We start from the raw sequence: 288,358 nt of genomic DNA, 5'->3' as shown, positions 1-288,358 counted from the left end.
GATCAATAGCCGCAGGGGTGGACAATTCCAGCAGAAATGTTCTCAGTAATCACAAGTTCTGCACATAATTATAAGCTGGTCATTATTAGAATTTGTATTTACCTGAATGTAATATAAATGGAAATGTATATGAATTTAATGAGAACCTTTAACTAGTAAATATAAAAAATAACTCAGCAAGCTATGGAAAGATGAATTTCCATTAAATTATTCAATTATATTCCTGTCAATAGTTTATCTTGAAAACAAATGACTGGATAAACTGACTCTAACGTTCCAGCTAAGAGATGCAAACAACAGGATGACTGACTTCTCTCAGACTTGCCAGGTAGGCAGTTCCTATTTACAGTAAGTAGTCTTTGAGATCTATTACTATTTAGTGACCCTAAATTTAAATACCATTCAGCAAATAATGTCATAAAAGTTTACTCTTGATCTGGTTATATCACGTATTTATTGACTTATACTGACATATAAAATATTTTGTAATACTATAAGTATTATCTGAAGATGTATTCTTTTAAATAAAAGGAAATCTACATAAAAATAATTCAGACAATTTAAAATGTTAGAATAAAAGTTTAGTCATTTAAACTTATGAATCTCTACACATCTTTTGGCACTCTTATTTAGTGTGGTCTCTGAATGCAAATTTCACTATGTAATCTGCTTAAATATTTCAAAATTCTATTTTTCTATAAAAACTATTGGGCAAAATCCTTTTCCAGTTGATGAAGCAAAGCTGAGTTTATTGGACTTACTATATCTATGAAGCATGCCACATTGAATAAATATTAATTTTGCCCCATCAGAACTTATGAAACAACATTTCCATGGTTTTATGACCCATGATTAATGATTTTAAGACATGTCATCCAAGTAGAGGACAGCTTACATGGAGTTGATTTAGGAGAAAATAGTATTTCATTGATAGGAAAGTTTTAATAAGAAAAATGTTAGTATGAAAAAATGAGCTGATGTAATTTTTCATTTCCCAATCAACAGAAGAAATATTTCCTGAAGTGATGGTTTTTGTGTAGTTCACTGCTGATTTCTAAACAGCGATGCAGACTGCTAAATATACACCAAAAGTATCAACACCATCCCTAATCTAATGACTTCCAGATTACAAAGACTTAAATATTCTGGCTCTGCTCTGTGACACTAATTTCCATTTTAAAAGTTAATTTGTGGTTGAGCTACTCAGGTCAGAGAATCATTTTAATAGAAATTAAAACCAAATGAACCTTAATTGCCCCTCAAACATACAAATCCAATAATTATTTTATTTGTTTGTATGATTTACCTGAATTAAAAGCAAAGTAGGAGTTTCACTGACATAATAGACTAAAATAAAGTTTATTTTTATTTAATCTTTAAATATCACATAACAAAGGCAAATACTTATGAAGTAAAGTATAATATGTATATATTGTGAAATAATCAAATCAAGATAATTACTATACCTAATCATTTAAATATTTCTAATTTCTTTGTGACAAAAGAGTCAAAATCCCCTTTTTTAACTATTCTGTGATGTACAATGCTTTAGTTGAAGTATAATGTTCAGAATTTATTTTCTAATGCAATGTTGGCCTATTGACCAACATTTCCCTATACTGTCTGCCTCCCTAACTTCCCTACCCTCTGATATCCACTGTCATAGTCATAATCTTATGAGCAGCTTATTTTAATTCTTATTTAAATTTTATTTTAATTAATTTATATGGTATAAGGTTTAAGTGTGGTTGAACGTGTTTATCTCTTTAAACATTTTTCTTTTCCTTTTGGCAAAAATATTCTAAGTCCTTATTCTAACTTTTTGAAATGTACAGTACATAACGGACATCTATAGCCACATATTTTGCAATACCACACTAGGACTTTCTACTCCTAACTTTAACTTAGTACATATTAATCAACCTCTTCCCATCCCTCCCTTTTACTTTCACTAGCCTCTGGTGACAACAATTCTACCCTCAACTTCTTCAGGATCAAATTTGTTAAGTTCCATGTCTGAATGAGATTATGTATGTTTAACATTCTGTGCCTGGCATATTTTGCTGAGCTTAATATCCTCCAGTTTCAGAAGTTTTATTACAAATGACAATATATTATTTTTTATGGATGCATAGTTTTCCATTCATTATATTGACCATATAGTCTATCCATTCATTCCTTGCACATTTAGCTTTATTTCATATCTTGGTTATTGTGAATAAAGCTTCAAGAAAAACATGAAAATATCTCTTTGGCCCACTGATTTTATGTTCTTTGGGTAACATAGTAGGTCAATGTTTTATTTAATTTGGCAGTATATGGGTATGAACACAAGATCTAGCACATGCTAGACAAGTCTTCTACCACTGAAGTCCATCAACATCTCTCTATTTTTAAATTTTGAGGAAACTCCATACTGTTTTCCATAATGAATAGAATAATTAATTTCTATCAAAAGTGTGCAAAAGTTATCTCTACATCTTTTTAATAATAACCTTTCTAACTGAAGTGGAATCTCACTGTGAAATCAATTGACATATTCCTGTATATCTGATAGGCCTTTCAGTATCTAATATTTTTAAATGTCTAATAATTTTGTTTATATTTAAATAAAATTACTATTTTTGCTATTGAGATTTTTGAGTTCTTTATATATTCTGAATATTTGCCCCTTTTAAGATATATAGTTTGCAGATATTCTATCGCATATTGTATAACATTTCTTCACAAATTCCTTTGCTGTGTAGAAGAATTTTAATCTGTATATTCCTATTTGTTTACTTTGGCGTTTTTGTTGGGTTTTGAGTTCTATTCAAAATTTTAAAAAAAAGTTTGCCAAGTCCAATGTATTAAAGAATTTCTCCTATATTCAACTAGCAAATTCATAATGTTGGGATGTACATTTAAGTCTTCGATCCATTTTGAACTGATTTTTTATGTTTGAAAATTGGGATCCATGTGTCTGCATTGTAATTATTTTTAATTTTTATTGTTATGTATTTATCATTCATAATGATTACACTCAAAGAGTTGGTACATGTACATGGCATAGCTCGATTCTTTTTTAAACCATTTACCCTCCCTCTCCCCCTGCCTTCATCTCTTCATTATTTTCCCATTTAAAAAATACCTATATTCCTGTTACCTATTATTTTCCTATCTTTCATTTCACTCTTTAATTTGCCTGAACTTTGGGTCTCTCTTTTAAGAGAAACAATGTGGTATTTAAGCTTGGGTATCCATTCTATTTCACTTAACATTATTATTTTAATATGCACTCATTTTTCTAAAAATTACTCAAAACATTTTTCTTCATAGCAGAATATATACCTTACGTATAAATGCCACATTTTATTTATCCATTCATCTGTTGCTGAACCTATAGGCCATTTCAAAGATTTAGTTATTGTGAATTTTGCTGGTATGAACATAGATATGCATGCTTGACTGTAATACGATATCTTTAAATCTTTTAGAAAGATACTTAGAAGGAGAATAGCTGGTTGAATGGGATTTTTATTTTTTGACAAATCTCCATACTAATTTCCATAGTGGTTGCACTAATTTACAATCCCACCAACAGTGTACAGTAGAAGGCTTACTTGTTCCCTACAGTCTCTCCATTAGTTGTCATTAGTTGATTTTTTAATAATACCTATTCTATCAGGAGTAAGATGGAATCTTGGTGTTGTTTTAACTTGTATTTCTTTAATGGCCAGAGATGTTGAGCATTTCTTCATGTACTTATTGTCCATTTGTAATTACTTATCTGAGAAATACCCATTCATTTCACTTGCCCATTTTGGATTGAGTCCTATATTTTGTAGGTTCGAAATTTTTCTGAGCTCTTTTTATATTTTAGTCATTATTCTTCTGCTCACATGGTACCCGGCAAATATTTTTCCTATTCTGAAGGTTATGTCTACAATTTGTTGCTTGTTTCATTTGCTGTACAGAAAATTTTAATGTGATATATTCTGGTTTATTGATTCTTTTTTTTTCGGGGGTGGGACTGGGGATGGAACTCAGGACCTTGTGCTTGCAAGGCAGGCGGCAGATGGTTTACTGATTCTTGATGTTATTTCTTATACAGTGGGGGTTCTGTACAGTAAGTCTTTGCCTGCGACTATGACTTCAAGAGCTTTACCAATTTTTTCTTCCATCAGGTTAAGTGTTTCTGTTTTAATATTTAGGTCTTTGATCCATTTTGATTTTATTTAGGTACATGGTGAGAGATATGGGTCTATATCCAAGCTTCTGCATGTGGATTACCAGCTATCCCAGCACCAATTTCTAAAAAGCCTGTCTTTTCTATAGCATACATTTTGGCCTATTTGCCAAAAATCAGGTGGCTTAATGTGTCTTGGGTAGTTTTTACAACTTCTTTTCTGTGCCATTGATCCTCATGTCCTTTTTTTTATATTAAATTCTTTTATTGGTACATTGTAGGTATACAACACATTTACATTTCTCATTGGGAATTGTACCTTTATACAATGCATCTTGGTTCTTATTTTTTCCCCATTCCCAGAACTCCCTTCATGCCCTCCACCCTTCACTATTTACAAAGACTTTATTTCCATTTTTTCCATTTCTCAGCATTTTTCCTCTGCCTTCTTTCCTTTCCCCTGCCCCTCCCACCACCCCTACCCCTTTGGACCTTTTGTTACTATTTTACATTATTGATTATTCATTCTAATCATTGGCACATTTTAGGTATACAATATAATAACATTCATCATTGGAAATTTACACCATTACATAGTCTCTCTTGGTTCTTATTTTTCACCCTTGCCCAGCCCTCCCTTCAACCCCTCCAGTCCTCCCTATTTACAAAGATTTTGTTTCTATTTTTCCATTTTCTCATATTAATCCCATTCCCTTCTAACCTTTCCCCTACCCTTCCCACTTCCTTCCCCTTTGCCTCTTTTCTTCCTATTTCACATTACTTACTATACATTTTAGTCCTTATTTACACTTTCAGTTTCGCACACTAGAGAAACTATTTGGTATTTATACATGTGTCCTATTCATTTCACTTAAGAGTATTGCCTCAATGTGCATCCATTTAGCTATAAATGTCTCTAATTTCTCATTTTTTATGGCTGAGTAGTACTCCGTTTTATAAAAACACCACATTTTCTTTATCCAGTCTCCAGTTGATGAGCATTTGGGCTGTTTCCAAGTTTTAGTTATCACAAACTGTGCTGCTATGAACATGGGCACACATATATCACTGTGGTATGATTTTTTAAATTCTTTGGGGAGATCCCCAGGAGTGGAATAGCGGGGTCAAATGGGACTTCCAGTCCTAGTTCTTTGAGGTATCTCCATACTGATTTCCACAGTGGTTGCATCAGTCTACCCTCCCACCAGCAGTGGAGCAGGGTTCCTCTTTCCCCACAGCCCCGCCAGCATTTGTTATTGGTTAATTTCATGATAGCAGCCATTCTTTCTGGAGTGAAGTAGAATCTCAGCGTTGTTCTCATTTGCAACTCTCAAATGACCAGTGATTGTTGAACATTTTTTCATGTATTTATTTGCTATTTCTACTTCTTTGTCTGAGAAATGTCTGTTCATTTCAGATGCCCATTTTTGGATTGGGTCTTTAAATTTGGGAGGTCTGACCTTTTTAAGTTCTTTATAGATTCGAGATAGTAGACCTTTGTCTGAGGAAGAGCAGGTGAAGATTTTTTCCCACATTGTGGCTTGTCTCTTCATACTGCTGGTGGTTTCTCTTGCTGTGCAGAAGCCTTTTAATAAGAAGAGATCCCACTTGTTGATTGTTTGTGCTAGCTCACGGGCAAGTGAGGTTTTGTTCATAAAATATTTTCCTACACCGATGTCTTCAAGGGTTCTACCTAAGCCCTGTTCCAACTGGTTCAGAGTTTCTATTTTAATATTTAGATCTTCAATCCATTTTGATTTTAGTTTAGTGCATGGTGAGAGATACAGGTCTAGTTTTAATCTTTGGCAAGTTGAAGCCCAAATTTTCCAGCACCATTTATTAAACAGGCTATCTTTCCTCCAGTGAGGGTGTTTGGCTCCTTTATCAAAGATGAGTTGGCTGAGGGTGTCTGGTGTTCTTTCTGCATCTTCTAATCTGTTCCACTGGTCCTCAAGTTTGTTTCTTTGCCAGTACCATGCTGTTTTTTTATCACAGTAGCTTTGTAGTATCGTTGCAGGTTGGGGATTGTGATACCCCCTGCCATGTCTCTGTTACCTAGAATTGCTTTTGCTATTCTGGGTCTCTTCTTATTCCAAATAAATTTTTGGATTGTTTTCTCAAGGTCCATGAAGTATGCTGCTGGGATCTCAATTGGAATTGCATTAAATCTATATAGCAGTTCTGGAAGTATGGCCATTTTCACTCTATTAATCCTTCCTACCCAGGAGCAGGGGATGTCTGTCCATTTTCTGATATCATCTTCAATCTCTCTTTTCAGAGTGCCATAGTTTTCAGAGAAGAGGCCTTTGATTTCTTTTGTTAGAATGATTCCTAGGTATTTCAGTTTTTTGGATGCTATTGGGAAAGGAATTATTTGCCCTATTTCTCTCTCAGTGAGTCTGTCATTTGTGTAGAGGAAAGCTATTGATTTTTGTGTGTTGACCTTGTAAGCAGCTACTTGACTGAATTTGGTTATTATGTCTAGAAGACTTTTGGTGGAGTTCTTGGGGTCTTCTATATAGAGTATCATGTTATCTGCAAATAATGACAATTTGACTTCTTCATTACCTGTCTCTATTCCTTTTATTTCTTTCTCTTATCTAATTCCTATGGATAATGTTTCCAGAACTATATTGAACAAGAGTGGTGATAGTGGACATCCTTGGCTTCTTCCTGATTTTAGCGTGAAATATTTCAGTTTTTGACCATTTAGTATGATATTGGCTGTTGGTTTTTCATAGATGGCTTCTATCAGTTTGAGGTAGAGAGCATCTATTCCAATTTTTTGTAGGGTTTTTATCATAAATGCATGTTGGATTTTGTCAAATGCGTTTTCTGGATCTATGAAGATAATCATATGGTTTTTGTCATTGGCTCTATTGATATAGTGTATGACATTGATTTGCATATATTGAACCATCTCTGAATCCCTGGGATGAATCCCACTTGATCAGGGTGTATGATCTTCTTGATGATCTTCTGCATTCTGTTTGCCATTATCTTATTCAGAATTTTTGCATCTATGTTCATTAGTGAGATTGGCCTATATTTCTCTTTTTCATTTGGGTCTTTCTCTGTTTGGGGATCAAGGTGATGCTTGCTTCCAGGAATGAATTTGGGAGTATTGCTACCTTTTCAATTTCATTGAAGAGTTTAAACAGTAGTGGCAGCAGTTTCTCTCTAAATGTCTTGTAGAATTCAGCAGTGAAGCCATCAGGGCCTGGGCTTTTCTTAGTTGATAAGGTTTTAGTTATGTTTTCAATTTCATTGGTTGATATTGGGTTGTTCAGAATTTTTAGGTCTTCTTCATTCAAGTTTGGTAATTCATATATCTAGGAAACTGTCCATTTCTTCTGTGTTGTCCATCTTATTGGCATATAGGTTCTGGAAGTAGGTATTGATGATCCTCCGGATTTCTGCTGGGTCTGTTGTAATTTCACCCTTTTCATTCCTAATTGCATGGATTTGGGCCTTTTCTTTCCTTTTTCTGACAAGGTTGGCTAAAGGTTTGTCAATTTTGTTGATTCTTTCGAAGAACCAACTCTTGGCTTCATTGATTTTTTGTATCCTTCTCTTAGTCTCCATTGCATTGATTTCTCCTCTGATCTTTATAATTTCCTCTCTTGTATGAGCTTTGGGGTTGTCCTGCTCTTCTTTTTCTAGAAGCTTGAGGTTCAGCATCAGGTTGTTTAATTGGGCTCATTCTGTTTTCCTAATATGCATATTCACTGCTATGAATTTCCCTCGTAAGACTGCTTTCATTGTGTCCCATAGATTCCGATACATTACACTGTCATTGTCATTTAATTGAAGGAACAGTCTGATTTCTTCTTTAATTTCCTCTGTGACCCATTCGTTTTTCAGAAGTGTGTTGTTCGATTTCCATGTGTTTATGAATTTTTTTGAGTTTCTTTTGCTATGGATCTCCAATTTCATCACACTATGGTCTGATAATATACAGGGGATAACTTTAATTCCTTTGCACTTACTTAAACATGTTCTATGTGTGAGTATGTGGTCTATTTTGGAGAATGACCCATGTGCAGCTGAGAAGAATGTGTATTCTGATTTTGTGGGGTGGAAGACTCTGTAAACATCTGTTAAGTTCATTTGTTCAAGAGTTCAATTGTGTTCTAGTATTTCATTACTTATTTTTAGTCTAGTTGATCTATCTATTTGTGACAGTGGGGTGTTGAGTTCCCCCACTACAATTGTATTAGTGTGTATATGACTTTTCATGTTTGTTAGTATTTGTTTTATATAGTTGAGTGCACTAGTGTTTGGTGCATAGATATTTATGATTGTCATCTCTTCCTCTTGGATTCTTCCCTTTACAAGGATATAGTGTCCTTCTTCATCTCTCTTAATCAGTGTTGGTTTGAAATCTTCTTGATCTGCCAAGAGGATAGCTACTCCTGTTTTTTTTTCAGGTTCCTGTCACATGGAATATTGTTTTCCACCCTTTAACTTTCAGTCTATGAGTTTCCTTTTCAATTAAGTGTGCTTCTTGTATGCAGCCTATTGTTGTATTTTGCTTCTTGACCCATTCTGCCAGTCTATTTCTTTTGATTGGTGAATTGAGACCATTAACGTTGATGGTTATAACTGAAACATATTGACTTGTCATTCCCATGACTTTTTCTTTTTGTTGGGTTCCCCCCTTTACCTTTAATTTCTTGTAATTCCAGATGGCTTCATTCTGCTTTGCCTCCTGGGATTATGATCCTCAATGTCTGTTCCTAGGATATTGTGTAAAATTCTTTGGAGTGCTGGTTTGGTATTAACGAAGTTTCTTAGGTGCTCTTTGTCATGAAGGTATCTTATTTCTCCATCCATTTTGAAAGATAGTTTTGCAGGGTACATCAATCTGGGTTGGAGGCTGTTTTCTTTTAGGGTTTGGAATATGTCACTCCAAGCTCTTCTTGCCTTGGTGGATTGTGTTGACAAGTCTGCTGTGATTCTGATGGGCTTTCCTTTGTATGTGATTTGTTTCTTTTCTCTGACTGCTTGTAGAATTTGGTTCTTCTGTTGAGTTTCTGGAATCTTAACAATTATATGCCTATGTGTAGATTTTTTTTGATCAAGGCTATTTGGAGTGCTATTTTCCTCACTCATCTGTATGTCAAGCTCTTTTCCCCTGCTTGGAAAGTTTTCTGCCATTATTTCTGTGAAGAGATTTTTTATGTCATCTCCACTCTCTCCTGCTTCTTCATTGAGCCCAGTCAGTCTTAGGTTATTCTTCTTTGCATCATCTAGCAGCTGCTGGATTAATTTCTCATGTTCCCTTATAATTTTGAAGCAATTTTTCTTTTCCTGGTCACCAATTGCAATCTTATCTTCTATATCTGAAATTCTGTCTTCACATTGGCTCATTCTGCTGTGTAGACTTTCAATGGAGTTTTTCATGTCCTGGAAATCTATTTGCATCTGTTTTATGGATTCTATTTGTTTCTTATGTTGGGATTCCATCATGTTCCTGAGCTCCTCTCCAGATTTATTAATCATGTCTTGCACTAGGGGCACAATTTCTCCTGTTATCTGAGAAATTATTTCTGATTTCATTTTTTCCAGATCCCCTTTTGTTGCCAGCTCAGTGGGTCCAGGTGGTTGAGTATCAGAGTGTTCCATCTCATTTCCCTTTGGGGTGCTGTAGGTGATCTGGAAGTCTGGTTTTGAGACTTATTTACGTGTTTTCTCATTTTGACTGGGGTGGTGGGCTGTTAGCACCTGCATGGCTTACCTCCTCTGATCTGGGAGGGGTGGGACAGGGGCCAGGAGCAGCGGTAGGGATGGTGACCCAAAAGCCCTTTCCTGTGGGCTGGGAGCAGCGGGAGGGATGGTGGCCAGGAAGCCCCTTCCTCTGGACCAGGATAGTGGGATGGCGGCTCAGAAGCCCCTACCTCTGGGCCGGGAGCAGTGGGAGGGATGGTGGCCCTGAAGCCCCTTCCTCTGCACCAGGAGGAGCGATACAGTAGGTGGCCCAAAAGCCCTTTCCTCTGGCCTGGGAGCAGTGGGAGAGATGGTGACCAGGAAGCCCCTTCCTCTGGACCAGAAGCAGTGGGACGGCGGCTCAGAAGCCCCTACCTCTGGGCTGGGAGCAGCAGTACTCAGTACCTTGATCTGGTGTTCTGGTGTCCTTTGTGTCTTTGTAGTGTGGAACCAGCTAGCTGCCTGTCTGCAGCGGGGTGATTTGACGTCTTCCACGTGACTTGGGACCTCGGTAGGGTGTGCACAGACCTGCCTGTCTGCAGAGGGGTGATTTGGGGTCTTCCGCAAGACTAGGGACCTCAGTAGGGCGTGGGCAGACCTGCCTGTCTGCAGCTGATCCTCATGTCCTTTTTGCCAATAACATTAGATGCGTTTCTGTAGCTTCATAATTTAGCTTGAAATCTGAGATTTTGATGCCTCTTGCTTTCCATGTATTACCAAGGATTGCTTTTGTTTTTCCTGGGTCATTATTGATACCATATGAATTTTAGGTTTGTATTATCTAGTACTTTGAAGGATGTTTGACCTTTTAATTGAGATTGAGTTGAATTTAAATCGGTGTTGAAATTATGCTTATTTTGACAATGTTGCTTCTGTCTGCCAGGAACAGGGAATGTGTTTCTATTTTCTGTTTTCCTCTTCAATCTCTTTATTCAGAATACTGTTATTTGCACTGGGGCTCTTTGACTTCCTTGGCTAGGTTAACTCCTAAGTATTTAATATTTCTGGAAGCTTTTGCCAATGGCATTGTTTTTCTAATTTATTTCTGATTGGGTTCATTATCTGTACAGAGGAAGCTATTGATTTTTGTGTGTTCATTTTGTATCCTGGTATGTTGTTGAATTTGATTATAAATTCTAGGTGTTTTGATAGAATTTTTGGGTCTTCTATGCAAAGGATCATATCATTGCAAATAATGAAATTTACCTCTTCCTTTCCTGTATCTATCTTTTTTATTTCTTTCTCTTGCCTGATTCCTCTGGCTAAATGTTTTAAGTAGATGAGGTAATAGTGGACATCCTTGTTTTTTTTTTATTTTAAAGGGAAAGTCTTTAGCTTTTCCTCATTGGATATGATGCTGACAATAGGTTTGTTACAAATAGTTTTATCAGAGTGAGAAAAGATCCTTCTATACATATTTACCTCAGAGTTTTTTCATTATTAATTAATATGGGATTCCTCAAAACCTTTTATTCCATCTATTGATAAGATAATGTGATCATTGTCCATACTTCTGATTATGTAGTTTGTTACATTTTTTGATTTACATCTGCTGAACCATCCTCATATTGCTGGGATGAAACCTACTTGATCATAATGTATGATGTTTTCTATGGTTTGTTGCATTCCATTTCCATCTGTCAGTATCTTGTCAAGAATTTTTACATCTGTGTTCATTAAAAATATTTGATTGTATCTTTTTTTTTAGTTGGATCTATGGCTGTTACTGGCATCAAAATAATGGTACAATCCAGGAATAAGTTTGGAAATAATCTTTCCCCCTAAATTTTATTAAAGAGTATGAGGAGAATTGTCATTATTTACTCACCGAAGTTCTTGTAGAATTCATTGATGTATCCATCAGGTCCTCGGTTTTTTTTAGTTGGTAGATTTTTATTACTAACTGAATTTCCGCAAGTGTTATCAGATTGTTTAGAGTCATTATGTCTTCGTGGTACAGTTTTGGTAAATCATATGTGTCTAAGAATCTATCCCTTTTTTCAAAATGTTCCCATTTGTTAGAGTGCAATTTTTCATAGTTGTTACTAATGGTCTTCTTGATTTTGATGGTGTCTGCAGTAATTTCACATTTTTTATTTCTAACTGAATGCGAGTTTTTTCTTTTCTTCTTTGGATTATTTTGGTTTTGCATTTGTCTATTTTATTTATCCATTCAAAGAACCACCTCTTAAATTCATTGATTTATTTTATATTTTTATCTCAATTTTGTTAATTTCTGCTCCAATTTTTATGATTTTCTACTTTGTACTAGCTTTGGGTTTGTAATTTTTTGTTTTTCTAGTATCTTGACAGGCATTGTTAGGCTATTTAATGAGCTCACTCTGTTTATCTAATGTGAAAATTCATAGGAATAAACTTCCCTTTTCAGACTTGTTTTATTGTGTCTCAATAGTTTCTGAATGTTGCATTGGCATTATTGTTTGATTCTTGTAATTGTTTTCATTTACTTTTTGCTTTTCTCTGTGACCCATTGATTATTCAGAAGTGTGCTTTTTAGTGTCCAAATGTTTGCAAAATTTTTGATGTTTCTCTTGTAGTTCATTTTCACTTTCAGTGTGCTATGATCTGAAAGTATATATGGGATGATTTTGATTATTTTGTATTTATTTACCATGCATTGCAGACCAGTATGGAGTCTAATTTGGAGAAAGTTTTATGTACTGATGAGAAGGATGTATATTCAATTGTAGTATGATAGAACACTCTATATCTATTAAGTCTGATCCTTTGAAAGTGTCTTTCTAGTGTAATATTTTTGTTATTATTTTGTTTGTTTGATCTAATTTTGAAAATTGTATATTGAGGTCCTTCATTATAATTGTTTTGGTGTTTACTTGAACTTTCATGTCTAGTATTGTTTGTTTTATGAAGTTAGGTGCCCTGATATTCGGTTCACATGTACTTAACAATTATTAAATCTTCCTGTTGAATTGTTACATAATGAGTAGTGATCTTCTTTGCCTCTTCTGATCAGCTTTAGTTTAAATTTTAGTTTGAGAATAAAATTGCTAGCCCTGTTTGCTTTAAGGCTCCTGGTGCATGACATATTTTACCATCCTTTGATTTTACTCTACAACTTTCTTTGTGGATTAAATGAGTCTATTGAATGCAGTATAGCACTGAGTTTTGGTTTTTGAACTGGCCTGTCCATCTGTGTCTTTTAATTGGGAAGTTGGGGCCATTTACATGAAGAGTAACTACTAAAAAATATTGACATTCCTGGTATTAAGTTCTTTTTCTGTTATTGACTCCTTTTTCTCTTTTAATTAACCACTAACCTTTCTTGATGTATTTGTTCCATTGACTTGTTGGGTTTGTTGCCTATATCTCTGACTACTTATTCCTAAGCATTTTTTGGAGTTCTATTTTGGAGTTCATTAATTTCTTATGGTGTTCTTGGACCTGGAATGTTTTTATTTCTCCATCAAATTTGAAAGATTGTTTTGCAGAACACATTAGTCTAGATTGTGCCCCAAGATCTCCTGGCCTTTCAAGTTTGTGTTTAAAAAACTATGCTGCAAAACAAAATAGGTTCACCTTTATACATGATTTTTGCTGTTCTCTCACAGCTTTTAAGATTCTGTCCTTGTCCTAGACTTCTGGAATTATGACTATGATGTGTTATGGGAAGCTAGTTTTTTCTTTGCATTTATTTGTTTTTCTGTAAGCTTTGCATACCTATATGCTGAGTTCTTTTTCAATACATGGAATATTTTTTGTTAAGATTTCTCTAAACAGATTTTTTATTCCATGTGTGCTATCCACTAATTTATTTCTAATTCCAAATAATCCTTGTCTTCTTAATCTCATGTAGCAGCTGGATTAATTTTTCTTGCTTTCTTATCATTTTTAAGGCTGCTTTGAGCATATCATCATGTAATTAGTTATTAGCCTTCATTTCTGAAACACTATCTTCACTTTGGTCATTTGTGCTCTTTATGAATTCAGTAGAAATTATTATCTCTGGGATTTCTGTAACATGTTCAGAATTCTGTATCTTTTGTAAATTTTTCCCTCTGTTTAAACCATTTTGGGCAGCCCCCCTCACTTTTTTTCCCTCTATAACCATATTTGTCAGTGTGTTTGACCATTGCACTATCTTTTGTGTTATTTTTACAAATTGCATGGGGATACATTCCACCCCTTTCTAATGTTTTCAGCTTCTTTGAATCACCTGGTGGTGTATACCTCACTCATCATCCCCAGTGAGGAGGATAATTTTGAGTCTATTCCATCAGTCATGCTGTCACTGACTCCTTGTCTCAGTCTGATCTTCTTTCAAGATTGCATGTATACCACGCATCACTTTGGGTGTTATAGAGAGTTTAACAATATTTCTTTCAATCCATGAACATGGGATACCTTTCCATTTCTTTACATTCTGACAGATAATTTAAAATGCAACATTAAAAGAAAATTATCAATTTCTCAATAAAATAGCAAATGTGAAAGTTAATCCTGATATATTGACACAAACAGTCAGAAAAGTAGAAAGGATAGTATGAATGATAAATGTTACAATTTGCATCTCATTTAGATCTTATTCTTTATTTGGGGAACAAAGCTGTTTACTGCTTAAGGGTCATGTTAATTAAAAATGTTAAGATTTATATTCCTTTGGTAGGACTGTCAAAAAAAACCACCACAGACTGGGTATATCAAACAATATAAGTTTATTTTATTATGTTTTTAGAATTCAGAAGCCTGATATCAAAATGTCAGCAAGATTTGTTTTTAACTAAAAAAAAATGAAAAGTTTTGTGCTAGAGTTATTTTTTACTTTAGGATGACAGTTTTTTTTGTCAGGTCTCAGTAGCTAGCGATCTCTGCCCAATTTTCTTCTTACTATAGGGACTAGTCATATTGATCAAGACCCACCCTAAAAACTAATTTTAAATTAATCATGTGTGTAAAAACCTTATCTCTATTCTAAGTCATATATAAAGTACTAGGTATTAAGACCTTCACACACAAATTTGAGGAGTTGGAGAAAAATCATCTTTGAATTATATGTCCACTGGGCCTATCATTGTGAAAGCCTTGTTCTCAGCACTAGTTACTTGTGGAACATGACATCACAAGAGGAAAGATGGTAAAAAAAAATTACTTAACATCTAAAGTGTTAGAAATGGATTTTTTTCTTAGTTATGAGTCATAAAATCCTGCTTCTTCACACATCTACAATTTCTGGTTACTTGCTATTCTTTGTAAATTCTAAAATTTTCCAGTGGCAGAGTTTTGCTTTAAAAGCTTTAAGTAATTTAGGATAGCTATTTTGTCCAGACTCATGTAATTTTATACAGCACATATGCAACTTAGTATTTATAAATTTTCTCAATGAGATCATTACCCAGAAAGCAGTACTTATTTTCTACATTTCTTCATCTACTTTGAGGTCATTTCTGTGAAATTTAAATACCTTAGAAATAAAGAACATCATATTCTTCCAAATTTAGGAAGACTGAAAAATTTTGCTTGGATTTCCCTTTTCAATGCAATCAGGAATGTCTTCCAGAAAATACAATAATGTCTTCTTGGGCTTTGTCTTATATGCTTTTCATCTAGCAGAGATTATAATTCTATACTTCTTTTGTTCAATTTTTGAAAATAATTATTTTATGAATTGTTCTATTTATATTCATTGGTAGTTTTATTTCATAATTTTATATCCATCTACTCTAGTAATCTAGTAAGAGAATGATATGTAAATCTTAGCCTTTTGCAAAGTCTAAATCCCTTCCTATTTTTCATTTTAAAAAGCCTTCAAAGTTGCCTTGGTTTTATTCCTTTGGTCACCTACATTGTAGTTTGAATATCTTCATATTAGTGGCCATTAGCTGTATCTTGTAAATACAAAGAAGCAAGAGTAGCATTTTTCAACAAATCACATACCCAAGATTATTATTACAACAGTTCATCTGTAATTGATGAACCAAACTCAACATTAGAGCCATTTTCTTACTGATTTCTTCTTATTCTAGTTCCTTCTGATTTATACTACTCCAATAGTTTCTCTTGAACTTTTACAAGTGACTAAATTGTACATTCTACCTCAGTGTCTTAGTAAGAGCCTAAAATTAAAGAAAATAAAGAATTATAAAAATATATTACATACATATTTTACTGAAACTAGGAAAAGTAAAATGAACTAGTGCCTTTTAATTATGACACTTAATATTCTGATGTGATCTTTCAGGCAAAGCCATACTTGGCCTTAGAGGTGCTCAATGTAGTCACAGTTACTTGTTTAATTCCCAAATTAAGTATGATATAAGCCATCAAATAAATGTCACATATGGTTGTGCAAATATTTTTTTGTGATCAACTCTCAGGTTTTTTTTTTCAAAGCTAAATTAATTTCTTCCAAACTTATTTTGTGAAAATACTGCAAAATAATTTAAGGATGTTTTACATGGATTATTATGAGTCAAAAAGGGAGGTAGGTAACTTTTAATTTTAAGATACATTTCCCTTATATATTTCCAAAACATGGACATTTAATCAGCCTCTTTTTTGTTAAATTTCATTGATGTATGAAAGCAAAATTTGCTTGCCTAAATTTTATTCTCTGACCTGCTCTTTTAGGACATATTTTTCTTTACTTGACACACAAATGTCTATCTGCATGCTGTGCCTGGTTTATATTTCAATTAACACCTTCCACACCTCAGGTGCATTCTAGGTTCTTCTCTCTCTGCTGTGTGCCTCTAAGGCTTACCTAACACCTTACATAGCTGCACTCCTATGGCAACTAGTATGCTATTATATTCTGCCAATCAGTGACTGATAGGAGAGACAAAGAGGGCTTGGATCATTTCTAACTCTGTTTATATGCTCTGTAAAATTTTTAGATAGTAGCTGAATCTAACTTTGGCATTACATTTTTCTTTTAAAACCAGATTCTTAATGTTTCCTGCTCACTTTGGACTTCAGAACAAATTTTCCGTTTTTAAAAATCTCTTGATTATTAAGAATGATAACACTCTCAAGCTATTGCTAGGATCTAGATATCTCAACATTCATTTTGGGATCTTTTGTTTGGTTCGTATGAAAAATTTCCCCTACATTGTAATTCTTGAACTATTTGTATTGAACTCAATTTCCTGCTGAGACACTGAAAAATATAAGTTTTAACAAGTAAAATTCTCTTTTCCACGGGTTTATTTGCTTATTTGTTTCATTTTGTGTGTGTGTGTGTGTGGTTTTTGTTTGTTTTGGTAAAGTTAAGGAATGGATGTTGTGATAAGGTCCCTATTAAGTGATTTGTGTAATTCTGAGATTCTTCTTACAGGGTTCACTTAACACCTTCATATTTTGCACCCTCCCCTACACATACACACACTACTAGAGATTGAGCCTAGAACCTTTGCAATGAGCTACATTCTCAGCTCTTTCTTTTTTATTTTAATTTTTATTTATTTATTTATTTATTATTTTTTATTTTGAGACATGATATCACTACATTCCGTAGAACTGGTTCAAACTTGTGATCTTCCTGCCTCAGCCTCCTACTGTTGGGATTACAAATATACACCACCATGTCTGCCTAGGGTATTTGAATTTAACGCAACTTTTATTTTCATTCTGTGTAGGGAACAGGGAAAGGGGACGTTACTAGAACCTCTGCGGTAAGTCCTAGTCTCCTGCGAGCCACTGCTGCACAAGGTGAATTAACTTATTATACAAGAAAGGTAGAAAACATGCGACTTGGAGAAGAAGCTGAGCTTTGGGCCTGATCAGTACTGTTCTGGCAGCAAAGACGAAAACCCCTGAGCTTGCCGTCAATTCATCAGGAGAAACAAATGTAACAAATGATTTGCAGAGTTCAGTACATCAGGATAAACAAAGTGTAACAAATGACTGGGGCGGGGGAGGGGGCTGTGGAAATCCAAGAACAATGAGGAACCGAGTAGATGAAGATTTTGTTCCTCCTAGAATGTCTTCAGCTGGTGTAATCTTGTCCTGGAGCATAACAGCATCACTGGCACTGGACCATTGAGGTCTGAGCTGTGACTGGAGGCCAAACTGGAGTTTTGTCTTGAAACCCCATAGCTAGCCTGTAGGCAGGAGAACTAGGTCTAATCAAATGATTTTCCCTAAAATGTAGCATTGCTCCCAACAATTCTATAGTTGATTTGCATTAGTTGTTCCTTCCTTTTCAGCAGTTTTCTCCAGTTCTTTTTCATGACTGATTACTCTTCGTTCCTTAAGCTTCAGGTTAAGGCATTTTTCAAAGAGGTCTTCCTCGGTCTTTCTGCATGAAGAATTATTTACTGCAGCCAGTTACTTAGCACATCCTTCCTTTTAATTTTATGTCTCCTCATTTGTTATTTCTCATTATGTTCCACAGAGAAAGCCACTTGTATGTAGCTTGATGCCTGTGGTTCTCTTGTAGGTAGCAATGTGAGCAAAGATCAGTAGTCCAAACTGCTGCTCAGAAGCCAGAGAAATATGCTACTGATACTAATCTCAGCATATCAGTAAATGTGCATTTACAAGTTGCAGGTATGAACTGCACTGTTTAAAATGTAAATTGTGTATTAAATTTAAATAAAAATAAGATAAATTGAGGGCCCATTAAATCATTTCATTACTAACATTTTCTGCCTCTTCTTATTATAGTATCCAAAAATTATATATAATTTTTAAATAATATTATTTAAGTGATTTTTTCCTCATTAGGACTCCAATAAAACTCTTAAAATTTTCTTCCTCAGAACAAGTAATGAGGATAAGTAGAAATGGCCCTTTGTGCAAGGTACCGACCTTACAAACACAGTTGAATTAGTCTCTCTGCTATCTAGTCCCTGAGCGCCACTTAAAATGATCAAATGTACTTATGATCACAGAAAATCTCCAGTGAAGCTTTGTGGTCCATCACTGCACAAAATCAGCATTTTTTCAATTAGCCTAAAAGAACAAATGGCTGCACAAATTTATCTAGTAAGAAGATGACTGAATTAGTAAGAAGGTTGGTCTCAGTGGGGCAGTGAGATCAGTTATGATATTAACTTCTTTTTTTCTCTTTCATTTTGCTGAATCATGAACTGAATAATAAGTGAGTTGAGATACTGGAGCCAAGCAGTGGTAAATGCATTTGCCTTATGGAATTGAATGTTAGAATATATCTGAGTGGTGTTTCCTCCCCTCGCTTATACTAAATATAGGCTGTTTCTTCAAACTCTATATTAAGAAATAAAATTTACTTGGAAATACACCACAAGATTTAAAGTAAGATATGCCTGATTTTGACTTACTGTATTCTCATGGCTCTGTCAATATATTTAGACTGGGCATGCTACCCTGGTAGACTTACATGAGCATTTTGATGATTCCATCTTAACTGTGATATCCAGAAGAATTTATAAGTGCTGTTAAAACTGTGGCCTCTGTAACATGTCTATAACTTTTAATTATATAGGAGATTAGAAAACCAATGTCCTGAAGAGCTGACTTTTAGAAAGTAGCAACTATAATACAGTACTTTTGTAAGTTTGCCTTTTTGCTCAAGTAATAAAATTCACAGGCTGCTTTTTACTTTTTTTTAATGCCCTGCCATTAATTACCTTCCAGGCTTCATGTGGAACTTTTATTTTTCTACTTTGTTCTTGTAGTAGCCTGAAACTTTGACTTGAAACTATTATCAAATTTTGTCCTTTGTATTTTAATTCCACTGAGAAAAAATGTAATTAGCTTTATTCACTCTTCTTTTTCTTCTAGATCAGATCAAGAATATTCACACAAAGACTATAGTGGCCAAAAGTAAATTCAGGAAAATCTCAGGAGTGAACAACAGACATTTGTGTTTCTGTGAGAAACCCATTAAATGAATCTAGCTGCAGAGAGCTCTTGCCACGGATGTTTCTCCTTCCAAGCTTGCCTGCCCAATGGGCCTCTTAGGAGGTGGTGGGATATTTAAGAGGTGAGGCCTAGTTGAAGGTCTTCAAGGCGCTACAAGCCTAGCCTTGAAAGACATTTGGGAACCCCTATCCTTTACTTTTTTTCTTTCTTTTGCTCTTGCCATGAGGTGAGCGCTCTTTCTGTGCCTCACACTCCTGCCATGATGAGGTCTCACCACAAGCCTAAAATCAATGGGGCCAACATACTGTGGAATAGAAATTATAAAACTGAAAGAAAAAAACAACACTTTTCTGGATACAAATGAATTATCCTGGGTATTCTTATAGTGATGGAAAATTGGCTAACAAAGAGGAAACTGGAAAGTTTGAAAGACACATAGGTAATGAAGTCAGTGTAATTCTCCAGAAGCTTCCTTGAATGGATAGGAGTTTCCTCTGGGAGATGCTTTCAGAGGTATAATGACGCAATAGCAACATCTGGTATGAAATTAATGGCATGTTTGATGGCTGAGTTAAGAATGAGAAAAATTAAGGAAGCGATCAGATATTTGAGTGAGATATGATATAAATATTGCTTTTAAAATAATAATACAATGTAAAATCACAATAAAATATGAATGGTATAAGGATTACAGTAAAATATAAGAGTAACATGGTAAGCGAGTTTGATCAAATGTGATTGGATTAGTTACTGATATAAGGCTTCCCAAAGCCTGTATATAATAATCAGATATCAGTCTAAGAACAAAATTTTATATAGTTCTTTCAACTCCCATTTTTATATATACATTTAACTCTCCTAATTCCAACATACTCCTTGAATGAATTATTTTCATACCTGAAAAGCTTTATCTGAAGCCACCCTTGGGAGTTTATGTAACTGTTTTGTGAAATTAAAATAACAATTTTTAGCACTAAATACATGAACTATTTTAATGAGATTACCAACTAGATTGAAGAAAAGAAAAGAAATTAGAATGTATGTTTAGTTTACAGTTAACATTATATAATCAAGCTCAGGAATAAAAAATAATTCCTGAAATGACATACTATTAGGCATGTATTGCTAGAAAAGTTTATTATTACCAAAGTAAAGGAAATGAACATAATGTAGAAGTGAAAAAGGATAAAATTACATTTATTTTGATGAGGTGCTCTTAGATCTTGATGTCAAAATGTATTTTCTGCTATTTTTTCAGATAAAGCCCTGTATTAGGCTGGGTTAATTTTCAGCATGAAGAAACTCCTCAAATCCCTCTAAACAGGAAGATTATATGTTATTTCATAAAACATATTTTACATTATTTTATACATTATTTCTGAATTAATTCAGAATTCTACAAAATGAAGAAATCTGAGATAAAACAAATGTTTCAGAATTTCACCTTGTATTTTTCCAGGATAATTAATAAATTAATTAAGTATGAAGCAGAGTGGATATAAAGCGGCAGTGAGAATTCAGTTAAGGGAAACAGAAACTATATGAGCTATTTTGATAGCATATAAATAACTGACTAATCAGATATTGGCGAACTTAAATGGCAAAATGAAAAAAATGAAGGTGTAAAATAAATGAAGATACAAGGTTTCTCCTTTTAAGATGTAGGGAAAGGGGGGAGAATTCTTAAGACTTTTAACATTTAGAGGCTAAAAGTGAAATCTGTATAGATTTGGGAGTCAGATATTGGAAGAGAGAATGTCAGTCAGCTAGTCTGCTAACCCAGGATAGTTAAGCATGGCTTCATGTACTGTAACTCAGACCCTAGAACAAAGAATGTCACCAACTACCGCAGGATTAAAAGGAAGTGTACAACTGAATCCCTCAAGAAGTACTACCAGTAATTGCTTCAGTTGTCACATTGGGTAGAGGAAGGGTCTGAGCCTCTTGTGAGGCTAAAAGACAGTCTGGTCCTGGTAAACCCCCACCATTATCACCACCAAGGGGAAGGGAGATGAGAGGATGAGGAAGCTGGTTACAGAAAACCAAAGTTATCTGCTGCAGCTGGGGGATACCAAAATTCATGATGTGACACTGACAGAATCTGGGAAATTGGAATAAACCACTCCCTTTATTCTCCTTCCACCTTTCAGACTCCCTCTGTTACTGAAAAAGGAAAAGAGTAATCCATATAACCAAAAAAGTGTACATTGAAGAATCTCTACACCAGCATCAAAACACTAATGCTGAAATTCATGAACATAAACCTGAGCCCCTTAAGTATGTTCTGACCAGCTCCACTACTACACATAGGGTTTCAAACTCTATTTAGGATTGCTAAACTTCAAAAATGCCCCAATTTAATGGCTCACTGTGTGAATGAAATAAAACAACATTCAGCTTTATTGCAGACAGGAAGCTAAGCAGGGACACTTACGTACTAAATAACATAATATAATAATTGACTTATATGTCTTTATTGCATGCTGCTTTGTAAGTATGCCTTTATAAATTACTCTCCCTGACATGGGTGCGCATTGAAGGAGAGTCGGTGCCAAATACATTATATCTAGGAGTGCTATTGTGGTCTACATGTTATGGTATATTAAGGTTAGCCTCACTTTGTTTACCACTCCTCCAATTGAGAAGCGGAGTCCAACTCCTCTCGAGAGAATCAGGTTTGGCCTGAATGACTTGAATAATCAAATATAACAACCATACATTCTACGACCTCTTAAGCAAAGACATAAGAATTTCTCCAGCATCCACAGAGGCCTTTGAGGACACTCACTTTGGGACGTCACAGAGAAGTGCAACTACAACACTGTACATACTCCTTGTACCCCAGACTTCCAACTACCCTTAGCAAGGCATGAAGCACACAATGCAGATTGTTACTCATCTTCCCAACCATATTCTCTGACAAATAAAAATACTGTGTGGCATCTATTGATAACATGTGAAACACAAGCATCAACCTGCCTAAATTCATGTCCATAACTGACAACATAAAATAAAATATCTTATGCCAATAAGTTTGGGGAAAATTTATTATTCAGTAATAGTGCGACATGTATATAGGGAGAGTTCAGAGATATGAAGCATTTCCATGTGAAGTATTGAGGTAACATATGAAACTTGAAGGATTAGCTTTTCCAAGTTACTGGAAAGTTTTTTCCACACTATTCTTAAAAGGATAACATACTTAGAAATGTAATGTATAGTGAGTAAGCAAATTGAAAGGGAAAAGATGTGGATACATACAAAAGAGGATACTTTTGATATTCTCAGGAGATAAATGAACTCAGAAGAAAATCTTCAATATAAAGTAATAAAACAATAAGGAATAGGCAAAGGTTATGAAAACAAAATAATTATGTACTATTTTACACAAAAATAAGGGCTTATAATTTATTTTAGGGTAAAATGTTTTGTAAAGTCAATATTACCAGAGGAAATGACTTGACACATGGGATTTTTTTTTAATAAAAATTTGTGTAGTGGCATTGAAAATATGACACCAACAATAGAGACAAAGAATATAGGGCCAAAGTAACGTAAAAGAGACAAACAAATCATCTGCAATATTTTAATCACAAACAATAAGTGATGAATGCACTATGAAATAAATTAGGAAAATAATACTGCTCACAATGGCTTCAAAAAATTAGAAATTTAAGAAGTAACCTAACAAAACAGTGAAAAACTTCTACTAACAAAAAATGTAGTCTGAAATATGAGATTGAAGAGGATATCAGAAAACTGAACACTATTGTTCTCGGATAGGTAAAAGCAATATTTTTTAAAACTGCTATTCATCCAAAACTTATAAATATAGATTTATTGCAATCTCAGTGAAAATACTACCAGCATTCTTCATGTAACTAGAAAAAAAATAACACAATCCTAAATTTTATATGGAACCCGAGGAAATCCAGAAGAGCAAAAGAAATACTGGATGATACAGGAAAAGCAAAAGGAATCACAATCCAATATTTCAAATTATATTACAGAGCTACTGTCATTTTAAAAGAACAGTGTGGTATTTGGCACAAAAATAGATGTATGGATCCACAGAACCGAAGAAAGGATGCAAAAACAATCCCAGTCACATTTAGCTTTCTGACCTTTGACAAAGGAGCCAAAAGCATACAATGGAAGAAAGATAGCTTCTCTAATGATTGATGTTGAGAAAAAAAGCAATACACATACAGAAGGGTGAAGCTAGACCTATATTTCTGTGTACCAAAATAAAACAAAAATGGATCAAAGGCTAAGTATAAAAATAAAAGTACTTAACCTGATGGAAGATAATATAGGTTAAACTCTTTCAGACATAGGTGAAGACAAGAACTATCTAAACAGAACATCAATTGCACAAAAAATGACATCAATAATCAATAAGTGGGATTATATCAAATAAAAAAGCTTCTTCCCAATACATGAAACAATCAGCATAGTGAAGAGACATGCTACAAAATGGGATTTTTTTTTTTTTTATTACCAGCAACTCCTTGGGACAGAGGACTTATAGCTAGTGTATATAGCAAATTCCAAACTATTAGACCTCCCAAAACAAAAGACTCAATCAAACACTGGCCCTCTGGAAAGAAGCACAAATGACCAATAAACACATTTAAAAATGTGCCGCATTTCTGACCATTAAAGAAATGCAAATTAAAATAACGCTGGAAGGAGATCAAGAAATGGAAGGAGGGGGACAGGGAATTATGGTATGTGTTACATATACACCATCTCCACACAAGTAATGTAAACATTATATACTGCAAATATGTTCAAAAAAAGAAAACAACAGGGATCAAGAGATGGATGGATGTTGAGGGGGTGGGAGGGAAGGAAAAGGGAATGAAAAAGGAATTAACATGTGTTATGTACATTTACCAGTTTCCCAAAAGGAATTTAAACTGTATGTACTACATAGATATACTGGTCAACTTAAAAACAATGAAATTCCATCTCACTTCAGAAAGAATGGATACCATCGAGAAATTAATAAAAACAAATGCTGACCAGGTTGTGGGGAAAAAGCAACCCTTCTATATCATTGATGGGAATTCAAACTACTGCAACCACAGTAGAAATCAATATGAAGATTCCTCAAAAAGCTAAAACTAGATGTTCCATTTTACCCAGCTAGTCCTTTTCTATGTATTTTCACAAGTTAAAGATACCATGTTACAGTAATTCATGCATACTCATATTTATAGTAACATGACTTGCTATCTTGGGAATGATCTGTATGCTCATCAGAAGATGAATGAAAGAGTAAATGTGATTTTATACACAAAAGAGTGCTACTTTACTGTGAAGAATGATAAATTTGAAACATTTGTGAGAAAATGCATTCACATTGAGACTATAATGTTAAGTGAAATAAATCAAACACAGAAGTTTAAATATATTGTTTCTCATATGAGAAAACTAAAGTATAAATAATAGATCAAAATTAGAGGTAAAGTAAAACAAGCATGAGGATGTAACTGTTAAAAAGGGTAAATGCACCAAATAATAGAGGACAAAGGAGGAGAAAGAAAAATAAAATAATTAAGATATGCTAATGTATCAACTCCCCATGATGAGTGAATGTCATCATTATCTATTACAAACATGTACTAAGAAAATTTCAAAAATCAAAAAATAAACAATGATATACAAGCTTCATAGAATGGGAAGCAATATATAAATACAAGAATTCTGAAAAAGTATAGGAGGGAATATTTGCAATCTCCTAATTGTAGGAAGAAAGATTAAAATATGTGACTCTTTCAGAGAGGGTTCCTGATAAAATTTCAAGTTCTTATTTGAAAGCTTTGGATTATGCCTTAAAAAAATGAACAACCTGGATGTAAAAATAAGCCTTCCACTACATGCTATCCAAGTTTAATTTACCTCAATCCCTGGCTATTTTGATCACTTTCTCTGGCTAGCAGTAAAAAGTGTGAATCTTCTCTGAGGAAGGATAATATCATAACATGCACAGTAACTGAAACATTGTTGATTCCTCCACTGAAATATTTTGGTGGCATTATACTTCTCATAGCTACAAAATATCTAGTGTAGTTACTGTCTGTGTAGGGCATACTAGAAGGTGCCCATTTGTGGTCACTGTATCATGATGACTACATGATCATGCAATTCTTGGGTTGATTGGAAACTGTAACTGTCTTCAACTTTAGAATATTGCAGATGTGATTGGATGTTTCTCCCTTAACTATGCTATCATAAATTAGCTTGTCTTGCTAGCAGGTTCACTATAGTGACTGTCCGCTCTGGTTTGATGGCAATGAATGCAGGAATATCCAAGAACTTAGAGCAAACTCCTAACAGCAGAAGCTGAGGTCCCAAGTTCTGCAGCTAACAAAAAAAAAAGACTTATGTAAACAATCTATCAATCTGAGTGAGTCTTCCAGAGGAGACTCTAGTTCTAGAAAACATCTTGCATTTAACAGTACAGAGTAGCCATCCAAGCCCCAGCTACCCCTGGATACACAGAAATTTTAAGATAATAAATATGTCTTTTATGGTGTTAGATTTGTCATGATATGTTATTCAAAATATATAATTTGTGAACAGGGTGTAATATTCTCCATATTTATGTTTTCTCTCTCATGGGAATTGTCTTCTCACATTTCCAGTGTCTCTAAAAGAACAAATTTATGATCTTAGTCTGGATGTTTGTCTTCTTAGGTTGCTTTTCTTTTCTTTTTTTTTTCAGCACAGTTAAATTATTTCTAGTCACTAAGACAGTCAGATAGTTCTAGTCACCCTAACAAGTAAGTTGCTATTATACAAGGCAGAAAGGGAAGCTGTCTTCTTTTGGTTGGCATGATTTTAATCCATTCCCCTGCCCTCTACTAATGTATTTTCAAAAATACCTCATCCTTTCTGATCCCTTCATATGATTCAAATTTTATATATTGGATATATAAAGTTGAAAGTTTCAAATATTTACTGATTTTGTGAGAAGTAGGAATTTTAAGCCACATCCATGGGACATTTTTTATTTTTTTTATTTTTTATTCATTTATTGGTACATTTTAGGTATATAATACATTTACATTTATGATTGGGTGCTTGTACCTGTACATGATGCATCTTGGTTCTTATTTTTTCCCCATTCCCTGTGCACCCTTCCCTACTTACATAGATTTTGTTTCCATTTTTTTTTTCTCGTAATTTTTCCTTTCCCTTCTTTCCTTTCACCTTCCCCTCCCACCAACCCTATACCTTGGGACATTTTCCTATTTCAAATTACCAATAATTCATTTTAATCATTTTAATCCATATTTACACTTTCAGTTTGTCACACTAGAGAAACTATTCAGTATTTACACGTGCCTTATTTATTTCACTTAAGTGTATGTCCTCAATATGCATCCATTTAGCTATAAATGTCTCTAGTTTATCATTCTGTATGGCTGAGTAGTAGTACTCCATTTTATATTAAAAAAATCACATCTTCTTTATCCAGTTTCCAGTTGATGGACACTTGGGTTGTTTCCAAGCTTTAGCTATTGCAAACTGTACCACTATAAACATGGGTACACATATATTACTGTGGTATGATTCTTTCAATTCTTTGGGGAAGATACTCAGCAGGTGAATAGCTGGGTCAAATGAGACTTCTAGCTCTAGTTCTTTGAGGTATCTCCATACTGATTTCCATAATGGTTGCACCAGTCTGCACTCCCACCAATAATGGAGAAGGGTTCCCTTCTGTCCACACCCCCGCCAGCATTTGTTATTGGTTGATTTCTTGATAGCAGCCATTCTTTCTGGGGTGAGGTAGAATCTCAGTGTTGTTTTCATCTGAATCTCTCGAATGACCAGTGATGTTGAATATTTTTTCATATATTTATTTGCTGCCTTTACTTCTTCATCTGAGAAATGTCTGTTCATTTCAGATGTCCATTTTTGAATTGGGTATTTGAATTTAGGATGTCTGATTTTTTCAATTCTTTATATATTTTGGATAGTAGACCTATGTCTGATGTACAGCTGCTAAAATTTTTTCCCACATTGTAGGTTGTCTCTTAGCTCTGTTGGTGGTTTCTCTTGCAGTGCAGAAGCTTTTTAGTAAGATGAGATCCCAGTGGTTGATTCTTTGTGCTAGCTCCCGTGCTACTGAGTTTCTGGTCATAAAGTCTTTTCCTATGCCAGTGTCTTCAAGAGTTCTACTTAACTTATCTTCCTGCAAGTTTAGTGTTTCTGTTTTAATATTTAGATCTTTAATCCACTTCAATCTTAATTTAGTGCATGGTGACAATTACAGGTCTAGTTTTAATCTTTGGCAGGTTGAAATTCAGTTTTAACAACACCATTTATAAAATAGGATATCTTTCCTCCAGTGAGGGTGGTTGGCTCCTTTGTCAGAGATGAGGTGGCTGAGTATGTCTGGGGTTGTTTCTGCATCTTCTAATCTATTTCACTGATCCTTGGGTCAGTTTCATTGCCAGTACTATGCTGTTTTACCAGTAGCTTTGTAGTATAGTTGCAAGTTGGGGATTGTGATACCCCCTGCCACGTCTCTGTTGCCTAAAATTGCTTTTGCTATTCTAGGTCTCTTCTGTTTCCAAATGAATTTTTGGATTGTTTTCTCTAGTTCTGCGAAGTATATTGTTGGAATTTCAATTGTCATTGCATTATAACTATATAGTAGTTTTGGAAGTATAGCCATTTTTACTATATTAGTTCTTCCTACCCAAGAACAAGGGATGTCTTTCCGTTTTCTTATATACTCCTTGATCTTCTTTTTCAAAGTGCTGTAGTTTTCAGTGTAGAGGTCTTTTGCTTCCTTTGTTAGGTTGATTCCTAGATATTTCAGTTTTTTGGATGCTATTGTAAAAGGAATTGTTTCCCGAATTTCTCTCTCAATGAGTCTGCTATTTGTGTATAAGAAGGTTATTGTTTTTTGAGTGTTGACCTTATATCCAGCTACTCTACTGAATCTTTCAATTAGGTCTAGAAGTCATTTGACTGAGTTTTTGGGGTCTTCTTTGTAAAGTATCATATCATCAGCAAATAATGACAGTTTCACTTCTTCCTTTCTTATCTTTATTCCTTTTCTTTCTCTTTTCTAATTGCTGTGGCTAGTGTTTCCAGAACAATATTGAACAGGAGTAGTGATAGTGGGCAGCCTTGTCTTGTTCCTGATTTGAGTGTGAAAGTTATCAGTTTTTGACCATTTAGTATGATGTTGGCTATTGGTTCTTCATAAATAGCCTTAATCAGGATGAGATAAAGACCTTCTATGGCAATTTTCTGTAGAGTTTTTAACATGAATGGGTGCTGGATTTTGTCAAATGCCTTTTCAGCATCTATTGAGATGATCATATGGTTTTTTTCCTTGACTCTGTTAATATAGTGTATTACATTTATTGATTTTCAAATGTTGAACCATCCTTGCATCCCTGCGATAAATCCAACTTGGTCAGGGTGTATGATCTTCTTGATGACCCTCTGTATTCTGTTTGCCAGTATCTTGTTGAGGATTCTGCATCTACATTCATTAGGGAGATTGGTCTGTAGTTCTCTTTTTGGGTTGGGTCTTTCCCTGGTTTTGGAATCAAAGTAACACTTGCTTCCAGGAATGAATTTGGAAGCCTTGCTTCCCTTTCAAATTCCTTGATGAGTTTAAAGAGTAATGGCAATAGTTCTTCTTTAAATGTCTTCTAGAATTCAGTGGTGAAACCTTCAGGACCTGGGCTTTTCTTTGTTGGTAAATTTTTAATTACAGTTTCAATTTTAGTAATTGTAATTAGGGTGTTTAGAATTTCTACATTTTCTTCATTTAACTTTGGCAATTCATATGTATCTAGGAATCTATTCATTTCTTCTGTGTTTTCCATTTTATTAGAGCACAGGTTCTCGAAGTAGGTGTTGATGATCCTATGGATTTCTCCTGGGTCTGTTGTGACTTCACTTTTTTCATTCCTAATTGCATGGATTTGAGCCTTTTCTTCCCTTTTTGTGATAAGTTTGGCTAAAGGTTTATTGATTTTATTTATCCTTTCAAAAAACCAAATCTTTGATTCGTTAATTTTTTGTATTGTTTTCTTAGTCTCCATTGCATTGATTTCTGCTCTGATCTTTATAATTTCCTTTCTTGTATGAGTTTTGGGTTTGTTATACTCTTCTTTTTATAGGAGCTTAGGGTTCTGCATTAGTTTATTTATCTGAATTCTCTCTGTTTTCCTAATATGAGCATTCACTGCTATGAATTTCCTGCATAGAATTGCTTTCACTGTGTCCCACAGATTCCTGTATGTTGTACTGGCATTATTGTTTACTTGTAGGAACTGTCTAATGTCTTCTTTAATTTCTTCTGTGACCCAGTGGTTTTTCAGGATGGTGTTATTCAATTTCCATGTGTTTGTGGGAGTTTTGCAGTTTCGTTTTTTATTGATCTTCAATTTTATTGCACTATGGCATGATAATATACAGGGGGTAACTTCAATTCTTTTGCATTTACTTAGACATGTCCTATGAGCTAGCATGTGGTCTCTTTTGGAGAATGACCTACGTGTAGCTAAGAAGAATGTGTATTCTGATTTTGTGAGGTGGAACACTCTGTAAATATCTATTAACTCCATTTGTTCAATAGTTTTGTTCAGTTCTAGAATTCTATTGCGAATTTTTGTGTAGATGTCTATTTGAGATAGTGGGGTATCTATTTTTTGTCTGTTTCTGTTCTAGAGCCTCAAATCATGTCTTTCACTCTGCTCACCATCTCTGTAATTATCTGGGAGATTATTTCTGTTTTGAATTTTTCTAGAGCCTCATTCATCTGTTTTGTTACTTTCTGTGCTATCAGTTCAGGGTGTCCAGGTGGTTGATTATCAGACTTTTCCACCTCATTTCCCAAAGAATTTGTCTTTTGTGGGGTGGAAGTCTGAACTTGTGACTTGCTTAACTGTCTTCTCATTTATGTTTTTGGAACTGTCCTTGGTTTAGTTCCTGGGTTGATATTTTGAAGTTGCTTATTGTAAGTATCTTTGTTGATGCATGCATTTAAAACCCTTGTGGAATGATGGCTTCTCAGAGGTTTCTTCCACATATAGCTGGTCTTTAGGTTTTGAGTCTCTAATGGCTCTGAGGCTATCTCATTTTCATTATACCAGGAAGGAGAACTGATTAGATCAATCACAGCACCTTAGCCCAAATGATACAATTAGCAAAACAATAGCATCAAGTACATTTTAGAAAAGGACAATTTGTGGTATTTATTAATCTGTCACCTTTAACTGTGTGAATTAAATCAAAATCAAAGACCAAACCAACATATGTTTATAGTGAATAAACTCTTCAATATAGCAGCTTCACCCTTTGGAATAGGGAGTTAGGAAGGAGTTAGGGAGGGAGGGATATGTAGGTCAAAGGATAGGGGAAGGTTAGTGGTGAGGCCAGAGGACACAGATGAGAGAAGGAAAGAGATGAAAAGAAAAATAAAGAAGAAATACTAGTTAGGGCCAGAACAGGAACACAAAGGGAGATGAAGAACAATGTGGGACAGCAAGGGAGCAAGGAAGAGAGGAGAAAAAGAAAAAAGAAAGAAAAAAAGAGAAAGAAAAATTTTAATAGTAGAAAAAGAAGAGAAAAAATTAAAAATAAGAACAAAAAAAAGTGATAATTTTGAAAATAACAAATAAATAAATAAATAAATAAATAAATAAACAAAGAAATACCTCCTTCAGGGTATGTCCCTTCTGTCACAATGGACAATGTGGGCAGCAGTGTGCATTTATAAGTCAATGAGTCTCAGTAAGCCAGTGACAGATGCATGAGATTCAGGCAGATTTCTGGCTGCAAGTCCCAAGTTGGGCTCCCTGTCCTCCTGCACAGTTGAACTGTTCAAGATTCTATTGAGGGTTCCAGCTGCCTTTCCCCTGAAGATATCCAGGTTCTGATGGGAGGCTATGATCCCTCTAATTTACCAAGTACGGTATTCTGGTGTGCCTTTACTGCAAAGATTCTCTCCACTTTTCCAGTGGATTTCAGCTATCATCAGGGAACCTGAGAGAGGCCCTCTTTCTCTTGTTCACATCTGCAGCTCAGGACAATGGCCTTTATGTAGCTGCACAGCCAAGAGTCCAGAGGCGGCGGGGGGGGCGATGGGGGGCCTCTGTTGTTGAAAGCATCTGCGCTGCTCCACAGGTAGCTGGTGGGCATGCCCAGGGGGTCCTTACCAGCTCTTGGTCAGTCACAAGTAGGTGTAGCCAGCTGGACAGATCTGGGCTCAGTCAGTCCTGGGTGCTCTATCTGTATGGCTGGTGGGCATGCCCCCATGGGACAATTTTTATTTTCCTTACATAATAGAGATGTCTAGGGATCAAGCTACACCTAAAAGTATAGCTGAGGATATTCATCCTCCAACTTCAGGACACGTTTTTTGATATCTAGGCTCCTGATAAGCCCAAGGTAAATTCAAACAAATATTCTTTTCTCCCAACAATATTAAAGTAAATAAAATAAAAATTAACTTCATTTAATTCAGGGAGACTGAGAGAATGAGATAGAAAAAGAGGTATTGTTATATGTATTCAAATTCTATTCTTACCAGAATCCTCTGGAGGTGAAATAACTTCCTTCATAGAAATAAAAATAAAATTCTTATTTTTCATAGACTCCTTTTCCCCAGATTTCTTACTGATATTTATGGGGAAATAAAATTGTTTTTCTTGAATTTTCCCTGCATATTATTCACTATTTTTCTCTTCAGTCAAGTGTCATTTTAGCACACACATTTTTTATCAAGGTCAAAGTGATTTTCATCTTTCTAATCCTAATGTAATAAATCTTCATCCTACTCACATAGCAATTATTTCTTCATTGCACATAGATGAAACAGAAGTATAAGATGTATGGCTGAACCTTCCTAGCCATTCTCTCCAGATCCTCTTCTTCCCCACGTTTAAGTGTTCAGTGCACAAGAGATTAGCACTTAATACTACTTTCGGTTTACAGCAGCTTTTTTGGTGACATCATTTAGATCCAAAATGTAAAGGCTCCATCAGTATAATTATGACCCCCATATCTGAATTTCATTCTGTGTTTTTTCTAGATTCAAACATGTCCAATTTTGTATTAAGTATATCATTTTTAGTCATTATTGAGTGTGTTAAATTTAAACTACTCAAAAATTTTACTTTCCCCTCACCTTATCTTATCTTCCCCTCTGTTTCCTTCTCAGTAACACCTGGCTGAACATTCCTGGAGTTGTTTCTGCAACCTCTGTTCTGTTCCATTGATTCACAGATCATTTTTTTTCTCAAAACTATGCTGTTTTAATCATTGTACCTTTGTAGTATAATTGAAGTCTGGGATCTCGATGTCCCCTGCCTTGCCTTTGTTGCTCAGAATTGCTTTTGTTATTTTAGATTTCTCCTGGTTTCTTATGACTTTTAGGATTGCTTTCTCTATCACTGTGAGGAATGCTACTGGTATTTTGATTGGGGTTGTATTAAAACTGTGTAACAGTTTTGGAAATATAGCCATTTTATCTATATTGGCTCTGCCTATCCAGGAAAATATGATATCTTTCCATTTTGTGAAGAATTCATCAATGGAAACTATAGTACTCTGCAAAAAGAGATTGAAAAGCATGTTTTTCCTAATTTAATTCTCTCAAACTCCATGAGAAGGACTAGACATTTCCACATATGTCAAGGCTAATAGTCACTATCAAAAACTCTGTGAGTATCTAAAGGAAGGCTCAAGATTATTTTCGTTATTATAAACTGCATATACTTTACCTTATTATTACACACTATTTTCTGGTTTCCCATCATCACAAAACTGTACCCATTAAATTCCAAAAACACTTTTGTAAGCACTTATGTTTGGAAATTTTCTTCCATAAAACAACAAATCTCAAATAGTATAATAATTAAAAACGTATTCAATAGCACCTAAATACCTTTAGTTCTTTAACAAAACAAAAACTTCAGAATAGCAACAAAAAAACTAACAAGTTGTATCTGCTTCCTAATTGGCCTTATACAAAAGAAAACTTTCTCCTCTCTTCATGACAGGAGATACTTTTAAAATTGAGGAAGGGCTTCAACCAAAATTAAACTCTTACCCCTCCATAGAATCAGAGCGATAGGGCACTGCCTTCCTTGAAGCATATATTTCAAATAAATCCCTCCAAGTTCTTCAGAAATCCCTTCTTGGTTATAAACTTGGCAAGAAGCTTTTTCAGTGGCTTTACATTTCAAAGGAATAGTGAAAAAAATTTACTAATACAAAACATCAGTATATAGAATATACAAAGAACTCAAAAAATTAAAATTCTCACAATAAAAGACTCAATACAAAATGGACATCTGAAATGAACACACATTTTTCATAAGGAGGACAAAAGACCAATAAATATGTGAGGAAATTCTCAACATCACTGACCATTAAAGAGATGTAAATTACAACAACATTGAGATTCCATCTTATCCCAAAAAGAAAGACCATGATCAAGAAATCAAATAATAGCAAATTATTGAGAGGGTGTGGGGTAAAAGGGACACTTTTACTAGTTCAATCATTATGGAAATCAGGATGGAGATTCCTCAAAACAATTATACATAGAAATTCCATTTGACCCAGCTTCCCCTTTTGTTATCTTCCCAAAATATTTAAAAACATCACATTGTAGGAATACATGCATACCCATGATTATAGCAGCAAAATTCATAATAGTTGTATCTGGGAAGCAGCCCTTATGTCCATTAATAGATGAAAAGATAAAATGTGACACTTGGACACAATAGAGTAATACTCTGTCATAAAGAAGAATAAACTCCAGTCTTCTGTAGGAAAATTGATGCATCTTGAGACAATATTAAGTAAAATAAATCACACACAGAAGGTTAAGTATCACGTTTTCTCTTATATGGGAAACTCAAATTATAAATAAAAATTAAAGTAAAAGAGAGATAATAAGAAAATAGGGAGACAGATCTTTCTCAAATGGGAGGGGGATAAACATATGGAAGGAGGAGTAGTAAAGGGAATGAAAAAGGAATAAAAATATGTTATGTAAATAGACCAACTCCACACATGGAATGTCAACATTATGTACTGCAAACATGTACTAATAAAAACAATTAAAATTTGAAAAATATGCTAAGAAAGCAAGGTCAGAGCTAAGAATGCATAGGAAGCCTGCCTATAAGCTAAGGAAATTCCAAGGTCATCACAGTCCGCTAACAGTGGCATAAGACTGGAAACCCCTATCAGTAGAAGGCACACACCATGGCCAAAACATTGACCCAAACCTTTGAAACCCTATATTATAATATGATAGCTATTCAAAGCAGACAAATAAAAATGAGATAGAACTATGAGCTACAGAGCAGTAACTTCAAGTAATTATTACCTTTAACTGATGTCCTGAGAGTGAAGCATCAAGATTATATAAAAAAGAAAACATTATAGCATATCATAAACTAATTTACTTGACCCCATGTTAGATACTTTTCTCATTGCTAATACAAAACACTTGACTCTCAAAATTAGAGGGGGAAAGATGTATTTAGGTTACAGTTTCTAGACATTTCAGTCCATAATCAGCTGGGTCCAAGGCAGAGTGGCACATGGCTGAAGGTCATAGCACAGGAGAAAAGGTTAGGGCACCCACACAGTGGCAAAAGCAACAAGGGAGTTTAACAATGTCTTTCTGCCCCTTTTATCCCATCCAACTACAGAGATTAGGGTAGTGCCAAATCCATCAGTCATGTGTAGTCCTTCAGTAATCACCCAGCCTTAATCCTAGCATCTCACATTCCAGGTTCAGGCATCTCTGAAAAAGAAAGCCCCACCTCATCCTCATGCCCTGTCTGTTCTTGAAACCTATAACTCCTTGAATTTTCACATTGGAAAATAAGTAACCTTTGTTGTCTTAAGATTTATTCATTAATATTGACCTTAAATGTAAGAAAGAATACTAGTAAATCAAGAATATCTATTTGCTAAATTTTCCTGTTAAATTCTTCAAATATGAATGATCACCATAGATTTGTATAAACCATGTTAGCAGTGTTACTTGTGTTTGAAATTAGTATGGATGGCTATTTGTGCTCATGCTATTTCGGATTAGTTTTGATAATCTCTTCAACTATAGTAATTTGGAATTACAATGTAAAAATGTATATAGTTATTAACAGAAATCACTGCTGAAAAATGTATTTTGAAGGACCCAGAATTTGTTTAATAGAGATGGGTGAAAAGTTTTATTTAAACTAAGCTGAATTTAATATAAAAATGAAGTATATGAGAATATATAAGATTATACCTACTGATGTCTCTTTAATGTCAAACATGAAATGTTTATTTCCTGCATGAAGTAATGTAAATATTTTTACCAGCATATTCTGATGTTTACTCACCAGATATCTGTGTTACTCAGGTTAGTACATTAAAGTTATCATGTTTCATGGTGGCCTTGTCCTAAAAAAAATGTGTGATACTGGGAATAAATAGAAAGACTCTACTTCCTCTTCCAACTGATAGTTGCCTGAGATAAGTTGAGGAGCACGTTATCAGCTGCCAATAACTGGAACTTGAGAAATGCTTCTCAGTCAGCAGTGATCGTCCCAGCACCAATTTTTTTTTTTCTTCCAGGAACTTATTATCCAAAAACAGCAATCATTGAAGAAAATAATATTTCTGAGAGGTCAGTGTCTTGTAAATGTTAAATGTAACTAAATTAATAGATTGTACAAAGTAAATCTAAATTTACTTAATTTCTACTCAATGATTTGATTGTATTGAGAAACTATATATGAGTAAGATCAGAAATAGGATCTGGACTGTGGAAATCCTAAAACAAAATAAAGCATATACCAAAAACATCTGCGCAGTATCACCAGAGGAATAACTCAATTTTCTTAAAGATACAAAAGTTTTAGCTGGGACAGCAGTTACTTATGTTAAGCCAGAAATATAGAGCAAAGACTGTGGCCTGTCATGAGATAGTGGAGAGAGAAATAAGAAATTCTGAGAATAACTGTGTGGGATGTAAAGTCATTAACCTAAAATTTACTATTTGTCAACTGCCAAAATAGTTGGATGAGAAGCAGTTACTTAACACAACCAAGCCAAACTTCATAGTTTTCAGTATCTTTTTTCTGTTATTTTATTAAAGAATTTTGTAGGATTTAAATCTACCTTTTTTTATGAAGGCTTAAAATAAGTGACCAAGTCATTATTGAAGAACTTCAGTGAAGATCAGTTGCACATTTACAGTACTCTCCTACATTATTCAGATCAGACTACTTTAACAAAATACATAGACCAGGAAGTTTACAACAGAAATGTATTTTCTCACAGTTCTGCAGGCAAAAATAATGGTGGTCCCAATATGGTCAGATTTTGTGAGGACTCTCTTCTGGTTTGCACGTGGCACATTTCTTGCTGTGTTCTCACATATAGAAAATACAGATGTGTGTGGAGGGAGAGTGTTTCCTGCCTGTTCACATAAGAACATGTTATGGTTTATATCTAGATGTCTCCCAAAGCATCATGTGCTCAAAGGTAGGAATTACGAAAGATGGTGGCTTTATAGAGGGATTATAAATGGCTTCCTGTTAGGAGGGGGAGCCAGTCAGAAGAGGCAGGGCACAGCGGGATTGACCCAGGAAGGCTCTCTCTGCCTTTTTGGCTTCTCGTTTGATGCTCTATGTTTCATGGCCACCATGCCATGAAAGTGCTTTTTCCCACACTGCCCTTCTGCCATGCCATACTACCTTGAAGTCCAGGTATATGGACTGAAACCTCTAGAAACTGTGAAACAAAATCAATTTTTCCCTTTACTTTTTGGGTGTCAGGTATTGTGTTTCAGTGATAATGAAAGTAACTGAAACAGGACACTAATCCTATTAAATCAAAGCATATCCTTTTAACCTTAATTATAAAAAGGCTCCATAAAGGCTCTATGAATACAGTCAAATTGAGGGTTGAGTGTGCAATATATAAATTTTATGGTCATGTAAACATCCAATTCCATACTGCCATCCATCAAATTATAGCAGAAAAGAGGAAAAAATGAGACCAAAATAATAAACGTCTGTGCTCCAGACATTTTTAATGCAGAAATAAAGTACTTACAGCAGCTATACACAGCCAGTTCAATAGTTACTACCAAGATGATATTGTTCAATACAATTAAAAATGCTCCTAAATGTTGCAGATCCATTGTCATTTTTGTTTTGAATGAAATGTTTAAGTCAATTGCCAAGATATTATATAATAAATATAGAATATGTGATGTAGTCTTGTATTCACATAATCAGAGACAATTCTGATGAAAGAGAAAGGGGGGGGAGAGAATCGTTAATACAGGGTTAAAATAGATTGTTCCTCTTACATTAGCTTTACCCTATCACAGGTGATAATTTATTCTTTTTCTTTTTTGTTGGGTGCTGTGTTTGAAAATAATGTAACAATCCATGTGGTCCCTGCATTTAATTCTGTTTGTTAGCCTCTCTTTGGGGTAACCTATTTGGCAATTTATTTGCAAACTGCTACAACATCAATGTAGCTTTACAAATGACACTTTGGTTGTCCACAAGTGTGAAAGGAGCTATAACAAGAATGATATTATTATCTTCTAGACTTTTGAAACAACCTCTTCCTTCAAATATTCAATATCTATTTACCAAGGAAAATTGAAAATAGAATTGTCATTTGGGCCGTGAACTTTTACAGGTATCTGATATATTTATAGCAATTGGAAAACATTTCTTAAAATGCCATGGGAAATAAGAATTGTCACATATAGAAATGTTTTGAAAGAGAAAATTATTCTTACTATATTTTGCAAAGTCATAGTGTGGAGCAAAGATAATTTGTTTATCAGAATAACATTGCCTGTGGGAATATTGAACATCACACATGTCAGTTACTATGGCATATTATAATTATGACATTTTTTGTTTGCATGCTTGTTTGTTTCTGGCACTGGGGATTGAACTCTGGACCTTGTGCTTGCGAGGCAGGTGGCAGAACCACTGAGCTAAATCACAGGCCCATAATATAACAATTTTTAAAATAAATTAATATAAGGCATATTTTATTGTTTATAAGTAATAAATATAAATTCATTTATTTTTCCAATGAATTTTACTTAGTATTTCTCCAAAATCAAGATATAAACCAATAAAAACTGAATGTCTTGATATTAATATGTTTGCATAATTTAGTTATCTTAGCTTTTCTTAAATGATAACCTTGATCCTTTTCAGAACCTAGAGATAGAAGTAACTCCTAATTTCATAAAATTGTGATTAAATTATTGGACTGATGAGCTACAAGAAGAAAAATGTAATATAAAATGTTTTGGCAGAATCTGGGTTAATTTTTGATGTGATAAGAAGGGAACATGTGACTTTAAAATTAATCAAGAATTTCAATGGCATGTGGATAGCTTTAGGGTATTTTGTATGTTCCTGTTATATGAAAATCGAATCAAACTAGATGTATCATAGTAAAGCTTAGCTTAATGATTTGTCTTAAGTAAAAGTCATTTCTTTTAGGAGAGTAAAGCAAATACAAAATTTGTATATGTGTGTCTTTATATACATTGGCATGCATATATATTATATCCCTCCGCCTATTTAGAGAGCAAATTCCTCACCAAAGTTTCACTTGCAATCTGAAATCTTACAAATGTTTCCCACATATTTTGCTACTGTAACTAAAAGGTGTTTGATGTTGCTTACACTGTGTCCTTGAAAATTCACAAAATCCTGGTCAATTGCTTATTCTACTAGGATCTTCTGTTGCTAGGCAGTGTGGAGACCTCATACACCATTTTCAGAATTGGGCTGTAGTGCTTATTCTCCTAAGTTACACCCAAATGAAGAAAGATTCTAAAATTATTCAGTCATTTAGTTTCAAATCTTAATTCTCTGTTCTCTCACAAGGCAGTAATACATTATGAAGCCATTGTGGATACTATAGCTGATGTGCAAAGTACCAGTCATGGAAAATGGACAATGTCAGGGTGGTGAGAGCAGCTTATTTCCTCAGCAGATATTTTTGTGTATTTGGGGATGAATCACTGTCTCCTTACTCTTCTCCTTTGTCCCAGAAGGTCATATCTAAAGCACAAGAATTGAGACTAGTTATTTCGATCTATCCACTGTGGTAGGTGTGTCCTTAATGAAAAAATAATAAAGTTGCATTTAACACAAAAACTTTCTACTTCAACAAGGTCCAGTCTAATATGACAATTTTTAACAAATGAGTTGCTTTAATTTGTAAGACATTTACTTCTCAGGACATAAGCTCCTCTCAGAGATACTGGACCGTATTCAGTCACAATATATAATTAATGATAAAAATCATCACAACAATAAATTCTTATTTTATTATCAAAAGGGACAATGCATGTGAAAATTATAATTCAAATGTGTTGTATTGGGCTGAATTCTCAATAAGGAAAACTTAGAAGTTGTTTGCCTTATTCTCAAAGTTACCTAATTTTTAATCCAACTCTAAGACATGCTTTGTTTTGTTTCATTTTGAAATGGGGTTTTGTCTTGTAGTTCAGATAGGCCTTGAATTCACTATCTGTCCCATGCTGGACTCAAACACAATGGCAATGCTCTGGCCTCAGCCCCTCAAGTGCTGAGATTACAGGCACACACTACTATGTGCAACTGAGGCATTCTTTTAAAATAATGTATATAATATTACTAGTACAAATTCTGTATAAAGGTTAGCCTCCTTTAATATCAGAAAACAAGTCATAAAATTTTTTTCAGAAATATATAACCATATAATTACATTTGAAAAGAATTTCTGCAAATCTGTCACCCAAAGTTTAATCATTTTGTTAGTCTCTCTAGCTGAGAGTGAGCAAAGTAGCAAGGGCATCAGCCCTACAACCACAAGAAACTGAATTTTGCCAACAACCTGAATCATCAGGGAACTCTATTGTCTCCTGAATAGCGTCTCCAGATGAAATACATACCTGACTATTGTTAGGTATTTCGGATCCCCATGAAAACAAGCTCCGTCCTCCCTCTTCCCCCTGTCCTCTTCCTGTAATGGGGAACAGGGAACTTCCGCATAACTAAGACAAGACCCCTCCTAGTTAGGAACTTTCTGCCCCACCAGTTTCTTGACCAGATGTTGCTGTAAGATAGGGACTTGCTGGAACCTGTTACTCCATCCCCCGAGGGATACTTGTTGCTTCATACCCTAACCATAATCACCCACCCCCACCAACGGACTAAGTGCTCTCCCACATGCAAAACCCCATATAAGCCTCCAGCTCAGCTCTTGCTGCTGCTGGTCTCCATTTGGTGAGTCAGCCCAGCAGACTGCCCCAATAAAGGCTTGCTGCTTGAACGGTCTTGTGCCCCTTCCTCGGCGACCCGTTCAAGTATAACTTAATTTTAGCCTGGTGGATTCTGTAGGACTTCTGATTACAGCAGTATAAGAAGATAATTTGTGTTTTAGGTAAAACTTGCAGTAATTTTGTCATAGCTGTGACTCAGTTTGTTATGTGCTGCTGTAACATTACTTAAGGCTGTGTCATTTTCAATGAACAGAAACATATTTCTCACAGACCTGGGGGTTGGGAAATTCAAATCAAGCCCCTGTGCCTGAAGTCCCGTGAGGGCCCTCTTGCCACATGGGGCCCTGGCAAAGGATCAGAAGAGCAAGCTATCCAAATGCTGCCCTGGGTTAAGCCTCTTTCAGGAGGGCCCTGGGCCCACTAAGGCTAAGGCAGAGGGAGTCCTTCAGCCTGAATCACCTCTTGGAGGCCTAGCCCTACAACATGAAAGTGTTTTCAGCATCTGAGTTTTAGAGAGGATGGATTCAAACCAATGAGGCCAGCAAGGGAAAACAAATCCGTATCTTCATCAAAGTGCATACAGCAAGTTTGATTGGAGTCACTGGATCTATGTAATTTCAATGTTGTTTACAATAAAACACTATAAAACAAAATATATTTTTCACCAAAATTAAAGCAAGTATAACATAACCGTGAAAATATTTATTATTACTTACTTTGTAATAGAATATTTTTACACTATATTACATCATTTGCTTGGGTACTTGTTAACCATTTTGTTCCCTTCAGTACCTGTATTCATCTTTGACAAGAAATATTTTCATCATGCTCTTTGGAATAAAAATTTCCTTTGACATTACCTTTTGTACAGAAAAGTGTTAGTACATGAAACAAAACCTCAAAAAATAGGTTGCTTAAAAAGGCAACTGTTCACATTTGTCATTATAGACTACTGGAAATACTAAAAATTGTCTCATTCTTAAAAAGAAAGCCTATTAATTACATACAAGAAAGCTATTAAATTATACAATGAAGGGAAGACAAAAGTAAGTTGCTACAGTGTTTTAAGCTTTAACTCATTCTGGTTCCTATTTGAAAGCTGTAACATAGCTACTTAACTTGCCACACAGTATATTCAAGAGTTATAGTTTTCTTATTCTATTTCTCTTCATTTTTCTAATTCTGATGCTTCAGCACAGAACACTTCCATTAGTTTTAACATGTTGAAACTCTCTCTTATGAATCACAATCTAATGCTCCCTTCCATCTTGTCATATAGTCAGTATTTTCACCTTTGGTAAATATTAATACTGACCTTCACAATCGCCTTCTCAACCTAATGTAGGTAAATGGTGAAATATACTTTGGGGTAACTGAAATCGTTGTTTTGGAACTAAATCTTTGATTTGAATCTGTCATTGGTATAGTGGTAGATATGAGTATAACAGGGTTGTATTCATGTGTCACAAATGCCTACACTGAATTTTTGTGTGTGTGATTCCAAATTCTTTTTGCTAAGATCACTATAAACAAAATCTTTTCTAGTCTGTTTTTTTCAATGTTGTATTAGTAAACGTGTGCAATACATAATGATTACATTCTTTGTGGGGGTTGGTACACGTACATGGCACATCTTATTTTATGTTTATCTCTTTCTGCTCCCTGTTTTCACACTTACATCCATCTCTTGATCTCCTTCACATTTGAGAAAAATCTATGTCCCTATTTATCATTACCTATATTTTATTTTGCTCTTTCTTTGTGTTTTGGATTTGTCATTAAAGAAAAATATGGCATTTAAACTGGTGTTTTTTATTTATTTCACTTAATTTTGTGATTTCAAGGGAAATTCATTTTAATACCAATGACATTAATTTGTTCTGCTTTATGGAAAAGTACTAATCCATTATTTGTAACTACCCATTTTATTTTTTTAATTAATTTTATTGGTACATTTAAGGTATACAATATAATGACATTCATCATTGGAAATTTGCACCTTTACATAATCCATCTTGGTTCTTATTTTTTCCCCCATTCCCCTGACCTCCCTTCAACCCTACAACTCCCCCTATCTACAAAGACTTTATTTTCATTTTTCATTTTTCTCATATTAATTCCATTCCTTTCTTTCCTTTCCCCTACCCCTCCCACTTCCTCTCCTCTTTGCACCTTTTCTTCCTATTTCACAGTATCTATTATATCTTTTAGTCCTTATTTACACTTTCAGTTTCTCACACTGGAGAAACTATTCAGTATTTACACATGAGTGTTCTATTTATTTCACTTGAGAATATCGCCTCAATGTGCATCCATTTAGCTATAAATGTCTCTAATGTATCATTTTTATGGCTGAGTAGTATTCCATTTTATGAAAAAGACCCATATTTTCTTTATCCAGTATGCAGTTGATGGGTTATTGGGCTGCTTTCAAATTTTAGCTGTTATAAAATGGGATTTCCAATCCTAATTTTTTGCAGTATCTCTGTACTGTTTTCCACAGTGGTTGCACCAGTCTACACTCCCACCAGCAGTGCAGGATCATTCCTCTTTCCCACAGCCCAACCAGTATTTGTTATTGATTGATTTCATGATATCAGCCATTCTTTCTGGGGTGAGGTGAATTCTCAGTGTTGTTTTCATTTGCATCTCTCAAATGACCGGGGATGTTGAACATTTTTTCATATATTTGTTTGCTATTTCTACTTCTTTGTCTGAGAAATGTCTGTTCATTTCAGATGCCCATTTTTAGATTGAGTCTTTAAATTTGGGAGGTGTGATTTTTTTAAGTTGTTTATATATTCTAGATACTAGACCTTTGTCTGAGGGACAGCTGTTGAAAATTTTTTTCCCACATTGTGGGTTCTCTCTTCACATTGTTGGTGGTTTCTCTTGCTGTGCAGAAGCTTTTTAGTAAGAATAGATCCCACTTGTTGAGTGCTTGAGCTAGTTCATGGGCAGCTGAGGTTTTGTTCATAAAATGTTTTACTACACCAATGTCTTCAGGAGTTCTACCTAAACCCTGTTCCAGCCAGTTCAGTGTTTCTGTTTTAATATTTAGATCTTTAACCCATTTTGTTTTTAGTTTAGTGCACTCTGAGAGATATAGGCCTAGTTTTAATCTTTGGCAAATTGAAACCCAATTTTTCCATCACCATTTATTAATAGGAAGTAGGGAAATAGATCTTTCTCAAATGTGAAGGGAGTCAAAAGCTGGAAGGAGGGGTAGTGGGCAGGGAAAGGTGATTAGAAAATAACAAGATTTGCTATGTGTAGTGGGCCACTGTGAGATGTGTCAAAGCCCGGGTATCTGAGGGTATTTGAGGGCACCTGAGGACACAATCCCTTAGTTTAGTGCAGGCACATGATGGGGCTTCATTATATTATAATGAATCAGCATAGACAACCACGCATGTGCCACATGGCCTGCAAAGCCACTCAGATATTTTGTCTCACTATGTCTCAGTAAGCTGAAAAAAACTACTGTAAGTGCTGTGCTGAAAAATAAATTTCGTTCCTGCTTTCCTGTGATGTCTGCTCCATGTGTGTTTCTTTCTTTGGGAAACTTGCTTGACTGAGCCTTCCTTCAGCCCACCAATACCAACACTGGAGTAGTTGGCAGGATGGTCAGTTGAGTGTCCCCACCATGACATCTGTGGAAGCAATGCCAGACAGCATAGTGGAACCCTGGGAGCTAATGCCATGCATCTTGTTCTGGCGACTTTCTTGGCAGCAGGGAAATCTCCTGAGAACTGGGAGACAATCCGCCTGACACCTGGAGGTGTTTTATAGGCTTTGGAAATGCTGGAGACGCAAATTCCTCTCCCTCACCTTGAATCAGCAGAGAGGATGGCTTGGTTGGATGGCCATGTAAGACAGGAGACAGAAGACCTTGTTCAGCAAGTGAACCAATTGTAGTGAACTGAAGAGAGCTTGGGGGAATATGTGGCAGTTGTGGAAGCCAAGTTGAAGAATGTAGAGCACATTACCTCCTCCCAGTGTGTAAGTCCCATGCACCAAGAAAGGCACCCTTGGTGTTGCAGGCATGACTTGCTGTCCAGCAAAGGATGGAAGTAGAAGAGCCCTTGACACAAGAGGGGCCTCAGGGGGCCCACCTAGGTCTACTTGTCACACAAGGTATAAGACCTACTTAGCTATGGAGGTGGGGAAACTGGCAAAGCAATTGAAGCAAAGGGTAAATGAGATACTGCCTGTATGGATGCTATGTCTCTGGGATAAAGGAACTGATAATATTGAGGTAAACCCACAAGAAATGGCCCAATTGGGCAGCACAGCTGCTACGCCCTTCATACACTGAATTTCGCAAGATGGACAGAGGTTGGCCAATAGCAGAGCAAGTAACCATACCATGATAAACTGGCTGATGGCAGCAGCTTGCCTTCTTTGGCCAAATCCAGGGAACTTGCTGGAGAAAGTTACAAAATGGACAACCTATCTGGACTTGTTCGGTGTGCTGCATGAAATGGGCATGCAGTAAGTGATATTTGCTACTTGCTATAGTAGCCCTGATGAAGAATTTCTCACAGTATGCATAAAAGATCTGACCTAGGCCAGCAGCCCAGCTGGCACATTTGGCACAGTGCCAGCCCTATTAGCACCTTTTATATATCACCTGATTCATGCTACAGTGGATGTCTTGGTGCATCTTTGCAACATAGAGGCTAAACACCAAGGTAAGGCAAGACCAGTAAAAATCCCAGCTGCCAAAGGAGAAGAAATGAGTCAAGCAAGACCAAGTCTGCAGGGGCAGACACTTGAAGGTGAGTTAACATCACATCTGAGCAGACCTGATAGCTGGGTTAGCTCCAGAGAAGCTGGATGGGCAGCCCTTAGATGTGTTGTAGTCTTTGTAGAAAAAGTTTCATCTTGACCAGCAATACCAGCCAATGGCCCCAAAAGTAAAGTTAGCCCCTGTTAAGCAGGATGAGCTACTGCTGGAAGCCTTTTACCCAGACTAGGAGACAAGCCAAGGTACCTGGTTCCTAGAGACCCTGGGAGACTGGAGGAGACATGTGGACTTAGGTATTTATTGGTTCCTGAAAAATGTGCAATGTGTACTGGCAATGATGGATACTGGAGCCATGTCAACACTGATCCATGGTAACTCAGACCATTTCACAGGACCCACCGCACATTAAGAAGGGTAAGAAGGCCACTACATTATGGTCCAGAAGGTCAAAGTGACACTGAGAGTTGGTTGTTTGGCTCTGTGTCTTGTGATGTTTATGTTTCCCCAATTGCTGAATACCTCCTGGTAATAGATATACCAACTGGTGCCTCATAGACACCATGCAGCATAAATTCCATTTGCTGATTCACATGATGAAAACCATTGTCCAAGGACATCCCCATCATCCACCATTGACTCTCCCACAGGCAACACAGGTTGTGCGTATGAAGCTACATTAGCTGCGTGAGAGTCATGAGAGATATGACAGACTGTTTTGAGATTGGAAGAAGCAAGGGTGATACACCCTGCACAAAGTCCTTTCAATTCACTAGTTTGGCCTGTGTGAAAGACAAATGGGACTTGACAAATGACTGGGAACTAAACAAAGTGGCTCCTCTGTTGCACACAGCAGTACCCAACATTGCTGACTTAATAGAACAGTTCAACCTGATGCTGGCTCAATACCACTACATAGAGGACTTGGCCAATGTGTTCTTCTCCATTGTTATCCACCCTGAGAGTCAGGACCAGTTTGTCTTCAATTGCCAAGGCAGGCAATGGACTTTTGAAATACCCACAAGGGTATTTGCATAGCCTTACTTTGTGCCATGGCCTGGTGGCCCAGGATCACTTCGTGTCTTTGTTCCATTGTATTGATAATGTCATGTTAGTCTCTGATTGCCTTGCAGACTTCAAAGCTGCTACATGCAGTCTAGAAGAAATTTTTCTTGACTAGGGGTGGGCCATCAACAAAGACAAGGTCCAGGAGCCTGGCTTATCTGTGAAATTCATGAGTGTTACCTGATTGGGTAAGACAAAAGTAATCACAGATGCAATAAATGATAAGATCTAGGCATATCCCAGACTGACAACTGTATGCTAGTTACAAGCATGTGTGGGCTTCCTAGGTTTCTGGAAGTCGTTCATTCTGCACCTAGCCATCTTGTTGCGTCCTGTATACCAGATGACTCAAAAGGGTGCAACATGGGACTCGACTGATGTAGTAGAACCTGCATTCCAGGACTCAAAGAGGGTAGTTATGTAAGTGCAGGCACTTTAAGTTATTGACCCTACCCTGTCTTTTACCCTAATAGTGAATGTGGATGGGGTTTGGCCAAAAGCAGGGGAATTGGAAGCACCCTATTCACTTTTGGTCGCAGTTGTAGAAAGGAGCTAAAGCATATATTCCCTGATTGAGAAGCAGTTTGCAGTCATATATGCTGCTCTGGATGCCTGTGAAGGAATCACACAGGGCAGCAGACTGTTGAAGTCCAAACTAAGTACTTAGTAGAGGTAGCCACATGGATGTCGCATCGCAGGATTGCAGTGGCCCAGGCCCCCACCTTGGCATGATGGGGAACATGTCTACACCAGACAGCATTTTTCAGACAGCCTGCTATCAGCCAAACTGGCAGCGGTTCTGGGACCTGTGATGTACACTCCCCAAGAAACTTTACAGGGTGATGAACTACCAGTTATGGCTCCTAGTCCCTATGTGAAAGAGAGGAGATCCTCAGCTGAGGCCTGGTATACTGATGGCTCCAGTCATCTCACAACCCTGCAATGTACATCGCAATATGGAGACACTTTGGTTTGAGATTGAGACAGGCAAGTCAGATGAGCAGAGCTGTGGGCTGTATGGCTACTTGTCATTCACAATGATGAATCTCTGCATGTTTGCATAGGCATTTGGCTTGTATTCCAAGGACTGATGCTCTGGTTACCAACCTGGGCAGCCCAAGACTGGCAGATGGGACATAAACCCCTGTGGAGTGCTGAGTTATGGTGAGACTTATGGGAATGTGGCCAGACTATAACACATGTGGTGTATCAAGGCATAGGCTTCTCCTCTCACCAGAGAATGATTTAGCAGATTCCTTAACAAGGGTTTGAGCACTTCGAAGGCCACCCTCAGCAGTGGTACCTTTGCTGCATAAGAAACTGGAGAATGTAAGGCCCTGCAGCATTCAAGCTGTAGCACTGTGATGGCATTGGATATGACTCCCACAGAGGCAAGAGCAGCAGTGAAGGCATGCACTCAATACGCTCAGTTGGCCCCTTGGAAGAGGGTGCCAAACCAATTGGGTGCAGTATCTCAGGCACCTCACACCCTACAGCAATGGCAGGTAGACTACATGGGGCCCCTGCCTCTCTCACAGGGATATAAATATTCTCTAACTGCTGTAGATACTGCCAAGGATGTGGGCTTTGCCTTCCGCATGCCTTCTGCTGACTAGACCCATACCATTAAGGCATTACAATGGTTGACTGCAGCATACAAAATGCCACTAGCAATAGCATCTGATTGGCGAAGCCACTTTATAGAGGCTCAGGTACAACAGTGAGCCAAAGACAATGACATTATCTGGCACTTTCATGTGCCCTACTGGCCACAGTGATTGAGAGATATATTGGGCTCTTAAAAGCTGAGCTGCCCTATTTGGCTCCAAAGTTTATCAAGTGGTGCAGGCCTTACCACAGGTTGTTCAATTGCTCAATGCCCAGTCCCAGTGTATGGGTAACAGCCCATTGGATCACTTCTGAAAGCACAGCTGAGTCGTTTACACATTCAAACAGCAGAACTAGGTCCTAAGGTGGTAAAAAGGGGCTTTGATTCTCACCACACTAGAGCCTATGCAGGCGGGGGCCCTGTACCAATGGACTTGGGAGTGATCCACAGACCCCCTGCTGGGGAATTGGGTGTTTCTCCTGGAGCCCTGCTGGGAGGGACTGCACTATGCCATAGAGGGGCAGCCCTGGATTTCAACATGGTACCTGAAGGCCTCAGGATGCTCAGGCCCCATCTGATCCAAAGGCCACCATTCTAAAAGGAAGTGACATTGTAGCTGCTTGGCCTGTTATCCCAGGGCTAATAGGCCTGGCTCCAACCCCCTTGCCTCTGATGGCAACAGGGATGTGATTCTGGTATTCTAAATGGAGAAGTAAAATGATCCCAGCCACCATCCTATCACAGGATGCACATGTGGCTTGCAATCTCCCCAAAGGGTGGGATCTCCCTATGATGATTTCTCTTTCTGCCCTGTCCTTCTTACCAGGATGAGTCAAGCTAACAGTGTCATCTGAGCACATGTTTGCTCATGTGCACCAGCAAATGCACTGTTGAGTGTGCCCTGAACTCCCAACAGACATGGCTGAAGGCCTTCTGTGGAGAATTGCACCAGGATCCCAGCACAGCTGGATGGACTGGTGACAGTAGAACCTGAGTGGACCCACCTAGGGTCAGCAATGCCAGGCTGTTGAGGCACTGATCTGGAAGAACAAAACCACCCCACAAGGACTGGAATCTATGATGCATAATGGTTGAAGGTGCATGACAAGGGAATCAAGAAATATTGTTAGATGTCACCCTATTATGTATTGAATAAATCCATGCAATGGTGAGAAACTGCACAGTGGGATGAATACCAGTCCACTTGTGTAATGACACATTAAGGGTAAATGATAGGAATGCCTGGTGGGATGGCCAAAAACTCATAGGTACAGTGCCTACTGATTGGCCCATAGCAGATGCCTTATGAATCTGTGGCATGAAAGGTTTGCCATTCCTCCCTGTGCACTGGATGGGGCACTGCACCTGGGGGTTTCCCTATTTAAGGGCACTATCAGGCCAGTTTACTGGACCAAATACCAATAATGTCTGGACAGTCATACAGGAAAACTCAGAAGTGTGCTTTCTTGACCTCTCTTAATCAAATCAAGTGGACAGTCAACATTAACTGTTACACTCATTTCATGATAATTATCCCCACATTACAATTTTTTTTTGCTACCAGAGATTGAACTCAGGACCTGTGGTTGCAAGTCAGGCATGGAGCCACTGAGCTAAATCCTTGACCCTCCAAATTACAATTTTAAGCCATGACTCTTCTCTGAATTCTGAAGTCTAATACAGGTGTCTACAGGGCATCTTCATTTATCTCTCTACTGATGTCTGAAGAATAATATGTTTGTATTGGTCATTTTTTCCATTGCTGGAAAAAGTTCAGGATATGCGTAATTTAGACATTCATTTGGCTCATGGTTTCAGAAGTTTCAGTCCATGAAATTCTGGCTCCAAAGCAGAAAGACTATGGTAGAAGGATATGGTGAACCAAACTTTCTTAGTTCATGACATTCAGAAAATAGAGCACAGGGGAAGAGCATTAGGGTTGAAGAGGGCAGGACCAGATATTAATGAAGGTCACTCTTCCATAATTTATCTGGGGACACTCAGAAGTGTACGTACATTACTAATCCCCTATGTGTCAATATGGAGGAGCTTCCTGGCCTTCAGTCTTGAACTGGTGCTGCATCCCTGATTCTCTGTTTTTCTGCCAATTCCAATTTATTGGACTGAGCATCTACTGAATTATCTGGCTCTCTATCATGCAGATGAACACTGTGGACTCTTTCTTGTGATCTTTTACACCTATCTATTAAATCACGTTGCATATTTGGGGACCAGTTGTCTATCAATTCTGTCCCATCAGAGAACTCTTTAAATACAGTGAGTATTTAGAATTTTGCAACTGAATGGAGAGCGCATGAACATAGAGAAGAGGGCCAAGACTGAGTTTAATTCCCCCATACTTCACTGTGGATAGGTAGAATAATCAGCAAAGAAAATTGAGAAATGAGGCCAAGTCATGTAGAAGGGAATATAGGTAAGTGTGGCGCCCAAGAAATCAAATAGAGTTTATGTTTTACTAAGTAGAATGTGAACAACTCTCTTTATTTTAACTAAAAAAATGAGTAAGATTAAGTATTAGAATATAAGAAGAATTTTGAATTGGAATGCCCTGGTGACTATGACAAGAGCAATATTGATGGGCTAATGGTCATGAAACCCTAGGGAGTAAAACCAAGAGAAAAAGGAGGAATGAAAGGAAATAAAGAAAACTAAATAAATTTGAGATCTATGAGGATTTTCTCAGTTGAATTCGAAATAAATTGAAAATTAAAACAATGTAGCTGATATATGACATGCATACATTATTTAGTGATTCTAAAAGTTAAATTGTATCATGTATGTAACTTTATAATTCTTGGCCAAATGAGATTTACAACTGAATATCAGAATCATACATAGGCTTAACTAATCAGGCCTAGGTTTTTCTAGAAGACATTTTCCTCTGCAGGATTACTGGAAAACAAGCTTCCTGAAGAGCACTTATATGCAAGTAGAAGAAAGAGCAGGTATACTGAGTGTACTTTCCAAGTGACATACATCAAAACACCTCTCCTGAGGTGGAATAGAGAGACAGAGAAAATCCAGAAATTGTACTAGTGCAGCTTCTTTCAGAGAAAAGAAACACTGGGATTGAAAAACAAGTATTTTGCATTAACAATATTTAATACATTGGGGATATTTTCTCAAAAATTGAGCAAAAGTGAAATAGCAGCTAGATGATGAGAAGAGCTGGAAGAGTTTCTTATAAGAAAAGAAATTGAAAACCCTTATAATAGGTTGTTCTATTTTTTCTAGTCCTTACAATTTCATATTTTATTAAAGATACATTAATTTCTCAATTGTTTGTCTCCCCCAGAGACATTTTAATTCCATGAAGATAAATACTTTATGTACCTTGAAAACATTCTATAAGTATATATTGAATGTGTTATAATTTATTGATTATATTCTCATATATAAATAATATATTTTGAAATTACATAATCAAAACCCGATATACAATCAGAAGGCGTGAACTTTAATCAAGATTAAACATTTATGTCATGCTGCGTATACTGATCCATGGACTTAGACTTTTTTTATCTAAAATTAGGATAAAAATATTTCTTTCAAGTTGGAAGGATATATATTTTAAATATGAATTCATAAAATACATGTGAAAATTCTTTAAAAAGATGGATTGTAGACTCTCATCCTGTTCTTCTGTCTTTGTGCCTTAAACTTTTGATTTACCTTTAAACCAGAAGGTGTTATATAAATGTTATTTGTCTTTAATCAGTCAGGGTGGCCCTGAAGTAGAAATATTATTTGTGAACGATGTGGAGTATGGTAATATTATGTTAGTAAAAATATTTTTAAACAAAGAGATACAGACTTTGTGATACTTTACATGTTTTCACACTATATCATCTATTATAATTAATAATTTTAACAATGTTTTATCCAGTATCAAATTGATATGGAGTAGTTCTTACCTTTCCTTTTTTTTTTTTTTTTTTTTTTTTTGGTACCGGGGATCGAACTCGGGTTCTTGAGCTTGCACAGCAGGCAGTGAAACCGCTGAGCTAAATCCCCAGCCCCTCTTACCTTTCCATTTAAAACCTTGAATTATAACTGAAGAATACATTTGTGGTGATGAAATATGAATGAGCAAACAAAACATAATAAGCATCCATCCTCATCAAACAGCATACTGTTTCCTAAGAAAATATAATAAGTCAAGGGTAATTAAAATTTCTAAGTACAGTACTAATGTCTTTGAAATTGGATTATAATCTTCTAGTTGTTACTCTCACCACTAAGCAACAATGAATACCGGTGTAATTCTCTTTTATTTTATAACATAATAGTTAGGCAGTCTAGAATGATTACCTTGCTATCCATTACATGTATACATTTAAATTGAACCAAAAGACAACACAAAGAAAATTTTTCAAGCTTTCTCTAACTTCTCATTGATTCTCTTTTCTATCTCCTTTAACTAAAAATTGGTTTACATCAGGTGATGTTCAGATAATGAGTATAGTTTTGAAAAACATCCTGTGGGCAACAGTGTGTTTCTTTAAATTACAATTGTTGATGAAGCAATTATAAAAATTAGTACCATACAAAAACAAAACTATAATGTAGACGTATAAAAGACAAAGAAGATAGAACTGTTTCTTGATATTATTACACAAGACTATAGTAAACAGCTGGGCATGGTGGCACATGTCTGTAATCCCAGCACTTGGGAAGCTGAGGCAGGAGAATCACCGCAAGTTTGAGGCCAGACTGGGCTATACACTAAGTTCAAGGACACCCTGAAATATATAGTGAGACCCTGTCTCAAAAAAATAGACCCTAGTGAATAAAGATTAAAAAACAATAACAAAATAGTCTGAGTGAATCAACATATTATAGAATATGAGAACTTAACACATTTCCTTCTAAAATAACTCATCAGTATATATCTTGAAAAAATATTTAATGTTCCAGGAGACACTTTTGACAAAGTCACTAGTGAAATTGAGAGAGAGGAATGAATTGAGAGAAAAATAAATAAATCATGAACTGGTGTCCATCACTCAACTTTCTCAGAGGAGGTAAAAAACTTCTTTTTAAGAACATAAATTAAAACATGAGACACAATTCTGGGATTTACAAATACCCTTCCATCAGACAAGTGATAAGAGGAGTTTTTACTTTGCTTTTTTCCCTTTTTCCTATGGGCTTTCTGTACCACATGCTAAACTTTTTTGAGTGTTCATGCCGAGGAGACTCCAGTCCATGACTTACTTCTCCAGTCTCCCTCCATATTCACTTATTTTCTGAATGAGGAGAGATGTATAAGAGTACAGTGCCCAAGATCATGTCTCCCGCCCTAAAAGAAATTAACTGTGGCTGACCACATTACTGAACCTTCATGTGCCTTTCTGCCTCTTTAAGACGGAGTTTAATAAGAGTAATTTTTAATTGCTTAGTAATCACTAAATAGTATTACATTTCATTATGCTTATTAAGCATTTAGAAGAGTATGCAGAGAAGAGCACTCTACACAACAATACACATAAAAATATTATTGTTTATATGGCAAGTCTGAAAATGTGCAAGTATCATTGGAAAATCCATATTTTTCCCTTAGATAATTGGCCAGGAATTATTCTTTGTATTATATCTGCTACTTTAAAGGGTAACATAAAGAAAAGCTAGCATTTAACATAAGAAAAAATTTTCTGAAGTGAGGAAGATAAGTGAGATGAAATGTTGTGTTATATAGAAGTACAAAAACATCAAATATATGTAGCATTATCATCTGTTAAACCTTTACAGTTTATTTTGATTTTTGTCTTAAAATGGTGATTATTATCTTAAAATAAACTGGATTTTTTTCCTTAAATTCTTTTGCTGGTACATTTTAGGTATACAATACATTTACATTTATCATTGGGAACTTGTACTTTTTACATGATATATCTTGCTTCTTATTTTATGCCCGTTCCCTGCCCGCCCTTCACCCCATCCACCCTTCCCTATTGATACTTTGTTGCCCTTTTTTCCATTTCTCATCATTTTTCCTTTCCCTTCTTTCCTTTCCCCTGCCCCTCCCACTACCCCTACCCCTTTGGACCTTTTCTACATATTTTGTATTATCAATTATTCATTTTAATCATTGGTACGTTTTAGGTATACAATAAAATGACGTTCATCAATGGAAATTTCCACCTTTACATTATCTCTTAGTTCTTCTTTTTCCCCATTCCCCTGCCCTCCCTTGAATCCCTCCATTCTTTCCTATTTAGAAAGACTTCATTTCCATTTTTTCATTTTCTCATAGTAATTCCATTTACTTCTTTCCTTTCCCCTCGTCCTCCCAATTCTCCTTCCCATTTACCCTTTTTCTTCCTATTTCATATTACCTATTATACCTTTTAGTCCTTATTTACACTTTGAGTTTCTTACACTGGAGAAACTATTTGATATTTACACATGTGTGCCCTATTCATTTTTCTTAAGATTATCACTTCAATGTGTATCCATTTAACTATAAATGTCCCTAATTTCTCATTTTTTATGGCTGAGTAGTACTCCATTCTATTAAAAAAAAACACATTTTCTTTATTCAGTCTCCAGTTGATGGGCATTTGGGCTGATTCCAAATTTAGCCAAAACGAATTGTGCTGCTATGAACATAGGTGCAAATAAATCACTGTGGCATGATTCTTTTAATTCTTCGGGGAAGATACCCAGCAGTGGAATAGCTGGGTCAAATGGGACTTCCAGTCCTAGTTCTTTGAGATATCTCCATATTGATTTCTACAGTGGTTGCACCAGTATACACTCCCACCAGCAGTGGAGCAGGGTTCCTCTTTCCCCACACCCCCGCCAGCATTTGTTATTGGTTGATTTCTTGATAGCAGCCAAACTCTGGGGGTGAGGTGGAATCTCAGTGTTGTTTCCATCTGCATCTCTCAAATGACCAGTGATGTTGAACATTTTTTCATATGATTATTTGCTATTCCTACTTTCTTGTCTGAGAAATGTCTGTTCATTTCACATGCCCATTTTCAGATTGGGTCTTTGAATTTGGGAGGCCTGATTTTATTCACTTCTTTATATATTCTTGATAGTAGACCTTTCTCTGAGCTACAGCTGCTAAATATTTCTTCCCACATTGAAGGTTGTCTCTTAGCTCTGTTGGTAGTTTCTCTTGCAGTGCAGAAGCTTTTTAATACGATGAGATCCCAGCTGTTGATTCTTTGTGCAAGTTCCCATGTCACTGAGGTTTTGTTCATAAAGTCTTTTCCTATGCCAATGTCATCAAGAGTTCTACCTAACTTATCTTCCAGCAAGTTTAGTGTTTCTGGCTTAATATTTAGATCTTTAATCCACCTTGATCTTAGTTTAGTGTGCAGTGATAGGTAGGGGTCTAGTTTTAATCTTTGCCAGGTTGAAATCCAGTTTTTCCAACACTATTTATTAAATAGGCTATCTTTCCTCCAGTGAGGGTGGTTGGCTCCTTTGTCAAAGATGAGGTGGCTGAGTATGTCTGGAGTTGTTTCTGCAACTTCTAATCTATTCCACTGATCTTCAGGTCTTTCTTTGCCAGTAACATGCTGTTTTTATCACAGTAGCTTTGTAGTATAGTTTCAAGTTGGGGATTGTGATACCCCCAGCCATGTCTCTGTTGCCTAGAATTGCTCTTGCTATTCGAGGTTTCTTCTGCTTCCAAATGAATTTTTGGGTTGTTTTCTCTAGTTCTGTGAAGTATATTGTTGGAATTTCAATCGGCATTGCATTGAATCTATATATTAGTTTTGGAAGTATGGCCATTTTCACTATATTGGTTCTTCCTACCCAGGAACAAGGGTTATCTTTCCATTTTCTTATAGCTTCTTCGATCTCCTTTTTCAGAGAGCTGTAGTTTTCAATGTAGAGGTCTTTTACTTCCTTTGTTAGGTTGATTCCTAGATATTTCATTTTTTTAGGTGCTATTGTAAAAGGAATTATTTCCCAAATTTCTCTCTCAATGGGTCTGCTATTTGCATATAAGAAGGCTGTTGTTTTTTGATTATTGACCTTGTATCCAGCTCCTCTACTGAATCTGTCAATCAGCTGCACATGGGTCATTCTCCAAAATAGATCACATGCTAGCTCATAGGACATATCTAAGTAAAGGTAAAAGAATTGAAGTTATCCCCTGTACATTATCAGACCATAGTGCAATACAATTGGAGATCAATAACATAAGAAACCACAAAACTCCCACAAACACATGGAAATTGAACAACACTCTCCTAAACAACCGATGGGTCACAGAGGAAATTAAAGAAGAAATTAGACAGTTTCTACAAGTAGATGATAATGCCAGTACAACATAAAGGAATCTGTGGGACACAATGAAATCAGTTCTACATGGGAAATTCATAGCAGTGAATCTCCATATTAGGACAACAGACAGAACTCAGTTAAATAACTTAATGCAGAACCTTAAGCTCCTAGGAATAGAAGACCATAACAAACTCAAAGCTTGTACAAGAAAGGAAATTACAAAGATCTGAGCAGAAATCAATGCAATGGAGACTAAGAGAACAATACAAAAAAAATCAATGAATCAAAGAGTTGGTTTTTTTGAAAGAATAAATAAAATCGATACACCTTTAGCCAATAATGACAATTTGATTTCTTCATTTCCTATCTTTACTCCTTTGATTTCTTTCTCCTGTGTAATTGCCATGGCTAACGTTTCCAAAATTATATTCAACAAGAGTGGTGATAGTGGACATCCTTGTCTTATTCCTGATTTTAGTGTGAAGGATTTCAGTTTTTGATCATTTAGTATGATATTGGCTGTTAGCTTTTCAGAGATGGCTTTTAGCAGATTGAGGTAGAGACCATTTATTCCAATTTTTTGTAGGGTTTTTTTTTTATCATAAATGCATGTTGGATTTTGTCAAATGCTTTTTCTGCATCTATGGAGATAATCATATGGTTTTTGTCCTTGACTCTATTGATATAGTGTATTACATTGATTGATTTGCATATGTTGATCCATCCCTGCATCCCTGGGATGAATCCAACTCGGTCAGGGTGTATGATCTTGATCACATTCTGCATTCTATTTGCCAGTATCTTATTAAGTATTTTTGCATATATGTTCAATATTGAGATTGGCCTATAGTTCTCCTTTTCGGTTGGGTCTTTCTCTGCTTTGGGGATCAAGGTGATGCTTGCATCCAGGAATGAATTTGGAAGTATTGCTTCCCTTTCAATTTCATTGAAGAGTTTAAACAGCAGCAGCCATAGTTCCTCTCTAAATGTCTTGTAGAGCAGTGAAGCCATCAGGACCTGGGCTTTTCTTAGTTGGTAAGTTTTAAATTAATTTTTCAGTTTCATTGGTTGATATTGGATTGTTTAGAATTTTTAGGTCTTCTTTGTTTAAATGTGGTTATTCATATGTATCTAGGAATCTGTGAATTTCTTCCATGTTCTCCATCTTATTAGAGTATAGTTTGTTGAAGTAGGTATTGATGATCCTCTGGATTTCTGCTGGGTCTGTTGTCATTTCACCCTTTTCATTCCTAATTGCATGGATTTGGGCCTTTTCTTTCCTTTTTCTGATAAGGTTGGCTAAGGGTTTGTCAATTTTGTTGATTCTTTCAAAGAACCAACTCTTTCTTTCACTGATTTTTTTGTATCATTCTCTTTGTCTCCATTGAATTGATTTCTGCTCTGATCTTAATAATTTCCTCCCCTGTATGAGCTTTGGGGTTGTCCTGCTCTTCTTTTTCTAGAAGTTTGAGGTTCAGCATCAGGTTGTTTAATTGGGCTTACTCTGTTTTCCTAATATATGTATTCACTGTTATGACTTTCCCTCATAAGACTGCTTTCATTGTGTCCCATAGATTCCAATATGTTGTATTGTCATTGTCATTTAATTGAAGGAACTGTCTGATTCTTCTTTAATTTCCTCTGTGACCCCTAGGTTATTCAGAAGTGTGTTGTTCAGTTTCCATGTGTTTATGAAGTTTTTGTGGTTTCTTTTGCTATGGATCTCCAATTTCACTGCAGTATGGTCAGATAATATACAGGGGATAACTTCAATTCCTTCGCAATTACTTAAACATGTTCTATGTGTGAGTATGTGGTCTATTTTGGAAAATGACCCATGTGCAGCTGAGAAGAATGTTTATTCTGATTTTGTGGGGTGGAAGACTCTGTCAACATCTGTTAAGTTCATTTGTTCAAGATTTCAATTGAGTTCTAGTATTTCATTACTTATTTTTTGTCTAGTTGATCTATTTGTGACAGTGATCTATTGAGGTCCCCCACTACAATTGTATTAGTGCATATATGACTTTTCATGTCCATTAGTATTTATTTTATATAGTTGGACACACTAGTGTTTGGTGTATACATATTTATGATTTTCATCTCTTCCTCTTGGATTCTTCCCTTTACAAGTATGTAGTGTCCTTCTTTGTCTCTCTTAATCAGTGTTGGTTTGAAATATACTTGATCTGCAAAGAGCATATGTACTCCTGCTTTTTGGGGGGTTCCCATCGCATGGAGTATTTTTTTCCACCCTTTAACTTTCAGTCTATGAGTTTCATTGTGAATTAAGTGTGTTTCTTGCATGCAGCATATTCTTGGATTTTGCTTCTTGACCCATTCTGCCAGTCTATTTCTTTTGATTGCTGAATTGAGACCATTAACACCGATGGTTATAACAGATCTGTATTGACTTATCATTATCATGACTTTTTCTTTTTGTTGGATTCTCCCGTTTTACATTTAATATCTTGTTTCTCCTGATGGGTTCATTCTGCTGGGCTTCCTGGGGTTGTGATCCTCATTGTCTGCTCCTAGGATATTGTGTAAAATGTTTTGGAGTGCTGGTTTGTTATTCCTTAAGTTTCTCAGGTGCTGTTTGTCATGCAAATATTTTATTTCTCCATCAAATTTGAAAGATAATTTTGCAGGGTACATCAATCTGGGTTGGAGGCTGTTTTCCTTTAGGGCTTGGAATATGTCACTCCAAGCTCTTCTTGTCTTGAGGATTTGTGTTGAGAAGTCTTCTGTGAGTCTGATGGGCTTTCCTTTGTATATGTTTTGTTTCTTTTCTCTAACTGCTTGTAGAACTTTGTTCTTCTCTTGAGTTTCTGGAATCTTAACAATTATATGACCATGTGTACTTTTTTTTAATCAAGCCAATTTGGAGTCCTATATTCCTCATTTATCTGTATGTCAAGTTCTTTTCCCCTGCTTGGGAAGTTTTCTGCCATTACTTCTGTGAACAGTTTTTTTATGTTATCTGCACTGTCTCCTGTTTCTTCTTTGACTCCAATTAGTCTTATGTTATTCTTTGCATCATCTAGTAGCTGCTGGATTGATTTCTCATAGTCCCTTACTATTTTGAAGTAATTTGTTTTCCTGGTCACTAATTGCAATGTTATCTTCTATATCTGAAATTCTGTCCTCACATTGGCTCATTCTGCTGTGTATACTTTCAGTGGTATTTTCGATCTCCTGGAAATCTGTTTGCATCTGTTTTATGGATTCCATTTGTTTCCTATGTTGGGATTCCATCGTGTACCTCAGCTCCTCTCTAGATTTACTAATCATGTCTTGCAGTCCGAGTACAATCTCTGCTGTTATGAAAACAATCTCTGATTTCATTTTTTCTAGATCCTCCTTTGTTGCCAGTTCAGGGAGTCCAAGTGGTTGAGTAGCAGAGTGTTCCATTTCATTTCCCTTTGGGGTTGCTGTAGGTGATCTGGAAGTCTGGTTTTGAGACTTGTTTATGTGTCTTCTCATTTTGACCTGGGGGGTGGATACTGTTGGCACCCATGCAGCTCACCTCCTCTGAGCTGGGAGCAGTGGGATGGACTGATAAATTGGATTTTGAGTCTATCAGAAAAGCAAAGAGATTATTTTATTCATTATAAATAGGAGTCCTTGTCATCAAAGCATAAATTAATTTTGTGAAGAAGATTAAAAGTCAATGAATCAGAGACACTGAAATAAAAAGATAACCTATTGATTCACAAGAGATCTACATGATCCATGAGAAAGAACTTCAACTGCATAAATATAGATATGAATTTTTTCTAGTGTATTCTAAGGCATGCTATGTGAGGTTAGCTTATCCAAATATTAGTATACTGTTAAGTAATTGGGGCTCTGATAATAGTAATATGTCAGTACATTCTGTGTGCTTAGGATCAATCCCTATAGTCACTGATGCATCTTATACTTTTGGGTATTGAAAAATAGTTGAGACAAATTTGAAGATGAGTTGGTATTCTACATCTCTGCTTATCTTAATCATTGCTCTCTCTGTGTGATGATCAAAAATAATATACATATATAATATACACACAAAATATTATGCATATATAATATATGCAATATATACACATATATGTAATATACACATACATAATTACATGTATAACATACACACATAATACATAATATACACAGATAATACATTATATATAATATACATATAATATATCCACCAAAAATGTATACACACTTCAGGAAAACAAAAACTTGTATAAATACATTAACAGTAAATTGAGACACCATGAGATTAATAAAAGTCACCTTTGGACTCTACAATTACAAAGTTTGCTCAAAGTCATGGCCATGAGCTTCCAGATATTTACTAGCAAACTGTTGCTTGAGTAACCTTTGTCATTGAGATTGCTGCACACACATCTTCAATTTCTTTTCTAAGGGCTGGCTGTGTAATGGTTTTGCTGGGATATACAACATCCTCTAGGATCCCCTGTACAAGAGTAACACCATGTGTTGAAAAATAATACTATTTCTCTTTTTCTGACATGTGTATACATTTTTGGTTTTATCTATCTATCTATCTATCTATCTATCTATCTATCTATCTATCTGGAAGAACCATAAATGTATATTAAAGGTAATTTTCTGGAAAACCAATGTCCTAAGTTAGTAAATAAAAATCAGAAAATATACAATTAAATTTTAATATTCATAACTGGTCATTTTTTGTTTTAGAGAGTGCAGTAAGCAAAATTTGATGATAGCCCCACTATGAACACCATTTGGGTACAAGTTACATTGAGTGAGGTTAAGACTGCAAATATGACACAGTTTACTCCTGTAACAGGTTAGGCAAGGATATAAGCTTTTACAGGTGTAATTAATATTAATTGACTTTTGAGTTTATAAAAAATTATTCATCTCTTTGGGCTTGTCCTAATCAAGGAAACCATTGCAAGGAATTCAGACATTCCTGAGAGAAGAAATTTGAAGAAAGAGAAATTCTTCATCTGTCTTGAAGAAACAAATATTCATGAGGTGAACACTTCTAAATATGACCATCTGGCAAGTTCCTGAGGGTAGCTCCATGGAGGTGAGCAACATTTAAGGTTGATCATCAGCAAAAAATAGAATAACAAACAAACATACTCAAGGGCTTCAGCTATGTCACTATAAGAAGCTGAATTCATTCACCTTGTGGCAGATAAAAGGCAGTTCTTTCTTTCAAGAAATCTTGGCATGAATCCTCAGTAGCCAATATCTTAATTTCAGTTCAGTTGGATTTTAAACAAGAGACCCAGCTAGCCAACACTGGGTCATCCTAATCCACTGAAACAGATAATAAACTTGTATTGCTTTAGATTATTAATGATTGTTATAGAAAATAGAAAACTTACACAGGGGATAATAAAGGCAATCACAAACCTATGCTAGGAAAATAAGTATATCAGCCTGTAGTGAATCTTGCAGTTTGAATAAAGAATAAGAAAATGCTAACATACTCAAAAATGTAACTGAGATAATACTAGGCACGTCTGCCTCTACTGCCCCTAATGAGCTCAAGCTACCATCACATCTGGCCTAAATTACCACAATAATTTTTCCATTTCTCACTTGAATCCCTTTCATTTCTTATAATGTATTTTAACAAGGGAGATAAATTTATCTTGTTGAAGTAGAAGGTATGTTATTTTACTCATACTGAAAATGCTCCAATGACTTCTCATCTTTCTGAAATAAAACCTCAATTCGATAGCATTCTGAGTGAGACATTACGTCCTAGTTATTCAGCTCTCACTCATTCACTGAAATACTGCCTGTCCACAATTCCACTACTCTTTATTGTATTTTTATATCAGTCTTATTATTATATGTTTAACATAATACATTTATCAAAGGGAGTTGGGACATATGCATATTATTAGTTGATCCTATTTTACTTTCCCTTCACCTCCCAACCTTCCCACCTTCTTCATTCCCCCTTCCCCTGCACAACTTCACAAAGTCTATCTCTGTTTCCTACCATCTATCTTTTATGTTACTATTCAAATTATTTATACTTTGGGATTCTTATAGGAAAGAAACCATTCAATAGTCAAAGAATATTGTAGCATTTAATGCAACAACCAGTTATTCATTTATTTTCATTGTCATCTATCTCCTCATCTCAACATATCCATACCTAATGAACTAGCACTATGGAACCAAGAAAGTTAATTTTACTCACTGCTAATTTGTAAATGCTCAGAACAGTGTAGGTGGCAGAGTTGATTCTTGATCAATAACTTTTAATGCATTAATGCACACGTCTATTTTCCCAGAAAATATTCCAAGAAGTAATGACATAATACCTATTAAAAATGCAGTGTTTTATTGTAATTGTTTATATATGTTTTTATACACATATGAGTTGTGTATATTTGCCTCAAAGTGTTTTGAATGAATGGCATATCTGAACGCCCTTTAACAGAGGATATATCATAAAAACTAAAAGGAGATGAATAGTTCTTCTGCAGTAATTTGGAGTGACTGTATTCAAATTTCATAACCATAGGAGACACTAAAAAGCTAATACCAAGTTAGATTATGATCTCACTTTTAGATCAGTAGCTGATCCTATCATATTTACTCATGTGCTAATAAAGTGAGTCAGGAACACATCTCATGTCAATATAGAATAATAATAACTAGTTGCCAGGAGTCATCTTTAGTGATAATTTGCTCTAATTCTACATTAGCCCTTAAATGATCTAAAGAAGCTAATCAATGGAAAGAAGGTAATAAAGGATAACAACTCAATATGTTATCTTATATTCAGGTTACCACTTCTATATTCTAAATGATATGCAGTGGAAGTCCAGAGATAATTGTTTAGTAATGTACAAAAAAAACCCCAACAGATCATGAATGACAAGGCCTGAGACTATCCTGAGACAAAACACCCCTGGGCACAGAATATTATAGCAACTATATTTTTGGTTTAAAATAATAAGTTAAGAATGTAATATCAACCACATGTTAAAATAGTAAGTCCCAGTGCTTGGCCACAACAGAAGAACTGATTAAAACTCATTCATAGATAACAATGACTTTTAACACTCATTCATGGATAAAAGTATTATGAGAATTCTGGATTTCACTTGATAGGCTGAAGAACCCCAGTGGAGCACAAGATGCATAACAGCCACATTGAAGAGAAAAGAATACTTTCACTTTGCCCATGTCAACTCTTTCTCAAGCTGCACCAAACAGTGATAAGAGGATCCTTCTTTCCTGAAATTTTTACCTAGTTGTAAGATAGCAAAATGAGCATTTAACTTTCTAGCATTTTGAAACATTATCTGAATTGCCCATTTCTTTTACATTTTTTATTAGTTCATGTTTTCAATAAATCATGATTTCATTCAGTTTGGGTTATTGTCACATTTGAAAATCACATCTTGATTACTTTAGTCCCCATGCCCTCCCTTTCCACCCCTTGCCTGCCTTCCCTATAGCTCCTTCCCATTTCCACAGAGTCAACCTCTTTATTTTAACATATCTCTTTTCCTTTGGTCTTTGTATCATTTGTATTTTGAGTTTCTTATATTAGACAAACCATGTGGTATTTAACCTTTGTGCATGATGAATTTCACTTATATTTAGGGTTTCAAGACCAATCCATTTTCCTACAAATTTAATTTGTACTATATGGCTGAGTCCATTGTGTATGTGTGCCACATTTTCTCATTCTATTCATCTCTTCACAGGCATATATGTCATATTCATGATTCAGCTATTGTAAAGTGTGCTGTTATAAACATGAGTACCCATTTCTGACACTTTACCAAACACAATAAAAAAGTTAGTATGTTTACATCATCCAGGATCAGCAAAGTTGTCGAGACTCAGAGAAATGGACTGTGAATCCCAACAATGAGCTTGCAGGCCATATCAACAGATACTTGATAATGGATTCCACCAGATAGCCTACCTAGAGACCCCAAAAGTTGGTTCACACAGACAGACCTCTAGAACAAGTACTCAAAACTAGAACCATGTGGACCCCAACTTCCACTTCCCTACTTTCATTTGCAGCAGAACTGTCCACAACTGGATCATATATGCCCCTACATGTACACAGACCTATAAAGATACCACATATATTTTAGCAGAGAATACAATTCTCTTCATCAGGTTTAACTCTGTGGGATTGAAAAGATGGTACCGAATACTGATATCATTCCTTCAAGAGAAAAAGACAAAAATGGAGTCTGTACCTGACAACTGAGTATCTCAGTGAATTGTTCTAGTGAAAAGTGATATTGAATCCCAGTATACAAAAAAGTATGTAGGATCATAATGATTCAAAAGTGTAAGCCCTCCCACAAACAGCGTAAAAGAAAGGAAAAAAAACAGAAGAAAGTCTCTAAAAAGTTCTAGGACACTATACCACAGGAACTACTATGTGGATTCAGGAATCCCAAAGAAAAATGAAAAAGAAAGGAACAGAACAGTTATGTAAAGTAATAGCTGTGAAAAAAATCCAAAATCTGGGATAATCAGATGGATAGCATTATGAAAATGGATAGTCAGATTCCTAAAGTTTAAAAGACCCAAGTAGGTTATACTTATGAACATACATTGAGATGTATTATAATAAAATTGCCAAAAGTAAAAGACAAAGACAGAAGTTTAAATGTAGCAAAAGAAATGTGAGTCATCACATTCAAGGCAACAGACATTGGCCTATGAACAGATTTTTAGTAGACACTTTGAAGGTCTCGAGGTCATGTAGTATATAGTCAAATTGCAGAAAGAAAAATGTCAACCAAGTATAATATTCCTGGCAAAGCAATGCATGGAAATAAAGGAACACTAAAGACTTATAGGAAAAAAAAAACAGAGGTGAGAAAATAAAAATATATCACTATAAAAATAGCCAAACCAGGCCCTACTGAGGTCCCTAGTCATGCAGAACATGCCGAATCAGCCCATGCCCCAGCAACAATCCACTGGACCCACTTCCTACTCCTCTGTACAGACACCAGGTTCCACACTACAAAGACGCAGAGGACACCAGACCACCAGATCATGGTACTGAGTCCTGTTGCTCCTGGCCCAGAGGTAGGGGCATCTGAGCTGCCATCCCACTGCTTCTGGTCCAGAGGAAGGGTCTTCCTGGTCATCATCACTCCCACTGGTCCCAGCCCAGAGTAAAAGGTTTTTGGGTCACCTTCTGTCCTGCTGATTCTGGCCCAGAGGAAGGGGCTTCCAGGCCACTATCCCTCGCACTACTCCCGGCTCAGAGGTAGGGGCTTCTGAGCTGCCATCCCACTGCTCCTGGTCCAGAGGAAGGGGCTTCCCGGCCATCATCCCTCCCACTGCTTTCAGCCCAGAGTAAAGGGCATTTGGGCCACCTTCTGTCCTGCTGCTCCTGGTACAGAGGAAGGGGCTTCTGGGCCACTATTTGTCCCACTGCTCCCAGCCCACAGGAAAGGGCTTTAGGGCCACCATCTGTACCACTGCTCCTGGCACCTGTCCCACCCCTCCCAGCTCAGAGGAGGTAAGCCATGCAGGCGCTAACAGACCCCTGCCTCAGTCAAAATGAGAAAACAAGTAAATAAGTCTCAAAACCAGACTTCCAGATCACCTACAGCAACCCCAAAGGGAAATGAGATGGAACACTCTGGTACTCAACCACCTGCACCCACTGAACTGGCAACAAAAGGGGATCTGGAAAAATGAAATAAGAAATAATTTCTCAGATAACAGGAGAAATTGTGCCCCTAGTGCAAGACACGATTAATAAATCTAGAGAGGAACTCAGGAATATGATGGAATCCTAACATAGGAAACAAATGGAATCCATAAAACAGATGCAAATAGATTTCCAGGACATGAAAAACTCCACTGAAAGTCTGCACAGCAGAATGAGCCAATGTGAGGACAGAGTTTCAGATATAGAAGATAAGATTGCAATTAGTGACCAGGAAAAGAAAAATTGCTTGAAAATTATAAGAGAACATGAGAAATGAATCCAGCAGCTGCTAGATGATGCAAGGAAGAATAACATAAGACTGATTGGAGTCAATGAAGAAACAGGAGAGAGTGCAGATGACATAAAAAATCTCTTCACAGAAATAATAGCAGAAAACTTTCCAAGCAGGGGAAAAGAACTTGACATACAGATAAGTGAGGCATATAGGACTCCAAATAGCCTTGATCAAAAAAAAAAAAATCTACACATAGGCATATAATTGTTAAGATTCCAGAAACTCAAGATAAGAACAAAGTTCTACAAGCAGTTCGAGAAAAGAAACAAATCACATATAAAGGAAAGCCCATCAGAATCACATCAGACTTCTCAACACAAACCATCAAGGCAAGAAGAGCTTGGAGTGACATAATCCAACTCCTAAAAGAAAACAGTCTCCAACCCAGATTGATGTACCTTGCAAAACTATCTTTCAAAATTGATGGAGAAATAAGATAGTTTCATGACAAAGAGCACCTTAGGAATTTCGTGAATACCAAATCAGCACTGTAAAGAATTTTACACAATATCCTAGGAACAGACATTGAGGATCACAACCCCAGGAAGCAAAGCAGAATGAACCCACCTGGCATGACAAGAAATTAAATGGAAAGGGGGAGAACCCAACAAAAGAAAAAGTCATAGCAATGTGTTTCAGTTATAACCAACAATATTAATGGTCTCAATTCACAAATCAAAAGAAATAGACCAGCAGAATGGGTCAAGAAGCAAAATCCAACAATATTCTGCATGCAAGAAACACACTTAATTCAAAAGGAAACTTACAAACTGAAAATTAAAGGATGGAAAACAATACTCCATGTGACAGGAACCCGAAAAAAAAGCAGGAGTAGCTATCCTCTTTGCTGATCAAGTAGATTTCAAACCAACATGAATTAAGAGAGATGAAGAAGGACACTACATCCTTATAAAGGGAAGAATCCAAGAGGAAGAGATGACAATCATAAATATCTATGCACCAAACACTAGTGCACCCAACCATATAAAACAAATACTAACAGACATGAAAAGTCATATATGCACTAATACAATTGTAGTGGGGGACCTCAACACCCCACTGTCACGAATAGATAGATCAACTAGATTAAATAAGTAATGAAATACTAGAACTCAATCGAACTCTTGAACAAATGAACTTAACAGATGTTTGCAGCGTGTTCCACCCCACAAAATCACAATACACATTATTCTCAGCTGCACATGGGTCATTCTCCAAAATAGACCACATACTCACACATAGAACATGTTTAAGTAAGTGCAAAGGAATTGAAGTTATCCCCTGTATATTATCAGACCATAGTGCAATGAAATTGGAGATCCATAGCAAAAGAACCTCAAAAAATTTCATAAACACATGGAAATTGAACAACACACTTTTGAATAACCAATGGTTCACAGAGAAAATTAAAGAAGAAATCAGGCAGTTCCTTCAATTAAATGACAATGACAATACAATGTATCGGAATCTATGGGACACAATGAATGCAGTCTTACAAGGGGAATTGATAGCAGTGAATAAGCATTTTAGGAAAACAGAATGAGAACAAATAAAAAACCTGATGCTGCACCTCAAGCTTCCAGAAAAAGAAGAGCAGGACAACCCCAGAGCTCATACAAGGGAGGAAATTATAAAGATCAGAGGAGAAATCAATGCAATGGAGACTAAGAGAACAATGCAAAAAATCAAAGAAGCCAAGAGTTGGTTATTCGAAAGAATCAACAAAATTGACAAACCCTTAGCCAACCTTGTAAGAAAAAGGAAAGAAAAGGCCCAAATCCATGCAATTAGGAATGAAAAGGGTGAAATGACAACAGACCCAGCAGAAATCCAGAGGATCATCAATACCTACTTCCAGAACCTATATGCCAATAAGATGGACAACACAGAAGAAATGGACAGTTTCCTAGATATATATGAATTACCAAACTTGAATGAAGAAGACCTAAAAATTCTGAACATCCTAATATCAACCAATGAAACTGAAAACATAACTAAAACCTTATCAACTAAGAAAAGCCCAGGCCCTGATGGCTTCACTGCTGAATTCTACAAGACAATTAGAGAAGAACTGCTGCCACTACTGTTTAAACTCTTCAATGAAATTGAAAGGGAAGCAATATTCCCAAATTCATTCCTGGAAGCAAGCATCACCTTGATCCCCAAAGCAGAGAAAGCCCCAACTGAAAAAGAAAACTATAGGCTAATCTCACTAATGAACATAGATACAAAAATCCTGAATAAGATAATGGCAAATAGAATGCAGAAGATCATCAAGAAGACCATACACCCTGATCAAGTGGGATTCATCCCAGGGAAGCAGGGATGGTTCAATATACAAAAAGCAATTAATGTAATGCACTATATCAATAGAGCCAATGACAAAAACCATATGATTATCTTCATAGATCCAGAAAACGCATTTGAGAAAATCCAACATGCATTTATGATAAAAACCCTACAAAAAATTGGAATAGATGGTCTCTACCTCAAACTGATAGAACACATCTATGAAAAATCAACAGCCAATATCATACTAAATGGTCAAAAATTGAAATACTTCACACTCAAATCAGGAATAAGACAAGGATATCCACTATCACCACTCTTGTTCAATATAGTTCTGGAAACATTAGCCACAGCAATTAGACAAGAGAAAGAAATAAAAGGAATAAAAATAGGAAATGAAGAAGTCTAATTGTCATTATTTGCAGGTGACATGATATTCTATGTAGAAGACCCCAAGAACTCCACCAAAAGTCTTCTAGACTTAATAACCAAATTCAGTCAAGTAGCTGCTTACAAGGTCAACACACAAAAATCAATAGCTTTCCTCTACACCAATGACAGACTCACTGAGAGAGAACTAGGCAAATAATTCCTTCCACAATACCATCTAAAAAACTGAAATACCTAGGAATCAACTTAACGAAAGAAATCAAAGACCTCTTCTCTGACAACTATGGCACTCTGAAAAGAGAGATTGAAGATGATATCAGAAAATGGACAGATTTCCCCTGCTCCTGGGCAGGAAGGATTAATATAGTGAAAAAGCCATACTTCCAAAACTGCTATATAGATTTAATGCAATTCCAATTGAGATCCCAGCAGCATACTTCATGGACCTTGAGAAAACAATCCAAAAATTCATTTAGAACAAGAAGAGACCCAGAATAGCAAAAGCAATTCTAGGTAACAGAGACATGGCAGAGGATATCACAATCCCCAACCTGCAACTATACTACAAAGCTACAGTGATAAAAACAGCATGGTACTGGCAAAGAAACAGACCTGAGGACAGGGGAACAGATTAGAAGATGCAGAAACAATGCCAGACACATTCAGCCATCTCATCTTTGACAAAGGAGCCAAACACCCTCACTGGAGGAAAGATAGCCTCTTTAGTAAATGGTGCTGGAAAAATTGGCCTTCAACTTGCCATAGATTAAAACTAGACCCATATCTCTCAGAATGCACTTAACTAAAATCAAATTGGATTGAAGATCTAAATATTAAAATAGAAACTCTGACCCAGTTGGAACAGGGCTTAGGTAGAACCCTTGAAGACATTGGTGTAGGAAAATATTTTATGAACAAAACCTCCCTTGCCCATGTACTAGCACGAAAAATCAACAAGTGGGATCTCTTCTTGTTAAAAGGCTTCTGCACAGCAAGAGAAACCACCAGCAGTGTGAAGAGACAATCCACAATGTGGGAAAAAAATCTTCACCTGCTCTTCCTCAGACAAAGGTCTACTATCTTGAATCTATAAAGAACGTAAAAAGATCAGACCTCCCAAATTTAAAGACCCAGTCTGAAAATGGGCATCTGAAATGAACAGACATTTCTCAAACAAAGAAGTAGAAATAGTAAATAAATACATGAAAAAATGTTCAACATCACTGGCCATTCGAGAGATGCAAATGAAAACAATGCTGAGATTCCACCTCACTCCAGAAAGAATGGCTGCTATCATGAAATCAACTAATAACAAATGCTGGCAGGGCTGTTGAGAAAGAGGAACCCTGCTCCACTGCTGGTGGGAGTGTAGACTGGTGCAACCACTGTGCAAATCAGTATGGAGATACCTCAAAAACTAGGACTGGAAATCCCATTTGACCCCGCTATTCCACTGCTGGGGATCTTCCCCCCAAAATTAAAAGAATCATACCACAGTGATATATGTGTACCCATGTTCATAGCAGCACAGATTGTGATAGCTAAACCTTAGAAACAGCCCAAATGCCCATCAATTGGAGACTGGATAAAGAAAATGTGATTTTTTTTTTTTTATAAAATGGAGTACTACTCAGCCATAAAAATGAGAAATTAGAGACATGTATAGCTATCTGGATTCACATTGAGGCAATACTCTTAAGTGACATAAATAGGACACACATGAATAAATACTGAATAGTTTCTCTGGTGTGAGAAACTGAAAGTGTAAATAAGGACTAAATGCATAATAGCTTATGTGAAATAGCAAGAAAAGGGGCAAAGTGGAAGGAAGTGGGAGGGCTAGGGTGAAGGATAGTATGGAATGGGATTAATATGAGAAAATGGAAAAATAGGAACAAAATCTTTGTAAATAGGGAGGCCTGGAGGGGTTGAAGGGAGTGCTGGGCGAGGGTGAAAAATAAGAACCAAGAGAGATTATGTAAAGTTGCAAATTTCCAATGATGAATGTCATTATATTGTATACCTAAAATGTACCAATGATTAGAATGAATAATAGATAATGCAAAATAGGAAGAAAATTTCCAAAGGGGTAGGGATAGTGGGAGGGGCAGCAGAAAGAAAAGAAGGGAAAGGAAAAATGATGAGAAATGGAAATAATGGAAATAAAGTCTTTGCAAATAGGGAGGGTTTGAGGGCATGAAGTGCGGTCTAGGAATGAGGAAAAAATAAGAACCAAGATGCATTATGTAAAGGTACAATTCCCAATGAGAAATCTAATTGTGTTGTATACCTACACTGTACCTATAAAAGAATTTAATAAAAAAACAGTCAAACCAAATGACATCAATTTTAGAAAAGAACAAAATAACTGCAAGAGATAGGATACAATGAAAAATGATGATAATAGTAAGTCATTATCTATCAATAATTATTTTACATGTAAAATGGGTTTTGTATCCTAATAAAAGACATAGAAGCCAGGCATGGTGGGTCATGCCTGTAATCCCAGTACTCTGGGAGGCTGAGGTAAGGTTGCACCTTGAAGCTCAGCATGATAGTCTTAGTGACTTAGCAAGATCCTTCCTCAAAAATTTAAAATTAATAAAAAAGCTCTAGACATGTGGGTCAGTGTGAAGGTCTTGGATTCAGTTGCCAGTATCACATACACACAGAAAAGATACAGAATAGCCAACAGCATAAATACACAAGATTCAACTACACATTATCCTCAAAAGATTCCCTTTAGATTAAGGACAAGCATTAACTGAACATGAAAAGATGAAAAAACATACCTCAACAAGACAAAATAACAAGGTATTGATATGAGAAAATATGATGATTAAAAACCTACAAGAAGAGACTAAGAAGGCCACTATGTAAGCATAAAAGGGTCATTTCAAGCAGAAAAACAAAATAATTATAAATGTATATGCCACCCAAGCCAAATCATGTAAACATACAAATAAACATTGACAATTTTGAAATGAGAACTAAATAATATTTCATCAATTTAAAGAAATTTGGTGAGTTACAAGAAATAACATTCAGGTATCTAAAGAATAACAGGAATTGAGGGTTTATGTTGAGAAATCTGCCATGATTCTGATGGGCTTTCCTTTGTAGGTGATTTGTTTCTTTTCTCTAACTGCCTGTAGAATTTTGTTCTTCTGTTGAGTTTCTGGGATCTTTACTATTATATGTCTAGGTGTAGGGTTTTTTTTGGTCATGGCTGGTTGGAGTTCTATATGCCTCACTTATCTGTACATTGAATTCTCTGCCTCTGTCTGGGAAATTTTCTATTATTACTTCTGTGAACAGTATTTTTATGTCTACTGTACTTTCTCCTGTTTTTTCATGGACTCCTACGAGTCTTATACTATTCTTCTTTGCATCATCTAGCAGCTGTTGGATTGATTTCTCATGGTCCTTTACTAGCTTTAAGAAATCTCTGTTTTCATGGTCTTTAACTGCAATCCTGTCTTCTATATCTGATATTCTGTCTTCAGATTCTCTTAGTCTGCTCTGCATGATTTCAATGGAGTTTTTAATCTCCTGAATATCTGTTTGAATTTGTTTCATAGAGTCCATTTCTTTCTTATTTTGGGTGAACATGTTTTCCATTTCTTTCTTATGCTGGGCATTCATGGCTCCCAGCATGTTTCTGATCTCATCTATTTTCTTACCTCTTTCTCCTCTAGAGCTTCTAATCATGTCTTTCATTCTGCTTGCCATGTCTGTATTTATCTGGGAGATTATTTCTGTTTTGAATTTTTCTACAGCCCCATGCATCTGCTTTGTTACTTCCTGTGCTATCAGTTCAGGGTGTCCAAGTGGTTGCTTGTCAGAATTTTCCACCTAATTTCCCCCTGAATTTCCTTTTGTGGCATGGAAGCCTGAATTTGTGCCTTGCTTAAGTGTCTTCTCATTTTTGTTTTTGGTACTGTCCTTGGTTTAATTTCTGGTTTGATATTTCAAAATTGCTTAATGTAGGTGTCTTTGTTGCTTGTGTTTAGAACCCTTGTGGAATGGTTGCTTTTTAGAGGTGTCTTCCAGATATAGCTTGTGTTTTGCTATTTTATTTTCCTTATACCAGGAAGGAAAATTAATTAGATCAATCACGTTAGCCCAAAAGACATAGTCAGCAATACCATAGCATCAAGCACAGCTTAGAAAATGAACATTTGTGGTAGTTATTAATCCATCACTTTTAACTATGTGAGTCAAATTAAAACCGAGAACCATCCCAACATAAGTTTATAATGAACAAACTCTTCAATATAGCATCAACACAAACCTTTGAATAAAAAAATAAAAAATAAAAAATTTAAAAAACCCTCAAATCAAGTAGAGTCTGGAGTGAAGTAATTCAAGTTCTACAAGAAAATAACTTCCAACCTAGACTGCTGTATCTGGCAAAATTATCTTTCAAAATCGATGGGAAAATTAGATACTTTCACGACAAAGAACACCTGAGAAACTTCATGAGCACAAAACCAGCACTCCAAACAATTTTAAGCAATATACTAGAAAAAGACAATGAAGGTCACAACTCCATGAAGCCCAGCAGAAAGAAAGCACCATGCAAGGTAAACACTAATGTGAAAGGGGGGAAAATAAGAAATAAAAGAGCCAACAACAGTAAAACATCATGACAAGGATGAGTTAATATCTCTCAATTATAACTATTAATGTTAATGGCCTCAATTCACCAATCAAAAGAAATAGACTGACTGAATGGATTAAGAAGCAAAACCCAGCAATATGCTGTGTACAAGAAACACACCTTACTCAAAAAGAAATCCATAGACTAAAAGTAAATGGATGGAAAACAGTTCTCCATGGGATAGGAACCCAGAAAAAAGCAGGTGTAGCAATCTTATTTGCAGACAAAGTAGATTTCAAACCAAAACTAATTAAGAGAGACAAAGATGGTCACTACATCCTTGTGAAAGGAACAATCCAAGAGGAAGAGATGACAATCCTAAATATTTATGCACCAAATACGAATGCCCCCAAATATACAAAACAAATATTAATGGACATGAAAAACCAAATAAACACTAATACAATTGTAGTGGGGGACCTGAACACCCCTCTATCACAAACAGACAGATCAACTAGAAAAAAAATTAGCAATGAAATTCTAAAACTGAACCAAGCTATTGAACAAATGGACTTAATAGATGTTTTCAGAGAGTTCTACCCCCACAAAATCAGAATACACATTCTTTTCAGCTGTACATAGGCCATTCTCCAAAATAGATCACATGCTAGGTCATAGGACATATCTAAGTAAATGTAAAAGAATTGAAGTTATCCCCTGTATATTATCAGACCATAGTGCAATACAATTGGAGATCAACAACATAAGAAACCACAAAACTCCCACAAATACATGGAAATTGAACAACACCTTCCTGAACAACCAAGGGGTCACAGAGGAAATTAAAGAAGAAATTGGACAGTTTCTGCAAGTAAATGATAATGCCAGTACAACATACAGGAATCTGTGGGACACAATGAAAGCAGTTCTACGCGGAAAATTCATAGCAGTGAAAGCCCATATTAGGACAACAGAGAGAACTCAGTTAAATAACCTAATGCAGAACCTAAAGCTCCTAAAAAATGAAGAGCATAATAAACCCAAAGCTTGTACAAGAAAGGAAATTATAAAGATCAGAGCAGAAATCAATGCAATGGAGACTAAGAGAATGATACAAAAAATCAATGAATCAAAGATTTGGTTTTTTTAAACAATAAATAAAATCGATAAAACTTTAGCCAATCTTATCAAAAAGAGGAAAGAAAAGGCTCAAATCCATGCAATTAAGAATGAAAAAGGTGAAGTCACAACAAATCCAGCAGAAATTCAGAGGATCCACAATACCTACTTTGAGAACCTGTATTCTAATAAAATGGGAAACACAGAAGAAATGGACAGATTCCTAGATAAATACGAATTGCCTAAATTAAATGAAGAAGATATAGAAATTCTAAACAGCCCTATAATAACGAGTGAAATTGAAAATGTAATAAAAAAAACTTACCAACAAAGAAAAGTCCAGGTCCTGATGACTTCACTGCTGAATTCTACAAGATATTTAAAGACAAACTATCACCATTACTCTTTAAACTCATCAAGGAAATTTAAAGGGAAGCAAGGCTTCCAAATTCATTCCTGGAAGCAAGTGTTACTTTGATCCCAAAACCAGGGAAAGACCCAACCCAAAAAAGAGAAGTACAGGCAAATCTCCCTAATGAACATAGATGCAAAAATCCTCAACAAGATACTGGCAAACAGAATACAGAGGGTTATCAAGAAGATCATACACCCTGACCAAGTCGGATTTATCCCAGGGATGCAAAGATGGTTCAACATCTCTAAATCAATAAATGTAATACACTATATTAACAGAGTCAAGGACAAAAACCATATGATCATCTCGACAGATGCAGAAAAAGCAGTTGACAAAATCCAACACCCATTCATGATAAAAATGCTACAGAAAATTGGAATAGAAGGTCTTTATCTCAGCCTGATTAAGGCTATCTATGAAAAACCAACAGCCAACATCATAGTAAATGGTCAAAAACTAAAAACTTTCATGGTAAAATCAGGAACAAGACAAGGATGCCCACTATCACCACTCCTGTTCAATATTGTTCTGGAAACATTAGCCATAGCAATTAGAAAAGAGAAAGAAATTAAAGAAATAAAGATGGGAATGGAAGAATTTAAACTGTCATTATTTGCTGATGATATGATACTTTACATAGAAGATCCAAAAACCTCAGTCTAAAGTCTGCTAGACCTAATTGACAGATTCAGTAGAGTAGCTGGATACAAGGTCAACACTCAAAAAACAATAACCTTCTTATATACAAATAGCAGACCATTGAGAGAGAAATTTGGGAAATAATTCCTTTTACAATAGCACCTAAAAAAATGAAATATCTAGGAATCAACCTAACAAAGGAAGTAAAAGACCTCTACATTGAAAACTACAGCTCTCTGAAAAAGGAGATCGAAGAAGCTATAAGAAAATGGAAAGATAACCCTTGTTCCTGGGTAGGAAGAACCAATATAGTGAAAATGGCCATACTTCCAAAACTAATATATAGATTCAATGCAATGCCGATTGAAATTCCAACAATATACTTCACAGAACTAGAGAAAACAACCCAAAAATTCATTTGGAAGCAGAAGAAACCTCGAATAGCAAGAGCAATTCTAGGCAACAGAGACATGGCTGGGGGTATCACAATCCCCAACTTGAAACTATACTACAAAGCTACTGTGATAAAAACAGCATGTTACTGGCAAAGAAAGACCTGAAGATCAGTGGAATAGATTAGAAGTTGCAGAAACAACTCCAGACATACTCAGCCACCTCATCTTTGACAAAGGAGCCAACCACCCTCACTGGAGGAAAGATAGCCTATTTAATAAATAGTGTTGGAAAAACTGGATTTCAACCTGGCAAAGATTAAAACTAGACCCCTACCTATCACTGCACACTAAACTAAGATCAAGGTGGATTAAAGATCTAAATATTAAGCCAGAAACACTAAACTTGCTGGAAGATAAGTTAGGTAGAACTCTTGATGACATTGGCATAGGAAAAGACTTTATGAACAAAACCTCAGTGACATGGGAACTTGCACAAAGAATCAACAGCTGGGATCTCATCGTATTAAAAAGCTTCTGCACTGCAAGAGAAACTACCAACAGAGCTAAGAGACAACCTTCAATGTGGGAAGAAATATTTAGCAGCTGTAGCTCAGAGAAAGGTCTACTATCAAGAATATATAAAGAAGTGAATAAAATCAGGCCTCCCAAATTCAAAGACCCAATCTGAAAATGGGCATGTGAAATGAACAGACATTTCTCAGACAAGGAAGTAGGAATAGCAAATAATCATATGAAAAAATGTTCAACATCACTGGTCATTTGAGAGATGCAGATGGAAACAACACTGAGATTCCACCTCACCCCCAGAGTTTGGCTGCTATCAAGAAATCAACCAATAACCAATGCTGGTGTAGGTGTGGAGGGAAAGGAACCCTTCTCTATTGTTGGTGGGAGTGCAAGCTGGTGCATCCACTGTGGAAATCAGTATGGAGATACCTCAAAGAACTAGGACTAGAGGTTCCAATTGACCCAGCTATTCCCCTAATAGGTATCTTCCCCAATGAATTAAAAGAATGATATCAAAGTGATATATGTCCACCTATGTTTATAGCGGCACAGTTTGTAATAGCTAAAGCTTCGAAACAGCCCAAGTGCCCATCGACTGGAAACTGGATAAAGAAGATGTGGTTTTTCTATAAATTGGAATACTACTCAGCCTTAAAGAATGAGAAACTAGGGCCGGGGATGTAGCTCAGTGCTTTCGCCACCTGCTGCGCAAGCGCAAGGACCCGAGTTCAATCCCCGGTACCAAAAAAAAAAAAAAAAGAATGAGAAACTAGAGACATTTATAGCTAAATGGATGCATATTGAGGCCACACTCTTAAGTGAAATAAATAGGACACACATGTTTATATACTGAATAGTTTTTTCTAGTGTGAGAAATTGAAAGGATAAATAAGTTTAAAAACGATTATAATGAATAATTGATAATTGAAAATAAGAAAAGGTCCAAGGGTTAGGGGATGGTGGGAGGGAAAGGGGAAAGGGAAGAGGGGAAAGGAAAAATTATGAGAAAGAAAAAAAAATGGAATCAAACTCTGTGTAAATAGGGAAGGGTAGAGGGGGTAAAGTGTGCACAGGTAATGGGAGAAGGAATATAAACTAAGATACATCATGTTCTGGTACAAACACCAAATGATAAATGTAAATGTATTTTATACCTAAAATGTGTGTGTGTGTGTGTGTGTGTGTGTGTGTGTGTATAAAGAATAACAGGAATGCAATATATGGAGACTTCAATACTCCATCTTCAAAATAGAATAGCACATGTAGACATAATATCAATAAGGAAACAGCAGACTCTAACAGTGCTAAAGACCAAATACTTAAGCACACAAGTACTCAAGCAAAGAAAGAATATTTTCCAGGGTAGACTACATGGTATATGCTAGAAAACGAAACTAATGTAACCAAAAGAAATTGAAAAAATATTTAAATATCTTTGCTGGAAAATGTAATGAATGAAGCTAAAAATTTAATAATATGAAATAGAATAATTCACACATACATAAATATTAACACATTCTTAAAGAACTTTTGTTATCAAGGAAGAAGTCAAAAAGAAAATCAGAAAATTGCTAGACAGAAGTGAAATGAAAACACAGAATGCCTAGTCTTAAGGGATCCAGTGAGAAAAATCCTAAGAGGAGAATTTAAAACAGTAAATGTCTATATTAAAATGGGGAATGATTACAAATAAGCAATTTAACTTTACATAACTAGGAGCTAGATAAAAAAAATTACAAATTAAACTCAACATAACACACGGAAGGAATAATAAATATTAGAACAGAAGTTAATAAAATATAGAACATTAAAAATTGAGAAATAAAAGATAATAGAGAAAAAGATAAATTGTAATGCAGTGTAGACAAGTATCTTGACTTAGTACAACTGTCATACATGTCTTTTTGCCTATTAGTCTGGTTTTTAATCTACATATATGATAATTTTATAAGGTCTTGTAAGATGAATACATGAATCTAATGCTGGCAAAATAAAATGGGGATGGTGATAAGGGACAAAAAGAATGGAAATATGCTATGTGCATATACCAATTTGCTAAAGTGAATGCAATCATTAAGTGCTGCAAACATGTTCAATAAAAGTAAAAGAAAAATTTAAAAATCAACAAAACCAAGAATTGGGTTGTTTTGTCAAGTTGAATGAATAAGACAAACCTTGACTATACTAAAAATAATTTACATAGGTAAAATCATAATAGAAGACATTAAAGTGAAACAACAGAAATTTTTAAAGTGTCACAGAGACTATTATGAATAATTATGTGTCATTAAATTGAACATCCTAGAAAAGAAACTACACATTTCAAATGCATAAATCCTATCAATACTGACTCACGAAAAACTATAAAGCCTAAAAAGCCAAATATCAAATTAGGAGTTTGTGTTAATAATTTTAAAAAGTCAACAAATAAATATTCAGAATTAATTTGTTTCACTAAAAGCTCTACAAACATTTAAAGAAAAATTTACACCAACAGTTTAAAAACTAAAAGGGTAAATAAGGATCAAAATGTATAATTGATAATGTGAAATAGGAAGAAAAGTTCTAAAGGGGTAGGGGAAGTGGGAGGGGTAGAGGAAAGGAAAGAAGGGAAAGGAAAAAATATGAGAAAAGGAAAAGTGGAAACAAAGTCTTTGTAAATAGGGAAGGGTGGAAGGGTTGAAGGGAGAGCAGGGGAAAGGGGAAAAAATAAGAACCAAGATACATCATGTAAAGGTACAAGTTCCCAATGATGAATATAACTGTATTGTATACCTAACATGTACCAGTAAACTTAATAACAAAAAAAACTACCAAAAAGTAAATCTATCATCTCACATATTTAACATTTTATTCTAAAAAATATACTAATCTTTCCTTTAGCTTTTTAAATGTACAGTACCTTATTGTTTTCTCTAGTCACCCTATGGTGACATAATACTCTAGAACTTTTGTTCTTTTCTAACAATTCTGTAAAGAATGTTTATTTTAATTTTGATAGTAAATCTGATTAAATCTGTGTTTCAGGTTGGTAATATGGACATTTTGACTATATAATTCCTTCAATCAGTGAACATGGTATGTCTACTTTTGTGTTTCTTCAATTTCATTACTATTCTATTCTTTTTATTGGAAAACTTTCTTCTCTTTGATTATATTTTTTCCTAGGTGCTTAATGCTTTATCACTCTTGTAAATGTAATGGCCTTCTTGATTTTTACATCAGATACTGCACTATTAGCATTAGTAATGCAACTAATTTTTTTTTTTTTTTTTTTTTTTTGGTACCAGGGATCGAACTCGGGTCCGTGTGCTTGTGCAGCAGGCGACGAAACCACTGAGCTAACTCCCCGGCCCTAATAATGAAACTAATTTTTGTATGTGGATTTAATATGCTAAACTATTGTTGAATTTATTTACTAGCCTAATCAAGTTTTTGTGGAGCCTCTGTAGCTTTCTATGCATAAGCCAATGCCATTTGCAAGTATTGACTACTCCACTTCCTTTCCAATTTGCATGATATGTTTGTTTCTTGCCTGATTTCTCTGACTATAGTTTCCAGTACTATGTTGAATGAAAGAGGTAAAAATGGTCATTCTTGTGTTCTTCCAGATCTCAGAGAGAAGGCTTCCCATTTAGTAGAATGTTAACCATTGCGTATTATAAATTTCCCTTGCAAAATAGAGGTATCACCTTGGGATTTATGTTCTAGCATATGAATTATGAAACAAAATAATCATTCAAATCCGAAGAAATGTGATGGATTTTGATTTCATATCTGGATTACACTGAATAAGGTTGTTTAACTATGCCGTGAAAGAAATTCAATTGTCAAAGTAATTATAAAATAGGAAATCTTATAGTTAGATCATGTTTGGTGTCTGTTGCATTTTATTTAATATATACAAAAATATACAATGTTCTACATGTATTCCAACCAAAAAAAAAAAGATATGGAGAAGTATATACAATTGAATGGAGCCAAATGTACAAACTGAATATGAGAATGTATGCTACATATAATTACTAATATCAGAAAGAAAATCTTCAGAACCTGCAACTGTTTTATGAATTCTTCTTGCATTTTTAAGTGCATAATGAAGGAAATGAAAAATAAGCTTACTACAAAATTTCTCATCTTTTTGATACCTGCCTTTATCTCATTAGGAAACACTACTTATAAATTACTCATTTTTTGATTAGAAATAATAGCAATAAGTTTTAAAACATGTGGCCTAGTTTTTCATAATCTGAAATATTTTGAAATTACACCATAGAAAAAAATCCTCACTTTTTGACCCTCTTTTTGTAAGTTATTCTTAGTAATATTAATGCAATGATAAGAAGAGACCACAATCAATGTAACATTCTTTTGATAAACCTTTTATGGAACTTAGAATTTTTTTGTTTTTGGTACCAGGGATCGAACTCAGGACCTTGACTTGCAAGGCAGGTGGTGGAACCAGTGAGCTAAATCCCCAGCCCTGGGACTTAGAATATTTTGATTTGTAACTTTTAACTTTATTAACATGAATGAACCTTGAACTTTAAAAATTTTATAATTTTCATTACCAATAACTGATTATATGTATGTAATTACAATCTGAAATCAGAATTTTAGATTATGAGAGTTTAAAAACAACTTTTTCTTATTATTAATTATCAGAATGCTTTTGAATACATAGAGAATACTACTGAAAAGCCAGCATGTGGCACAGGTGCACAAGCTTCAGTCAGACGTCTGCCATTCCATCGGCCACAGCTAAGGACCCACCTGGAAAAGAGCTACACAGGCACACAAGCAATACCCAGAGGCTCAACCTGATACCATTGATAAGTGCATGGAGACCCTAGCCAAAGCCTACCCAAACAACAGGAACCGGGGTGCACAGCCCCCAGCCAAAGACCCTTCCTGACAACAGCTACATAGGGGCCTCAGCAAGAGGCACAACTAGATACCATCTCAAGTGTGCTCAGGCCCCAGCCAGAAGCCCACCCAGACAAGAGATCAGCTCAGGGATCCAGAAGGCCACCACTCTGAACCCAGGAATTGGCGTACTGGTGAGCAGCAGAGTAAAGGCTGCTCCATGGCTTGCTGAGAATTCAAGACCACTGGGTGAGCAAAAAGTTGCCTCAACAAAGGCACAGCAGGCTGCATCTGTTGAAATGAGAAGACATGTAAATGAGTCCCCAAACCAGACTCCCAGATCAGCTAAGGCAACCCCAAAGGGCAACAAGAGGGAACAATCTGATACTCAACCACCTGGACTCCCTGAACTGGCAATGAAAGAGGACCAGGAAAAAATGAAATCAGAAATAATTTTTCAGATAACAGGAGAGATTGTCCTCATAGTACAAGACATTATTAATAAATCTAGAGAGGGACACAGATAAAAAATAGAGGAGCTGAGGAACATGATGGAATCCCAGCATAGGAAACAATTGGAATCCATAAAACAGATGCAAACCAATTTCCAGGAGAATAAAAACTCCATTGAAAGTTTATGCAGCAGAATGAGCCAATGTGAGGACAGAATTTCAGATATAGAAGATAAGATTGCAATTAGTGATCAGGAAAAGAGAAATTTCTTTTTTCTTTTCAGTTTTTACGTATAAGTATTTTTTTTTTTTTTTGGTACCAGGGATCGAACTCAGGTCCTTGTGCTTTCGCAGCAGGTGGCGAAGTATTTTTATTAATCTAAAAATAACTTTATTATCAAACACACACATATAGAAATTGAAACCATTCAAAGAAGAATAATGCAAGGGAAAGAAACTGCAATAATATTCAAATACAGTAAAACTCAACCAAAACAAAACTGGAAAGCACTTAAACACTTTTCCATATACCTTAAAAAAACATCTCAAGTACCAACAAGACACCAGAGGATGTGATTTGTTTCAGAAAGATCGCCAAAACCAACATTGAATAAATAGTGGTCTGGAAAAAAAAGTCCAGTTAGCTAGCATACTCCACATAAGCCAAGCTACTCTCTAATTTAAATTTTGATACAGTCATATGACACGCAATGGAAACACAATCCAAGAAATATGTTATTAGGCCATTTCATCCATGTGTATCCTTAATTACACTATCAGTTTCTCACACTAGAGAAACTATTCGGTATTTATGCATATGTGTCCTATTTATTTCACTTAAGAGGATGGCCTCAATATGCATCCATTTAGCTATAAATGTCTCTAGTTTCTGGTTCTTTATGGCTGAGTAGTACTTCATTTTATATAAAAAAAACACATCTTCTTTATCCAGTCTCCAGTTGATGGGCACTTGGGTTGTTTCCAAGCTTTAGCTATTACAAACTGTGCCGCTATAAACATGGGTGCACATATATCACTATGGTATGATTCTTTTAATTCTTTTGGGAAGATAACCAGCAGGGGGATAGCTGGGTCGAACGGGACCTCCAAGCCTAGTTCTTTGAGGTATCTCCATATTGATTTCCACAGTGGTGGCACCAGTCTGCACTCCCACCAACAATAGAGAAGGGTTCCTTCTTCCCCATCCCCCCACTAGCATTTGTTATTAGGTGATTTCTTGATAGCAGCCATTCTTTCTGGGGTGAGGTGGAATGCCAGTGTTGTTTTCATCTGCATCTCCCGAATAACCCTTGATGTTGAACATTTTTTTGTATATTGATTAGCTGCTTTTACTTCTATGCCTGAGAAATGTCTATTCATTTCAGATGCCCATTTTTGAACTGGGTCTTTGCATTTGGGGAGGTCTCATTTTTTCAGTTCTTTATATATTCCAGATAGTAGTCCTTTGTCTAAGGTACAGTTGCTGAAAATTTTTTCCCACATTCTAGGTTGTCTCTTAGCTCTGTTGGTAGTTTCTCTTGCAGTGGAGAACCTTTTTAATAAGATGAGATCCCAGTTGTTGATTCTTTTTGCAAGTTCCCATGCCACTGAGGTTTTGTTCATAAAGTCTTTTCCTATGCCATGTCATCGAGAGTTCTACCTAACTTATCTTCCAACAAATTTAGTGTTTCTGTCTTGATATTTAAATCTTTAATCCACTTCTATCTTAGTTTAGGGCATGGTGATAGGTACAGGTCTAGTTTTAATCTGTGGCTGGTTGAAATCCAGTTTTTCCAACACCATTTATTAAATAGGCTATCTTTCTTCCAATGAGGATGGTTGGCTCCTTTGTCAAAGATGAGGTGGCTGAGCATATCTTTTCATATTCTTTTTCAGTTTAAAGTGGAGTTTACAACACCATAACAAATGGGCATCTGATTGGTATGAGGCATTGTCCTGTGCACATCATTTTGTGTGTGTGTATGTGTGTGTGTTTGTGTGTGTGTGTGTCCTCAGTGCATAGCATTTACACACAGAGCCACTGCTGCACAAGATTATCAGAAGAGGCTGGATCAGAGTTAGGCCGTTTAACAGACTGAAACTTTTTAGTATGTATATTCTATATGAAAACAGGTTGAACTTTTGAATTGGCAAGTAGAAGGCAACTGTACCAAATACTACAGTTAAAGCCCCAACTTGAGTGCACAGTTCCACTCCTTCCATCTGCATGCAGGACACATTATCAGTATTTAAAGGTAAACGAGGCACTTTGTGGCAACCACAGCTATTGTTATGAACATATTGCACCAATTTTCTAGAACTAAACATGTAATTTGTACCCTACTTTTATTTTTTAAAACTGAAACATTTGACGCAGCAGGAAAACTCCACTTAAGTTGATAACCTGTGTTACAGCAAAGAATGGTGATGCCATTTGTTCACCTATCCTTTTATAATTATGACAAAAATATCTAAGAGGAGCTACAAAGGATTTGGGATGGTACAAGGCCCAATTGTAAGCTTTCTTAAAAGTGGCGCCTTCAAGTAACTTCAGACATGTAAGCTGCCGCACATACAAAAAGTTTAAAAAAAACATTCCAGAAACTTGGGACAAAATACTATAGAATGTAGTTCAGGCTAATTATGAATACTGTCATAAAAAAAGTTTTAATTAAGACTTGAAAACCTTTCAGTCATAGCAATTCTTGTCTAATTCTTTGGGAATGGTAACTGAAATAAAGGAGAGTATGTATAATATGTATTTATATATATATAATACTTAATGCTGGTTTTCCATTTCCAATGACTACACCATAAAATGTAAGCAAGTCTTCTCAAAAACACTGAAACATTCAAAATCAAAACCCTCATTCAGACCTTCACATTCCAAAGGAAAAATAACAGTGCAAAAGCCCAGTATAATATAATTATTTATAACGTGGCCTTTCATGTTACATATTGGAACAATGCAAGTTACGTTTTAATATGCTGTGCTCAAAACTGTAACAAAGAATATTAATAACTATCTTCAAAACATGAATAGTTGGTTTTCATTTTAGTCAATTTTCAGCTTTTATGAAAGACAAAATGGCATATTAATATCATTGGTGCAATCTGTGGAATAGTTGTCTCTAACTTTACCAATTTAACTCAAGGAGTAGTCAATGAATACTATATTATCAATGTTTAAATATAAATGTGTAAATCCTAATAGCCTTGTTAAAAATTTAAAAACTTTATTTGCTGAATGAAACTTATGAGGTATGGAAAATATGTCAACATTATTTACTAAGAATATTTTAGACGAAATTCTGCCTAATCTATTTACCATCAAACTTTATAAATGCTGCTCTAGTAAGTCTTATGCAATTTGTTTGTAAATTAACTAGGTCAGACTACAGCTAGTGAACAATTTCAGCATCAATTAATTATTGAAAATGGGATTGTACACCATTAAAAAATATAATGGTTAGGTATTCGAATGTCAAGTTCAAAGTATAATTTTAAATACATCAAACTTCTGGGGGAGAAATCCTTGTTAATAGTATCTTCACATTAGCTTTACAATAGTAGTTGTACTCTGCTTAAAACCATATGCATTCTGGGCATATCAAATGTATGATGATATTTGAGACATGAAATTGAAGCCCTAGTTCCCAACACTAGCACTATGAAGAAATGAATCAACACTGTACATTGAAAAAAATCTATTCTTTCAATAATAAATTGATAGAGCATACGTAGGACAATTTCTACTAAAAAATTAAATGCCTTATTTGTGCAGTGTGGAAAATTTGCTGCAACTCTAATTGCCTTTTTAACACAAATTTTTAATATACACATTATATGTATTCAGTATTCAAGTAAAATTTCCTAACAGTTAATGATATTTAAAAAATGTGCCAAACTGCAAAACTCATTGTAATAGAATGTGTAAGGTCAAAAGGGTGGAATGGCCTACAGCTACTGGATTGAATAAGTGCATCATAAATCTTTAAAGAAAAAGAACTGGTTACTGTAGAATCTCGAAATTTCCTGTGAAGTATTACAAAATATTTTATATTTAGTGAGTAAAAAGAAGCTTCTATGCAGCACATGAAGCATCCACAGGAGGTATGTGATTGAAACCTAATAAAGTAAGTTGTTGACTGACCCAGGTACTAATAGCATCTGACTTTTAGCACTGGTCTTGATTACACAGGAGATGGAGCAGTCATTACAATTCAGAAAATATCTTTAAGAAATCATTGTCAATTTTTATAATATTTCAAGCCCATTCTTTGTTGATAGCCTCCACATAGATATGGTTAAATCATTGTTGTTGTGTTTCTTATCTATGATCAGATCACTTTTATTGCCCTTCATTTGTGGATTATTATTATTATTTTTTTGGTACCAGGGGTCAAGCTCGGGTCCTTGAGCTTGCAAGGCAGGTGGCACAACCACTGAGCTAAATCTCCAACCCTGTGGGTTCTTAAGATGTTGCAAAAGATTCATACCTGTACCCCAATACAGATTCACTATAGCTGCCTTTTCTAGCACCAATATGCTTTTTAAAATGCACATACAACAAGCACTGACAGTGACCAATTCCTCAAATGTCTAGATTAATAACTGTAGCATGCTAAAGAAACATGCATGTAAATAGCTGGAGATGGTATATGGTCCAGAGTCCAGCATAAAATATATTCCTTTCTGAGCACTGTCTCCATTCCCCTAACCCAAATACATGCATTACGATGTAGCAAAAACCCTTTAGAAACTTCTCTCAGCCAATTGCAAACTTATCTGTTGCCATGAGTGCAAAGGGATAGGATGTGAACCTGTAATTCTCAAAGCTCTTTAGCCGCTTCAATTGGTGACAGAACACAAAAGGAAAAATTCCCAAGTGTAGACATCAGTCTATCTCCAGTTTTTAGAAAACTGGAATAAAATGGGAAAAGTGCCATTTTTATTTATGCTAATTGAATTTTAAATGTCCTTTTGATACAAAAGTTATATACATAACACAGCTACACAACCTTTTTTCAACTGCACAGCAAGTGTCAAAACCCTGTGGATGTATAGAGTAAAACAAGATTGGTCAGGAAAAGAGAATTGTTCCTATGACTGGTAATCTGACACAATGTCCTATTGCCATTTTTTTAAAAAAGGTCCATTTTCAGTTTATTCAAGTTTGTTTTCATGGTTTTTAACCCCTCCTGATAAAAAAAATCAGAGTTCATAATTTGTGTGTGTTGATCTTCATTAAAAGGCTCCTTCTCTGGGTCAGAGTCAGTGGTGTCAGAATATCTATAATGATCAGGTTCATTGTCAGTAACATCTGGCGTTACAGAAGTTGAACTACTAGCCTCTGGATTTGACGGCTCCTCTACTGTTTTTGTGAAGTACAGCTTCACCTTAAAATTTGGAGAAAAATAACAGTTTGCCTTATCTTTATTTGCTTTGTTGAGATCATTTTTTGTTAAAGTGAGTACTAGATATTCTTTATCATTATCTGCACACTCTATACTGCAAATACTATCAATTTCTTGATCACATAGACTTCCATTTTCTACTGTTTCTGAGGTTTCCTCTGGTCCTGGAATGAAGAATGTATTTACCCAAAAGTGAAATATTATGTCCTTTTTTAGCATCTTGTTCTGTTTGTGGAAGAACTCTACTTTGATGTCACCACACACAGACAATGGCTAAGGGAAGTCAAAATACATGAACTTGTCTTCCAGTCTTGTGGGTCCTGAATTGGAGGAATATATCTTCACCTTTAGCTGGCAGATCACAAACTGAGAATTGCAAGTTCTGACACTGAATATTGGAATAATTTCAAACATCATCTTGTGAAACAAGAGTGCCACTGGTCTATAATCAGGATGATTCATTAACAGGTACCTATAATAATACGCTTAGCACCTCTGACTGGGAATAGTTACTCCTTTTTTGTCTCTGGTCTTTAATTCTCCATAGAAATCTTAGGGGTCTTGTGCCTTTAAAAATTTGCCCCAATGTAATAAGTATACACAAATCATTACACCAGTCCATTCCTTTCTAGCTTCACAGTGAATTGCTGCAACATGATTGTCATCTTCACTTAGCCATTGGTGAAGATCTTCAGAAAAAGGTGTGACAAGTTCTAGCTGTGGTGGGTTACGGTCTTCAAAAGGATACTGTGCAACTCTGCTGTTAAATTTGGCGGTGTCATAATGTCTTTCAGCACATAGATTGCATATCTTGTAATGGTTTTTATGCTTTGAATCCCCTTACCACATCATCAATATTGTTCCTGTATACGCCTTCAAGTCTTTTTGAAGGAAATCTCATAGCAATAATGTTTGGATAAATATAGGTCAAGTCTAAGTCGAATCCATCCTCTTGATATCTCCTTTTGTTTCTACTAACGATCTCTTTGATGATGGCTGTCATGTCTGGGAGCCTGTGGCTGAAGAATAAGGAGGAGAGAGATGGTAGAAGCTCCTGCTGGCGAGGCTCCTTTTGCAAGATGGAGATGGCTCTGGACTTGGTCGCCAATGTCCCTCGCTCTGCTGCCGCTTGTCTATGGACCTCGGCCGGTAATAGCTGAGGCGATGGCTGCTAGATGGTTGCAGCGACTGGGACTCCTTCTCTTCAGCATCCAGCAGCCTGGTAGCCATGGCAGCGGGATGAGGAGACCACGAACAATCCTCCCAATGGCTGCCTTTTGCAGCAGCCTCTAGAGCCCTGGCCTTGCGGGGAGGGGAGACGGTAGCAGAAGAGAGGCTTGGAGCCTGCCTGGGTCCCTGAAGGTGCCGCCGCCGCCGCCGTCGTGTTGGAGGCAGAAGGGGAGAGGCCAACTCTCCGGTGTCCCCAGCCCTGGAAATGGCGACTCCAGCCCCCTCCCTGCCAACGCGGCTGCTGCACCCCTACCCCTCTTCCAGGAGCGGGAGGCACCACAGAACCACCTTCCGACCTAGCCCGACGCTTCCACCATTCCTCACTGGAGAAGCCAAGAGGAAGCAGCGTGGTTAGAAGAGAAGCCCGAGCCGGGGATTTAGCTCAGTGGTTTCGCCACCTGCTGAGCAAGGACCTCAGTTCGATCTCCGGTACAAATAAATACATAAAGAAATAAAAGAAGAGGAGCCCCAGAGTAGGCTAGAACTACCATCACCGCTGAGCAGACCGGCCTGCATCGCGAGGGCGCTGCTCCCATGGCTGCTCACAGGCACTGAGAGGGGCTCTGTGCCTTGGCTGCCATCTCCCACGCCTGAGGTGGGCCTGGTCTCACAGTGGCTCAACTCTTAAACTTCCATCATGGCTGCAGCTTCCTAGAGGAGAGCCTAAAAATTTCTTAAAAATAGTAAGGGACCGAGAAATGAACCCAGCAGCTGCTAGAAGATGCAAAGAAGAATAACATAAGACTGATCGGAGTCAGTGAAGAAACAGGAGAGAGTGCAGACGACATAAAAAAAAAAAAAAAAAAAAACTGTTCATAAAAGTGATGGCAAAATCTTCCCAAGCAGGGGAAAAGAACTTGACATACAGATAAGTGAGGCATATAGGACTCCAACTAGCCTTGATCAAAAAAAATCTACACATAGGCATATAATAGTTAGGATTCCAGAAACCCAACAGAAGAACAAAATTCTACAAGCAGTGACAGAAAAGAAACAAATCACATAAAAAGGAAAGCCCATCAGAATCACAGGAGACTTCTCAATGCAAACCCACAAGGCAAGAACAGTGCAGAGTGACATATTTCAAACCCTAAAGAAAAATAGCCTCCAATCCACATTGATGTATCCTGCAAAACTATCTTTCAAAATGGATAGAGAAATAAGAAACTTTCATGACAAAGAGCACTTCATGAATACCAAACCAGCACTCCAAAAATTTTTAAATAATATCCTAGGAAAAGATAACCAGGATCACAACCCCAGGAATCCCAGCAGAATGAATCCATCAGGCATGACAAGAAATTAAACACAAAAAGGGAGAATCCAACTAAAAGAGAAAGTCATGGCAAGAAGAAATCAATACATATTAATTATAACCATCAATGTTAATGGTCTCAATTCACCAATCAAAAGAAATAGACTGATAGAATGGGTCAAGAAGCAAGATCCAACAATATACTCCATACAAGAAACACACTTAATTCAAAAAGAAACTCATAAACTGAACGTTAAAGGGTGGAAAACAATACTCCATGTGACAGGAACCCCCAAAATAGCAGGAGTAGTGATCCCCTTTGCAGATCAAGTGGATTTCAAACCAACACTGAGTAATACAGACAAAGGTTACTTCATCCTTGTGAAGGAAACAACACAACAGGAAGAGATGACAATCATAAATATATATGCACCAAATGCTAGTTCACCCAACTATATAAAACAAATACTAACAGACATGAAAAATCAAAAAAGTCCTAATACAATAGTAGTGGGGGACCTCAATACCCCACAGTTACAAATAGATAGATCAACTAGACAAAAAATAATGAAATACTAGAACTCAATCAAACTCTTGAACAAATGAACTTGACAAATGTTTACAAAATGTTCCATCCCACAAAATCAGAATACACGTTCTTTTCAACTACACATGGGTTATTCTCTGAAATAGACCACATACTCCCTCATAGAACATGTTTAAGTAAGATCAAAGAAATTGAGGTTATACCCTGTGTATTATAAGCCCAGAGTGCAATGAAATTGGAGATAAATAGCAAAAGAAACTGCAAGAATTTCATAAACACACGGAAACTGAACAGCACACTTCCGAATCTGAATAACCAATGGGTCACAGAGGAAATTATAAGAGAAATCAGAGAGTTCCCACAATTAAATGAAAATGCCAATACAACATATCAGAATTTATGGGCCACGATGAAAAGGACCCAAGTTTGATCCCCGGTACCAAAAAAAAGAAAGAAAGAAAAAATAGAAAAGAGTGTTACAAGGGAAAATCATAGACGTGAATACTCACATTAGGAATACAAAGTGAGCTCAATAACACAACATGATGCTGAACCTCAAGCTTCTAGAAAAAGAAGAGAAGGACAAACACAAAGCTAATAAAAGGGAGGAAATCACAAAGATCAGGGCAGAAATCAATGCAATGAAGACTAAGAGAAAAATCCAAAAAAATCAATGAAGCCAAGAGTTGATTTTTCAAAAGAATAAACAAAATAGACAAACCCTTAGCCAACCTTATCACATAAAGGAAAGAAAAGGGTCAAATCCATGCAATTAGTAATGAAAAGGGTGAAATTACAATAGACCCAGCAGAAATCCAGAGGATCACCAATACCTACTTCCAGAACCTATACACCAATAAGATGAAAAATACAGAAGAAATAGACAGATTCTTAGTTATGTATGAATTACCAAAGTTGAACAAAGAGGACCTAAAAATTCTAAATGACCCTATATCAATCAATGAAATTGAAAATATACTTAAAAACTTACCAATAAAGAAAAGCCCAGGTTCTGCTGTCCTCACTGCTGAATTCTACAAGACATTTAGAGAGGAACTACTGCCACTACTGTTTAAACTCTTCAGTGAAATTGAAAGGGAAGCAATATTCCCAAATTCATTCCTGGAAGCAGGCATCACCTTGATCCCCAAAGCAGAGAAAGACCCAACTGAAAAAGAGAACTATAGACCAATCTCACTAATGAACACAGATGCAAAAATCCTTAATAAAATACTGGCAAATAGAATGCAGAAGATTATCAAGAAAATCATACACACTAACCAAGAGGGATTCATCCCAGGGATGCAGGTATGGTTCAACATAAGCAAATCAATATATGTAATACACTATATCAATAGAGCCAAGGACAAAAACCATATGATCATCTCAATAGATGCAGAAAAAGCACTTGAAACTGAAATCCTTCACACTAAAATCAGGAGCAAGACAAGGATACCCACTATCACCATTCCTGTTCAATATAGTTTTGGAAACATTTGCCACAGCAATTAGACAAGTGAAATAAATAAAAGGAATAAAGATAGGAAATGAAGAAGTCACATTGTCATTATTTGCAGATGACATGATACTCTATATAGAAGACCCCGAAAACTCCAAAAGTCTTCTAGACTTAATAAAAAAATTCAATAAAGGAGCTGGATAGAAGGTCTACACACAAAAATCAATACCTTTCCTCTACATGAACAAGAGACTCACTGAGAGAGAAGTGGGGGAATCAATTCCTTTCACAATAGCATCCAAAGAAGTTGAAATACCTAGGAATCAACTGAACAAAAGAAATCAAAGACCTCTTCTCTGAAAACTATAGCACTCTGGAAAAAGAGATTGAAGTTGATATTGAAAAATGGAAAAACATCCCTTGATCCTGGCTAAGAAGTATCAACATAGTGAAAATGGCTCTACTTCCAAAACTACTATATAGATTCAATGCAATTCCAATTGAAATCCCAGCAACATACATCACAAATCTCAAGAAAATAATCCAAAAATTCATTTGCAATAAGAAGATATCTAGAATACCAAAAGCAATACTAGGAAATAAAGAAAAAGTAGGGGATATCAAAACCCCCAACTTGAAATTATACTACAAAGCTACTATGATAAAAACAGTATGGTACTGGCAAAAAAGAGACCTGAGGACCAGGAGAACAGATTAGAAGATGCAGAAACAACTCCAGACACACTCAGCCACCTCATCTTCGACAAAGGAGCCAAACACCCTCACTGGAGGTGAGATAGCCTCCTTAATAAATGATGCTGGAAAAATTGGGTTTCAACTTGCCAAAGATTAAAACTAGAGCTATATATCTCACCATGCACTAAACTAAAATCAAAATGGATTAAGGATTTGAGTATTAAAACAGAAACACTAAACCAGCTGGAACAAAGGTTAGGTAAAACTCTTGAAGACATTGCTGTAGGAAAAGATATTATGAACAAAACCTCAGTTACCCATGAACTAGCACAAGTAGTCAACAAGTGGGATCTCTTCTTACTAAAAAGCTTCTGCACAGCAAGAGAAACCACCAACAATGTGAAGAGAGAACCCACAATGTGGGAAAAAAATTTTCACCAGCTGTCCCTCAGACAAAGCTCTAGTATCTATAATATATAAACAACCTAAAAATATCAGACCTCCCAATTTTAAAGACCTAATACAAAAATGGGCATCTGAAATGAACAGACATTTCTCAGACAAAGAAATAGGCAAATAAACATATGAAAAATTGCTGAACATCACTGGTCATTCAAGAGTTGCAAATGACAACAGCACTGACATTTTATGTCACCCCAGAAAGAATGTCTGCTATCATAAAATCAATCCATAACAAATAATGGTGGGGCTGTGGGGAAAGAGGAACCCTCCTGCACTGCTGGTCAGAGTGTAGACTGGTGCAACCACTGTGGAAATCAGTATGGAGATACCCCAAAGAACTATGATTGAAGTCCCATTTGACCCAGCTACTCCCCTACTGGGCATCTTCCCCAAAGAATTAAAAGAATCATACCACAGTCATATATGAGCATCCATGTTCACAGCAGTGCAATTCATGATAGCTAAAACTGGGAAGCAACCCAATTGCCCATCAACTGGAGACTGGATAAAGAAGATGTGTGTGTGTGTGTGTGTGTGTGTGTGTGTGTGTGTTTATAAAATGGAGTACTACTCAGCCGTAAAGAATGAAAAACTAGAGACATTTATGGCTAAATTTATGCACTTTGAGGAGATACTCTTAAGTGAAATAAAAAGGATACACAAATGTAAATACCGAATAGTTTCTCTAGTGTGAGAAACTGAAAGTGTAAATAAGGACTAAAAGTTATTATAGATACTATGTAATAATAAGAAAAGTTGCAAAGGGAAGTGTAAGTAGGGGGGGTAAGGGAAAAGAAAGAAGGGAATGGAATTAATATGAGAAAAAAGCAAAAATGGAAACAAAGTCTTTGTAAATAGGGAGGGGTGGAGGGTTGAAGGGAGAGGAGGGGAAGGGGGAAAAAAGAACCAAAATGTATTATGTAAAGGTGCCAATTTCCAATGATGAATGTCATTATATTTGTACACCTTAAATGTATCAATAAAATTAATTTTAAAAAAAGAAAAGCCAGGATATAAAAACATTACTAACCTTTCACTAATTAAGTTTAGTGATCTCTTTAACATTTCCAAAGAGAATAAATAGCAAAGTACATAATGACAGTTGCTGTCTCATTGAATTAAGCTTGAGGTATATAATTTATTTTGAATATTTTTAACATTTATAAAATCCTTCATCATGAAGAACATTTTCCAAATATGCAATATTGTCACAATAGTACTATGCCTAAAATAGAAAAAAAATATTTTTATTTCAAAAATAATATTGAAATATTTGTTTAAATTGACATAGAACAAGATAAAATTATTTAAATAATGATCATGCACTTTATTTGATAACATTATGGAAAAATCTAAAATATTACTGTTCAAAAGTCATGCTCTTAGACCCATAATAATTATTGTTTTTCCTCTATAATTGATTCAAGTTTTCACACAATTATGAAATCATTATGTGGCATATACATGTTTGTACAAATGAAGAATTGCTTTTATGTGTATATTTTTCCAAAGAAAAAAATACCAAATAGAAGCCAAGTAAGATAATTTTCAGCCTTTAGAGTTTGATTAGATTATCTTACTTTTTTGTATAATTTTCCTTCATCTCCTTGTGAACAAAATCACACATTTATCTATGCTATTTTAAAGAAATTAATAGCCAGATCCAATTACTCCTTCAAGATTCTATTATAGTATTTCTATTATTATTCAACAGTATTTGTTAAAATATTTAAATAATTATCCTTCTATCTCCTCATCTCTTCTCCTCTCATTCTCAATTGTATGTATCCTCTGATACTTTATTACCATGATTGGTAATTATCATTTCAGTAAACCCTTAAAACTTTGCATTTGTCAATGAACACTTCAAATTTCTTACAAATCTTTAATTAGTATCTCATTACAATATTTTATTTTTTAATATCTGTTTAGATCATTATTTTTCCATTTTTTCATACACTTGGTCATAAGTAGTGGAGATTTTTGTTGGGAACACAATTGTACTGACTATTTCTGGATAATGAAAGGTTATTTAAAACTCAGAACAATGTCCAACTTAAAATTCAACATTTAGACTTTAGACAATATACATTCCTGAGCTAGAACAATGTATTGCACAAAATGTTGATAGTTTCCAAGTTACTAGTTTTTTCCCCTTTAAAACAGACCCTCTTTTATCTTGGAGAAAACTAACATTTCTGTTAATTTAACAGGAAAAACTGCTTTTTTCATTTTCTAATCTTAATTTTAGCATTACAGTTGATGACTTATCTATGACAGTAGAATAAGTCACTCATTGTAAGGGACCTTACCTCGTAATAGAAACTTTAGGCAATATACAGACTAGCAGATGAAGTTGTCTTTTTCCCTCAATTTGACTTTGCTAACTAATCAAGAGTAAGGTTATTAAGAATTCAAGTCTTTATAACCCCAGCATCAAATCACTATCATTGGAATTCTCTCTCTCAGTCATGCACTTTGTTTTCAAGAAAAGAACATATATAGCAAAGTTCATGTACTTTATTCTCATGTGAGAGACTTATTTCCTTATGGGATCTTTCCAGTAGCTTGTCTTCATTTAGAATAGTAACTATATAAATCTTTTAAAATTTTTAGCTCATTCTCCAGTTCTTTTGTGTTACAATGATGTTTTAAATAATTTTATTAGTACATGTTTGCAGTACATAAATATTATATTCATGGTGGAGGGTTGATACAAATATGTAACATACCTTAATTCACTTTACATCCCATTTCCCTCCCCTCCAATTCTCTTCCTATCTGTAGATCCTCTTCCAATTTTGAAAAGTTCTTTATCCCTGTTTCACATTACCTTTTATTTTGCTCTTTAATTTGTTCATACGCTGGGTTTTTCATATAAGAGAAACAATGATGCATTTAAGCTTATGTGTCTTGTTTGTTTCACTTACTATTATGGTCTCAATATGCATCCATTTTCCTACAAATGACACAAATGCATTCTTCTTTATTTCAGAATAATATTCAATGTGTATAGATACCACATTTTCTATATCCGTTCATCTGTTGATGGACACATACACTGTTTCTAAGATTTAGCTACTATGAATTTCACTGCTATACACATGAGTATGTATATATTATTGTAATTTGATGTCTTTAAATTCTATCAGGAAGATACCTAAAAGAAGATGTGGGATAAGTGGAGTGCATACTTTTAGATTTTTGAGAAGCTCCTACTGATTAACATAGTAGCTGAACTAGTTTACATTTCCACCAACAATATAGAAGTGTTTCTTTTTCCCAAGAGCCTCAAAAACATTTTTCATTATTTGATTTCTTCATACTAGCCATTCTTTCTGGAGTAAGATGATATCTCAGTGTTTTTTTTATTCTTATTTTTTCTTCATTCTTTTTTATTCATTAAGTTTATTGACACATTTTATGTATAAAATATGATGACATTAATCATTGGGAATTTTTACCTTTACATGATATATCTTGATTCTTATTTTTTCCCCATTCTTGTGCCCTTCCTTCAACCTCTCCGCTCTTCCTTATTCATAAAAAACTTTGTTTCCATTTTTTCCATATCTCATTTCTATTCCTTCCCCTTCTTTCCTTTCTCCTACCTCTCCTATTTCCCCTTCCACTTTGGACCTTTTCTTCCTATTTCACATTATTTACTATACATTTTGATCCTTATTTACACTTTTAGTTTCTCACACCAGAGAAGCTATTCAGTTTTTACACATGTGTGTCCTATTTATATTTCACTTAAAAGTATGGCATCAATGTGCATCCATTGCATGATAAATGTCTCTAGTTTCTCATTCTTTATGGCTGAGTAGTACTTCATTTTATTAAACACACACACACACACACACACATCTTCTTTATCCAGTCTCCAGTTGATGGGCAATTAGGCTGTTTCCAAGTTTTAGCTGTTACAAACTGTGCTGCTATAAACATGGGTGAGCATATACCACTGTGGTATGATTCTTTTGATTCTTTTAGGAAGATACCCAGCAGAGGAATAGCTGGGTCAAATGGGACTTCTAATCATAGTTCTTTGAGGTATCTCCATATTGATTTCCACAGTGGTTGCACCAGTCTGCACTCCTACCAACAATGAAGAAGGGTTCCTTTCTCCCCACAACCCCACCAGGATTTGTTATTGATTGATTGCTTGATAGCAGTGATTTTTTTTCTGAAGTGAGGTGGAATTTCAGTGTTGTTTCCATTTGCATCTCTCGAGTGACCAGTGATTTTGAACATTTTTTTCATATGTTTATATCCTCTTTCTAATTCTTTGTCTGAGAAATGTCTGTTCATTTCAGATGCCCATTTTTGGATTGGATTGGGTCTTTAAATTTGGGAAGTCACGGGCCAGGGATTATCTTAGTGGTTCTACCACCTGCCTCGCAAACTCAAGGTCCTGAGTTTCATCCCTGGTACCAAAAAAAAAAAAAAAAAAAAAATTTGAGAAGTCACATGTGAACTAGTACAAAGAATCAACAACTGGCATCTCGTCGTATTAAAGAGCTTCTGCACAGCAAGGGAAACCACCAACAGAGTGAAGAGACAACCCACAATGTGGGAAAAAATTTTTACCAGCTGTTCCTCAGACAAAGGTCTACTCTCTAGAATATACAAAGAACTTTAAAAATCAGTGTTGTTTTAATCTGCATTTCTATATTGGTGAGAGGTGTTCATCATTTTTTCATGGATGTTTTAGTCATTTGCCCTTCTCCTGAGAAGTGTCTATTCATTTTATTTACTCATTTTTATTGGGTCTTTTATTTTGGGGGAATCTACTTATATATTCTAGATATTAGTCTTCAATCAATAGGTGGCAAAAATTTTTACCCATTTTGTAGATTATATGTTCACTATGTTGATTGTTTCCTTTTCTGTGAAGAAAATTTCAAGATAATATAATGCCTTTTCCTAAATATTGGAGATATTTCTTGTGCAGGGTTTCTATTCAGAAATTTCTTGCTCATGCTTATGACTTCAATAATTTTATCTTTTTATCTTTCAACAGGTGAAGTGCTTGTTTTTAGTATTTAGATCTTTGGTTTTGATTTTTTTAATTGCATGGTGGCGATATGGGTCCAAATTCAATCTTTTATAGCATATACATATTTTGCCCAGAAAGATTTGCTAAATGAGCTTTATTTCTTCCTGAATGTTTTTAGCTCTTTTGTGAAAGATCAGGTGGTTCAATGTATCTAGGGTTGTTTCTGAACCCTCTATTCTGTATTGATCTACATGTCTGTTTTTGTGCCAGTGCAATGTTGTGTTTAACACTGTAGCTTTGTAACATGACTTAAACTTTGGAATCATGATGATTCCTTTTCTCTGGTTCCCTAGCGATTTGATTTTTTTTGCTATTCTGGTTGTATGAACTTTGGAATTTTCAGTCGTTCTGTGATAAATGCTGTCGTTATTTTGTTTGAGATTGCTTTAAAACTATATAGTTTTACATATAACTATATATAATTATATATAGTTATATGTAAAACTATATATAAAACTATATATCACTATATAATAACTATTTTTATATAACTATATATAAACATATATATTACCCATTTGTAATATTATATCTATATATTTTATATTTATTTATTTTTAGATTTTAATATATACATGTTAATATATTATATATAAATATATTAATATATTATAATGTATTTATATATTTTACCCATTTTTAAATATTTTTACCCATATATATGTAAATTATATATATATATATATATATACACATATATATATCAGTTTTGGAAGTATGACCATGACCATTTTGACACTATTGGTTCTGCCTAAACAGGAACAAGGGATGTTTTCCTGTTTTCTGGTATCCTATTCAATCTCCTTTTGCAAAGAATGGAAGTTTTTGTTGTGCATATCTTTCACTTCATCAGTTATGTTATTTTGAAAGTGTTTAATTTTTCTTTTCTTTTTTTTTTTTTTTTTTGGTACCAGGTATCGAACTCGGGACCTTGTGCATGTGCAGCAGGCACCAGAACCACTGAGCTAAATCCGCAGCCAAAAGTATTTAATTTTTCTTCATGCTATTGTTTATGGTATTGTTTTCCTAATAGCTTTCTCTGTGGATTCACTATTTGTTTAAAGAATTCTATTGATTTTGGGTATTGATATCAAATCCTGCTACATTGCTGAATTTGGTTATTAATTCAAATAATGTCTTCGTGGAATGTTTGGGTATTCTATGTATAGGATCACATCATCTGCACATAATGATAATTTAACTTCTTCATTCTCTCTCTGTGTCTCTATCATATATTTTATTTCTCTTTCCTGATTACTCTGACTAATGTTTTGAGTACTATATTGAACAGGAGTGGTGACAGTGGACATGGTTTTCTTGTTCTTGATTTTAGAGGGATAGCTTTTATCATTTCCTCATGTAATATGATGTTGACTGTAGGATTTTCATAAGTGCTTTTATCATATTGAGATAAAGTCATTCTACACGTATTTTCTTCAGGGTTTTTATCATTAATAGATGGTAGATTTTGTTAAATGGTTTTTCTGTATGTATTAATATGATCACATTAAGGTAGTCCTTGCTTCCTTTCAATTGGTGTATTACATATATTAATTTGCATATGTTGAACCATTCTTGCATCCCTGAGATGAACTCTATTTGGTCATAATGTGCACCTTTTTGACAATTTGTTCATTCTCTTTGCCATTATATTCTTAATGATTTTGCATCTATATTTATTAAAAAGTTTGGCATGTTTTCTTTTTTAGTTGATTGTTTCTGGTTTTGGAATCTGAGTAACTTTAGCTTCCAGGATTGAGTTTGGAAGTATTTTTACTCTTTAAATTTAAGAGTTTGAAGAGTATTCTCTTTATATCCTCCTAGGAGATGTTGTAGAATTCAGTGAAAAATCCATCAAGTCTTGAGGTTTTTCTGAATTCAAAAGACTTTTATTACTGCTTCATTTTTTTTTTTGCTTGTTATTGGAATTTTCAGAGATTTTATGTCTTCTTTGTTCAATTTTGGTCATTGACAGAAATGTTTCCATTTCCTCATACTTCTCCAATTTGTCGGAGCATATTTTTTCACAGCTGTTACTGATGATTTTCCACAGTTTGTTGAGGTCTTTTGTGATTTCATCTTTATCATTTCTAATTGCATTGGTGTGGATCTCTTTTTTTCCTTCTTTTGGTAAGGTTAGCTGAGGGATTGTCCATTTTGTTTATTCTTTGAAAGAATCAACTTGATTCACTGATCCTTTGTATTGGTGTTTTAGTCTTAATTTTAGTAATTTCTGCTCTGATCTTTACAGTTTTCATTCTTGTACTAGGACTGGATTGAGTTTTTCTTGTTTTTCTAGGCTCTTGAGTTTCATCTTTATGTTATTTACTTGAGCTAACTCTGTTTTTCTAATGTGATTATTCATAGTAATAAACAGTTTTCATTTTGTCTCATGGATTCTGGCATGCTGTACTGGCATTATCATTTGATTCTATGAATTGTTTAATTTCTTTATCATCTTCTCTTGTACCTACTAAGTACCTATCAGAAATGTGATATTTAATGTCCAGGTTCTTATAAAATTTCTTTGGATTATTTTGTGATTGATTTCTACTTTCAGTGTGGTGTGATCTGACAGTATACATGGAATAATTTCATTTATTTTGTATTTACTTAGCAGGCATATTGTTATGGCTTGTGTTTAGATGTCCCCCTAAAGCCTCATGGGGTTATAGGTGGGGCTTTTTCAGAGGAAGCTGGATCTAGGTTGTGTGACACTGGAATTGATTCACGGAGCAATGCTAGGATCAAGGGCACTAGGATTAATGGTGTGAATGCTACTCACTCCAAATATCCTGGATAGGATATAAGGGATAGAAAGAGCTGTGGTTGACTCTTGTTGCTTTGCTACCTTTTCCCTGCCAGGAACTGTTTCTCCTCTCTGATGCCTGTCTGCCATGCCACCCTGCCTTGCATCCACCCGATTATGGACTGAAACCTCTGCAAACAGATCTAAATAAACCTTTCCTTCCTTAAATTTGGGTATCTGATATTTTGTCTGAGCAATAAGAGAAAAGTAACTGAGACTCATGTGGACTAGTATGTCATCTCTTTTGGAGAAAGATCTGTGAGCTAATGAGAAGAATATGTATTTTGTTGTAGTAAGGGGAGCACTCTATAGAAAACTTGTTAAGTACATGTGCTTCAAATCTGATATTTCCTTGCAATATTTGCACAGTTGATCAGTCTGCTTGTGAAAGTATGGTCTTGAGGTCTGCTACATGATTATGTTAGTGTTTATTTGATTTTTTTTATGAAGTTGGCTGTACCTATGTTTGGCACATATATATTTACAATAGTTCTCTCTTCCTGTTGGACTGTTTCCTTAAGGAAATGTAGTGGCCTGAATTTTCTCTTATGATCAATTTTAGCTAGAATTTTACTTCTAGAGCATAATAGTTATCTGCTTGCTTTTAAGGTCCTGTACATGGAATTTTTTTTCTATCTTTGGATTTTTATTCTTTGAATTTCTTTGTGGATTAGATGAGTCTTTTGAATGAAACAGATAATGAAGTTTTGTTTTTTGATCCAATCTGCTTATTTTTGTCTTTTAACTGGAGAGTTAAGACCATATACATTGAGAGTTATTACTGAATAATATTTAGTTATCCTTGTCATTGAATTCTTTTTCTGTTATTGATCTTTTATTTTTCCATTTTTAACTCATTCCCTTTCTTAATATATTTATTCTATCAGAATTTTTGGCTTTGTTAGCTTTGTTTTCTGTTTTTTAAACTTTATATTTATTAGTATATATTTCTCATATATACTGATCAGTCACCATAGGGAATTGTTACCTGTACATAATATATCTTGGCTTAATTTTTTGAGTATTTTTTGGAGTTTATGAATTTCTTAAGATTTTTTTGTAATCAAATGTCCTTATTTTATCACTTTAGAAATAATAATTTTGCAAGAACTGGGTTGAAAGTTGTTTTCTTTTAGGCCTAGAAAGATTTCACTCCAAGCTTTCTAGGCCTTTAAAGTTTCCATTTAAAAATCATCTGTTTTTCTAATACATTTACCTTTTTAAGTGACAATTTGCATTTCACTGACAGCTTTTAAGATCTTGTCCCAACTTAGACTTCTAGGATTTTGACTGTCATATGTTATTGGGAGCTTCATTTTTTTCTATCATAGTTATTTGTTTTTCTGTACATGGCTTACCTGTACATTGAATTCTTTCCACATACTTGGAAAGTTTTTGCTATGATTTTTGTGACCAAAATTTCTACTCCATATGTGCTAGGAAGTGCTACTTTCTTTCCAACTTTAATTAACCTTAGGTTAGTCTTCTTTGTAGCATCTAGTGGCTGTTGGATAAATTTTTCACTGTTTCTCATCATTTTTAATGTTTCTATTAGCATAATATCATGCATTTCCATGTGTCCTTAATATCTGAGACCCTTTTCTTACATTGATCATTTCTGATGTTTATGAATTTAATAGAATTCTTTATCTGTAGGACTTCTGTTTGGCATTTTTTCATGAAATCTATTTCTTTGGTGAATTTGGCATTAATTTTTTAACTGTTTTTCTCAGCTCTTCTAATTTTTTGGTTCTTCCATAATCACATTGGTCAGTTTGGTTAATAGTTCCACTATCTTTAGGTTAAGTCATCTTTTATCTTGCTATTTTTTGATTCCACATTAATGATTTATTTTTACTTATTTATTTTTATGTGCATTGTATGTGTGTGCTGAAATTTGAGGTCAGAGTGAACAGAAGTTGTTTGGGTATGAAAATCTCCTTAATTAAGTTCTATTTCCCAGTGATGTGTTCTTGGCTGTATTTGTCAATAGATATTGTTTACCACTTCACTCTAGTCAATTTAATTAGGTTGGAATCTCTTACTGTGTTATAAACAGAGATTTTCTACCGATTATAATGCCATCATCATATCCAGCCATAAACCAATCATAAACATTAAAATTTTTTAAATATTTACATTTTTATCAATACTTCTTATAGACTATATTATACTACTATGTTTGGTTCATATCTCTATATCATACTATAATATGGTTCATACTATGTTTGGTTCATATCTCTATATCTGGCATATAGAGAGTTGAGAGAAGGGAATCAAGAAAAGACAAATGAAGGGAGTAAATCAGCAGAAAAGAGGGAGGTAAGAGAAGTGTCAATAGGTGAATGAAAGGATGTTAGTCTCTGTTGGAATTATTTTTGTAGCTGGTATAAAGGGCTAGGGTTGAAAGCATTTCAGAGTAATTGTGTAGGTGGGAGAAGGTATGCAGATGTGCAGAAGTACACTGAGAATTTGAAGGAGGCTGTGAGAATGTTGGAATGTAATTAGTTTTGTTTTGATCCTCTACCCCAACTTTCTTGAGGATTACCTTGACATATCCTTAAATGTCCTATTTTCTAATGCACATACACAGGTACTTGTTACATATATAAAATATGATAGGTGGATAGAAGGAAAGAGAAAACAAAGAGAACTGTAAATGAGGCAAAGATGGGGGAAAAGTATAAAGAGGAAAGAAGACAATGAAATAGAAGTACTAAAAGAAGGAATAAGACAAAGGGAAAAACCTTAAATAATGAACCTTACCTGTAAAAGAGCAAATACCAGAAGAAAAACAATGAAGGAAAAATAAATAAGATAACCCAGAACAGACAAGCAAGGAATGTGTAACAATGACAGTAAATAAATAAATAAATAAATAAATAAATACCTTCATGCAATTGTTATAGCCTGAAGAAGCATATGGCTCATTATACACTGGAGTCAGTCTGATTGCAAGCAGCCAAGCAGTTTTCCCCTGTCAACCTGGACCACTCCATTATCTGCCCAATGCAGTGAAGGCTTTGGATTCATCAGGATCCTTCTCCTGGTGTGCTCTTGTCATGACTTCCAGATGCCTCAGGCATGTTCTCAAGATTTGATTCCCCTTATGGAATTAATATGAGAAAATGGAAAAATAGGAACAAAATCTTTGTTAATAGGGAGGAATGGAAGGGTTAAAGGGAGGGCTGGGCAAGGGTGAAAAATAAGAACCAAGAGAGACTATGTAAAGGTGCAAATTTCCAACGATGAATGTCATTATATTGTATACCTAAAATGTACCAATGATTAGAACGAATAATCGGTAATGTAAAATAGGAAGAAAAGGTCCAAACGGGTAGGGGTAGTGGGAGGGGCAGGGGAAAGGAAAGAAAGGAAAGGAAAAATGATGAGAAATGGAAAAATGGAAATAAAGTCTTTGTAAATAGGGAAGGGTGGAGGGTGTGAAGGGAGGGCTAGGAATGGGGAAAAATGAGAACCAAGATGCATTATATAAAGGTACAATTTCCCAATGAGAAATGTAATTGTGTTGTATACCTAAATTGTACCAATAAGAGAATTTTTAAAAACAAAACAAAACAAAACAAAAAAGATTTGATTCCCTTAACTGATTTTGAAAAGAGAAAATGTGGTGTAGTTTCCCCCACCCCTGGTTCCCCAGTTCTCCATCAACTTCTCCCAGAGAACTCACACTCTTGGTCCTGTCACTCTCTGGCAAATATCACGGTTGTCTCTGCGTCTATCCTCCACAAGCCACTGGCCTACGTACCATTCTCCATCTCTCTGCCTGCAGTTGGCTTTCCTTCTCAGACCTGCCTGTGGAATCTAGAGCCAAACAGAGGCTTGTCAGAGGTCCTCCTTTGCCTCTTTTGCCCACAGTGTGTTGGGCAGGACTAGATGCAATCTTGGGCCTTTACACTGTTGGAGACAATAAGAGAGTATCTGCTTTCTTCTGTCTTCCCTGAATCATCCTCTGACCTGGTCACAGTCTTCCTTCACAGATGTCCCATGCTCCACTCCTTGCTCTGTATGCTTGCCACAGTCCTGGATCTCCCCTCCTTCTGCAGTCCCCAGTTAAGAGGTGCTGGAAGTACCTTCCACAGGAGCCCACTGGCAATTTTGGGTTGCACACTGAATTACCCACAAGCACATCACTCCCGTCATATGTGGGGGATATTGGTGAAACTTTGTTTTCATGTCAGACAAACCTCTCTCCCCACAGTTCTGCAGTTTGCAGGCCCTGAAGTGCTGTAGTTTTTAAGATCTAAGTGTGTGTCCTCTCATCCCTCCTGGTTCCTCTCCTTCCAGCTACTTTGAATTCCCACTTTGCATGTATCTCACTTATTGTGCCCCCAAGGGAAATTGGAGTAATTATGAGTCTAATCCATTAGCCCAGGCATCTCTGAAGAGCCTGCTCCCACCCTCAATCTAGTCCTTTCCCAATATAGTCTGTATGATGGCTGTGGGTTTGGAGTGAAGTGCAATGATGCAGCAGCTTCCAATTTCACCTCCATCGTGTACCCCCAGACACTAGATATTGGTCAAGCTAGATTCTGTTTTTATTTAAACTCCAGTGTCAGACTACACATTTTGCTTCTACTTCAAAGTACCTGTTTATCTCCAGGGCTAGGTCAGACACACTCAATTTTGCTGTTGCTCCTAGACAGATATCACTCTCTGTCTCTCTTGAACACGTCACTGGTAGTGGCAGCTCTTGTAGGGGTCCTCCCAACAAGAAATTGACATTTCCATCAAGACCTAGCTGCAATAGCTCATGTCAGTTTATTATTTACTTTAATATGCCTTTTGCCTATCATTATAATTTATATGGTTATGCATCTCTGAGAATTTAAGAAAATTATTTTCTGCAGTACTCCTTTTAAATATATTATGTTCAATACATCATTTTGCAATTCATTATTGAGCCTTCTAACTCCTTGTTTAGAATGGGTTGCTACCAGAAAATCAAATTTTTATCCTTATACAATAATTTGTCTCACAATTTCAGAAGTGTACCTATTAAATTAAAAATAAAAGAACAAATAGAGGTACATTCTGCCAAACTTAACTGAAAGAAAAATGAAGCAGCTATATTAAATGCAGAAAGACCAGACCTTACAACAAGAAAAAAAACTATCCACAATAAGGAAGGTAATTACATGTCTCTAAAAAGAGTAAATTCTTTGAGTAAAATCTTTAATGAGTATTTGTCAAATAACAGTATCAAAATATGTGAGGCAAAACAGTTAAAACTACAAGAAAATAGGTATATACACTATTAAAGCTGAAGATTTTCAACATTCCTCAATCAATAATTGACAGAACTAGAGGATGAAAATCAGGAAAAATATAGTTATAATGAACAGTTGGATCTAACTGACATCTATAACATATTTCATTTTGCAACAGCAGAATACACTCTTTTCAATATCAAGTGAAATATTCATCAAGAAATACCACATTCTGGGGGTGGGGGTGAGATTTAGCTCAGTGGTGCCACTGCCTGCCTCCCAAGTGCAAGGTCCCGAGTTTGATCCCTGGTACAAAAGAAAAAAAAAAAAAAACCAAACACATTCTATGGCAGTGATAATACTTTAAAAATTTACAAGAATGGAAAGCATACAAAATGTGATTTCACATCAAAATTGATATAACTAAAAGTCAACAATAGAAACTTACATTGGAAACCAAATATATTTGGAATATAATAATAAAGACACTTTTACATAACACAAAAATCAAACAGAAAGTCTCACAAATTTATAAAAACATATTTAGTACTAAAAATGGATGAAAACAAAATTATTGAAATTTGTGAGCTATGACAATGTTTAAGTAGAAATGTATGGCATTGACTATACACATTGGAAAAGAAAGATCTAAAATAAAAAATTTAAGTTTGCACACTATAAAACTAGACAACATAAATGTAAACAAAAATGGAAGAAATGAAAAATGAACTAGAATAGAAATCAGTGAAGTTGAATACATGAAATGAATATGTTCAATCCACAAAGTTAACAAAAGTTATAATAATAAAGGATTTAGGGGATTTAGCTTAGTGGCACTGTGCCTCCCTCGCAAGCACAAGGTCCTGTGTTCAATCCCTGGTACAAGCAAGCAAGCAAGCAAGAAAGAAAGAAAGAAAGAAGGAAAGAAAGAAAGATTTTTGAAAAGAACAATGGAATTGGTCAACTTCTTGTCATGCTAAGGAAAAAGGAGATAGTACCCAGTACTAATATCAGAAATTTAAAAATGACAGTCACTGGGCCAGGGATTTAGCTCAGTGGTTCCACTGCCTGCCTTGCAAATGCAAGGACCTGAATTTGATTCCCGGTACCAAAAAAAAATGACAGTCACTACAAGTCATATGGGCAGCATTAATAGGATAATAAAGAAAACATTACTCTGTGTTACAGATTTGATATATTAGATTAAATGATCCAATTTATTCAAAAACAATCTAGCAAATACAAAGAAAAAATAGGGATTACTTAATATCTTTCAAAAAAGTAAATTAATAATTACTAACATTCTAAAACAAAAACTCCAAGTCAAGATGTGGTAACTAGTAAATTCTATCAATATTGAAAAAAAAACATATAATACCAACTCCAGAAAATAGAAGCAGAATGCAAATTTCCTAATTCATTCTATTTGGCTAGAACCAATATGAAATATAAAAGATGTTCAGAAAAGGAAAACTACAGACTCTCGTCTCTTGTAAACATAAATACTAAATTTCCCACTAAAAAGCTAGTAAATTTTATCTAAGAATGTTGAACAATAATCAAACATTTTGATTAAATGAAGTTTATTCTAGGTATGCAGAGTACTTCAACACTTGAAAGCCAATTGAAAGAATCTATCCCATTTCTAGGCTGAAGAAGAAACACTTATATAATCAGAATCAACAGAAACAGGAAAGGCATTTGGTAAAACTCATCATGAATTTATTCTCAGAACTATACCCAAACTGATAAACAAAATATACAAAAACTTACTGCAAATTTTTTACTTAAAGAGAAGAAACTAGAAACTTTCTCCCAAATGATAGTAAATCATAAATATATATTCACATATTCAATATGTTTTCGAAAGTTCCAGCTAAGACTACAAGACCTATAAGAGAACTATAAAATTCTGATGAAATACCTACATAAGTGATATTCAATGGAGAGGTTTTCACTTAATATTGAGAAGTAATAAATATTGCTAGGATGTCATTTCTTTTTAATTTGATCTATCAATTCAATATAAGCCCAATAAAAATCTTAGCAAGTTATTTAGAAGGTATAACTAAAAAAAAGTTGAATAGCAGACACAGTACTGAAAATGAACACTCAGGGAAGTATTCAGCTTCATGATTTACTATAAAGTTACAAAAATGAAGACAAAAAATTGATTAAAAAATGAACAAACAATTTAATGAGACAGAAAAGAGAGCTAGACATAGAATCACAATAATATGATCTGTGTTTTACAAACAAAAAAAGATATTCATTTCAAGTATCTAGGCTTAAGATTAATATGCAAAAATCAATTGATTTCCTAAGTACAAGTAATGAATTGGAAATTGAAATTTTTAAAAATCCCTTCACATTAGCATGACAAAGAAATATATGTTTAAGTATAAGAAAAAAAAATGAGACATGCATATGTAAGAAAAATGAGTCTAGATAGAATGGAAATTAAAATTTATAAAATATTTCTAAGAAATATGTGCCCTTGAAATATATAAATTGCCTCTCCTCACTGATTCACTGACAAAAATATTACAATTTAAACATTTTTCTGCAACACAGTTGATTTTTCAAAACTGAAGAAGAAGACAAAGGATATGTGTACCTACTGAGTATATTTATAGCAAAATTATTTTAAGATTGTTAAATGATAGGGTCGGGTATTTAGCTCAGTGGTTTCGCTGCCTGCCTCAAAAGCACAAGGTCTTGAGTTCGACTCCCCATACCAAAAAAAGATTGTCAAATGATAGGTTTTGGGATATGCTTTTAACGTACCACTGAATAAATTTTTCATAGAAAATTGAGGATATTTTTCTTTTCTAGCTTTTTTGTAGGAATGATCTCACATAGAATACATGGTGCTGTTTAAGAACGCATAAAATTTGAGTCCATTTTGTTAAATCAGGATCCATTTACTCAAGATTACTTTGTCTTTTGAATGGGGAACATTAGCATCCTGTCCTACTTCATCTTACAAAACCAAGGTACATAGTAAAATGGATATCTCCACAGATATTACATAATGAAATAAGAAGATACGTGTCATGGGCAAAAATAGCTCAATTTCAGAGCATTTTTGAATTGAAAAATTATTTGATATTTACCTTATTACTTAAAAATGTGATACTGTTCAGGGTGCCCTGAAAAAAATGATTAATATAATTTTACATAGATTAATACAACCTAGATACACAGTTTAAAATATTTGAGGATAGGTACAGATTTATTGTAACTTTACAGCATGTGTCCATTAATTGACTCAACATTTGTATTACTCTACCTGACAGGAAATTTGTTGGGTCTGAGATATAAAAATAGATAAAACTGTCTTTGCCATGGGTCCTTAACAATATTAGGGTAGATATAAAAAGATCTACCACGATTTTAATAAATTCCCACAATACACATAATATTACAGTTTCCAGTATTGTCTGAATGTGAATTAGACTATAATTTTCCCTATGAGTCAGTTGTAAATAGAATGTATCATTCTAATATATTTGGAAAAAATTGCAAATACCTGGGAGCATAAAAGAAAATGTGTTTATTGTGATTATAAAAGGATGAAAGCAGTAGATTAAAGTGAAGGGGGAAATTCATGCCACATTAGAAGATAATTTATATGAGGCTAACCCTGAATCATACTGGCATGACTCAGGATCCATCCCCGTGTATAAACCATAAAGTAATAGAGTCAGGCAATGTACATACAGTCCCTCAAATTTCCATTGACTATAATTACAAAGTTTTTGAAGAATATTCTAAGGTATTATTCATATAATTAAGCACATGCATTAAGTGTGGCATCTCCCTAATACATACAATGTGGTCCCAGTATCTCCCATTCCCAGCCTAGTGCACACTTAGCCTCCAGGGATTCATCTTGATTTGGTCATCGAAATTATTCCTTAAGTTTTTCCCAGTGTGCTCCTGTTGCATCTGAGCAGATCTTGGTTGAGACCCATAGATCTGTCTCTCCTGATTTGAGGGAAATTGTTTGCCCAGCAACATTAAACCTGAAAGTTTAAGAAACATTGTTGAATTTCAGTTTAATCATTTTTTTAAATGAAAGGATGAGAGTTAATACTTGCTTCTTAGATGACCACTGCTTGATTTTGTTTTGTTTCTTTTTGAGGTAAGACAGGGAAACAGATATAAGCTGTTCTTTTAAAGTAGCTTCCTGAGTAACTGGGAGTACATGCACAGACTATTAAATCCAACTTGACTATTTATTTTTCCTTCTTTTTCTCATTTTTCATGCAACATTATTTCAAAAATTCTTTCAAGACGTTCTGTCTACTAATAGTTTGCACATTTTTTTGTTTCATTGTATTCCATAGCATGAATGTATTCCTTTACTCTTAACCTGTTGGATGTATTCCTTCACTGTTAACTTGTTGATTTGCTTGGCTTGGAATAATGCTGCTGTGAGCATTTGTGTGTACGTGAGCTTTGTGTGAACATACATTTTAATTTCTATGAGACAAATGTCTAATATCAAAATATCTGGGTTCCATGGTAATTGCATGTTTGGTTCTGTGATAAAGTGTCAAATTATTTGCCAGGATGGCTGTGTCACTTACAGTTTGATCAGTAATGTGGACATACACAATCTAGTCTCTCTATACTCTCACTAGGACTTGATGTATAAGTATTGCTACATGAGTTACAAATGAATTATTCTATAATTGCACCTGATGTTAGGTTTTTTCATGGTATTCACACTTTGAAATAAATATTAGTAGCATTATTATTTCTAATGTTTACCATTTGCTTACTTTTTTTAAATGACAAAGCATTTGTACATCTTTATAAGCTATGATTTGATTCATGTATACAATATGACATTCTCAAATTTAACCATTTCTATATGGTTTACATTTAAATATTTTGTTCTATATTTTGATATTTCTACAAAGTGCATATGTTTTAATTTATAAAAGTAGTTCAAAAATATATAATGCTATGTAAACTAAGATTATACATGCAAAGTACTTGAGAGATATCCAGGTTCAAAATACAATCATGGATTACGTTGTGTTTTCTCATCTATTACACATTTCTTCCTTATTGTCTTTTTTCTCAAACATGTCCCCAAGTAAGTCAAAATTTGTTTGTCTGTGTCCTAGTGTCCAAAATTTCTACTGGATTTCATTACTATTAATCCAAACTATATCAATGGTTGTTGAGATATTAAAATTTCATTAGAATTACAGTAAATAAATTAGTGTTTTCTTTATATTACATGGTTATTACTATTGTTTATGGATATTTCTTATACCCATATATTCCTTATAAAAGTCTTCTTGCAAATAAACTTTATTGAAATGGAAATAAATCAATAAAAGACAAGCCTACTTTAAATTTAAATGTAAGACTAGAAGAATAAACATTTGAGAAGTGTCAACAATATCTTACCTTATGTAAAAGGAGGAGAATGAAAATATATTGTTAGTACTTACTATGGCATTGCTGAAGGGGATATTAGAAATTAACACAGTGATTTCCTAGGATCAAGTGGCTTAGAGGGAACTGTGGACTGAACAAAGGTGTGAGAAAATCAGGAATGGGAGTAAACATTTTACTCCCTCTTTTGTTATACTTCAAATGTTTTGAACTATGTAAACCTACTACCCATAAAAAGTTAAAAGTAAGGCTTATGTTAAACTTCCAGCCATAAAATAAAATTAAGGTTATTTTAAAAGGTAAAATTTTAAAGTTTTGTTTCTATATCTAGTAAAAAATAAAAACTATGAGATACTTTGTTATAAAGATGATGACATGATGATTTTTCTGTTATAGTTTAAAAAGTAACATGGACTTAATCCATGTATCATTCACTTCATTGTCACTACACAAATGTGTTTTTTTCCAGGCAACTGTTAGCATTCCCAAAAGATAGCTGATGTTGAAGATTGATCGGAGATGTACAAGAGTTGCTTAGGGAAAGACTGAAGAGGTTTTGTGTAAAATTTGGGTACAGTTAAGGAAAAACTACATAAACATGATTAGAACATGCCTTCTGACTTAAGTTTGTGTTCATAGAATTCCTGTATAACCTTGTGTTTAGGAAAGCAAGAGGGAATGCTTTAAGGAATCCTCAATGAGATTTATAAATTACATTTACTATTAATCTCCAGATATTTCTACATTATTTATTATTGGAGAATGTGTTTAAAATATCTCCTAATTTAAAATTATTAGATAACACACTTAAGATTATATAAACCATATTCTTTTATTACTAGTGCAATGAGGACTGAGGAAGATAAATTATCAGGAGGGGTATTCTGTAAAACTAACTCTCATTTCAACATCAAAATTTTGATTATGAATTTTATCCTTAATGATGCAGTATACAGTGATGCCATTTGAATTACCTATCAACATATCATCTGTCTATCATATCTTTTTCTATTTATATCTATCACTTGTCTGGTAAACTCTCTAGCTGTCAAGCTAATTTTGTTTGTCATGGACAATCTTGAAATGAATTATAGTGTTACCTTGGTTCAGGAATGCTTTTGTTTGCAAACAATTATTTTCACAAATGGAAGCACTTGGCAAAATTTTGTTTTTGTTTGCAAACTCTGCAACAAGACTGATGCCAAACAAAATGGATGACAAACATGACCACAGCCATCTTTCCCACACTAACACAGATGTGGCCACCTTTTCCAAAATCATACAATAGATTAAGTTCATCAACTGAGGTAGCACTATATTATTAAAAAGATAAACTATAAACTGAACATCAGCAATATTATTTTTATTTATTTATTTCCATTAAGTTTATTGGAACATTTTAGGTGTACAATACAGTTGCATTCTTCATTGGGATCTTGTACATGTACAAGATACATGATGTATCTTGGTTCTTATTTTTTCCCCTTTCCCTTGCCCTCCCTTCACCCCCTCCACCCCTCCCTATTTACAAAGACTTTGTTTCCATTTTTTTCCTTTTCTTATATTTTTCTTTTCCCTTCTTTCCTTTCCCCTCCCCCTCCCACTTCCCCTACTCCTTTAGACCTTTACTTCCTATTACCAGCAATATTATGCAGGGCTAGGAGTACATAATTAATAAAATTATTTTCCTAATTAATTATAACACAAAATATATTCTAAAGTAAAAGTACAGTTAAGCACAAATCAGTGTTGGATCACAAGGAAGTACTTCATATTATGTTAAAAGAACAGGAAAGGGTAAGTTTCAGGGAAATATTCATTGAGAAGGTAAGATTTGACAGATATTTTGAAGTATGAGTCTACATTCTTTTATGTATATAATATACTATATATATTTTTTCACAATTCATGAACAAAACTCAACTTTTCTTAAATGCTGCCTTGTAAGCATTAGAATTCTAAACAACCCAATATCAATCAATGAAATTGAAAACATAATTAAAAACTTAACAACTAAGAAAATCCTGAGTACTGATGGCTTCACTACTGAATTCTACAAGACATTTAGAGAGGAACTAAGTGCCACTACTGTTTAAACTCTTCAATGAAATTGAAAGGGAAGCAATACTCCCAAATTCATTCCTGGAAGCAAGCATCACCTTGATCCCCAAAGCAGAGAAAGACCCAACCAAAAAGGAGAACTATAGGCCAATCTCACTAATGAACATAGATGCAAAAATCCTGAATAAGATACTGGCAAATAGAATGCAGAAGATCATCAAGAAGATCATATACCCTGATCAAGTGGGATTCATCCCAGGGATGCAGGGATGGTTCAATATATGAAAATCAATCAATGCAATACACTATATCAATAGAGCCAAGGACAAAAACCATATGATTATCTCCATAGATCCAGAAAAAGCATTTGACAAAATCCAACATGCATTTATGATAAAAACCCTACCAAAAATTGGAATCGATGGTCTCTATGGCAAACTGATAAAAGCCATCTATGAAAAACCAGCAGCCAATATCATACTAAATGGTGAAAAACTGAAATCCTTCACACTAAAATCAGGAACAAGACAAGGATGTCCACTATCACCACTCTTATTCAATATAGTTGGAAACATTAGCCACAGCAATTAGACAAGAGGAAGAAATCAAAGGAATAAAGATAGGAAATAAAGAAGTCAAATTGTCATTATTTGCAGATGACATGATACTATATAAAGAAGACCCCAAGAACTCCACCAAAAGTCTTCTAGACTTAATAACCAAATTCAGTCAAGTAGCTGGTTACAAGGTCAACACACAAAAACAACGTTCATGTACAGGAATGACAGACTCACTGAGAGAGAAATAGAGCAAACAATTCCTTTCACAATAGCATCCAAAAAACTGAAATACCTAGGAATCATCCTAACAAAAGAAATCAAAGACCTCTTCTCTGAAAATTGTAGCACTCTGAAAAGAGAGATTGAAGATGATATCAGAAAATGGACAGACATCCCCTGCTCCTGGGTAGGAAGGATTAATATAGTGAAAATGGCCATACTTCCAAAACTCCTATATAGATTTAATACAATTCCAATTGAGATCCCAGCAGCATACTTCATGGACCTTGAGAAAACAATCGAAAAAATCATTTGGAACAAGAAGAGGCCCAGAATAGCAAAAGCAATTCTAGGTAACAGAGACATGGCAGGAGGTATCACAATCCCCAACCTGCAACTATACTACAAAGCTACTGTGTTAAAAGCAGCATGGTACCGGCAAAGAAACAGACCTGAGGACCAGTGGAACAGACTAGAAGATGCAGAAACAACTCCAGACACACTCAGCCATCTCATCTTTGATAAAAGAGCCAAACACCCTCACTGGAGGAAAGACAGCCTCTTTAATAAATGGTGCTAGAAAAATTGGGCTTCAACTTGCCAAAGATTAAAACTAGACCTATATCTCTCACCATGCACTAAACTAAAATTGAAATGGATTAGAGATCTAAATATTAAAATAGAAATGCTGAGCCAGTTGGAACAGAGGTTAGGTAGAACTCTTAAAGACATTAGTGTAGGAAAAGATTTTATGAACAAAGCGTCAGTTGCCCGTGAACTAGTACACAATCTACAAGTGGGATATCTTCTTATTAAAAAGCGTCTGCACAGCAAGAGAAACCATCAGCAGTGTGAAGAGACAACCCACAATGTGGGAAAAAATCTTCACCTGCTTTTCCTCAGACAAAGGTCTACTATCTTGAATCTATAAAGAACTTAAAAACATCAGACCTCCCAAATTTAAAGGCCCAATCTGAAAATGGGCTTCTGAAATGAACAGAAATTTCTCAGACAAGGAAGTAGGAATAGCAAATAAATACATGAAGAAATGTTCAACATCACTGATCATTTTAGAGATGCAATTGAATACAATGCTGAGATTCCACCTCACACTAGAAAGAATGGCTTCTATCACAAAATCAACCAATAATAAATGCTGGTGTGGCTGTGGGGAAAGAGGAACCCTGCTCCACTGCTGGTGGGAGTGTAGACTGGTGCAACCACTGTGGAAATCAGTATGGAGATACCGCAAGGAACTAGGACTGGAAGTCCCATTTCACCCCACTATTGCACTGCTGGGGACCTTCCCCAAAGAATTAAAAGAATCATACCACAGTGATATATGTGCACCCATGTTCATAGCAGCACAGTTTGTGATAGCTAAAACTTGGAAACAGCCTAAAGGCCTATCAACTGGAGACTGGATAAAGAAAATGTGTTTTTTTTTTTTATAAAATGGAGTACTACTCAGCCATAAAAAATGAGAAATTAGAGACATTTATAGCTAAATGGATGCACATTGAGGTGATACTCTTAAGTGAAATAAATAGGACACACATATATAAATACTGAAAATCTCTCTGGTGTGAGAAACTGAAAATGTAAATAAGGACTAAAATGTATAATAGGTAATGTGAAATAGGAAGAAAAGGGGCAAAGGGGAAGGAAGTGGGAGGGGTAGGGGAAAGGAAAGAAGGGTGTGGAATTAATATGAGAAAATGGAAAAATAGGAAGAATATCTTTGTAAATAGGGAGGAATGGAAGGGTTAAAGGGAGGGCTGGGCAAGGGTGAAAAATAAGAACCAAGAGAGATTATGTAAAGGTGCAAATTTCCAATGGTGAATGTCATTATATTGTATACCTAAAATGTTCCAATGATTAGAATGGATAATCAATAATGCAAAATAGGAAGAAAATTTCCAAAAGGGTCGGGATAGTGGGAGGGGCAGGGGAAAGAAAAGAAGGGAAAGGAAAAATGATGAGAAGTGGACAAAAATTGAAATAAAGTCTTTGTAAATAGGGAAGGGTGGAGGGGGTGAAGGGAGGGCTATGAATGGGGAAAAAATAAGAACCAAGATGCATCATGTAAAGGTACAAGTTCCCAATGAGAAATGTAATTGTGTTGTATACCTAAAATGTACCAATAAAAGAATTTAAGAAAATAAAAAAGATTTACTTCCTCTTAAAGACAGGTATTTTGGGAGTTGATTCAGGTGCTTGGAAAAGAAACAGATTTAGGATAAGATATATCAATAAATCAGGATTTACAAGATAGGCTTACAATGGTTGCCAGCAGAATTAGGTGTGGAAGAGTCCATAAAGGCTGTCTGTGTGTTGGAGATCCAAAGGGTTCAGTCAAATTTCAAAAGCCTGTTGCTCACTGTGTTCCCTATAAGTCCTTATCAGGAGGTTAATGGGTGTTGCTGCCCCCTGCCTCCCAAGCACAAGGTCCTGAGTTCAATCCCCAGTACCAAAAATAAGTATCAATCCCTTAGTGTATATATATGTAATATGCATTATATATAAAATAATATGCATTATACTGTACTACACATTCAATTTTGCTAATTACCAAATTTAAACAAAATATACAGTGATTGTTATAATATAAATAAAAAATTATTCCAGTAAAAGAATCATTGACAGTAATTCCCCTCAAAATACTCCCTCTTGTTTCAAATTTGTTTGTACATTCTGGCCCTTTTCTGAAGCAATTCTGCAATACTCTTTCCTTGGTGTCTTTACAAGATGTGATCAAAAGTGTCATTCAATGAAAAGTCAGCTCCTAAAACGATTATTGTGTGTCCTCATGCACTTTGGATCTCACTCTTTCTTCCCCAAGACACAATAACCATGAAAGCTTTTAATCAATTTAATACATTAAGGCAGCCAAGACCATGGAATTAAATGGAAGTAGTAAGTAAGATTCTACTTAGCTAACTATGAGTTTATGTTTTCAACTTTAAACTTTCTGCTATATTCTAGCCTCTTCTGCTTGCTTATCTGTGTCCTTCCAGCCCAGAAGTTAGACATTTAACTACCACAAATTTCTATCCAAGTACTTAATTGTTCAAATCTAGTATGTAGTTATAATGGCTTCAGAATGTTAAGCAGAAGCCTATGAGAAATGAATTTAGTAATTAAAGTGTAGTCCTTAGGTATAATTCCCTTATATCTAGTCTTACAGACTATATTAATTTTCAGAATGACTTAGGACAGCCTATTTTCCCCACTACCATTGGTGAAATATTTTAACATATTTATGATACTTTTAGATCCTGTTTTTACAATTTTATGTCCATCCACTGTCCCTGAGCACTGAGGAGCAGAGGCACTTGGGCCACCAAAGTACCACCCCCTAGTGCCAAGGAGCAGAGCTGCTGGAGTACCAGCAGCACTGCCACCCCACATAGCTGGGCTGAACCACTACCTAGATCCAGACCACAGAGGTACAGGGAGTCATAAAGGCCATTGTTCTGAGCTCCAGAAGATAGAGAAGAAGTGAACAACAGAAAGAGGGCCTCTCTCAGGCTCCTTGATGAAGAATTGAAGCCCACTGGAAAAGTGAAGAAAATCTCTGTAGTAAAGGCACACTAGACCACCATAGTTGGTAAGTTGGAGGGATAATCACCTCTCATTAGAACCTGGATTATCTTCAGGGGAAGGGCAGCTGGAACCTGCAGTAAAATCTTGCAGAGTTCAACCTGCCAGAAGGTCAGGGAGCTCAACTTGGGCCTTGCAACCAAAAATCACCCTGATTCTCAGGGGACAGCTGCTGCCTTGCTGAGACTAGTTGACTTAGATCTGCACACTGCTGCCCACATTGTCTATTGTGAAAGCAGAGACATATCCTGAAGGAGGCACCATACTTTTGTTTTTATTTTTTATTTTCAAAGTTATTTTCCCCTAAATTTTAATTTTTTTCTTTTCAAATTTATTTTTTTCTTTCTTATTTTTCTGTTTTTCTTTTCTTTCTCTCTCTCTTGCTCTCTCTCACTCTCTCTCACACCTTGTTCTTCATCTATCCCCCTTTTTATTCATGTTACTGTCCTAATGCAGACTTCTTCTTTCTTTCTTTTTCTTTTCTTCTCTCTTTTTCCTTCTCTCAATTGTCTTTAGTTTTAAAGGAAAGTGAATACAGTTTCTAGATTCCCTATTGCTCTTAGGTTCTGTTCTTGTCTTTCATTCTGTCTTTTCCTCTTGTCTTCAACAATTCCTTGGAGTTTGAGTGATCTTCCTGAGTCCTCTGGCCTCACTGCTAACCTTTCCCTATCCTTCTATCTATCTACCCCTCCCTCCCCAACTCCTTCTAAGTCCCCATCCGAAGAGTAAAGTTGCTATATTGAAGAGTTTATTCACCATAAACATATTTTGGGGTGGTACTCGATTTTGATTCAATTCACATAGTTAAAGGTGATAGATTAATAACTACCACAAATTGTCATTTTCTAAGCTGTGCTTGATGCTATTGTTGGTGCTGATTGTATCACTTGGGCTAAGGTGTTGTGATTGATCTAATCAATTATCCATCCTGGTAAAATGAAAATGAGATTGCCTCAGAATCATTAGACTCGAAACCTAAAGACCAGCTATATCTGGAAGACTCCTCTGAGAAGCAATCATTCCATGAGAGCTCTAAATACAAGCAACAAAGATACTTACAATAAACAATTTTGAAGGATCAGCCCAGGAATTAAACAAAAAACAGTACCAACAACAAAAATAGAAATGAGAAGACACTTAACCAAGGTCCCAACACAGACTTCTAGCTCACCAAAGGCAAATTCTGGGGGAAATGAGGTGGAAAAGTCTGATAAGCAACCACCTGGGCACCCTGAACTGATAGCACATGAGGTAACAAAACAGATGAATGAGGCTCTAGAAAAATTCAAAACAGAAATAATTTCTCAGATAACTACAGAGATGGTGAGCAGAATGAAAGACATGATTAGAGACTGTAGAACAGAAAAAAGATTAAAAAAATAGATGAGTTCAGGACTATAATGGAAGCCATGAATGCCCAACATAAGAAAGAAATGGAATCCATGAAACAGATTCAAACAGATATCCAGGAGATTAAAAACTATTGAAACTATTCACAGAAGACTGAGCCAATGTGAAGACAGAATATCAGATATAGAAGACAATATGGCAGTCAGTGACCATGAAAAGAGAGATCTCTTAACAATAGTAAGGGATTTCTCATGAGAAATCGATCCAACAGCTCTTAGATGGTGCAAAGAAGAATAATATAAGACTGATAGGAGTCCACAAAAAAGAAAGAGAAATTACAAATGATACAAAAATCTTTTCACAGAATTAATGACAGAAAACTTCCCAAACAGAGTGAAAGAATTTGATATTTAGAGAAATGAGGCATATGGGACTCCAACTAACCATGATCAAAAAAATCTACACCAAGACATATAATAATCAAGATCCTGGAAATCCAAGAGAAGAACAAAATCCTACAAGCAGTTAGAGACAAGAAACAAATCACATACAAAGGAAAGCCCATTAGAATCACAGTAGACTTTTCAACACAAACCCTCAAGTCAAGGAGAGCCTGGAGTGAGATATGCCAAGCCCTAAAGGAAAGCAACCTCCAACCTACACTGATGTATCCTGCAAAACTATCTTTCAAAATTGATGGGGAAATAAGATACTTCCATGACAAAGAACACCTGAGAAATTTCATGAATACCAAACCAGCACTCTAAACAATTCTAAACAATATCCTAGAAAAAAGACAATGATGATCACAACTTCATGAGGCCCAATGAGCAAATCCTTTCGTCAAGGCAAGAAATTAAAAGGAGAGGGGGAAAAATTAAAAAAAAAAAAAAACAACAACAGGAAAATAACATGATAATGATAAGTCAATATAGATCAGTTGTAACCATCAATGTTATAGTCTTAACTCACCAATCAGAAGAAACAGACTGGCAGATGGATTAAGAAGCAAAATCCAACAATATTCTGCATACAAGAAACACACCTAGTTCAAAAAGAAATTCATAGACTGAAAGTAAAAGGATGCAAAACATTTCTCTATGCCACAGGAACCCAGCAAAAAGCAGGGTAGATATCTTATTTGCAGACAAAGTAGATTTCAAACCAAAACTAATCAAGAGAGACAAAAGAAGGTCACTACATCCTCATAAATGGAACAATCCAAAAGGAAGCGATAACAATCATAAATATATATTCATCAAATACTAAGGAACCCAACTATACAAAACAAATATTAAGGGACATGAAAAACCAAATAAACATTAATGCAATTGTAGTGGGGGAACTCAATACCTCACTATCAGAAATAGATCATTTAGACAAAAAATCAACAACAAAATTCTAGAACTGAACCAAGCTATTGAACAAATGGACTCAACAGATGTTTACAGAGTGTTTCACTCCAGAAAATATGCATTCTTTTTGGCTGCACACAGGTCTTCCTCCAAAATATACCTCATGGTAGCTCATAGAACATGATTAAGTAAATGCAAAGCAATTGAAGTTATCCCATGTATATTATCAGACCATAGAACAATTAAACTGGAGATCAAAAGCATAAGAAACTGCAAGAACTTCACAAATATAGGGAAATTGAATAATACTCTCCTGAACAACAAATGGGTCATAGAGAAAATTAAAGCAGAAATTAGGCAGTTTCTACATTTAAAGGATAATGCCAATACAACATATAGGAATCTATGGGACACAAAGAAAGCATTTCTATGAGGGAAAGTCACAAGAGTGAATGCCCATATTAGGAAAACAGAGCAATCTCAAGTAAACAACCTAATGTTGGACCTTAAGCTCCTAGAAAAAGAAGAGCAGGACAAACTCAAAGCTCATACAAGGGAGGAAATTATAAAGATCAGAGCAGAAATCAATGCAATGGAGACTAAGAGAATGATACCAGAAAAACAATGAATCAAAGAGTTGGTTTTTTGAAAGAATAAATGAAATAGAAAAACTCTTAGCCAACCTTGTCAAGAAAAGGAAAGAAAAGGCTCAAATCCATGCAATTAGAAATGAAAAAGGTGAAGTCACAACAGATAAAGCAGAAATCCAGAGGATCATCAATACCAACTTCTAGGACATGTACTCTAATAAAATGGAAAACATAGAAGAAATGGACAGATTCCTAAATACATATAAATTGCCAAAGTTGAATGAAGAAGGCATAAAAATTCTAAACACTCCAATTACAACGAATGAAATTGAAAATGTAATTAAAAGTTTACCAACAAAGAAAAGCCCAGGTCCTGATAGCTTCACTGCTGAATTCTGCAAGACATTTAAAGAAGAACTACTGCCATTATTTTTTAAACTCTTCAATGAAATTGAAAGGGAAGCAATACTTCCAAATTCATTCCTGGAAGCAAATGTTACTTTGATTCTAAAAGCAGACAAAGACTCAACCAAGAAAGAGAACTATAGGCCAATCTCCCTAATGAACATAGATGCAATAAGATACTGGTGAACAGAATAAATAGGGTCATCAAGAAGACCATACACCCTGATCAAGTCGGATTTATCTCAGGGATGCAAGGATGGTTCAACATATGTAAATCAATAAATATAATACACTATATTAACAGGGTCAAGGACAAAAATCATATGATCATCTCAAGAGATGCAGGAAAAGCATTTGACAAAATCCAACACTCATTCATGATAAAAAGCCTACAAGAAATTGGAATAGATTAGTCTTTATCTCAACCTGAAAAAGCTATCTATGAAAAAACAACAGCCAACAACTTACTAAATGGTCAAAAACTGAAAACCTTCACACTAAAATCAGGAACAAGACAAGGATGTCCACTATCACCACTCCTGTTCAATATAGTTCTGGAAACATAAGCCACAGCAATTAGACAAGAGAAAGGAATAAAAGGAATGAAGATAGGAAAGGAAGAAGTTAAACTGTCATTATTTGCTGACAATATGTTACTACACATAGAAAACCCAAAATATCTGCCAGAAGACTTCTAGGCTTAATTGACAGATTCAGTAGAGTAGCTGGATACAATGTCAACATGCAAAAGTCAATAGCCTTCTTGTACACAAATAACAGACTCACTGAGAGAGAAATTAGTGAAACAATTCCAATTTTATGTCCCTCCTAATTTTTTCTGATACTCTATGTTGTTTTCAACATTTGCATACATTTTGACTTATTGTGTATTAGGTATGCTTTGGGAAAATGTATGGTGTTACATTGGCCATGGAAAAAAGAATTCAACAGGAAAAGAATGTGCTTTGCATGTTACATTGTTATCTACAGATTATAGAGAACAGAATTACTCTCAGAAAACATAATTTATGTATTTCACCTATTCAATCCTTTCTCCAATCCCTGAGAACCATGGATCCACCTTCTATCTTTATAGTACTACATTTACAGAGTATTTTTCATTAGTACATCTTACAGAATATAGCTTACATACTAACTTATTTTATTCAAGCAGATGTGTGTTTTAGTACATGTTTGCAGTACATAATGTTTACATTCCTCTTGTGGAATGCTACGTGTACATATAACAACACATGTTATTCATTTTTTCATCTCCTTTCCCCCACTCCTTCTGTCAGTGCTCAGTAGAGAAACAAATTTAATGTAATATATATGAATAAATAAGGATTTACAAAATAGGCTTACAATGGTTCACCACTGAGTCAGACGTGGAAGAGGGAAAAAAGCTGTGTGCTGTGAATCCAAAGGATCCAGTCAAAGGACAAAAGCCTGGATCTCACAATAGTACCCCGTATAAGTCTGTATCAGGAGGCCAATGAGTCTGCAGTGGAAGGCTGAAAGGCCAGTGCTGGAGGTTTAAGAGTCTATTCTGGAAGCCAGGAGATTACATTCAAGATTAAGGTGAAGATTAGGGCTTCTCTGAAGGAGCAGGAACAAGTCTTTGTTCTTCATTTCCTTTTTTTCCATTCAGTCTTTAAGCCCATTGGTTGGTGCCACTCACACTAAGGATAGGTTTTCTGTCTTCGGTATATACCTTCAGAAATGTGCTAATTCAATTTAGTTGAGCATTTCTTACTCAAGTTGATGCAGTAAACTAACTGTCATAGTTACTTTTCTCTCATTGCTGAGCTAAAATACCCAACACCCAAAGTTAAAATGGGAAAAGTTTATTTGGCTTACAGTTCATACAGGTTTCAGTCCATAATTGGCTGGCTCCAAGGCTGGATGTCTGAGGGTCAATAGTTCATGGCAGCAGAAGACAGAAAAATCAACAAGAGATCTTAACAGCATCTTTCAGCCCTTTTTAGCCCATCTAGACTACTGAGGTTAGAGTCATGCCAAACCAATTACTCATGTGTAGTGGTTTAGTAATCATGCACCTTTAATTCCAGCATCACAAACTCTAGATTCAGCCACCTCTGAAAAAGACTGCATGAGGCTTTGGAGGGACATCTAGACACTAGCTCACTCTCCATCTCTTTCTATTTGAGAAAGATCTACCTCTGTACTTTATATTATTAATCTTCTATTTGGATCTTTATTTCAAATTTGTATTTCTCATATAAGAGAAAACATGTAATAAATAAGCTTGTGTTTCTAATTTATTTCACTTAATATTATGGTTTCAAGGTGCATCCATTTTTCTACAAATGACTTAAGTTTATGTTTCCTTATCGCAGAGTAGTAATAATTTGTGTGTGAATGTCACATTTAATTTATCCATTCATCTTTTGATTGACAATAAAGGCTGTCTCCCTGATTTAGGTACTATGAATTGTGCTGCTATAAACATAGGTATGATATCTTTAACTCTGTTAAAAAGATGCCTATAAGCGCAATAGCTGGGTGAATTGAAATTTCTAATTTTAGTTTTTTTGAGGAATCTCCATACTGGTTTTCATAGTGGTTGTACTAGTTTACATTCTCACTACCAATGAAGAAGTGTTCATGGTCCCTACAGATTCAGCAGCATTTGCTATTAAAATTTTGATGATGGCCATACTCTCTGGGTTAAGATGAAATCTTACTGCTGTTTTAATTTGTAATGCTTTAATGGCCATTGATGTTGAACCTTTCTTTTGCTGACACAAATTTTTACATTTGATATGATGGTATTTGTTGACTTTTAGTAATATTTTCTATATGATGAGACTGTTCAAGAAGTCCCTGCCTACACCTGTAACTTCAAGAATATTAGCTATTCTTCTTCTACTAGATTGTTTCTTTTTTAAAATGTATTTTTGATCCACTTTGATTTGATTTGAGTACATGGTGAGATAGATGGCTTTAGACTGACTATTCTGCATGTGGGAAGCCAATTTCCCCAGATGATTTATTAAAGAGGCTATTGCACCACCAGGGAATGTCTTTGGCCCTGTTTATAAATATTAAATAGGTAAATGTGCTTGAGGATTTTTTTTGCTTCCTCTATTCTGTTAGAATTGTTTTCGTGCCTTTTTATTTTTATTTTTATTTTATTTACTTATTTATTTAGGTACCAGAGATTGAATTCTGTACCTTGTGCTTCTGAGGCAGGTGGTGGAACCACTGAGCTTAATCCCCAGCCACTCATGTCTTTTTATATGCTAGTGCTATTCTGTTTTTATCACTGTAGTTTTATAATATAACTTCATCTGGGATTGTACTTTCCCTTGGTTTGTGTTTGTTGCCCAAGATTGTTTTTCCAATCAGGATCTCTTCTGGTTCCATTTGGAATTTTGTACCATTTCTTCATTTCTGTGAAGAATTGGTATTTTGATTTGGTTTGCATTAAACTTGTATATCAATTTTGGAAGTATGGCCATTTTGATTATGTGTCTTTTCGCCTATCCAGAAATGGAGTGTCTTTCTACTTTCTGGTGTCCTCTTCAATTTCCTTTTTCAAAGTACTATACTTTCACTGTAGATGTCTTTCACTTTATTATTTATTTTAATTTTTAAGTAATTTATCTCGGTACTGTTTTTAGTGTTACTTTTTACCTAATTTCACTCTCAATGGGTATATTATTAGTATACAGAAACACTATTGACTTTTTTGTGTTGATTTTGTATCCTGCTACATTACTGAATTAGTTTATTAATTCAAGAGTCTTTTGGTGAATTTTTTTGGGGTCATCGATGTTGAGAATCTTGTCACATGTAAATATTGATAATGTGATTTCTTCCTCTCATATATATTTATATTTACATATCATTTATTTATATATCCTTTATTATACACATATATGTATCCTTTATTATTTTTCTGTTCTGATTCCTCTTGTAATATTTTGAGAACTATATTAAACAGGAGGGGTGATAGTGGATATCTTTGTCTTTTTACTGATCTTAAAAGGAAAGCTTCTGTTTTCCCACATTTAATATAATGTTGGTAGTCAGTTTGTCATAAATGGCTTTTAACAAATTGAAATAAGATCCTTCTATAACTATTTCTTCAGTGTCTTTACCTTCAAATGATGTTGGATTTTGTCAGAGGTATTTTCTTCATCTATTGAGATAACCATGTGACTTTTGCTCTTGCTTCTGTTTATGTGAAAAATTACATTTAATGATTTGCATATGTTGAACTGTCCTTACAGTCCTTGAATCAAGCCTTCTTTGTCACTGTGTATGAATTGTTTAATGATTCATTGCATTCTGCTAGCCAATGTCTTTTTGAAGATTTTTACATCTATATTCATTAAAGGGATTTGTCTATAATCCTTTTTTTTTCCTTTGGATCCTTGTCTTTTTTTGAAATCAGGATAATGCTAGTTTCCAGGAATGACCTTGGGAGTAATCGTTTTCTTTCAATTCTGCTAAAGAGCTTAAGTAGTATTGGTGTTAGTTCTTCTCTAAAGTTCTGTAAAATTAAGCATTGAATCCACTGGGACCTGGGCTGATCTTAATTGGTAGGAGTTTTCTTATGACTGCTTCAGTTTCTATGCCTGTTATTGGATTATTTAGTGTTTTTAAAGCTTGATTAAGTTGTAATAATTAGTTTGTATCTATCCATTTCTTCTGGATTCTCTGGCATACAAGTTTATTACAATTGTGCTTATCTGATTTATGTGTCTAGTGGTACTGTTTTGTGAAGTTGGATGTGCTGCTGTTTGATGCATATATGTTAATGATTTTTATCTCTTCCTCTTGGATTGTTTTCTTAATCATATGTAGTGATCTTTTTTGCCTCCTTGATCAGTTTTACCTTGAAGTCCCCTTTGAATACTTGTTAGCTACACCTGCTTTTATGGTGGTTCCCATTGCATTGAATATTTTTTTGAATTCTTTGATTTTTCAGTCTGAGGTTTTTTTGAGGATGTGTTTTCTGTATGCAGCACAGTACATAATTTTATTTCTGCATCTATTCTGATAATCTGTACCATTTGATTGGAGAACTGGTACCATTTACATGAAGTTATTACTGATAGTTATTGACTCATTTCATTCATTTCCTTATTATTCTGTTTCTGATTTCCTAGTTTTCCCTTCTACTTAACTGCTCATCCTACCTGGTGTATTCATTTTCAAATATCTTTTGTTATTTTTACCTTCGTTTGCTCTTTTAGAATATCCATGAGAATTTTTTGGAGTTTTGGTTTTGTGATTATGAATTTCTTTAGGTGCTCTTTATCTCTATAATATTTTTGAAAGGTAACTTTGTAGAACAAATCAGTCTAGGTTGAAAATTCTTTGTTTTTATGGCTAGAAACAATTCTGAGCTCTCCTGGCCCTTAAAGTTTTGTTGCAAAGCCTGATACAACTCTAGTGGATTTACCTTTATATGGGAGTCATTGCTTTTCTCTCACCACTTTTAAGATTCTCTTCCTGTGTTGGATTTCTGATGATGTGCTGTGGAGAGGTGTGCTTTTTTTATCTGATGGTGGTTATTTGGGGTTCTATATGGATCACTTACCTGTACATTAAATTATTTTCCTTGTTTGCAAAGTTTTCTGCTATTATTTCAGTGAACAGGTTTTTTGTATCATTTATCTTGTCTTCTGAATTTTCACTAATTCCAGTTAATCTTAGATTATTTTCTATCCATCTAGGAGCTGTTGAGTCTGTTTTGCATGTTCTCTTGTACTTCTCTTTAACTGATTACTTATAATAATACCCTTGTCTTCCACTTCTTTCACTGTATCCAAACATTGTCACTGTGCTGCACATACTCGAGATAGATTTTTCTTTTTTTTTTTTTTTGGTACTGGGGATTGAACTTGGGACCTTGCACTTGCGAGGCAGGTGCAGAACCACTGAGCTAAATCCCCGGCCCACCTAAGATAGATTTTTAATCTCCTATTTGGAACCTTTTTATGGACTCCAATTCTTTTTTACATAGGTGATTCATATTTTGCATCATTTTGTTTAGCTTTGCTAGATTTTTATTAGTGTCTTCTGTAGACTCATTAATCATGCTATTCATTTGGCCCATTATCTGTTTACTTATACCTTCTGTGAGCTTTCCAAGAGACTTAGTATTCTATTTTGTTAAATCCTGTGTTATTATTTCAAATAATTTTGGCATGTGGCTTTTGATTTCCTTCTCTTTGATACCCCATGGATCAACTTTAGAGAAGTTGGGAATTTGGGAAGGCATTTGTCTTCTTTTGTTACTATTTTTGTTTGTTTGTTTACTTGTGTGTGTGTGTGTGTGTGTGTGTTGAGGCTTTTGAGTTGATTATAGTAAAATTTGTTGCCTCTATATGGAGACCTTTTAAGTTAATGTCTTCAATGATCTCCTCTGGGTTTAGCTGCCTATTGGCCTTTGACTATGTCCCTGGATCCAACCACATTTATTTACTTGAGAGGGAAGGTTTGAGCATATTTAGCCCACTACCCAGCTCTTCAGATATGTCCTACAGTAATCCAGATATTGGTCTCCTAAGAGAACCAATTAATAGCAACACCTACTTATATCACCTTGGCCACAGTAATAAGTCAGCAACAATAATAGCACCAAAATAAATTACATATTGAAAAATCCTAAGGACCAATAAATAATGTATCACCCTTATAGATACAAGATATCTGCAATTATAGCATGATCACTAAAACAAACCAAATATTGACCTACAGTAAATATCTACTAACTTAACAACTTTATATCCACTAACCATAGAACCATATTCAACAGTAATAGCATACAGTTAACTAGCTATCTAGCAATATATAAAGCTCAATATTTTTAGTTGTAAAGATAAAGGGGGTATGGAACTTAAAATAAAGAAAGTAATTTAAAAAAAATAATAATGATATATTAAAAAGAAGAGAGATAAAATCCAATGGGGTGTCGTATTGAGCAGTAAAAAGAAATTAATAGTGCTAGAAGATAGTCACAGGAAAAAATGAATAAGTAAATGAAGAAAAAATAGCAAAATAGAGGAAATAAAAGATAAGAAGGCAGAGAACAAATCAACATGGGAAAAGAAAAATCACAAGAAAAATAAAAAACAAAGAGGAATAAAAATCTTTACACTCCAAAACAAAAATACAATGAAGAAATTAAAAAACAGCAATTAAAAATAGAAAAAAAATTTAAAAGAATAAGTGAAAATAAAGATTCTATGTGTTTTTAATGAGTAGTTTCTTTCCAGGATCTCCAGTCTTGGAATCCAGCCTGTCATGATTTCTCTCCCTAGTTTTGTGGCCTATGGCTTTTGAGGTGCACTCCACATACCAGAGACCCTTCTATTTGTTTACCCCACATGGTGGTCACTATCCAAGCCAAGGTGTGTTCTAGTTCACCCTGATAGATGGGAAATGAGATCAACCTTTTGGTCTCTGCTGGAAGTAAGCCATGGAGAAGGGGTTCAAATGGACTATTGGATTTATTGGTGATAATTGTGAGGTCTTGTTCCCTATGGATGGGAGGGTGCATATCCTTCCTAGCCTGAGCTTACACTTCTCAAGGGGATGTTTATCTGGCTCATTATTTTCTGTGGTATCCTGTGGTTGTTTTACTGTCTATCTACATTTTGAAGATATAATGCTGGAGACTGAAGATACTGTCCTATTATGTACTTTCTCCTTTGGTCTGCTGGCTTTCAGGGCTTATCTTCTCTCTGGTACAGGTCTGTGAAGTAGTCTGTGCCTCTGCTGCCATGTTCCAAGGGGAAGGAAAATGTAGAGCTGTTTTGGATTTGGTGAATGGTAATGCAACAAGTAGGAAGTATGCCTACTTGTTTGCACCGATGACACCATGTGTATTTTTAAATGCTGTTAATGACAAAGCGATATTTTTTTAGGTTAAAAAAAGTTTAAGTAAACCAATGCTTAAAAAATGCCCCCGAACCAGCTGTCAAACATTTAAACACTTATATCTAGCCAAGCTTTTTTCAAATCTGAAGACTACAGAGTAATATGTTTTGACATAAAACATTTGAAATAATTTACTGGCCAATCCTCCTTATTCTATATATTCTTGAGTTTTATCTAACTAAATGGTGCCTAAAAACTTGAACAAAATGATAATGAATATTTTTAATAGGAATGTTCATAAAAGGATAAATCATTTGGAAAAAACATAATAAAAATTACAAAGAAATATAACAAAGTAGAAGTACAATTAAATATTTAAAGGAAAGAAGTGGAAATAAGAAAAGAAAAAAGCTATTGTATTTTAAATTAGTACAGTACATGATAAAGAACAGTAAACAGTGATATATCTGTTATCAGTAACAAAACTGTTAAGTAGTGGGACTAGAAATGACATTTAATATTATACGAGCATAAAAATCTTAAGAAGAATAATGACAAACTTTAAAGAAAAATACCAACATTTTAAAGTATAAAATGTCAAGGAAGACATAAGAAAAAAATCAGAACAAAAAACAAATATATATATAATTATGAAATTTTATAGATGGAGACTAAACTTGTTGGTTGTAATATAAATATAAATCAACTAAATAATCTTATTTAACTATAAAATAGTTTTCTTAAGTGAAACTTGGAATATATAGTATACATTAGAAATTCACAGTAAGAAAGTTGACTTAGAAAGGTCAAATGCAAGGATAAACCAAATTTACCAGGAAAATGTAAACAAAAGACAACATGAATGGTGTTCTCATATGTACATGGTAGAATTGAAGATCAGAAGCATTTTAAAAAGTATATGTTTCATTCGTAATGCCCATGTCCATATGAATATGTAAGGTTTGTAAATATTTACTTTTAAAATATAGTAAACATTACTGATAAGCAAAAATCACAGTTTTGACAGGGCTTGCAAAGAAAGATAGAAATATAATAATAAAAAAGATTTGTATAACATTCTTGGCCCAAGATATTTTAAGGGGGCAAAAAAATAAAAAGTAAGGAAACACAACAGTTAGTTACAATATAAATATGATATACATGTACACATATATATTTAATATATACCAATTATTAGTTAAATATATTGGTACAATTTTCATAAAGTAGAAATATCATATTAAAATATCATATTATAATCACAGTATAACAAATAAAACTGCACTTTCACTTATTAAACTGTAGTAACTGAAAAAGGGATATACAGAAATGCCCTGTACTTTTATCGTCATTAAAATTCATAATTAAAAGTTTTAAAAATTAATAGAAATTACATAATTTAGATGTCACTGTATTATGAGCTACCTCAAAAGAAAAAAAAATATTTGTCTCACAATAAACAGGTCAGGCTCAACTCTTGACCCTTATGATGGTGTTGCATGGGCACAATTAGATATCTATAGATATAGCAGTCAATATTCATAGATTTAATATGTGATATATATATATTTACAAGGTAGTACTCAAGTGTCCAAGAATGCAAAAGGGCTGCTGTCTGCATGCTAGATTCCAAAGAATCCAGTCAAAAGTAAAAGACCTGGATCTCACTGCAGAGTCCCATGTGAGTCCACATGAGGAAGCAGAAGAGTCTGTGCTTTAGGGCTGAAGAATCTGCATTGTAAGCCTGGAGAAAGATGTCCAAAGGTGATGGGAAAGAGTGGAGATCCTCCTAAGAAACAGACAATACTTCCTTCTTTCCCTTTTTATTCCATCCAGGCTGCAAGTCTATTGGTTAGTGCCACCCACACCCAGGCCTTCTTCAGGAAGTCCATCATCCACACACCTAATTATGCTAAACTAATCAGCTGGACATTTCCTACTCAAGTCAGCACCACAGTTAACTATTATCACACAGTTGCTTAGTGATCATCATGGGTCTGCTCATATGGTGGCAGGATGTCCCAGATCAGGCAGATCAGATGTCTCAGATTGTCTCCTTCATAAGGTCTCTTATTACTCAGTATGTTGGCCAGGGCTCAATCACATGGTAGCAGTAGAGTAGAGATTGAAGAACCTACATAGTCATTTTAAATCCAAATTCACAGCTAGAACCCAGGAATGGCTGACACATTTATTTGGAAAGGAAAAACCCTGAGAGAAGACCACTCAGGATTTAGAGGGTGAAGGTACAGTGTTTACCTATTGATAAAGGTATCTCTATGTGTCATATTGAAAGTGGTATTAACATAGGAGGACAAGAGAAGTACACCATCTTTTCATTCAATAATGTAACACATAAAGGTTAGTATCTTAAAAATATATTCAGAATTTTAGTACTGTTTACTTACTATATAGATTTCATTCAACAAATGCTTAAGTAGAGTTTATTACATTCCTAATACTACTCTAGGTATAGTACAGTAACTGCTATAAACTGTTATAAAATTTTTAAACATCTGTAGCATACTGCTTCTAATTCCTAAGATGTCTAGTCCAAAATATTCATTCCCTTGTATAATTCTGTCTGTTACTTTGTATCCTAATGACAAATTTCCATGGAATAGTATAGGTCAAAAAAGGTATCCCTTTTGAGGTTAGATTTCACCCTGGGTTCTGCTTTGCTCATCATTTTTTATTTCCTTATTTGCAGTCAAATAGAGACCAATTTACCTGTGGCAGACTGCCCTATGGAGAGAGATACCTGGCATGCCACTGAGGAAAAACTCCAGTCAGGAGACGGGGGGAAACCAGCTGCCAATTTAACAATGTGGAAGAGCTGAATCCTGCTGACAACCACACAAGGCAGTTTGAAAGGGAATCCCCTCTTATCCTTTGTTTTCTCTGTCTTAAAATAGGCACGTTTCATTGGTTTTTTTCCTTTTTAAAATTTGTTTATTTTTGTGGTACATAATGAATACATTCATTGTAGGTACTTGGTAAATATGATGACAAAAGTTAATTCTTTTTATGTCCTTATTTCTGCACTCTTCCCTTCCCTCCATCTCTTAGTGCCCTTACTATTTGCAGAAAGATCTATCTCCCTGTTTTCTATTGTCTACCTTTTCTTTTGCTCTTTAATCTAGCATTATATGATACAATAAATGATAGAACCCAAAAGTGCTGTGCCAAAATAGATCCCTTATCCAAAGAGATTGAGAGGTAAATATTATTTTTGTGGCAATGTACTATCCATCATCCAATGAACTAATATAGCTACAAAGTATTATGCATCATGAAAAAGGGTAAATTTCAATAAGAATATTGTTTAAAAGAATGACCAATGTTTGCAATACATATAGCAAAAAATGTTAAATATACAGTAATTTTTAATATATATGAATAATGCTTGAAGGATAATTAACAAACATGAAGAGATTAACACAGAAAAATCAGCCAATGTGTTTAAACTTAGGAAATCTGATAAAAAGATATTAAAAACAATAAAAATGTGTTAGAGAACTAAATGTGCACACTGTTCATTTTTTGTGACAGTGTAAACAGTAAAATTATTTTGGACGATACCACATATCTTAAAACTGATAAAAACTTAAAGTCTATGGAATACATGGTTCTTTATAGTTACTCTAAAACTACAATTCTAAAAAAGAATGTAAATTTTATTTAAAAGCATGTTTTATATAGAGTTAATTGTATAGCAAAAAGGAAACTACATAATTTTCCTTTAGTTGAGAAATGGTTAAGTCAATGAGGACAACATATTTTTAGATAAATATTTGGTCAATATTGAATAATGAGGTACAATGTGGATCAGTTATTGTGAAAAGTTTCAGAACTATAATTCAAGGTGTCATGTGATGTATCATAAAAGGTACAAAACTGTAACTAAGATAACAGCAATCATTTCTGACTAGATGCATTTTTTCTTTGTCATTTAGATAATACTATATGTACAAAAATTTGTCTCTGCCCTCTGAGGGTCTGCATTATCTTTAGGGATAAGTGGGAAAGAATATTTGGGAAAATAATTTCATAAACCAAAGTTCTAATATTTTTATACAAAATTTTAAATATATTTTAAAAATTTTACAAAATACAATTCATCTAATATGAATAATTTTATTTTTAAATGAAATTACTACTGGATAATAATACTCTGATGAGAAAATTGCCCTATTATTTTATAAGTGGAAAATTATATGAATGCAGTACAATTTAAAATTCCCATAGAAAGACAGCAATGGGGTTTGGTTTTTAACAAACTCATTTATAGTGTTAAAGAATCATGACATGCTCAAAAGCATTAGAAAGATTTTCCACAAAGATTATTCACACTGTACTTTCATTTACTTCTTAATAACAGAAAATTAGCATCTTATCTATAAATGTTAAGAAAAAAGGTTACTAAATAGTTAATGGTAATCTATCTAATACTGACATTACCTATATGGGAAAATAAAATGAAGCATTTAACTAATTATATATGTAATTTATCTTTTGGAAATTGAAAAGGGTGATTGCAATTAGTCTGCAGCAGGTAATGCAAAAACATAATTTCTGTCTATGAAGCATATTTTGGGATTTTCCTCCTCTGGCAAGAGATTTACCCTCTTAATTACATCTTAGTAATGAATATTTTAAAACTAATTTTATTATTATAATACTTGTCGACTGATGGGGGAAATTGAAGGTCAAAAGTACATATGAACATATGTGGTATTTCCTTAAATTGGAATTGTTTTTACTTTCCTCACATAATTAAAGTGACTAATCTTATGTCGGAAAATTTTGAGTCAACTGAGTCAAGTAATAATCACAATTATGTACCTTTTTAAAGCAATGAAAAGTATTCAAACACTATCTTAAATGAATAAATTATTAATGAAAATGATTGGTATATTTGAGGAAGAGTGGAAAGCCTAATGTAACTGAAGCAGGTGGTTGAGAGTGGAAACTAGAAGAGATGAGTTTATAGAAGTAATCCAGGACCAAGATCATAAACTAAATCAGATATTATGGGTTTTATTCTGAGAGGGATGGAAAGATACTGGAGAGTGTCATACAGAGGGGTGACAGAATCTGACTTAGAATGAGATTGATGAAGGCTGGAATGAAAAACAGATCCCAAGGAACAAGAGCTGAAGGAAAGTGACCAGTTACAAGGCTGTTGTATTAATATGTGTCACAAAAAATAGAATGAAGTTAAATTTGTGTGGCATCCATTGAAGTAAAAGAGCACAATGTTTTCTGTACATATGTTAAAAAGGAGACTATCCAGATTGTTGAAACACTATGACATTTTATCTTGTTCTTGGATTCACATTTGCTCCATGAAACCAAAACCAGACAATATAAGCTCTTTAATTTAGATAATCATATTTTAAAACTATAAAAAACATGGATAAATGCCATTTTAATCATATATTCCATTTCTATTCAGTTAATATGGTATTTTGAAACTGATCAATATAATTCTAAACCTATGTACATGCAATTGTATGTTTGTACTGATTCACTATAAAAGTTCAGTGAATCAGAAATTTTTGATGAGAACTAAAGATTGAACTAGACAGAACTCAGGTTAAATGACTAGAAATTAATAAAAGTGCAAATGATAAATGTGGTATCTGAATAGGGAACAATGAAAAGCCAGATTTTAATTACTACCTCTTCCATAAAATTTTCCATTACAGATACATTTTGATAATGCTTCACATTTAAAACAGCCTTTTAATAAAATAAGCTATATTTTTGTCCTCTTATGATTTCCTTGTTTTTAGAAACTCTATCCATTTCAATACACGTTTCCATCATTTTTCATTATTTCCTGTAAACATTCACGTATTCATATTTATCTTTATTACTTGTTAGAATTTTTCATAGTACAGCTTATTTTTTTTTACAGCTTACTTTCTTAAGATATTTTGTTGTTCTAGAATACCCTCAGATTTGCCTACTGTGAATTTTGGTGTTATAAATATGATAAGCATGTATTGCTGTAGTTGATGTCATGTTCATTCAGGAAGATACCTAGCAACTGATAACTGACTCATATGGAATGTTTAATTTCAGTCCTTTTATAAATTTATGTACTGATTTCCATCATGGTTGTACTAGTATACATTCCCAACAATAGTGAAGGAGGGTTATTTTTTCACCACAGCCTCACCAGCATTTGTTATTGTTTGATTTCTTAAAGATTTTCCAGAGTCAGGTGGAATATTAGTATTGTTTTAATTTGTATTTCTCTACCGGCCAGAGATGTGGAATATTTTTTATATATTTGCTAGTCATTTATATTTTTTTTCTTCTATCAAGTGTTCATTTCTCTTGCCTATTTCTTGACTGGGTCTTCATATTTAGGTAGTTTGATTTTTTTGGAGTTCTTTGTATATTGTAGATATTAGTTCCCCGTCTGAGGAGTAGCTGGCAAAAGCAGCCAGTACACACATCAACAGATGATTGGATAAAGAAAATGTGATACTTGTAGATAATAAAATACTACTCAGCTGTAAAGAATGACAAATTTGAGACATTTGTATTAAAATAGATCCACTCAGAAAATATAATTTTGAGTAAAATAAACCAGACACATTAGCTTAGATAGTATATGGGTAACTCTCATTTGAGTGACGAAAAGTACAAACAAAGAGAATAATAAAGAATTGATAGAACAGGACAAGTGGATGGATCTCTTGCAATAGAGAAGTGGTCCAAGAGAACAAGGGCAAGGGGTGAGGAAGAGGGGAAGGGAAAATAAATAAAATAAAGATATGCCACGTACAAGAACCTACTGACCTCAATTAATGTAAACATTATATGTATTAATATGAGATAAGATTAATAATATCATCAAGAATAAAAAATGAGGGGCCGAGGATTTAGCTTAGTGGTTCCGCTGCTTTGCCTCTCAAGTGGAAGGAACCGAGTTTGATTCCCGGTACCAAAAAAAAAAAAAAAATGGGATAGGGAATTAGATGAGGAGGAAAGGAGGGAGAGGGAAGAAGATTTAATAAAAAGAGAAACAAGTGTAATATGTACATGCAATCACTCCCCAAGATGACTGTAAACTGCACGAACCACATATACTAATAAAATAAACAAATTAAAGATTTTAAAACCTATTAGAAAAAAGAATACTCAGAGTCAAAATGTCATATTTTATTTATTTCTAACATATCCTATGTTTCTTAATTTTTATTTTTCATCTGTTACATAATACAATATTTTTTTAATCTGGGCAACAACACTTTTGAATTTATGAGCAATCAGAATTGTTAGAGTCATAGGTTGTTAGCAATCCAGAGCTTGAAACAGCAATTGTCTACATTTTTAATGAGATTAAGTGCAATATAGTTTGAATATCCTGTGTTTTATCATATATGGAAAATCATCTCAGAAGGTTCATTTTGTATTAATATTCATAGCTAAGTATTTTTAAATCGAGAACAAATGCATGCTTAACATTTTATTTTTACAAAAATCTTTGTCAAATAATAATCTTCCTTAAACAATTTTAACCTTGAAGAACTTGGAAATCAAATTTAGGACACAATGTTAGGTTTTTATTTAATTTGAATATACTTTGGGCAAGAAACTGATCTACAATCAGGTTTTCTCATGGAGAGCAGAGCTGTCTCATAACCTCAAACTATCTCCCTCATAATGAAACTTCTGAGTACGTGATGCTTTTTACACTCATTAGAAAGTTAATGCTGATGACTCAGTCCTAGTTATCTCACTTGTCTGGTATCCTTATTCTCTAGTCCAAGTTGTCTTCTCTCCTCTGTAATTACTCATGAAGAAATGCTTTGTTTTCTGAACCACTTTTGCTGAACTTCTTTCCAGAATATTCTTTCATTATCCCTTTTATTCAATAGTAAATATCCTTTATACTTGATAGGTTTAACTTAATTATCTGTCTTTTTTCATTACTGATCAAGAAATTAGAACTTGAAGAAATTGTTACCCTCCAAACACATATACTCCATATAGCTAATTCTGGTTACCTTTATGTCCAAATGCTACTCCACTCTATAAACGTTTTTCTTAGAGACCAAGTGCATCCACCCCCTAACACTTCTTATAATTATAGACTATAATTCTTCCAGTTGACCTAATTTCCTGAAGATTTTGAATTTTGTTTATGTGACCCAAAATTAGGCCCTATATTTTCCATCTCATTAATGAAAACAAAATTTTTATGTGTCTCCTTGGTTTACTTTAGATCTAAAGTGCTCACTAAATGTCTTATGTGTTTGGAAGGTAATTGGATCATGGGATGCCATACTAATCAGTGGATTCATCAATTGATATATTCAGTAGCTTAATCTGCTGTTAGGAGGTAGGGCCTGTTGGTGATGAGTACTAAGAATGATCTAGAAATGTGTATTCTTGTATCTAGCTTTTCCCTTTTCTCTATGCTTCATGACTGTCATAAGTTGAGAAACTCTTTATCTGCCACATCCCTCTACCATCATGTTTCTCCCTTGAAACTTGCCAATCATGGACTAAAGCCATGAGCTAAAACTCCCCTTTAACTTCCAAGATGCTAGGTATTTTCTCCCAGTGATGAGAAAGTGGCTAATAGAGATATTAGTACCAATGACATGAGTCATTGCTGTGACCGTGTGGTATAAAGCCTTTGTAACTGGTTTTAAGGAACAGTTTGTAAAGATTTTATTCTGCCAGAGAAAGTTTCAAAGCTTCACAATCCTCATTCTGTGGTATGTGCACTGATTTTTGCTTTTAGTTAGATCTACAGTGAATATCAAGAGCAAAAAAGCAGATATGAAAAGCTTGACATTTTATCAGAAAGTAGGCACCTGCAAATTTGGAGCCATAAAAAGCATGATTGCTGAAAACATTAACCTTAACAAGAAATTAGGTATTTTCCATCAGAAGAATAGAAAAGGTGGATTGAAGGCAACACAGAAATTAACCAAGCCTCACCACTCACAGTATTAAGGGTGCAAAACTGTAAAGCTCTCATTTGAGAACAGAACCACTGGGCCCTTGCTTGAGAATGGCCATCTAGGAAATTGGTTCTAGGATTTATTTCATAGTACTCATCCATCTAAGCACTTGAAAGTATCTTCAGCCATGATCCAAGGGGTCCTCATTACTACTTGAGCTGGCAGCAGAACTTGACTATCATTCACATGATGCTGGTTTTACAAGAATTCAGAATACCAGTGATGAGATTGTGGAGGATTCCACTTAGATTAAAGAAGGCTTGTAGTCAAGGTAGTGTTACCCCTGAGGGCACTGTGTGAAGCTGTGAGAGGAGACACCCCAAGAGAGAGGTTATGATCTTTGCAATGGGTAATGCCATAGAGATAAGATCATCAAATCCTGTTGGAGCTCACCTCTCATTACAACTTGCCTCAGGTATTTCACATGGAAATATAGGATTTAATTTTTGCCCTGCTTGGGTTCACTTGCTTTTGTTCCTTTTTATTTTCTTATTTTTCCCTTTTGGAGTGGGAATGTTTACCTTGAGATAGTGTATGTGGAAGAATTCAACATTCTATTTGAATTTTATAGAAACTCACATCTAAGAGTTGGCCAAGAGAGTTTGAACTTGGACTTTTCAATTATGCTGAAACTGTTACAATTGTGTTGACTTTTAGAGATGGATTAAATAGATTTTACATAATGAGATTGACATGAGTTTTTTGTAGAGGAAGGGATAAAATGTTATGGTTTAAATCTAAAATGTACCCCAGATTCTTCTGTGTTTAGGGGTGGGGCCTATTTGGAAAGCTTGGGTCCCTGGGAGTGTAACCTAGAAGGGCATTTTCTTGTCTTTGTCACTTCCTTTCTCTTTTTGCTTTCTGGCTGCTTTAAAATGTCCTCAAGCCTTTCTATTCTCATGTTTCTGTTTTGGATCTGGCTGACATTGGACTGGACTCTGTTAAAACTGTGAGATAAACCTCTCTTCTTTGAAATTGTGAGTGCTAATCATTTTGTCTCTGTAATGGAAAGTGTTTAACATGCAACAGATAAGAGATTAAAAGAATTAGAGGGAAAAAAGAAAACTATATTTCATGTAACAAATAAGGAAACCACTTATAAATTCTCATTCTCAATAATGTTTCAGAGATCTTTTTCAAAATAAAGCATCAGTGCTAGTATCCATGGAAACACTCAAACATAAATTATATATCAAATCATCCACACAAATGCATGATCTATAAAATAAAATATCCATATATGTGTAATAAATAAATTAATAAATAGGTGTGTATGTATACTATATAATCCATAGTAAAAGTAATATTTTAAGATCTGTCTCACCACTCCTGACCCAGAGGGAGGGGATTCTGAGACACTGTCCCACTGTTCCTGGGCCAGACAAAGGGGATTCTGGGCCACCATCCAGCTTGCCTCTCCTGGCCCAGAGGAAGGGGTTTTTGGGCCCCTGTCTGTCATGCCACACCCAGCCACTGTCCCAAATTTCCCAGTTCAGAGGAGGTCAGCTGCATGAGCACCAACAGCACCACCCCCCACCCTCAGTTGAAAGGAGAAGATATATAAATAAGTCTCAAAACCAGACTTCCAGATCACCTACAGCAACCCCAAAGGGAAATGAGATGGAACACTTTGATACTCAACCACCTGGACCCACTGAACTGGTAACAAAAAGGGATCTGGAAAATAGGAAATCAGAAATAATTTCTCAGATAACAGCAGAGATTGTGCTCCTAGTGCAAGACATGATTAATAAATCTAGAGAGGAGCTGAGGAACTTGATGGAATTCCAACAAAGGAAACAAATGGAATCCATAAAACAGATGCAAATAGATTTCCAGGACATGAAAAACTCCACTGAAAGTCTACACAGCAAAATGAGCCAATGTGAGGGCAGAACTTCAGATATAGAAGATAAAATTGAAATTAATGACCAGGAAAAGAAAAATTGCTTCAAAAATGTAAATGACCATGAGAAATCAATCCAGCAGCTGATAGCTGTTGAAAAGAAAAGTAACATAAGACTGAATGGAGTCAAAGCAGAAAGAGGAGACAGTTCAGATAACATAAAAAAATTGTTCACAGAAGTAATGGCAGAAAACTTCCCAAGCAGGGGAAAAGAACTTGACATACAGATGAGTGAGGCATATAGGACACCAAATAGCCTTGCTCAAAAAGAGTCTACGCATAGGCATATAATTGTTAAGATTCCAGGAACGCAAGAGAAGAAAAAAGTTCTATAAGCCGTTAGAGAAAAGAAACAAATCACGTACAAAGGAAAGCCCATCAGAATCACAGCAGACTTGTCAACACAATCCATCAAGGCAAGAAGAGCTTGGAGTGACATATTCCAAGCCCTAAAGGACAACAGCCTCCAACCCAGATTGATGTACCCTGCAAAACTATCTTTCAAAATTGATGGAGAAATAAGATACTTTCATGATGAAGAACACCTTAAGAACTTCGTGAATACCAAACCAGCACTCCAAAGAATTTTAAACAATATCCTAGGAACAGACATTGAGGATCACAACCCCAGGAAGCAAAGCACAATGAACCCATCTGGCATGACAAGAAATTCAATGGAAAGGGGGAGAACCCAACAAAAAGAAAAAGTCATGGCAATGACAAGTCAATACATTTCAGTTATAACCATCAACGTTAATGGTCTCAATTCTCCAATCAAAAGAAATAGATTGGCAGAATGGGTCAAGAAGCAAAATTCAACAATATGCTGCATACAAGAAACACACTTAATTCAATAGAAAACTCATAGACTGAAAGTTAAAGGGGGGGAAACAATACTGCATGCAACAGGAACCCGAAAAAAAGCAGGAGTAGCTATCCTCTATGCAGATCAAGTAGATTTCAAACCAACACTGATTAAGAGAGACGAAGAAGGACACTACATCCTCCTAAAGGGAAGAATCCAAGAGGAAGAGATGACAATCATAAACATCTATGCACCAAACATTAGTGCACCCAACTATATAAAAAAATACTAACAGACATGAAAAGTCATATATGCACTAACACAGTTATAGTGGGGGAACTCAACACCCCACTGTCACAAACAGATAGATCAACTAGACTAAAAATAAGTAATGAAAAACTAGAACTCAATCGAATTCATGAACAAATGAACTTAACGGATGTTTACAGAGTGTTCCACACCACAAAATCACAATACACATTCTTCTCAGCTACACATGTGTCATTCTCCAAAATAGACCATATACTCACACATAGAACATGTTAAAGTAAGTGCAAAGGAATTGAAGTTATCCCCTGTATATTATCAGACCATAGTGTGATGAAATTGGAGATCTATAGCAAAAGAAACTGGAAAAAATTCATAAACACTTGGAAATTGAACAATACATTTCTGAATAACCAATGGGTCACAGAGGAAATTAAAGAAGAAATCAGACAGTTCCTTCAATTAAATGACAATGACAATACAGCCTATTGGAATCTATGGGACACAATGAATGCAGTCTTATGAGGGAAATTCATAGGAGTGAGTACGCATATTAGGAAAACAGAACGAGCCCAATTAAACAACCTGATGCTGAACCTCAAACTTCTAGAAAAAGAAGGAAAAACCCAAAGCTCATACAAAGGAGGAAATTATAAATATCAGAGGAGAAATCAATACAATGGAGACTAAGAGAACAATACAAAAAAATCAATGAAGTCAAGAGTTGGTTCTTCAAAAGAATCAACAAAATTGACAAACCCTTAGCCAACCTTTTCAGAAAAAGGAAAGAAAAGGCCCAAATCCATGCAATTAGGAATGAAAAGGGTGAAATTACAACAGACCCAGCAGAATCCCAGAGGATCACCAATAGCTACTTCCAGAACCTACACCAATAAGATGGAAAACACAGAACAAATGGACAGATTTCTAGATACATAAAATTACCAAAGTTAAATGAAGAAGACCTAAAATTTCTAAACAACCCAATATCAACCAATGAAATTGAAAACATAATATAACACTTATCAACTAAGAAAAGCCCAGGCCCTGATGGCTTCACTGCTGAATTTTACAAAACATTTAGAGAGGAACTGCTGCCACTACTATTTAAACTCTTCAATGAAATTGAAAGGGAAGCAATACTCCCAAATTCATTCCTGGAAGCAAGCATCACCTTGATCCCCAAAGCAGAGAAAGACCCAACTGAATAAGAGAACTATAGGCCAATCTCACTAATGAACATAGATGCAAAAATCCTTAATAAGATTCTGCCAAATAGAATGCAGAATATCATCAAGAAGATCATACACCCTGATCAAGTGGGATTCATCCCAGGGATGCAGGGATGGTTCAATATACGAAAATCAATTAATGTAATACAATATATCAATAGAGCCAAGGACGAAAACCATATGATTATCTTCATAGATCGAGAAAACGCATTTGACAAAATCCAACATGCATTTATGATAAAAACCCTACCAAAAATTGGAATCGATGGTCTCTACCTCAAACTGATAAAAGCCATCTATGAAAAACCAACAGCCAATATCATACTAAATGGTGAAAAACTGAAATCCTTCACACTAAAATCAGGAACAAGATAAGGATGTCCACTAGCACCACTCTTGTTCAATATAGTTCTGGAAACATTAGCCACAGCAATTAGACAAGAGAAAGAAATCAAAGGAATAAAGATAGGTAATGAAAAAGTCAAATTGTCATTTTTTGCAGATGACATGATACTGTATAAAGAAGACCCCAAGAACTCCACCAAAAGTCTTCTAGACTTAATAACCAAATTCAGTCAAGTAGCTGGTTACAAGGTCAACACACAAAAATCAATAGCTTTCCTCTACACCAATGACAGACTCACTGAGAGAGAAATAGGGCAAATAATTCCTTTCCCAATAGCATCCAAAAAACTGAAATACCTAGGAATCATCCTAACAAAAGAAATCAAAGACCTCTTCTCTGAAAACTATGGCACTCTGAAAAGAGAGATTGAAGATGATAACAGAAAATGGACAGACATCCCCTGCTCCTGGGTAGGAAGGATTAATATAGTGAAAATGGCCATACTTTCAAAACTGCTATATAGATTTAATGCAATTCCAATTGAGATCCCAGCAGCATACTTCATTGACCTTGAGAAAACAATCCAAAAATTCATTTGGAACAAGAAGAGACCCAGAAGAGCAAAAGCAATTCCAGGTAACGGAGACATGGCAGGGGGTATCACAATCCCCATCCTGCGACTCTACTACAAAGCTACTGTGATAAAAGCAGCATGGTACCAGCAAAGAAACAGACCTGAGGACCAGTGGAACAGATTACAAGGTGCAGAAACAACACCGGACACAATCAGCCATCTCATCTTTGATAAAGGAGCCAAACACCCTCACTGGAGGAATGATAGCCTCTTTAATAAATGGTGCTGGAAAAATTGGATTTCAACTTGCCAAAGATTAAACCTAGACCTATATCTCTCACCATACACTAAATTAAATTTGAAATGGATTAAATATCTAAATATTAAAATAGAAATGCTGAACTGGCTGGAACAGAGGTTAAGTAGAACTCTTGAAGACATTGGAGTAGGAAAATATTTTATGAACAAAACCTCAGTTGCCCGTGAACTAGCACACAATCAACAAGTGGGATCTCTTCTTGTTAAAACGTTCTGCACAGAAAGAGAAACCACCAGCAGTGTGAAGAGACAACCCACAATGTGGGAAAAAATCTTCACCTGCTTTACCTCAGACAAAGGTCGACTATCTCAAATCTATAAAGAACTTAAAAAGATCAGACCTCCCAAATTTAAAGACCCAATCCAAAAATGGGCAACTGAAATGAACAGACATTCCTCAGACAAAGAAGTAGAAATAGCAAATAAATACATGAAAAAATGTTCAACATTACCGGTCATTCTAGAGGTGTAAATGAAAATAACACTGAGATTCCACCTTACTCCAGAAAGAATGGTTGCTATCATTAAATTAACCAATAACAAATGCTGGTGGGGCTGTTGGGAAAGAGGGACCTTGGTCCACTGCTGGTGGGAATGTGGACTGGTGCAACCACTGTGGAAATCAATATGGAGATACCTCAAAAACTAGGACTGGAAATCCCATTTGACTCTTCTATTCCCCTGTTGGGGATCTTCCCCAAAAATTTAAAACAATCATACCACAGTGATATATGTGCAACCATGTTCATAGCAGTGCAGTTTGTGATAGTTAAATCTTGGAAACAGCCCAAATGCTCATCAGCTGGAGACTAGATAAAAAAAATGTGGGTTTTTTTTTATAAAATGGAGTACTCCTCAGCCATAAAAAATGAGAAATTAGAGACATTTATAGCTAAATGGATGCACATTGAGACAATACTCTTAAGTGAAGTAAGTAGGACACACAGGTATAAATACCGAATAGTTTCTCTGGTGTGAGAAACTGAAAGTGTAAATAAGGACTAAAACGTATAATAGGTAATGTGAAATAGGAAGAAAAGGGGCAAAGGGGAAAGAAGTGGGAGGGGTAGGGGAAAGGAAAGAAGGGTGTGGAATTAATATGAGAAAATGGAAAAATAGGAACAATACCTTTGTAAATAGGGAGAAATGGAAGGGTTAAAGGGAGGGCTGGGCAAGGGTGAAAAATAAGAACCAAGAGAGATCATGTAAAGGTGCAAATTTCCAATGATGAATGTCATTATATTGTATACCTAAAATGTACCAATGATTAGAATGAATAATTGATAATGCAAAATAGGAAGAAAAGGTCCAAAGGGGTAGGGGTAGTGGGAGGGGCAGGAGAAAGGAAAGAAGGGAAAGGAAAAATGATGAGAAATGGAAAAAAATTGAAATAAAGTCTTTGTAAATAGAGAAGGGTGGAGCAGATGAAGGGAGGACTAGGAATGCGGAAAAAACAAGAACCAAGATGCATCATGTAAAGTTACAAGTTCCCGATTAGAAATGTAAATGTGTTGTATACCTAAAATGTGCCAATAAAAGAATTTAAGTAAAAAAAAAAAAAAAAAGTAATTTTTTATGACTGACATGTATTTCATTAAGTCACCACAATCTTTTAGCCAATAAGTTTGTGGTTTTTAAATACTGTAAGGATCAAAATATTTTTGTGTTTTATAATTTAAAATAATTTGTTTTCAAAAGTAAAGTTCTAGTCTTTTGATTATGTTATGATATATTTTAGTATTAACAGTAATGATAGGATGTTACATTAAAAGGAAATGAGTTACTTTGAAATTATATATATATAAAATCAGTAATTATCAATGTATTAAGCCTTATCCATAATTTAGAAATAAATGTTTACTTGATTTTCTTTAAATATTTTGTTGAACTCTTTTATGTATTCGCATATAAATCAGTAATGTTCATATTTTTGAGAACTTACTCTGTCATTTGAAATTAAAAAATGAGTGGAATTCTTTCCATAAGTATTGCATAAACTGATGTCAGAGGAGATTTATATGAATAGCATATATAGGTGTTAAGAGTGTCTTGATTCTACTTATAGATCCTCTAGTCATATAATTGCATTTTAATAAAACTGTTAATAAACTTTGTTTTCTCTGGTTCATATATCTACTACTTCCAGAAATTTAATTTTATAATAAAACATATAAAAGTAAAAGCATTCAAATAATCATGGATATAGTACATTTAAATGCTCTTTTTTATTTTTGATACTTTATATTATGATAGAATAATATTTTAATTACAATATAAATATGGGTACTTTATTTTTGTACTATGTATATGTGGTTTTGCTATATTATGTAAGCTTGAAAAGAATTAGAAATAGGCTAATGCTAAATAATTTAAGTATACTTAGAAGATAGTTGAACAAGGGAAATAACAATAAGTTCTAATCTTTATGTTTATAATTTGTTATTTAAAAGCACATTGGGTTTTGGCAGAATACTCAATATAAGTCGCTAAAACATATTCAATTGGGGGTTTAATCAAGTAGATATATTGGCTTTAAATATTTTCTGATAATTTTTTAGTCATTCTCTCGAGAAAACTGGAGACTAAAAAGCTACAATGAACCACTATCATCCTATAATTGGAAATTCATACTTGCTCTCCCATTCTCTTTTTCTCAAATTTCTCACAGACAATTCATAGGAATACTATTCTGTTTTTATGTGCCTTATACCCCAAAACATAGGCATATTTGCAATCCTATAATCATCACCCTACAATGCCGCTAGCACAGAGAGAATGGCTTCTCAATAGTTTCTGGTCATTCTGAGTAATCCCAGGGAACAAAATTATTATATGCGTACCTTAATACCAAGTAATTTTCTCTCCATGTACTTGATGAAAAGAAGACATCTGGTACTCTCATTAATAAATGTAATTAATAGTTTTCAGAATGGTATATAATTTTCTTGTGGGAAAAATATTTATAATTTTTATAGACTAGGAGTTTTTGCAAGCTGATTTTAAATAATAGACAGATGGCTTTTTAACAACTGCCTCCTACACTAATGCCCTGTGGTATTAAAAGGAAACAAGTCATGATTAAAATTTTGTTTAATTCATAATGTTAACAATATATGATAATTAGAAATCCGATTATTGGAGACTTTTTTAAAAAGTAGTTTCAGCGCTGGGGATTTAGCTCAGTGGTTTCTCCGCCAGTTGCGCAAGCACAAGGACCCAAATTCGATCCCTGGTACCAAAATAAATAAATAAATAATTAAATAAATAAATAGTTTCAGAGAACATACTCTATGTTGGGGACTTCGTAAGGAAATATAATTAACAACAGAACTACACACATTTTTTTAAAGAAATTTAAAAACCATATATTTCAAATATTTACAAAACTAAAGGAATGGGATCAAGATCTACTTGGAGGGGGAGGGGAGAGAAGAAAAAAGGGATGAAAAAAGAAATAAATATATATTATCTGCATGTGCCAATTCCCCATAAGGTTAGTAATCATTTTGTACTACACAGGTGTATTAATGAAAAAGTAAAAAATAAGGAAAGTAAAATAAGCAGTCAGAATAGGAAAAACAAAACAAAAAAACTCTCAAACTAGAAAAGGTTTCTACAAAGGTAGGGGAAAATGAAAAAAAAATTGAATGAACCATTGTAGCATTTAGTCTTAAATGTCAGCTTGATGGGATTAAGGGATTCCTGCAAAGCTAATTGGATCATTAGGGTGTTGTACTCATCAGTGGATTAATCCACCCATGTTCACAGTTGAGTGTGTTTTTAGGATGTGAGGTAGAGTAGGGGGCATCACTTGGGGCATGCCTTTGGAGAGTATATTTTTTAGGGCACTGTGTCCAACCTGCTCTGCTTTCAGGCCACAACTAACTAAGCAGCTTGACCTACCATACCCATCTGCCATGTTTCTTCCTTGGAGATAAGTTGAACCTTCTAAAAATGTGAGCCAAATAATACTCTCCTTTACAATGCCAGTTTCACGTTTTTGTACCACCAAAGGTTAAATTGACTAATGTAGGCATTAAACCACCATGTGATGTGCTCACAATCTGTTATCTGATTGCCAAGCCGGGATGATATCTTACCACTGTATATAGCCAAGCACATACAACATATTATGTATTTTCACCAAAAATAATTAGTAGCTGTCAAGTAAAGACTCAGAAATATATATATGTCATATATAGTTCATTAAAAAATCATTCAGCCATTGGTGTGACCATCCATGTGAACTATTTGTATTTATCCAAAGGAAAAACTGAACCATAAGTATCTTTATGACAAGAAGTAGTTTTGCAACTTGGAACACACAGGCAAAACAAGTATGGTTGCTCTCATCGGTGATAGTTGCATTTCAAACATATGGCTCCCGGCTACATGAAAAACATATTTTAGGATCTTAAAGGGACCAAGATGCATAATTAGCTTTCAAATAATTTTGTGAGCATTTCAAAAAAAAAAAAAACACAGAAAGAACTAAAAATTGCAGATTTCTAGAAATAAATGTTGTAAGAAAAGGTTAGCCTCTTGTATGTCAACAGGATGAATTGAGGTTCTTATTTTTGATTCATATGTGTCATTTCTTTCTTGAGACAGAGTCCCACTGTATACTTCAGGCTGGTCTTGATCTTAGTATATGGCTCACACTGGCTTCAAACTCACAGTGATTCTCCTGATGCAGCCTCCTGAATGCTGGGAAAAGAGGCATTCACAACCATGCTTGGTGTTGTATGTCTTTATACAACATAAATCCAATTCATTGGCTTAACTGAAAAATTATTTTTTTAAAAGATCAAAATGTTTAAAATACACAAATATACACATGTATAAACATCACCTTAAAAGACAGTGTTTATGTTATCTAACACAATCAAAGGGAAACTTTTTATCATTTTCTCTATTTCAACTTTACATTTTAATCATTTTAAAGATTTTTAAAATCACAACTTCCTCTTGTGATTGTCTACAATGAAGAAGAGAAGATACCCTAGCAGATGTATTTTACAGTGTCTTAAGGTCCACTTTAAATTCTGAGATACTCAGAAGCTAATCCTCAATTTCTTGTACATCACAGGAGAAGTAGTTAAAACTATACCTGCATATCAACACTCATTTTAGTGCATATCATTCCAAATACATTCAAGAGTAGAAGTATAATTTGATGCTCCGTTTCCATCTTAGGTGTTCATGCATAATGTTGCTTTTTTCCATTTTGATGCTGTTTTTATAGTTATAAAATACGTTTTTATTTAGATCTTTTGAAGAGTACTATAAATGGAGTGTTCAAAAGCAAATAAGTTGTATGCAATGATCCTTTTAGTTTTTCTTTGGCACCAATTTCCCATTTCATTGCTTCAGAAAAACATAGTCTTTGCATAATGGCTTACTACCGTACAGTTTCACTATTTTACAGCTAAGGAATTTAACTTTGCAATTTGGGTTCTGTCAAGACTACAACTGTTGCATCTCCTTGTATTGATTTTAGCACTTCCAATTAAACATGTTTATTTCATGCAAGACTTCCCTAAAGATAATATTTTCAAGTAATAAATTTTCATTTTCTGTTATTAATGAGAAGGATGCTATTGTTTAATCCTTTCTGGTTCTTTCTGTTGTGCTCTCGTCTCTTTCTCACTTTCTCTCTTTTTCCTACCTGGATTCTCTTGTGCTATGGATTTTGTATATTTTACTTTCTGCTTGAAAAGTATTTTACACATGATTTTTTATTTAATCAAACCAATATTACATGAAACGTAATAAAACTAATTTTTACTTTAAAATTGTAGCTTATAATTTATTATCTACACCAGCTACACTGTATAAGAAAAAAACTATTCAATAATAAAAGTAAGAAAACAAAGGTCAGCAGTAATATCCTTTTTCATTACATTATCCTTTGATGTTTTCTTATGAATGATTAATCCTATCAGTGATTATAAAATAGGTGTTTATAATTATTCTGGCCTCTGAGCTTAAAATATTTTGTACTATTCTTCCTATTTCAAATTATCAATTATTCATTTTAATCATTTCAAATTATCAATTTTTCATTTTAATCATTTTAATTCTCATTTACACTTTCAGTTTCTCACACTAGAGGAACTATTCGATATTTACAAGTGTGTCCTGTTTATTTCACTTAAGAGTATGGCCTCAATATGCATCCATTTAGATATAAATATCTCTAGTTTCTAGTTCTTTATGGCTGAGTAGTTCTCCATTTTATAAAAAAAACCCACATCTTTATCCAGTTTCCAGTTGATGGGCACTTGGGCTGTTTCCACGCTTTAGCTATTACAAACTGTGCTGCTATAAACATGGGTACACATATATTGCTGTGGTATGATTCTTTTAATTCTTTCAGGAAGATACCCAGCAGGGGAATAGCTGGGTCAAATGGGACCTCTAGCCCTAGTTCTTTGAGGTATCTCCACACTGATTTCCACAGTGGTTGAAAGGAAAAGAAGGAAAGGAAAAATTATGAGAAAAAAAAAAAATGGAAACGAAGTATGTAAATAGGGAAGGGTGGAGGGGGTGAAGGGCTCACAGGTAATGGGGAAAAAATAAGAACCAAGATACATCATGTGCAGGTACAAGCATCCAATGATAAATGTAAATGTATTGTATACCTAAAATGTGCCAATAAAATAATTGAAAAGTAAAAAAAATATTTTGTACTAAACTTTGAGAATCATTCAAGTATAAACTTATAAAACAAATAACTGTAACCCATTTTCGAATGGTATGCTCAATACTATTCCATTAAATGAATAAACTGGATATAATCTGCCTAACCATAAATACTTAGGATCATTCTAGTGTTTGTTGTTGCCCGCAATCTTATCGCTAACAGTTATACATTTTATTGTCTGTATTTGGAAAGGTTCTAAAATAAAAGTCACAAAATATGAAGAAAAGATAGAAGGAAACAGGGAGATAGATCTTTTACAAGTGGAAAGAGGATCAAGAGTTGGAGGGAATGGGGAGAGAAGACACGGAAGGTAATGTGAAAAGAATTTAGATGTGTCATGTAAGTATGCCGCCTCCTCATTGTGAATGCAGTCATTGTGAGCTGCAAACATGTACTAATAAAATGAAAATTTTTTAAAAATGCTTTTTTTCTTGGCAAAATGTATAAAGTTGGGCCGGGGATATAGCTCAGGGGTTTCGCCGCCTGCTGCACAGGCCCAAGGACCCGCGTTCTATCCGTTCTATCCCCGTACCAAAAAGAAACATAAAAAAACCCAAAAGTATAAAGTCATTGCTTAACAATTTCCAGTTTAAATTTCCAAAAGTGTTGGGTAAAATGTTTGGGATATTTGAGCAATGTATTTAAATACAGTAAGCCATAATAACATATTAAAGTGAATAATAACAAAAATGCATTTTCACCTTATAATCTATATATTAAACTTATTTTATTTAATAATGCCTCCTATTCAATGAATATTATCCAAATTGGAAATTTATACCAGTATTGTTAAGCCTGCTTGTAAAATATTAAATTTGTCAATGTGGAGAAACAATCCTAGTAAACATTTTAAGGGAAAAAAATCAAGTTATACTCAAAATATTAGGTTAAATTTACTAAAATATATGATAATGAAACATATCTTTCATGTCTAATGCTACATTTTATGTATTATTATAACTATATCAGGTAGAATGTATTCAAGGGAGGTGGTTTATGTGCATCATGTTTCTTTTGCTTTAATATATACTTTAAATTTGGTACAATAGATGTAAATTATTCCATTTAAAAAGTATATTATTAGCCCAATAGTTCCACATATCTGTTTCCTTTTTAGAACATTATGACATTAAAGGTTTATATGGAAATAATTTCACTTTATGGTTAGTAGCAGAGACCATTTCCTCAGTAGAATTTTTGTTTTGATATGTGACCTTTTTTTCTCTAACTCATAGGCAAACAAAACAAAGCAAAATATTGCTTTAAATTTTAAAGCAAAAGCTTATTTACAGTAAAGAGGGGAAAGTGGTTGAAGGGAGGGAAGGGGAAAATAAGAAAAATCAAGACATATGTACAGGTACAAATACCCTAAGATGAATGTGATCACTATGCATATCTAAAATGTACTAATAAAGTTAACAAAAAATAAAATTTAAAAAAAACCTGTCCCCAACAGTCTGTCAAGAATTATATGTTCTTTCCCTAAATGTATACACCAAAATTGTATGAGAGAGAGAAAGAGAGAGAGTGTGCATTGATTTATTCTTATTTTCCTATTGTATTTCAGGGTTAAATTAAAAATAATATTTTTTATTCATAATGTATTCATATTACAGATAAATTGTATTTAATTCTCATTTGAACTTACTTCTCTGACCATTTAAATTCCTGCACATCCATGAATCCTAAGAAGAAACAGTCATTAAACTCTATATTAGTGACATGTTTCTTTATGATTAATATCTTTAGTTAATGTCCAATTTTCTTACATCTTACTACTTTCTGAAATTTTAAGATTGACTTTTTTCAGCAGTGATTAAAATTTTATGTTTTTCATTGTAAGTTTAATTTCTGATCAGTAATTGTCATTCCCATGCCACATTTTGAAAGTGGACTTACTTTATACAATTGATTCTTCAGAGATATTTGTCAGAAATAAAAATAAACTTTCTTTCAGACTAGAAGTGAAATTTGCAACTAAACAAGCTTTGCTCTGAAAATTCATATCATAACCCCAAAAATGACTAAATATCTTCCTCTTTTTCTTAGCTTCCTGAAAATGAAATGTTGACCAAACTTTAATCCTCAGTCTCTAGATTAGAATAATAATGATAAAATACTCTTATTAACCAATATCCAGGCCAGAAATGGGCTTGACTTCTTTATCCATACTATTTAGAATCATTGGGGAAAATCACAAATAGTTTAAGATGCCCTTTGGTCCTTATCTATGCATATCCATGGTTTGTCTATAATTAGTAAATAAACAATTCCACCTCTTTATCTCACTCAGAGAATGACTATGGAAACCTTTGTTCAGTTTGCTTCAAAAGTTGTATAAAGACTTTTGTGCATGCCTCAATTGTAGGCCATTTCCTTACCTTGACTGACCCTCTGGTTTTGATGCCTAACATTTAAAAACAAAATTAATACAAAACTGCATTTGTGTACAATTTTTGCCTAATATACTTAAGTTTTAAATTTTTGTGTGTCTGTAATTTGTATACATATAATATTTCACTTTGTTATGTAATAAAAATAATTTTATTTACTGCATGTTTCAAGCTGCAACAGGGTTTTACAGGATCATTTACGTTATTTTTACACTCATTTGATTCAATTATTGACTTTTATGGAGGATCATAAAATATTTCCTGGAGCTTACTAAAAATTCCTTTAGTGTCAAGGTCCAGGTTTTAAATAAATATAATAGGAAAATAAATATCTCTAATAACAAATCAGTATTTAATTTTACCACCATGCTCCAGGCATGAAATAATTTCTCCATATTTTTATTTTCTAATTGCTGAGAACAATTTATTGTCCTGTGATAGTGTGTGTAAAAGTAGGGCTATAAAATAAGGGATATTGCAATGTTAGCTGAAGTCATTAATTTGTATTAGTTTTTAAACTAACTTTATTGTCTCAGATATGTCAAAATATAGTCTGCTTTACATTTCACTGGCTATAAAACTATTTTATTGCAAAAGAAGATATAATCTAAATTTGACAGAAAGAACTTGTAATATATCTTATATTAGTAGGCCAAGATTAATAATTCAGACATTTCTAAAAAGAATCCATCAGCTTTTACTATTTAAAAAGTATTTATTTTATTGTTCCTCTTTATACTTTTAAATAAAAGCTGGTTGACCAGGAGATGGAACTCAAGGGTAATGTGCTTGCCCGGCATGCATATGGCCCTAGGTTCATTGCCAGCATTGAAGAAGGAGGAGGAGGAAGAGGAGGAGGAAAATGAGGGGGAGGAAGATGAGGAGGAGGAAGTTTTATAAAGTTTAAACTTATAGAAAAATTGAGAATTAAAGAATTCTTATAACCCCACATTGGTATCTCTAGTGAAAACATTTTACATTTATATGGTTAATTTATTAATATTAATAAAACAATATCAATGCAATGTTATTAAGTAAAATTTATGGTTTATTCATATTTGTTTTATATAGTGTACATCTTTTCTCCCTAGATACTTTTAAGTTATTTTCTCCCTCTTTTCGTTTGCATCTTAGTTTGTTTCATTTGTTTTAAGCTATTCATCAATTACTTGGCCATATAAAGTCAATTAATAATTCCTTTGAAGTCATTATTTAATATCTTGCCTTTTCTATCATTACTTTTTATTCTTCGTAGTTTTAATTTATCTGATTTCATTATTTAATTATGCTTATATACTATTCACTTTTCCTATTTGAATTTTTTCATATTAATCATTATCTTTGATTCATTATCTATTAACTTCATATTCTCATATCTAAATAATACAATTTTAACAATTGGTTTGTTTCTTAAAATTGTGCTTGTTCTTGCCTTTTCATATGCCTTGGAATTTTTATTGAAAGATATTTCATTTCATCTACTTGGAGCTCAGGTAGATAGGCCTTTTCATTTGTCTGTCTAGAAGTTAGGCTGCATTCATCATTAGCTTTTAATACCAGAAGCTTTGGATTCGTCCAATGTCTTTGAGTAATCTCCCAAAATTGTATTTCTCTAAGTTAAGTGCTGAAAGTCTGATTTGCAGTTCTGTCACCCATATTGTCTTGTTGATTTACTAAAGCTTTGCTGTTGTGGAAGGATATGACTAAATTTCAGTCTGTGATTTTTCCTGTGCTTTGACACTGTGACCCTCATGACTCTTTCCATACCGGTACTGCATTTTAAGGTCTTGCTTCCTACTCTTCCCTGATTGAAGCATTTCCTTTTTATTTCCATGTCCTGGCCCTCTTGGCTATGTGTATTGTTGTTTTTTGGATGTGACAAGGCAACTGGAGTACAAATGACTCTTGTGCCACAGCTAAGATAAGGTTCAAAAAGTGAAGTTTTTCATTTTTTTCTTGTTGTAAGAATAGAAATAACTCTTTGCAATGACTTACACTTCTAAGTTTTAATGTGATATTCAGACACCACTAGCTTTTCAGTCACTTTTAATTATGGGTTATGTATTAATTATAATATGTTTGTTGGGCTAATAAGCCCTAGAATGTTAACTTATAAAATCAAATATACTAATCCAACATAGCTGATTGGAGCTATGTGGCACATTAGAGATATGCAAAGAAGTGTCACCAAAAATACAGTTACTCTAAAGTTGGGGCAGCCAATCACACACTGAAATTGAAAACCCATGTAATCAAATCAAGTATTTGGATTGTTGAAAAGGAGAAGTAGCATTACCATGGCTGGTCTGTATCTGCCCTGTCCCCACTTTCACGGAAGCAGCCATTTTGAGAATGACCCTAACAGCTTGTAGGAATGAGACAATGCTATCAAGACTAGATTCTAGAAAAATAAGACAACAAAAGGCCCCAAAGCTTCTGAACTCCCTCCAAGCAGGTGCATCCATGGGGCACCAATGGGGAGGAAAGAAAACACCAGGTAGCAGAGCAGTACAAGATGGTTGAAGAAGAGCTAAAGAAACTTGGTGTGTTCAAAGTGGATGTGACCAAATGATGATGGGACTAATATATAAACTGAGCAATGTGAGTATGGGAAAAACAAGTGAAAATTTGGAATAGTTCATCACAAAAGTTCAAATCATGAAAAACAAATGCACCAAAGGTATAGACTCCATGAAAAAAGTGCTAGACAGAAATACCAGAAATTTTTTAAAAATTGTATAAAATTTATAAATTGCAGAAATGAGGAATGTGGAGACATCAAGGTTTCTGACATCACGGACAAAATGGTGGATTATGAAGAATTACTCAGAGAGGCCTTAAAAATGTTATAAGAATGAGAAAAATTCATCCAACTGCTACTACGTGATTGTAAGAAAACTAGTAACCTAAAGCTTTAAGCAGAGGTAGAGTATATACATATACAATAATGTAAAAATGTAAAGCTATCAGAATTAGAGCAAACTTCATAATACAATCTTTAATGGGCAGGAGACCTTGGAGTGGAGTGTTTCAAGACCTAGAAGCAAACAAGCCCCAACCCAGACTAATATATCCTGCAAAACTATCTTTCAAAATTGATGGAGAAATAAAGGCATTTCACAACAAAGAACACCTTAAGAAGTACACAAACACCAAACCAGCATTCTAAAAACTTAATAAATCATCTCAAGATAGAGAAAATGAAACAAAGCCAAAAATCACATGGAATGAATATATCAAGCAAAGCAAGTTACACAAAATGAAAAAAAATAAAGTAGTCATCAACAGAAAAAAATAAATTGACAAGAATAAATCAATATCTTCAATAATAGCTCTCAATGTAAATGGTATCAATTCTCCAATGAAAAGATATAGATTGGGAGACTAAAAAATCAGAATTCAACTATCTACTGCATTAAAGAAACTCATTTAATCAAAAAAGAAATTTATAGATTAAAAATTAAGGGATGGAAAACAGTATTCCATGAACAAAGACCCCAAAAGTAAGCAGAGGTAGAAATTCTTCTCTCAGACAAATTAAATTTTAAGCTAAAACTGGTCAGAAGCATCAAAGAGGGTGTTTCGGTTTAGATCGAGGTGTCCCCCCAAAGCCACATGTGGTGATAAGGTTGACCTACAGTGTGTGAAGCTGGAATTGATTCATGGTGCAAAACTAGACTCAAGGGCACTAGGAATAAGGGAATGAGTGCTATCCTCCCTAAGTAGTCTGAATAAGATAAAAGGAGCAGGGAGACACTGTAGGGTTCTCTTGTTGCCTTTGCTACTTTGTGGGCACCGTGTCGTTTCTTCTCTCCAATGCCTGCTCGTCATGCCTGTGTTAGAGCCAGCCAACTATGAACTGAAACCTCTACAAACTGTAAGCCAAATAAAATAAACCCCTTCCCCTCCAACTTTGGGTGTTGGGTATTTTGTCTCAGCGATGGGAGAAAAGTAACTAACACAGGTCATTACATATTAGTGGCAGGGTAATGAAACAGAAAGACATCATTACAAATATATATGCACCCAATACTGGAGCACCTAACTGTATAAAAAATATGATGGACATGAATATTCAACTAAACAACAACACAATCATAGTAGTGACCTCAATACTTCAGTTTTGAGTTCATATTGACTGAGCAAAAAATCAACAAAAAAATCAGACCTGCCACACACTTTGGAAGAAATGGACATAATAGATTTCTACAAAGTGTTCCACCCTACTACAACAAAATACAAACTGTCCTAAAAGCACACAGAACTTTCTTTGAGATAGACTATATACCATTTACAATGGCATCAAAAAGAATTAAATACTTGCAAATTAACCTAAGCAAAACAAATTAAAGACCTCTAAAGTGAATACTGTATAAGTCTGAAAAAGGAGATGAAACAGACTATCAGAAAATGGAAAGATAGTTCCTGTTCTTGGAAAGGCAGAACCAATATTGTTAAAATAGTCATGCTTTCAAAACTGATATACATTTTTATGGCAATCCCAATCAAAATATTAACTATTTTTCACATAACTAGAGAAAAAAATCTTTTGGTTTCTTTGTTTGTTTCAAGTCACATTTTTATTAAGTTTATTGGTACATTTTAGGTGTACATTATGATCACATACATTATTGAGAATTAGTACCTGTACATGATATATCTTCATTGTTCTTTTTTCCCATTCCTTTTCTCTCCTTCAACCACTCCACCCATTCCTATTTACATAAGCTTTGTATCTGTCTTTTCCACTATTTCTCATTTTATCTTTCCCTTCATTCCTTTTCCCCACACCACCTCCTGAGCTCCCCTTCCCCTTGAACTTTTTCTTCCTATTTCCGAATATCTATTATACATTTTGGTCCTCACTTTCACTTTCAGTTTCTCACACCAGAAAAACAATCTGGTATTTACTCATGTGTGTCCTATTTATTTCACTTAAGATTATGCCCTCCAGATGTATCCATTTAGCTATAAATATCTCTAGTTTGTCTTAATTTATGGCTGAGTGGTACTCCATTAAAAAAAAACCTCACATCTTCTTTATCCAATCACCAGTTGATGATCATTTGTGATGTTTCCAAGATTTAGCTATTACAAATTGTGCCACAATAAACATGGTGAGTATATATCCCTGTGGTATGATGCTTTTTATTCTTTCAGGAACATATCCAGAATTGGAATAGCTGGGTCAAATAGCACCTGTAATCCTAGTTTTTTGAGGAATCTTCACACTGATTTCCACAGTGATTTCACCAGTCTATACTTCCACCAGCAGTGGAGAAGGCTTTTGGTTTTTTTTCCCCACAGCCCTGCAAGCATTTGTTATTGGTTGACTTCTTGATAGCAGCCATTCTTTCTGGGGTGAGGTGGAATTTCAGTGTTGTTTCCATTTTCATCTCTCAAATGCCCAGTGATGTTGAACATTTTTCATGTTTATTTGCTGCTTCTACTTCTTCATCTGAGAAATGTCTATTCATTTCAGATGTCCATTTTTGGATTGGGTCTTTGAATTTGATCATCAAGAAGATAATACAACCTAACTAAGTGGGATTCATCCCAGGGATGCAAGGATGATTCAATATATATAAATCAATAAATGTAATGCACTATATTAACAAAGTCAAAGACATAAGCCATATGATCATCTCAATAGATGCAGAAAAAGAGTTTGACAAAAATCCAACACCAATTCATGATAAAAACAATCTAGCAGAAAATTGGAATAGATGATCTTTATCTCCACCTGATAAATGCCATCTATGAAAAACCAACAGCCGACATCATACTAAATGGTCAAAACCTGAAATATTTCATGCTAAAATCAGGAACAAGCCAAGGATGTCTACTATCATCATTCCTGTTTAATATAGTTCTGGAAACATTAGCCAGAGCAATTGGACAAGAAAGAACTAAAAGGAATAAAGAAAGGAAATGAAGAAGTTGAATTATCATTATTTGTGGACGATTGATAGTCTATATAGAAGAACCCCAAAACTACACCAAATGATATCTAGACTTAATAGAGAAAACAATCTTTAAGTTTATATGGAAAAAGGAGAGACTCAAAATAGCAAAAACAACTCTGGGCAACAAGATCAAAGCAGGAGTCATCACAGTCCCAGATTACATGTTATATTACAATGTTACATTTGTATTGTCACAAAAACAGACATGTTGTTCGAGTTGATGAAGAAACAACCCCAGACACCTTTAGCCACCTGATCTTTGACAGAGAGGTCATAAAAATATGGCATAGGACAGATAGACATTTTAGCAAATTGTGGTGGGAAAACTGTCTTTTCACATGCAGAATATTGAAGCTAGATTCATACCTCTCACCATGTACTAAACTAAAATAAAAATGGATCAAAATTTTAAGTAAAAAAGGAACACTTTTAACATACTGGAAGATAAAACAGGTAAAATACTTGAAATTGTAGGCTTAGGTAAGGACTTTCTGAACAGAACTCAAGTTGCACAAGAAATAACAGCAAAAATCAACAAATGGAATTAGACCAAATTAAAATCTCTGCACAGTAAAGGAAACAAACAACAAAGTGAAAAGACAATCTACAGTATGTGAAAAATAATTTGCCACCCTAATGTAAGACAGAAGACTAATATCCATAACATACAGTGAACTAAAAAATAAAAATAAATCTTCCAATATGAAAGACCTAGTCAAAAAATGGACAACCAAGCTGAATAGTTTCCAAAAGAAAAAATACAAATGGCCAGTAAGACATGAAAAATGTTTAACTTCACTTGCCATTAGAGAAAAATGAATTAAAACAGCACTGGGATTTTTATCTTACTCCAGAAAGAATGGCAACCTTCAAGAAATCAAATAAAAATAAATCTTGTGAGACTGCAGGGGAATAAGAGCCCTCTTATAATTCTGATGAGAATATAAATTAGTACAAATATTATGGAAGTTAGTATAGAGATTTCTCAAAAGCCTAAAAATAATAATTCCATTCTACTATTCTCCTACTAAGCATATTCCTAAAATAATGACACCTTATTAGAGCAATATATGAATACCAATGATTAGAGCAATGTAATTCCTAATAGCTAAATATTAGAAGCAGCCTGCCTGTATGTCCATTAACAAACAAATGGTTAATGAAAATTTGGTATCTATATTTAATGGGATACTACCATGCTATAAAGAAGGTACATTGATGTCATTTTTAGAAAAATGGATGCACTTTGAAAACAATGTTAAGTACAATGAATCAGGCACCAAAGCTTAAATTCCATATAATTACTCTGCTAGGGAAAATCTGAAGTATAAATAAAAAGATAGATAACAGGAAAACAGAGTGATAGACCTCTTGTAGATGGAAAGGGGACCAAGAGACAGAAGTTAGGGGGATTAAGTGAAAAGAAAATAAAAAGAATTAAAATGTGTGATACACATATACCAACTACACAAAGTTAATACAATCATTATGTGTTGTAAACAAGAACTAAAAAGAAGAAAAAACTGAGAAAAAAGATCTGAGGAGGGAGGAAAGGGGAAGGGAAATGAAGAAAGTCAAAATAAGTATGTTACCTACTCCCTACAATGAATGTACAAGTTAAGTATTGCACACATTTAATAAAAAAATTTTAAACAATCAAATATTATTTCTTCATTTTTTTAAAAAAGAAGAAAATGCTAGAGTAGAGTTTCATTAATTAGGACAAAGTTGAGGACTTTCCAGGACCTGTCTTTCATCAGAACCTCAATGCACTTTCTAGGCCAAAGTGCTACTCACAGTACAGGCCTCATAGCGATGTGCTACAGAAATCAGCAATGCAGAGAGCCAGACTGTGATGTGAATGGTAATGGATGTAACTCCAAGAGTGGAGTGCACTGCCAAACTAACAGAGCTCTAGCTGCTTTCTCTGAGAAGGAATTGCACTTTATATCATAATCTTCCATTGACTAACAGAGTGTGAGTTTTCTTTTCAGAGAATGAAAGGGCAGGGCCCAGGACAGAAAGCTTTTATTTTTACCATTGGTAATCACCTGGTTATCCCAACTCAGCTCTCTGTACCCTTCCTTGGACATGGAATTAGGTTTGTGTGGAGGGTACTCACTAGCAGTTCAGGATTTAACCTACCTCTGTGAAACTGGGACAGGTGGTCTCACAAAGCATTAGTGGGAAAGTTCTGGACCAGAGACAGGATAGCTGTCTTTGCTCCTGGCCACCAATCTTACCTGGGCTTCAGGATAGTGGCTTCTACTTCTGGGACACAGGCCTAGGAATTTCATCAGTATTCACATTGATTTTGTGGAGTTGTTAAATCCTACCTGTTAATGCATTCAAGAAATCATAATTAAATATTAAGTATCTACCAGATATTCTCCATGGAGCTAGGGATAAACAAAGTGAATAAATGATATGTTTGTGTTACAAGCACAAGCCATTACAAGCACAGATAACTGTGAAGCCATGTTATATAAAAGAGCAATAATTCAAAATTCTAAAAACAACCAAATGTAGGTAAAAGAGGAATCCTTGAAAACTAGGCTATTTAGAGTGATATATTCCTGTATTCTAGAAAGGACATTCAAGGAGTGAATAATGTCTTAATTAAGTAAATGAAGTTATTTTATTATAGTAAAGGTGTTTATATTATATAACTAATATATTTCTAAATTTTTAAGAGAAGTGCAGAAATGATTATATAAAGTAAATGCTGATTTTTCTACTCCATGGCAGTGCCTGCTCACCCTGATGACCTTGCTGCACAGCAGCAAGACTGAGAGCTAGGAATTTGGTCTTTCTGGTCTCTGTCCGAGGTACACATATATATCACCTGAGTCCTGTGCAAGGATTCTGAAACCAAAAACTTTTAAGACTCTCAGCTTCACTATACTGCTGCATTCCAGGGCAGCACAACTTTAAAAAAATGTATAAGGAAAAGTTGCTTCCTGAAGGATCAGAGTTTGTTGTTCAAGACACAATAAGAAAAGAATATCATAAAGAGAATTCTGAGAAGATAGTGGCATAGTGAGCCACAAAGATACAGACTCTCTGAGATTTGGAGTCCAGATGCTGTAATAGAGCATTGTGAGGAAGAAAAGGGAAGACACAGGTCCCCTGACACAGGGAGGATCTGAAGCAAGAATTTAAGCCAATCCGGAGAACAAAGATAGAGAGATTTCCATGCAAAAGAGTTAAGTGGCAAACAGCATTTTTTCCCTGAGCCCAGGATCTTGGCATTAGAGGGTAGCTCAAATTTACAGATGAAAGGTGACTACTAGACAACTCCATGGAGAAACACATCAGTGGAACAGAGCAATGGGTGATATGGACTAGAGTGGCTGGTGAGTTATTTCAATTCAGACATCCCCTAGGAGAAAGTGACTGGCTGGTTGCCATTTTGGAAAGGGGCCAACTAAATTCAGAACTCAAAGCAGCTGTGGGTTGGCTCTATCTAGTGGCTCCCAGTGTCTGGGTGAGATGCAGTGGAGTTCAAACCTACAAGGAGGTGAGGGAGCTGAGTTTAAGCCAGCAAGAGGCACCCAGAGTGTAGCTAGCTGAAAAACCCAGATCCCAGCCTCACAGCCAGAAGCCAGAAACAGCCTGAACTTCAGTGGAAATAAAGGTTTAAGCTTGCTGGATTTATCCATGACCCAGCCATAATTCTACTGCTGGCTTGCTGGGATTAATCAACACGGGTCTGGGCACTGTCTGCCCCCTTTGTCCCCCAGAGACAGCAGAGACACACCCTGAAGTGGCCTTTTTTTCTTTTTCTTTGTTTTTTCCTCTTTTTCTTGATTGTTAGGTCTCATTTTTATATGAGCATGAAAATTGTCTCATTTTTGTTGTTGTTGTCTTGTTCTGTTCTTATTTCTGTTTCTTCCTTCTTTCTTTCTCTCCTATCTTCTTCAACAGCTTCCCAAAATTTGAGTCATTTCTCTATGACCTGTAGACTTGCTTCTGTCAGAGTTGGTGGGCTGAAAAAGAGGCTCTCTGATATAGACATGTTCACCATCATGGCAAGGTGGTGGTCTGGGCCACTTCACTCCTGGGATGAGACATCTATATGAGTACCTAGCCCTTTATTGGATAATTAGTTGGCCCTTCAACAGTCTGCTGCCCCATGATTATTTTCACAGGTGTAACGAGCAATATATGCCACTGCCAATTACTTATCAATCAAGGCATACCTGCTTTCAGTTCCTTTCCACAACTATGACCAAAGCCAATAAGGTGCTTTCCACTTCCCCTGCTTTTAACACAAACCCCAGCCAAACCCAACCTCAACCAAGTTCACAGGTGGGATGAAAGACACGGTAGGGTCAATAATTCAAAGAGCCTGTACTTGCATGACTTCCCTCATCTGAAGGCAAGCATTACCCTGATACCAACATCAAGAGAAGGATCCAATCAAAAAATAGAACTACACACCAATCTCCTTAAGGAACATAGATGCAAAAATCCTAAATAAGATACAGGTAAACAGAACGCAGCAAATCATCAAGAAGATTATACACCATGACCAAGTAGAATTCATCCTAGAGATTCAGGGATGGTTCAACATGCACAAATCGATAAATGTAACATTCCACATTTACTGAAGCAAAGACAAAATCACATGATCATCTCAATAGATGCAGAAAAAGTATTTGACAAAATCCAACACCTACTCATGATGAAAAAAAAAACCTACAAAGAAATCGGAATAGATGGCCTTTATCTCAATCTGATAAAAATCATCTATGACAAACCAACAGCTTTCATCATACTAAATGATCAAAAATGGAAAATTTTTACTCAAAAAATAGGAACATTTGGGTTGCTTCCAAGTTTTAGCTATCACGAATTGTGCTGCTATGAACATGGATGCACATATATCATTGAGGTATGGTTCTTTTAATTCCTTGGGGAAGATACCCAGCAGGGGAATAGCTGGGTGAAATGGGACTTCCAATCCTAGTTCTTTGAGATATCTCCATACTGATTTCCAGACTGGATAAAGAAAATGTTGGGGTTTTTTGTTTTTTTGTTTTAATAAAATGGAGCATTACTCAGCCATAAAGAACAAGAAATTAGAGACATTTATAGCTAAATGAATGCACATTAAGGCAATAATCTTAAGTGAAATAAATAGGACACACATGTGTAAATACCTAACAGTTTCTCTAGTGTGAGAAACTGAAAGTGTAAATAAGGACTAAAAGATATAATGGATGTTGTGAAATAGGAAGAAAAGGGGCAAAGGGGAAAGGGAAGTGGGAGGGGTAGGGGAAAGGAAAGAAGGGAATAGAATTAATATGAGAAAATTAAAAAATGGAAACAAAGTCTTTGAAGATAGGGAAGGGTGGAAGGGTTGAAGGGAGGGCAAGGGAATGTGGAAAAAATAAGAACCAAGATTGATTATGTAAAGGTGCAAATTTCCAATGATGAATGTCAATATCTTGTATACCTTAAATGTACAAATAAAATTAATTTTAAAAATAGGAAACAAACAAGGATTTTGGAAGTAGATGGAGATATTTTTATATAGAAAGGCAGTGCTTGGCTTCAAAGCTTCAAAATACAGATGGATTACCCTGTTAATGTCTAATATTGTGATTGACTTTAAGTGGTAGCCAATGTTTGTTTATTATTCAAAAATTCATAGACCCTTAGGGCTGGGGATTTAGCTCAATGGAGTCACATCTTTCTTGAAAGCACAGGTCCTGAGTTTGATCCCTGGTACAGAAAAAAAAAATCATAGACCCTTAAGAATTACACAAAGTCTACTTTTTGTTTTGTTTATAAATGGAACAATAAAGACTGAATAAGGGACAGTAGTTTATAAGATGGTTTTCCAACAAAGATATTTTAAGTCTATATTTGAGAACTACTACTCATAAAAATATTCCTTTCAAAATACTATTGCTCACTGATCTAATCACTCACCAAACAGCTGTGATAGATATGCAAATGAGAGTAAGGTTGTTTTGCTGCTTTCCAACACCATATATATTCTCTAGCCCACTGACCAAGGAACAATTTTAACTTTCAAGTTTTATTATAAGAAACACAAACAATAAGACTATAGCTACCACACACAATTGATTTAAGTAACCAAGGCAAAGTCAACTGAAAATTTCAGTAAAATGAAAATATTCTCAAGAGAAATTTGAATTCTAAAAGGTATTCAAGACTCAGGATGTCAAAATATCAACATAGTAGGAGTTTGGAAGAAATGTATTCTAAACCTATGGATGAATTTGTTTGTGGGGATAAACATGTTGGTGGAAAAGCAACAAAAGGTATGGTGGAAATTACATGGAAACTAAGTAGAAATGGAGCCTGCAGACATGAAATAATTCATGTAATCATATAATAAAATTTTAATGGGTGAAGAATTACTTCTCATGGGTGGGCAAAGAAAATAATTCCTTGTGATGAAGTCTATTCTTAATAAAGGTGCAAGGAATGTGATTGAAATGTCAACAAAGATACAGAATGTTAGACAAACTAGTAAATAAAGAAGATTTTTATAGGAATTTAATTTTGGAAAAAAATCTATTGTGAGTAATATTCTAGCTACCAGTATCACATATTAAAGACACATTTTTTTAAAAAGTCAGAATTGACATGATGAATCAAATGTTGTCTTACATAGAAGCAGTCACCTGATTGACAATCAGCTAACGAAGCAAATATCCTCCATCAGCAAAATGTTTATGACTTACTGAAGCATCAGGTCATCTTTAATAATTGTTATCAATAAAATTTTTATTTTAAAATATAAATAACTGGATACGAGAAATTATGCTACTATATATTTGATAGACTAGCATATTGGAAGCATTTTTACATTCAATAGAAAAATAAGGATCACATTGTAGTAATATTCACTTTATTGCAGTGGCCTGGAATTAAACCAGCAACCTTCTGAGACAATGCTGCAATAGCATACTCTCCAGATTGGAGTGGCAAAATGTTCAATAGTATGCTATAGGTCAGTAGTACATTAGTGGCAGAACAAGTACACTGATCATATGTCAGGATTTGGGCAAGTGCTTATGTGCAGAAATTCTTGAAACTTATAAATGTGTCAGATGATATAAAAGAAGTAGTAAATTCACAAACTGAAACCAAGTAGATTTTTCTACTATACTGTTAATTTTATTTCAAATAAATACATTGTTCTAAAACATGACACTATAAAAATTCATTTAGTGATACAAAAATGGTTTAGGTTAGTGTATTTTGGAGTTATAGTAAAAAGTTATTTTCCTGGAGACATTTCAGTAATAAAAATTTTATGTACATAATATATGAATGGGAAAACCTAACATCATTAATTACAACTGATGAAGCACTGACCATTGCTTAAGAGTTACAGACTTTCAAATCACCCCGCTGCAGACAGGCAGGTCTGTCCATGCCCTACCGAGGTCCTGAGTTGCACAGAACACCCCGAATCAGCCCTCTGCAGACAGGCAGGTCTGACCACGCCCTACCGAGGTCCCCAGTCTTGCGGAATACGCCCAATCAGCCCACTGCATACAGGAAAGTCTGTGCACACCCTACTGAGGTCCTGAGTCACGCGGAAGACACCGAATCACCACACTGCAGACAGGCAGCCACCTGGTTCCACACTACAAAGACGCAGAGGACACCAGACCACCAGACCAAGGTACTGAGTCCCGCTGTTCCCGGCCCAGAGGTAGGGGCTTCTGAGCCATTGTCTCACTGCTCCTGGTCCAGAGGAAGGGGCTTTCTGGTCACCATCCCTCCAGCTGCTCCCACCCCAGAGGAAAGGGCTTTAGGGCCAGCTTCTGTCCCACTGCTCCTGGCCCAGAGGAAGGGGCTTCTGAGCCACCATCCACTGCTCCTGGTCCAGAGGAAGGGGCTTCCCGGCCACCATCCCTCCCGCTGCTCCCAGCCCACAGGAAAGGGCTTTTGGGTCACCATCCCTACCACTGCTGCTAGTCCCTGTCCCACCTCACCCAGCTCAGAGGAGGTAATCCGTGCAGGGGCTAACAGTCCCCTGCTCCAGTCGAGATGAGAAAACACAAAAAATAAGTCTCAAAACCAGACTTCCAGATCACCTACAGCAACACCAAAGGGAAATGAGATGGAACACTCTGATACTCAACCACCTGGACCCAATGAACTGGCAACAAAAGGGGATCTGGAAAAAATGAAACCAGAAATAATTTCTCAGATAACAGGAGAAATTGTGCCCCTAGTGCAAGACATGGTTAATAACTCTAGAGAGGAGCTCAGGAACATGAAGGAATCCCAACATAGGAAACAAATGGAATTCATAAAGCAGATGCAAATAGATTTCCAGGACATGAAAAACTCCATTGAAAGTCTACACAGCAGAATAAGCCAATGTGAGGATAGAATTTCAGATATAGAAGATAAGATTGCAGTTAGTGACCAGAAAAAGAAAAATAGCTTCAAAATTATAAGAGAACATGAGAAATCAATCCAGCAGCTGCTAGACAATGCAAAGAAGAATAACATAAGACTGATTGGGCCCAATGAAGAATCAGGAGAGAGTGCAGATGACATAAAAAAAACTCTGCACAGAAATAATGGCAGAAAACTTCCCAAGCAGGGGAAAAGAGCTTGACATACAGATAAGTGAGGCATATAGGACTCCAAATAGCTTTGATCAAAAAAAAAATCTACACATAGGCATATAATTGTTAAGATTCCAGAAACACAACAGAAGAACAAAGTTCTCCAAGCAGTCAGAGAAAAGAAACAAATCACATACAAAGGAAAGCCCATCAGAATCACATAAGACTTCTCAATACAAACCCTCAAGGCAAGAAGAGCTTGGAGTGACATATTCCAAGCCCTAAAAGAAAACAGCCTCCAACCCAGATTGATGTACCCTGAAAAACTATCTTTCAAAATTGATGGGCAAATATACTTTCATGACAAAGAGCACCTTAGGAACACCAAACCAGCACTCTAAAGAATTTTACACAATATCCTAGGAACAGACATTGAGGATCACAACCCCAGGAAGCAAAGCACAATGAACCCATCTGGCATGACAAGAAATTAAATGGGAAGGGGGAGAACCCAACAAAAAGAAAAAGTCATGGCAATGACAAGTCAATACGTTTCAGTTATAACCATCAACATTAATGGTCTCAAGTCACCAATCAAAAGAAATAGACTGGCAGAATGGGTCAAGAAGCAAAATCCAACAATAGGCTGCATACAAGAAACACACTTAATTCAAAAGAGAACTCATAGACTGAAAGTTAAAGGGTGGAAAACAATATTCCATGAACCCGAAAAAAAGCAGGAGTAGATATCCTCTTGGCAGATCAAGTAGATTTCAAACCAACACTGATTAAGAGAGATGAAGAAGGACACTACATCCTCCTAAAGGGAAGAATCCAAGAGGAAGAGATGACAATCATAAACATCTATGCACCAAACATTAGTGCACCCAAATATATAAAACAAATGCTAACAGACATGAAAAGTCATATATGCACTAATACAATTGTAGTGGGGGACCTCAATACCCCACTGTCACAAATAGATAGATCAACTAGACTAAAAATAAGTAATGAAAAACTAGAACTCAATCGAATTCATGAACAAATGAACTTAACGGACATTTACAGAGTGTTTCACCCCACAAAATCAGAATACACATTCTCCTCAGCTACACATGGGTCATTCTCCAAAACAGACCACATACTCACACATAGAACATGTTTAAGTAAGTGCAAAGGAATTAAAGTTATCTTCTGTATATTATCAGACCATAATGTGGTGAAATTGGAGATCCATAGCAAAAGAAACTCAAAAAATTTCATAAACACGTGGAAATTGAACAACACACTTCTGAATAACCAATGGGTCACAGAGGAAATTAAAGAAGAAATCAGACAGTTCCTTCAATTAAATGACAATGACAATACAACATATCGGAATCTATGGGACACAATGAAAGCTGTCTTACAAGGGAAATTCATAGCAGTGAATATGCATATTAGGAAAACAGAACAAGCCCAATTAAACAACCTGATGCTGAATCTCTAGCCTCTAGAAAAAGAAGAGCAGGACAACCCCAAAGCTCATACAAGGGAGGAAATTATAAAGATCAGAGGAGAAATCAATGCAATGGAGACTAAGAGAACGATACAAAAAATCAATGAAGCCAAGAGTTGGTTCTTCAAAAGAATCAACAAAATTGACAAACCTTTAGCCAAACTTGTCAGAAAAAGGAAAGAAGAGGCCCAAACCCATGCAATTAGGAATGAAACGGGTGAAATTACAACAGACCCAGCAGAAATCCAGAGGATCATCAATACCTACTTCCAGAACCTATACGCCCATAAGATGGACAACACAGAAGAAATGGACAGATTCCTAGGTACATATGAATTACCAAAGTTGAATGAAGAAGACCTAAAGATTCTGAACAACCCAACATCAAGCAATGCAATTGAAAATGTAATTAAAAACTTATCAACTAAGAAAAGCCCGGGCCCTGATGGCTTCACTGCTGAATTCTACAAGATATTTAGAGAGGAACTGCTGCCACTACTCTTTAACCTCTACAATGAAATTGAAAGGGAAGCAATACTCCCAAGTTCATTCCTGGAAGCAAGCATCACCTTGATCCCCAAAGCAGAGAAAGACCCAAATGAAAAAGAGAACTATAGGTCAATCTCACTAATGAACATAGATACAAAAATCCTTAATAAGATACTGGCAAACAGAATGCAGAAGATCATCAAGAAGATCATACACCCTGATCAAGTGGGATTCATGCCAGGGATGCAGGGATGTTTCAATATATGAAAATCAATCAATGTAATACACTATATCAATAGAGCCAAGGACAAAAATCATATGATTATCTCCATAGATTACAGAAAAAGCATTTGACAAAATCCAACATGCATTTATGATAAAAACCCTACAAAAAATTGGAATAGATGGTCTCTACCTCAAACTGATCGAAGCCATCTATGAAAAACCAATAGCCGATATCATACTAAATGGTCAAAAACTGAAATCCTTCACACTAAAATCAGGAACAAGACAAGGATGTCCACTAGCACCACTCTTGTTCAATATAGTTCTGGAAACATTATCCATGGGAATTAGATAAGAGAAAGAAATAAGAGGAATAGAGACAGGTAATGAAGAAGTCAAATTGTCATTATTTTCAGATGACATGATACTCTATATAGAAGACCCCAAGAACTCCACCAAAAGTCTTCTAGACTTAATAACCAAATTCAGTCAAGTAGCTGGTTACAAGGTTAATACACAAAAAATCAATAGCTTTCCTCTACACCAATGACAGACTCACTGAGAGAGAAATAGGGCAAATAATTCCTTTCCCAATAGCATCCAAAAAACTGAAATACCTAGGAATCATCCTAACAAAAGAAATCAAAGACCTCTTCTCTGAAAACTATGGCACTCTGAAAAGAGAGATTGAAGATGATAACAGAAAATGGACAGACATCCCCTGCTCCTGGGTAGGAAGGATTAATATAGTGAAAATGGCCATACTTTCAAAACTGCTATATAGATTTAATGCAATTCCAATTGAGATCCCAGCAGCATACTTCATTGACCTTGAGAAAACAATCCAAAAATTCATTTGGAACAAGAAGAGACCCAGAAGAGCAAAAGCAATTCCAGGTAACAGAGACATGGCAGGGGGTATCACAATCCCCAACCTGCAACTCTACTACAAAGCTACTGTGATAAAAACAGCATGTACTGGCAAAGAAACAGACTTGAGGACCAGTGGAACAGATTAGAAGATGCAGAAACAATGCCAGACACCCTCAGCCAACTCATCTTTGATAAAGGAGCCAAACACCCTCACTGGAAGAAAGATAGCCTCTTTAATAAATGGTGCTGGAAAAATTGGGCTTCAACTTGCCAAAGATTAAAACTAGAGCTGTAGCTCTCAGCATGCAATAAACTAAAATCGACATGGATTAAAGATCTAAATATTAAAATAGAAACTCTGACCCAGTTGGAACAGGGCTTAGGTAGAACCCTTGAAGACATTGGTGTAGGAAAAGATTTTATGAACAAAACCTCAGTTGCCCATGTACTAGCACAAACAATCAACAAGTGGGATCTCTTCTTATTAAAAGGCTTCTGCACAGCAAGAGAAACCACCAGCAGTGTGAAGAGACAACCCACAATGTGGGAAAAAATCTTCACCTGCTCTTCCTCAGACAAAGGTCTACTATCCTGAATCTATAAAGAACTTAAAAAGATCAGACCTCCCAAATTTAAAGACCCAATCCAAAAATGGGCATCTGAAATGAACAGACATTTCTCAGACAAAGAAGTAGAAATAGTAAATAAATACATGAAAAAATGTTCTACATCACTGGTCATTCGAGAGATGCAAATGAAAACAAAGCTGAGGTTCTGTCTCACCCCAGAAAGAATGGCTGCTATCATGAAATCAACCAATAAATGTTGGCGGGGCTGTGGGGAAAGAGGAACCCTGCTCCACTGCTGGTGGGAATGTAGACTGGTGCAACCACTGTGGAAATCAGTATGGAGATACCTCAAAGAACTAGGACTGGAAGTCCCATTTGACCCTGCTATTCCACTGCTGGGGATCTTCCCCAAAGAATTAAAAGAATCCTACCACAGTGATATATGTGTGCCCATGTTTATAGCAGCACAGTTTGTAATAGCTAAAACTTAGAAACAGCCCAAATGCCCATCAACTGGAGACTGGATAAAGAAAAAGTGTTTTTTTTTTATGAAATGGAGTACTACTCAGGCATAAACAATGAGAAATTAGAGACATTTATAGCTAAGTGGATGCCCATTGAGGGGATACTCTTAAGTGAAATAAATAGGACACACGTGTAAATACCGAATAGTTTCTCTGGTGTGAGAAACTGAAAGTGTAAATAAGAACTAAATGTATAATAGGTAATGTGAAATAGGAAGAAAAGGGGCAAAGAGGAAGGAAGTGGGAGGGCTAGGGGAAAGGTTAGAAGGGAATGGGATTAATATGAGAAAATGGAAAAATAGTAACAAAATCTTTGTAAATATGGAGGAGTGGAGCGGTTGAAGGGAGGGCTGAGCAAGGGTGAAAAATAAGAACCAAGAGAAACTATGTAAAGGTGCAAATTTCCAATGATGAATGTCATTATATTGTATACCTAAAATGTACCAATGTTTACAATGAATAATCAAAAACGTAAAATAGGAAGAAAAGGTCCAAAGGGGTAGGGGTAGTGGGAGGGGCAGGGGAAAGGAAAGAAGGGAAAGGAAAAATGCTGAGAAATGGAAAAAATGGAAATAAAGTCTTTGTAAATAGGGAAGGGTGGAGGGCGTGAAGGGAGGGCTAGGAATGGGGAAAATATAAGAACCCAGATGCATTATGTAAAGGTACAATTCCCAATGAGAAATGTAATTGTGTTGTATACCTACAATGTACCAATAAAAGAATTTAATTAAAAAAAAAAAGAGTTATAGACTTTCCTTTACTGTCACTATTTAGTGCTAGCAAAAGTATATTTCTGGACATGTGCTGTCTTTACAATCCACTGTTATAATAAATAAAGCATGTGAGGTGTGATCAGATAATGCAGTGTGTTTTAATTACAGGAAAATTAGTGCCAAAAAAAAAATTGCCCTTAATCCTCCTTAGAGGATTGAAGATAGTTATGTATGTGTAAGAACTCCCCATGATGAATATAATCAATATGTATTGCAAACATGTATTAATAAAGGTAAAAATGAGAAAAATAGTCCCACTTGCTTTGAGCACACTTATCCCGTCATTTTTGCCAATTTATTCAGCAGTTCCAGGAGTCCATTTGTGTCCATAGTGGTGATGTCATGCTACATACTTTATTTTTTCCATCCCAAATCCTGTGTTTCAAAACAATTATATGAAATAAATGAACATTGTCCATGATAATATATTTTCCAAAATGAGTGACACACTTAATATTTTTAATATTTTGGCCTAGTATCTCAAATATTTAATTTCAACCAACTCTAAAAAATTTATTACTGTTCTGTTTCTCAGTAGTAACTTCTAGTCAATCAGCAAACATGAAATAAAAATTATAAAAGATATTTTGAAAATCTTAGACTGAAAATGGCAGTGCTCTACTAAATGATTGGAATTTACATTTGTTCTTTCTTAAAGGAAAACAGTTTTCCTACTCATCACCTTCTATATTTTAATATATCCTCCTTATTTTTAGGACTTATTTAATACAAAATAAAGCCTTAATTAATATTCATGCATATTACGTGTGTATATTTTAAATTTACTTTTTAGTTTGTATGTCTATAAGAACAAATATGATAAAACATGTGTTCAAAAATTTAAATAGTTTTTGATGAAATTTTATTTTAGTTTTAGTATTCATTCTAGTCATATAGTGGAGAATAGTTATGATATTTATAATCATCATTTTTACTTATTTTTTTAATTATATATAGCTCTATAACCTCTCATGTCAAGTTCTATGTAATGAGTCTAAATATTGATTACCTAATGGTACCTTAAGGCTTATACTTTGTTTTTGTTTTAAATGTATCATATTTTAACTCCAAACAGTTTTATCCTAATGATGTAATAAGAATGTTTAGCATTATGTCCATAGCCCTCCATATTAAAACAAAATACTCAGTGGGAGCCTATATCTTTATAGCCTTGACTATAGAAAAGAGTACAGAAGAATGTATGGAAGAAAACTTGAAACTAGACTGTAGTGAGGTCCTTTATTTACATCCCTATCCATTATGCCATTATGATATGTGGTTCATACTCAAGGGTTTTGTGTGTGTGTGTGTGTGTGTGTGTGTGTGCATATGTGTGTGTCTGTATATATAGGGAAGTGTACGGTTTTATTGTAAATCTAATTAATGGAATTTGCAGTTAACTTTTAATGTGGTTTCTATTTTATAGACTTGTGGTATAATTAGATTGATCATAACAAAATTTATAATGATAATATCAGTGATAAAATGTATTGAGTGATTGAAAATTTTTAAAAGCTATTGATCTTATGAAGCTCACTCTGAGGAGCAACTAGACTTGGCTAACAACCAATTAATCATTACATAGTGGAGAAGTAAAAAACTCTATTGTGTGTCAAACTGAACTACACTGAGAGACATGACATATTCAATATGTAAATTTTTCATTAAAAATAAAATAAATATTGCATTTTGTGTCTCATTCATATATCGCCTGTCTTTAAAATATTATAATAATAATAACATGACAATAGGTTTGTTATCTGCAGGTGCTACTTAAATTGTATTTTTCCAGTTGGTCCCAGAGCATAAGTCTCCCTGTTCATTATTTACAAATGCACATCATACATTTCACTGGAAGCAAATGAATGTGCACACATCCATGCAAATACACCAGTGAATCACAAAATATCTTCCTCGATATCAGTAAGTACAAAATAATTTCTTTTGGCAAGAAAAAATTAAATCGAAATTTTATTTTAGCTTTCAGTTTTACTCCCATCTGAGGAGTATACTTAACATCTCAGATCATGGTGTATTTTTTCCTATGTGTTCCTCAGCATACTGTCAACTACCTATTATGAGTCAATATTTAAAGGCATTTTTCGACAAATTTAACTGAACAGTACTATTTCCTGAAAAATAAAATAAAAATTTTAAACAATACATCTTCAGATGATGAGAAAAGTCTAAATGTTTGTAATATTTGTAATTAATTAGGGTATAAAATATAAAGAACATTAAATCATTTATAAAAATTTAGCTTCCATAGTATTTCAAAATATCTCATTTTCTCTAGCTGCAGTGAGAAAATTCAGTTTTTAAAATATTATTTTCTAAGACTTTTTATTGGTTAAGAATGTCAGAATTTTTTTCCTAAATTTATGTAAGTTCTATTTTATTACACTTTTACCTTACTAATTCTTAATTAAGTTGTACTATATATCATATGTACTGTATATGATATATGTTCCTTTTATATTAAAATTTTAGTATTAAGAAAGCTGACAACAAAGTAATTTTGCAAACTGACATGAGAATTATGTAATATGACATATAATATGAGAGAAAAACGTGGTTATTCTTTGATGGTAATATTGAGAAAATACATTTATATTTCAACTTTCTTATAGAACAGACTATGCAAAACTTGGACAGTGTATATATAACATGTATGTATGTATTAAAGTGTTATAACTATCTATATTTTCATGCTAAGATGGTTATTAAAACATTTTATAGATATAGGATTTGATGATCAATTACATAAAAACAGGTGTTACAAAATTCTACTTTAAACAATATAAATATATTCATTTAGGGGCTTTTAATGGTATTTTTCAACATTCTATTAAAATATTGTTATTTATCTGTATCTATATCTATATACATATGCTGTATTTTTAATGAATAGTTGTATTCATTTTTAGAAAACTTCATAGGTGATCTGACATATTTACCTGTATTCAAAGTATTTGAGGATCTCACTTTGATAAGATTAAGTTAAATTTTCACCTTTATATTTTGTATAGCTAACATGATTATCTTTGATGTTTGTGTCTTTACTACAATTTTTTTGTACTTTTTCTTTCAATTTTTTAAAGAATGCATTAACTTTCATTTTCTTTTAATTTTTAATACGCCTTTCTCTGCATCTTTTCTGTTATATTAATAGTATCCTTTTGTAATTTTCTTTTTATCTGAGTATTCTATTCCATTGAGCTTTTAACCTTTGAAAACTATTTTACTAACACTCTCTCTTTTAATCTTCTCTGGATGTCCCTTTTTTGTTGTGGCTGTTGATCTTTTAGTCTAGAACCCTACATTATTAAAAATGACTCAGTATCCTATTTTGTACAAATTGAGAGGAGGGTAAATTAATTAATAGTTGCTAATAGTGTAAAAAAGTGAGCTATTCTACTCATTTATATAAAACTTTCTTTTTATTTATTTATAGTTTGTACCTATACATTTAATTTTTTCAACAGCTCTGTTAGCAATAATTTTTAAAAACAATTCAAAACTTTATGGAACTATGTTGTTAAATTAGAGTAATTCAACGAAGTAATTACCAGAAAACATTTGAGGTATATAAACCTAAAACAATCCTAAAACCAGAAAGAGTCCGGTCAAAAAATATTAAATATCTCACATCTCAAGAGAGGAACTATAGATTACTCCCTTTTGGCATTTAATTCTTTTTTTTAAATTAATTTTATTGGTACATTTTAGGTATACAATATAATGACATTCATCATTGGGAATTTGTACCTTTACATAATTTATCTTGGTTCTTATTTTTTATTCCCCATTCCCCTGCCCTCCCTTAAATTTTAATTCTTTGAATGTGGGGTCCAAAAACAAGAACCAGGTAGATACTTTTAAACTAAATTACATATATATATTCTGTTATACTATATCTACGTATCCTTGTATATATGAGTACACGTATATACATATGGGTATGTACACACATGTGTATACATGTGCATACAGATACATACATCAAGCTTACCACTGTGCCAGATATTGTCCACAAATAGTAATATAACAGTATCTTTTAATTAGTAAACATTTTCAATATGTAATTTCCACATTCCTTGCGTGGAGTTGGTATATATATATGTAACATTTTAATTCCTTTTTCTTCACCTTTCCCTCCTCTCTCTTCTCTCCCCACTCCCTCCATCTATTGCTCCCCTTCCCACTTGAGAGACATCTAGTATCTCCCTCCTTTCTACTATCTATCTTTTGTTTTTCTCTGTATATTTTAGGTTTCTCATATAAAAGAAACCATGTAATATTTAAGCTTGTGTGTCTGATTTATTTATACTTTAGTTTTTGGATTGCCTTGTAATTTAAAGCCATATTCATATCTTTGCTGAAAACCTATGATGAGGTTTCTGTGCTATAACATGATGTTCCATATAGATGAATAATTCAGAGTGCTTATTCCTATGCATAGAGAATCTGGAGGGGAGGACAAAAATAGAACCATAATGAAAACCATAATGGTGTAGACCATAGGGAGGCATGAAATGGCTTGGGAATGCAGACTGGAGAGACAATGAATTTATATAACTAAGGCTGCCCATTCATGAAAGTCTGAACAATCATACGGCATATTCAAAATTACTTTTAAAAAAGAAAACTTTTTTTTAAAAGTCTATAATGGGCTAATATGTCTCTGACAAATTCCATATAATGAAACCCTTTTTGTAACTCAGAATGTGACAGATATTAGAATAGGGTCTCAAATACAGCAATGAAATTAAAGTATGGTACTTAGCATGGCCCCATTGAACTGATATCCTTGTAAGAAAAGGAGATTGGGACCTAGAGGGACACCAGACAAGCAAAGTCACAAAGAAAAGATTCTTATTTATACAGCTGGAGCCCATCTCCAAACCAAGGAAAGGCCTCACAATAATATAAAAATAGCTGTAATTCAATGAGATTTCCAGTTTTTAGAATTAAGAAAATAAATTTATCTTATTTAAGTCATCCAGTCTGTGGTATTTTGTTATTGCAGTCCTAGGAAACTAAAACTGTGTCTTTTAAAATATTCCAAAAATATTTTCAATTTTTTGTTTAACATTTTATCCTTTGCTTTCATATATATATATATATATATATATATAAATTTTTTTTTTTTTTTTTTTTGTACCAGGGATAGAACTCAGGATCTTGCACTTGCAAGGCAAGCAGCAGAACCACTGAGCTAAATCACTGGCCCTGCTTTCGTATATTTTGATTCATGTTTTTCATATATAGTAATTGTTGATAGACATGAAATAAATTTAACATGCAGTATTTTAGTATTTTTAACGTTTTCCCACCCTTGTGATAGCCAACTGTTTTTCCCAAAATAAAAGCACAAACTCTCTTTCATGGGGGAAGAAATTCTCAGTATAATTGTATCAATCTAAGATGTATCTCCAGATACTTAGGAGAGGAAAATGTATAATTTTCTAGGTCATGAATATTTTAAAGATTTTTTGTTTCAAGTCTAGCAGAGGGGACTGTTCTACCTGTAGTTCACAGGTTTTTTTATTTAATTTTTTTCTGTGAGTGCTTTTAGAGATTCTGTTTAGAGGTGACTATTGGTCTCCTCTTGAGGATGTATAGTACATCTGATTATTTGTATAACATCTACAAATCCTAACACAGGTCCTAGGGTGGAAGCTGTGATTGGTCAATTACATCTGAATAAATTCATACAATATGTGTGTTTGTGTGGGTATCTTTTTTACTATATCACCATTTTTCTTTGAAGTTATTTACAAAAAACTTAAACATAAATCGGCAAATTAAACTGCATTAGGCTAATCTTGTTGATGTGCTTGAGCACAGATAGACTGGAAGGTGTATTGTTTATTAATAGATGAACTGAAAGATATATTGCTATAGAATCAACATATTTTACTTTCTGACTCTTATTTTAATAGATAATTTTCATTGAACTTATGCTACATGCAAATACTGTAATGAATACTTTATATGCATAAATTTATAAATTCCAGATCTTTACATTTCCCATGTGTCCTAGCTTTTAATAACCCCTTTCCAATGTGATATATGAATATGTTCTTGTCACCTATAAAGCATTTAAACTATATTTACAAAAAATATTTGATGAAAACTTTTTGTAATTCCTTTAGAACCAAATTCTGTATGGCCTTTTCTGTCATCCCAAAAATATCATAATTGACACTGGTCAGAAACTAATTCTTTAAACTATATTTCTTACTTCACAATAAATTTAAGAGTTAAAAAGTGGAACAATGGCACTTTTCTCACTTTTTGTTTCTAAAACTAGGATGTATTTTTCAGGAGAAAATAATTAAATTTTAGTTAATCTTTCACTAACCCAAGTATTCATTTGCACTTTTACATCATGATGTATTATGTTATATCACATTGATTGTACTGTTGACCATTTGAGTTCTGGAAATAAATAAAGACCATCCAAAAGTGAAAAAAAAAAAAGAACTAAATAAGGTACTCTAATAAATTGCTCTGAATTACAAACATCAAATAATTGAATATCAGGGGAGAAGCCTAGTGACCATAGTCTACAAAGTAAAAAGGCAGTCACAAGAGTCAGAGAAAGGAGACAAGTAGGAAAAGCATAGAGAAAATTTTGATGGTCACAGGTGAAATCATTTAGTTTTTGTTGTTCATGTTAATAAAACTAAGTTGTCTTGTGGTCTCAAACTTCCCTTGGACAACTACATAGCCCACTAAATAAATTACAGTTTTTAATTTCCCTTTGGTGGAAAATAAGGATGGAAAGTCATAGTTCTTTTCTGACATAATATATAGTGCAGGAAGTGTTGCTCCAGAACAGTATATAATACAAAAATAAAATTCACACCATTGTCATCAATTCATATGTAGATGTAGGTGTAACCTCACAAAATAAACAGAAAATATAGTATTCACAAACACCTTGTATTCACTAAAAATATCTGGAAACAGGGAATTTTAAAGATGAAAACCTCTGCTATGGATGAAATATAATGAAGTATAATGTGAAATATTTTGCTTGACTCTCAATGCAAAAGCCATTAGAAACCTTGAAAATACATTAATAATTTATTATTTTTAATTATTAAAATCTGATTTGTTTCAATTATTATTAGTACATGTTTGCAGTACATAGTGATTACATCCATAGTGAGGAATTGGTACATGTATATAACACATTTTAATCCTTTTTTCATCCCCTTCCTCTACCCTCTCTTGTTCCTTCCTCAATCTCTTGGTACCCTTTTCTTTTTACAAAGGACCTATTTCCTATTATTTATCTTGTATTTCGCTGTTCAATTTATGTACACTTTGAATTAATCATATAGGAGAAACTATGTGATATTTAAATTTGTGTGTTTGATTTATCTCACTTAAAATTATGGTCTCCGTGTGCATCCATTTTTCTAAAAATTATTCAAATTTACCATTCTTTTAAAATTAATTTTATTGGTACATTTAAGGTATACAAAATAATGACATTCATCATTGGAAATTTGCACCTTAACAAAATCCATCTTGGTTCTTATTTTTTTTCCCTTTCCCCTGCCCTCCCTTCAACCCCTCAACCTCTCCCTATCTACAAAGACTTTGTTTCCATTTTTTCTTTTATTCATATTAATTTCATTCCTTTCTTTCTTTTCCCCAACCCCTCCCACTTCCCCTTCCACCCTGGCACCTTTTCTTCCTATTTCACATTATCTATTATACCTTTTAGTCCTTATTTACATTTTCAGTTTTTTACACTAAGAAATCATTTGATATTTACACACGTGTGTCCTATTTATTTCACGTAAGAGTATGGCCTCAATATGCATCCATTTAGCTATAAATGTCTCTAGTTTCTTGTTCTTTATGGCTGAGTAATACTCTATTTTATAAAAAATCCACATCTTCATTATCCAGTCTCCAGTTGATGGGCAATTTGGTTGCTTCCAAATTTAGCTATCATGAGTTGTGCTGCTATGAACATGGGTGCACATATATCACTGTAATATGATGGTTTTCATTCTTTGGGGAAGATAGCAGGGAAATAACTGGGTCAAATGGGGCTTCCAATCCTAGTTCTTTGAGGTATCTCCATACTGAATTCCACAAGGTTTGTACCAGCCTACACTCCCACCAGCAGTGGAGTAGGGTTACTCTTTCCCCACAGCCCCATCAGCATTTGTTATTGGTTGATTTCATGATAGCAGCCATTCTTTTGGGGGCTAGGTAGAATGTCAATGTTGTTTTCATTTGCATCTCTCCAATGATCCATGATGTGGAGCATTTTTTCATATGTTTATTTGCTATTTCTACTTCTTTGTCTGAGAAATGTCTGTTCATTTCAGATGCCCATTTTTGGATTGGGTCTTTAAATTTGGAAGGTCTGATTTTTTTAAAGTTCTTTGTATATTCTAGATAGTAGAACTTTGTCTGAGGGACAGCAGGTGAAAAATTTTTCCCACATTGTGGGTTGTCTCCTCACACTGTTGGTGGTTTCTTTTGCTGTGCAGAAGCTTTTTAATAAGAAGAGATCCCACTTGTTGATTGTTTATGCTAGTTCACAGGCAATGGAGGTTTTGTTCTTAAAATCTTTTCCTACACCGATGTCTTCAAGAGTTCTACCTAACCTCTTTTCCAGCTGGTTCGGCATTTCTGTTTTAATATTTAGATCTTTAATCCATTTCAATTTTAGTTTAGCACATGTTCTAGTTTTAATCTTTGGCAAGTTGAAACCGAATTTTTCCAGCACCACTTATTAAAGAAGCTATCTTTCCTCCAGTGAGGGTGTTTGTCTCCTTTGTCAAAGATGAGGTGGCTGAGTGAGTCTGGAGTTGTTTTGGCATCTTCTAATCTGTTCCACTGGTCCTCAAGGTCTATTTCTTTGCCAGTACCATATTGTTTTTATCACTGTGGCTTTGTAGTATAGTTTCACATTGGGGATTGTGATACCCCATGTCATGTCTCTGTTGCCTAGAATTGCTTTTGCTATTCTAAGTCTCTTCTTGTTCCAAATGAATTTTTGGATTGTTTTCTCCAGGTCTGTGAAATATGCTGCTGGGATCTCAATTGGAATTGCATTGAATCTATATAGCAGTTTTGGAAGTATGGCCACTTTCACTATGCTGATTCTATGAAAAACCAACAGCCAATATTGTACTAAATGGTCAAAAACTAAAATCCTTCACACTAAAATCAGAAAAAAAAAACAGTGATGTCCACTATCACCACTCTTGTTCAATATAGTTTTGGAAACATTAGCCACAGCAATTAGACAAGAGAAAGAAATAAAAGGAATAAAAATAGGAAATGAAGAAGTCAAATTGTAATTATTTGCAGATGACATGATACTCTATATAGAAGACCCTAAGAACTCCACCAAAAGTCTTCTAGACATAATAACCAAATTCAGTAAAGTAGCTGCAAGGTCAACACACAAAAATCAATAGCTTTCCTCTACATGAAAAACAGACTCACTGAGAGAAAAATGTCACGATCAATTCCTTTCACAATAGCATCCAAAAATTGAAATAGGTAGGAATCAACCGAACAAAAGAAATCAAAGACCTCTGCTCTGAAAAGTATAGCACTCTGAAAAAAGAGATTGAAGAGGATATCAGAAAATGGAAAGACATCCCTTGCTCCTGGGTAGCAAGTTTACCATTCTTTATGATAGAATAGTACTCTATTGTTTCTAAATACCACATTTTCCTTATCCATTCATCTGTTGGGGGCATATAGTCTGCTTACAAGATTTAATTATTATGAATTTTGATGGTATAAACATGGGTCTGCATGTAACATAATATGATGTTTTTAACATTTTCAGTAAGATACTTAAAGGAAATAGCAGGGTTGAATGGAATTTCCAGTTTTAGTTTTTGAGGAAACTCCATATGAATTTCCACAGTGGTTTTACTAGTTTACACTCCTACTAACACTGTAGAAGGGCTTCTTTTTCCATGAAGGCTACCAGTATTTATTATTGTTTGATTTCTTGATGATGGCCATTTTTTTCTGGAGTAAGATGGAATCTCAGTGTTATTTCAACTTTCATTTCTCTAATGGCCAGAGATGTTGAACATTTTTTCATGTATTTATCAGAATTTTGTTATTTCTGAGAAGTGCATATTTTCCTTGTGATCTCTATTTGAAATTATTCATATATTAGGTTCACTACACGTGGGACTTTGAAGATGTGAAATGGAACTTACAATTATGCTGAATACAAAAAAAAAATCCCTTGAAGAACAGTAAGAAGGGAATGGTCTGATTTGGAGTTTTCATTGATTATTGAATAGAACATTGATTTTGAGGTGGATTAGAGTAGATTCTGGTAAGTTAGGTAAGTGTTATTTTATTACTTGAGAAAGATTTTTAAAAGATTGGATTGAACAACACTGATGAAACTACTAAGATAGATGTATCTGTGTGTGTACATCTATGTGTGTATTAAGGGTGTGAAGACTGATAGACAATAGATAATTTATCAATAGAAAATGTGTTAACAGGCATTATTAAAAATGACAGAAATAAATTTTTACATTAACAATGAAATTTCATGTTGCAGCTTTGAGAAGTAAAAAGCATAGAAGTCATTATTTCATCCTCACAATACAAACAACCTGAAAAACTTCAAAATAATAACTTTTGTGAAGCACATCAGAGAACTGAAATTTAAAGGCAAACTAACTCTCTCGCATGTGGACAGACAACAAACTGAGATAGTCACAAGTTCAATCCCCTTAGCTGGAGCATCAGTGACTGGATTAATAAGCTGGCAGACACACTGAGTGGGCACAGTTCACTGGACACACTGAAGTAAGACAAGCTTACACAAGATGAGTTTGGACTGGCATTAGAGTAAGAAACTCCCAGAAACTTACTCTTAGGGGGATATTTGGAAGTTCTATAGTTCCCCATCTATAAGTCCTATTGGGTTCTCATGGTGAAAACCTTTAAAATATTTCCTTATGGTTGTGGCAGAAAAATAGGAATAATAATCTTAAAATTATATCCAGACTCATCTTCATAACACAAGGTATTATCTAGTGGGAAAATTTTACTGCAGCCTTATTACAACTAGAGAAAAGCAATTTGTCCTAGTTCAGTGCCTCTTCAAATCACTTGTCTCATCTAATAGGGGAAAAATGCTCACATATGTTGAAAAATAGGAATTTGTGTAGTTTTTTAAAATATCAATTCACTCTTACTATATATTCTGGTAATCATATGCCTAAATATTTATTCACATGATTTGGAAATTAATGTTCACAAGTACCCTGTATGCAAATTTTTGTAGTGGTTTCATTTATAATCATCAAAAATAAGAAGTCAGATATATTTTCAAAAGATAAATATACAAAATAACATCCATGCATCCATTGACTGGATTGGAATTCAGTGATTAACAAATAAAATATCGATCTACAGAAAATCTAGATAAAAGAAGTAAAACTCTTGAAATTATAAACATAGGCAAGGATTTTCTGGAAAGAACCTGATTGCATAGGAAATAGTACCAAAAATCACCAAATGGGATCATATCAAATTAAAAAGCTTCTACAAACAACCAAGACTGAGGGAACAAACTAGAGAAAGAAAAGAATTTTTCACCTACTCCAGACAGAAGAATAACATCTACAATACACAGTAAGTCCCTGAATAATGAACATTTGAGTTGCTAATTTTCACAGATACTAGCCAACCTCACATTAAGCACATTCATAGATGTGAACAAGTTGCAGAAGTAGCTTGTGTCTGCAGGACACTGGCACAGTTGTGCTGCTGTGTGCTTACTGTATCATGTGATAGTTGTACAGTGCTCAGTCAGAGCCCAGGATGTCCAGATGCAGGAGGAAAAGCAGTGGTGATGTGGAAGGTATACTAGGAAGCACAAAGAAATAACCATAGAAAAACTTTTTAAAATTTGAGAGAATGACTGAGATGAATGGATAAAAGACATCAGCCTACTATCTCCCACCTACCATCCGTCTTTCAGGTAATAACTCTATTCTTATCAGTTCACTCCATTCAATCCCCGATGTGCCAGTTGTTGTACTGTACCATACTCTACCTCTATTCTAAGGTAACTATGAAAATAAAAATAGTTTATTTATAGTTATACTGTACTGTACCACCATTTAAAGGTAAATGTAAAGGTGAAACAGTTTATTTACAGTTATACTGTACTGTACCACTATTTTAAAGTAATTGTAAAAGTAAACATAGTTTCTGTACAGTATTTGTGTGTTTTTGGTTTTTTTATGCTTTACATTGTATATTTGTGTCAAAGATATGTAAGATTCACTTTGTCAGACTTTAAAAATCTTGCTTACAAGTGTTTCCCTGGAACAAAATTCATTTGTAAGTCAGGGATCTTCTCAAAAAATTAAAACTCAAGAAATTAGAACCCTTAAAATTAAAAAACCCCATCAAAACCTGAGCAAATGAAGTGAATAGACATCTCCCAGAAAAAGAAGTACAAATGGCCAATAAATACACGAACAAATATTCAATATCACTGACCAATAGAGAAATGTAAATTAAAATAACATGGAGATTTCTTTTTACCTTAGGCAGAGTGGCCATTATCAAGATAACAAATAATAATAAACATTGGTTTCACCACCTGCTGCACAAGCGCAAGGACCCAAGTTCAATCCCTGGTACCAAAAAAATAAATAAATAAATAAATAAAAATTAAAAATAAACACTGGTGAGGCTATGGAGGAAAAGTAATCATTTACATTATTGGTGTGAATGTAATTAGTACAAAAATTATGGAAATCAATATGGAGATTCCTCAAAATAACAAAAACAAAACAAACAAAATTAGAAATTCCCTTCGGCCCAGCAATATCCTTCTATGTATCTTCCTGAAAATGTTGAAGACATCATCTTACAATAGCACATGTTTGTAGTAGGATAATTCACAATAAATAAATGTTGAAAACAGCTTATATTCCCATCAATAGATGAATGGAAAAAGAAAATGTGGTATATATAAAAGATAGAATACTATTTTACCATAAAGAAGAATAAAATTGAATAATTTGTATGAAAATGGATACATATAAAGACCATAATTTTAAATGAAATAAATCAGATACACATGATTAATATTGCATGGTTTCTCTTATTTGAGAATCCTAAAGTATAAAGTCCAAACTAAAAGATAAGAAATCAAAAAAAAGGCAGATAGATCTTTCTCAAATAAGATCAAGAGATGGAGAGAGGAGAGAGGGAGTTGAGAGAAAGGATATAAAAACCAGAATATATGTTATGTACATGTACCAATTCCACACAAGGAATGCAAACTTTATGTAACATAAATGTGTACTAATAAAAATAAATAATTTTAAAGTAAAATAAAACATATAGTGTAAAATTAGAGAGAAATCTTGCAAAATAAAAATATAAATCAAAAGATGTTTATTTGTAATGTAAAACTTTGATAGGATGAAGGCGAAAAATGCAGTTGGTGGCATTTTACTGGTTTTGTATAAACAAAATACTATGTGGTCAAATGAAACATGGGCACAGGAGAGAATATTTAATAATTATAGAAATTCAAAATATATAGATTAAAATTTCTCCCAATATTAAACTTTAAATCCAATTTATCTTCTGTTCCTAGGAATTAATCACAGTTTGGGGTATGCTAAATTTTCAAAACATTTATATATTAGGTGATGAGACTAATAATCATTTTCTGAGCCTAGAAATGCAAAAATGCCTACCTGATGAATATTTAAGGAGCAGGAATTATTTAAGGTGGATCATAAAAAATGTTTAAATTTAAAGAAGGAAGATATTTCAAATATGGTAGATAATGTGACTGTGTTAGTTTTCTGTTACTATGTGAGATAATCAATATACAAAGCAAAAAAGTTTATTTGGCTCATGGTTTCAGAGATTTCAGTTCCCAGTGTTTTGGGCCTGTGACAGTCCATTGTGGAGGCAGTATGTGGTTGAGCAAGACTGTTAACCTCAGGACCAGGGAGTAACAAGTAACAAACAAAAAGGGACTGAGTCCCACAGTCTCCTTTGGGACACTACCTCACAGGCCTGGCATTCACTTGTATCACACCTCTCTTCATGATTATACCACCTCACAAGACTGCCAAATCTTCAGCACATGAGCCTTTGAGGACAATCCATACTCAAAACTTATTTTACTCTTTTTATGGAAAGTATGTAATGGTAGATGATCTGGAAACCCACACTGAAAATAGACTTCCAAACTTCCTTGCAGTCATATGCAGATGTGCTACCTATTTCTTATCATTAAAATATAGACAGAAGTGAAGTGTATCACTAGCATTTATGCTCTGATACTGGATATAGGCTCCTTTATATTGTCTTTCCTCTCAGTTTCTTAAATGTTAAAAACCTTGATGTGACTAAAGTTGAAGACATGCACCTTAGAAAATGGTGGAAGAACTTCATCGAAGAAAGCAGTGTGATTGAATGACCATGTGGAATAGAGATACCCAGCTTGTTCTTCCTACTTATTTTAAGACAAATATAAGAGAAAAATGAATATATGGAATAGTTAAGTCCTTTATGTTTAGGAGGGGATCTCAATTTTGTGGTGGTCCAAAGTCTATCTTGACTAATACATCATATATCTGTATAAAAGGGAAGAAAGAGCACAAAGCTATGTTCTAGGTTAGTTGAACATAATCTTGAAAAAGCAAAACAACTTAATAGAGGTGGGTATATAAATACAATAATCTTTTCTGTCATTTCTGAGAAATATATGTGCAGTATAGATATGTGCAAGTTCATTTTTCTAATTTAGAAAGGCTGCATTGGCTGAAGGTGCAGCTAGCTCAGTGGTAGAGATTTCTAAGCATGTACCAGACAGAACACATACACACACACACACACACACACACACACACACACACCCTCAAAAGTGTAGATTAATGTATAGGAGCTACAGACTAAGATGATTTATCCATTATAGACTATGGAATCTTTTAATACAAAACAGAAGTTACAGGAATTTCCCCTTTTAGAATTAGATTCCCATATTGAGTGGGTTGCTTTTTTTGCAAATTAAAGACATAGATGTTTTATTCATTTTCATAAATTTTAAAAATTAAAATATTTATTTAAAAAATAATATTGTCAGTATTTCACTTTATTTTTCCTCTTTGGGTATAAACATAATTACAGGAAATATTTCACTTTATTCTTAACATGTCTGAAAGGAAAACCACAAAGTAAATGTTACTGTTAGTAACAATTAAAAGGCGGTTTTATTGTGATAATAGCAGAGTACATTCATCACCCAGAGTGGGTACCTCTTGATAACATAATCCAAATTATGCCAGTAATTCTAAGTAAGTCTAATTCTTAGTAAATATAAGTAAGAACTTAGGTTGAATTCTCAACCTTTTATTGTTTTCTTCCAAGATAAGTCAGAAATATGAGCATTCACATATAAAGCTTTCTTATCTTAAATTCTTATGACAATTTTTCCTATGTTCCTGTGCTAACCCTTACTACAAGAACCAAATTAATTACTTGCTTAGTATACATTTGGTTCACAATCTAGAAGCTTTATGAGAAAAATCAACATGGAAAAACACCAAAAAAGAGCTAAACAGCTAAAAATATAACACAAAGTTAACACAGAGATTATTTGTACAAAGTAAAATTTAAAGTGAGTTATAAGAAGAAAATAAATACATTTTGTGCATAAATATTTTTATATAGAACACTTTGCATAAATTGTTTAATTAATATCCATAAAATCCTATAGTTCAAATATTTTACCTCTATTTTATGGTAAATGAACTAAGTGTCATGCCTATTATATGTTGAATAATGCAAGAAATAGATCACAAATAAAGATATTTGAGTGCAGGTGTTTTAGTTGGTAGATAATCTCATGAACCACTGGTAGGGAAAATAAGTGAGGCAGGGAAAGGAAGGAAGTCAATAGAGAATAGGCTCTGGATGAATTACCTGTATATACAACTGCATGGATTTTGTCGATTATAAAATGTCTTCAAATTAACCCACACTTTCCCTACTATCCCAAGAGAAAGGGAAGCTGATCTACATATCTAATATTCACAACTATCATATGTTGAGAAATACTCCAAAAATTATTAATTACCCAGTACTTCTAACATATCTCATGCTGCTATGACATCCTTCTAGTCAGAGATATTCCTCAGTAAGGGTTACAAATGTTTTCAAACTAAAATTATAGGCATGTAGGGATGTCTCAATTACCAAGAGAACACAGAGTTCCAACCATGTCTGATACACAAGTTCAAATCGGCATAAGTGTTTAAGCCACTGTTGGGAACCAAACCAAGAGGAGGAACAAGTGAAAGAGATTGAAAAATATTAAGATTATAGGTAAAAACTAGAAAAATATGATATTATAGAATTCTGGGGGAGGGGATAGAATGACAGATTTATAAAAATAATGGGACCAAAATCATTAACTATTAGTTCATGACATCCTCTAAAAAAGTTAAAATACTCTAACCACACACGGAAATTTGCAATCATCTTGGGAGATATGTTTCATCATATGAAACTGAGTAGGCAGGAAATTTAGACAATACGAACAGGTTTTGAAAACAGAGTCTGTCTGAGAATTGTTAGCTAGCACAAAGGAGATGACCCTTATTAAGCAACAAGACAATCTGCTATTTGAGTTTCCAAGAAGGAAAAGATGATCTTCACAAAAAATATGCATAAGGGCATAAATTGGACAATAAACTACAGAATGGTGAAATGATTTTTATGGTCTCTTACCTGGTCATTTGACCAACTAGCCTACTCATAAGGCAGGTAATATTGTGGTTTTTGTCTGCTTAAAGCTAAACAATTGGTCAGTTTCTTGATTTTTAACTTGGTGTGTTTTTTACAAGGATCTTATAATTTAAAAGAAAACATTTTTTTTCCTGTCTTAGTTGCATGACCCATAAAAAAATTATCCCAATAAGCACGAGATCTCTCAGAGAAGTAACTGTTGCTTAGAAACATATATTGCAATATCACTTTCAAAACAATATATCTATATGTAGAGCTAGATTTCCCAGAAAAACAGTTTACACCATGCTCTGCAAAATATATATCTAGCAACCAGCAAATGGCAGTGGAGATGTTGTAAAAGCACTTGGAGAAACTAACATGCCTGACTGATATGCTGAGAAAAAAACCCTGAAAAACAGAGTTGGGACCATGAGATCTCTACCTGACACTTTTCTCACAACACAGAGTCCTCTACAGGGGATTTAACTTACTACTGGAGACTGATTAATTGGGAACTCCAAATAATACTGGAATTTCTAAATTTTCACCATTTGTTAATTATGTGCTTCTTAAAGAACATTTAAGAAATTTTTTCCTCAAAATATTTTTCTTTATTTAAGAAATTGTGGGGAAAGAATCTACCCCAGGCTAACCCACTTTAATATAAAAAGTAACCAACATAAAATAATCAAATTCCTTATATACTAAGATATAATTAAAAATTTTAGCAAAGATAATGGTAAATGGAAAAGAAAAACACAAAATTGAAACCTAAAATTCTTGGAAGAAGTGCAAGTGATATTAAAATGAGATTGATGGTGTCTATGTGTAAGTATTGAGGAAGAAAATATGTCTCACTTTGTATTGTAAGAGTTTTCAATGGGCTACTCAGAGATACACTACCATCCCTGATGTGAAGCCTAGTTAATCTGCAACTCAGTAGTTGTGTGAAATTCGGCAGGTAAATTCTCACAAAGACAAATCACGCAAAACTTCAGTAGGGAAAAGAAAGTGTATCAAGTCCAAGATAAAGCAAAGAGCTCAGGGAATATAATTGAAAAGAATTTCATCTATAAATAAAAACATCAATGATATGTTGCCTCGATTTATTTTGAAGGCATTGTTCTTTGATGATTGGCTACACAGAAGCAGCTAGATTTTACTCCTAACAGATTTTCAGAGCTTTCTTTTACACTCACTGTATTTTCTGTTTAATGCTGAATTTGAAGTTGCTGGATCACATATTGGACCTATTGCCATGGATACAGTGAGGAGTGATTGTTGAAATAGACTCTAAATGTTTATTTTTCCAAGTGTTCATATTGAAAACTTATTTACAGTTTTTTATTTTCAATATGATAATATAGCCCCACTTTAGCTCTGCATTCTTTTGTTTAAAACACTTACACTAAACAAAGGTTTGACTATCATAACTGGTATTTCCACTTCTAAAGTGAGTGCTGTAAATACTACCCCTGACATAAAATGGCTTCATTGTTTGAAGACTTTCAGCTCAGTTTAGATTAACATTGACCTTAAATTTATCAAGGTAATCCAAAATTATCATCATGTCCTGTATGTCAGTTTAAGGAAAAGTATGCATCATGAAAAACCTTAACCATTTTATTATTTTGAAATGTATTAATTATAAAAATGTAGAGCTCAGTATAAAGAACAAAGCAATGGCAGTAGGAATATTTAAAATATATTTAAAGACACAGTCTCCATGTCACTTTTCTGTGTTTTAGAGGCCCTATAAATCTAAGCACAAGAAATAGAATTGGTTAATACTCTACCAAAGTCCTCCAGAGCTTGAGGAATGTGTTTCATGAATTATTATTCCTAATACTACCACAGTACTACTAAAATATTATCCATAATATCTTTAAGTATCCATTTATGAATAGTTACATCATCACAATTCTTATAAATAGAGAAAAATGTGTATCTACATCTATAATACAAATAAAACAGAGTTGCTTACACCTCTTGTTAATATACAGTAATATCTTGGTTTATGAGCACTTCTGTTTGCAAAGAATTTGATTCTCAAAAAAAGTATACAGCATCTTTATCCAGTTTCCAGTTGATGGGCACTTGGGCTATTTCCAAGCTTTAGCTATTACAAACTGTGCTGCTATAAACATGGGTACACATATATTGCTGTGGTATGATTCTTTTAATTCTTTTGAGAAGAAACCTAGCAGGGGAATAGCTGGGTCAAATGGGATCTCTAGCCCTAGTTCTTTGAGGTATCTCCATACTGATTTCCACAGTATTTGCACCAGTCTGCACTCCCACCAATAGTGGAGAAGGGTTCCTTTCTTCCCATACCCCCGCCAGCATTTGTTATTGGTTGATTTCTTGATAGCAGCCATTCTTTCTGGGGTGAGGTGGAATCTCAGTGTTGTTTTCATCTGCATTTCTCAAATGACCAGTGAGGTTGAACATTTTTTCATATATTTATTTGCTGCTTTTAATTCTTTGTCTGAGAAACATCTGTTCATTTCAGATGCAAGGTGTGTTTTTTTTTTTTATAAAATGGAGTACTACTCAGTCATAAAGAACAAGAAACTAGAGACATTTATAGCTAAATGGATGCATATTGAGGCCATACTCATAAGTGAAATAAATAGGACACACATGTGTAAATACTGCATAGTTTCTCTAGTGTGAGAATCTGAAAGTGTAAATAAGAATTAAAATGATTGAAACAATAATAGATAATTTGAAATAGGAAGAAAAGGTCCAAAGGGGCAGGGGTGTTGGGAGGGGAAGGGGAAAGGAAAGGAGGTAAAGGAAAAATTATGAGAAAAGAAAAAAAAAATGGAAAGAAAGTCTATGCAAATAGGGAAGGGTGGAGGGGGTGAAGAGCGCACAGGTAATGGGGAAAAAAGAACCAAGATACATCATGTACAGGTACAAGCACCCAATGATAAACGTAAATGCATTGTTTACCTAAAATGTACCAATAAAAGAATTTAAGGGGAAAAAAGTATGCAGCAAAAGTTTGCTTCCATTTACAAACTTTGCATTGAGTAACAAATGCAACCATGGCCATCTTCCCCACACAAGCACAAATGCAGCCATATTCTTCAAAATTATAAAGCAAATTAAGTTTGTAGACGAAGGTACCACTGTATGTCAACTTCACAATTTCAATCTTTCCTGATGTTTTTCTTTCTAAAATAACCTGAATCAAATGATACACTTTCCTTAAGCTATTTGGGAAAAACTATTTTACACACAATTCTAAAGTTTACATAATTGGACATGATATATGACAGGAACAGAAGTTTAATAATGGAAGGCTGTTACTCCTTCAACTATACCTTTTCACCAAGACAGTTTGTTTGCCTCTTCACATCTATCATATTGGATTCAGCTCAACAGATGGTGAACTGAGTGTAGTTTCTAATGTAACACTGTACGCAGAGTAAATGTTCAGTGAAGATTTTCAATGAATAGATGGTTTGAAAATCAGAAGTAAAGCTTTATTGTTGTCTCCTAGCAAGATGATTGCAATTTTTCTTGGGATGTTTTTATATAGAACTATTATTGGTTTTTCTGAAATTCACAAAGAAACCTAAGAAATTATTAATTTACTCTACACAAGGGACAGAAAAAAGAGAGATCTGTAAAATACTTGTTATGGCTTGTGCCTAGATGTTCCCTCAAAGTCTCACATGGTCATAGGTGAAACTTTTCAGAGGTAGCTGGATCAAGGGTGTGTGATGGTAATTATTAATAAACCAAGACAATTTCCAAAATAACTAGAAGTTTTCAAGAATTCTTATCTGTCTTTTGTCAGACCTGTAAGAATGAGTTTTCTCTACTAAATACTCTGAAGACACTTTAATATAGGACTCAAAAAATCACAAAAAAAATGTACATAGGAAAAATGTTGGAGTTTCATGCTTTTAAACACACACTCTATGATACAATACAGTATAAGGAAGAAAGAGATAATTTTGCATTTTAAACTTAGAAGAAAAGTTATAGTGGTTAGTTTTGCTGTTGCTGAGACAAGATACTCCACATCTACAACAGAAGTGAAAAGGTACAATTTGGCACACAGTTTCAAGAGATACAGTATAGTTGGCCGACTCCAGGGCAGAATCATCATGGCAGAAGTGAGTAGCAGAGAAAAATGGCTTAGTTTATAGTAGGCAGCAAATAAAGCTGGAGAACAGCTCCAGAGAGGAAGGCACAAAAGATCAGGAATAGACCACGTCTCTATGACCCACTCAGACACAAGTAGAAGGTGCTTTACTACTCCCTTAGTAAACAGCAAGCCAGTTAAGGTGAAAATCCACATTAACCACCACAAAGATCATAATTCTATTGTGCATGCAGCATTTTATAGAGGTAATGATCAAATCTAGCTATGATACAACAACAACATATATTTGCTACAACACAATAGCTATAATCTTGCTATAATACAATAATCTAGCCAGAATGCATCCAGTTATAGTGCAATAGCAACAGATATTTATTTCTCTAACACTATAAATCAGAGAATGCAAAGAGATATGCTAGTCTTTTATATATTTGTATAATGAATTTCAGATTTTAACCTAATAAATTATACATTTTAATATATGAAGAATATATCACTTATATGTAAATAATGTTTTAAGCAACATATATTTTAGTTAAAATCTATTTTAATTGTACCCATTTATGGGATACCCTGTGATGATTCAGTATACTTATATATGTTTTTTTCAAATTTGATTGAATATATCTATCTTCTCAAATACTTAACATTTTTATTATAATTCAAACCCCCATTTAAAATCATTTTGAAATATATATATTGCCTACAATGATTAAAGTGTACAATAACACAGCAGAAATACTCACTTTTGTCTAATTAGAACTTAGTACCCACAGGTGAACCCCCAACACTTCCTCCCAGTCTGCTCTCCACAGGCTCTGGTAACCCATTCTGTTATTAAATTATATGAAACACTTGCAGAATAGCTCAATAATAGAACCCTTATTAGCATTTGTGAAGGCCTAGTTTTGATCCCCTATACTGAAAACCAAACAAACCAACCAAATAAAATCTCCTTTGAAATTAATTTGATTGAAATTATGTGGTACTCACCTTTCTGTGCCTGGATTAACTCACTTAACATAATGATCTCCAGTTTCATCCACATTGGCACAAATGACAGAGTTCTGTTCTGTATCTGACCCAGATGGTTTTCCATTGTGCATATGTACATGTTTTGTTCATTCTTTCTTCAGTTAATTGACTCAGGTTGCTTCCGTTTCATGACTTTTGTGAATTATTCTTCAATTAATATGGGAATAAAGAATTTAAAAAAGCCAATTAAAAGCTAAGCAATGAACTAAAAGGTAATTTTACAAATTGTCTAAAGTATACTAAACAATACTCCCATCACTATCATGTAAATCAAAATTAAAATCACATATACTATATTACATCATCTCACTAAGAATAGTTATCAAAAATATGTAGCATAGTTGTGAGAATGTAGAAAAAAGGTAACATTTTTTTCCTTTGGGTGGGAATGTAAATTAGTACAACCTTTTTAAAAATCAGTTTAGAATTTCCTTATAATATTAAAAATAGGATGACCATATGCTCTACCAATACCACTAACGGGTATATAGTAAAAGAAAATGAAATCGGAATTGTATGCTAATAAATATATTTATTTTGCATAAATACTGTATAATCAACAAATGTAATATTTAAAAGTATAGTCATATACATTAATACGTACAAATTTAGCCATACTCAAAATGAACTTATTAATCATCTTTTAAAAAACACAAAAGATTTTTAATAAATCATTAACAGCATAATTCTCATATAATAATAGAATAATTTTACTAATTTCAGCATTAGCTTTCCCTCAAGATTTAGTATTGACTTTACTTTAAAGTTACAATGAGAAACAGAAGTATCAGACTTGTCAGCATGTTGATACAGGAAAACAATGGCAGAGAACTGACACAATAAAATTGCAAGAGTTACTTACATCAACGCATTTCTATGAGGAAGGGAGAGTCTTTTTAAAAAGATAGTTGGAGTAAACCTGGATATCCACATGCAAGAAAAAAAAATCTAAGCAAAGACTTCTTATCTGTCATAAAAATGATTAACCTTTATGTAAAATAGATTACAGCTCTCTATGTAACTTTTAAAAATATAAATATTCTAGCGAAAATCTAGGCAGCAATGGGTTTGGTCATGAGTTTTTATATCTAATACTTAATTCTGTATGGAAAAAAGAAAAATATTGAAAGTATGACTTCATTAATATTAAAAATTCTTCTCTGCAAAAGGTACTGCTAGTACAATGAAAAAGTTAAGCTACAGGCTACAGAAATGTTTGTAAAATGTTTATATGTTAAGATACTTTCAGTCCATGGTACACAAAGAACTCAAATTCAATAATAAAGCAAAAATCAACCTAATTAAAAGCATGGGCAATAGCTCTGAAAAAAAATTTAATTAAAAAGTGTACATGGATAGCAAAGAAGCATGACAGAATGTTCACCACCACATGCTATTAAGGAACAGCACATTGAAATAACAGTGGTACCACTACCTACCAAAAAAGAGTAGCTAAAATCCACAACTTTGACAACTCCAAGCCCTGGTAAGCAGGAGAGCCTAAAATAACTCTCAATGATTCATGGGAATGTAAAGTGCTATTGGCACTATGTAAGCCAGTTTGGTAGTTCCTTAAAACACTCAACATGTTTTATTATACAATTCAACAAATGTACTTCCTGTTATTTATCAACAAAAATGCAAAACCTAAAAGCTGCCAAAATGTTCTTTAACAGATGATTAAATAAACAAAATAGGGTACATTATAAAAATGGAAAATATTTCAGAAATTTTTTAAATGAATTATGAAGACATGAAGAGACCTGGAAGGATCTTAAATGCATATTGATAAGTGAAAGAAGTATAAATGATTTCAACTATGTGCCATTTTGCAAAAGAAAATTCTGGAGACAATCATGAAATCAGTGCTCGTCAGGGTTTAGGAGGAGAAAAGGAACATAAAAGATTTTAAGAACAATTAATTACACTAGGTAAAATAAGTGGCCTGCATGTGTCATACATTTAGCAAAATCCCTACAATATACATGATTAAACTCTAATGTAACAGATGTATATATTAATCAATAATAATGTATTTATATTGACTGCTCAATTGTAACAAATATTCAGCACTAATGCCTATGTTAATAATAATAAAGATAATTGGGAAATTAGATGGAATGAGAGTGTACATACAAACTGTATTTTTCACTTACAATTTTGTAACTTGAAACTGTTAAAAAATAGTCTATTAAAATAAAAATAGTAAAGTGGATCTATTTTAAAGCCAAACAAACCAAAATATAAATAATTATGAATTGTCACTGTTACTAATTTCATTAACTATCATCAATAAAAATTTAAACATAATATATTCTATAAAAACTTTTCTGAATACAAAATATATTACTAGTACTTGTAGTAAACTATACTTAATAAACAAAAATAAAAGAATAAAAGAATGTACAGATGCATACAAATTAAGTATAATAATAAAAAAGATTTGAAAATTTGGGGTATTTTATTTACTTCATTAAATAAAACGAATATATTCTAAAATTCAGTTGAGTACTTTGAAGGGATTAATATAATTCATCAAGCGTAATTCTTGTAGAAACTATAAAATCATGATATAATTAATCAAGCTTAATTCTTATTAGAAACTATGAAATCAACTTGTCTTCAAAGACACAAACAAAATGAAATATTTTGTCTTGTTTCTCAAAACAAAATTTTTATCAGTGGAAAGCATATTTTTAGAAAATGAGTATTTTTAGTTAAATTTAATTAAAAAGATTTTATTGCTTTGGTCCTAGACAAACTAAATATATGCTTCCAAAACAGGATTCCCATTGTACATAATCCACAGAAATTAATGCCTTTAAAAGTGAAATCTGAAAGATTTTGTTGTATACATTTTATCCATTAAAACAAATAATTTGTACTGTAGGTTTATCATTTACATGACAGTAGTTTTAAAATCTGAGGCCTTGGTTTGTTTTACATAACACCTTTGAATTCTCCTTAAAAAGAGCTCTATGTGCCTGGGGATTTAGCTCAGTGGTTCCCGCTCCTGCTTCTCAAGAGCAAGGATCCCGAGTTTGATCTTCGGTACCAGAAAAAAAAAAAAAAAAAAAAAATGAATGAGGTTTCATGGATTCACCTCAAAAACATTATGGGCCAGGGATTTAGCTCAATGATTCCGCCGCCTGCGTCACAAGCACAAAGATCCGAGATCCAAGGGCTCTACCAAGTCCGTGATTTTGAGGGTCAGAATGTTTATTGGCCTGAAAGTCACTGTAGTGTGTGATTTTATTTCTTTACGAAACAATATATAGTACCATTACAATGCCTTTGGAGCAGAAAATAAACACTATTTGTCTAGTTCATTGCTTTTATTGTTTGAAAATATTGCTCAATTGCCTTCAAACTCATTAATTTTCTGTGCTCTTCAATGAAATGGTGTCTCATATAACACCTGAACTAGAGTGAATTATTTTACCTCGGAAGAGGAAGAGAAATAGCTATGCCCTATTGAACTTCTGATATAAACCAACTGCTCCTTGAAATGCTTAATGATTCCAGGAAAGATCTCTAGGGTGCCACCAGAACAGCTATCTCCTAAAAGAATAATTTTTTTAAAAAAGACAGGTAATTAAAAGCAAATTCAGTCCTCGGTTTCACTGCTCAGTGTGCGTGCTCGCTATGGGTTAGCAGATCACAAGTAGGAACACAGGATGTGAAGCTCGAGATAGCCTTTTCTGATATAAGATATCTAAAATGTGTTTTTCACTGCAAAACTGTCAGTAGCTGAAAATCTTAAACTTTAATGAAAATCCAATACAAAAGTTGATCTGTTAAACAACTAAACTTTATGATAATCGTGAGTTTAAATGTTAGGAAATTTGCATGACTGTGATGGTATGTGTGTTAAATTTCTTATGTATAAGTCTATGTTAGAAATACTCCAGTAGAAAATTTTTGATGATTGACTCCTTTTTAAACTTTCCACTGAAGTAACACATTATTTCCAATACCTAGCTACATCTCCAATATATGTTCTACAAAACTGGTTGAATTTGAAAACTTTCCTCTTCTCTTTTCAATTTGTTATTTATATTCTACATTCTGCCCAAATACCAATAAGTCATCTTTGTTTCATCTATTTCATAAATCAGTAAGGCGAATGTGACAGTAATTTTGACTTTAATTTTTGCTTGAATGAATCAGACAAATTTGGAAATACTGCATATGATTCCATAGTGCCCAACTTCATAAGTACCATTTAGTTACTAGTCTAAAGTTCTCTTTCCTTTATCTTTACAGTTGTGCTCTGTAAATTTGTACATATAAACTGAGTTGATGTCACTAAAATCTGTAATGACACTATAATCAGTGTAGACAGGGTTATACATAATCAAACAGTTGGATATTACTGAATACTGAATAGGGTTTTGTTTTTTGTTTTTGTTTTTGTTTTTTGGTTTTGGTTTTGTTTTCCTTTTTTTGCCATTTGGGACACAAAGTAATTAACCAATATCTACTTTTTTCTCAATTCTCTGGAATTAGAAGTCTGATTTGAAGCTAGCTATATGCCTTATTTCCCAGCTTTATCTGAAGATTGTTACAACCAATAGGATATAAGGAGAATTACTGAATCAAATTTCTGAAAAAAAGCTATTTGAAGAAAGATAATTACTTTTTTATGACTCTTTTGAAATCCCTCTTTTCTGTTTGTTTTTGAAACACAGATTATGACTGAAGCTGAGAAGAAAAACACATAACCTTGAATTGAGTTTTGCAATAGATATAGAATAAAAATTATGGATATGAGCAAAAGGAATTGAGACATTGATATTTTAAAGCTTGCGTTACAGTGACAGAATTCTTATTTTGGAATTATTTTACAGAAGAAAAACAGTTTTGTTTCAATCACTTTTCTAAATGATTATTCATTTAGCATTGCTTAAGTGTGAAAAAGTATGAATCAGTTCATTAATATTGTTTTATTGCTATATAATAATTGTACATATTTATGGAGTACAGTGTGCTTATTTGATACATTTAAATTTTATAAAGATAAAATGGTGTGATTATCCTTTCTATCTGAAGTATTTCTTTGTTATAAGCAGTCAGCACATAGTGGCAATGTTTAGTTAATCAGCAAAAAATGGAGTTTACTGATATCATTAAGAGATGAGGATTATTTTCAGTTTTTTCTGAATATTGAAGTTCCATAATTTTCAGTAACTCAACAAAGAATTTTAAAATCATTTTTACAATTGCAGTAAAGACAGACTTTTCTGGACATTTATAATTAAGATTTCAGCTTTCAAAAAGAATAAACCAAAAAACCTGAAAATGGTTTTAATTTGCCCTAAAGTAAATCTCAAAGAGGAAAATGGCTTACCTATTATTAAAGCTATTTTTTTTAAAGAAAGCTGCAGTTGAATTCAATTACTTCCCCTCCCTTTAATAAGATTGAAATTAAGATAAGTTAAATGCATATACCAAGAAACCCCACTATTATGTAATATTAACACATACTAAAGATATATTCAGAAATTTGCAGTTCAAACATAAAACTAAAGGATCCCTGATACTCAGGCTCTTTTTGTATTATTTTTTCTTTGATGTGACTTAAAAATGAATAAAATTTTAATGATGAAACATGTTTGGTGACACTTGGTAAGGTAAATTTCTTAGGCAATAAAATTAATCACATGAAGAGAAAAGATGAGGTGAAGAAAGAAGAGTAGGAGTAGAAGGATTATGATAATGATGTTTATGATGATTATGATGATTCCCAAAAGATCAGAAATGGGAATATTCAAATTTCTCCATCAAACTCAAAGTTATAAAATCACAAATTTATAAAGGAAGATAATCAAGGATTTACTACTTTTATTGTCTTAGCTTTTAATTTAAAATATAACTATATAACAAGAATGAATGTTACTGAACAATTTTAAAGTGTTAAAAATGAAAGTTGGAGATAAGGTGAATTGTAGCGTAATAATGTCAGCTGTGATGGGCTGATTGCTCCAATTTTCCACAGAATCATTTACATGCCATGCCTTTTACAATAAATACAGCTTGACAGATGACTTTTTTGAAGATCGGAGTTTACTTCTTCATCCCTGAAATGCTTAATGCCCAGATGATGCAAAATTTTAAATTTTATTAACAGCGTGATGTTTCTGAACTCAGGCTTCAAAAGACTTCACAAGCTTAGAAACTCTCACCTGGGCCTCCTTATTTTAACCATGAAAGTAAGACAGTTCTATCGTCCTGGAGGATAAATGCCATATTGAAGAGAGACAAGGTATCCCTGCAAAGATTATGTAATTCCTATGTGCAAAGCCAGATAGCTGATTAGCGGCCACCTGAGAACACCTGAGACACAAAGACCCTGTGCCCCCAGCCTGCTTTGGAATATCCTAAGAGTAATAAATTGTGGTTTAAATTACTCAGTTTTGGAGCTTCCTTCCATAGAAATGTTGTGGTAACAAGTAACTGCTACAATAGCCCAAAATAATTATATCATTTTTGTTACTAACCAAGTGTTTGAATTGTGTTGCAATTATTAGATCTCTTAAAGTAGAATTCCATTTAATGTGAAAGAAGAGAGAAAATGGGTTTAACAGACACTCTCATTTGATATATAAATGAGCAAAAATTAATTGTGAAAATATGAACAACTAATGAAATTTTGTGTGTATTATTTTTTTCATCTATATACTGGCCCTAATAAATGTCTATCCTTTGTAACGTTTTTAAATAGAACACTTTTATTTACAACTGCTACAAGAAAAATTTAAAAATTAGTATAAATATTTTTCAGTGCTTAAATGATGGATCCACATGGAGATTTTAAAAGCAAACATATGTTATGCATCTGGTATTCATCCCAAATGTGTTATAAAAATATAATTTAAATATGATTTAAATGTTATTAGCATCATTAATTAATAAGTGTAAGCAAAAGCTCTGATGCTTAGGAAATGGGAAATATTTTAATAACCCTTTAAAACATAATTTTGTTATTTAATTTTAATACACAAAGCTATATTGACAGGCCACACAGATGAAATATATTAAATATAAATAAAATTAGCTCAAATTTTCAAAAGACGTTTTAAAACCTAGAATACTTATTAGCTTATTTTTTGAGATGGTAACAGTATATTTACTACACATCTTTGTTTTTAAAGAAATAAAACATTAGTAATAAAGTTGAAGTTTCCAACATTCTACATATCCCAGCATCACATTCTCCTTCTAAGGCAACTACTATCATAAATCTGCTAAATATACATGCATGTATAATTTTGCAATGAACATATTTACATATAAACAATATATGATATTAGTCTGTGTTTTAATTATTTTTTTTGCTTAAATTATTTTATTGCTACATTTTAGGTACACAATACATTTACATTTATCATTGGGTGCTTGTACCTGTACATGATGTATCTTGGTTCTTATTTTTTCCCCATTACCCGTGTGCCATTCACTCCTCCACCCCTCCATATTTACATAGACTTCATTTCCATTTTTTTTTCTTTTCTCATACTTTTTCCTTTCCATTCTTTCCTTTCCTCATCTCCTCCAACCACCCTTACCCCTTTGGAACTTTTCCTATTTCAAAGTATCAATTATTAGTTATTAATCCTTTTAATCCTTATTTACACTCTCAGTTTCTCACACTAGAGAAACTATTCTGTATTTATACATGTGTGTCTCATTTATTTCACTTAAGAGTATGGCCTCAATACGCATCCATTTAGCAATAAATGACTCTAGTTTCCCACTCGTTATGGCTGAGGAGTATTCCATTTTATAAAAAAACCACATCTTCTTTATCCAGTTTCTAGTTGATGGGCACTTGGGCTGTTTCCAAGCTTTAGCTATTACAAACTGTGCCGCTATAAACATGGGTGCACATATATCTCTGTGGTATGATTTTTTTAATAATTTGGGGAAAATACCCAGCAGGGGAATAGCAGAGTCAAATGGGACCTCCAGCCCTAAATCTTTGAGGTATCTCCACACTGATTTCCATAGTGGTCACACCAGTCTGCACCCCCACCAACAATGGAGAAGGGTTCCTTTCTCTGTACACCCCTGCCAGCATTTGTTATTGGTTGATTTCTTGATAGCAGCCACTCTTTCTGGGGTGAGGTGGAATCTCAGTGTTTTTTTTCATCTACATCTCTCCAATTACCAGTGATGTTGAACATTTTTTCATAGGTTTGTTTACTGCATTTACTTCTTTGTCTGAGAAATGTCTGTTCATTTCAGAGGCCCATTTTTGAATTGGGTCTTTGAATTTGGGGGTTCTGATTTTTTTCAGTTATTTATATAGTCTAGATAGTAGTCCTTTGTCTGAGGTATAGCTGCTAAAAATTTTTTCACACATTGTAGCTTGTCTCTTAGCTCTGCTGGTGGTTTATCTTGCAGTGCAGAAGCTTTTTACTAAGATGAGATCCCAGGTGTTGATTCTTTGTGCTAGTTCCTGTGCTACTGAGGTTTTGTTCATAAAGTATTTTCCTATGCCAATGTCTTCAAGCATTCTGCCTAACTTATCTTCCAGCAAGTTTAGTGTTTCTGTTTTAATATTTAGATCTTTAATCCACTTTCACCTTAGTTTAGTGCATGGTGATAGATATGAGTCTAGTTTTAATCTTTGGCAGGTTGAAATCCAGTTTTTCCAATACCATTTATTAAATAGGCTATCTTTCCTCCAATGAGGGTGGTTGGCTCCTTTGTCAAAGATGAAGTGGCTGAGTATGTTTGGAGTTGTTTCCGCATCTTCTAATCTATTCCACTGATCCTCAGGTCTGTTTCTTTGCCAATACTATGCTGTTTTTATCACAGTAGTTTTGTAGTATCGTTTCAAGTTGGAGACTGTGATACCCCCTGCCATGTCTCTGTTTCCTGGAATTGCTTTTGCTATTCTAGGTCTCTTCTGGTTCCAAATGAATTTTTGGATTATTTCTCTAGTTCTGTGAAATATATTGTTGGAATTTCAATCGGCATTGCATTAAATCTATATAGTAGTTTGGGAAATATGGCCATTTTCACTATATAGGTTCTTCCTACCCAGGAGCAAGAGATCTCTTTCCATTTTCTTGTATCCTCTTTGATCTCTTTTTTCAGAGTGCTGTAGTTTTCAGTGTAGAGGTCTTTTGCTTCCTTGTTAGAATGATTCATAGATATTTCAAATTTTTTGATGCTATTGTAAAAGGAATTGTTTCCCTAATTTCTCTCTCAGTGAGTCTGTTATTTGTGTACAAGAAGGCTGTTGTTTTTTGAGTGTTGACCTTGTATCCAGCTACTCTACTGAATCTGTCAATTAAGTCTAGAAGTCTTTTGGGTCTTCTATGTAAAGTATCATATCATCAGCAAATAATGACAGTTTAACTTTTTCTTTTCCTATCTTTATTCCTGTTATTTTTATCTCTTTTCTAATTGCTGTGGCTAATGTTTCCAGAACTATATTGAACAGGAGTGGTGATAATGGGCATCCTTGTCTTGTTCCTGATTTTTTCGTGAAAGTTTTCAGTTTTTCACCATTTAATATGATGTTGGCTCTTGTTTTTTCATAGATAGCCTTAATCAGGTTGAGATAGAGACCTTCTATTGCAATTTTCTGTAGGGTTTTTATCATGAATCGGTGCTGGATTTTGTCAAATGCCTTTTCTGCATCTATTGAGATGATCATATGGTTTTGGCCTTGACTCTGTTAATATGGTGTATTACATTTATTGATTTATGAATGTTGAACCATCCTTGCATCCCTGGAATAAATCCGACTTGGTCAGGGTGTATGATCTTCTTGACGACCCCCTGTATTCTGTTTGCCAGTATCTTGTTGAGGATTTTTGCATCTATGTTCATTAGGGAGATTGGCCTGTAGTTCTCTTTTGGGGTTGGGTCTTTTCCTGGTGTTGAAATCAAAGTAACACTTGCTTCCAGGAATGAATTTGGAAGCTTTGCTTCCCTTTCAATTTCCTTGATGAGTTTAAAGAGTAATGGTGTTAGTTCTTCTTTAAATGTATTCTTTAAATGTCTTGTAGAATTCAGCAGTGAAGCCATTAGGACCTGGCTTTTCTTTGTTGGTAAATATTTTATTACATTTTTAATTTCACTCATTGTAATTGGGTGTTTAGAATTTTTATATCTTCTTCATCTAACCTTGGCAATATGTATGTATCTAGCAATCTGTCCATTTCTTCTGTGTTTTCCATTTTACTGGAGTATGAGTTCTTGAAGTAGGTATTGATGATCCTCTGGATTTCTGCTGGGTCTGTTGTGACTTCCACTTTTTTGTTCTTAGTTGCATGGATATGAGCCTTTTCTTTCCCTTTTTTGATAAGGTTGGCTAAAGGTTTATTGATTTTATTTATTCTTTCAAAAAACCAACTCTGATTCATTAATTTTTTGCATCATTCTCTTAGTCTCCATTGCATTGATTTTTGCTTTAATCTTTATAATTTCCACTCTTGTGTGAAGTTTGGGTTTGTTTTTCCCTTCTTTTTCTAGGAGTTTGAGGTTCTGCATTAGGTTATTTATTTGAGTTCTCTCTGTTTTCCTAATATGGGCATTCACTGCTATGAATTTCCCACATAGAACTGCTTTCATTGTGTCCCATAGATTCCTGTATTTTGTAATGGCATTATCATTTACTTGTAGAAACTGTCTAATTTCTTCTTTAATTTCCTCTGTGACTCATTGGTTGTTCAGGAGGGTGTTATTCAATTTCCAGGTGTTTGTGGGAGTTTTGCAGTTTCTCATGTTACTGATCTACAATTTTATTGCACCATGGTCTGATACTACACAGGAGGAAATTTCAGTTTTTTACATTGACTTAGATATGTCCTATGAGCTAGCATGTTGTCTATTTTGGATAATGACCCATGTGCAGCTGAAAAGAATGTGTATTCTGATTTTGTGGGGTGGAACACTCTGTAAATATCTATTAATTCCATTTGTTCAATAGCTTGGTTCAGTTCTTGAATTTCCTTGTTAATTTTTTGTCTAGATGATCTATTTGTGATAGTGGAGTATTGAGGTACCCCCCTACAATTGTACTGATGCTTATTTGGTTTTTAATGTGCATTAATATTTGTTTTGTATAGTTGGGGGCATTCATATTTGGTGCATATATATTAAGGATTGTCATCTCTTCCTCTTGGATTGTTCCCTTCACAAGGATGTAGTTACCATCTTTGTCTCTCTTAATTAGTTTTGATTTGAAATCACTTTGTCTGTGAATAAGGTTGCTACCCCTGCTTTTTTCTAGGTTTCTGTTGTGTGGAGAGCCATTTTCCATCCTTTTACTTTCAGTCTATGAATTTTCTTTTGAGTTAGGTGTATTTCTTGTATACAGCATATTGCTGGATTTTGCTTCTTAATCCATTCTGTCAGTCTACTTTGTTTGATTGGTGAATTGAGGCCATTAACATTGATAGTTATAATTCATAGATATTGACTCATCCTTGTCATGATGTTTTACTGTTGTTGGCTCTTATTTCTTTTTCCCACTTTCCCTTTAATTTCTTACCTTGCCTGGTGGCTTCCCTCTGTTGAGCCTCATGGAGTTGTGACCTTTGTTGCCTTTTTCTTGGATATTGCTTAGAATTGTTTGGAGTGCTGGTTTGGTGTTCATGAAATTTCTCAGGTATTCTTTGTCATAGAAGTATCTAATTTCCTCATCGATTTTGAAAGATAATTTTCCAGGATACAACAGTAGGTTGGAAGTTATTTTCTTTTAGGCCTTGAAATACTTCACTCCAGGCTCTCCTTTAGTTGAGGGTTTGTATTGAGAAGTCTGCCGTGATTTTGATGGGCTTTCCTTTATAGGTGATTTGTTTCTTTTCTCTAACTGCCTGTAGGATATTGTTCTTCTGTTGGGTTTCTGGGATCTTGACTATTATATGTCTAGTTGTAGATTATTTTTGATTGGGTCTAGGTGGAGTTCTATATGCCTCATTTCTCTGTATGTCCAATTCCCCACCTCTGTCTGGGAAGTTTTCTACTATTCTATGAACAGTTTTTTGTGTCAGTTGTACTTTCTCCTTTTTTTTTTTTTGGACTCTTATCAGTATTATGTTATTCTTCTTTGCATCATCTAGCACCTGCTGAATTGATTTCTCATGGTCCCTTACTATTTTTAAGAAATCTCTGTTTTCATGGTCCTTCACCACAATCCTGTCTTCTATATCTGATATTCTATCTTCAGATTCTCTTAATCTGCTCTGCATGCTTTCAATGGAGTTTTTAATCTCTAGAATATCTGTTTGAATCTGTTTCATGGATTCCATTTCTTTCTTATGCTGGGCATTCATGGCATCCAGCATGTTTCTGGGCTCATCTATTTTTTTTTTTTATCAGTTTCTGTTCTAGAACCTCTAATCATGTCTTTCCCTCTGCTCACCATCTCTGTAGTTATCTGGGAGATTATTTCTGCTTTGAATTTTTCTAGATCCTCATTCATCTGTTTTGTTACTTCATGTGCTATCAGTTCAGGGTGTCCAGGTGGTTGCTTATCAGACTTTTCCACCTCATTTCCCCCAGAATTTGCCTTTCGTGGGGTGGAAGCGAGTTTGTGACTTGCTTAAATGTCTTTTCCTTTTTGTTTTGATACTGTTCTTGGTTTAGTTCCTGGGTTGATATTTTGAAGTTGCTTATTGTAAGTATCTTTGTTGATGTATTTAGAACCCTTATGGAATGATTGCTTCTCAGCAATGTCTTCCAGATATTGATGGTCTTTAGGTTTTGAGTCTCTAATAGCTCTGAGCCTATCTCATTTTCATTATACCAGGAAGGACTACTGATTAGATCAATCAAAACACCTTAGCCCAAGTGATACAATCGGCAACACCATAGCATCAAATACATCCCAAAAAATGACAATTTGTGGTAGTTATTAATCTATCACCTTTAACAATGAAGGGCCTCCTTCAGGTTATGTCTCTGCTGTCACAATAGACAGTGTGGGTAGCAGTGTGCAGTTATAAGTCAGTGAGTCTCAGTAAGCTAGTCCCAGATGCTTCAGATTCAGGCAGATTTATGTCTGCAAGTCCCAAGTTGAGCTCCTGTCCTTCTGCAGGGTTGCACTCTGCAAGGTTCTATTGCAGGTTTCAGCTGCCTTTCCCCTGAAGAAAGTTCAGGTTCCAATGGCAGCTGATGATCCCTCCAACTTACGAAGCACGGTGGTCTGTTGTGCCTTTTTTGCAGAGATTCTCTTCATTTTTCCATTGGGTTTGTTTTCATCAGGGAGCCTGAGAGAGACCCTCTCTCTGTTGTTCACTTCTGCAGCTCAGGACAATGGCTTTTACTTCGCCCTGTGCCTCTGCAGCATTTAACCAAGTAGCTGCACAGCCAGAAGGCCAGAGGCAGGTGGGGGCTATTGTTGGAGGTGTCCATGTGGCCAAGCTGGCAGCTGGTGGGCATGCCCGGGGTGGGGGGGTCCTCCTCACCCTGTCTTGGGTTGCAAGCTGGTGGAGCAAGCTGGAGGAAGCAGGTCCCAGTCAGGCTGCAAAAGCTTGGCCCTACTCGGCCACACTTGGCCCCCCTATTACTTTTGAAGAGACGTGTTAGATGCTATTGGTACAAACAATATTAAAAGCCAAATTTCACTGCCTAAAATTTGTGTTAAAGATTCTAGATAAAAATAGTATTAAGGCTCTTACTAAAGGGTATTTTCAACATAATTATTCCTTAGCAGTTAGAAAAATGAAAGTAATATATTGAGTTTTATACAGTAATTATACAACATAGTGAGAGATAGTATTCCACAAATGCAAGACTACTTAAATATTCTATAATGAAGATGGACATGATGGTATAGTCCCAGCATCCTAGGAAGCTGGAGGATAGCAAATTCAAGACCAGTCTGCACAGCTTGTTGAGTTAGACCCTGTAATACACAATACACACACACACACACACACACACACACACACACACAGAGCTGATGATGTAGCTCAGTGAAAAGGTCTTAGGTGCAATTTCCAATGCTAAAAACAACCCATAATCACATAAATAGACTAATGAAGACAAATTACACAATCATCAATGGAAGAAGAAAATCATGAAGGATTTCCAATCTACATGGATTCAACAAAGTCATAGAATACAACATAAATATACAAATATCAATTGTGTTTCTTTGTATAACAATGCATAAACAAAAGCACAGATTCAAAATATATTATAATTTAAAATTAGCCAGGCATGGTTGCACATGCCTGTAATCTCAGCATATAGGAGCCTGAGGCAGGTGGATTGCTATAAATTTGAGGCCAGCCTGGGCTTCATAGTGAGATCAGGGCCAGCCTGAATGATGTAGTGGGATCCTCTCTTCAAAAAATAAAATAATTTTGGGGACCAAGCATGTATATCAGAGGTCTTGCACCTGCCTCGTAAGTCCAAGGTCCTGAGTTCGATTCCTGGAACTGGGGAAAAATAAAATGAAATAAAATAATTCCAATGAAAATGGGACAGTTAGAAATAAATTTAAAATATATGTTATATTGGATTGGGTCCTCTAGAGAAACAGAATCAATAGAAAATATGTACATGCAAATAAATATAAAATTATTCAAAAAATTCATTAGACAGGCTTACAGGATCAGCAATGGGAGAATCCATGACTGTCTATATGCTGGGGAGCTGGAAGATATGCTCGTCACTCATTCCAAGAAGCTGAACACCACAGAGAAAAATGGATCAGGAATTAAGTTACAGTCTGAAACTGAGGGTCTAGAACCTCCCTGAGATTTGCTGATATGAGTCTGCATGTCAAAGCTGAAGAAACTGGAGTCTGATGTCCACAGGCAATGGCAAAAACAAATGATGCACCTGTTCAACTAGAGAGAAATTTTTCAAATATACATCAACTTCCTCCCTCTTTCTTGTTTGTTTTATATCAGGTACAACCCTATTAGTAGGTATAAGCCACAGGTGTATCCCTGCCTCAGTTTGCTGGCCTGCATGCCAATAATCTCTGGGAACAATTCACATACATAGTTAGAAGGGTGCTTTACTAATCTAGGCATGCCTTAATTCAGTCAAGTTGACCTTTATTACAATTAATAGTCACATGTGCAATAAAGATACAAGAATGATGAAATGAATGATGAAATAAATAAATGAGGAGGTAGACTGTGTTCATATTTTGAGAGATTTAACAGAGTTGAGATGTAGGTATTCTTCAAACTCATCTTCAGGTTTGATGCAGTTCCTGTTGAAATGCCAAGAAGAGTATTCAAATATCCAAGACACATTTTCTACAATTTCATGGAAGTGAAAGAGTACTCTAATATCTAGAACAATTATTGAAAGAATATAAAGGGAGGAAGCAGTATCTACCTATTTTAAGGCTGATTATATATCATTAGTAATCAAAACAGTATGATATTGCAAAGGAATTGACATATAGATCAAAAGAAGGGTAAAAAAGTCAAAAATATACACTCACAAAATGCACATTTTGCCAAATTTTCAAATACAATAAAATTACGTTGATAACTTTTAATCCAATATTAAATATGACACTAATCAAATAAACTATAAAAATATTCATACATTATACTTCATCAAAATTTTTAAAAATCATGTTTCATGAAAGACCCAGTTAGAGATTAGTTACACAGGATACAAACTGAAAGTAACAGCTGCTATCCACATGTTTAACATAGAACAAGCATTTCAAATATATAAAGAAGTCTTAAACCTTAAAAACTAAGAAATGTAATTAGAAAATGGCCAGAAAAATAAAAATGAACATTTCACCAAGCAGGATGTACTGATATCAAGTAAGCACATGAAAATATAGTGAACATTGTTAGGCAATAATAGGGAAAAGAAAAATAAAATCACAATGATAAAGGACTACATATCAATTAAAATGATTAAATTAATAGCATAATGACAATACAAAATGGCAAGCAACATAAGGGAATACTGAATTTTCATACATTCCAAATATGCATATAAGATGGTATAACACTCTGAAAATGCTAAACCACACTGACTTTTTAATTATATCATGTTCCTAAGCATTTTTCTCAGTGAAATGAAACCCTAAGTTCACACAGAAAAAACCTATTTGCAGATATTCCCAGAAACATTATTTTTAATAGCCAAAAATTGTACACAACCTTATTACCTTTCTGTTGGTAGTAGTTAATCAAACTGTTGCTTTCATATCTTGAAATACTACTTGTCAATAGAAAGGAATGAACTATTAATTTCTACAACAGTATCCATGGAGATCAAGGGCATTATACTGAGTGAAAATTCTAACCTAGGCTAACATGCCACCCCATGTTAGCCCACTCTATATTTTCTAGGGTGTACCTTTATTTTATTTTTTATTTTTATTTTCCCAAATTTGCTGTGCAGAGCTAGTTTCTCCCTTATCCTTCATTTTTAATTTTCCTTTTTAATTTTCCCTACCTCAAATAAATGTGATACTTTACCACCATGAAAAAAAAGAAATTCTAATTTCAAAAAGCTACATATACAGTAAGTTTCCATTTATGTAAGATTATTGAACTGTCAAAAATAGGAAATAAATTAGCTGGTAGTGTTTAAAATATTAGATAGCATTTATAAATAGCATTGTTAAATTGGGGGGTAATGAAATCCTTCTATTTCGTGGATTTGATGGTGGTAAAGCACATCTCTATGTGACACCACTTTATACAATTACACACATATAAGACACAAATAAGTACACAGAAAATTGGTGAAACCTAAATAAAATCTGTAATTTAACAGTCTTGTGTGACTGTGAATACTCTGGTGTCCTATTTGTTGTGTGATTATGTGAAATATCACCAGTAGAGGGAATCCAGGCAATGGGTTGATAAGACTCTGCAGCATTTAGAGGATCTTCTCCCTATTCAGATTGTATTACTTTCCATTTCCAAGAGTCCAGAAATAAACATTTGTAATTAATGAATGATACGAAATTATCAGCTGACTTTGCTTTTCCTGTAGTGTTCAATATTATATATGCTCCTCCTTCCATCTCCAGAAGTGGTTAATAAATCTACAGACAAGTATCATGTGTTTTGGAATGTCTTCTTAGATTTACATCAATGTACATTCCTGTGTACAGACATCTACTATGAAACATTTCATGTATGTGTAGTGTATGTTCTTACAGGAGTTACAACATGTGGGTAAGAGCTGCTGTCACGATTTCCATCTACTCATATTAAGTCAGATTACTCATTTCAACTTTTAATTCGAGTCATGATCTATTGATTCTTTTTTATTCATTAAGTTTATTGGTACATTTGAGGTATACATTATGATGCCATTCATCATTGGGAATTTGTACCTGTATATGATATATCTTGGTTTTTATTTTTTCCCATTCCCCTGCCCTCCCTCCCTTCCACCTCTCCACCTGTCCCTATTTACAAAAGCTCTATTTCCATTTTTTCCTTTTCTCATTTTTTTCTTCCCCTGCTTTCCTTTCCACTGTCCTCCCTTCCCTAGCTACTCTTCTCCTTTGAACCTTTTCTCCCTATTTCACATTACCTATTATACATTTTGGTCCGCATTTACACTTTCAGTTTTTCACACCAGAGGAACAATTTGGTATTTATTTTGTATGTCCTATTTATTTCACTTAAGCATATGGCCTCAATGTGCATCCATTTAGCTATAAATGTCTCTAGTTTATCATTCTTTATGGCTGAGTAGCACTTCATTTTGTAAAAAAACAAAACAAAACAAAACAAAATCCCCATCTTCTTTATTCAGTCACTAGTTGATGGACATTTTGGCTGTTTCCAAGATTTAGTCATTACAAACTATGGCACTATAAACATGAGTGCACAGATATTGCTGTGGTATGATGCTTTTAATTCTTTGGGGAAGATAACCCACAGGGGAATAGCTGGGTCAAATGGGACTTCTAATCCTAGTTTTCTGAGAAATCTCCACACCGATTTCCACAGAGGTTGCACCAGGCTACACTCCCTTCAACGGTAGGGAAGGGTTCCTTTTTCCCCACAGCCCTGCCAGCCAATAGGCTGATTTCTTGATATCAGCCATTCTGATTCTATTTATTGTAAATTTTATATAATTCTGTGTCCTTGAAATTTTAACTTTGAATTTATAGGACAATAACTATAAAATTCATTTAAAAACTTTGAATTTCTTATTTTTATTTATTAAAATCTCTCTACTTGAATTAGAGGAAGTGGATTTTTTCTTTGAAAATGTTTATATAGCACATTGTCATGTTGTCAAATAGAACATAGTAGTTCTTACAGACAGACAAAAAGAGAAAGACAGGCAAACAGATAAAGTAAATGTACAATAAAACAAACTTTCTGGAGTTGTCCCAGATTTTAGAAGTTGACTATATTATGATCTGCTTTTAAAAATGAGCTTTATTTTTTAAATGGGACCTGAAATATTTTAATATATCTTGGATTTAAAGTTTTGTTATTTTTTCATTATAAAACTGACATTTATTTTGAGAGTCAAACCATAAAGTATTGAAATCAAGGAAATTACTTTTATGACTACTTACATATCATTCTTACACCAGATATTTTATTTGACTTCTGAGATTTCTTAAAATATTCATATAAATAAAGTTACTATGAAATTATCCTGTAATCCAAATTTGAGAACACTTAATTCATTTTGTGGTTGACAATATATAACATCTTAAATGTTACATTTTGAGGCTCTTACTTACTGGTTGTATTTTCTATTATAAGGTACACATTTCCTCAGTTTCTGTGGATTTCCAATGATTACCTCACAGTAGTGTGCCTTCATTCCAACTTTCAATTCAAAAAAAACCCAATTCATTGATTCTCTTTTCTGTGAATGTTATGCAATTCTCTCTCCTGAGAATTGGAAATTTACATTTGTAGACCATAAATGGAAAATCAGAAGCTTTGTGAGTTTCTCGTCTTTCATTCTAATTGCTTTAATTGAATAGGAGGAAGTGGATATTTTGTTTTCTGGAAACGTTTATATAGCAAGATGTTCTTTTTATTACCTGTTGAAATTTCACATTCCGGTAGTTTAATATAAAAACTAATTTGCTTCTAATTATGCAAATTCCTTTTTACATCCTGTAAGTTTGATGAACAGGTACAGACAATTGTAACACATACAGATTTTTTTAAATTGAACAGATGCTATAATTACAAAACTTGCTATTAGTAAAATATTTAGGAAAAACAGAGACTATGAAAGTTCAATCTTCCAAAAAGAGTGTGAAAAGCTTAAAAGCCTAAGCCTTATCAAATGTCAAAAATACAACTTCTAGGCCTTTCCACTGCTTCCAGCCAGGAGGAAGCAGATTCTGTGATGCAGTTCCACCACTCCCAGCCCAGAGGAAGGGGCTTCTGGGCCACATTTCCACCACTCCCAGCACAGAGGTAGGGGCTTCCAGTCCACCATGCCACTGCTCCTGGCCAGAGAAAGGGGCTTCCAGGCTGCCTTTCCACCACTCCCAGCCCAGAGGAGGTGGGTCACATGGGCCCCAGTAGCACTGCCCCCCTCGTCAAAAATGAGAAGACACATAAACAAGCCTCAAAACCAAACTTCTAGATCACCTAGAGCAACTCCAAAGGGAAATGAGATGGAACACTCTGATACTCAACCACCTGGACTCCCTGAACTGGCAACAAAAGAGGATCTGGAAAAAATGAAATCAGAAATAATTTCTCAGATAACAGCAGAGATTGTGCCCATGGTTCAAGACATGATTAATAAATCTAGAGAGGACACATATAAAAAAATAGAAGAGCTGAGGAACATGATGCAATCCAAACATAGGAAACAAATGGAATCCATAAAAGAGATGCAAATAGATTTCTAGGACATGAAAAACTCCACTGAAAGTCTACACAGAAGAATGAGCCAATGTGAGGACAGAATTTCAGATATAGAAGATAAGATTGCAATTAGTGACCAGGAAAAGAAAAATTGCTTCAAAAATGTAAACAACCATGAGAAATCAATCCAGCAGCTGCTAGATGATGAAAAGAAGAGTAACATAAGACTGATTGGCATCAACGAAGAAGCAGGAGAGAGTGCAAATGACATAAAAAAATTGTTAAGAGAAGTAATGACAGAAATCTTCCCAAGCAGGGGAAAAGAATTTGACATAAAGATAAGTGAGGCATATAGGACTAGAAATAGCCTTGATAAAAAAAATCTACATGTATGCATATAATTATTGAGATTCCAGAAACCCAACAGAAGAACAAAGTTCTACAATCAGTTAGAGAAAAGAAACAAATCACATACAAAGGAAAACCCATCAGAATCACAGCAGACTTCCCAATGCAAACCCTCAAGAAAAGAAGAGCTTGGAGTGACATATTTCAAGTTCTAAAGAAAAACAGCCTCCAACACAGATTGATGTACCCTGCAAAACTACCTTTCAAAATGGATGGAGAAATAAGATACTTTCATGAGAAAGAGCACTTTAAGAACTTCATGAATACCAAACCAGCACTCCAAAAAATTTTAGATAACATCCTAGGTATAGACAATGAGTATCACAACCCCAGGAAGCACAGCAGAATGAATCCATCTGGCATGACAAGAAATTAAATATAAAGGGAGATAATCCAACAAAAAGAAAAAGTCATGACAATGATAAGTCAATATGTATCAGTTATAACCATCAATATTAATGGCCTCAATTCACCAATCGAAAGAAATAGACTAGCAGAATGGGTAAAGAAGCAAATTCCAACAATATGCTGCATACAAGAAACACACTTAATTCAAAAAGAAACTCACAGATTGAAAGTTAAATGGTGGAAAACAATACTCCATGCGACAGGAACCCCCTAAAAAGCAGGTGTAGTTATACTCTTTGCAGATCAAGTGAATTTCAAACCAACACTGATTAAAACAGACAAAAAAGGACACTACATCTTTGTAAAGGGAACAATCCAAAAGGAAGAGATAACAATCATAAATATTTATGCCCCAAACTATAGTACACCCAACTATATAAAATAAATATTAACAAACATTAAAAGTCATATATGCACTAATACAATAGTAATGGGGGACCTCAATACCCCACTATCACAAATAGATAGATCAACCAGACAAAAAATAAGTAATGAAATACTAGAACTCAATTAAACTCCTGAACAAATGCACTTAACAGATGTTTACAGAGTGTTCTACCCGACAAAATTAGTTCCTTCAATTAAATGACAGTGACAATACAACATATTGGAATCTATGGGGACAGAGCGAAAGCAGGCTTATGAGGGAAATTCATAGGAGTGAATACTCACATTAGGAAAATAGAGGGAGCTCAAATACACAACTTGATGCTGAATTTCAAGCTTCTAGAAAAAGAAGAGCAGAACAATCCCAAAACTCATACAAGGGAGGAAATTATAAAGATCAGAGGAGAAATCAATTCAGTGGAGACTAAGAGAACAATACAAAAAATCAATGAAGCAAAGAGTTGGTTCTTTCAAAGAATAAACAAAATTGACAAACCCTTGGACAACCTTATAAGAAAAAGGAAAGAAAAGGCCCAAATCCATTCAATTAGGAACGAAAAGGGTGAAATTACAACAGACCCAGCAGAAATCCAGAGGATCATCAATACCTACATTGAGAACCTATATGCCAATAAGATGGAAAACACAGAAGAAATAGGCAGATTCCTAGATAAGTATGAATTAACAAAGTAGAATGAAGAAGACCTAAAAATTCTAAATGACCCAATATAAATCAATGAACTTGAAAAAGTAATTAAAAACTTATGAACTATGAAAAGTCCAGGTCCAGATGGCTTCACTGCTGAATTCTACAAGACATTTAGAGAGGACTACTGCCACTACTGTTAAAAATCTTCAATGAAATTGAAAGGGAAGCAATACTCCCAAATTCATTCCTGGAAGCAAGCATCACCTTGATCCCCAAAGCAGAGAAAGACCCAACTGAAAAAGAGAACAATAGGCCAATCTCAATAATGAACATAGATGCAAAAACTCCCTGACTAAGTGGGATTCATCCCAGGGATGCAAGGATGGTTCAAAATATGCAAATCAATCAATGTAATATGCTATATCAATAGAGCCAATGACAAAAAACATATGATCACCTCAGTAGATGAAGAAAAAGCATTTGACAAAATCCAACATGCATTTATGATAAAAACCCTACAAAAAATTCGAATAGATGGTCTCTACCTCAAACTGATAAAAGTCATCTATGAAAAACCAAGAGCCAATATCAGTAAATGGTCAAAAACTGAAATCCTTCACACCAAAACAAGGAACAAGACAAGGATGTCCACTATCACCACTCCTGTTCAATGTAGTTCTGGAAACATTAGCCACAGCAATTAGACAAGCAAAAGAAATCAAAGGAATAAAGATAGGAAATGAAGAAGTCAAACTGTCATTATTTGCAGATGACATGATACTCTATATTGAAGACCCCAAGAACTCCACCAAAAGTCTTCTAGACTTAATAACCAAATTCAGCAGAGTAACTGGATAGAAGGTCAACACAGAAAAATCAATAGCTTTCCTCTACAAGAATGACAGACTCACTGAGAGAGAAATAGGGCAAACAACTGCTTTCACAATAGCATCCAAAAAACTGAAATACCTAGGAATCTACCTAAAAAAAGAAATCAAAGACCTCTTCTCTGAAAACTATAGCACTCTGAAAATAGAGATTGAAGATGATATCAGAAAATGGAAAGACATCCCTTGCTCCTGGGTAGGAAGGATCAATATAGTGAAAATGACCACACTTCCAAAACTGCTCTATAGATTCAATGTAATCCCAATTGAAATCCCAGCAGCATACCTCACAGACCTTGAGAAAACAATCCAAAAATTCATTTGGAACAAGAAGAGACCCAGAATACCAAAAGCAATTCTAGATAACAGAGACATAGCAGTGAGTATCACAATCCACAACTTGAAACTATTCTACCAAGTCACTCTGATAAAAACAGCATGGCACTGGGAAAGACACAGACCTGAGAACCACTGGAACAGATTGGAACATGCTGAAAAAACTCCAGCCATCTCATCTTCCATAAAGAAACCAAAAACCCTCACTGGAGGAAAGATAGCCTCTTTAATAAATGGTGCTTTAAAACTTCAGTTTCAACTTGCTAAAGATTAAAATTAGACCCATATCTCTCAGCATGCACTAAACTAAAATTGAAATGGATTAAATATCTAAATATTAAAATAGAAATGATGAACAGGCTGGAACAGAGGTTAGGTAGAACTCTTGAAGACTTTGGTGTAGGAAAAGATTTTATGAACAGTTGCCCATAAACTAGCACAAATGATCAACAAGTGGAATATCTTCTTATTAAAAAGCTTCTGCACACCAAGAGAAACCATCAACAGTATGAAGAGACAACCCACGATGTGGGAAAAAAAAATCTTCACCTACTGTTCCTCAGACAAAGGTCTACTATCTCAAATCCAGAAAGAACTTAAAAAAATCAGACCTCCCAAATTTAAAGACCCAATCTGAAAATGAGTATCTAAAATGAACAGACATTTCTTAGACAAAGAAGTAGAAATAGCAAATAAACATGAAAAAATGCTCAACATCACTGGTCATTCAAGAAATGCAAATGAAAACGACGCTGAGATTCCACCTCCCTCCAGAAAGAATGGCTGCTATCATGAAATCAACCAGTAAGAAATGCTGGCATGGCTGTGGGGAAAGAGGAACCCTGTTCCACTGCTGGTGGGAGTGTAGATTGGTACAACCATTGTAGAAATCAGTATGGAGATATCTCAAAGAACCAGGACTAGAAGTCCCATTTGACCCAGCTATTCCCTTGCTGGATATCCTCCCCAAATAATTAAAAGAATCATACCACAGTGATATATGTGTACCCATGTTCATAGCAGCACAATTTATAAAAGCTAAAACTTGGAAGCGGCCCAAATGTCCATCAACTGGAGACTGGATAAAGAAAATGTGGTTTTTTAATAAAGTGGAGTACTACTCAGCCATAAAAAATGAGAAATTAGAGACATTTATAGTTAAATGGATGCACATTGAGGTGATACTCTTAAGTGAAGTAAACAAGACACACGTGTAAATACCGAATAGCTTCTCTAGTGTGACAAACTGAAAGTATAAATAAGGAATAAAAGGTATAATAGATAATGTGAAATAGGAAGGAAAGGGGTAATGGGGAAGGGTAAGTGGGAGCAGTAGGGGAAAGGAAAGTGGGGAATGGAAATAATATGAGAAAATGCAAAAAGGGAAACAAAGTCTTTGTAAATATGGAGGGATAGAGGGTTGAAGTGAGGGCAGGTGAAGGGGCAAAAATAAGAACCAAGAGCTATTATGTAAAGGTGCAAATTTCCAATGATGAATGTCATTATATTGTATAACTAAAATTTACCAATAAAATAATATTAAAAAAACCAACTTCTAAATTGGTCTGTTCCAAGATTATATATATATATAATATATATAATGTATATATACATATATAGATATATATTCCTCTGCACAGACCTATACTATATGAATATCTTTATATAAACATAATTTTAAATGAATAGAATGTAAATGATAAAATATATAATAACTGTAAGTATTTAGGAATGATGTAACTTGTTCATTGCAGTACTATTTTTTTTTTAAATGGCAATGAGAGAAGCATCAGGAAGATGATGGGATAAGGCTGGAACCAGCATCCCCCCCTCTCCCACCCCAAAACACTATTTAACAGTCATCTATGAACCTGCATGACTTCCTTGAAGGCAATAGGGAGATAGATCTTTTGCAAAAGGGAAGAGAACCAAGAAGTGGAGAAGAACTCAGAAATCAATCCATGCTTGTATAGTCAACTGATTTTCAAAAGAATGCCAAAAATACCTAGTGTGAAATGGAAATTCTCTTCAACGGATAGTTTTTGAAAAACTGAATACACACACACAGAAGTATTGCAGTATACCCATATGTTGCAGCATATAACGACTTCATTGTACAACTGACATCACTTTGTCTCCACATTCAGTACGCTTGAAATTGCCCTTTTTTTGTTTTGTTACAAGAACATGTAATATGAGGTCTATTTTACTAACAAATTTTTAAATGCACAATATATTATTCTTAACTATAGGCACCATGTTTTACAATAGAGCTGTAGAATTTATTTATCTTGTATAACTGAAACTATTTACTCATTCATGGGTCTGAATACCCACTACATCGTTACCTACTAGATTCATTATTTGGCTGATCATAACCTTTGACTTATATTTCAACTTTTTAAGGGTGTTTTTAAGAAAGATAAATTTAATACAATAGATATTAAAAATGATTTAAATTATTTTCTTAAATCCAGCATTGTGGCACACACATGCAATCCCAGATATTCAGGATGCTGAGGCTGGAGGATCAGAACATCTAGGTCAGCCTGGGCAATTTAGTGAATCCTTACTTCAGAATAAAATATTAAAAATTAAAATGGCTGGGAGTATAGCTCAGTAGGAGAGCACTTGGCAAGCATAGGTGAGGCCCTGAGTTCAATTCACAGCACAAAACCAAAACAAAACCAACTTAATGGCTTGGTAAAATTAATTTTCCTAAATCTTGACTTCTATTGGCAATTAACTTCTATATGATCCCTGAAGTGGCACTGAACTGCCTTGTTAAACTTTTCTTTTTAATTGAACAATTTATAAATGTGTATGAAGCTCACAAATTAGCTAATATCTTCATTTGCAGTAACACTAGTATTTCTCTTATTTTCCAATAATTAGAATATTTATCTTTGTCCTGGCTCACTGAATTAAACAAGTTGAATAGAGGAAGTGTGGGTGGGCATGCTTGCCTTCTGTGAATTAATGGAAATATTTTGAGTATTTCATCATTAGAAATGTTGTCCTCAAGATTTGGTAGCTATAAATTTTAAGATAAAGGAGGTCCTGCTCTATTCTCCATTTATAAAGAATATTATTCACTAATTAATATTAAAGATTTTTTAATAAATGTGCATTAATTGGATTGCATAGAGTTGTTACTGTTTTAATCCTTTCACATTTTTCCTGCTTTTTCTTGAACACAGTAATTGTTGAAATTATACTCATTATAATATAAAATTGTATTATATTCCTTGGGATAGCCATTCACATTTTCTGCTCTACCATAATTTTTGCATTACCTGAAAAGATCAATTGTCAACAAAATGAGAGTCAAAGGTCTGACCAAACAATCAATTTTATTACTAATTCAAAGAATGAAAATAATGTAAAGGCTTAAATATAGAATTTTTTACTGAGAAGCAGAATCATCCAGAATCTCACAAATGTAGGATCCTAACTTTTCTCTTTTCACTCAATGGTATTTTAGTTTAAGAGACTAAGAGAATAAGAGCAAAACAGCTACAAAAGAATAATAGCAGAGAATGTAATATTCAATATATGATATACTTTATACATTATCTTTTCAAAATATATTCTTGTATTATAGTATTGCTATGTAAGAGTAGATTTTGATTATTTTTTTATTTATTTTAGTACAGGGGATCAAATGAATCCAGGGCCTCATTCATGCTAACCAAACGTTCTATCACTCAGCCACCTACCAACTCCAAACAAAGATTTTTTAAAGATTAGCATTATTTAAATGCATTTAAGTACATTTTAAGCCAACTAGAATTAATCTCATTTAGATAAAATGCTTTTTTTCTGATTGGCTTCATTTTCTAATACAGACCAGAATCTCTATTGGCTTCATTTTCTAATACAGACCAGAATCTCTATTTTAACCCTAGGAAATCTACTATTAAAATTTGTTCAGGGCTGGATTTAGTTCAGTAGAACAGCCCGTGGTCAGCATATGTGAAACTTTGACTTTCATCCCCAGCACTGCCACAAAAAATAAATGAAAATTTATTTCAAACTGTATATTGTCATTTAAACTATGGAAAGGAAATCATCAGGCTTTTCTGACCCTTTGGAAATAGTTAAGCAGTTTACAAAGTATTTAAAACTGGAATGCCATTGGTAAATGATTTTCTTTAGTTAAAAGTGGCATTCTCCATTATATATCTTTAATATTTGAAGAAATATTTATTTTCAAGTTTACTAAGAGTACTGTAACTTGTGCTTTACTCTGTTTTGGTTTTTCTACTATAAAAGGAGACAATTTTAGATCATTTAATAACAAATCCAAATAGGTTATTGTGGTTCATATATAAAGGACATTAAAACATCATAAATGAAAATACAACTCCATATTTAAGGATAAATCCACCATGCCTTTGCCCATTTTTCTAGACAATTTGTAGGTGACAGACTTTTTAGCCTGTGAAGCTGGTTTCAATATTGCCCATTTTATTTCTCTATTTTGCCTGTCTACATTCTAAGATAATGAAAAAAGTATTTGTTTCAAATCTTTACACTAAAAGAGAATTGTTGTGTTCCAAATAAATAATGTATCTGTTTCATGAACTGTATTGTTCTTTGATAATAAATATATTTTTTTAATTTTATAGGCTAATCCTTTAGTAAATATTTATCATAAAGAAACAAGAACTTGGCATCACAATTTCTCTAATTACTGGAAAAGTGTAATATCCAAATAAACTTATCCCAATGATTTGTTTTGTGCAATTTTTATTCTATATAAATGATTTTGCTTCCTTATAGAGAACCATATTTGTTAATATAATATTCAACATAGTGCTATATAGAGAAACTTGAGAAATAGTGTATAAAACTATTCTGTTTAGTGATCAGAACTCTTTATTGGCTCTTTAATGCTTCACATATACAGATATACCTCACATATATGTTCCTTCTTACCAGAACTGACTCATTCTTCTTATATGAAATATCCTCTAGAATATTTTATCATGCACTGAATAAGTGGATATTACAAGTTGAGACCATATGTTTCTGGCACCAACCAAAATATTTGCTTACACATGTATCTACCTATATTATGTTTTTAATCCATCAAAATATTAAAACAAAATATATCATGCATATGTTCTGATGTATCAAATATAATCATTTTTCTATACTCTAAAAGTATGTAATGGTGTCAGGGATGGGACCCATTTACTTATGAATACTGCTGAGCTAAACCCTAACTTGATATATGGTATTCTAATCCTTAAGATATTTATAAATTGAAAATAGAAAGTTTAGTCATCTAACTATATTATATAATATTTGATAAATTCCTGCTAGGATCAAGACAAAGATGCTCTTTAACACCATTACTGTTCAGTGATGTACTGAATTGAAAATGAAAAAAATAAGATAAATAAGGTAATTTGATAGAAATAAAAAGTCATCATTATTTACAAAGTATATAGGGTATGATTACCCAGCAGTAAGTACCAACAATTAACAAAATATTTTATACATTGAAAATAAATCCATAAATGACAAGTTAAAAAATCAATACAAATAACCAATATACAAAAAATCAGTAATGTGTGTATAAACAAAATTTTAAAAACCTTTATTAACTCTCATAAAGCCTGAATAAATATTAAATCTTATTGTTATACAAGTGTCAATTATTTCTACATTATATTAACTTATCTGCAATTTGAATTAAACACCAACACAGTTATATAATTTGGTATATTAAATAAATAAGAATAGCTAAGAAAGTCATTCTTAGTAAGCTATTTTTTCTATGGTACATAGAGTATATATATTCCTCTCCCTCTATTAATGTCATTTTACTTATTTTTGTATCTTTCCTCATGAAACTGTTTTAATCTTCAAGACTCTGGAAAAATGTTCACCTCTAGGTCATACAATGTGGTATTTTCTTAGTATTACATTGGAAATTATGATTTTGTTCTAATATTGGATCTGATTATTATTTTTAGTGACATTCAATTGACATGTAAGAAAGTGTATAGTGTATAGTTTGGTGAGATTTGAACAAGCACATGTGCTTGTGTTGCTGTAACCCTTATACATATTCTTATTATCGCTGTAAGGTCCAACATCCTCTTTCTCCTCAGTCTCATCACCCAAAATGACCACTCTACTGATGGTTTTCATAATATTTTAATTTTTCTTATCTAGGCCATCACAGTATTCTTTGCTTTTCTTACTTCTTTCTTTTAACAAATTTTCATTGTTACAAATGCTCATAATTTGTACTTATTTATATCTGAAAAACATTCATTTATATGGCTATATCATTATTTGTCTATTCAGTATCTGATCAAATGGATACAAGAAGTATTCTATGGGCCGGGTTTTTAGTTCAGTGGCAACATGTCTGCCTCACAAGCGCAAGGTCCTGAGTTTGATCCCTGGTACCAAAAAAAAAAAAAAAAAAAAGTATTCTAATTAACTCTCTTTACTGTTTTTTATTTACTATAGGACAAATTTCTGGCTTGCTGTCTTATCTGTTGCTGATGAGGAAAGCAAAATCGGTCAGTTGTTTGTCAAGTGATAAATGAATAGCTTTGATATTTACCCCTTGGATCCACATTTGTACCTTGTTTCTGTTATTAACACAGCATATGCAATTTTTGTTGAGGATAGTTTGGTTTGTTTTTTTTTTTATGAAATCTTTCAAAATTTGTCTTGATTTTGGTTTCTTTGTTTGGTTCCTCCTTCCTTTCAACTCTAATCTGCTACTATTTTCCAGAACTACTATAAATTCCTTCTTTACTTATGGGATTATTTATGCTTTTCTAATATTTAAATAAAATTTTAATAGTGGCGCATTTCAACAAGACTTCAGGTAATAGAGAGTAATTAAAATATTTATTCTATTTTTTTAAACCAACAAACTTCCTCTCCTTTCATAATACCATTTTATTAACTTGCCTGTTCTTTCATCATCCATCACTTAATGAAAAGATACTTTCTCTATTTTACTTGGCTTTGTATTCACTGAATTTAATACTATTTTAGGGTGTACATAGTTCTTAACACATACTTGTGTAATTAATTCTGCCAATATTTTAAAAATAAGCAAAAAAGAACTAACTAATAAGAGTATTGGAAAACTATTCCAAAATATTGAAGAGGAGGATATTCCAATATCATTGTATGAGGCCCGCAATATCATGATAATGAAACTACAGGACACAACAAAGGAAACTAGAAACCATGATCCCAGATGAACACAGACACAAATATCCTAAAAAAAATACTGACAAGTCAAATTAAACAGTAAATTAAGGGCATCATTCACCATGATAAAGTCGGGCTCATCCCAGTGATGCAAAGATGTTTTAAAATACAAAAATCAACAAATGTAGTATATCACAGTAGCAGAAACATCTGGTCATTTCATGATTGCAGATGAAATGGATGCAGAAAAGGCATTTCACAAAACTCAATATCACTTTCTTGGGAAAACTTTACTCAAACCATGCATAGGACAGTGCTTCAACTTAAGAAAGACTATATATGATAAACCACAGCTAACAACAGATTTAATGGTGAAAAATGCAAACTTTTCCTCTAAGATCTTGGACAATGCAACTGACTCCTACCATTTTGATTTAGTAGAGTAATAGATTTTTTTACCAGAGCCATTAGTAGAGAGAAAGAAATAGAAGTTATACAGATTAAAAAGTATGGAGTTAAATGAATATATATTTTTAAGCAGCAATGCTTTTATGGGTAAAGAATTCTAAACTCACACCAAATATGTAGAAATAATAAATTCATCAATGTTTCAATATCTTTATAAAGCTATAGTAATGAGAAGGGCATGGTACCAAAATGAAAACAGATATTATATATGTCTAAAAACAGACCTATAGAGAAATATATTCAGTTTTGCATACATATAGAACAAAATATTCAGGAAAATAAAAACCCATAAATAAATCCACACATTTATATTCACTTGATGTTTTTTACAAGGTGTCAAAAACATATACAGTAATGCTTCAGTTCATGAATGCTTTTTTTTTTTTTAGAACAATTTGGTTCCCTAGCAAAAGAATTGGGCAAATTTTGCTTCCATTGCTAAACACCATATCTGCAATGAAGAGACCATGGCCAACTTTCCCAGAATCATGGAGTAAAATTCATGAAAAGGTGGTCTTTTGAATAAGTAGCATTAGGTAAACTGAGTGTGTTTATGTAGGAGAAATTACACCATTGTCCCTCACTATACACAAAAGTTAAGTCAAATGAAAATGTAATTAAAGACATGAAATGACTAAAAGAAAATATTGTGTAGGAGAAATGTTTCTTGTCATCAGTTTGGGCAGTTTTTTTTTTTTTTTTTAATAGGTTCTCAAAGCCAAAGGTTGAAAAGAAAAGACAAGTGCTACAAAAAAAAAAAAAAAAAAAAAAACACAAAAACTAATGTTGCATATCAAAGGAAATAACAGAGTGAAAAGATAATACGTAGAGTGAATGAGAGAAATTATAATGAGAGGTTTAAGGAATAAAAAAGTAGTACAAAATTTAAACAACTCAATAGCACAAAGACAACACTGAGCATGCTGGCATATACTTTTAATTCCAGCAGTTTAGGATGTTGATGTAGGAGAAATGCAAGTTAAAATTCAGCCAAGGCAACTAGTTAAGACCCTGTGATGGCTGACTGATTGTGTGTCAACTTGAGAAGTTTACTTAAGAGAGGCTTAACAGAATCAGCTCAGCAATTCCACGTCAGAGGGTGTGGAAGACCTACCCCACAGTGGCTTTTGGATGGTATAAAGGGGAAATGAAGAATGATGCATCTGTTTCTATCTCTGTTTCTTAGGAGGAGCTCCCATCTTTGCCTTCACCTTGGACATTGTCTCTTGGCTTCCAGTGCAGGCTCTTCAGCTTTTGGCACAGATCCCTCAGCCTTCCACAGCAGACCATCTACCTCCTGATATAGATTTGCATGGGACACTGCAGTGAGCTCCAGACCTTCGACTAAATCCTTCAGTCTCCAAAGTTCAGACAGACCTTTGCACTCTTCCATATCAACTCTGTGGGTGGCCATTGTAATCCAATCTTGTAAATTCATATATATTTGTATATCATGTGTTTTATCTGTTTCTTTAGTAAATATTCACTGATATAGATGACTCAAAAAGAAAAATAATAATAATTATAATAATATTGAGGTGATGCTCTTAAGTGAAATAAATAGAACATACATGTAAATACAGAATAATTTCTCTAGTGTGAAAAATTGAAAGTGTAAATAAGGACTAAAAGGTATAATAGATAATGCGAAAAAGGAAGAAATGGTGCAAAGGGGAAGGGGAAATGAGAGGGGTAGGGGAAGGAAAGAAGGGAGTGGAATTAATAAGAGAAAAAGAAAAAATGGAAACAAAGTCATTGGAGATAGGGAGGGGTGGAGGGGTTAAAGGGAGAGCAGGGCAATGGGGAAAAAACAAGAACCAAGAGAGATTATGTAAAGGTGCCAATTTCCAATGATGAATGTCATTATATTGTATACCTTACATGTACCAATATAATTAATTGAAAAAGGGAGGGGCTTGGTGTGTAGCTCAGAGTGAAGGTTCTGTGTTCAGTCCCAAGAAAGAAAGAAAGAAAGAAAGAAAGAAAGAAAGAAAGAAAGAAAAAGAATTTCAACTCTAGCTTACTCCATGCCATACAGTGAGCAACTTTTTCTACTGTGTCCTTCCACCCAGATAATACTGCCTCACCACAGGCCCAAAAATAATGGATCTGGCTGACTATAGATCTATGAAACCATAAGCCAATATATTTCTTTCCTGCTTTCAATTGTTTTTCTTAGATATAGTGTTAGGGTGACTGAAAGCTAACACAGTATACAAATGACCAACAGCTATTTGACAAACATCTCAACATCTTTAATCAGCAGGGAAATGTAAATCAGTAAGATATTACCTCATAATTGTTATAATGACCATTATCAGAAGGACAGAAGATGAAAAAAATGGAAAGAAGGTGGGTAAATAGAAACCTTTTCATATTGTTTGTAGGAATGTAAATTAGAACAGATAATAGTAATGAAAATAAAATAAAAGTTCCTCAAAATTTAAAAATAGTACTATTATGTAATTTCACAATCCTACTATTGGATATACATCTAAAGGAAATGAAATCAGCTTGTCATATATATATTTTCACTCCTATGTTTATTATGGTATGATGTGCAATAGCTAAGATACAGAATCAAATTCATTATCCATTAATAGATGACTGATAAAGACAATATGTATATATACATAATGGAATATTATTCATAAAATGTTAGGAAATTCTGTCATTTGCTACAACATGAATGAACATGGAGAACATCATGTTAAGTGTAATTAGCCAGGAGGAGATAAAAAAATTTTTGAATGATGCCTCTCACATGTATAATCTATAAACATTTATGTCATTGAAGGAGAGAGAGTAAAATGGTGGGTACCAGAGTCATGGGTGTTGACAGGACAGAATAAATAGGGAGCTACTGATCAAAGAATATATATTTATAATTAAACAGTAGAAAGGCTTGAAAAATTTATCCAGAATACTCAAATACATGGAGACAGAAAGCAGGTAAGTTGTTATGTGGGGCAAGGAAGTGGAGGAGAGTGGATAGAGTAAGTGAGAAATGGGAAATTACTATTAATTGCAAGAGAGTTTTGTTTTATATGATAAAAATGTTCCAAAAATGATTGTTGAGTGTTAGCACAATTCTGTGAATATATTAAGGGATGGATTATGCATTTTAAACTGGTTAATTTAATAATTAGTGTGACTTGCTTCTCAATAAAGTTGTTCATTTTATTTTTAAAAATTCAATATATATAAATCATTAAAGCATTAATAACAGTTTTGTATATATAGTACAATTGAAGCTGCTTTAAAATGCCATTTTCTTGATTCCTTCCAAATAGTTCTAATCACATGATATTTTATTTTTTAGTTTGCTGCAGTATATGAATGCTTAGGAGAAACACTTGTGGAAAGAAACAAGAAAAGCAGTAGTGACTATCAGTGTAGTAGGACTCGAGATTATTTTGTATTCTTTATACTTCTCAATAAATTATGAATTTTGAATAAAAATTCTGCTACTCTTCCATAATGACAATAACATAGATAAGAACAATGGTAATAATTTGGTATTTCTTCAACATTTACAATTGTTTATCAGAAAATAATCTAGTGCAGAAATTGAGGGTTCAGAAGAGAAAATGAAAATATTCAGTCAGCAGAGATTTTAAAGTGTTATAGCTGTCCCTTTTTATTAGTATGTTTGTGATATGTAACGATTATTTTCCTCTTGGAGAGTTCATATAAATACACATTGGATCTTGCTTATTTTTCTCCCCATTCCTCCACTTTCCCTCTCACTTCTTCCCATGTCCTCTTCCCATTTAGAGAATCTACCTCTCTGTTTCCTAACATCTCTCTTTTATTTTGCTCTTTAAATTACTTATATTTTGCATCTCTCATATTAGAGAAACCATGTGATACATAAACTGTGTCTTACCTCAATTAGTACTAAAGTCTCAAAATCCATCTATTTTTCTACACATGACTTAAATTTATCCTTCTTTATGTTTGAGTAGCATTCAAAGACTATGTTTATTGTTCTCTTTAATAATTTTCCCCATTGAAGGGTGTTTTAAAGAGTGCATCTATTACAATCCTCCAGAAAGACAATTTTGTATTAAGTAACAGATTTACTTGATGACTAAATCAAATTTCTAAATATTAAATTTCTTTAATATTATTTTTTCTCAAGGGTTTTAGTGATACAATAAGAAGCATCAAATACTTCAGAGAAAAGCTCAGCATGAAAGGATAAGCAAAAAAAAGTGATTAAGAGAAACACTTGGGTACTCATGATTATAGAAAGACCAAAATAATGATGGATAGTAGTAAAATCCTATTCTTATATTTGGTAGGGTTTATGTACCCTGTACTTCAGTGGCTCTTAGGGCACAGATAAATATTCCTTATTGGAAGTGCTTTAATAGACATACATAAAGTTTATTTTATCCAATTTGTAGTAATAATATAAATTAAAAAATGTAAATAACTTGCAATATGATATAGCATATTCCAAGTAATGAGGTATAGTCATTGTTTCTCTATGTTCCCTCCACCTGTCTCCTTCCTCCTTCCTATCCCCCTTCCTCCTCTATTTTTTTTGTGATATTGGAAATTGAGGCCTTCACACTGAACTATATCCCCAGCATTTTCAAAAGATTTCTCTTTCTTAGATTTTGAGATGGAGTCTAGCTGAGTACCTCAGGCTGGGCTTGAACTTGCAATCCTACTGCCTGTTTTCTAGAATGCTGGGGTTATAACTATAGGCCACCAGCCCAGGCTCGAAATCTTTCTGAGAAGTTACTATCTCCAAGTGAAGAATTAAATCATTAGAAAAATGTCTTCTGAAGGACCTGTTTCACTTTAATATTATTCTATTTTGTCTTAAAATGAAATCCACCTCTCTTTAAATATTACTTATTAATCCTTTCTGTACTTTAACTCTTTGAAATCTACTCTAATGAATTTCAGGGAGAAACTCACAAAATGTCTCCTGGAGTAAAAGAATCTTATGTGGGGCCAGAGATTTAGCTCAGTGGTTCCAGCGGCTGCCTCCCAAGCGCAAGGTCCCGAGTACGATCCCCGGTACCAAAAAAAAAAAAAAAGAATCTTACATTTTTTCATCAATATCCATCCTAGAGAGGTTGATTAGCTTTTCTCCATATATATGCTTTTTCAAATATGAGGTACAACTATTATTTGGAGTTGAGTTTTATAAATCTACATAGAAATGCTGTGAGAAATATTTAGTCTTTGTTTCACTAAATATATTTTGCTGTACCTGCAAAAACTCGGTAACCCCCCAAATATTATATATTTGTATAATAAAAATTATTTGCAAAATTAAAATTAAAATTATGCTTAATTAAAAATAGAATAAATATATTTGATTACATTTATGAGATTACTAAGTCTGGTTATTTGTTGATGAATGAGGACCCTTTTATTTACCTTTTAATTATTTAAACTTTTCTTATTTAACTGTAGTACTTTATTTAATTTTATTCAAAACAATAAATGTACTTGTGCAAATAGTTAAATCTTTAAACATTAAGTTTTAGCAGTTTGTTCTAAGCAATGAAGAAGTTTTAAATAAATGTTAGGTTTTCTGAATACAATTTTTTCCTTATACAATTCAAAAGTATATCAAAATATCATTTATTTTGTTTACATAATAAAACTAAAAGATGTTTATTTGGTATTTCTACTTTTTTGAGAAATATCTATTCATTTTAGATGCCCATTTTGGGGTTGGGTCTTTAAATTTGGGTAAGTTCTTTATATATTTGTAAATTCTTTATATATATTTTTGTAAGTTCTTTATATATTCTAGATAGTAGATCTTTGTTATACCTAAAATTTACCAATAAACATAACAAAAAAAACCCTAAAAATAATTCTGGCACTTACTTCATATCAGAAATTGTCATAAAATCTTTACTTGTCAGTCTATTTAATGCTCACAAAAATATGAAAAATATATGATATGATTATATGTTTTACAGGCTCACATTGGAGAAATTACTTGCCTAAATTGACTTATGCAATAAAATGTGATCTATAGAAGACTAGAATTGGTATCCAAGCTGTAAACACTTGGCTATCCTAAAGTTTGTACACTGATTTCTAAAACAAGCAGTCAGCCCAGCCATGATCATTGACTGATCTTGTCCTTTTCTTCCTTGTAGTTGTTTTTAATTGTATGATAATTTCAATTAAAAAATTAAGTAAATATTCAAGTAATAAATGGAAATTTTCTTAAATTACTAACTTCTGAAAACAGAAAAACTCTCTAAGTAAACATAGTCTATATGTCATGTGTCATTTATTTACACATTTTTTCCTCCAATAGAGTTATTTTATAGAATTGCAAAAATATAAACCTTTCATTATCGTATCCCTACTTGACTCTCATAAAGAGAATATTACATTTTTTAACAGTAAAAATTCCTAGGAGTGCTTAAAAGCACATTCTACTCTGAGCACCATGTATGTAAGCTAGATAAAGGCTAGAGTGAATCATGAATCTCTGTTGTGTATATGAAATTCAAGACTAATATTCCAACAAATGACTATACAAGTATGAGTAAAGAAATTATAGATAAAATCATTGACATTTTAATAAATTTTATTTGATATCTTTTGTCTAGTTTCTGTGTGATTTCTGATAGATTATACCAAATTTACATAATAAATACATATATTAGAATTGAAGAGTAAAACAGTTAAACATTAAAATTAAGGTTTTTCCGTTTACTTTCTTCTTTTTTTTTTTTTGTACTAGGGATCAAATTCAGGACCTTGCGCTTGCAAGGCAGGCCCCAGAACCACTGAGCTAAATCTCTGGCCCTACTTTCCTCTTTTAAAATCATCAGTAACACAATTTATTTTCTATTACACTTCCTTTTTTTTTTTTTTTTTTTTTTTTGGTGCACCATTCCTGGAAGTACTGCAATACCAGGTCAATGTGTGGAGAGGACAGAGCAAGCTCCTACTTCATCTCCCAGGTCCAAAAATTCATATAATATATATTGTCCTCAGAGGATGTATCAGATATTAAACTGATAAAAACAGATACTACACTTGGTCTTAACCAAAAGGCTGATAAGCTATTCTATTACACTTCTTATTTTTTATTTTCTATCACCTAGTAAGGGAAGAACCAATGTTTTTAACTCTTAACCCTCTTCAATTATATAAACTACATACTAAAAGTATTTCACATGATTTCCCTGGTAGATAATATAAACACATTTTCTGCTACATTTCTTTAAAATTTGGACCTCATCCCATTGATATAAGTAACTTTATGCTTTATGAATGAAATGCTTGAATGGTTTATGTTTTGTTATTTCATTGCTTTCAATTTATTTTTAAATTTAAAGTATGTCTCTAACAAATAATATGTATTCAAAAGCTCATTATTTTATATTTTTTCACTTTGATAGTCTTTTCTTATTTTTTCCTTTTAAATTGAATGTACTTACTGGTATGGAATTTAAGTTCATCATATTGTTCCTGATATATCCACCTGTGTTTTGTTTATTGTATTCTTCTTTTTCTATATTTTAGATTATGAAAGTTCTGTTTGCTTCCCATTTCCCTGTCTTTTCAAATATTTGGTTGTGTTAATTTTTTTAACTCTTTAGTATTGGTAATTTGGGCCATTGTAATGAATTTGTATTGGAAATTCTACATTGTTTTAATTTTCATTCTCTTATTACCAATGAAGTTGAACACAAATTTTATTTGATTTTGGCAATTCGTACATCTTCCATTCTAAGTTGCACGTTCAACTTTTGCATGCATGTTTGATTTGGTTGTTTATCTTTTGTTATTTAGTAGTGGAACTTCTTTATATACTCTGAATGTAATAATTTTTGCACTGAGAGCTTGTGAATATTTTTATATATCTTACATGTAAATATCTTTTCACTATGTTAAGATTTTATTGAAATCTAATTTATCATTTTATTTTTGTTTTGCCTATAAGCATGGTTAAAAAGGTATTTCCCTGTGCTTATTTCTAGAAAGTTTATATTTTCAACCATTATGTTTTGATCTGTGATATTTTAACACTAATTTTCATATTATGCAAAGAAGGATTTGATGCATTAATTTAAACCTGGTCATTTTTCACACCAATCATTGAAAAAATTTTCTCCATTGGCTTGTTTTGATGTGTATGTGGAAAATCAATCATAAAAATGTGAGTTTACATACTGTTATTTTGTTCCAATGATTCTACTTTTATATTAATGTCATACTGCTGTGGTAACTAGAACTTTATAATAAGTTTTGACGTCAGGTAATATAAGTGTTCAAATTTGTTTAAGACTGTCAATGATTCTATGTTTTTCCATATAAATCTTATTTTTCATATTCATAAGTAAATTCCCACTGGTGTACAAAAGTAAAAGGACTTTTACTATGTAAAAATGCTATTTTTATACAGATCTTTTATCCAGTGACTTTGATAAATTCATTTATTAGTTCTAGTTGTCTGACTGTGGAGTCTTTGAGATTCACTACCGAAGTAGTCATGCTTTTGTGTGAATGTGGAGAGATTATTTTATTTCTGTAGTTGCAATCTTTATATTTTTTTATTTTTCCTTCTTTCCTTATGGCAGAGACTTAAACTGCAGATACAATGGTAAATAGAGGTGATAAGTATGGGCACTGTAATCTAATTCATGACCTCAGGGGGAAGTATTTAATATTCCACCATTTGTTTTGGCACAAGATGTATGTCTTTCATATGTGTCTTTTATTAGATTTAGGAATATTACATCTGTAATTTGTTGACTTTTTATCAAGTAAGGGTATCAAATTTTCAATTGTCTCTTTACTGTGCCTTTATTGAGGTTTATTTCTCATTTGCATATATAGAGATATTTTATTTTCAAATGTTAAATTAATCTTACACTCCCAGGATAAACATTTGGTTATACTCTCTTATCCTTTAAATATATTGCTGGTTTTGTTTTGCTAAAATTTGGTAAGAACTATATCTATGTTCATGGTATGGATGCCTATTCAGTTGTGGTATATTATCATTTGTATTTGATGAGAGATTCAGTTTGCTAGTATTTTAGTAAAAGGTTTTGTTTGTTGATGAGGAATTTTACTCTTTACTTTTTCATATTATGTTTGTTGAGTTTCAATATCATAGTTACATTGACTTCAAAAAAATGAGGCAGGCACTTTATTCCATACTTATGCTTCTTAAATTTGTGTATAAACATGGCTTTCATTTTTTGTATATTTGTTAAGAGGTCATAAGTAAAATCCAATTTGAGAGTTTTTCTTGAGAGGTTTTTTTATTTATTCAAAAATTGTTAGTCAATGTCTGTCCCAATATTGACTTTAGCTATTTAATTTCTGACCTTGTGTTTATTGTATATGTGAAAACTTTATAATGAGAGGGGCTATTAATCCATTTTCAAGTGTGAAATATTTTTTATGACCACTACTTTCTGCTTAATGCATAGGAGTCATCCAGTTGCAGCTACTTCAAATAACATTCCACTTCTTTATCTGATTAAAAAAACTTTCTCTTAGTTATTATATTTGTATTGTTTCCTTTTAGATGAATTTTCACTTTATTGTTTTCTAATAAGTATAGGTCCTATGTCTTAGTTACAATATGCATTAATAATAAGATTTCTAATGTGAAAGCATTTTTTATTTTTCAATTTCTAAACTAAGATATACTCCCAAGATAAGCATTTGGTTATATTGTATTAAACTTTAAATATATGGCTGGTTTTGTTTTGATAAAATTTGGTAAGAATTATACTATGTTCAGCTTTGAAAGAAAATGATCAAAAGATTTATTTCAAATTTAACAAGCACTTATTGATCTGTTCAGAACTGTCTCTTCATGTACAAGGTGTGATAGATATTTATCATGACTGTTTAATTTTAAAAGTTATTACAATAAAAATATGTTGCTATTAATCCACCTCAAACTACTCCTGCTTGCTTCAAACACACTTATCCTTTCATTCTTGTCACTCCCTGAACAGTTTTGGAAGTTTTCTTTCTTAAACATCTTTATTTGCTGTTATGGCTGTCTTGCGAGGCAGGGGATGGAACCACTGAGCTAAATCCCTGCACCTGTAATGGCTGTCTTGATGTCCTGAATTGATTCAAAGTGTTTATCTTTTATGGTCATTTTGACTTTGGGGAAGAGCCAGAAGTCACAGAGTGCCATGGATGAGGACACACTGTTTTTCCACTGGATGGTACCACATAGCTGCAGTCATCATATTTTTATCACAGCTCCTAAAGGCACTCAAGAAAGAGGACTTCCAGAACTGCTTCAGAAAGTGGGAAAGTGCTGGAGTGTATTTGAAGTGAGGCTGAGTATTTAGAAAGTAATTGATGGCAATGGGTCTTTTACTGTAATAATTTTTAATTTAAATATTTAACATATTTTGATCACATCACATATATGACTTCAATTGGTCTTAACAGTCTGTGACAAAGTGATTGACTATTTCTCATATTAGATGTCACCCTACTACCCTGAAATTCTATCCTCATTAGAAAATATGTGAATACTTTCTGTGCTAATTTGTGTTTATGTGGTCTTATGATTTAAAAAAAATAATTTCTTAAATAGACCACGATAGGAAAATAGCTCCTTGGTTACTGGAAACTTTATTCTAGATATTATAACAAATAGCTCTTATCACAGGTTATCATACTGTAAAATAATTGCTTAACTGAATCCTTTTTAATACTTAATTCTAACAGTTTACTCATGTGTTATGTATCTCGATTCCTAGTGTCTCCTCTGTAATTAATCTGCTAGCTTGACCTTTATTATGATATGCCCACTACATGAAAAAATTATTTTCTTTTGTACGTATGCAAAGATGTATAGACACAAAGTGCATGCCTGTGTGCCCACACATAGCCTTGCACACGTGCACACACACACAAGATTTGTAAATATAGAACTAGATTAGAAAAAATACTGTTTAAAATACATGTAATTCAGTTAAAGTAATTTTTTGGTTTTAAAGGTAAACTCCAGGGTAGATACAGATTGATAAGTAGTACAATAAATTTAAGTCAACACTTAGTTTAAAATGAAACCTACTGCACATAGAATTTATGAACAGCCAAGGCATCATAAACCAGGTTCCAACTGAAACATGTCCAACTGAAATTTCACTGACATCTTGTAAAAGAAAAAAGAGTGAACAATATCTACAGATTTTACTGACTACCAACCAGAGAAAAGAGCATCATTTATTAAAATTCAAGGAAGATGATAATGATGATGATGATAAACAAAACAGATAATAGTGGCTGGGATTTTGGAAGCCTTCCACCTACACTTTCTGCATGTGTAAAGAGAAAACCAAGCAGCTGGCACACCAGATGGTTCATATTTGTGATGCCCCGGGAAAACAAAAAGAATATAGAAGACAGAAAGACATGCTCCTACTGATACTAATAGTTTAGTATTCAAATTATGCTACAAGCATTTTTTCTCTATAGGATATTAATGTTACTACGCATGAAAAAGAAATCTTAAAAATGAACTTTTAAGTCAAGAAGAAGACTGAATTTAAATGTATCTTTTCCTTGTGGAAAATTGAATCCTCTAATCACCTAGTGGGTTTTTATCACTTTTATTACATTCTTTGCCAAACTTCTTTCCAAGCATAATTCAGAGGAAAAACTTCCTCTTAGTCCTTATTATGTGGCTCTTTCTCAAACCATGAGACCAGGTTAACTCTCACTCTCTTATTTCATGATTTATTTGAATATGTAACTAAGAAAAGATTGTTTTCATTAAATATATTGTCTGCTATATTTCTCAGTGTGTAATCAGCTCAGAATATTCTTCATGTAAGTTCTGTTTTAGTATTCACTCTTCTATGTAAAATTGGCTGCTCTTTTGAATATGGGTGTGGTGGAGAAGGAATGCTCACATCCAATTCATCTATTTATAGATTTCACAATTCTTTGGATTAAAAAATTTAAAAGTTTTACTTTTTATGTATGCAGAGTTTCAATTAGGAAGAATTTTACTCCTTACTTTGCTAATCTCCTAAGGACTTTAACCATTACTTGCAAAGTTTTCCCTTTTCTTACAGGGATAATTTAAAAGAACTGATCATGCATTAGTAGATGGAAAAAATGTATGCCAGCATATTTGAATAACAGATCATTAAGAAATTAATAGTGATAACATACTAGCTCTTTGAATTTAAGAAGAAAATGCGCTCAAGACATAAAACATGTATTTCATTAAACAGTTCCATGGATTTGTTTTGTGAAAATCTGTCTTTATTTTAACAAAATACATTTTAAAAATTTTAAAAGAGCACTTCTCATAATGCTGTTAAAGACTCCCCCAAATTAAACTAAAATATGAGTCATAAAGGAATAAAAATAAAGACAGTCAACAAAGCAAAATAAAATTCATCAATTTATACTGAGTACACATAATTCAGTTCATGACACTATTTTATATTATCACATAAATGTAAAGTTGTTTTCAATGAAATGTAGAGCTTATAATGTAATGGATTTATTTTATCTAGATAGATGTTCAAAAGCTTTTAAAGTTTATATAAATCCTTATAAGAACAAATGCATTATTTTACCTGTAGAAAAGAAAGATAAACATTTACAAGCTTTAAATGGTTACAATAAATCACATTGAAGTTACAGTGTAAGATTTTGCCCTTGATAATTAAGTGATAGTTTTATATTAAAAAATATATTGAAAATTAGATTTAGGTAATGTAAAATTATAATGAACACTGAAATAGTTACAATAATTTTTCAAATATTTAAAAATATTAGCCAGTTGTTATAGTTAGGTTTATAGATATTAATACAGGTAAGGCCATAAAATTAGTATTGTTTAGTTTAATAATAAAATGTTTCACCACACACACTAAGCCTAACAGATCTTTTTTTGTGTGTGTGTGCCAGGGATCGAACTAGGGACCTTGTGCTTGTGAGGCAGGCCCCGGAACCACTGAGCTAAATCCCTGGGCCCTAACAGATATTTTTTAGAAATATATGCTATGCACTGACCTTAAGAACAAATAGGACACATTAAAATCACAATACATATTTACTGCAAATAAGAATATGTCCTTCTACAGGTGGGCACTGAGTTATAAATATTTGTGTTATATCTATTTTAGGTTAGATTATTTTTTGGTGGCAGTAACTCTTGTATTTTACTTTGTCTTATTGTTAAGTGAGTTTCAAGTAGTGTCATAATGAATGCACAAATATTGAAAAAGTTCAAAACCAATAGTTGAAATGTGGTAAAAGATCTATGCTTCTCTATGGACAGACTTTTGTGTAATAAAGATTGCCACATTGATTAAAAACATACAAATTTCTGCATTTTTATTAACTTAAATTAATCCACTTTAATTGAAATATAAAATTATGATCTGGAGATTTTGATATTTTTCATGAATCGATTACAAGTATATTATTTCAGAATTTCCTAAGCTACATTCAGGGAAAAGCTCAATCTCATATTATATTTCATTTCTTACTGAGTAATACCTTTCTTTCAAAACTCCTACTTCCCAATTTTATATTTTGCTTACCTTCTTTCTGTTTATTAATTCAACAAATGAGATAATAAACAGACATGATATAACGTTAAATAACTGGCCACTGTTGTGAAGGATATCAAATTCAAAGGCTTACACACAATTGAAAACAGGAAAATTTATGATTGGTTACATTCTTTGTTACTGGGGAAAATACTTGACACAATTTGGTTTGTTTTGGCTCAGAGATTTTAGAGGTTTTAATCTATAGTGATCTGGCTCTAAGGCAAAGTGTATGCCAGATGGACATCACAGAGGAGAAACACCTCATGGCCTGGATAGCAGTAAGCAAAGAGAGTCCAAAGGAAGAGAGAAAAAATATACACTTCCAGGTCATGCTACCAGGGATCCACCTCCTTGGACTAGGCTTTACCTCCCAACATCACATTTAGCTATAAACTCATCAGTGGACTCATCCACTGATCAGTACCCTGTTCCCATGATATAATCATCTTGAAAATATCCTCCAATGAGTGCATGAAGCTTTGGGGGTGGACTTTCTGTTACAAACAATAACGCATGCCATTGGACAAATTGTATGAAAGTAGATGAGGAATTTATAATGGACACTTTTAAAAATACATTCAACCTTCCAGGCCACCATACCACCACCCCCAGTGCCCAGGAGCAAAGCTGTCCCCAGCACAAAGGAGATGAAACTTCTGGGCCTCAATATCACTGCCCGAGTGCCTAAGAGCAGAGCTGCCCCAAGTGAAGAGAAAGTGAGCTATCTGGACTGCCTTACCACTGACCACAGTGCCAAGGAGGTTAGATGCACGGTCACCAACAGCACACATCCCCTCCACCACCCCTACCCCTTTGAAATAAGAAGACTTAAATGAGTCTGAAAACCAGACTTGCAGATCACCTAAAGCAACCCCAAAGGGAAATGAGATGGAACAATCTGATACTCAAACACCTGGACTCCCTGAACAGACAACAAAAGAGGATCTGGAAAAAATGAAATCATAAATACTTTATCAGATAAGAGCAAAGGTTGTGCCCATAGTGCAAGACATGATTAATAAATCTAGAGCAGACACAGATAAAAAATAGAGGAGCTGAGGAACATGATGGGATCCAAATATAGGAAACAAATGGAATCCATAAAACAGATGCAAACAGATTTCCAGGAGATTAAAAACTCCATTGAAAGTTTACACATGAGAATGAGCCAATGACAGGACAGAATTTCAGATACAGAAGATAAAATTGCAATTAGTGATCAGGAAAAGAAAAATTTCTTTAAAATAGTAAGGGATGATGAGGAAATCAATCTAACAGCTGCTAGATGATGCAAAGAAGAATAATATAAGACTGATCCAGAGTCAAGGAAGACATAGAAGAGAGTGAACATGATATAAAAATAAAACTATTCACAGAAGTGATGGCAGAAAACTTCCCAAACAGAGGAAAAGAACTTGACATATAGATGGGGCATGTAGGACTCCAAATAGCCTTGATCAAAAAAAAATCTACACATAGGAATATAATAGTTAAGATTCCAGAAACCCAATAGAAGAACAAAATTCTACAAGCAGTTAGAGAAAAGAAACAAATCACATACAAAGGAAAACCCATCAGAATCACAGCAGACTTCTCAACATGAACCCTCAAGGCAAGAAGAGCTTGGAGCAAGGTATTCCAATCCCTAAAGGAAAACAGCTTCCAACTCACATTGATGTACCCTGCAAAACTATCTTTCAAAATCAATGGAGAGATAAGATACTTTCATGACAAAGAGCACCGTAAGAACTTCATGAATACCAAACCAGCACTCCAAAAAATTTTAGACAATATCCTAGGAAAATACAAGGATCACAAACCCAGGAAGCCCAGCAGAATGAATCCATTGTGCATGACAAGAAATTAAATGCAAAAGGGGAGAATCCAACAAAAAGAAAAAGTCATAATAATGATAAGTCAATATGTATCAGTTATAACCATCAATGTTAATGGTTTCAATTCACCAGTCAAAATAAATAGACTGGCAGAATGGGTCAAGAAGCAAGATCCAACAATATGGTGAAAACAAGAAACACATTTAATTCAAAAAGAAACTCATAGACTGAAAGTAAAAGGGTGGAAAACAATACTCCATGTGACAGGAACCTGACACATGACAGAAGTAGCTATCCTCTGCAGATTAAGATGATTTCAAACAAACACTGATTAAAACACACAAAGGAGAACCCTACATCCATATAAACGGAACAATCCAAGAGGAAGAGATGACAATCAATAACATATAAACACCAAACACTAGTGTGCCCAATTATATAAAACAAATACTAACAGACATGAAAAATCAAATAAGCAGAAATACAATAGTAGTGGGGGATCTCAATACCCCTCTGTCACAAATGGATAGATCAACTAGATGAAAAATAAGCAACAAAATACTAGAACTCAATCAAACTCTTGAAAAAATGAACTTAACGGGTGTTTACAGAGTGTTCACCCCACAAAAACTGAACACACATTCTTTTCAGCTGCACACGGGTTTTTCTCCAAAATAGACCACATACTCACTCATAGAACATGTTTAAGTAAGTGCAAAGGAATTGAAGTTATCCCCTGTATATTATCAGACCATAGTGTGATGAAATTGGAGAACAGTACCAAAAGAAACCGCAAAAATTTCATAAACACATGGAAATTGAACAGCACACTTCTGAATAACCAATGGGTCACAGAGGAAATTAAAGAAGAAATCAGACAGTTCCTACAATTAAATGACAATGTAAATATAACATATTGGAATCTATGGGACACAGTGAAAGCAGTCTTATGAGGGAAATTCATATCAGTGAATACTCATATTAGGAAAATAGAGCAAGCCGAATTAAACAACCTGATGCTGAACCTCAAGTTTCTGGGGAAAGAAAAGCAGGACAAAAGCAAAGCTCATACAAGGGAGGAAATTATAAAAATCAGGGCAGAAATCAATGCACTGAAGACTAAGAATGATACAAAAAAATCAATGAAGCCAAGAGTTGGTTCTTCAAAAGAATAAACAAAATTCCCATACATTTAGCCAACTTATCAACAAAAGGAAACAAAGGCCCATATCCATGCAATTAGGAATAAAGAGGAAGAAATTACAACAGGCCCAGCAGAAATCCAGAGGATCATCAATACCTACTTTGAGAACCTATACACCAATAAAATGGAAAACACAGAAGAAATGGACAGATTCCTAGATAAGTGTGAATTACCAAAGTTGAATGAAGAAGACCTAATTCTAAATAACCCAATATCAATTAATGAAATTGAAAATTTCATTAAAAACTTACCAACTAAGAAAAGCATGGGTCCTGATGGCTTCACTGCTAAATTCTACATGACATATAGAGAGGAACAACTGCCACTACTGTTTGAACTCTTCAATGAAATTGAAAGGGAAGTAATGCTTCTGAAATCATTCCTGAAAGCAAGCATCACCTTGATCCCCAAAGCAGAGAAAGACCCAACTGAAATAGAGAACTATAGGCCAATCTCACTAATGAACATAGATGTAAAAAATCCTTAATAAAATACTGGCAAATAGAGTGCAGAAGATCATCAAGAACATCTAACCCTGGAACCAAGTGGGATTCATTCCAGGGATGCAGGGATGGTTCAATATACACAAATCAATAAATGTAATAGACTCTATCAATAGAGCCAAGGACAAAAACCACATGATCATCTCAATAGATACAGAAAAAACATTTGGCAAAATCCAACATGCATTTACAATAAACACCCTACAAAAAATTGGAATAGACAGTTTCTACCTCAATCTGGTAAAAGCCATCTATGAAAAAACCAACAGCCAATGTCATAGTAAATGGTCAAAAACTGAAATCCTTCACACCAAAACAAGGAACAAGACAAGGATATCCACTATCATCACTCCTGTTCAATATAGTTCTGGAAACATTAGCCACAGGAATTAGACAAGAGAAAGAAATCAAAGGAATAAAGATAGGAAATTAAGAAGTCAAATTGTCATTATTTGCACATGACATGATACTCTATATAGAAGACCCCAAGAACTCCACCAAAAGTCTTCTAGACTTAATAACCAAATTCAGTAAAGTAGCTGGATAGAAGGTCAACACAAAAATCAATAGCTTTCCTCTACACAAACAATGGACTCACTGAGAGAGTAATAGGGCAAACAATTCCTTTCACAATAGCATCCAAAAAACAAATATATCAGAATCAACCTGACAAAAGAAATAAAAAAACCTCTTCTCTGAAAACTATAGCACTCTGAAAAGAGAGATTGAAGATGATATCAAAGAATGGAAAGACGTCCCTTGCTCCTGGGTAGGAAGAATCAACATATTGAAAAAGCCCATACCTTCAAAACTGCTATACAGATTCAATGTAATCAAAATTGAAATCCCAGCAGAACACTTCACGGACCTTGAGAAAACAATCCAAAAATTCATTTGGAACAAGAACAGACATAGAATAGCAAAAGCAATTCTAGGTAACAGACATGACAGGGGGTATCACAACCCTTAACTTGAAACTATACTACAAAGCTACTATGATAAAAACAGCATGGTATTGGCAAAGAAACAACATGAGGACAAATGGAACAGATTAGAAGATGCAGAAACAACTCCAGACACACTCAGCCACCTCATCTTTGACGAAGGACCCAAACACACTCACTGGAGGAAAGATAGCCTCTTTAATAAAGGGTGCTGAAAAAAATGGGTTTCAACTTGCCAAAGATTAAAACTAGACCTATATCTCTCAGGGTCCACTAAACTAAACACAAAATGGATTAAAGATCTAAATATTGATATAGAAATGATAAATTGACTGGAACAGAGTTTAGGTAGAACTCTTGAAGACACTGGTGTAGGAAAACATTTTATGAATAAAACCTCAGTTGCCCACGAACTAGCACAAGCACTCAACAAGTGGGATCTCTTCTTATTAAAAACCTTCTGCACAGCAACAGAAACCACCAATAGTGTGAAGAGACAACCCATAATGTGGGAAAAAATTTTCATCTGCTGTCTCTCAGTCAAAGGTCTATTATCTAGAATCTATAAAGAACTTAAAAAAATCAGACCTCCCAAATTTAAAGACCCAATCCAAAAATGGGCATCTGAAATGAGAAGACATTTCTCAGCAAAGAAGCAGAAATAGCAAATAAACATATGAAAAAATGTTCAACATCACTGATCATTTGAAAGATGCAAATGAAAACAAGGCTGAGATTCCACTTCACCCCAGAAAGAATGGCTGCTATCATGAAGTCAACCAATAACAAATGCTGGCGGGTCTGTGGGGAAAGAGGGACCTTGGTCCACTGCTGGTGGGAGTGTAGACTGGTGCAATCACTGTGAAAATCAGTATGGAGATACCTTGAAAAACTAGAATTGGAAGTCCCATTTGACCCATTTTTCCCCTGCTGGGTATCTTCCCCAAAGAATTAAAAGAATTGTACCACAGTGATATACATGCACCCATGTTCATAGAAGCAAAATTTCTAATAGCTAATAATTGGAAACAGCTCAAATGCCCATCAACTGGAGACTGGATAAAGAAAATGTGTTTTTTTTTAAAAAAATTAAATGGAGTACTACTCAGCCATAAAGAATGAGAAAGTAGAGACATTTATTGCTAAATGAATTCACATTGAGGTGATACTCTTAAGTGAAATAAATAGGACACACGTGTAAATACTGAATAGTTTCTCTAGTATGAGAAACTGAACGTGTAAATAAGGACTAAATGGTATAATAGACAATTTGAAATAGAAATGGGGCAAAGGGGAAAGGGAAGTGAAAGGGGTAGGGGAAAGGAAAGAAGGGAATGGAATTAATATGAGAAAATGGAAAACTGGAAACAAAGTCCTTGTAAATAGCAAGGCATGGAGGGGTTGAAGGGAGGGCAGGGGAATGGGGAAAAAATAAGAACCCAGATGGATTATATAAAGGTATAAATTTCTAGTGATAAATGTCGTTATATTGTATACCTAAAATGTACCAATAAAATTAATAATAATAAATAAATTAAAATACATTCAAGAGTGACTTTGGCTTGGATGAGTCTTAGATTCCTATTTTTTACCAAGGAGAGGGATATCCTATATATTGCACTATACATTTAAGATTAGTATTATCTAGGAGTCAGGTGGCATTGTGAAAATTGTTTAATGGTGAACCTAAAGCTAGCAGAATAAAAATAAATGTATCAATGCTTTTGGTGAAATTGTGCTAATTGGTTTTTCTGTGGTACCTAAAGTATCTTCTTTTCAGCATTAACATTGTAACTGACCTGGTTTACTATCCTGGTTCTATTTGGCGTTTCACATACATAAATCCCAGCTCATTTAGTTTGCTCATTCTTTGGTATCAAGAGTCACAGTGTTGATCCATCCTGCACTGATATACACCATGTTAGTAAAGGAAGATAGTGTGAAGGAATATGATGTGCTGAGAAAAAGTTCTGAGATTTAGGAACCAAGAGTGAAAATCTTGTGAAATTCAAAGGCAAAGTATAAATTCAAAGAAAAGTGTATTTAAGTGGGCAAGAAAATAGAAAGTAGTTTCTGATTTCCAGAAACCTGGGTGGCGGGAATTAGGACAGAGATTTCAGCAATATTGAGCTTTTTTCAGATGTGATATATTTGGTATCAGAAAGATGGAACAAGAAGCAGATAAGTGAGACATTTTAACAGACCTGGAGGGGAAGGACTATTAAGTATGCAATAGACTTGATCTTTACTTTCCTGTGTGGCTCTTTGGTAAAAAGCATTTCCCAATGTCCTTGTTACTGGTGAAAAGTTATAATTTGAACAGAGCTGGCACTACTTCAGGTCAGGACAGCACCAGCTTCAGTGTCTGATAAATTTATTTTGTCCCTGAAAAAAAGTTTTAGTAGGTGGGTTAATACAGCTTTATTTGCTTCTACCCTTTAGTGATTTGTTTTATCTGCCTAGAATCTTTGCTTTGATATTCTAAAACTAATTTTTTCTCATTCTATTTTATGAGATTTTTAAAATATAAAATCATGATGTTTTAATATAGCATGTGACAAAATATTAGAGAATATTTTTTCAGATAGATATATAATACTAGAAATGATAAAATATTGGCAATACTAGTATTAGAGTAGACACAGAAGTAAATTCCAGTAATAATGAATGGCAAAATCTTCAATGCACACTGGAAAAAACCACTATCTGGAATTTAAACAATTCTTTAAAGGACAGAAATACAGTACCTAAAAGGACATAAATACAATGTGCATATATGTAAATATATGAATTTTTGTCTAATATGTTATAACATGAAATATATACATAGTATATAACACTGTATAAAAATCATTGATAATAATTTATTGTATAAGCCAATGACTAAAAAATATTTGCTATATATGACAATGTGTTAATTACTATGACAAGTTTTGAAAGTCCTTTATAAGAAAAAAAAAACAGACCATACAACAAAATACACCATTAGATAAAGATACTTTGTTACTTCAGTTTCCCTTGAAAGTAGTCTACTTGGGAAATAATTCCAGGCCAGAGGAGTAACAACACAGAGAGAATAATGGAGGGAAGGAGAGAAAACCATGGCAGAGGCCTGTTGTGAGGGTTGATGTCATAGACAAAGGCTCAATATTGCAGGGACTTCTGAGAAGCAAATGGCTATCATTTCTTTTTTCTTTGAAAAGGGATGCTAAATTTGAGGAGTCTATTTTCAGCACTGATCCCTAAACTCCACTTGAGTAGGATTGACTGGAAGGACTAGCTGGCACTTCAGGGCAGTGTTTAAGAAGCAGTTAACCAAGACCCTCTAGCCTTCCAGAAATCCCTAAGATAGAATGCAGAAAACCTCCATTACAAGTCTGAGGCTGGCTTCCAGTTATGGGAGTTGATAGCAAACTGCCCTCTAAACTTGCCACCAATGAAATCAGAGATAAGCCAAAAGGATATCAACACCAAAGGCATCTTGTACAAATACACATGAGCAATTTTCAGAAATAGAATCCCAAATAAGTAGGAAGATATTTAAATAATTAGTCTTTCTATAATATGAAAAATGAAAATTTAAATCACAAAAGAAGTAACATTTCTCTCCTTTCAATATTAGACACAAATCATATCTGAAACTATCAGGTTATAGAAGATTATAGGAAAATAGTAACTTAAGTGCACAGATGGCTGAAATGAAATTAGTCTACATACTTCTAGAAGAAATGAAATGGGAATCAAAAAGCTAATATCCTTCTTCTTTTTTTATACCTGAAAAATAACTCCAAGTACTATTACCAGAAAAGGTTTTATATTCATGTAATTGCAAGAGAAAGTAGCAGGTAAAATGAAACAATTTGACTTACACTTAAGATTATGGACAAATTTCATTAGTATAGTATTCATAAAAGCATATACTCCCCAAAATATACTACACAAAATATGTAAATTATGTGGACTAAAACACTTGGAAAATAATGGTGTAAAGAATGACATGATAATAAAAATTAGGAGGATAAAATATATTTCAGAATTATATGTAAAGTATATATCTTTTTCGTTTTTGGTACCAGGCATTGAACTCAGCACCCTGTGCTTGTGAGGCAGGCAGCAGAACCACTGAGCTAAATCCCCAGCCCTAACGTACATATTTTTAATAAAATGTAAACTGAATTTTAAGATGAAACTAATGTACGTTTTATTTTTAAATTGGTGGTCTATATACAAGAAATATCACTCAAGCTGTAAAATTTGAGACAATGAAATGACATGTTTAAGGTGACAAATATGTTTAAATTGTTTTTAATATTATAGAATATGTAACATATGTATTGAAACAGTACATGATACCCAACTACTATCTGTGGTATTTATATTTCTATGTGTCATTTGAAATGAATTTAATAAACAGAAAATGTATGTTGTAATATAAATGAATCAGAGTACCTTGTGTGGCTGGGCTAGAGAACTTGCTGGGCGACTGCGCATCCAGAGACAAAACCCGAAGCACTCCGCATGGCACCTTCACTGGGGAATCTGGCTGCTACTGCCAAGACAGGCATAAAGACATGATGTGAAAACTCACACCCTCTGTCTCTCAGAAGAAAATGAAACAATGCAATCTTCATCAGAAAGGGATTCAGTTGGCCTATGGATAGCACTATGGAAGCAGGAAAGAAAAAAAAATGTATACACACACACACACACACACACACACACACACATTTTATTTAGGTAAATCCCCCAGTACAAATCAGCAAGTTCAAAACAGCTAAGAATCATAGACTTTTAAAGTGGTCAATTATATGCATTTCTCTATTATATTAACTTCATAGTATTTATATTTGTCAGGTAAAAGGCCAAAAACCAAGAACAGACCAGGCCACAACAAGCCTTTATTAGGGGAACAGATCTTCTGGGCTGTCTCTGAACAAAGGAGAGACAAAATCAATAAGGCCAGGACAGCAAGTGCCTTTTATAGGGGCTTGTAGGAGCTGAGGTGGGGTTGAGTGAGGTAGTGGCTAGGGACTGGAGGAGCCTGTGATGTCACTAGTTGCCATGAGGAGAACAAGCATCAGGTTACTCTTTTGGCGAGAGTAGGGGCGTGTTGGAAAGAAGGTAGCTATTATATACAGCAACCACCCTAAATTGGAGGGAAATCTATCAATATTAAGAAAATTTAAAAATGTCTTCTATTTCCTCTTAAAATGACTCAAAATTAAATTAATTTTATATTGAAAGGACTCATTTTTTTCTCAACTTCAATTCTAATTCCAAAAGTAATGCACATAAAAGTAAATAAAAACTAAAGCTTTGAACTGTGCTTTTCTGTTTGAGTGAGTACACATGTTGCAAATTTCCTGGGTGAAGTTTATACTACAATCATTGGCTACTGCTGGCTGTGGCTGAAACCATTAGTCTAAGCTGTGGCATTCAAATTTATTAGATAGATTATAAACAAATTCAAACAAGAATAAGTATGGTCATATGATAAGTCCTCTACACAGAGCAATAGATCCTGAATCTCCAGCAGGGCAAAAAGTCAGAATAAGAGACTTCATAGTAAATGTCAAATTATTACCCTTTTGAGAACCCTGTGCTTCAACCATCAACACAGACCCAGCAGATTATACTGCCAATACAGGTTGCTCACGTCCCTCTATTAATCCTGCAGTCCGGATGACTTTGCCTAAAAGCATGGACCACAAATTGCTTCTACAAAGCAGTGCATTTTTCCAGTATAATTCCACATCTCAGAAGGCAGCATCTATATAGCAGTGTTTATGTTTCACGATTGTGCTCTAGTTGTAAGAATGAGAGAACAAGAGTGTGACTTCTCCCTTCAGTAGACAGGCACTCAGGATGGAATCTTTCCTCCTAAATAGAAATGACACCAAAAAGATGCTAGTGCCTACCTATACAAAAATATTCCTTGATTCAACCTGGTCATTTACCCACATCCACAATGTCCCACCCCATTCTTTAATATTTAACTTCCAAACAACACAGAATGCTCCAGCTCACATAATATTACTATTCCAGAAATCTTCAGCTATAGCCTCACCTTTTTTCACTTTGAGACCAAGTGGCTGACCAGCCTGGACCAAAATAGTCCCTGTGGGTTTTGACTTTAGATTGGTTTGGCACAGCAGGAGCCCTGATGAGATATCAAAGGAAAGGAGGAAGAACTAATTACTAGGTGTTTGTTCTCCCTGTTCTTTCCCTTGAGGTTGCCTCAGGCTGACTGCATCTTTCAATTCAAAATTAACTCTTTACATTTGAAAGTGTAATTTAAGTCTAATCACTATCTTCCCCATTTCCACAGTACATCCCTGAGGCAAATGCTTCATTTTCTCTTGTGTTTTTCCTACATTTTGCCATTTCTTCACCTATAGCACATTTTTCAACATTCTTAAAACTGTGTGGGTGCTATTTCTTGCTAGCTGGTGAGTACAATAATTACCTGTTATTTCAAAAACAATTCTTTGCTCTGACCAAAGGAAAGTAACTCTAACTCTAATGTGTTATTCCATAATATTGAGGTAGGAGGCTAAGATGTGGCTAAGACAGCTTGGGAAGAGAGGTGTAACCTGTTAATTACAAGATCCCAGGATGCTTGTGCAGAACAGTTTCCAAAGCCCTGCATGTGGATTCCTGATGCCAGCCTCAGGAGTGGAAGATACAAAAAGCACAATCACCATTGAGCTCTGGCTACTGTGTCTCTTCAGGATAGTCCACCCTCATGCTGTATGGTTTACTTCTTGTCCTTCTTTGCCCAAACTCACTCTTCAAGGCATGTTTCTTTTCCTACCTTTAAAAAATGTTAAATTTTGCTACTGCTTACATTTGTCTTGACCAATTCTTTGTTCAGGACAGAAAGAACCTAGAAACCACCTGTACAAGGAGATTCTAGCCTCCCCTGTTGTGCCCAGATTACGAAGTCCCAAAGACCACCAGGAGGCCGTTTCCGATGTAAGCACACGAGGGTCGTTTGTTCAAGCTTAAGCAGGGACTCTCAATTGTCACCGACACAGCGGATCGAGATTGAGAGCCCCAAGTTCCAAATTAGCGGGGTTTTTATAGAGGTTACAGCAAGGTTTGGAGATTTTCCACTTAGCAGTTACATGATTGGTTAATATTTAGCGAGCATGAAGTGTACATTTCTGATTGGCTGAATTCATCAGGGGTAAGGGGTGATTACCTATAGGTTTTACAAAAGAAAAGAAGGACAAAGGTTAGTGGGCGACTGTCACATATTGATGGTCAGCAGACACGGTGACTAATGGTCACGACCACCCAGTACTGACAGTCAGCTCATTGACAGATTGTTCCTACAGATAGTGGGCCCAGGATGTTCATTTCCTGGGTAAACAGATGGCTGAGTAATAAACTTAGGAATCTTGTGTTACAGATTGTGTCTTTTGTCCTAGATCAAGCACATTTTAATCATTAATGTGAGAGGATAAAGGAGACTACTCCATTTTGGGCAAAATGGAGTCATTCTGGTCTCACATAAGCAAAATGGAATTACTTTGGTCTCACACCCCAAACCCGTATTACAGGACATCTGTTTTGGTATCTCCTTATTTTATTACAACTTTGTGACCATTAATGAAGTTTTCAACTTGACTGAACTAATAAACTCTTAGCAGATTAGTAAAGCACATTTCTGAATATTGCTATGGAGACAATTGGCATGCAGGCCAACAAAATGAGGACAGAAGACACACTAGAGTGGGATGGCACCATGTCAAAAGAGTTGTAGCCACTTGGAATGAAAATGGAAGCCAGGAGGTTGCCCTGCCCTTGAAAAATTCTACCGTGCTTAAATCATCTTTTTTTTTTTGGTCTGGAACCACTTGTAGGTATCCAAATCCAGTTTTTTAATCCTTTTAGTATGGACTTTTTACTAGATAATGTCACCATGCTGGATCTGATTGGGTTCCTGAAGCTGAGAAAAAAAAGCCTAACCCACCCTAAACATAGAATGTTTGTGGGTTTGCTGACTCATTCCAGGAAGAGTTTAAAGACTAGCCAGGAAGAGGTAATGTAAGAGGCAATTTAGCTATTTGGCTTATGAAACCCATTTATAGGTGAAAAGGAATTGCCCAGACTGGGATTAGACAGAGGAAGAAAGAGTTTAAATGCATCTTATGTCCCAAAACTACAGTTTTTAATTTTAAAATTGTGATTTTCTTTGTCTCCTTTCAGACCATTACTTTTTTTTCCTCCCATCCTACCTTAATAGAGGTCAAGGTAGTTACTCAAAGTAGAGACAGGGAAACGCAACTTAATTTTCACATAAACATATTCTAGGTTTGCTAATTTTTTTCACAGAAAAACTAACTTTCAAGATATCCCAGTAAAATAGATAATATAATTAGGGCTACTGGAGCATTCCAATCCATTCACCTGAACCTGAGCAGTGACCCAGGACCAAACCCCTGACTTTTGTCCTAAGGCTCACTACTCAGAATCAAATATAACATAAACAGAGACTCCTGGAGCTCCCCTGGAAAATTCTGAAATCCCAAATGAGGATGCATGTCCTGGAATAACCTTTCTTCACTTGGAGTTCATTGAAAGTTCATGTACCTGGATTCCATCTCATACATACATTTATAACAGAGTGAATTATTGGAAAAGATATACATGATAGACACAAGTGATATGACTCAGTACCCTGTGAATCATGTGGTTAGTCATGCTCTGCAAGACTGAATGAGAAATATCCTAGAGCTGGCCCACAACTTTAAATTCTTAAATCCAATGCCCTGAACACTTGTGCCATTGTCCTTCCTACTGGCATAATCCTGTTACCCAGTATCTCCTTCTAAAAGAGGCTTGCCAAATAAATATTATGGGGGTTTGTGACTCTCCATTCTCCCTCGGAAGTTAGATTCCAGGTTTTTCTCATCCCAAATGAGGAATTGAATGAAACAAACAAAAAGCAGTGACAAAGTTTATTTGAAAAAGTACAAGTGAACAGTGAGAGAAAAAGCATTGTGAGCTTGCTGCAGCATGAGCTTAGGTGGAGGAAAAAGCAAGAACAAAGTACACCCTAGAGGACTCAGGGTGAGCTTTCCTGAGGAAAACCATGATAGCAAGCTCTTCATGGTGTCTGTATCCTCTTAGGATGTCCAAATCTGAAAGAAACCCTTAAGCACTTCAACATATGGATCCCAAGAAGTGATGGTGATGAATTTTATACCCTCACCAATGGCTTTTAATCTGACCTTTTGAAATGTCTAATTTATTCCGGTCTCTTGCTGTACTGCAATTGAGAGAGAGAGAGAGAGAGCAAGTGAGAGACTTATGAGAGCTGCAAGCCAGGCCAATAATGATGTCTTTGACGCTGGACTTAATCATAATCAGCTGACTGATGCATTATTTGGGGCCCAAGAAGATCTTAGGTAGGATTATAACACCGGAAGTTGAGAAACCAAATGAAAAGTATACCTCCAGGCCATCTTCACAGGGACTTAGAAAGGTATGCCCAAACCTGTAAATTATGATACGCTTAGAACTAGCAATTAAGGCTCTGTTGAAAATCCAGCAACTTTCCAGGATTAGATTATAGAAGTATTCCATAAACTAACTTACCACCTAGAGTCTAGAGAGGGCCAAAATATACTGGGACAGTATTTTATTAAAGATCAATTCCAGACATTAGGAAGGAGTTTCAAAAACTCCAACAGGGCACACAATAGAGAACAAGTCAATTGGTCAATGTGGCCTAAACAGTGTAACTGTGATAAGGAAGAGGACAAGCAGGAGTTGGGCAAGAAGAAAAGGTAGGCTAAAAGTCTTGCTGGTACAAATGGATAAAGCTCATGATAAATCCCAAGGCATCAAGCAGGGACTTTAGCAGGAAAAATTAAGCAATCACCTCATCTTTATATTTATTATTGAAAATTATTTGTCTTGAGACTCAAAAAATTTTCTCCCTTTGTGGCACTAATTACTCCTGCACCTTCAACCAAACTGGATAGGAATATGCACCCTTGTAATCCAAAAAGTGATAGAGGCAAGTCTGGTTGCTTCAAGGGCAAGCAATCAGGGTACTGGGCAAACAAGTGCCCTCAAAAGCTACCGAGTCTTGGCATGCCTGTCTGAATACAAATAGGATCCTTGGCATAGGAGGATCTTCCCTTGTTCCCAGAAGGGCATGAGTGCATCCACCTCCATGGTAGCCAGGAAAATGCCCACACAGATTGCAGAAGCCTCAGGTCTAAATTATTTTTTGATACTGAGATAAATTACTCAATTTTATCTTCTTAATGGGGCAAATTATCATTCTGTTCCTCAATTGTTGTGAGCCTTAGAGTTAACCAGTCAGTTTACATCCACACTGAACTGCCAATTGGAAGATTTTCCTTTCCAAGCTGCCTTCATAGCAAAAACAAAATCTTTCACACCAGTAATTGGAAGATATATATTCTTCCTGCTCAGGGGCACTCTGTCATTGAAACCTCTGGCAAACTATGGTCTAGTTGTCAGGGACCCAGCCAACGTGCTTCCATTAACTCTTCCTCTGTGAAGAGTTGATATCCAATCATGGTATGATGGCACCTGGGATGAGCTGTCAAGGCCACTCTGGTAATCATTCATTGCAAGGACTCTAGTCTATACACTCAGAGATGGCATTATCCCCTTAAAAGAGAGGTGAAGCTGGGGTTAAAGGCCATTATTGATAAACTTTTGGCTATAGGGTTGCTGGTCCCATGTCAGTCCCCATGCAACACATCCATTTTACCAGTAGTCAAGCTATTGTGAGAATATCACCTAGTACAAGATTCATCAGTGAAGCAATAATGCCTATTTGTTCCATCATGGCAGACCCACACACCCTCTTGCACAGATCCTGGGTTCTGCTCTTGATCTCAAAGACAACTTCTTTTCCATCCCCAAATAGTTCCCAGTACTTGTTTGCCTTTGAATGGGATGATCCCTAAACTGGACTAAGCCAACAGAATAATTGGACTTTCTTGTCTCAGAGGTTTAGAAATAGATTGCATCTTTTTGTGTGGGCCTTAGTTAGAGACCTTAGAAACCAGAAATTCAAGACAGAAGGCCTATTACAGTACTTAAATGACCTCTTCATTTTTAAAGTGTGTTCTGTCTGTGCCCTCCATAATACACAGACATGTCCACTGCCATTGCCGGAACCAATACATCTGTGAAGGACCTTTGCTAGGGAAGATGGAAAAAAAAATTTCACCCACATTGTCTCCATATGAGGGGTGTACACATCTCTTAGTGTGCATAGATATCTTTACTGCATGGATAGAGGCCTCCTTACTGGGGTAAAATGAGCCTGAGAGGTTGTAAAAGTCCTTTTTAAGAAAATGATCCCTATGTTTGGTCTGTTTAGGCCAATTCAGAGCAATAATGGACCCTCCTTCACATCTCAAATTATGCCAGGGGGAGGGTGGTCAGCATATCCCCAAGGAAGACCCTGCTATTGTGTTTCTATATTCCCATGGGAAGATTGTTTTCACCCCATGAACAGTGACTCTTTTCTGGTGCCAGGTTATGAAAACTCAACTGAATGAATGTTAGTAGATACCAAAAGTAATTGCATATATTGGTGAAATAGAACTTCTGGAGCTACTCCAGATACTTCTCACAGGACCTTTAGCTACACTGGCAGATAATTTATCTATCTAAGAAAATTAAAATAATCAGCTCACCCATATGTTTACTATTGAAAATAATTTGTCTTGAGACTCTGGGACTTGATTTCCTGTGTAGCACTAATTACTACTTCTGTCTTCAAGCAAACTGGACAAGAATATGGACCCTTGTTTATCTGGCCATGGAAATCAATCTAGCACCTAATAATCAATCCTTCCCCATTTACTTAGCCACCAGAACAGGAACTCAGTGAGCTATAGAACTCATTCATCTTCTAGTGGTTCTAGGCATGGCAAATGGAAAAGGCATTGGAGTAAAAGTACTAACCAAATCTCTCTCCTAGTACTAAAATTTATCTAAGGACCTGATAGACTAGATGAAATCACCCAAATCATTCACCCATTATCATTCTCTAGAACCAAAAAGATTAACTGGCAATAGTGACTCTACAAAATCATAGGGGAATAGGCCTATCCACTAAAAAGAGGGATCATATTTAGTTCTAGAAGAGTGTCATTTTTATGTCAATCAGACTATAACTTAGGTGTCTTGCTTAATTAAAAGTACACTTTTACCATTTTGATTTTTCTTATCTCCTTTCTTCCTATTTTTATGTATTCTATCCTACTTCAGACTCATACTAGCAACACTGCGGTCACTTCAAGACCTTCAGTCTTAGAAAAGTAATGCATCATTGATTCTTCTGTAGCATCCAAATTCTGGAACTGAGCAGCTACTGGATCATCTGCTTCTACAGGGCACAAAGAAGAATTGTGGAGGATCTTATCTTGGGTCCAGTAAGCCTACCTAAGAAATCCCCTTGTGTAATTTTATATGTATTGATATAATCTACCAAATGAATTATAAACCCACCAATTTCTATAAGTTTTCTGAATCTAAATGGAATTTAGGAAAGACAAAAAAGACAATTAGTTAAAAGGTAATTAAAAATGACACTGCAAGTAAGACATGTAGGTATATATCATATTCCTAGTTTTGGAAGCCATGGTTAATCTGTAAGTGAGAGGTAAGTCTACACTTTTCACTTAACTATATTTTTCCTTGGTTCTCAGATAGCTCTGTATTTTGAAGTCTTTCACCTACAGGATTCATTGTATTTTCTGTCCCGAGATATCTGACATCTTTGTCATTTTTTCTCTGTGAATTTTTTGGCAGCTTATGTTTCTGTTTGATAAAATGTCTTAATAGAATTTCTATTCAATTTAGAGAATAAATCATGGATTGGGGATGACAGGCAAGAGTGAAACAGGGTATCAAGTAAAACACTATTGTAACTGTCCTGAAGAAAGAAAGGGGAGGTCGACAAGGGGCCAGTAGGATAGTAGCATTTATGTTGGAGAATGTACACAATACTGGCAAATAGTTTTCTATGGTTAAAGGGGATTTTGAACTTGATTGTCTTGAGAGTCCTTTAGAGCATTAGTAAAGCATACTTCAGGGTGTGTTTGGATAGGTCATGAAGGTGTGACCTTGGTTACTATATCTGCCCCCTGGTCTCTTCAACTCTGGTATTATCCCCCTGCTCTGGATCACTGATATCATGAACTGAGCTTTATTGCTGTTATGGTTTAGAACTGAAATATATCCAAAATCTTATTCAGAGGTGTGGCTTTTGGAATGTGACTGAATCATTGAGGCCCTGTGCTCATTACTGAATTAATGCATAGATTAATGTTGCTAGGAATGCTATTAGGAAGCACTGGTTGACTCCAGCCTGGTTGTATATGAATGATTGAGGGCATGACTTAAAGGGATTATTTTTGTTCCCAGCTCTTCTCTCTGCCTCCTACCTACCATGGGTTAAGCAGTTGTTCTCTGCAATTCCCTGCCATCTTGCCTTGGAATTAGCCAGGTCTGAATCTCCTGCCAAACATGAGCCAAGATATACCGCTCTTCCTTTAAATTGTGAGTATTGCATTTTGTACATTCAATTGTACATGCAATTTTGTACATGCTTTCTGTAAAAGCTGACTAATACAGAAAACTGATACCAGAGAAACAGGATAATTATTATAACTACACCTGATCACATGATTCAGAGGTCTTTGGGACTGGTTGAAGGAAAGAATTTGAAAAGGTTTGGAGAGTTAAGCTAGAGAACTCCTAGAATGCTGTAATCAAAGTCTGATGGGTAGTTGTGGTCAGAGCTCAGAAGAGCAGAATGATAGTAAAAATATAGACAAAGCTAGGCTTGTAAAGATTCAGAAGTGGGCTATACTAAGAATTGGCATATAGGCCATATATGTTATAGTTTAGTAAAAAATTTCCTACATTTTGCCCATGTTCTTAGACTTTGCAGAAAACTGAATTTAAAGGTTGTGGACCAAATGTTATTGCAGAAGAAATTTCTAGTCAGCTCAATGATCAGATTGTGGAATACTTATTGGTGACCACTTTTAGATGGGTTTGCAGTATTCAGAAGCAAAAAATAGAGCAGAAAGATTTTAAAAACTTAAATTTTGTCCACAAAAGAATCACGTGTACAGTTGAAAACAAGGAGATATGATTTCAGAGAAGACTGGAACCATTAAGTAGAAACCAATGACTTTGAGTTTGACAAGAAGAAAGAGGTTTTGATGGTATCTGAGTAATCTAAAGAACCCTACCCCTTTTCTACTCAAAAGCACAAATATGTAAACCTTTCACTTTAGAAGATAGTCTATAGAACAACTGAATGGGAAGGGCTGCCTTGGATTGGTTTCCTTGGATTCATTTCACTATGCTCAATCACCAGGTATGCAAAGGCTGCTTTAGTCAATATCTAAGGGGGCTTGGCAATCGCTCAAACTGGTGGCAGATCTTTCTGTCATCTACATGATACTGTTTTATTTTTCAAGCATGAAGGATGAAAGAATTTGGGGGTCATGAAGCCTTCCACCCAGATTTTAATAAAAGGCCTGGGTAGCCAGGCAATATGCCTCTGAAGGATGAGGCCTGAAGCTGTGGTAATGAAGTAAAAAGGTGCAATGATGATCCCAATGACTTAGAGAACTTAGGAACATGAAACATTTTCTGAGCAAAGTCATAGTCCATGAAAAAATACAAACCTAAGATAAAGGCCATGTGGGCTGTAACTAGGAAGCCCATAGAGATGAAGGTACTGAAACCTGCTGGAACTTAAATTTCAGTCATATGGCCTAGATGCTGGACATGGAGCTATACAAGATAATGTTTTCCCTGATAAGTTTTAATCTTGCTTTGGTCCTATTCTATTCTATCCTTCTAACACTCCCTTTTGAAATGGGAATGATTACCTTGCAGCATTGTATATTGAGAATATGGAACCTTCTTTTCGAATTTTTAGGGGCTTATAGTTAACAGATAGCCTTGAGTCTCAGAGAAGACTTTAGATTTGGACTTATGAACAATAGCAAGAGTTTTGAGATTTTGGGAAATGAAACTATACAGTTTTTTATTAAACACAGGGTAGTTAAAACACATTAGGTGGAATTATGGCCTTGTGTTTACTTGGAGATTAAGTATCATTTGAGGAGATGTTTTTGAATGTCATTTTGATAAAATATAATGTGACAGGTAATAAGTATCATTTGAGGAGATGTTTTTGGATGTCATCTCGATAAAATATTATGTGACAGGTAATCTGGATTGTCAACTTGATTGGCTTGAGAGCCACCAAGGCAATTAGTAAAACTTCTGGAATGTCTGGATGGGTCATAGAGGTATGTCCTTGTTTACTCTGTCTGGCCCCTTACCCCTTCCTCTCTGCTGCTCCTTCTCCTGGTTTTTTCCTCTGAGAATCTGAAATTAGTAGCCTTGCTCCACTGTGCCTTACTGCTGTGATATTTCTGCCTTGGAGCCAGCTCACCCTCAACTGAACCCTTAGAAACCATGAGTCAATTTAAACTTCTCTTCCATTAAGTTTTGGGTGTTTAGTATTTTTTTCTAGGAAGATGGAAACTGACTAAATTTTAGAAGAAGAGATCAAGTAGAAATTATTAATGAATTGGTTAGGAGAAGAACCCGAAGAAAGAATTAAGGATAACTTCTAGGAATAGGAGTGTGTCTAAATGAATGAGCCTATCATTTAATGAGATATTTGAAAATAATAAAATAATTGACTCATATTAGGAAGAGGACACTGTGGGATATATTACACTTGATCTTAGCCAAAAGGCCAAGAAGTGATGACTTGAGATATATTGAGAAGAATATTACAAATACCATGTAATATATACAAGATTTTCTAGAGTTTAGAGAACTGTTCAAGACTAGAGATTAAATCAGGAGTATTCATCAAGCACATTTTATTTATACCAATGTCACTTTCCTGGAAAACTAAAGGAGAAAATGTATAATACGAGCAGCACTGGATAAATTCATGGAAACCCTATACTAACAGTTTTGATGAAGAAGCAATTTGCCAAAAAGTGTGACATAGATTAGTTATTGAATTGGCAAAAGAATTAAAGTATGAATCCACAAATATCAAGTTGAGATATTATTTAAATTAGACAAGGCAGTGAATCACAATGAAATTGTCTGCAAAGTAAAACAGAGGTTTAAAAATGTGATGAAAATTTTTGTTAAAAGTTGCTGATGAATGTACTGAAAAAATTTCATTTCAGTGGGTTTATCTGGAGGTAGATTACTATGAATAATGAAGAGAATTTGCACTAGGAAGTGAAGACAGTTGAAGGTAGATATATTGAGCAGCTAGTGGGTCTTAAATTTTACAGCATCTTGAATGGTTGTAATATTTGTTTTTAAGCACCACCAAAACCAGAAAATGTCCTTTCATTTTATATTTTATTAAATTCCTTATTACCACTAAAACAACAGGTAAACTACTGACAATTATGTTTTCTTTCTTAATAAATTCTCCAGCACAGCTTTGAACATGAGGTTTTATGGAGATTGAAATTCGTTTAAATACATCTACTCAAGTAACATAGCATTAGTATCACTTTTAACACTGAGTTGCACCACCATTGTGTATTTTACAGAATTTCTTCAGTAATAATAAGAGCCCTGAAAGCCTGCTTAATAACTTAGAACTCCTTCAGAGAAAAATCGTGTATGTTGAACACAATACTGCTAAGTTGTTTTTTAAATAACCTTTGCTATTTTAAAATATTATTATATTTTATGAATAAACCTATTTAAACATATTACCTCTAAATTCAAGGGAAAAATGTATCTGACCTGTGAAATGTATTCAGTTATAGAGTATAAAATAAACTTAACACAAATCATTTGTCATATACTTCTTAAAATAAGCATAAGAGTAATACACTGGAAGAGTGTCAGATCTGCTTAGGAAAAATCACACCCTATACTAGTTGTGTCATCAATGGCTACAAACACTCTAAAACCAATAGTTTGTAGATTATATATTGTTGTCATTTACACAATTATAATAAAATATATTGATGTTTTGTACAAACATTTTAAGTTCTTGAAGAAATGCAAATGTAGACAAATAAGAGAACCATGCAAGTATGACAAATCTATGATTTGTTCAATGTAATCCAACCATTGTTCAATTAATATAACTGGATACATTGCTCCATGACATGCTTTGGGTATTATCACACTTATTTTCCTCCTCGCTCCAGAATAATTTATGAGAGCTTACCTTTGCCTAATAACATATAAAACCAATAGAAGAAAGTATTTTTTTATATATTTTTACAATGGATGTGTTTTACTTTTTTAGAGTAATAATATAACTAACTGAAAATAAAATAAAGAAAATCTAGGATTTTAAAATCATTTAAAGAAAGCATATGCATACATGCATATGTTCTTATTTTAATATTTTCTCATTCTTAGAAAAATGGGTATGTAAAATGCTGAATTTTATGGATGAATTTCAATTTCTATAGCTAAGACTAGTTTATTGTATATATAAGATCCAAAACAAATACCCATATGGTTTCTATGTAAAGGTATAATATTTTAACAGTTTTTTGACTGCAAAGTAATTTGCTTTGCCATCTGTAAAGTAAGAGTTGCTTGGAATAACTACATTGCTTAAAGGAACTTTAGAAATTTCTTTAGAAATTACTCTTAAAATCTAATAGAATTTCAAAGTAAAAATCTAAAAATAATTAAAAATGTAATGTAAGAGAAGCCGAATTACCCCGCTGTAGACAGGCAGCCACCTGGTCCCACACTACAAAGACGCAGAGGACACCAGACCACCAGACCAAGGTACTGAGTCCCGTGCACCCAGCACAGACGTAGGGGCTTCTGAGCTGCCATCCCATTGCTCCTGGTCCAGAGGAAGGGGCTTCCCAGCTACCATCTCTCCCGCTGCTCCCAGCCCACAGGAAAGGGCTTTTGGGTCACCATCCCTACCACAGCTCACGGCCCCTGTCCCACCTCTCCCAGCTCAGAGGAGGTAATACCTGCAGGTGCTAACAGCCCCCCACCCCAGTCGAAATGAGAAAACATGTAAATAAGTCTCAAAACCAGACTTCCAGATCACCTACAGCAACCTCAAAGGGAAATGAGATGGAACACTCGGATACTCAACCACCTGGACACACTGAACTGGCAACAGAAGGGGATCTGGAAAAAATGAAATCAGAAATAATTTCTCAGATAACAGGAGAAATTGTGCTCCTAGTGCAACACATGATTAATAAATCTGGAGAGGAGCTCAGGAACATGATGGAATCTCAACATAAGAAACAAATGGAATACATAAAACTGATGCAAATAGATTTCCAGGACATGAAAAACTCCACTGAAAGTCTACACAGCAGAATGAGTCAATAGGAGGACAGAATTTCAGACATGGAAGATAAGATTGCAATTAGTGAGCAGGAAAAGAAAAATTGCTTCAAAATTCTAAGGAAACATGAGAAATCAATCCAGCAGCTGCTAGTTGATGCAAAGAAGAAGAACATAAGACTGATTGGGCTCAATGAAGAAACAGGAGAGAGTGGAGATGACATAAAAAAATCTCTTCACAGAAATAATGGCAGAAAACTTTCCAAGCAGGGAAAAAGAGCTTGACATACAGATAAATGAGGCATATAGGACTCCAAATAGCCTTGATCAAAAAAAATCTACACATAGGCATATAGTTGTTAAGATTCCAGAAACACAACAAAAGAACAAAGTTCTCCAAGCAGTTAGAGAAAAGAAACAAATCACATACAAAAGAAAGCCCATAAGAATCACAGCAGACTTCTCAACACAAACCATCAAGGCAAGAAGAGCTTGGAGTGACATATTCCAAGCCCTAAAAGAAAACAGCTTCCAACCCAGATTGATGTACCCTGCAAAACTATTTTTCAAAATTGATGGAGAAATAAGATATTTTCATGACAGAGAGCACCTTAGGAACTTTGTGAATACTAAACCAGCACTCCAAAGAATTTTAGACAATATCCTAGGAACAGACATTGAGGATCACAACCCCAGGAAGCAAAGCAGAATGAACCCATCTGGCATGACAAGAAATTCAATGGAAAGGGGGAGAACCTAACAAAAAGAAAAAGTCATGGCAATGACTAGTCAATATGTTTCAGTTATAACCATCAATGTTAATGGTCTCAATTCACCAATCAACAGAAATAGACTGGCAGAATGGGTCAAGAAGCAAAATCCAACAATATGCTGCATACAAGAAACACACTTAATTCAAAAGGAAACTCATAGACTGAAAGTTAAAGGGGGGAAAACAATACTCCATGTGACAGGAACCAGAAAAAAAGCAGGAGTAGCTATCCTCTTTGCAGATCAAGTAGATTTCAAACCAACACTGATTAGGAGAGATGAGGAAGGACACTACATCCTTGTAAAGGGAAGAATCCAAGAGGAAGAGATGACAATCATAAATATCTATGCACCAAACACTAGTGCACCCAACCATATAAAACAAATACTAACAGACATGAAAAGTCATAGTACGGACATAAAATCATAAAGGACATGAAAAGTCACTAATACAATTGTAGTGGTAGACCTCAATACCCCACTGTCACAAATAGATAGATCAACTAGACTAAAAATAAGTAATAAAATACTAGAACTCAATTGAACTCTTGAACAAAGGAACTTAACAGATGTTTACAGAGTCTTCCACCCCACAAAATCACAATACACATTCTTCTCAGCTACACATGGGTCATTCTCAAAAATAGACCACATACTCACACATAGAATATGTTTAAGTAAGTGCAAAGGAATTGAAGTTATCCCCTGTATATTATCAGACCATAGTGCAATGAAATTGGAGATCCATAGCAAAAGAAACTCAAAAAATTTCATAAACACATGGAAATTTAACAACAAACTTCTGAATAACCAATGGGTCACAGAGGAAATTAAAGAAGAAATCAGACAGTTCCTTCAATTCAATGACAATGACAATACAACATATTGGAATCTATGGGACACAATGAAAGCAATCTTAGGAGGGAAATTCATAGCAGTGAATATACACATTAGGAAAACAGAACGTGCCCAATTAAACAACCTGATGCTGCACCTCAAGTTTCTAGAAAAAAGAACAGGATAACCCCAGAGCTCATACAAGGGAGAAAATTATAAAGATCAGAGGAGAAATCAATGCAATGGAGACTAAGACAACGCTTCAAAAAATCAATGAAACCAAGAGTTGGTTCTTCGAAAGAATCAACAAAATTGACAAACCCTTAGCCAATCTTATCAGAAAAAGGAAAGAAAAGGCCCAACTCCATGCAATTAGGAATGAAAAAGGTGAAATGACAACAGACCCAGCAGAAATCCAGAGGATCATCAATACCTACTTCCAGAACCTATACGCCAACAAGATGGACAACACAGAAGAAATGGACAGATTGCTAGATACATATGAATTACCAAAGTTGAATGAAGAAGACCTAAAAATTCTGAACAACCCAATATCAACCAATGAAATTGAGAATGTAATTAAAAACTTATCAACTAAGAAAGGCCTGGGCCCTGATGGCTTCACTGCTGAACTCTACAAGACATTTAGAGAGGAACTGCTGCCATTATTGTTTAAACTCTTCAATGAAACTGAAAGGGAAGCAATACTCCCAAATTCATTCCTGGAAGCAAGCATCACCTTGATCCCCAAAGCAGAGAAAGACCCAAATGAAAAAGAGAACTATAGGCCAATCTCACTAATGAACATAGATGCAAAAATCCTTAATAAGATACTGGCAGATAGAATGCAGAAGATCATCAAGAAGATCATACACCCTGATCAAGTGGGATTCATCCCAGGGATGCAGGGATGGTTCAATATACACAAATCAATCAATGTAATACACTATATCAATACAGCCAAGGACAAAAACCATATGATTATCTCCATAGACACAGAAAAAGCATTTGACAAAATCCAACATGCATTTATGATAAAAACCCTACAAAAAATTGGAATAGATGGTCTCTACCTCAAACTGATAGAAGCCATCTATGAAAAAACAACAGCAATATCATACTAAATGTTCAAAAACTGAAATCCTTCACACTAAAATCAGGAACAAGACAAGGATGTCCACTAGCACCACTCTTGTTCAATATAGTTCTGGAAACATTAGCCACGGCAATTAGGCAAAAGAAAGAAATAAAAGGAATAAAGATAGGAAATGAAGAAGTCAAATTGTCATTATTCGCAGATGACATGATATTCTATAAAGAAGACCCCAAGAGCTCCACCAAAAGTCTTCTAGACTTAATAATCAAATTCAGTCAAGTAGATGGTTACAAGATCAACACACAAAAATCAATAGCTTTCCTCTACATGAATGACAGACTCACTCAGAGAGAAATAGGGAAAATAATTCCCTTCCCAATAGCATCCAAACAACTGAAATACCTAGGAATCATCCTAATGAAAGAAATCAAAGACCTCTTCTCTGAAAACTATGGCACTCTGAAAAGAGAGATTGAAGATGATATCAGAAAATGGACAGACATCCCCTGCTCCTGGGTAGGAAGGATTAATATAGTGAAAATGGTCATACTTCCAACACTGCTATATAGATTTAATGCAATTTCAATTGAAATTCCAGCAGCATACTTCATAGACCTCGAGAAAACAATCCAAAAATTCATTTGGAGCAAGAAGAGACACAGAATAGCAAAGGCAATTCTATGTAACAGAGGCATGGCAGGGGGTATCACAATCCCTAACCTGCAACTCTACTACAAAGCTACTGTGATAAAAACAGCATGGTACTGGCAAAGAAACAGACCTTAGGACCAGTGGAACAGATTAGAAGATGCAGAAACAACGCCAGACACACTCAGCCATCTCATCTTCGATAAAGGAGCCAAACACCCTCACTGGAGGAAAGATAGCCTCTTTAATAAATGGTGCTGGAAAAATAGGGCTTCAAATTGCCAAAGATTAAATCTAGACCTGTATCTCTCACCATGCACTAAACTAAAATCAAAATGGATTAAAGATCTAAATATTAAAATAGAAACTCTGAACCAGTTGGAACAGGGTTTAGGTAGAACCCTTGAAGACATCGGTGTAGGAAAAGATTTATGAACAAAACCTCAGTTGTCCATGAACTAGCACAAACAATCAACAAGTGGGATCTCTTCTTATTAAAAGGCTTCTCCACAGCAAGAGAAACCACCAGCAGTGTGAAGAGACAACCCACAATGTGGAAAAAAATCTTCACCTTCTCTTCCTCAGACAAAGGTCTACTATTTCGAATTTATAAAGAACTTAAAAAGATCAGACCTCCCAAATTTAAAGACCCAATCCAAAAATGGGCATCTGAAATGAACAGACATTTCTCAGACAAAGAAGTAGAAATAGTAAATAAATAATGAAAAAATGTTCAACATCACTGGTCATTCTTGTGATACAAATGAAAACAACACTGAGATTCCACTTCACTCCAGAAAGAATGGCTGCTATCATGAAATCAACCATTAACAAATGCTGGTGTGGCTGTGGGGAAAGAGGAACCCTGCTACACTGCTGGTGGGAGTGTAGACTGGTGCAAGCACTGTGGAAATCAGTATGGAGATATCTCAAAGAACTAGGACTGGAAGTACCATTTGACCCTGCTATTCCACTGCTGGGGATCTTCCCCAAAGAATTAAAAGAATCATACCACAGTTATATATGTGTGCCCATGTTCATAGCAGCACAGTTTGTAATAGCTAAAACTTGGAAACAGCACAAATGCCCATCAGCTGGGGACTGGATAAAGAAAATGTGGGTTTTTTTATAAAATGGAGTACTACTCAGCCATAAACAATGAGAAATTAGAGACATTTATAGCTAAGTGGATGCACATTGAGGCGATACTCTTAAGTGACATAAATAGGACACACATGAATAAATACTGAATAGTTTCTCTGGTGTGAGAAACTGAAAGTGTAAATAAGGACTAAATGTATAATAGGTAATGTGAAATAGGTAGAAAAGGGTCAAAGAGGAAGGAAGTGGGAGGGCTAGGGGAAAGGATAGAAGGGAATGGGATTAAATATGAGAAAATGGAAAAATAGGAACAAAATCTTTGTAAATAGGGAGAAATGGAGGGGTTGAAGGGAGGGATGGGCAGGGGTGAAAAATAAGAACCAAGAGAGACTATGTAAAAGTGCAAATTTCCAATGATGAATGTCATTATATTGTATACCTAAAATGTACCAATGATTAGAATGAATAATCGATAATGTAAAATAGGAATAAAAGGCCCAAAGGGGTAGGGGTAATGGGAGGGGCAGGGGAAAGGAAAGAAAGGAAAGGAAAAATGATGAGAAATGGAAAAATGGAAATAAAGTCTTTGTAAATAGGGAAGGGTGGAGGGCATGAAGGGAGGGCTAGGAATGGGGAAAAAATAAGAACCAAGATGCATTATGTAAAGGCACAATTCCCAATGAGAAATGTAATTGTGTTGTATATCTACAATGTACCAATAAAAGAATTTAATAAAAAAATGTAATGTATATTTTATATTTGAACATTGTACATTAATGTTCACATGTATCTTCATAATTCAACACAATGTTGAATAATGTGCACACTCTGATTCTAATTTAAATGGTTTCTGACAATGTTTGTAATTCAGGAAAAATATAATATTTTAATGTTGCGCTTGTCCAGAGTGTATATTATACATAAAATGCCAAATGTAAGGTTAGATATTTAATATTGTCTAATGTAGAATGTGATTACCAAGCTTCTTCTTCAACAGTGATATTCTTCTTTAGAAGGGTCTTGCAAATGCCTGATTGCTTTTTTGTTTCTGCTACTTGGGTACTAAGATCTTTACCTTCAATATTAGTATTAGAGATGTGATGTCGTTTTTCTGTTTTGTTTTGTTTATTCCTGGCAACTGTTTTTCCATTGTGGACTGAACCTGCTTTTCTGTCCATTTCCACATGGTTCCATTCTTCACAGCTTCTTCTGTACCAACTATTTGAAACTCATCCATGCTCAGTAAGCCTTAATAGTGAAGATCAATGTCATTACAAGCCTCAGCAAGAATGCATGCAAGTGTATTCTCAGCCAGCTCATGAGAAGGAATCAGTGCAGTACTTCATAAACTTAGGAATCATGCCAAATTCTTTGAACTCTCTGGTTTCCATTTAATGCAATAGTCTAGCTTTCTGTTCACCTGTACTGTAATCAGTTTTCTACTTTAACAATTTTGGGAAGAGCAGCAATATCTTTAGCCTTTCTGCAAAATTAATGGAAACCCAATTGAGTTTTTTTTAATGCTTGCTTCTTAGTGAAGAATGTCAAAACTTGATGTTTGTCACAACATTTGGACTAAGTCTCATTTTAGTGGAAGGTAATCCTTTCTGAGAAGTATTGATTATAGCATATTCTAGTTTTTCATGTGCTTTGAGGAACACTTTCTTTGCCTGTATCTGTTACCTGGTGAGTGCTTGACATATTATATATCTTATCTACTACTTTCATAAAACAAAATATGCTATTTTGCTTTGCCACTGTATCAGTGCAGATTGTCAGTAAATTCTATGTCTTTAGATTGTATGTGGCTAGAGTGAACATCACACAGCTACAAAAAGCAGAGAGCGATGGCAAGACATTTCACTAATCTCTTCCAACATGCCTTACCCAATTGGCTCTGAAAAAAGTCATTTTCCTAACAGTTATGTCATCAAGCAAAAAAGAAAACAAAACAAATTTCACCTCTTTGTTTTTTAAAAGAAATATTGATTTGTTATTGTCCAATATAGCATAAATATTATTCCCCTCAATTTAAAGTAATTTCTGAAATCTCTACTTATTCCACATTTTCCATTTCTGAGACACTATGTATTAATAAGGGTCAGGGGGGCTGAGCTAGGCTCCTCAGTTTGCCCTCCCAGAGGTACCCAGAAAAAGAAAAGAGGTTTGGCTGTTGACTAAGCCAAATATAAGATGTAACAGACAATGTGATCAACCAGTGCAAGGTGAGGACCCAGGCAGTGTGAAGCCTCTGCTCCGTCCTGGCCTCCACCCACCGCAACCAGAACGTGCAGTGTGAGGATCCCTGAGCAGCTCAGAGCCCCCCAGTCCGTCCCCGCACTCCACAAAATGCAACCAGCTTAGGCGCCTGGGTGCCTGCATGGTCCGGTCCCCCACGCCCAACCCTGCCCTCCTGACTCTGCTGCTACCTGGTTCCATACTACAGAGGCACAGGGGGTCATAAAGGTCATTGTTCTGTGCTCCACAAGATAGAGCTGAAGTGATCAATAGAAAGAGGGCCTCTCTCAGGATCCTCTATGAAAACTGAAGCCCAGTCAACCAACGAAGAGAATCTCTACAATAAAGGCACACCAGGCCACCGTACTTGATAAGTTGGAGAGATCATCACCTCCCATCGGAACCTGGACTATCTTCAGGGGAAGGGCAACTGGAACCTGCAGTAGAACCTTGCAGAGTTCAACCCTGCAGGAAGACAGGGAACTCAACTTGGGACTAGGAGCCAGAAATCTCCTGGAATCTCACAGGTCTCCTAATGGCTTGCTGAGACTCATTGACTTATATCCACACAGGGCTGCCCATGTTGTCTATTGTGACAGCAGAGACACACCCTGAAGGAGGTCCTTCATTTTTTTTTTTTATTTGCAAAAAAATTTGTTTTTCTTATTTTTAATTCTTAATTTTTAGTTTTTTCTACTCTTTTCAAATTTTTATTTTTCTCTTCTCTTTTGGTTTTCTTTTCTCTTTTCTTTCTCTCTCTATCGCACTCATTTTATCACTGTCCCACATTGTTCTCCATCTCCCTTTTTGTTTCTTTCTGGACCTAATTCAGATTTCTCTATTTTTCTTTTCTTCTCTTTTTCTGTCTCTCAATTATCATTACTTTTAAAGAAAAGTAAATATAGTATTTAGCCTCCCTATTGCTGTTAAGTGCTTCTGTTCACTTCTTTGTTCTTTCATTCTGCCTTTTCCTCTTGCCTTCAACAGTTTCTTAGAGTTTGTGAGATCTTTCTGTGTCTTCTGGCCTCACTACTAACCTTTCCTGATCCTTCTACCTATCTGTCCCTCCCTCCCCAACTCCTTTTAACTCCCCATTCTGAAGGGTAAAGTTGCTATATTGAAGAGTTTATTCACTATAAAGATATGTTGGGTTGGTCTTCGATTTTGATTTAATTCACACAGTTAAAGGTGGTAGATTAATAACTACCACAAATTGTCATTTTCTAAGCTGTGCTTGATGCTATGGTGTTGCTGATTGCATCATTTCGGCTATGATGTTGTGATTGCCTTCCTGGTATAATGAAAATGAGATAGTGTCAGAGTCATTAGAATCTCAAAACCTAAACATCAGCTATATCTTGAAGACACCTCTGAAAAGCAATCATTCCACAAGGTTTCTAAACACAAGCAACAAAGATAATTACAATAGGCAATTTCAAAGTATCAACACAGGAATTAAACCAAGGACAGTATCGAAAAACAGAAATGAGAAGACATTCAAGCAAGGCACACCCACACAAGACAAATCCTGGGGAAAATGAGATGGAAAACAAAATATGAAAATCAACCACCTGGACACCCTGAACTGATAGCACAGGAAGTAACAAAACAGATAAATAAGGCTCTAAAAAAATTCAAAACAGAAATAATTTCTCAGATAACTAAAGGGATGGTGAGCAGAGTGAAAGACATGATTGGAAGCTCTAGAACAGAAACAGATAAAAAAAAAAAATAGATGATCTCAGAACCATGCTGGAAGCCAAGAATGCCCAGCATAAGAAAGAAATGGAAACCATGATCACCCAACATAAGAAAGAAATGGAATCCATGAAACAGATTCAAACAGATATCCAGGAGATTAAAAACTCCATTGGAAGCATTCAGAAGAGATTAAGGGAATGTGAAGATAAGAGCATCAGATGTAGAATACAGGATTGCTGTTAGTGACCATGAAAACAGAGATTTCTTAAAATTAGTAAGGGACCATGAGAAATCAATCAAGCATGTGCTATGTGATGCAAAGGAGAATAACATGAGAGTGACAGGAGTCCATGAAAAAGCAGGAGAAAATACAATTGAAATTAAAAAAAAAAAAACTGTTCACAGAAGTAATAGTAGAAAACTTCCCAGACAGAAATAGAGAATTGGACATACAGATAAGTGAGGCATATAGAACTCCAACTAGCCACAATGAAAAAACTATACACCTAGACATATAATAGTCAAGATCCCAGAGACTCAACAGAAGAGCAAAATCATACCAGCAGTTAGAGAAAAGAAACAAATCACCTACAAAGGAAAGCCCATCAGAATCACAGTAGACTTCTCAACAAAAACCCTCAAGTCAAAGAGAGCCTGGAATGAAGTATTTCAAGCCCTACAAGAAAGTAACTTCCAACCTAGACTGTTGTATCCTGCAAAACTATCTTTCAAAATTGATGGGGAAATTAGATACTTCCACAATGAAGAACACCTCAGAAATTTCATAAACACTAAACCAGCACTCTAGACAGTTCTAAACAATATCTGAGAAAAAGACAAGGAAAGTCACAACTCCATGAGGCCCAACAGAGGGAAGCCACCAAGCAAGGCTAGAAGCTAAAGGGAAAGAGGGAAAAATAAAAAATAAAAGAACCAACAACAGCAAACCATCATGACAAGGATAAGTCAATATCTATCAAATATAACCATCAATGTTAATGGCCTCAATTCACCAATCAAAAGAAATAGACTAGAAGAATGCGTCAAGAAGCAAAATCCAACAATATGCTGTATACAAGAAACACATCTAAATCAAAAAGAAATTCATAGGCTGAAAGGAAAAGGATGGAAAACTCCACATAACAGGAACCCAGAAAAAAGCAGGGGTAGCATTCTTATATACAGATTTTATAGATTTCAAACCAATAGTAATTAAGAGAGACAAAGATGGTCACTACATTCTTGTGAAGGGAACAATCCAAGATGAAGAGATGACTGTCAAAAATATATATGCATCAAATATGAATGCCCCCAATTATACAAAAAAGATTAATGAAAAACCAAATAAGCACTAATACAATTGTAGTGGGGGACCTGAATACTCCACTATCACAAATAGACAGATCATCTAGACAAAAAGTCAAAAATGAAATTCTAGAACTGATCCAAGATATTGAACAAATGGATTTATCATATGTTTACAGAGAGTTTCACCCCACAAAATCAGAGTACACATTTTTTTCAGCTGCATACAGGTCATTCTCCAAAATAGACCACCTGCTAGCTCATAGGACATGGCTAAGTAAATGCAAAAGAATTGAAGTTACCCCCTGTATATTATCAGACCGTAGTGCAATAAAATTGGAGATCAATAGCATAAGAAACCACAAAAACCCCACAAACACATGGAAATTGAATAACACTCTCCTGAACAACCAATGGGTCACAGAGGAAATTAAAGAAGAAATTAGACAGTTTCTACAAGAAAATGATATTGCCAGTACAACATACAGGAATCTACGGGACACAATGAAAGCTGATAAAGGAAATTCAGAGCATTGAATGTCCATATTAGGAAAATTGAGAGAGCTCAAATAAACACCTAACACTGAACCTCAAGTTCCTAGAAAGAGAACAGCATGGAAAACCCAAAGCTTACACAAGAGAGGAAATTATAAAGATCAGGGCAGAAATCAATGCACTGGAGACTAAGAGAATGATACAAAAAAATCAATGAATCAAAGAGTTGCTTTTTGAAAGAATAAATAAAATCAATAAACCTTTAGCCAACTTTATCAAAAAAAAGGAAAGAAAAATCTCAAATCCACGCAACTAAGAACTAAAAAGTTGAAGTCACAACAGATCCAGCAGAAATCCAGAGGATCATCAACACCTACTTTGTGGACACATACTCTAATAAAATGGAAAACACAGAAGAAATGGACAGATTCCTGGACACATACAAATCATCAAAGTTAAATGAAGATACATAAATTTTAAACACACCAATTACAATGAGTGAAATTGAAAATGTAATAAAATATTTACCAACAAAGCAAAGCTCAGGTCCTAATGGCTTCACTGCTGAATTCTACAAGACATTTAAAGAACTGTCACCATTACTCTTTAAACTCATCAATGAAATTGAACAGGAAACAATACTTCCAAATTCATTCCTGGAAGGAAGTGTTACTTTAATTCCAAAACCAGGTAAAGACCCGACCAAAAAAGAGAACTACAGGCCAATCTCCCTAATGAACATAGATGCAAAAATCCTCAACAAGATACTGGCAAACAGAATACAGAGGGTCATCAAGAAGATCACAAACACTGACCAAGTTGGATTTATCCCAGGGATGCAGGGATCGTTCAACATATGTAAATCAATAAATGTAATACACTATATTAACAGAGCCTAAGACAAAAACCATATGATCATCTCAATAGATGCAGAAAAAGCATTTGACAAAAGCCAACACCAATTCATGATAAAAACCCTACAGAAAATTGGCATAGAAGCTCTTTATCTCAACCTGATTAAGGCTATCTATGGAAAAACAACACCCAACATCATACTAAGCGGTCAAAAACTGAAAATTTTCATGCTAAAATCAGGAACAAGACAAGGATGTCCGTTATCATCACTCCTGTTCAATACAGTTTTGGAAACATTAGCCACAGCAATTAGAAAAGAGAAAGAAATAAAAAGAATAAAGATAGGAAAGGAAGAAGGTAACCTGTCATTATTTGCAGATGATATGATACTTTACATAGAAGACCCAAAAAACTCTGCCAAGAGACTTCTAGACTTAATTGACAGATTCAGTGGAGTACCTAGATACAAGCTCAACACTCAAAAAACAATAGCCTTCTTGTAATCAAATAACAGACTCACTGAGAGAGAAAGTAGAGAAACAATTCCTTTTACAATAGCATCAAAGAAATGAAGTATCTAGGAATCAATCTAACAAAGGAAGCAAAAGACCTCTATAAAGAAAACTACAGTGCTCTGAAAAAAGAGATTGAAGAGGATATAAGGAAATGGAAAGAGCCAGGGATTTAGCTCAGTGGTTCCAGCACCTGCCTCACAAGCACAAGGTCCTGAGTTTGATCTCCAGTACCAAAAAAAAAAAAAAAGAAAAAAGAAAGAAAAAGAAAATGGAAAGACATCCTTTGTTCCTGGGTAGGAAGAACCAATATAGTGAAAATGGCCATACTTCCAAATCTGCTATATAGATTTAATGCAATGCTGATTGAAATTCCAACAGTATATTTCACAGAACTAGAGAAATAATCCAAAAATTCATTTGGAACCAGAAGTGATCTAGAATAGCAAAAGCAATACTAGGAAACAGAGACATGTCAGGGGGTATCACAATCTCCAACTTGAAACTATACTACAAAGCTACTGTGATAAAAACAGCATAGTATTTGCAAAGAAACAGATCTGAGGATCAGTGGAATAGATTAGAAGATGTGGAAACAACTCTAGACATACTCAGCCACCTCATCTTTGACAAAGGAGCCAACCACCCTCATTGGAGGAAAGATAGCCTATTTAATAAATGGTATTGGAAAAACTGGATTTCAACCTGCCAAAGATTAAAACTAGACCCATATCTATCACCATGCACTAAACTAAGATGAAAGTGGATTAAAGATCTAAATATTAAAATAGAAACACTAAACTTGCTGGAAGATAAGTTAGGCAGAATGCTTGAAGACATTGGCATAGGAAAATACTTTATGAACAAAACCTCAGTAGCACAGGAACTAGCAGAAAGAATCAACAACTGGGATCTCATCTTAGTAAAAAGCTTCTGCACTGCAAGATAAACCACCAGCAGAGCTAAGAGACAAGCTACAATGTGTGAAAAATTTTTTAGCCACTGTACCTCAAAGGACTACTATCTAGAATATATAAATAACTGAAAAAAATCAGACCCCCAAATTCAAAGACCCAATTCAAAAATGGGCCTCTGAAATGAACAGACATTTCTCAGACAAAAAGTAGAAATAGCAAATAAACATATAAAATATGTAATGCCAAATAGTTTCTCTAGTCTGAGAAGCTGAAAGTGTAGATAGGAATTAAAAGGATTACAATGAATAACTGATAATTTAAATAGGAAAAAAATGTTCAAAATGGTTGGGGAAGTTGGAGGGGAAGGGGAAAGATAAGAAGGGAAAGGAAAAATTACAAGAAAAGGAAGAAACAGAAACAAAGCCTTTGTAAATATGGAAAGGTGGTGATGGGGGAAGGGTGCACAGGTAATGGGGGAAAATTAAGAACTAAGATACGTCATGTACAGGTACAAGCACCCAGTGATAAATGTAAACATGTTGCATACCTAAATTGTACCAATAAAAGAATTTATCCAAAAAAAAAAGAGTCAGCCTAACAATCTCCTCTCTGTTTCTCAGATTAATTGGTATATATTTAGGTTTTAGGTATTCTTGAGTTTACTCAGGAACTGAAAGCACAATCCTAATTAATCCTAATAAACAATTTACTTGATGAATACTGTAATGTTCCTGAGGGCAAAGGGTACTTTGAGTGAGATAATAAATTTACAACTTCTAATGATTTGGGACCTTCATGATTTTCTTTGTGGTTTCTTCAAATATTATAACAAAAACACAAAATATTAATGATTAATTCCTGCCAAAACATGTGTAGGGCACACAGGCTTCTAAATATGAACAATTATTTTGGATAGGGATAGTTTTATACATTTTCAGAATTTTTGCAAACTGTTATTTCACTGCTTGTTTTACTTAACATTTTCTCATATGCATCTCTAAAATAATATTTCCTTAGGCTTTGACCAAAGATATAGTTTCCAAATGTTTCTGAATAATACACCTTGAAAAATCTAAGATTTAAACTTCCTGAGACCCATCAAAATTAATATATAGCATATCAAAGGAACACCTTTGTGTGGAGGTGAGCAAGGAAATGATGAAGGATTGGCCACAGCAAACAGATAAGGCTACAGCAGAATATGTACTTGGTCTCTGTTACCATTTAATTGCTCTGGCTTCAGCTAGCCTGCTGGAAGCTTCACATTAGGTCATGCTGGCACGATCCTAGTCCTTTTCTTCTGCTGAGGACTCCAAACAGCTTTGCCTTCTTCACAGTATTGGCCTATAACCACCAGTAGAGCAGAGGAGTTTCTCTGTCCTGTTTTCTGTCCAAGCATCATATATGATTCAAAAAGAAGAGAAATAAAAATACCTAATTTCTTTAATTTAAAAGTTTCATCAACATTTTAGATAACTAGATGAACTAGAATACATTTAATGTAAAAAAGCTGTATGTTCCTAATTCTCTATTCTGGCCTGTATGTGAACTGTATGAAGAATTGAGACAATGTTTTATATGGACTATATTCTTTACTCTAGATATTAACACAAAAATATTTATAATTAAATATTATAAACATATCAATATATTATATAAATACATATATTTATAAACACATATATACAATATACAAATGTTTATAAATATATGAATACAATTTATTTATAAATACAATATAAACATATTTATAAATACATTTATAAATACATATGTGTAGATATATTTACAAATACATATATTTATAAATACATACACACATATATATAGACATATATGTATTGAAAATAACCATTACAAAGTTTACAAGATGCAGAAATTCTAGGCAGAAATATTTGACTTCCAACTACTACTTCTAAGTACATATTCATTTTACAAATCCCAATAAAATCAAGAAGTTTGAACTATCTTCCAAATCAAATTAATACAACAATTAATCTTCCTCTGATTTAATAGCTCTCTCATGTAATGTACTATCCAATTTCCTACTGTGCAAAAGTGCTTCTCTGTGTAGACCAACTTTTTTTTTGCTTAAATTCTTTTATGGGTACATTTTTGGCATACAATACATTTACATTTATCATTGGGTGTTTGTTCCTGTACATGATGTATCTTGGTTCTTATTTTTCCTCATTACCTGTGCACCCTTCCCCCCATCCACCCTTCCCTATTTACATAGACTTTCCTGGCAGATAAACTTTAAAAATACTTGTTCACATCCTCAGAACATGGATGTGTATTCATGACCTTCCTGGTCCAGTTATAAATCCTTAACCACTAGTGGCATCGAATAAGGCTTGAATTTAGTCCCCTCAGGCTCTACTTTAAATCAAATGAAATGCTATATTTTCCCATCCCTTATTGAAATTGATTCTCCCTAAAGCTGTAGAAGGAGAAAGTCTTTTGTTTTCTTTGATTCCTCAGTACATCTTTGGTGTCTCTATAGAAACAGAAGAGTTCCAAGAAAGTCATGCTACTTAACACTGACCCAAAAATGCCCCAAATGAGATAACACATGATGACTCCTCCTTCACCTCATTTATTAATACTTCATCTTGTACATTTAAAAATGTCTTATTTCCAGTAATGTAGCCATCACAGATACTCTGCATCCAGTTAAAGAAAATTAATTAGTCTTGGTTATTCTTCAGGTGTAGCAAGTCACATGAGAACCTTGCTCAATCAAATAGGTAGATGCCTAATCACCTAATAATTCAAAACGTCTCTTGAACCCATTCCAAAGCTCATGTAATGAAGCTACTATCAATTTTAAAGGATGATGAGAATTTTCAATAGAAATAGGGCACAAAAGCTCACCTTTAGAATGCCATAGGACGAAGTGATGATGAAATAAGCATATAAGAACAAATACTATAAAATTTTAATGAATTAATAGGCAAGGATGAACTGAAATATCAATTTTCAGTAAGTGGGAGCTCCAGACACAAGAGAAATTTATTCTCAATTGGAAGGTTTTTGAATAGTTCTCTAACAGAACTTTCCATAAAGACTGAATCAAAGGAGGAAAATATAAATTCCATCTGAATAGAAGACAGAAATATAAAAAGAAACCTATGTTTACAGCTTCTGGGGAAAATACAAAATACATTGCTTCTGGGGAAAAGGATAGAAACAAAAAGCATCTGCCATTTTGAGAGAGACATAAAACAATCTTGACTGCTGTATTCTTCTCTAAATGAATGGCTACATGTGCTACCAGCGGAGAGACATTCTCCTCTTCTCAAGTATGTCAAAGACACTAGCCACATAGCTTTCATACAGATACCTGGAGTTGTAGGAACACCAAGAAAGCATGAAATTGAAGTCTAGGCTAAAATGCTTTACCTTACCTTAGCTGGACTCAAAATCCTGGAGATCTTCTTGCCCCAGTCCATGATACTAAGCTTAATACTGAGAAATAAACTGCATTAAGTAGCAAAAATATGAAGAATATTCACATGTGTGGTGCAAGTATCACAGACTGAATGAGTCTAAGGCAGAAACATTTCAGAAAAAACTCTCCTACAGCACAGACTGCAAAATAAGCATAAAATAATAGTTATCAAGCGATGCAGAAATTTGAAACCTGTGGTTCATGTAAGTACTTAATGAGAGCAACAAGAAAATCCAAATACAGTTGACTCAAGCACCACACACTAATATTTTTCAGAATATTTCCAGGTATATATATCATTTGCTTTGGTCTCTTTTTCTGTAATAAGATCAATCATTCAATCAGGAAATACAGAAGGCCTACACAAAAAAGGAAAAGAAAGTCTTTATCAAGCCATAAAGAAATCAATAGACCAACACTCAGAGATGACTGATACGATTTATATCTAATTGTCCCTCCAAAGCCGCATGTACTTATTGGTAGGGCTTTTGGGAGGTGACTGGATCATGGATGTGTGATACTGGATTAGTCCACTGATGGGATTCTAGCCATGTGTGATGTTGGGTGGGAGGTGGCCCCTGGTGGGAGAGTTGTGTCACTGTGGATGTGTCACAGGAGGGTGTACATATACATCCTTTCTTTTCCCTTGATTCTTCACTGCTTCCTGCCTGCCTTTCCACAAGCTGTTTTTCCTCTGCTATGCACCTCTACCACGCCCCCTGCACTGGAGCTAACAGACTGTAATCTCTACAAACTGTGAGCCAAAATAAAACTTTTCTCCACCAACTTGGGGGTATCAGGTATTTTAACACAGAAATGAGAAAGTAATTAAAACAATGGCTTAGATATTGGAACAACCAGAAAGGATAATTATTTATTTATTCCTATTATGCTAAATGACCTAGGAGGAAAAGTAGACAACATGTATGAACAGATGGGAAATTTTTATAGAGAGATGAAAACTACAAACAGAAGTGAAATAAAAATGTTAGTAGAAAAATGTTGAACACTTTTACATTCTGGCTGGACATAGCACGCAAAAGTAAATTTGATGTTCAATAGAAATTACACAAATTGGAGCACAGTGAAAAAAAAGGAAAAGAAAAAATTAGTAATATTTAAAAACTATGGGATATTATCAAAGTATTCATCATATCAGTAACAGTCTCAAGAAGAGAAGAGTAAAAGAATAACACAATGTTTTAGGAGCAGTTTAAAGCATTAAACATTGTATATTGGAAAAGAAAATATATTTCAAACCAATAAGATTTCACCCTTTGACCAGTCCTAGTGATGATTCTAAGTGCATGTGGAATACAATGATTGGTTCAAATGTTATAGCCTCCTGTGATTATTTAAATTATAAGTCTCCATGCCATTAGTCTCAGAGACATCTAAGAAGTAAGTTTCCTTTATATTCTTTCCCCTTTCCCTTTTCATGCTTGTAGTGCTCTAGTTAGGAAAATTATCATTTGAAGGTTGTGTTGAGTTCTTTGGATTAGATAAATCCTTGCATTTATCAATGTGAGTTAGAGTAGGATGTTCAGAATCCTCAAGGTTCAACATTCAAAGGAAAATTATTTTTATTTCCTCTCTTATTTTTATAATTTTAATTTCATATTCTAGTTTGAACTTTATTTTGAATGAAATGTCCTCATTCTATTAATGAATATGAATCACTGTATTTTCTAGCAAACATAAATTGTCCAGTATATCAATTATCTTTCTGAATAAGAAAAGAATCTTTCAATAAAATACTAGATAAATATCTGCCCCAAATAATATTTCTTTAAAAACATTCCAAAGTATTTTTTCAAAAATATATGTATTATAGGGACCGGGGATTTAGCTCAGTGGTTCTGCTGCCTGCCTCGCAAGCACAAGGTCCAGAGTTTAATCCCTGGTACCAAAAAAAAAAAATATATATATATATATATATATGTATTATAAACATCAAATTATATATATCTTTGTAGTTTTCCCTCTCGTTGTACATAATAATGACTATTTTTTCCATGCGCATACAAGTAAAACTACATTTTCTCATTCTCTTGACTTCAAATGTGGTCCTGATACTCATCATTTGATGGCTAAGCATTAAAATATTCTGCTCAATCCAGACATGTTTGGAGTTAAAGGATTACTTTATCCTAGAGTAACATGATGGGAAGAGCCATAGCCTTGAGACTTCAGTTGAAAGCCAAATGGAAGTACATTTTGAAATGCGAGCTTCTATGATGTAAGAAAAAAACTGTATACTTGATTATCTGAGATTTGCTTATTGAAGTAGTTACCATTAATCTAAACTGCCATTCTGGTAATATTTTATATCTTATATTAACAGTAAATAGGCATAACTGGACTATTTATTTTACTAATTTTAAATGGTAGCAGTACTTACAAATATTATATTTTAAGGTTGCCTAATTAGAAAGATTTTTTGGTTAATAAAAGACTTACACAAACTTAAAAATCCAAACAATTATTTCTATTTTTTGGTCTTCACTCAAAAAAAAATCACTAGACAACAAAAATATCTAAATTTGAATCCTGTGGATTACTTTTCTCGTTCCTCAATTAATTGTAAAATACAAAATATATTTGGGATAAGCTTTCTGCCTACTAATCTCAACTGCCTTAAATACTGCAAACTATTTTAAACACTCCACTTAGTTGTCTAATGGTATTTTCCTACTGTTGTTTTTTAAGGTTATTATCCACATAGTATTCAATATTTTGAAAGACATAACATGTAAAACTTATAAAATATGCTCTCTCAAAACAAAAATGCACATCATCAATCTTCATAAATTTTAGTTAGAAATTTAGCTTCAGAATCCATCTTAGCTGTCAAATAGTTCCAAAGATGCTCTCTCTCTTACCTTTCAAATACTTCTCTCACATAGGCAAATTTATAGTTGATTAATCACTGACTAGTGTATTGTGCTATATGCTGTCTTTGCTTACCTGAATTATTTCATTATAAAAAAGAACTAGTTGGAAAAGTCACTTTGCCTGAAGAAATACAATTTGTAGGGCAGTGGGAGTTCAAGATTGACACTACTAAAAGAGCAGGCAAGCAAAACATTAAAGAATACTTCTTGTCAAATGTTCCTTGAAAATAAACTCTATAGGATACATGGGAATGTAGTTAAACAAAGACAGGCTAAGGGTAATTTAGCAGATTCTTTGCAGGAATGAGAAGTAGGCACCATACTTGCTTTGTCAATTGTGTGAAAGAACATTTAACTTGAGCCCCTACAGAAAATAAAACTATTTAATTACATTGGAGGAAAAGAAAGAAAAAGTTTTCCTTTAAAGTTTCAGATTTATTGTATTTTTAGGTGAATAAAATTCAAGAAATGGGCAGGGTAAATAAGAGTTAAAATTTAGTTAAAAATCATGAGTCAATGTATTTATTCATTAAACAAGTTATACTTAATTAGTTCTAAAATACAATAAATTGTGTAAAAGTAAAAGAAGGAAACACATGATGGAAAATATTATTAAATTAAAATTATTAAATGAAGCCAATTATAACATACTCAATAGCTCCTACATTTTGATAGTAAATTAAGAATATACTCAGACATTGTTTCCTGGATTCAAACCGCATGATGCTACCCAGTTTATTTTAAGATAAGATTCTCATTTTAAGGCTGGGGATTTAGCTCAGTGGTTTCGCCACCTGCTGTGCAAGCACAAGGACCCAAGTTCGATCCCCGGTACCAAAAAAAAAAAAAAGATTCACATTTTATATCCTGGTCTATAGAACTCTCACAGATCTAAGATAGAGAGACAATATTATGGCCATCATTATATTATAGGACCTTTATGTTATAACTATGTTTTTCAGTCACTGAGCCCAAATAAATTTAATGACTTATCTATGCTAGTTTAAGCTTTGAACTTTCCATGAATGTCTATGAATTTAATACTTTAAATACATCTGGCATTCAGCTCAGTTATTCCTCACTTAATAATTCATCTCAAAAATTTAAAATCCAAATAAATACTTGTTAAATAAAAGTTTTTGTTTTTCACTAAGAGAACTTTTAACAGTGGGCGATTATTGATTTATAACAGCTACAAAAGAACTATGCTTTATAAGATGCATAACTTTTTCTGTGAATATTATTTTTCATCAGTTTTATAATATAGAGCTCCTTAGTGAAGGAAAAGGAAGTAGATTTCTGGGAACTAGGAGGGAAAAACTAGAAACTGCAGAGAAGCTAGAGAGAATCTGAGCTCACTCAATGCACAGAAAAGAAAGAAGCAGTCTAAGGTGCTATCCCTGGCTCCCAGGAAGAGGAACTTACCTCTGCTAACACAAGGTAAGCATGGAGAGGGTTGGTGTTTTCAGAGAGAAACAATGAACTGGACCAGCAGCACTACTCACAAGATATTGATATTGCAAACTAGAGAAGCAGTATGAGATGAAAGTAACTCCCTCCACATAGCAGCCTAGAATGGGAAAAGAAAACCAGTGCAGCAACTCCCATATTTGAGAGGGTTTAATCAGGAGTACTATTAAGAAGGTGGTAATTGTTTATGATTGAATTACAGAACAGCTGTACCTCAGAGTTTCTAGATCAGTCTACCATAATGACTGGCTGGTAGTTGCCTACAAGAGGCAATCTCAGAGACGATGCCCTGAGAATTTTAAGCTCAGGCCAACAAAGAAATGGGGGTCATGCCCTCCATGGTGATGAGGTCAGTTATGTGTGGTTTTGGGAGGAAGCTAAGTCTGAAAGTGATGACATTGATTTCTCTTGCCCGATCTCCAAACTTTCCTTGATGCTACATCCAGAAGAAAAATCAATGCTCTGTTTTTTGGTTTTTCCTCTTCTTCCAACATAAGAGGGATATACTTCAGCTATCTAAGTTTGGACAGTTGCCACAGCCTAGAGTGTACAGGAAGGGCCTCTGGAGCATGGTGGGAGCACCCTACAACCCCACAGGCCATAAAGTTAGGCAGGAAAAGCTGAGAGTTGGAGCACAAAGAGGACCACATAAACTAGGAGCAGCTGGAATGAATATAGCTCTAGGGCTAACATCATAGACCAACCATACCCAGCAGGATAGGTGGGGAAGAATTCACCATTCGCACACAAAAATGTGATTATGGAAAAAAGGACTTAATTGGGTCTCATTATCCCTCATCCATGTCTGGTGGATTCTATTACTGCAGAATCTAGAAAGAAATCACTCATTCAAAAACACAAGAAAGTATTGTGGACTCATTTCTCAGTTTTTGTCATTGATTTTGGAGTTTTTATCCTTTTTCTTCATTTTTTTTCTTATTTTGCTCTCTCTTTTTTTCTTTCTTCTTTTTCTTGTTTTTTTTTGTTACTTTTATCTATCAATGGTCTTTTTTAACTTGGTAAGATCTGTTATCTTATTTTTCTCTCTTCCTTTTTATCTTATTTTTCTTTATCTTTCAAATTTTTCTTCTTCCATTTTCCCCTTCCCCACACTCTTCATATTTATTAGTATTACTCTTAAGCTTTATTTATCTTTAGATATTTAGTGGACTCTATGCTCTTCTTGCTGAATTCTTTTCCACTGCTGCTGGTAGGATAGTTGTTTACCCATGCCCAGAGCTGGAGTTTACCCATGCCCAGAGCACATCACAGAAAATCACACACTAACTAAAGATATCTCCATATTGGTAGAAGTCATTTCACTAGTAAAAATCAACCCTTTACCCTCAGTGTGTGTACACACACACACACACACACACACACACACACACAAAGATCAATAAAAACATTTTTTTTTTAAGTCAAGAAAACATGTCCAAGAATTCAAATTCCCCCAGAGTTGATTCATGGAGCACTAAGTGGGAGAAAATCAAAATCTACACAGCTAAATTACACAAAGTAATAAAAGAGGAGACAGAAAAAAAATCTGTAAGTTGCTCAGAGACTTCAAAGATGATAGAACCAAATAAAGAATAAACTTAATAAACAAAATGATTATTGACTTTACAGAAGACTATAATAAAATATTTGCTGAGCTATATAAAATGATACAAAACTTTAATATGTAGTTTGCCACAGAGTTACAGTTAATGAAAAAGTATCAAATAGAAATCCAAAATATAAAAATTCTATTGAAAATATGTGCAGCAGATGTGGACCTATATGAGGAGAGAACATCAGAACAAGAATTGAGCTGACAGAAATTGGTGCAGTGGTGAGCAATAGAGAGAAGGCCTCTCCCAGGCTTGTTGAGAATTGAAGCCCAGTGGGAGAGCAAAGAGTCACCTCAATAAAAGTGCAGCAGGCTACAGTGGTTCATGAGCTGTTGGGATCAACATCTCCTACCAGAACCAAACTTGCTGCGGGGGAAGGGTGGCACGAACTTGCAGTAGAACTGTAAAGATTTCAAACCCAAAGGAGGTCAGGGAGTTCAATTCCAGCCTCTCAGCCAGAAACCATCTTGAACTTCAGTGGACTATGGCCAGTTCACTGAAATCAGTCAACACAGATCTGTACACTACCCAACTTGTCCACTGGGGACAACAGAGAAATGTCTTGAAGAGGATAGTTTCTCTGCTTTTCTTTTCTTCTTCATCATTTTGCCCCCTCTTGTTCCTGTTTTTGTCCTGTTTTTTCTCAATTGTTCTTATTTTTATAGGAGTAAGAATGCAGTTACTGGTTTTTCTGTTCCTATCAGTTTGTTCTGTTCTTATTTTTGCTCCTTTCTTCTCTCTTTTCCTTCTGTCTTCACCAGTTTCCCAAAGTTTGCATGATCTTCCTGTGTACTCTAGCCTGACTTCTAACTTTTCCCTCTACTTCTATTTCTCTACTCACCCCAAGTCCTTCTAAATTTTCCCAAAGATTAAGGCAAATTCACTATATCAAAAGGCTTATTCACTTCAAATATATTTGTGGTTAATTCTAGATTTTGACATATAACCACAAGTCTGGTTCATGTGGTGAGAGGTGATAGATTAATAGTCACCGTAGTTTTTCATTTTCTGTGATATGTTAATGGTATTGCAGATACTGATTGAATTACTTTGGCCAGGGTAACTTGACTGTTCTAGTCAGTTGTCCTTCCTGGTATAACAAAACTGAAATTGACTCAGGGTCACTACAGACTCAAAACCCAGAGGCCAACTAAAACTGGAAGACAATCCAAGTGGCCATTCCCTAAGGGTTCTAAACACTAGCAATAAAGATACTCACAATAAGTAATTTACAAGCAGCAACGCAGAAATGAAATCTAAAACATCAAGAGCAACACAAAATAGAAATGAGAAAACACCTAAACAGGACTCAAAACAAGACTTCCAGATCACAAAAGAAAACTCCAAGGGGCAACAAGATGGAAAAACATGAAACTCAACCACCATGACTCCCTAAACTGGCAATGAAAGAGGACCTGGAAAATATAAAATCAGAAATAATTTCTGAGATAACAGCAGAGATGGTGTCCATAGTGAAAGACAGGATTAATAACTACAGAGAAGACACAGATTAAAAAAAATAGAGGAGCTCAGGAACATATTGGAATCCCAGCATAGGAAAGAAGTGAAATCCACAAAACATATATCCAAGAGATTAAAAACTCCATTGAAATTTTATGCAACAGACTGAGCCAATGTGAGGACACAATATCAGATAGAGAAGACAGGATTGCAATTAGTGATCAGGAAAAGAAAGATTTCTTAAATATAGCAAGGGACCACAAGATATCAATCCAGCAGCTGTGAGAAGATGCAAAGAAAGATAACATAAGACTGATTGGAATCAACAAGAAACAAGAGACACTGTAAATGACATTTTAAAAACCTATTTATAGAAGTTATGGCAGAAAACTTTGAAAGCAGGGGAAAAGAATTTGACATACAGATAAGTGAGGCATACAGGACTCCAACCAGATAAAAAAATATCTACACCTAGGCATATAATAATCATGAGTCCAGAAACCCAACAGAAGAAACAAAATTCTACAAGCAGTTAGAGAAAAGAAACAAATCACATACAAAGGAAAGCCCATCAGAATCACAACAGACTTCTCAACACAAACCCTCAAGTCAAAAAGAGCCTGAAGTGAAGTATTTCAAGCTCTGAAAGAAACCAACCTCCTCAGGCCAGGGATTTAGCTCAGTGGTTCTGCCACCTACCTCACAAGCACAACGTCCTGAATTCAATCCCCAATACCAAAAAAAAAGAGAGAGAGAGAGAGAAAACAACCTCAAACCCAGATTGACATACCCTGCAAAACTATCTTTCAAAACTGATAGAGAAATAAGATACTTTCATGACAAAGAACACCTGAGGAAATTCATGAATACCAAATCAGCTCTACAAAAAATTTTAAACAATATACTAGGAAAATAAAATGAGGGTAACAACCCCATGAAGCCCAACAGAATGAATCCATTAGGCAAGAAAAGAAATTAAATGCAAAGGGAGGGAATTCAACAACAGGAAAAGCTGATGACAATTATAAGTCAATATACAAGGTATAACCACAGAGGTTAATGGCCTCATTTCACCAATCAAAACAAATAGACTAGAAGAATGGTTTAAGTAGCAAAATCCAACAATATGGTGCACACAAGAAACACACCTAATTCAAAAAGAAACTTATAGACTGAAATTTAAATGGTGGAAAACAATACTCCATGTGACAGGAACCTGAAAAAAAGCAGGAGTACCTATCCTATTTGCATATAAAAGGGATTTCAAACCAAGACTAATTAAGAGAGACAAAGAAGGCCACAGCATCCTTGTAAAGGGAACAATCCAGTGGAAGAGATGACAATCATAAATTTATATGCACCAAATACTAGTGCATACAACTATATAAAACAAATATTAATAGACATGAAAAATCAAATAAGCATTAATACAATAGTAGTGGGGGACCTCAATACTCCCTGTCACAAATAGATAGATCAACTAGATGAAAAATCAACAACAAAATACTAGAACTCAACCAAACTCATGAACAAATGGATGCAACAGAGGTTTACAAAGTGTTCCAACCCACAAAATTAGAATACACCTTCTTTTTAGCTGCACATGGGTCATTCACCAAAATAGACCACATTACTTACTCACAGAACATGTTTAAGTATATGTAAAGGAATTGAAGTTATCCCTTGTATATTATCAGATCATAGTATGATGAAATTGGAGATCAATAGCAAAAGAAACCACAAGAACTTCATAAACACATGGAAATTGAGCAATATACTTCTGAATAACCAATGGATCACAGAGAAAATTAAAAAGGAATCAGACAGTTTCTATAATTAATGACAATGCAATACAACATATCAGAATTTATGGGACACAATGAAAGCAGTCTTATGAGAGAAATTCATAGTAGTGCATACCCATATTAGGAAAACAGAGTGAGCTCAAATAGACAACCTAATGCTGAATCTCAAGTTTCTAAAAAAGGGCAAGAAAAACTCAAAACTTCTACAAGGATGGAAATTATAAAGATCAAATCAATGCAATGGAGACTAAGAAAATTATACCAAAAAATCAATAAAGCCAATAGTTGGTTCTTCAAAAGAATAAACAAAATTGACAAACCCTTAGCCAACCTAACCAAAAAAAGGAAAGAAAAGAGCCAAATCCATGCAATTAGGAATGAAAGGATGAAATTACAACAGACCCCACAGAAATCCAGAGGCTCCTCAATACCTACTTTGAGAATTATATGCTAATAAGATGGAAAACACAGAAGAAATGGACAGATTTCTAGATATATATGAACTACCAAAGTTGAATGAAGACTAAAAATTCAAAACAACCCAAAATTAATCAATGAAATTGAAAATTTAATTAAAAACTTACCAAAAAAGAAAAGTCCAGGTCTTAATGGCTTCACTGATAAATTCTACAAGACATTTAGAGAAGAGTTATTGCCACTACTGTTTAAACTCTTCAATGAAATTGAAAAAGAAGCATTTCTCCCAAATTCATTCCTGGAAGCAAGCATCACCTTGATCTCAAACCAAAAAAAAGGAACTATAGTCCAATCTCCCTAATTAACATAGGTACAAAGTTCCTTTATAAGATACTGGCAAACAGAATGCAGAAAATCAAGAAGATCATACACCCTGACCAAGTGGGATTCATCCCAGGGATGCAGGGATGATTCAACATATGCAAATCAATAAATGTAATACACTGTATCAATAGAGCCAAGGACAAAAACCATATGATCATCTCAATAGATGCAGAAAAAGCATATGACAAAATCCAACACCCATTCATGATAAAAGAAAAAACCTACAGAAATTTGGAATAGATGCTGTTTATCTCGACCTCATAAAAGCCATCTATAAAAAGCCAACAGCCAACATCATGCTAAGTGATCAAAAACTAAATCTTTCACACTAAAATCAAACAAGCAAGGATGTCCACTATCACCACTCCTGTTTAATATAGTTTTGCAAACATTAGCCATGGCAATTAGACAAGAGAAAGAAATATAAGGGATAAAGATAGGAAACAAAGAAGTTAAATTGTCATTATTTGCAGA

The 288,358-nt window shown here is 34.4% G+C and overlaps 1 non-coding gene and 2 pseudogenes across 1 annotated transcript; all 3 read right to left on the bottom strand.

Moving 5' to 3' along the window:
* Positions 1 to 87,557: 87,557 nt before the first annotated feature.
* Positions 87,558 to 268,745, bottom strand: LOC101696831 (phosphatidylinositol 3,4,5-trisphosphate 3-phosphatase and dual-specificity protein phosphatase PTEN pseudogene; annotated as a pseudogene).
* LOC147824944 (U2 spliceosomal RNA) lies at positions 232,376 to 232,564 on the bottom strand. The gene has a single exon (XR_015441596.1). It is a non-coding gene; the product is annotated as a U2 spliceosomal RNA (small nuclear RNA).
* On the bottom strand, positions 259,260 to 259,358 carry LOC147824943 (U2 spliceosomal RNA; annotated as a pseudogene).
* Positions 268,746 to 288,358: the final 19,613 nt, after the last annotated feature.

This window comes from Heterocephalus glaber, unplaced genomic scaffold (genome assembly GCF_053883595.1).
Source record: "Heterocephalus glaber isolate CG9 unplaced genomic scaffold, H.glaber_assembly_v1.0 deba00001523, whole genome shotgun sequence".
NCBI lineage: Eukaryota > Metazoa > Chordata > Mammalia > Rodentia > Bathyergidae > Heterocephalus > Heterocephalus glaber.
Note: the sequence above shows the minus strand (reverse complement) of the source record. Positions and strands in the feature narration are given on the sequence as shown.